Source organism: Polyergus mexicanus, unplaced genomic scaffold (assembly GCF_030449975.1).
Source record: "Polyergus mexicanus isolate NDT 795.1 unplaced genomic scaffold, iyPolMexi1.0 SCAF_1, whole genome shotgun sequence".
Classification (NCBI taxonomy): domain Eukaryota; kingdom Metazoa; phylum Arthropoda; class Insecta; order Hymenoptera; family Formicidae; genus Polyergus; species Polyergus mexicanus.
Window position 1 is genome coordinate 3,317,104 of NW_027223321.1, and position 218,026 is coordinate 3,535,129.

The following is a 218,026-nucleotide window of genomic DNA, read 5'->3' on the forward strand; positions in this document are numbered from 1 at the left end:
GTTATGTAAACGGGGTGAATATTTACCCCGAGATACGTCGGTGTCGATTCGATTTCATTAGAGGCACCGCGAATCAATACAGCGGCGACGCGACAATTATTTAAATCGATCAATTTCCGAGAATCCGAAGAAATTCGGAAGTCTGTGGGATCTATAAGCATCCGAGAATCCGCGATCCTGAAAAACTAAAAAACCGAGAATTTACGGACTAGATAATTTCAGAAAAATCTAAAGACATTTTTTGAGATCCGACAGAATCCAACGATCCAAATTCTGGGGATCCAAGGATCGAGGAGCATTTTGAAGAATCCTGAAATCGTTTCGAATTTCGAGACGGGAAGATCCGATGGATGGATCTGTTGTTCCGAAAGCGCTTACTCAATCGCTCTGTTAATTAATCGAATTGTTAACTGCCCGTTCGGTTTTATTGCCACCGTTAATCGAAAAGGACGATCGATATTATTGCGTTTGACTTTATTACTGTCGTCGCTTTAGAGGGAAAGGATTATCGTATTTTACGTTTACGATTAGTGTCGTATAAAATCGTAGGATTCCGCGAAGGAATCGCGAAGTCTTGTTCTCAATATTATGTGGAACTTTCTGATGCATTATTAAGTTCTTATTGTGGTTCTACGGAACAACGTATGAGGTCAAAATTAAATCGCGTAATTACCAATCGATCGATTATTCGATCGGTTTAAATTTGGTTTAAATTGGTTTATATAATAGAAGAGAAAGATAAATATTTTAAAACCATTTCCCGATTCAAATAACAATAGACAGAGTGGCGATCGATGGTCAAACCGCGATTTTATTTACACCTCACGCGTCCACTTGTTCGCCCGCTAACAGTCGTATGATGTACGGGATGCAATCCGTCGTTGCCCTTGTACTCGAAGTAGGTTCCTCGAAATCCTGCACCTCTCTCCCTGTCCATTTTTCTTTTCTCACGCCCCTCCGTCCCTCAATAAATTTATTTAGATTACTTGGTACAATTAACCATTTATTTGGTACGATTAACGTTTCTAACCCGTAAAATTGTCCCGCTACGTCCACGGACGATTAATCAATAAATAATAGGCTATCCTGACTTTTTTTGAGGCCGTGCGATCGCGAGTGCTCGGTCGTCCTTCCGTCGTTCCCTCGATGAAAGCCCCTCTCGTTCTTCGTGCAATCGACACGATATATCGAACGTCTTCCTCTCCTTTTGTGTCTTTCTCTCTCATCAACGAGCAACGTGTACGCGAACGAATCCGGAGATCTCTGGACCCCCTTGAATCTTCGCGTATCCTTCGATCCTCGCCGCTGTCCTCGGCTCGTTAGGTCCCTGGATCTTTGATATCGCGGATTCTCGGGTCTCCGGATCTTCAGATTCTTGTAACTCTCCCCATTCCCCCCCCCCCCCTACCCCCTCCCCGCCTCTCGCCTAGTCCACTCCGTAACGAGCGTCCGTAAGAAGTTGCGATCCAACGTCAGGACGATCGACCGTGCGCCACCTCGCGTTGCGTCATCGCCGGCGCCGCTTCTCGCGCGAGAACGATCGTAGACGGCCCCAAGGAAATTCCTAATAGACGCACCTGGATAGATGCGAGACGATGCGACGCGATCAGGTTGCTTACAACTGCCACTTGGCTATCAATATCATGATCAGGTGGGGCGCGAGATTGGCCAGCGACGCTCCGCCCGTTACCCGCACGTCGCTATCTTTGAGAAAGACGGTGTCGATCACGTGGATTATCCCGTTGGTGCACTCGACGTCTGGACGCACGACGCGGATTTTCTTGTTACCCTGCCACTCCAACTGGTAGCCTGGAAAGAAACAAAGAGCGAAAGAGAGATTGACAATGATCTCTAGAACCGGATGCTGGGGGCTAGTACAGGATGAGGGGGAATTGTGAGTAACTGAAAGCGCATTGCGATGCAAAATGCAAAGCTCTCTCGACCCGACAATCGCCCCGGGGGATCGTCAGATCTCGAATTAACAACATGAGAATGGATGGATACAATTCTCTACAAGTCCTAAGATAATGTGAGATGCTAAAGGAATAAAGATTTATGAATTATAAAATTGAAAAGAGTCTGAAGAATCTTAACGATCTAATAATATTTGAAAAACTAAACATAGCAATAGTATCTAATAATGAGAAACGGACACACAAAGGTGTCGTAAAACTGTAATCAAAATTTTCATTTGGCATATCGTTATCGTTAAATTCGACGATGCAGGAGTTACGAGTCGAAATTTTGCTGCTATTTTTAATTTCAAATTTTTTCACGTTTATATATCCTAAAAGATTTTGGCAAGCTTAATTTACACAAGAAAATTGACATTATATTTTAAAATAAACAATAAACCAATAGTTTCTCACTTAAAAATTTAAAAGGAGAACTTTCGATAAAATTATATGAAATAGTTTTAAAAAAGTATGATCTTACTGCTTAAAGAATAAAACTTAATGTTACATTGAAACTTAAGATCAAAAGTAGGAGAAAATTTTCGATTCGAGGTGAAATTTGTGATTCTAACGCCGTTTTCTTTCACATTATTCATGCATCTTTTTTTTTTCATTAACAAAGTCGTCTACCGAACTTTAACTTAACTTTAACTTAATCTTTTTCTCACCCGTGTGATCCTCATCAAATCTCTCGCGCAGAATCGTAAAACGGAACAGAGTTAAAGCGGCGAGTTTCGGGGGAAATGTTTCGGAAATTCGTTCGTAGGCGAGAGCGAATGACCGGATGGGCATGTAGCAATTAGCGCCGGGGATAATCAAGGAATTTGCATTTAAATGGTCGAAAGGTGCATAATAAATCGCTCGACAATTCCGATCCATAATAGCACGCGTATTCGATTCCGGTTTCCGCGTCCAACGCCAAGATCGCCGATCCTTCGCAAGACGACATATTTGTCGCGGAAAGTTTTGCACCGATGTCTCGTTCTCGACAACGTGAAAAATTCTGTACATACGCAGGTATTCGTCATGTTCCGCATCGAAACGCGGTGAAAAGGACTCTGTTTATGAAGGTCTGCACACACGCGAGAATTTCCTAGACTTCGTGCGGAAGTGGACGTTGCACTTCGCAGCAGTCCGGAAACGAAATCCTTTCCGTAATCAATACATGTCCCTCTTTACGTGAAAAGTAGCCGAATAGTGGGGACTCGATACAAGTTATTTGCTGCCTCAACAATTTTCAAATCAAATCAAACGAAATATTGCGTTAAAATTATACTTTCGTTTGTTGAAATAGTGCAAACCGTTTCATTTATTTAATCATCTAATTCTAATGGACTCATATTAGCGACATTAATATTAGCGAGCGTTACTTATATTTCGCTATCGACCGACATAACAAATTACTACATCTCTTATTTCGGTGTTAATACGATAATGAACTGGCTTTTCACGGTTTAATATATAAAGCACAATTAGGCATTAAAAATCTCTGTATGATCGAAAATCTATCAAATAGTTTCTTCGTCTTGTAAAATAATTGGCGTCTTAAATTAAAGGAAAGTGTAAGCGTTATCGGAGAACATCTCTCTCTTTCTCCCTTAAGATACTGCATTTGCATGTTCTTTGCGGACGAAAAGAGTGACATCCTTATTCCACACATTACGCGAACACGTTTGCGATTGTCTCTCGGTGCGCAATAAATAGAAATCGCGAAACCGACGAGAAGGGTGGTTCTCCTCATTCTCCCCGCGACAAAAGTAATGATATCCTATTGCTGTTGTTGTAGCAATTAATTTACGCGCAACAATGAGCGTACTCCTCGTTGTAATTAATTCCACCGTTCACAATGAGTATTGTTGCCCTCGCCGCAATTAATACGCTTTTGTTTCTCGCGTAGCGCGTGTTTCGTGCCACCTCGCTCTCTTTCATGTCGCCTTCTCTCTCTCTCTCTCTCTCTCTCTCCCTCCCTCTCTTTCTCTCGATTCGGTGACTTTTGACCTCACGCTAAAACCCCCGAGAGTACCAGCTGCAACTATAACGAAAATTGTCGCCCACAGGCGTAAACGCGTACCATACATAGGAGTGAAAAATCGGAGTGAAAATCTCTCGTTTTCGCGAACCGTTCATTGTATATACACGCGCACACTCTTATGTTATTTAATAGCGAGTTCGATCGTGGAATGCTGTGAAGCAGATGCTCTCAAACGTCGGAAGTAATAAAGGCGTGTTCTCGGATAAGAGACTTGAAACATAGAGTTTGAGAACGTCTGCGCAAAGTGACTGCGATGCATATAATTCGATGAATATAATTGAAATAATAAATCAAAATAATTAAACCAAGCATCGACGGCTCATGGCTTGTCGCTAATCTCAGTGCGAACGAGGTTTATGCAATCTCGCGCCGTGCGAAGTTCGAATTTTATCGACGAAGTATCTTCGCCTACCCCACGTCAGATCCTTTTCGTATACGTAAGCATAGCGTAAAGCATTGAAAAATCGTACGTCAGCGTAAGCGTAAGCTTGGCGATACGATCACTCATAAGCTAAATCAGAACGTTGCAGCATCCAAGGATCCAACGATTCGAGGGTCTAGCGAGTTTGGCAGTTTGGAATCCAAGGATGTAGGGATCTTCCTATATCTTCGAAATTCTTAGTCTTTCGAAGTACCGTGTAATGATCCTTGGAAATTTTTAATAAAAAAAACAGAAATATTTATATCATCAAATTTAAATATCAAGGATACAAGGATTCAAGAATATTCCCAGAAATTCTGCGGCACACGTACTTAGACATTCACGCATTTGACTCTCTTAAATGAAATCAATGTATTATCACTGATAAGAAGTGGTTTTAGTTATAAATATTATACTGAAAACAGTGAATCTTCATTGATAAGAATCAAGTAGTGATAAGAGTGTGAGTGATTTTTCAGTGAGAGTGAAATTTTACTGTCGTAGTTAGTGAAACGTAAGACGGCGGAGCAAACTGTGAGTTCTTTCACTGAAAATCAGTGAAATATTCGGAGAAGTTTCGTCGTTGCTTGAATCGATATTTTCATTGATTCAGTTTAAGAGAGCAGAGTTCAAGGATCCGACAAGATTAAAAGCGAACTTCGCCGGAGTGAGTTACGCACGTAGTTTCGTCCTCTCGCGCACACACGCATACGCGTAACAAAACGCACAACATGTACGCGCGAGTGTGTAACGCGGTGCGTAATAAAGGGGTGCGCTCCTTCACACTCAGTAAGTGCTTGCTCGTACAAAGTGAAAGCGCTCGTGTCATCGACGACGTTTAAAGACACTTAACTCAACTCACCGGATGTTTCTGGACGGATTGCGTTTTCGTCGTACTTCTCATCTACATGTAATCAGACAGCAACCAGGTTTGAGAGTGTCGGTGACAGGTGGTAATGTGACGTAACGACGGTTCCGCGACGACGAGAACAATCACGTGGCAGACGCGACAGTCGATCTCGATAGAGCGTTAACGTTTAAGCGGGCGTTTCGTCGCCCGGGAAACGCGCGCGTTCCTCGACGGGGAAACTTTCCCTAACGCATATGTACTTGGCGAATTTACACATGTCTAGTTTACGCTCGAATGAGAGATCTCGCGCGCGTCAGACAAACGAAAATTTACGCGTCAGACTACCGACACCTTGAGGTAACGTATAAGAGATATATATTTTCTGTGCGCACAAGTACAAGTATACGCTGGTTACGTGTGTGCGTTACGAAATAAAACTACTCACTTTCGCCGTACTCCTTAATGCGAATCTTCAGACTGTCCCTGATCGTCGTAAGCTTGATGGTGTCGTTGCTCATCTCTCTCAACTTCGCCATCGTATACGCCTGGTCCGCTATTACGAGATGCCGCTCCAAGATCTGCTTCGTCTGTAAATGAGTCATACGTGTTTATGATTAAACGCAGTGGGATGTAATTTTTTTTTAGTAAGTAACTTTTTGCGCTCGCGTATTCGTAGTACTTAAGAGTTTATGAATTTAAGGACTTAAAAAATGCAAAGGTACGGTCATTAAAAAATTTAAAGATCCGAGGATAAGATAACGAAAGCCTCTGTACGATAGGAACAAATTTGAATATGAAATCTATGCGACATGTGCACTTAGGAAGATTACTCACGTGATAACTGTATTCGGGCATGAAGAGTTTCTTGACGGCTGACGGAAAATTGGTCGACGCGCGGATCCAGGCATCGTCGTGCGGGGCAAAGTACGTAAACCGCTTCGTCGTGTCGTTCAGCTGATCGTTGAAGCTACGTCGCTGGCCCAGAAAGTACGTCGAGCTGAAAAAAGACAAAGGGAAAAAACGTGCGACGATTAATTTCACGCTGATAACTCGAGAAGAATCGCAAAACGATTTTAGAGACGGTAAATAACGTTATAATGTCTCTCATCCGCGTTGCTTAAATCGGTTTAATTGAATCGTGCGGGTTATAAGCACCGGGGAAATTTTTCCGAGGCAGGGGATTGCGAATAGATCGCGGTAACATCGTGATGTTTACTCTATCCACTTCCCAGAGCTCAACTTCGCGCGCTGCCTCTTACGGGATTAATCCGCTCTCTACTACCCGGTCCTTGATCTCTCTCGCGTTCTCTCTCTCTCTCTCTCTCTCTCTCTCTCTCTCTCTCTCTCTCTCTCTTTCTCTCTTTCTCTCTTGCTCCGCTCTTTGTAAAGCCGCCGACCTCGCTCTCGTCTACCTGCGGAGAATGCACCGTCTCTTCCGCGGATATCAATTATAATTTTAAATTAGGAGATAATCCACGCAACGCTTTCTTCGCGCGGAAAGCTGTCGACGGTATGACGGAGCACGATTGTTGGCCAGCTATTTGGATCAACGTGCATATACGATCTTCTTCCGGAAAGAGAAGATCCTCGGTTCTCCGTTGTTGCAATTCGGACTTTGTAAATCCTAGGATCCCGCAGGTCATTAGCATTCCTTAAATCTGTCGGTCGTTAACCGTGATTCGTGTGAATCTTGAGATCTCTCGTTTGCAAATATTTAAAAATTATGACTCTTTGACATTTTCGAAATCTTGTATTTTTTTAGATTCCTAATATAAAATTCAGTGTCGATTCTTCGCCGATGCTTGGTGTTTCAACTCCTTAAAATAATCGTTCCCGGGAGTCCGGGCACCACCGGGAGATCTCCGAATAATCGGCTTGCTTTTGGATCTTGGATTCTCTCGATCATCTGATCTATAGTCGGTCCTTCGAATTCTAGGGCGACGATGGGACGCTGGAGTTAAACGGGATAGGTCTGGATGTACGAAGAACCCGATATGTTCCAGGCCGGTAATTTCGCCGAGTGAGTTTATTTGCTTTTTGCATGGCGCTTCGAGTGCCGGTCGTTAAATTGGACAAGGAGGCAATATCGGAGCGCGGCAGGCGGGAACGGAGGGCCCGGTTACGAATTTAATAGGTCAAACGTGGTGCCCTGTGGAACTATTCAATTCCAGGCGTAAGATTCTCCATGATTATAGTTTTTACGTCGACGATACCGTCGAGCCGATGGGTTGGCGGTAATTGAAATTGAGATTTGTTGCGTTATTTTAATTAAATTCGAACGAGAGGAGAGCGGGGACGAGGCAGAGTGGATGAATCGTACGCAAGAAAGAAAAGTTTGCCGGAGTCACGCGCGATGATAAGATTTTCTTTCAGGAATGGATAAGGCGGTGGTAGCAGCGGTGGTGATATCCCGTGTGAAGATCGTATCTACATACGGGTGGGAGTTCATATAGGTAGACGCTTATAAGAACGAACACTACCCTCTTGTAATTATCGAAGATAGAGACACTTGCGAAAGATAGAGATACTTATCTCGTAAAAAATTAATCGTTCAGTATATCACTTTGTCGCGCGAATTTTAGAAATTTTAGAAACTGAGGTGTAATGATTTACATAATTTTTCTATTCATGTTACTAGAATGTACATAAAATTAAATACTTAAACTTAAATGAGAGAAAGAGAGAGAAGGTGATTGATAAATAAAATTAAAATTTGATCTCAGATATCAAAATGCATATAATAGATATTTTTTTCGTCTTTTTTTTTTCATTTAATACAACTAACGCTTCAATGTTTCGAGATCTTTCATAAGACGAGAGTCGATGATCCGGAGTCGCTTAGCATAAAGATGAATAAAGATGAAGGAGAGGGGGAGGGAGACTTACTTGAGCATAGGGTCGGTCCTGAGTTTATCGAGTACGGTGGTGTAGGGGACCCCGAGCAACCTGTCGATTATGTGAATAATCCCGTTGGTGGCGGCGATGTTGGCAGTAATGATGGTAGCGTTCACGCCGCCGCCTTCCACCGTGACAGTCTGGTTTCCCCTCGGGCCTTGCACCACGTTGAAGTAGAGCTTCTTCCTGTCGGCGGCGGTCGCTACCTGCAAGAATTTACGCGGAAGCTCTGTGAGGGAATGCTTGCGACATGGCGACGCGTGACTCGCGTTAACCGCCGGAGTCACGTGCTTTCAAAGAATTACATTACACGTTGAAACTGCTGCGCAAATGCAACCAGAAGACAAGGGAAGACGAGTAAAGAAGGAGCTTCTGAATAAGAAGAACGCACAGAAAAGATGCGAAGGGCTTCGACAAACGAGTCGATTCTTCGAAGGCATTTGAAAACAATCTGTCAATGAATTTTCTTAAAACGTGTCAAATCTGTTCGAGATTATGATTTATAAATTCGATAATTTGTATATAATTTGGAGAAAAATACTTGTAAATTTCTTGAAATTTGGAAAATATTCAAAGAATCGAGCGAGCGAGAAACTTGAGATCGCCTTCGGAGAATTGGCATAAGTCGATTTCGTGCGTAAATACAGGAGCAATCGTGTACATATATTTGTCGCAGTCGGAGAAAAGACGAGGAATTAAAAGTTATTTGCGTTTCCATGCTCGAGAATTTCCCGCACATATACATACACGCATGCACAAGAGTGGAACGAGGAAGCAAAGTTTCGACGTTAGGCAGTTAGATACAAGTTTCGCACAGAGTTACGATTGTGCGTGCACGTCATCGCAAGTACACAACATACATCAAATACACATCAATAAATATCAAATATATCAATCTCACTAAAGTCCGCAAAAAAATCGACGAGTCATGTTTTTTTTTTCAGGTTGTTGTTATTAAGACGCAAATTGCATCCCTGATATTTTAATCGTGTTATCTTAATAAAATAATTCGACGCAGTTATCGTAAGGAATAAAAATCGAATCGTCGAATTATATGGTCGCGTTTTTAAGACTGATATAAAAAATGACAGACACACCTTATCTCTAACAATAGCGTATCGATTATTTCGCGATTACGAGAACATCAAAGAAAAACCATCAACGGCGACAATCTCCGGAAGAAAATGACGTAACTGCGAACCTGGAGCGTCCCGGAACGCATTTTCGAGTGTGCGATCTGCTTTCTTATCGACGGACGCGAAATTTGATCTCGAAACGAATCCCTTCGATCCGCCGGATTATCCGGACGATGCGCCGTACGTAGTCGTTCTCGGCAGTGCGCGAGCTTTTAACTTGCAAATATCGTCCGGATTGCAAATCGACGCTCTCCATCCGTCATCCCTCCGTCCCGTCTCTTTCTTTCTCTGTCGTCGATGTCAGGACGGAAAGCTCGGCATAGAGAACGCCAAGAAGCAACGATCCCCTTTCCGGCTGATCCAGTTCTCATGAATTCCCCAATGTGCACTCAGAGTCACTTCCGGTTACTTTCTTTTGACGTTTATCCGCGCGCCTGAGATTCTCCGAGCGCAGAGGCTGGGAAAATGTGTACGTGGTGTCTCAAAAAAGATATCGGGGGTATATTTTCGAAGCTATTTGAGGTCGATTTTGCTTTAAATTGAAATGTAAAACCGAGATTCGGAGTAGTTCTTCTCGGACAGAAATCTAAAAAAGGTCTTCAGAGCCTGTGTTCTGTATTTATTATCATTCTTGCGACTTTAGATTAATCGATAGAAAATTTTAAAATTCTTACGTAGAATAAAATTACTAAATCTAAGTAAAGATATCATCAAAGTAATTCCTTCATTCTAAAAATTCTCTTGATTTATTTCGATCCTGTTGAATATATAATATATATTAAAATTTGTTTTATAAATTTATCTCGTTGTTTTAGCAAAAAAAAAAAAAAAAAAATACTACGAATAAATGAAATATTTCGTTTTCCGTGAGACTAATTTGAAGTTGTAATCTTCTTACAGCTATTTGAAGCGGAATACTTTTAATTTTATGAGAGATAAAAAAGGGACTTTTAAGTATTTCGCGATTGGCTTTTTGATAAGCGCTCATTATTTCCGATATGTTCAGGCAATTAATTTTTTATTCGTGGCCTACCTTTTCGACACTTGCAGTTATGAATTAGCCGCGTGTAAAGTCACATCGCCGTTGGAACTTTTATTTGCGCGAGAAATGATGTTGAATAAATTAATTACGAATACGGGTCGTAACGGAATAAATCACGCTACTGAAACAGAAAAGAAAAGCAAACGCGCGAGACGAGAAAGAGATTGAAATTGATTTATCTGTCTTTTTGGATTCACTCTGAAATCCGCGTATTTGTATTTCATTAATAACCGAAAGAGTCGGAAAGTCATTATATTAAATTTTATTTACCAAAGACTGCGTTTTAATTAAAACATTTCGTGATCGTACAACTTAAATACGAAATTAAATCGAGAATTTCTGCGAATTAAATAACAGAAAAATATAAAACATGTATAGATCCAGAGAAGTCTGACTAATGATTTTTTAATCAAATACTCGGTTATGGACATCGAAATGATATTTGAATCTTAAACCAATATTCCATGTAAGAATATGCATCAAGGCGAAGCGATATTCGAACTCAACACTTTAATAACGCGTGCGTAAAATATAGAAAGGGAAAAAAGTAAATTCGCAGGGCGATGGCGAATAAAATTGAATAAAACTTTACATCGCGGTGCCTTCTCTTCCGGGAGCGCTTTATCATTTCATCAGCGTACACGAGAGAGTCGCTCTTTCGAGACGCGCACGCCTGGACGCCGCGGGGTCATAAAGCATGAAAGCGATGTAAAACATATCTCGACGATAAATTAGTGCGCGCTGGCGCACTGGTGCATGCGGTGCTTAATGCAAATCAGACCGGATAAAAGAAAAACAAGACGGCATACAGAAAGAAAGGCGCATATGTCTGGCGCGTAGAACGCATCGTGTCGTGTGTGAGTTGTTGCACGGCATGTTTTTTTTTTCACGAGGGGGTTGTTTGCTTATCATATCCTCGGACAGGGGTTATTAATTATTTTCTCTTTCGACCCTGACGCGCGCGCAGCTTAATGCAAATTGGTCTTGTTGCGAGTGAAGGAAAAAAAGAATCAAACGTGAATGAAGAAAAAAAATCAGATATTCTTTGTTTCTTGCGGCAAAAGCGGATGGCATGAGAGATTAATAAGGTAGCTAGAAACGCGTTTCGCGACGTATGTGGTAGACCTCAACGCTTTTGTAACTTGGCAATATTGTGTGAAGGCTGACATCTTTTTCAAAAAAGACTAACAACTATTGTGGAACGTTTCATTACATGTGAAATGGATAAAATTGAATACAATAGCGTGGAGTAAGGGAGTAGTAGTTCTAAGAAAATTGTGGGACAATTTTCGCATAAAATGCAGAACTTTATATGCAAAAATTGTATTTAAACAATTTGTTTATTGATATAATAGTATGTTTATTTCGTTGCAGAAGAGCATTATTAAAAATTATTTCAGCATTACACACAATTCGAAATTTTCTCGAAATTTTCTCCATGTTCGGACCTCCCTGCATACAATAAGAAGAGAGCACTTTTACGAATATCAAGCGAATGTACTTTTAAATATTTATGTTTTATAAGCTCAAACAGTCTTTCGTAGAAATATAAAGTAAAGATTAAGATATTTCTGTTTAGTTGAAACGTGAAACATCAAAAATTTCGGATTAGCTAATCAGCTAATCCGAAATTATTATCTATATTTTATAATTATTACACGGATTCAAATCGTTTAGTTCGAATGACTGGCGGAAAGCGGATTCGCCGGCAGAATTGGCATAATACAGTACACTGGCGAAGGCTCTGAAACATCCTAATCAACGATCGGTCACGCAGCGGCGGTCATGCGAAAATGTCATGCCGCGCAGAAACTACGTTGTTTCCGATTAAGAGCGATTTACCCTTTGTTTACCGTGATTAATATATACACCGCGCTTCGTACTGCATGAGGCACAAGCAGCGTCAATATTGGTCCACGCATGTTCGTACAGCGTGCGCGCAGTAAATAACAGCCGATATTGCCGATCGAATCGCCGTAACTACCAGCAATTAGCGAATCGGTATTAGCGCACCTGTTCGTTGCGCTTTTATGATAATCCATTCGTAAATTAATTGATAACGCTAACTCGACCTATCGCGACCTGCTCGTACCACGGTGGCGTCGCGCAATAATGTTAAATCGTATCGTCCCGTCGTTTCTCATTTTTTCCGACGAATTTGATAACGGATTTGATAAAAAAAAAAGGACCGAGAAACCGTAACTTCTCGACCGTTCTGATATAGCAGGTTGCGGTAAATCGAATGATTGAAACGATCTCGCTGACTTTACAACCATCATCGTCCTTTCTGTCATCGCTTTCATACGTTCGGCCGAATGTTTATTTATACTGATCGAACGTTAATTTATTAAAGAGCAGACGGAGTAATTAAAGCCAACATACCATATCGACGCTGCTGAATGATTGAAGCGACTCGATGGATATTGAAGTGTAATTAGCTGTATCGGAGATTTCGCGTAATTGCGTTCATCGGGGCTCGATGTAGATCGACGTTACGGTGTGAGCGAGATACCGACGAGTTGTAGCACGCTAGATAACGTCATAGCTTATAATTATTAATATCGGCGATCTCTTTATTTTTTTCTTCAACCATCATCGAACTCGTAAGTTTGCTTTCCCGCGAATCCAACTTGACGAGGAAATTAACGTGCGCGCTCGTTCACCTCCAATAAGGATACGATATCCGCAAACTTGATGCTGCGATCGATCCGATAATTGCGAACTGCCGCGTATTTTTGGAAAAAAAAAAATGTTCACGCGATTCCGTCTTTGATTTTAACATAAACGGTTTTTTTTAATTTTATTTTTTATTATTAGATCCGTCAAAAAATTTCGAAGAATTTTTGTCGCGAATATTTCTTCGCATTGCTAGGACGCAATGCGAACTTCGTTCCATCATAGATTCGCGAACGCGGTTAATATTCATTGTTATCTTAAGTCAAAGAATGGAGAAACGAATTAAATTGCGAGAGACCGAGCGCTCGATCGTGTAACGTTTTCTTTCTGGAAAAGGATATTTTCTCGTCATAAAGTTTATGCAGTTCGAAATCAAATTCCCACGACCAACTGGATGCAAGTTCCGGAAACTAAACTGCGAAAAGCGCGGCGTTTCGCGCACGCGAGACTTTCGAAATAATACATATTATATCGGAAATGCAACCGGCTATACGGATATCGTAAACAATCGCGAAGACATGTAGGATATATCCCGTGTCGATGAGAAAGCGAGGATCGCAGGTATCGCCGGAAAAGGCGGGACGCATTGCCGTTTTACATTTCTTTCGCTTTACGAGTTTTCCCGCAGGATATTAAACAATTTTCACGTTCCGTAGAATAAGAAATTTTATTGCCCGATGATACTTAATTATTCCGTTTCGCACACACACGCACAGTTTTGGTTCTCATTTTCTTTGTGAGAAAAAATATTACAATTATAGTGAAAATAAAATCGAAGTTAAAATATCTTTGAAAAGTGCGAAAACAACATTTTCTACGGGAATATTTGTTATAAGACATGTTTACGAGATATACGGAAAGCTTCGCTGAATTCAATTATTATATTTAATTGATCTGTGTAGTAAGTTTTTTGATTAATTCGGAGATAATCTTTTTAAGAAAAACTTCGATTAAAAGCTGCTTTTAATTCAGTCAGAATTGCCTCTCCCTCTTTTACAGTATCGCATAAATATTAGCAGCGCGGATTAATATATCCGATATTACATTCGTTTGTTTGAAAATTGCAATCGAGATAATGCGACGGATTTTCCATAGCACGTTGGCGTATTTTCCGACCGAGCATTTACGTGACGCGATTTGCTCGGTATTTTCTCCCTACTTGTGTTTCATCCCTTGTTTTTTCGCGATCTCGCGAAGCGCGATTAGCTGGGTACGATTTTTCACCGCGGATTTGCGAGATGTATCGGCGGCATCCTATAAATTCGACAGTGTGTATAGATAACGTACGGGCAAATCTGTGCAAACAATGTTGCAAAGCCAATAAACTCAAATCCATTTCGAGAACGTTTCAGGAAGAAATTTATTGATTTTGCGCGAAAATAATTCCAACGCGCTCTTCTTTTTCTCGCGCATTTCATAAATTATTGCGTCCCGCAGGAAGCACGTGCCACGTGTGTGCATGTTTCTTTTTTGCTTCACGTGCTCGTATCGTGTATTTGACTTGATATTTGCCATTAAGCTCGAACATCGAACGCGATATGGATGTCGCATTAATAACGGTAAGATTAATATAATAAATCGCGAGCGTCGGTGAAAAGTGATGCGCGTGAGCGATTATGCCGTCACTCTGTTGATTTTCTCGGCGCTTCGCAATTACGATATTTGCCGGTTTCTTGTCGTAATTGAGTTCTCGCGTGCATTAACGAGACGTTCTCGACCGCGTGGAAAATGACGAGTATGATTGATAGAGAGGATAACGGCATTGTATATCGCGATCTATCTGTAAAATGTTGGTGTGAAGGGAACGGCGACAACTGGTCGAAAAATTCATCAACTTGCGAGATAAATAAACGATGTACTCGGTCGCGAGAATATAAATATACAGAATATATGTGATACATATATAAATATATAATCTCGAATAAAGAAAGTCTACATTTGCAATTTCACCCTTCGTGCGAAAACGCTGTAAAAATAAGCGACGGGAAATGCGCGGGAAGGAGGACGAGAAAAAGAGCCGAGACGGAAAATTGTCGAGAGTTTTTTGTTATTCCGACGAAAAGTTCCGCCATGCTGATTGGATGATAATGAGTCTCGAAAAGTGCGAAAACGAACCGGCGATGCCGGTCGACTTTGAGCAAAGTTTAAGAGCGGAACAGCTCCGGCTCGCTGTTATGACGTCAGGCGTCTCCTACTCTTTCCCTAACTTTTTATCTTCCAATCCACTTAATCCGAGAAAGCCGAGTTTCCTTATCGCTCGCGCCCAGGTGAGCTCGCTATCGTTCGTCCTCGTCGTCTTCTCTCTCTCTCTCTCTCGAGGGGAAACTCCGCGGCTTTTCGCAAAAATACGCAATTATCGTTACATCGTGTTGCCGACGAAACGGCAGAAATCCATTCCACGAGGCTGTCGAACCTTCCCACAATTTCATTCGTACTCTTCCCGATATACGGAGTGACGGAAAAGTCAGCCGCGTTGAATATCAACACCGATAACCGCGTACATTTATAATTCGCTCTCTTAAATATCCCGAACGATAGGAAGTTTCAAGAATATATACGGCATTACGAAATAAAATAATTCACATCCTCGAACGTCAAATCCCGTTTGTGAAATTTTAATACGTGACTTTCCGATCACCTCGTATATCGTGTATCGCGGCAAGAATAGAAATCTCTTTGGGCGTTCGATTACTAAAGCTATTGGCGAGACGAGATTTATTGACGCTATCGATTGCCAAATACCTAGCGCGGCGCGTTAGTGCTGGAAATGTTAACTCGCATTCGTTTCGTACTCGTAATACGCTCAACATCGAAAAACGCATGAAAGCGGACAGTGCAAATGGATACAGACAGAGAAAGGAGAAGATTTTACGAACAATTTATGCAAAAAACATTGAAAGCAATATAAATCTATAATTACCCCCAGGTTTGACTTCCCGCTCAATGGTGTCTTTGGAAAAAACGAAAAGAAGCGTTAATCGATGTAATAATATATATTCGCGTGAATGATTGCGCTCATGTCGCGTTTTCATGCAATATATCCGAAGAAAGATTCTTCTCAAATGTAAGAAGTATCAATTTATCGATATTTAAAACTTATATCTTTACATACACGCACACACAAATTGTCATTATCATAATCTATCTTATATATATTTATATACTTATAGCCTGTCAATAACAATGGCATAAGCTGAATCAATATTTTATCAAATATGATAATATTTCATCTATTGTAGGATGTAAATGTAACTTCAAATGTCAATCTCGACTTGTACCACGGTTTTAGATTTTATCATCGTGTATATATAAATGCAAAGAAGAAAATGAGACTTACTTGGCTGACGCTCTTATCCTTAATATTGTCGAGGGTTAGTTTCTGCTTGACGTAGTGCAGCTTGAGGATCTCTCTGATGCGTTTCTTGTCCTGCAGCATCTGCTTCACGCCCGGCTCCTCCAGCGCCTCGTTGCTAGGAGCGAAGAGGGTAACCTCTCGCAGGTAGCTGATGGTGTTCATGATGTCGTCCCCGAAATCGCGGATGGTCTCGTAAAACTTGTACACCGGTCCGTCCTCCTTTTCCTATACGGATAGAAAAGATTTCTGTCAATCGGTTACGCAGTGCTCGTCGCGCCTCGATTCCACGAGATGCTATGTTTCAAGGGAAAATAAAATAAAACACAAACGAAAAAAGCAAGAGAACCGTAAGAAAAACAGAAAGGGGAGACGTCCAAAGACGTCGTCGAGATTATTTATAAAGGACGGGAGAATCGATGGCGTCTAACATCGGCTCAAAGTCATCAGCGTTTCATTATGTAATAATCGGAATGAACGTCTTTTCGCGTAACGGAATTTTACATGAACCGCATCGAATCCAGACGCCATTAACTCTCCACAGAGAAACACGAAAAGCGACAAAAATAAAAAAGATCGGAAAGGAGGTCCGGAGAAATCGGAGAGTAAGGAGTACAAGTCAACGCGCGGCGCGGCGCAAACATCACGAAGTGAACTCTTGAAGTTTCCATTGCGTTCTCGTTTTCTATGAATTCCCGTAAATTGATTCTCGTATATATTTGATCGCTAGCTATTTTCGACGAGTTATACGAGCTGTATTAGTTGATTGAAATCCTCGTTGTAAAAGTACAAAATTCGACTGAATTCTGACAGAAACCCGCACATAATTTGGAAAGAACGAATAAATTCTTTGTATGGAGACGACAATTGTCGCTGGAAGAACGTTAAGAGATTCCCGAGAGATCACTTAAGATAAAAAATACTTGAAATTCAGAGGGTCGGTCGCGAGGACGGAACAGTCGCAATTAGACTGACGTAATGAACTTGCAGCTTCGTGTAACTCGCGCCGCGAAGAGGAGATGAAATGAATTATTTATGGGAAGAGGACAAGGTAAGGGAAAAGAAAGCGTGACTGGGATGTGACCGTTAGTAGTTTACGGAAGTGGCAACATTACGTGACACACATATAATCCACTATCCTCGTCTCAATTACTCGGAGTGCCAATTGTATTTCTTGTACAGAGGAAAATCATGCGACGCGATTAAATTACGAAAACTATCTCGTACAGACTAAAAGAAGTAAATAGTTTTGACGGAATTCGACGGCTAGTAGAAGCGAGGAGAAACAACGAAATACAACTTAGAAATTCTTGATTATAAAAACGCATAAACTGATCTTGTCAAATTTTAACATATATCGCGTAGTTTTCCGATAATACTGTATAAGAAACTAAATGATATCCCGCCGTGTAACGTGAAGCGCAACATATCAACACCGAGCACACATAAAAAAATCATCGATAAAGATACACTGAGATAATATCAGCATCTTTTATCAGAAATGTTAAAATGACATGTTGCATCATATTAGAAAATATTCTCGATAAGAAGTTTGTCTCTGTTGTTTTTACATAATATAATAAAATTGCAATTTTAAAATAAATTTGTCCTAAAAAAATGTCTTAAAAATAGAGATAGGTCGTAAATACAACATCATTCAACAAATACTTCTTATTCTAAAATATACGGTGCTCTTTTGAACTGAAGATTTTTTATTTTCTGTAAATTATGTAGAAGACAAAACATTTTGAAAATCTTGAAAAATTTAAACGTCTAACACTTGACGGGGAATGTAGTTAAAAAATAGATATCGCCTTTTTAAAAATCCCAGTGAGAGCAAACATAGAAAATACGGTGTATTTTTCGTAAAAGACACGAGATTTACGAGATATTGTAGAAAAGGACACATAGAGATTTGAAAAACTTTGAGAGATAAAAGAAAATAACGCAAAAGTTAAAATGGACATTTCCGTTTCCTCGTACAACTCCAGTCGGATCGGATTATATCATGGGTGGAAAGAAAAGTGAAAAAGTAATTAACGAGACGGCAGTTAGCCATTCACAACGCCCGCAGCTTTTCGACGTGATTCTCGGTGTTCATAGACGGGCTTAATGAGAGAGAATGACCGGAAAGTAGAGAAAAGGACTTTCGACGCAAAATAGAAATGGAATCGCACGAGAAACCAATAAAATACACAAAATCCCATTAGGTCGGAAAATTACTTTTGGATATTATTGATCTACGCAAACGCGTATAGTGGAAGAGAGGAGTAATCTTTTTGGATTTTTCTGTACCATCGAAAGAGAATAGAAGTACCTTTTTTTAATTTGACATAAAAGAACGAAATTGTAATATTTTAGAATCAAGAAACAAGGTAGAGTCGAGCGAAAAGAATCGATTTGATAATTTAAGATTTGTTTCGATATGTTTATAGTAAGCGCGAAATTACACGATTCTCGACGCGGCTGGTTATTAAAGAGATAGGAAATTTTTTTTTACACTCTCGGATAGCGAGGAAAAATCCGCGGAAGTCATTTGTCCCCTTTCCCGCGTTCGCCGAATGCTGTCGGCATTTCCCTCGTGGCACAAATCCCTCTCTTTTCCATTTTTCTTCCTCCCTCTCTTCCATCTATTTATTTCGCCTTCCTTCTCACTTTCCCTTTTGTTCTTTTTGCTCGTCTCCCTCGTTAATATCTTTTAATCTTTACAGGTTCGTGAGGTCCCATGGAAAAGCCGAGAACTAACGAAAAGAGGGGGATTAACTAGGCATCTGAAGGTGTTGCGGGAGAAAAATATTGACACAAGGGTAGAAAAGAGAAATGAAAAAGAAATGGAGAGACGACGGGGAGAGGGCGGACAGAATCTTAACGGAAATCGATCGGCGATCGTTAGCCGGGCTATCTGTCCGAACGAACGAAAAAGGCGAGTTTAATAACGATACATCGCTACTGCTAGGGTTTCCTCTATGCCGGGATAAATTAATAAAAATGTGAGAGGGCGAGAGACGCGCAGCGCCACGAGACTCGCCCTGTGCGATAGAAGATTAAGAGGAGAGGAAGAGAACTGTTCTCTTCCGCAACTTGAAATCGTATCGATCGACGAACGCTCGTTCCTCTGTTTTTCTCAACCTCTCGTCCGATTACGTTCTTTTGTATTCAGAGCATCGAGCCGTGAAGTTGTATACGTGTCGACAAAGTTTTCGTTCTGCACCAGAAATATATTTTGAAACACGGAACTGTCTGAAGGAACGTGTAGCTGAGATTTTCACTGATCCTTTGAGATATCTTTGTGTGATCTTTAATTATTCTAAGGATTTTAGATATTTAGTTAATTGAGATTTCGTGAATCAACAGATTAAGAATAGCGATCCAGAGAGGTATATTGGGATATTTACTATTTTTATTAGAGAGATCTTAGAATTTCTATTGACCGATTTCTTTATCTTTGTCTTATCGATATAGTTTCTCCGCGTTGATTAGGCTTGATGCTCTACTTGTCTCTTTTTATCATATACTTTTTTTTATATTTATCCTCCTATCTTTATCGCGGCAATATTAGGTTTATTTTATTCAAACTTGTATCACGTACTAGAACGGATCAGCGAAACGAGATTCCTCGATCGTATTTTTATGTAAATAGCCAGACGTCGTCGTAGAGACGATCCTGGATTTTACTACTTGTGTACAAAAATCTAAAATATTCAAGGATCAGACGATCCGCGTGGCATCCCCGAATGTTAGAATCTAAGGAATCTTCGATCTTGATCATCTGAAACCACGAATCGGGAGATTCAGTGATCCCGAGATTCGAGGATTCAAAATCTCGAGGATCTTCGCCTTGGAAAAAGAATCTGAACATCCAGGGATCTTAAACGATCCATGAATCCAAAGATCCACAAGGGGTATTTCAAGATTCGAAGTAGATTCGAATCCGAGCATGATCCGTGGATCGACGGATTCACGGATATACATGGCCCTCCGGCGACGAGATTGGCGTCTGAAAAGTGTCGTGTGTATTTTTTCGTAGTCTTATGACGAGTTCATTTAATAAGTACTTACGATGCCCTATACGACATGCAGAGTCCAATAGAGACATGCAAAGCACCACAGAATAACATCATTGAATCAATATAAGAATAGTAGACACATGTACACAATTGATCAAGAAAAAAAAAAAAAGGATTAAAAAAAATACAAAAGAGAAGGAGATCGCGCTCTCGATGGTAACAATATACAGAGAGAAAGAGAGTGAAAGAAATCAGACGTGAGACTCCTTATATTCTGGAGCTCCGCGTGTCCTCTCTGAAAGAAAAATCGATTCTCCTCTTTTGCTCGTTCCTCCCGACGACGTAAAACAGTTCGAGGCGCACGTTCTCCGTCAGTAAAAAAGATTGATCGCGTTATCGCGATTTTTTATTACTATTACGTCGATATATACTCTGGCGAATTAATATCGCTTGTAAATCGATCGAGTAACTAAGTAGAGACAGGAAGAGCGAGTTATTCTTCTTCGCGACGTGACATCGTTACGGCGGCGCGCAGAAAACTAATTAGTCACCGATTACAAGGGTTAATCAGTCATTTGCAACTGCGATTAATTAAGCGGGTCGTACGGAACGGTTGAATCGACGCGCGATTTTTCGACGGAGGGTTCTCCGGCGTATTGTAAATTACAGGTCGAGATTATCAGTAGGTAATTAATAGAGAACCGTGCGCGAAATTTAGTGCGTTCAATGCGCCTGGACGGGTAATTACGATAAACGTCATTTCGCATGAAAACGACGATATCGCTACGCCGTTGCCGCGATACTCATCGTGAATAATGGCAAGACGACGACGACGTCGTTTGGCGAGCTTCGCGCTCGCGGAAAATTTCGATTCCGTGGCGCCGCTTAATTATGATCTACGGGCCCCCGAGGATTTCTATCAAGAAGCGTTCTCACGGACTTTCGCGGTTACGTTCCCTCGGGTCGGTCGCGCGAGAAACAAAAAGGGCTAATAAAAACAAATATTTTCGCAAACCGCTCAACCGTTTACGATCCCTCGGATGCAATGATATCCGGGAGATCTGATTTCCCCGAAAGTTTCGTTGAAACACTGGATCTAAAAATTGACACGTTTGTGTTGTCTGTATTTAATTATAAACTATGCATTAGTTATAATCGTGGATGCCCCAAGAGAGACGTATACCTCAGCGGCGGAAGTTATTTTCTCAAGGAATTCACACGGTGCGTCGACTTTCCTTTAGCAAGAATTTAATTTAAAAAAAGCGCTTAAATACCGCGCGAGTCTTTTTAATCTTCATTCTTTTCGAATGTCTCGAAGTCAAGCAATTAAGTTCGATATTATGTATTTGCTAAAGAAAAATGAACTGGGCATTACTTGCGGAATATAATACTCCCACGATTGATACTCGTCTTTCTCGGAGCGTCCCGGGAACGATTATAGCGATATAGATTAGGCGATATGATTCGATGAGATGATTCAAGAAAGGGTGATGAATGGTAACAGCGTTCATGATCGAATGCACTGATAGATATGTCACATGAGATCGCGGTTATGCCGTTATATGTGAATGTCGCGAGGGTCGTATCATGATCTGTGAGAATCGTGGGAGAAACGCGGCGCTTCTCCAACTTATATACCGTTATACACATGTTGAGGAAAGTTTTGCTCCACTTCACTTGTAAATCTTCGGTATCGCATGACGACAAAGTAATCGAGACGTTATCTACAAATATAACAGCGCAAGATTTTTCGCTATTTTTCTAACTTCTGTATCTTCGGCTTCTCAACTTCCTTTTCTAAATTCTTCAAAGATTTTCTTGCAGAGACATTGAATCGTTAAAAATTCATTTTTCAAAAATCTTGCTTCGAATGTTCGAATTTAATAATCATCTACTAGTTTGAACTATCATAGGTCTGAATCTATACTCTTTTTCGTATTTTGCGCGTCTCGTGATAATAAATGTTTCATACCCGCCGACAGGAAGATGGTGCAAAACTTGATTGGCATGTGTATCCTTCGTGTATATCGGTGCTCTCCCGTATTCGACAGCATGCGACATTCATAGGACTAATCAATTCTAGCAGTGCAACGTGCAGTGCAACGTATTGTCGCTAAATACTGACTGATATTTTTACAAGGAAGATTTCATTCGATGGCAGGACCTGTAATCAACGTTCCGTCGTAAGGAACGCGCCTTGTAGTCGTCGTAAACGTAAAGTGGTTCTTACATGAGCGTCTATCGCGTAATCGTGTGCCCATCTCTCGCGCGCGTCGGATAATACACTTCGGAAATGAAATTTTTACAGCGCGTCCAAAGTACTAACTTCTCGGCAAAAGTGTTGCGAGAAAAAACACTCTTGGCGAAACAACGCGATCATCTTCGTCGCGGAGAAAAGTTTCGGTACTTGGCCGCGATTGAAAGTCGACGCTATTTACAAAGCATGTCAATACCGAAAAATCATAGTCTCTTCCAGCGAAACGAGAAGATTGTATTAAAATGCGTGGATAAGCTTTACAATTATAAAATAATAATAATTATATATTTATACATTAGACCTTGAGTGCATTTATGTATTTCTTATTAATCTTCCTTGCAAGATAAGAGAAAACAGTGCATTCTCATCCACAAGCGATAGCTAATTCGTACGAGCGCTGTTTCCAAGTCATCAATCTGTCAGAACATGAAAGAACGACGAGATATATATGACGTCTTTTACTGATCCTTCATAGCACTTATATGATAAAACTGGCAAAAATACAGTTGATAAAGATCGCGTACATTAATCCAAAGGACACTTTACATTGTACTTTCGATGTTAATCGATACGCGACGCGCACTTTATTGTACACATTATAATGTTTGCTATCTCCTGATACGTGTGTCGTCACATTTCAAAATACTACGACGACTTACATCGCAACATTCCAATCTCAGGAATGACAATATATCAGTGACATATCAGCCGCGCGAATGACAACAAAATAATCCGGCCACGAGGACACTGCTTGACGATGTACGATGTAAAATTTAAGATGCACGTTTTCTTGCGATTCAAGCAACGAAAAGTTGCAGCACCGTTTGTTAATTCGAAATTCAAAAAGCAGAATATTCCGTATACATTTATTTGATAGTCTGATAAATATCTATTTCGAAACGGCAATCATTTTTCGCCGAATACTTTATGACATTTAATTCGTTGCCATTAAATATTAAACATGACTTTAATATAATATAAAATAATCATGATCTTTTGTGACGCCCTACGTCATATACGTCTCGTCTCATTTCTAAACGTTCATTGCTCCCCTTTAACTTCCCTCTCTTCAGCGCGCTGAAAAATTCACTCTTCAAATTTCCGATAAATCAAAGGAAAACCGTAATAAATGATTTCTGTACGAATCTTACTCATTAATATCGAATGCAAAGAAAAAAAGAGAAAATAAAGGAAGACAATAAAACGCGCCCGAAAGAGGCCCGAATTCAATCTTCATCAGGAAACCCATTACAACGGCGGGGAACAAAATTCCGCTCGTAAATCCTTTATCGTCGCCGCAACGCCGGACGGAGGAGCAGATCCTCCCTAAATTCCACTCGATCTCGCGCGTTAGAAATCTAAACTCGATATATCACGGTGGCCCCCCTCCAACCCCCTGTACATTATTAGACCGCGTTGAGGGTCAGCGCGGCTTGGCGGGGTTACATCGATTTACGGGATCCAATCGCACGCGTGCGCGCCATCGATCGACGGTTTGATAAGAACGTAAGGCGTAAGTTGGTCGTATAACGTTGAAAATTTACGCCCTATATTCGGAGCAGCGATAGAAGAGGAGAGAGACGCCGAGATGAGCGTCTCTAGAGATCGCCTTTAAATATCTCGTAAAAGTGACCTCCGTGGCACACGCGGCTGCGTTATTTTTTATTAATCTTGTCCAAATGGTTGTATTATGGCTCGATAGTCGGTTATATCTACAGAATAAACTCGCGTCTCATCTCCTGATGGAATTTCACGCCGAATATCTCGAAAGACATCGCGATGTTCTCTCTTTCTCGAGCGCGGATTCTTCTTGATATTTTCTGCCGTTTTATCGAAAGCGCATCGGAAAATTGAAGATAATTTTTGTTTTCACTAGGACATCTACGTGGCATTATATTTTTCGGATTGCACGTTAGAAAGATAATCGATCAAATGTCACGCAACTTGTATAAACTATTTTATTGTTAAGAGGGATAACGATTACGCATATTAATTTTTCTCATATTTACATATTAAAATTTAGATGATTAAAGTAAAAAGTTATGTTTTAGGATAATAAGAATAATAGCTCGATGTTAAATGAAAAGAGGAAGCTTAACGATTTAAATGCCATTTTAATATTGAAAGCGACTAATGCGTCACGGGTAGTTCTGCCTAGAATAAAAATAGCTTTTCAAAGCCCGTAGATACATTTACGTCAGCATTTTCATTTTCCGAATTATTAACACATCATTAGTATCGATGTTCATTATTCCGAGCGACACACAGGTACGGTAAAAACGAGAGCGAGCTCTAGATTGGCTATGTGATTGATCGTGAATAAAGTTATTAACGATGCGGCCGATTACCGAGCGTTTATGTCAACGAAACGCGATGCGTTATTCTATTTAACGAGCATTGCGATTTAACGGTCCGTATATGCGCCACCATTCATATAAATCCGAATTTTGGGAAAAATCGCGCCTCGAAAATCTCAAACTCTCGAAAAATAAGAATAAAGATTTTATACATATAAAAATATGTTTTATTAATAAAATTAATGCAATTGTTTAGATTTTTTAATACAAACTGCGTGATTTTACTTTTCTCATCTTTGTACGAAAAAAGAATATCAAAATACAAGTAATTTTGCGATTTAATATCCGCGACTTTAAAAAAGTCCAAGCAGATATCACCGCGATTCCGTTTCCGTCACGAAGGTACGAAGAACGCCCCGGAACTTCTCGCAAACTTTCTTACATTTGACCGGACGCCTTTCTTCCGAGATAAAGCCACTGTCGACACGCGGCTGCAAGAAGGCAGCTCGCTTGCATTCCCTCTCTCGATGAGGTACGATTCTCTCGAGGAGGGACCTGAAATTTACGACGCTTGTTTGGCGCGCGCCTTGTCTTCACCATGGAAAACTCGCAAGAAGAAACGAAAGAAAGAGAAAGAGAGAGAGAGAGAAAGCTTTTCGCGGACTTTTTTTTCGCAACGGCATATTTCATTTCCCCGAGACTTCCCTCGCTTCTTTCGCGCGGCGCGTCGGAAACCCGAGCTTCCTTTCCTTAGGATTGTAAATGGCGAACAACCGCGTGTTGAGTAATGAATCCAGAAGGATTCTTGTTTCGGGTGGCAGACAATCACTCAACTCCCCGAGTACGGAGAAACTCAGATATCTCGAGATACGAGAATACGAATGCCGAAGCTGCCAAAGATCCGAGAATCTTGGATTCTGCGGATTCTTAGCCTGAGTATTTGACACGAAAAGCACAATTTCATAAATATTTCGGGAATCAAAAATTCCTTTCGCAACGTCCACTTCATATCATTTATTAACTATGCGCGATAGAAAACTAGGATTCTATCGACAATGCGAAAATTACTGACATGCAAATGATATATGTATATGTGTACATATGTATATCTATGCGTGCGTGCATGTGTGTGTATATGTATGTTTTTTTGTATGTGTGTGTGTGTGTGTGTTTAGACTATGTTGTCATTAACATCCGTATATATATACCATATACCATATATATTGTATATATCAATATGTCAGGCATGCGTTTCTATGACGAAACTAAACCAGAAATTCTCTCTGTGATGCTCGCAGCGTGCATGCGTTTCGAGTGCAATCGAGTGCAAGGTGCGATTCTCTTCCTTCGGATCTTCGGTTAGGGATTGACAAGGGTTACCCTGGTATATTCCGAGGTAATTGTCCGCGAGAACATCGCAATCGATAATACGCAATATCCGTAATGGCTGTTTTAATCGGTTAACTTTGTACGCATCGAGTAAATAAATTCTTCTGGAAGATAAAATATTCATAAAGTATTCACTTTATACGAGATATTACATAAGTTGTGCGCTTTTCCCTGGTAATAAATTGATGATTGAATGTGCGATCGATATCTCGTGATGAAAATTTAATTTCTCCAATATCAAATATAATAAATAATAATGTAGCCATAAAAAAATTAAAATTTTGTTAAAATAGTTGCAATTAATCAACGTTCAAAATTTTATAGCCACGTTTTTCATCTTTAATTAGATTATTAAATTTCTTAATCGAGAAATGTTAAAGATTCACAGACATAGAGATTAATATTCATCCAAATATCTAAATTTTGCCAATGATATCAAAATCTCCGCTTCAAATATCGGGCATCAATTTTTCGAGTAAATTCTCCTGTACAGATGCCTACGCTTCTGAGAGCCTTGTCAGAACATAAAAACCGATGGTTCAAGGATCCGATTTTCAGATAGGATTCGTTAATCGGCTGGTGCAAGACTGCACCACAAAAAAAAAAGAGAATTAAGAAGGAAGGAATCCGCTTCGATTTGCATCATAAATGGCGGCGGTGGTGGTACAGTCCCGGGGAAAAAGCTTCAAAAATCGCGCTGGATGGCATAATGGTGTCGTGCAAAAAAAAAAAGGAAAGAAAAAAATACGCGTTTTTCACCGGGCGTGTCAAGCGTGAGGAGGACGAGGACAGACGGGTAACCGGGGGGGGGGGGGGAGGGAGGGGAGAGATAGGGGTGGAAGAGTGCTGAAAAAGAGAGGCAATAGGACGCATAAAAAAAACACCGACTACAAAATGCAAAGTCAGCGGCCGCTCTACGTTCGCGAATGCGCACGAGTGCGCGCGCGCGCGCGTATACCGTATGTGCATTTTCTTTCTATTGTTATTTTTTCTTCTTTTTTTCTTTGCTTTTTTTCGTCTTATCGCTAGCACGCGAGTGCGCGCGCGCGCGCGCGCCGCTCTCGCACTTTGCTCGCTCGTGCTGCTTCTCTATTTGCTCTGTGTATGGACGGACGCAGAAAAGGCGCACAATAAGCTCTCACGGTGGTTCATAGTTTGCATAACTCGGCGACGTCGTGTAATGCACGCCGATGTCCGCATTTATGGGCGACGCTGCCTGCAAGCGCAAGATCGATGGAACGTGAAGGCGCTCCTTCCTCTTTAGAAGGATGTGCGCGCGCGCGCGGAGGGCAAAAAATTTGGCATCATCTTCCGCCAAGAAGATGAGTAAGGGCTTTCGTACGGGACGATCCGAGATAACAGTATCCAAGGATCCGAGAAAGAGCAACGTCGTCCGTTTCTTCGAGACGATACTACCTCTTTCGTTACATCGATCCCGGAAATCTTTTCGCCAATAAAATCGAACATCGGCGTGCAGTAAAGGTAACGACGATGAACGAGGAGATATGGCACGAGAGAAGAGGCACATGAAGAAACCAAACTATTAAAAAGTGAATGTGCTTATGAAGAGATATAGAAATGTTGAAAAAGACAGACAACGAAAGGTGATAAAAAAAGAGTCGAAAATAAGAATTTGAAATGGGGTGTTGGTGTGAACGATGTATGTATGATGTACATGTGTATATGTCACCATAAAAAGATAATTATAAAATTTGATATTTCATATATATATGGTAAATCCAACTTTTACCTTTCTCTTTCTTTTATTGTTATATTTTTATCAAAAATATTAATAACATATCTTTTTGTATAAGATGTTAAAGACCACTTTTAATCAAAAAGAGAATTTTTAGAAACATAAATATAAAAATTTAAAATTTAAATAATAATAAGTTAAATTTGTCGTCTATTATTTAGATATTTATTCTAGATATGCGAATCAATTCAGAGACGCTTTCTGTAATTATAGTGACATAGTGACGTAGCAATGATCTGAATGAATATATCAGAATGTGGTAAAGATAAAGATCAAGGCGAAAGTAGAGAAAAAGCCGGTGGCGAATTACCTTGAAGGACTGCACAGAGAAACCGGAAACCAGGGTCGGTCCATAACATAAGAAGCGAACAGAAAACAGAGAAAGGTAAACTTGTAATTAAGTCGCTCGCTGTAAGAGATATTGTAAGCGTTTCGCATGTAATTCCCTGCCAAAGAAGGTGGGCCGGGTGTGAGTTGACAGAGGTGAATAGTCTTATCTGTGTTTTTCTGTAGATCGATGGATCCAACGTGTGCTATCGAGTGCTGGAAGAATTTTTGCTACAGGATGACACAAATGTCGCAAAACTCAACTGAGAAAAAATACGAGCTGTAATGTTTAATAATATTGCAATTAAATATATTTTAAAATAAAATTTTGTGACTTTTAATGATCATCCTGTAAATTAGGGCATTGAAGCCATTTTATATACAATAGCATCAGGCTTCATAATCGAGAGAAATTTTCAGCGAAATGCGTTTAATATTTTAGCAATGCAAAATTGAAAGAGACATGCTAAATTTTGAGCTAAGAATTTACATTTATAGTACAAATTAAAAATTTAAGTTCAATTCAAAGTTTCTTCAATAATCGCGATGCGATACGGGTATTTGCGATTCGAGAGCAATACCTAATACTCTTCAGTCCGTCCGCCGGTCGATTTGAATAACTGAGTTTTATTATTAATGTTGTGGCAACGTCAACTTATTATTAAACATTCTAGCAACCAATTACTCGCCATTGTTTGCGCGCGTATACGCAAATATTCATTGCACAATTTCTCTCAGTTATACTCGGCCCCAAGTACTGGCGTAATTTGGAATAGACGCGCGTGTGCGTGCGCGCCGAAATCGTCAGACGTTACCGGTATTGCCTGACGACAAATTATGTCATAGATAATTCACAATCGAATTAGCGATTGTCCAGGCTTAATTACGCCAATACGTTGTCGCATATTTCCACAGGCTTCGTGTGCAATTTGTTTTCCGGCTCGATAAAAGCGCACAATGCAGAAAATGTGTATGCGCATATATATGTATATATAGACATATAATATATATATATATATATATATATATATATATATATATATATATGCAAGATATTAATTAAATAAATCTATCTAAACATTTGACCGCATCTAATCACGATTCTAGCCCGAGATCGCAAAGAGACAAACGCAATCGCGTAGCCTGTGGAATGTGAGATATGAGTATAGGGAGCAGTATTGATGGTGATATACTGTAAAAATGCGATCTCCGCGGATGGTTGAGTATCAATCGTAAGGCATATCTTGAGATGTTTTACGATCCTCGTAAAATCGTATCTTATATACGTAACTTATTGCGCAGTCTGCCGCAGCTTATTTGCGTAGTCTGCTGCAGTGTTAATATAAAATATAAATGTTTTATTTGCATATATAAATAAGAACGTGTTTTTATCTTGTTTTTCAACCGGAGGAAAAAGGGTCGCATACGTGATTGTTTGAAGGTTGAGAGATTTAAACCTCCGAATATATCGTTTAAATTCTTTTTCCTAATCGATTCTATAATAACCATCAAGCTTAATGAATATACGTTGATATTTAAAACGCGTTCGGAGAGAATGCGTCGGCTGACGTCGACGCGCGTGAAATTGCACGTCGATTTCTAATTTCTGCCGAAGACAGGATTCACGCCGGTCATCACGCATCCGCGCAAAATTCCGCTCGAGTGCGCGGGCTGTCTATTTTCGTCGCGGTGAACCGATAATTAATTACGAGACGAGGGCCGGGAAAACACGAAAATGTCAACCGATCGGTCGGCCGCGTCTCGATTGTCACAGCCGCGCGTAGACGCGTTTCTCTCGGCGACGCGCATCTCGTGTGTCAGATGCACCGCACACTGCATATAATATGCACACATGGGATGTTCCGGTTTAACTTTTCAAGGGAATTACGCGCGAAACATGCCATTGCGAGGCGATATTATCCCGTGTGAAATGTTGCTCAGCTTCCTGGATGTATCGCGATCCTTGTACACGGTTTAAATCCATAACGATAATCATGCGGGGTAGAATAAGATTTTCGAGTATATGCTCCAATATTAAAACGTCCAAAATATCTGACGGTTCACGCAAGGAATGTACGATATATCGTTATCAAGACCAAGAGAGATATATTATTTTATTAAATGTCTTTTCAATAAATGATTTTTTCACATCTTTTAATATAAAAATTTTGATACCTATACAATTCACTATTTGCCCTGCAACTACTTTGTCGGATACAGATCTTGCTTCACGTCAAATATTTTATCTTGCATCATTTGCATATTTAGGATGCTATTTTCTATGCTAACTAGCGGTCAATTAGCGCACATTACGCAAACATCGATTTTGCCCTCTTGTATCGATCGTTCAACATCGTTTGGCTTTTAATCCTCTCGTCGTGAAATGACGTGGAACACATAGGTATGAGCGCTATACATATATTCAATCGATGTATGTAATTCGATTTCATGCGCGGTCGGATTAAACAATAATACGCTAAAGGATCACCTGTACTGGCGCGTGTTGTGTCGAGCTCACGATAACTTTTACGTTATATATTTTTTTTATCGATCTCTCATCGACGTCGGTCACGTCAAAAGTAGAATCGATGGTCCTTGTTGACCGCGTCAAAATATCATTCTGAATTTTCTGACAAAAATATTTTGCCATTTTTTTCGGGGGGAAAAAAAAAAACGTAAAACATTCTCGACGCCAAATCAATATTTTCTTCATTCTCGCGCTGTAACATGATTTTTGTTCACTTTGCGTCAAGAGATTTTTTTTATTTTTTCGCGTTGTAGTAGTTATTCAAAAAGCTTGCATAACGCGATAAAATTTCCACCCTATCAGTTAGATATTGTATTATATTGCGAGCATTAGTTATATTGACGTGTGGAATGTAATCAAATTCCGGTTACAATCTTCAGTGTTGATTGCGCAAATATGACGAATAAACAAGATAAAAAATACTACAGCAAAAAAAAAAAATACGCGATACTTAATCGTACGCGATGGCATGTGCGTTTTAATCTTCGATACAGTCGAATCAAATAATAACTGTGCGGCGAGCCGGGAATCGTTTATGTTCACACCTGGCTGTCATCAAACCCGATCAATTTTCCATTACTTTCCCTTTCATCAATAACACTTTGTGGTCCATTTCGGCGATCACCGCTTCATTCGCGAAAATCTCTCCCATCACGTACCGAGATATATTGTCCGAATTTTTTTACATGTTCGCGTACAGAATATGTGACACGCATTTTAGAAACACATTAAATTCCTTTTATCGTATTAACAGGCTATATGACTCATTAAGTTTTAATTTTTATTGATAAGAAAATATAGATTTTTGCAATTTTACTACAATTGCAGATATAATTAATTCGTATTACATTGACAAGATACGCGTTCATTACTTTTACATTTTGCATTTATTTGCCGTTTCTATATATATATATATATATATATATATATATATATATATATATGTATATAGGAAGAAAATAAGTACGTATTCACAATCTTCTACTAGTGAAAATTATATACGCTTCGCGAAGATTAGAAAATAATCCCGTCATTTAAAAGAACCATTTTGCCACGCGGAATAATTTCGCGACTTTATTACGCGTGCGTTATTCGATCTCAGATGGAGGATAGAAAATTGCACGGGGGATTACTAAGGCGTTCGTTCAGTGAATTTTTCGCACGATCGTGCTGAGGCTGCGACTCCCGGCGAATTTGTACGCGACAAGTAACTCGGAGCTGCTGCGCGTTTTCCGAGTATGTATATCCGTATCTTTCTCCATGTCGAATCGTTATTATTCACGATACAGCAGTCGGAATTTTCTTGGGGAATTTTGCGGCCGAGGAACCCGACAGCTGTACGACCCACTTTCGCGGCAGTCGCTGACAGCTCGGCAGGTTGACAGGTCGAGAAAGGGAAGTGGGATGCGTCACCAGAATGGAACACTTAACGGAATGTAATGCTAGGTATTACAGATCGATACCGGTTATAGTCCCGATATAGACTTTGATTGCCTCGACAGAATATTACGCGGGCGCAAATTGCAGGCAATTATATTCGTAGGCCAACAGCGATTACTTCGATGGTCGTCAAAGAGCAAGAGAGATTCGGAAACTTCATGAGTTTATGGATTCGTGAAGGCGACGAGATTTACAAGTCTCTTCAAGATATTTTTCTCGAATTCTTTTGGATTTATAAAGAGCGTATTTTTCACCCTTATACCTTATATTTCTTCGCGCGCTGACTTCTCTATCGTAACATTTACGAATCGTTATATCGGCTTTAACGCAATTATTCCCGCGCTACGTTTTATGCGAGAAATAATCGCTTTCGCTTTTACTAATGAAAATTTTTTTCCGACCCGCGCGATTCGATTTAACTTCGTCCTTAAATCTGATTCTCTCTCGACGACGTTAGAGCTATGTTACCGTTGCGTAGCTTTTGCTCGACGTTTACGCTCGTTCGCTGCAAACTAAACTGATCTCATGCACTAACCGTGTGCGCAACCATGGAAGCGCAATAATTCAATGAGCAAGTACGGGTACCTGAGCCCCGCCGTGAGCGAGCAAGTAGGCCGTTTTGAAGTGAATCGTTGTACTGGAAGCCCATAATGAAACCACCCGCACATGCTTCACCGCGATGGTGAAATCTTTAACCGCCGAATTAACGCTGCGAGGGACATGCGATCGCACATGCGTTAAGGCGCGACCAACACAAGGATGAGAAAATTTATGTAACTTATGGAGGCGAACTAAGCAAGTGAACGAAGAAAAAATAACGGATCCGGAATCGAGGAATGTTGACATCTCCTGAACATTCAACTTTGATTATTGATATCCCGTTCACGTTTTAAAAATTCAGTATTTTTTAGAGTTCAAAGTATTAGGGTTTTCTATAACTTAATTTGTGGAAATATTTATAAAATTTCTCAAAATCTGAGAAGAAAAAAGAAAGAGAGAAAGAGAATTCTTTCCATTTACTTGATCATTTTATCATTTGTAAAATCGATCTTCGATAGAGACTCTATCGAATTCTTATGTGCTCCGATGTATAAAATTTTCTGGATATTCGGATATCCTGGATGCGGAGAAGATGCAGCCTGCGACACGATAGATGCTAGTGTATAGTACATGGAGCATGGCACTTTCGCGGGTGAGATCGATATTTGTCGGCGTCTCATTCTATTTCAATTTTTCGACGAAGGAATTTTTCTCCTTCCGCTCGAAGGGAATAGATATTGCGAATGGAAGATCGTGGCGGTGGCGGCGTGGAAGAGATGCAAAGGCGATCAAGAGGAGGTTGGGCTGTCTCTCGAAGTCGGGAATCGATGCGGTTCGAACGCGCCCGGATCCGCGAATTGTTCTGCATAATTTCCGATTAGCGTCCCATCCCGAGGAATTATAGTTACTAAGCTCTTACACTCTCCGTGGAATTTCGCCGACTGCCTCTCTCACGAACGCCGCGACGCCACGAGTTGCCGAGCTTTCCGCGGCGCCAGTCGCATTCTCTTAAAGGAGAATTCCGTTCCGCGCGAATCCTTAAAGGCCCATTTCTCTCGAGCGACGCCGTTTTGCACTGGTAATATCAAAGTGCATAGCGAGCTTTTCGCCAGCGTTTATAAAGCGATTCCCTTTGTTCGGCTACACAAGAGAAATGAAATTATTCGCGACGTCGAAGTTGTGATCTTAATATCCCAGAGAACGCTTCGACGCGTCGAAAGCTCAAACGTCAAGACTGTCTTGCACGAATAACATGGTTTTCGCGTGCAATTATCGTGAGAATTCAAAATCTATGAGCAACATTGACACGACAAATAAACGATAAAGCGATCGGTGATTTAACTTAATATTTTTATAACAATTAAAATAATATCGTGCTCCAAAGTACGTCTATTATTTTATTCTTTAAAAAATCCAAGAAATGCCACAAAATTGTAATTTTTTATTTCCCTCAGATCCATGATCGAAAAATATAAAATTTTCCGTAATCATTCGAGGTAGCGGTCGAATTTTTTCCCACGTATTCCATAAATGTACCATGGAGGGAGAGCTACCTGCTTAACTCGAATGATTAAAGTTGTATCTCCGCGGTAGCGAAAGCTCGTGGGAAGGTCGCGGCGACCGCACAAACGCAACATAAAACTTTCCGACACCTCGTACCACATTTTTCTCCTTTCGAGTACAGTATCTTTTTCGGGAAAACGCGAGGGAGAGCTTAAAGATTTAATGCCGCGCCGGGGAAAAAGTTGTCTGTTGTATAGCACGCGCTCATAAACGATCAACTTCGCCGGCTGCCGCGTTTCGCGATGTTTTTTTTTTCCCTCAGATTTCCGCTGATTTTCTTCTTCTGCGCGAAACTTCGCGAGGCACAACAGATCAACGGCTCTCTTACTTTCACATTTTATGATACAACGTGAACGATCGCCGGATTTCTGTTATTACGGTAGTTAGACGACGCGAAAATAACATTACGACTGTATTTTTATTCGCAAACTCGAAAAAATATTACATTAAAATTATAAATGTTGGTGAAAAATACACGTTCATTTTCGATGAATATTCAGGATTCATCGTAATTAAATATCTTACGTCTATGATTTCGTAAATTTCTATAATTTGTGTAATTATATTTTTTAATGTTAATTTTGTTTATTTATTATTCCTGCATTTAATTTATTTTGATTTTCTTAATTGATTTTACGATACTTAATGATAAATTCAAGTATCGCTGCATTCCAAAACAATTAATTAATAAATTTATAAAATGTGTCTTACAAATGCCTTACGATTGATACTGCGTTAATTGTCATTGCTCAATAATTTGATATACAATGTAATCGATACTTTATTGTACAATAGTTACGGATATTAAATTAGTTTCGTTACTTCCAGACTATAAGTTTCGAACAATTCCTTTTACGTTCTTTGGGAAACTTCTCAGTGAGCTCTTCTTGCGAGGTTTATTATTTATAGGAAATACTAAAAGGGAAAATTCATAAGAACAGACTAAGAATAGTCTCGTAATTAAAGGTTATCGAGCACACGAAATTCCTTTGATCTTCCGCCCGAAAAAATCTCGAGATTTTCTTCGCGTATGCTGTAAAAGAAAAAATAGATCCGGCCATATACATGTATGTATTTATAACACTTATACCATAAATAACTAACGGAAGAAAAATAAAATTATCTCTCCTTACATCACGCGAAGGCTTCCCGATCATCTTGTATACTTGTATACACAAATCATACACTCGGAAGGACGCGTAAGTTCGGGGGCGAATAATGCACAAGAAGGGTTTTAGTGGTGGTTTGTAGAACTTGGTTGAAAGAGGGGAAGGAGGGCTACTCGCAATATTCGGCAAAGTACGAGGAGCGAATAGACTCAGAGGTTCTATGAGCATAAGATGCTTGCCGAAGTAGGAAGGTGAATAAGTTCGCTGTGCGGATACAGGCGAGAGAAGGGATCGCAACGAGAAAATCAAAGCACGAGATAATGCCAGAATAGAGCAACTCGAATTATCGATGTATATATATATAGGGTGTGTGTAAATATATATATATATATATATATGCTCGTATGTATCCATTATATACAGATGTACTGTTGTACGTGACAACCGGTGTGTCATTATTATTACGAGCGGAAACGCGGAACGGAAGGACGAACGATCGACTCCATTTCGAGAGTAAAACAGGAAATAGATGGATAAACAAGATAATAGTATATTTCGTGTCGACTGATGTCGATCGATGAATCACAAATTCGTTATTTGTATATCTATCTGTTAAAGTTCTGTACATCAAACGTGTGCGATAATTGTGATAATTGTGCGTGAGCATCAGCGCACTTATCATAAAGATATAATAACGTATAAAATTATTTAAAGTAACAATCAATACATATTTGCGTCAATATCTGCTCAATTATCCGTTATTAAAATTTTATTAACTAAATTTTATTAGCTATATTAATTTCATCAATTATATTTTTAATCAGCAATATGTTGTAGAGATTCAAAGAGTCGATCGTCGTTCGTTCCCGCTTCCGGCGATGGATGTTGTAATGGCGAGGACATCGAATCGCCAGATCGTACGAGTTTTGGTTCCATTGAATTCTAGGGCAGATCGGAATCGCGTCAAAGAAAGTTTCAGAGAGAAGCTACTCAATGATCCCGGCAATTCTGGATCACTTCCAACAGCCGGAAAACTCAAAAATTGAATGGATTCTTTCCAAAACACCTTTAGAGAGACGTGAGTGAATTTGGGCTTTGATTCGATGTCCCGGTAACAAACGCAATTATGTTTAATTATGGTCTGACGCTTAGTGTGAGACGTGTTGTCCCTCTTTCACAGAGAAATGTAAAATCAAAAGGCAAGAGAGCACAGTCAAAGATCAAAGATATAATGCACGGTGGGGGTGGAGGGAGGATTTGCAAGAGGAGGCGACGAGAGACCTGCGGGGTGAGACACACTAGGCACGCGGTGCAGTGATGGCAAGAACATGAAATTCTGTGCTCTCCTACACACCGATCTCGGGTACTTTGTATTTGCTTTCATTTATCGAGTTTTTCCGCCTGTCTCGTTCTCAGTGTCTATGCGAGTAAACCTGGAAGTAAGTGATTAGTACCTCGCGTAAAACTATCGCCGATCGTCGATGACAGTCCGAGTCCTTTAATTGCTCTGCGTGATCGTTCAATTTGATCGATAAACACGATGTTTGCGAAATTCAAGAGTCGAGAATTCAAAAAATCTTTGAAAAATATTTAGGATCGAAAAAGTTTCGAATGTCAAGGCGAGAGATCGAATACATTTAATTTTGATCAGTATAAAAATATATATATATATATAATAAACACTTCGATATCTAAAAAAATTAGTTTTTTGATCATCTTACTTTTTTTATCGTTTCATATATTTCAATCATATCGGCGCGATTATCGACGTTCGGGACGTTTTTCGAGTACAGATATACAACATACATAGGCTCGTTGAATCAAAGGTCGAGCACGATTAATACGATTTGACGTAATCTGTCGGAACATTTCCTGCTAGGAAAAGTTCCGTCGCCTTTGATCCAAATTACGAGCCGAGAGGGTCTGGTGCAGACAGTAGGCGAGACGTGCCGAGGATCATTGCTGAAAAACAGCGATATCGCATGTGACGACAGCTGTCACGTGAACATTCCATTCCTCTGTCCTGTGTAAAACGTTCGTATATATATATTATACATATGTGACATACATACAGAGTGTATATAGGATGATCCGCGCGACCATACCGTTTTTCAGGCAGAGTTGTCGACTTTGTTACCGATAACAATAGAGAGAGAAAAAAATTGAAAAAAATTACGCCATTATCAAACAAATTATGCGTAACGACGCGACGTAAAATTATACCATATGTTCAACCGTGCGTTTTGTAATTATATCGTTGCATGAGCAGGCGCGTTAACTGTAATGTAACACAGATTGTACAGCAGGTGAATAATCTGAATTCTTAAATTTTTCCATTATCTGGCGTGCACCAACAAAGCTGTAATTATGCCATGAATGCGCGTTTAGTCGCGCGCATCATCCTATATAGGCGCGCATAGATAATGTGGCACGTATTGCAAGAGGCGAGGCCGCGGAACAGATGCGCTTATCGTACGTCGAACGGAGTCGTGTGTTCCGATCGTTCATGTATAGGCATTCGTGTGTGACAGTATATATCGTGGAGTGAAATAATGTTTCAGCGACATTTTTCTCGAATTTCCGCTGAGAAGTGGAACAGCTGTCCGATGGTGAATGAGAAGCGTCTCGAAGAAGAGCCGGCAGACGAGTCAATGCGTTTCTATCGACGGAAACTACATCGAGAGTCTGTGCACATTTGGAGCGATGTCGGCTAAATATATTTCATAGTCGCATAAACTGTTATCAAAGATTGTGCGACTTCAATTATATATCGTTGAACCAATATTTATGTTCGTAAAATTTTTATGACTCAAGAGAGATCTTGAGGAAGTTGAATATTTCAAAATTTACGAGTTTAAGTCAATAATAAAAAATTAAAATCTCGAGGAAGTTGACATTTTAATGAGATTATTAATTAATTAAATTATATTAATATTAATAGAAATATATTAATATAATATATTAGAGATAATATATAATAGATAATATATAATATATAATATATTAGATATAATATATTAGATATAATATATTAATATAATATATTAATAGAAATATATTAATATAATATATTAATATAATATAATAGAATATATTAATATTAATTATATTAATATTAATAGAAATTTAAATTTAAATCTAAAGAAATAAATAGAATATTTAAGGATTCAAAAATACGATAACATAAATGTTTGTAAAAATAAATGATCGATTTTTAATTAACATCGCTCCATAATGCCGCGGTCGATATAGAAAGGTGAGGAATAAAAATGAAATAAATATAAATCCTCGTTTTGTCGAGGAGAGACATTCTCGTGAAGAGTGGTTTTGTAACCTAGTTATAGTTGTAGTATTTGTGCTTGACGAGTGCCACCTGCACGAGTAATGAAATTGTTATTGACTTAAATAAAGTAATTCAAACTAAAGTGGCTCGTTGTTCCTGTTATCCGAGCGATGATGCTGTTATCGAACTAGAGAGTAACTGCACTCAAGTATATCAAATATAAATTATTTGCTATACGTGTGATGCGGGAATATAGGCGAGTATATTTCCCGTAAATGGCGGTGTTTTGGCTCGTGTTGCTGTTCAATGTAAAAAATGATTAGCAGAATATATGACGCAATTGAGAAATCACCTTTGCGTCGAGGGATAGCCGAGCACATCGGCCTCGTCAAAAGACGTATCGTTGTACGCGTCAATTAAGTAGTAGTATGTCTCATTGATCATCCCTTGCATTTTATCCGGCTGCATTTCGTATGTGGATAAAATATTATATTATTGTGTATACAATGAAAAATTTGATTTGTTTAATTATTAAAATATTAAAATCTAAAAGCAAATTATTAGAATCTTATGTCTAAAAGACCCAGTTTTTAAGTTTCACAAAAATCTTTGAAATCTTTACTGTTCAATATCGGAAAATCCGAGAGCCCTCAGCTCGCCTTTTAAACTCTGGTGTATAAAAATTCAGTTAAGCGCGTTTCATTGCGTAAAGTTTATCGGGTTGCCGAAAGGGTGCATATACTTGGAGTGTTACATTATCACGAGTTATTTCAAGTACGCGCACGTGCTCCGCGTGCAACCCCGGCGCTAAAATGGCTGCGAATCGGCTAAGATTAGAATCATTACGATACACGGGATCGGCGCCCAGTCGGATAGAATCTTTACGATTGCCGTAAAGCTTGTTCTCTTTCTCATTTCCGCCCGATCCCGGCTTCGCGAGTGCACACACACACACACACAACGAAACGCAACGCTTATCTCAACGCGATGTTCTAGCCAGCGGTACAAATTGCCAGTCGCAAATGCCTTTCCACACGTTCTTAAACGGTTAGTATCGCGGTGATCGTTCAATATCGTTTCCGCGAGAGTCCCCTCGACTATCGTAACATTAACAATAATAAGTATTCTCACTTGCTAGCTCGATAAGCGAAGATCTTAGATAGGTATAAAGTATCCTCCGCGACTCTATTTCAGTGACGATAAATTTTATAAGAGAGATGCGTAACAAAATTTTATTATAAAAAAAATTATATAAAAATTTAGAAATATTATCCCTCCACAAATTCGGGTACTTCGTACTTTCCCGAGCTTCATTACATATTTCGCATATACGCACGTACTAAATGCGCGAAGGGTGAAATTGGTCTCCGCGAATTTGCAACGAAGCGGAAGCTTCACGCGCGTCTTGGTGGTTGCAATTGCCTCATTTAGCCTGACTCTCGCATAGTTTGCATAGCGGTCAAAATGTACGCGTCTGCATTCGATTACTCGTCCGCGACGACGACGATGACGACGACGACGACGACGACGGCGGGGAGGGCTGGCGGCGGCGTTAACATCCTCCCCAATTCGTACACAATGCCGGGATCCTTTGACGTCGACGTTACGGGGTTCCGCGAAACACGTCACGTCGGGAAATACGTATCGGGACACTGCGAATACTAATGCTCCTCTAATGCATCGCACGGCCTGAATTCATAATAGACGCCAGGCGTCGCGTCGGCGAGATGAAGCACCCGCGTGCGTGAAGCTTCCGCGATTTATCGCGAATGTATGTGCACCGGAAAAACGCATCGAGCTCTTTGTTTTTAAAGAGATAAAGAGAAAGATACCGATAGAAGGAGAGAGAAAGATGCGCGCCCAGATTGTTATTTTGATTCCGTCTCATCTGCAAAATATCTAAAGCTATTTCTAAACAGGAAATACGCGATAAATAATTATTATTTTTTCGCTTGTCATAGATTGTAGTGACTCGAACGATATCCTTTGCGTACGTCGAAAATTGAATAAACCTTCCTTCTATCAACATTCAATCGCGTACGCTATGTATTCTCACGGTTGGAGTTTGAACATCATACAATCTGGCAGTCAAAGTTTCGGGTTGGATAAATTTCTGAAATAACAATTCTCTATCGTAATACTTGCGTTTGGAGAATTTCACGTGTTCCATTACGCTTCATACCTCTCATTATCATCCCCATGCTTTCTCTGCGCGTTGATAATACATAGCGAGTCGCTCAAAGGCGGGCAATGTGCAGAGAGAGAAAGACTCATCTTTACCGGTGCGAAATCAAGACGGAAGATCATTCGACTCGCCGACTGTGAAAGAGCCCTTCGTACATACATGGATATCAAACGCGAGGCTCACGGAAAAACCGAGTCCGACGAATGGCGAGCTGTCGTCGCGCCTTTATAGTCGGCGGTGAACGAAGTTCCGAGAGAAACGGGCGGAAACAAAGGTTCTCATTGAATTTCGCAGAGAGCTCTGATAAGGAGGTTTAAACGAAGTTATAAATTTCGACTTTTTCTTGCGCGTTCGGCTCGTATAAACCGGACTGGTCACAATGCTTTTACGAGTAGACGACTTTCCAGGTCGATTGCCATCGCTTTTTCACAGCACGTACGTGTCGTTTGCATTAGCCGGGGTTATACGGGATGATCGAAGACTCATGGAAAGCTCAATGAATTTTAGCAAACGGATTTTACAGATTTAACGTATTACAATATATTTCAATTTTATTTAATGCAATAATATTCCTCGTTACATGTCTCTATCTCTTTCTTTTTCTCTCAATACATCCGTAATTCACCAAGCAATTTTTTTTTTTTTTTTTTCAATTATCATGTATATTCGTTTATTAGGATTTGTAGGATTTGTAACAACCCGAATGTTTATCTTTTTATCCAGAAATATGAAGATAACATCGCATAAAAATTTTGGTCGGATAATGCGCTTATGCATTTTAAAAAAATAAATATGTTGCTGTTCGGAATGCAAATGTACGTGTGTTTGCATCGTCAAATATGAAGATAACATTGCATTTTTCTAAATGCAGATCTGTTTGCATCTGCATCGCAAAACGCTAAAATAATATCTCTGCACGTTCTATACATTGAAATCACGTTTGAAAATGGAAACATATTTTTTGATGTACACGATAAAATTATTAATTTTAGGTGATAATTAATTTGACGTATGTAAGATGTGTTATTTCATCGTCGTTTTAATTTTAATTTTAAAGAGAGAAAGAGAGAGGATATTATAATAACACAACATCACACTATCTTATGATTCATTAAAACAATGTGTATATGAAAATTTAGATTATGTTACATAATCTCCTCCTAATGTTTAACAATTTTCCCTAACGAAATGCAGCCATATTTCAACGTAATCATTTTAATAAATGCGGACAAAATGACATGGATGACGAGGCCGCGCCAGTGCATCGTGCACATTATAAATCATTATATTTGCTCTCTATTAAACTGATCAACTGATTATTTTCATTATTCTCAACATGTGATAATTGAGTATGGAATAATATTATCGTTTATTGTGCGCTGATTACGGCTTGTCTATATATCTTATCGCGAAAAAATTCCTCGAACAAATCGACGGGATTAATGCGATATTTCTGATTGAAGAACGCAGGTCTCGAGTTTGTGAAAGTCGAGTGAATCGATGTTACGGAAAACTGTATCGGCGCAACCGATGCGGTTTTCGAACAACGTTCGTAAATCCGGTTAATGACGGATGATCGGGCACTGACCTCGAGAAAATCCCTCACGGTAGTGTCGACCACCATAAGCGGTCGTTGTATCAGATGAACAACACCGTTGCGCACCGGGATGTTCGCCTTCACTATCTCTGCCAGCACCACTCCGGTTGGATGATTCGAATCGCCCATTAACGTGTTCGATTGAACGTAGACTGAAAATCGGACTATCAATTAGACATCGAGACACGAACGTGTCATTCGCTATTAAAGCACAAACACGTCCCTTTAACTGAACGCGATTGTTTTATTATACATGAAACTCTCTCGGGATGATGGGAATAGATTTATCTTAGTAAATAAAAGATCTGTCTTTGAATGATAATATCGTCTATCTGATTGTATTATATCGTTATATAAATAAATAAAAAAAGTAAATTTCCCTCTGAATTAAATCAATAAATCTTAATTATTTCGAATAATTAAGATTCTCAAAGAGTGTTCGAGCGATCATTATTACCTTTATTATGTGCCTTCAGGAAACTGACAGTGACTTTCAGATTGTCGGAAAATACAAGAGTTTTATACTCCGTATTGTCGGGCGTCGGTGCAGTAAATAGGACTTCATTGGGTAAAACGTGCCCGTCGATCACCTGCTTATCAATCTTCTGCGGCCTCGGTTCTGGCTGTAACAGAAAGGATGTCTGCTGAGATTGTCTCTGAAAAGAATCAATATAAAATAAAAAAATATTTAAATTATATAAAGGATATAAATTATGGAATTATCATTTTTATAAGAAATCTCTGACGGCTAAGCAATTTTCCTAAATTTTATTTGTACACTTTTCTTATTCGTGTAAAAAATAATATAATTTAATGTATAACGTATATGAAATGTAATAAGATTTCTAGAAAAAAAGTATCTACACTTCATTTTTTCTTTCCCTTTCTTTCCATTTTGCGGATCACTCTATATCGCACTGTATCCTTGTTACCGGATACACGCCATCCTTTCATCCGACACTTCAACCGTGCACAAAAGCACGAAGACCGCGTTGTCATGGCAACTTGATTTTCTGCGCGGACCACCAACTTTAGATGTCCTATCCTTGCGCGAAAGGACTGACTTCGGAGGAAAAGCCGGACGAAGACGAGGACGAAGATGCCGGTCTCGATATCGGCCGGAATTCTCGGCGGAAAGCGAGATTCTCGAGAAAGGAACTTTTCCAGATTGTGTCGTACAACGTCGTTACAACATATCTCTTCGCGTCCCTTTCGACACTTCCGGCCCTCTATTTTTCTTGCCTTTCCCCTGTGTATTTTCCTTTTTCCCTTCCTGTTTTTTTTTATTTTTTTTTTTCGACTCGAGTCCGACATATCGTACGTACAGGCGCGAAACTTTCGGTAATTTCTGACGAGATGGCTCGTTTAACTCCGCCTCGTTTTTACGCTCCAAGTTGGATTACACGGGCGAATGTTTATTGTACGTGGGAGTTCGGTGTTGAAAATTGGAAAAAAAAGCGGAATTCCGCGCCAAAGTACAGCGATGCGAGCATAATAAAATCCGGCCAGGGGAAGGATGATGGTGGAATGCGCGCGAATTTTATACAATGAAATTCATAATTTTTAATTATTTTTTATTTCCACCGGGGATTAATGGGCGTTTCTTGAAACTGTGTGAAAAAAAGTCAATTATACATTCTAACGCGTGAGATTTGTAACATGATACAATTGCAAAAACATCGTTAAAAAACACGTTCCCATGACATTTTCTGACGATAATATAATCAACAATTATTTTAATCGATATCTAACAACAAGGATATACAAAAAATAATAATTAGAAGATAGTATGCCCAGAATTTTTGTTGCGGATTATTGCATAAATTTTACAGCAATAATGGCGATTACCTATTTCATAAATATGGCTGATATTAGAATAAAAATTTTACAGCCGCAATGCAATATTAATTACTTCATAAATATACCTGATATGTAGATTAGATGATCTTGAAACAGTTCAAATAGACTCCATTTCGAAATATATCTAGCGTATTAATCAAACAATCGATCTGGTGCAGATGCTTAAAAGAAACTCACCTCCTTAAAGAGAGAACGCTCCATATACTTATATACATAGATAAATTTATATAGATAGAGAGTCGATCTCACGGTCAAGGAGATGGTGGATCGATTAAGAAAAGCGTTCGACTTTACATTCGCGACGCTCGCCATTGACCAATCATGGACGAAAAATCTCTTTGTCCCGATTGGTCGATCCGCGAAGCGCACTTGCGACGACAAGTGGAGCGCACCCTAAGTACGCGCGAATTACTCGCGATCACGTGACCGCATTTTCGTGACCGGTCAGTTCGCGCCGAGCGGTCACCGACGTTAAACGTATATTCGACTCGCGATCGCTCGGCGATTTCGTCGTCTCTTTATATCCGTTCCGAGCGTACCCGAGTGTTCGGGAGTACCGAATATAAAGACGAGTGATCATTTTTCACGGTCCATTACTTGGCCGATCGCAATTAACACGTATCTCGACGTTCGTAACCGATGTAATCCTTGCTTCGCGTTTCGCCGGAACAGTCCATTTTTTCGTTCGCTCGATCCTCGGATTATCCGTTCGCATCCGCTGATTGAATAATCCCGCTCGTCCAGGCGTCGTCGCGAGTATTATTCGATATTCGGAACATGGAGAACTCTCGAGGAATCGTCGAGATCGACAGACGATTTTGCTTTTTAAGCTACAATACGCGCACATTTTCCGTTTGCACTCTAGTAACCGTTACTCGCGACGCCATGATTGTCCTGTCGGAATTCACGTAGGTCGAGCCTTGCACGGAGCAAGTCGAGAATCTCGGAGGATCTAAGGGGCGGCGGATCGATCACGCGTCCTTTTGTCCGTTTTCGAGGAATTTCGCGTAAACGAGTGTCGGAATTTAACGGCGAGCGATTATATCGGTGCGATCGACTGCGATCTCTCGGCTCGCGTTTCTTTGGAAGAGTCCATTTTTTCACCCCGCGTCTCTTTTTGTCGCGAGTAGTCTATTCGATTCTCGGAACATGGAGAAGCATCGCGATAGATCAATCGAGACAAGATGCGATTTCGCTTTTGGCTACGATACTTTGATAATTTTCTTTTCCGACACCCGGTGCTCGCGCCCTCCGTAATCGCCCCGCGTCTTCTCGGATTTCACATCGATTGCCCAAGTCGAGAATCTCGGAAGATTTAACAGACGACAGATCGATTACGCGTCGCTTTGTCCATTTCGGGAGAATTTCTCATACAGACGAGTATCAGAATTTAATCGATCCGATCGACCGCGATTGCGATCTTCTCGGCTCGCGTTTCGCCGACGTTCGTGGAAGAGTCTATTTTTTTCTCGCGAGTAGTCTGTTCCATCCTCGGAACATCGAGAAGCATCGCGATAGATCAATCGAGACAAGATGCGATTTCGCTTTTGGCTACGATACTTTGATAATTTTCTTTTCCGACACCCGGTGCTCGCGTCCTCCGTAATCGCCCCGCGTCTTCTCGGATTTCACATCGATCGAGCGATTGCCCAAGTCGAGAATCTCGGAAGATTTAACAGACGACAGATCGATTACGCGTCGCTTTGTCCGTTTCGGGAGAATTTCCCATACAGACGAGTATCAGAATTTAATCGATCCGATCGACCGCGATTGCGATCTTCTCGGCTCGCGTTTCGCCGACGTTCGTGGAAGAGTCTATTTTTTCTCGCGAGTAGTCTGTTCCATCCTCGGAACATCGAGAAGCATCGCGATAGATTAATCGAGACAAGATGTGATTTCGCTTTCGATTATTTTCGATATTTTCATAATTTCGTTTTAATTACGATAGGCTTTTCCGGAACTTTACGTCGATCGAGCATGCGTCGTACATCTCTGAGTACCGAAATATCTACAGGTGACAGTTTAATCGATTCTTTAATCGAATGTATTCCTGTAAAATGTCAGATAAAGACGAAATCGCATCCCGTTAAAAAATATATACGCGCTCTTCGCGAGTATTGACTGAATGCCGAATAGATTTAAGGACGATCGTTTTATTCCGTGATTCGGCCTCTTTTTCGATGTCAATCACGTTTCGTCGGATTCGTGTCTATCGGAAAAACTTTGTTTACAAATACGTGAGTGTGATCAAAAGGTATTAGTGTGCATTGCGAATGGATTGAGAGGCATGGATAAACATCGAGGGATTGTTTTAATGGATTAATCGAGAACCGGATTACATAATGGATTAATAGCTGTTTACAATATTCGGGTGACAGTGAGTGTTTATATTTGTATTAATTTTTATCCTAAAAATTGCCCAATTAAAAAAAAAACACTCATATAAGTGAAGAATAAAATTTTTATAATCAATTGATAATTTTTCGACGGGCAATTTTTAAGATCACTTTTATCTGTACAAAAAAGACGATATTAATATGTTGTTATTCGTACAATTTGTACGTTGGTGTAATTGCGATAATAATTTTATGAATTTCTACGTAACGAGGATATAAAAGATATCGTGTGCGTGCTCGGTGTACTTCATCAACGTTGAGATAAATTTACGCGTGACGTCAGAATGTCGTACTCGTAACGCGACGTTTGAAACGTCTAAGTGCCACGTGTACGTATCTGCACGGAATAATTTACACCCGCTGGTAAAATGTCACATCGCGTAACGCTGCTGGAACACGATGTTCCGTGTGGGACTGTCGGTATGTTCGCGTAAATCCCGGAATGTCTAGGATCTAGAATAAAGATATATCGATATATCACAGGCGAATTTTTTCGATCCTAAATATACCTCCGTATCGATCAAATTTTAAATTAAATTTATTCTCGCTTATTTACACGTCAATCTCTAACAATAAATAAGATTACGAATTTTACTCGATATTCTTGCGGGTATCTTTTTTACTAATATTATAACCCAAACAAGGAACATAAACTTTTTTTCTTTTTTTTTTAAATACGCATCTTCCGCGTTACTTTGAACGAAGCGTAACAACTGCGATTGTCCTCGAACCTTTCAAAGTCGATCGCAGGGAAAGATATTAAAATCATCCCCCGGATGATCAATTTACGAAGGTTGCTAAGCCGCTTACCTTGAAACCCTCGTCAACGGGGATGAAGAAGGTAAAACGACCCTCCGCTCTGAAGACAGACTCCTTCTTTTCGATGACAATCCGTTGTCGGAAAGTACTAGAAAAAAAAAAGGTTAATTATGACGTAGTGCACGAGACACGCCTATAATAAGACAAATGAGAAAAGTTCGCGTATTTATTTACGTTATTTAAATGATTCTTGGCGCGCCAAGTTTTTGTATTTATATTCAAATCAGGGACTGCATTAATTGATGAACCGGTGTAATAATACTTTAAGGACGGCTTGTAGAATTCTTTGTTTGTTCGAGAGGATAATGATAATTAATGTAAAATATTTAAGCAAGAATTGGATATAGATCAGTTTACATCAAAAGTTAATATATTTCTACAATAATTTAATACATTTTGAGATTTATGGTATCATGAGTTTGACATTGCGCGCGAAAAGCACACTTTCGACCTATTAAAATATAAAATTAATAAGTAATTTGTGAATTAAAGTAATTTGCTCTGTAAAAAACATAATTTAATCTCAAAATTATAAATATCATCTTACATCGAAATAATTTTCTTTATACCATTATTTGATTATATCATGATTTTAATTATACGATATAAAAATTCATGAAAATAAAAATTTTTATTTTAATTCACAAATTAATTACTAATATAACGATACTTTTATTAAATTTAAAAGGCTAAAAATACTTTGTGCAATGTCAAATTCATGAATCTCGAATTGTTAGATTTATTAACTTTTAACACAGCTGATCCTCCTCAGTTCCTCCTTAGAGACAATGGATTTTTTATGGCATATTATCATTGTACGGTTCGAATATATTCGTGATATACATATATGAAAAGCTTGAAACATTTCAACTGAACAATTTAATAATAGTCAAAGATTGGAGAATCTATGCAATAAACAGTATCTTTTCGTGACGTTTGTAAAACGCGATATATGTTTAAAAAGGAATTAACGATCCGAGATTTATAAGCGCGAGAAGCACTTTCTCTCGTTTTTCCGAGCGCGATAAAGGTTCTCATTACTCTTCTATAACTGCCGGTAGACACTCCCTCTATATTTCTCGAAAATGATCGTTCGCTTACATCGTATAAATAAGGTAAAATTCGACGCTGATTTACCGAAAATAGTCTACTCACCGTACGCGATGATCGCCCAAATTGAGATTTTCGCTCTGGTTCAGGAACTGAAACGCGTTCGGATTGTAAATCGGCGTCTCCGCCGAATTGGATCGCACCGGCTCCAGCACTTCGTTTATAATATGCAGGACCTGGAATATAAAAAAAATATAGGAGAGATTATTAACAAAAATATTATAATTCCTAGAAGAATACAATTCTCTTAGAAAACAGCACGTTTCGTATTACATTTTTATAAATTGTATTTAATAAAGATCTTTTTCTCAAAACTAAAACGTATGTAATTAGCGGATGTAGGAATATTTAACTGAAGAAACCTCGGGATTAAGATTTAGAGTTTCGCTTAAATTTTGAGAGTCTCTGATCTAACTTGCGCGCAAGGACTGCGTTAATCTCGCCAAGTCGAACGGATCCATAAATCCGGTCGGGAAGACGAAGTGAGACAAACCGCCGTCAAGCTTGTGACGCGAACTCTGTGAAAATGAGGACACAGAAGAGAGAAGCGAAGATAAACCCTCCGAAGTGTGGAGGAAGCGGAAACGGGCCAAAGAGAGAGAGAGAGAGAGAGAGAGAAAGAGAGAACGGGAGTGCACGTAACGAGTATTTATCCTGCGGCGACGAGCGCGGGTTATATCGGGTCTGTCAGAAACATCTGACGCGCTTTAATAGTAAGTTCATGAAAGAGAGAAAAATATATTTATATATTTGTTTGTATAGATGCTCGCGTGCGCATGTGTATCTAGAAAGATAATGCACCATGAAATACTCTTCAGCAATCTCGGATAAGAGTGTTTCTCCGACTTTATTTGTCGCGATAAATTCAATTAAAAACTTATACAAAACGACAAATCTCCAATTATGCAAATTTTTATATTATTTTCGTAAAAAAAAAAAAAAAAAAAAAAAAAAATATTTTTTAAATAACATTTCACGATCAAAACCACAGAGACGAGAGATAGGGTAGTTTTTTTTTTTTTTTCACGCACTTTGTATAAGCTATTTCACGGGTGTCGAGTCGCGGGAAAGCGAGAAGATGTAGAAACTGTTACTCCCTTTGCGCATCTCCGTCGGGAATGCGGCAAACGCCATCGTTTACTGTCTCGAAAGGGAAAAAGTTCGTGACTAAAACGTTGCCGCTGCTATTTATTCGCTCTCTTCCGCGATCTCGTCCTGACTCTCTTATCTCACGAGGGATATCCCGTTTCTATAGCTGTTTACCTTCCTCTCCGTCCGGGAAAGAAAGGGAGAATGTAGGACGGAACAAGGGCGTTGGGAAACATAAGCGCCGAAGTTGCAGCCTCCCGAAAGATTTCGCCCGCGGAATATCGTTCAAAATATATTTTTATTGCTTCGTATTAATAGAAACATGTACATTTAACATGATTCTATTTATTGTTAATATTTCTTTAATCTTGATTGTTTTGATATTACAGTATGTGTGTTCTACTATCTTTAATAAATATTATTAAATTTGAGTTGCACAGAAACTGGAAAACAAAGTAACTTATTGAAATTCTCAGATAATAATAATTGAATTAACGTAACAATTTCATCATTAGCATCATTTTCTAATTGTTTCCATAGTTATCGTTAGAGTGCTACAGCAACTGCCTGACATCGCGAGAGTTGAAAATAAATTATATATATTTTAGAATCGTAAAATATTTTTAGGGTAAATCTTTAAAATTTTTAAAAATCTAGAAAGAAAAAAATTATAGATGTGACTAGCTTTGTAGAGCATATAATTAAATATCCGCGTGATCCATCCTGGCCGCGCCGACAGTTTTAATACGAAACATCCATCACGGTGTCTGTAAAGATGAGGGGGAAAAAAAGCTGGTAGCACGGAAAGTTAGCGCCTATGAGCTCTCCGAGAGGATAGAGACGGAGAGAAAAAAAGAACGAGAGAGAGAGAGAACGCGCGGGCAATGTGGCAGACCGTATGATAAGAGGAGAAAAAGAAAGACGGAGAAGGAACGTGTCCCATTTATCCAACGTAGTCGTAGAAAAAGACAGCGACAACGACAGACGACAGCGAGGGAGAAGGCGGGGAGGGGAGGTGGTGATGGTAGTGGTTGGCTAGAAATGAATCGTTTTACTCGCCGAGAATGAGAGAGGAAAGCGAAGTTTGTGTTCCTTACGGGATAAGACGAGCCGAGCCGAGCCGAGCCGAGCCAGGAGAGGGCCATTTATCTTGCTGCTCGCGGTCGCGAGTCATTCGGGAAAAGAGAAGATCGAACGCGTTCGCGGCAGTAAGAATCCTTAGTTTCTCACACGATTACCCTTATACGTCTGATTTTTCGCGTAACAACTAAATATAAGGAAGACGTTGAAATTTGAATACCCTATTACCTTTTAAAAATCGCGATAAAGTCTCGAGTAACAAGGATTCCTCGGGTAGAGATCCTCGCACCTTGCCACATCACATCTCATTCATATCTTCGGGAAGTATCGTTCGATCATATTAATTTCGCCTCCCCAGCTTCTCTCTTTGTTGCCTCTCAATTTCGCTCGAGCGGCGAAACCGCGACGACGCAGTCGGCCTACCGCGGGTGTATCGTAAAGTTAACGCTAATTAAACTTTACCGATAGTTGCGTCGAACCATTCGCGATCTCTCTAAGAGAGAGAGAGAGAGAGAGAGAGAGCTCCTTCTTAATCAGCCCGGCTACCAATATTCGCGGTCGTGTATGGTACACGAGGGTGCGAGTTATCATCTCGATGCACAGCAGCCCCGTGTGCTCGCGCTTATTCCTCCCAGACGCAAGATAATCACGATTTGCACGCGGTTAACGATGAATCTCACCTATCTTTACAATAAACTCGCGTGAATATGGTCTTGGTTTGAAGCGGATACTAAAATTGGCGCGAATCTCGACGTGTATGTTCTAATGGAAAAATACATATATTGCCACGTGACATATTATGATATGAGAGAATATTTTAATTTTGCTTTTATATCGTTACATTTTTTTTTTATCGTGGATGATTAATCTCCCTCTTTAAACGTTCTTTTGAGTCATATAATTTAACATTCGGCGTTTGCGACGCAAATTTTGAAAAAGAAAAGTCCTTTAATGAAATACTTACATTTTCTATAAATTTAGGAAAATAATGAACCCTCGGTTTCTCTAGTTAAAACGTTCCTGTGCGCTCTTCAATTAATGCCCGGAAATGTGCAAGAGGAAAACGAAGAACGGCAGGAACAGCATAGTATTTAAGTTTGCAGTTGACGTACGTTAATAATTTTATACGCGCGGCCAGTCACGGCTATTAAGTAATCAAATGCATTCTTTCCGCATGAATATTCAAGCCAAGGAGAGAGCGCTAAGGTAATTCCATGCAAAGTGAGAAATTCCAAATCCGAATTAGCTCCGCGCGATGCGAGTCATCGCCGGTATAGAAATCGCTCTAATTTTCATCCTCGGTTGCCGGTTTCTTGAGAAAGAGATAAAGTTCCGTACTTCTTTACGTTCAATTATCATCGCGATTTATAGCAAAGAGATGTTAAAAAAAAAAAAAAAAAAAAAAAAAAAACGGATAGAGTAAGAATCACGACAATTTTCCGATTTGCAAATGTTATTTTTATTAAAAACTAGAAATTAAGAGGGCTGATATGTTTTTGTAGATTGAAACGAGCATAAATCGATAAACGGAATATCATTAAAATCTTTAAAACGTGAAATCTTTTGATTATTTTAATCGATATTCGTTAATCTATAACGAAATCGCAGACGGAAATTGATTTTTTTTTTTTTTAAATCACACTCTGAGATTCATCGAATCGAATAGAAGGAGAAAGAAAGATATATGATTGGCTCTCGTGTATGATACAGATATTATTTTTATCTTATATATCTCTTCTCCGACTTTTATTTGATTTTTTCATCAACTTTTCATTCTATTTTTCACAATGAATTGTTTCATACATTTTTTTCTCTTTGTAGTATTTTAGCCTTTTTTTTTTTTTTTTTTTTTTTTTTTTTTTTTTTTTTTTTTAAATAAAATACCTTTTATTCTTTCACCACAAAAATTATTTTAATATTATTAACAGGTATTAATATTAGTTTCGTTCTCGCTGTGGATCATTTCAAATGGTTGCGTTTACATTAATATCTCTCGGATTTGTTTCATTTGAAAAAAATAATTTAAAAAGAAAATTAAAGGAGAGATTTTTATTTCCTTGTAAAAGAGATTTTGCAGTTAAATAATTGACGATTTTTCGTTCCTTATATCAACATCTTTTATTTAAAATATATTCAAGGTCAATCATGTTCAAGATTGCCTCTCCGTTATTTTAATACACATTTTTATGTCTTTGCAATTGGTCTATTCTTTCTCTCTTGACGGCAACATGAACTTTCCAGCCAAGTGACTACCATCTTTATTTCGCGTAAAGACCGATACGAAACGCGGCTTCGACCCACCACCTCTCGCGTTTTACTCCATCCCGCCATCCGCGAAAAACTTCATCCCTTTCTCGCAACTATTCCGCCGAGCGTCTCTCGCGGTGGCTGATTTTCAATTCTCCTCCTCGCGGACAAACCGGCTTCCCGGTGCACTCGAGCATCCCCGGCGTTCCTGCCCTCTCTTTTTCTCCTCGTCTCACGGCAACCCTTTCCGTCATTCCACCCCGGCATTTTTCCCCTCCATTAACCGTAACTCTTTAGGCGATTCTGCCGGCGTTGGTGTAGTTATTCGGACTGGAATTTCTTTAGATTGTTGGAAAACAGGAGCGCAAGGGACTTGCTCGAGGGGGTGGCCGCGTTCCAGGAACGTATAATGAAATCAAAATCCCCACCGTCTTTTGAGATTAAACACACCGTCTCTCTCTCTCTCTCTCTCAGGATGCGTCTCTTTCTTTTTGCTGCGCGCGATACGACGAACTTCGCTAAAATTACAACTAAACTCATTGCAATCTGTGAGTCTTCTGTTTTGTCAGATTATCAAATAAGTTTACGAATTAAATAAGACGACGTTATAGGATGAAACGGTCTTTACATCTCAGGGGGAAAGGATTTCTTAACGAGATTTGATGCCGAGACTGCGGGGGTGACTTCCCCATGCTTATAAGTCAAATAAAATATCATTTGATCGACAGGAAATAATATATATTGTATCTTCCGGGGATAGGGTGGGGGGCGACAACAAATCTGAGAATATAAAAAATCCCAAATTGGATTGAAACCTCTTGAATTTCTCGTACTTACAAGTAGATTGATGTAATAAAACCAACCATAAATCTGGGGATGCAGAGCCCCTCCCTCTTCTCACATTTTCCCCTTTTATTTCAACTTGCCGCACGATCTGTCAGGAAATGGAAACTCGGAGAAAGATCTAAGATGTCATAAAATTCATGTATCTTAGGAAAATCGCGCGGGAAAGAAATACGTTAGCCAAATTTTTATGAGTATCGCTATGAATTAAAATTAGTCCGTAATAAATATATCACGAATGTTGATAATCGGAGAGATATGGGACAGAAATAAAACATTTTAGAAATAAATTGCTGGAGAATAATAGTCTAGATTAAAAAACGCCCGTTACGTTTCAGCGATGCATAAGGGATAAGAGATGAAATTAACCATATAAATTATTTACGATCGACTTAAAATGTGGTGTATCGTTCCGGACTATATTTCTAATCCGGCGCATCGTAAATACGATGTGTCCATAATCATAAAGTGCCGGAACGGACAGTTACGAGAGCGCCATTCGCTGAATTGCAACTATCGGTTTCTATCAACGAATGGAATGTTTGCGTGAGAATACGCGGTATCACGGGAGGAGAATACACCGTGTGTTTGTCGAGCACAAATTGGGAAGACACTCGACACACATACATATACACACATATTATGCCAATATCGAGCGATTCCTCGTCGCGCGCGCACGCCAGTGAAGAGCGCATCACGATATGTAAGGGATAAAGTTTCACTATCGGGGCGGAATATTTCTCTCTCTTTTTCTCTATCGAACACAAGATCCCTCGCTCCCGTCTGAGACGCCGCGAATAATGGAATACGTGTGTCTATCGGATGTACGTAAGAGAGGACAATGCGCATAAATCCATTCTCAAGTTGATAGATATGCAATGTGCTCACGCGGCACCGACTGAAAACGGATCGCTGACCCTTTCTATTGTTGGGAAGCAGCTTCTATTATAGTCACATACGCGAGAAATATGTTTGCAACATTTCTGATTCGCGAATCCGCTCTACGAGATCAAAATAGCCCTCACAATTCTTTTTTTCAAACCGAATATTAATAATTAGAAGAGAGCTACAGATAAAAGCATTAATAATAATCGCGGAGATAACAATTAATCTAATGATAATAGCAATTTCTTGAAAATAATATTGATCATAGTAATTTGGAGTTTTTATAAAATTTCATATTCTCAATTAAAACAGTTATGGAGAAGAAGATATAATAAATTACGAAAAATATAGATATCAATAATAACAATATATATAATTCTGAAAATAAATCATTCTTAAATTAAGAAAACTGTATGGAAAATTATTTTTAAAATATGTATTTTTTTATTTGTATCTTATATATATGTATTCTTTATATTTTTTTAGAGAATTATTTTTTTTACAGAATTACTATTGTTTGTCAAGTTTCGATATTTTAATCATTACTGTTATCGATTGCCATTATTTCACTTCGTCTAGCTCTTCCTATCAATCATGCATTATTGAATCAATGTGCAATTAATAATTACGGATGATTAATGTAAGTTATTCCAGCTGATCGTGAATCCCCAGTCGATTGCTAATTAGCGCAATTGTGATTATTAATGATAATGTTATACAATCAATCATTATCGCTAATTCTCGCGTAATGTACAACATGAAAATTATAGTTTTTGCATCAAATTTGCGAGACAATATTTCAGCTGTTATTCATAGGTACCCTGGTGCTACGATATTTGCGTGTGATATAGATGCATTAACACATATAAAGTAATTTCAACTGTATTGCATTTATATTAAATATTACGTGACAAGCTATATAATTGTTTCTTAGAAATAAAATGTATATTGTATATCTATTATCATTTAATATTTTTATTTTTTCAAAATAATAAATTGCAAATATGTTTGATTTTTTTAATTTAATTTAATGCATACCATATAACGATTCTTGCAAAAGTGGAGAAAAGTTTTAATTCAAACTCATAGCTATTAAAAAAAATGAAGCGAAAAACGCGATTTATGAATCGATATTTTCATGCTCTGGTAACGAGCAGAAAGTAGCTGAGGCAATGGAACTTCCGGGTTAAGTGGATGAGAAAAGTTTCCCTAATATTACCGGCAAGAGAGAGATTGATCTGCAGCCGAGCTCGTCGAAGGGATTAGTCGTAGCCCTGGCTAGTCCCGTGCGATTTTCATCAGGTGGATGATACTTTAACTATAGATTAAAGGATTCGTTTGGCAAGCTGAAATGAGATCTATCTTCCCTATGAGACCGAAAACCCAAATCAGCTGATAGAAGGAGGAGGAGGAGGAGGAGGAGGGTGGGAAGAGGGGGGGGGGAGGGATACGTCGAAAGGGAAATACGCTATCGAGACGACGAATTTACGGGTATTTGGAAAAGATTTCACCTTGATAGAGTCCCCGTGAACGAATCTACTTGGCAGCATTTGCGCAAAATGCTACACGATACAACGAATCGCTTCGAATATCTTTTCAAGAAACGAATTTATTTCGCATGATTCTGTAAAAATCCGGTAAAACCGTACGCGAATTTAATATTTTTTACAAAATTATATATTTGTGAATTAATTATGTATTTAATTTATGTATAATCGCGTGCGATCTTCGCTTAATCGGCGAAAGATACAGGGGGAGGGGCACAGATATTCCGGTAATTCTCGACTAGTTTACGATTGGAAGCGCTGATTATTATAAATCGCACGCGTTAACATCGGATTTAATTTACAAGGAGCTGTTGAGAGCTCCATCGATAACCGACAAGCTGATGACTCTCGCGAGAATGCGAATGCTAGGAAGCGCCGTTCGACATTATCGAAGCCCGCGATATCCATCAACCTAATGGTCTCGCGGCTAAGGCGAGCGTGTAAAGCTCATTAAAAGCTCGTTAGAAAGCCGCCCATCGGCGTGCGGACCGGGACGGTCGAAGTAACCGTGGACGTTGTTGCCGGGAAATCGGTCAGAAAAGTGACGGCTGTGAATGCAAGGGAAATAAAAGTTTTACTCGCGATTTACGCGACGCTAAAAATCCCTCGACTTTCTCTCGTCAAACAAGCATACGCTTGCACGTTTTACGCAACGGTAGCAAAATTTTTAGAAATGCATTTTTACGTAAATTTTTGATAAAATTTATTCCATCATGTAATGCTTGTGCAAACATTTTTTGGGACATTTCTCAATATTTGCTCTAATCCACGCAAAAACAATAAATTGGCATGTTTAGGAATAATTATTAATATTTTCTTATAAATGCTGAAATATATAAACGCGAATAATACTAAGATCAAATAAACTGAAATAAAAATATAGTAATTTTTTTTATGTCGTAAACTTTTTACTTACCTGAATCATAGTGTCGCCGTTGACTTTCAATTTAGATTGGAAGTTGCTCTGCTCCAAGAGAATCTTTGCGTTATTAATGTACACGTCCGCGGTATACTTTCCTGGTGTTCTAGTGATCCATAGGGGTGGATTGCCCTCCAGTTCGGAAGATATCGAGTCTCTCAGCTCTTCGATCGTTAGAGGCCGGTTCGCTGCAACCGACAAGGAAAATATCTTGTTAATACTTTACACCGTAAAATGTATCTCGGATGTTAAAATGTTTCTTTTCATCGATGCACGGATGAATACGCTTCAATAGAGTTACTTTAGTTTTCGCCAAACAAAACTGCGAAGATTGCGATTTGCTTCTTCGAGAACCGCAAAGTTTTTTTTTAGTTTTCAGGAAGATTTTTATTCTCGGTAAAAAAGAATAATGCGGGAAAAGATAGAGAAAGAAATGGAGAAAGAGAGAGAAAAACGCACGAAGAAAAATGCTAAAAATAACATAAATGGCGAATGGGATAGAAACTGGAGATAGAGCAAACTTCAAAAAGTCCACGGAAAAGCTACAATGCTCGTCGCTTTATTATCCCGTTACCGAGAGAACGTCCTCGTAATCTTGAGGTTTTTTCCTCTCACGCGAGCATATAGTAAGAAGCGGAGAGCAGACACGTTCTTGCTATTATTATTTGATATCGCGAGAAAGACGCAGTTATGATACAAATTTATAGAACTGAATATTTCATTAAAATTTGCAAAACAGTAAAATATTTTTTTAGATTCTTAAATTTTCATGGATATTTAAACTTTTTTTCATTCATGTTTATACAATATAATCTATAAATTTTTTGATGTCACATTAATTCTAAATATAATTTTCTTTAGATGTCTTATATTAAAAAATTATTTCTCGAATATATATTATTTTATAAGAGATAGGGTTCGGGATAAATGAAACTGATAAAATTAAATAGTAGATATTTACAATTAGATAATTTTATTTGCATTTTAATATAAATGCCTATTAAATAAATCTCTCATCACAGTATTTTAAATTTTTACTTTCTTCTAACGATCAAACCAAATTAAAATTAAAATCTCGATTAAAATTTCTAATTTTTCTCCCTTTAGTCTTAACAGAATCAGAGTATCTTCGTATTTTTTTTTTGTTTTTTTTTTCGACTACGATCTATCGAATATCGCGGCAAAAGTAGCATTATAGTTTCTAAGAACAGCTTGCTCGCACACAAGCGAACGCGAGTATCGTGCAAGCTCTCGGAAAGCCCAATCTCCGCGAAGAAGAAAGCGGGCTGTCCGTTGTATCGACAACAATGACGCTCATTACGAACGCTGGGAATTGAGTCGCGTTTCGTAAACTACCGGTCGTTTTATCCATAAAAGTTTCCGGGACAAGAAGCGGTCGGCGCCGTAGAATTTCGTTTTCTCGGCAGCACCGACGACGATTCGGACGCGACGTCCTTGCGGGAAATAATTTTCCTCGTCCGCGAGCTTCCCGCAAAATTGCATCGCGGGCAGAATATATCGCGTTTATCCGCGTCGACTGGAAATATTTTTCGCCCTCGACATTCGAATCAAAGAGGAGACAATTGCGGCTAAACTTTCGGCTCTTTTATTCCTTTCAATTTTCATCTTCTTCATTACTTCCAGGCATTTCTTCTTCTTCTTCTTCTTTTTTTTTAATTTTTTAATTTTTGACGCTCGCACGTAGACAGGAAGGTAAGAAAACTCTCTTTAATATGCGTAACTATGTCGATGGTGATTCGCACGCAGAGAACTTTGACGATCCGTCGACGCGTGCGTACGCACCACTAAAGCTCACGATAATCGTAAAATTTATGATCCGCCGCGATATACATACATACATAGTTCTAAACTGGAACGATTTACGATATCGGAAAAAGTCGCTCATCGCAGTGCCGAGGATAACATTTATGACGGCAGTTTGAAACATAAAACTTTAACCAATTGTCTTTTATGCGCCGTTCTCAAACATTTTCCGTCATATACACAACAATTGCACGATATAAAAAATAAACGTTGTTGATCGGTTGGAAACGAATCTTTATAAGAGAGAGAAAAAAAATGGCTGGATAATATATGTATATATACCACTTAGATAAAGTTTAATATAATGATAACTGCCATGAAAAAAAGTTTATATATACTTGAACAATTTTTTCAAGCTACATCTTATTAAGATAAATTTCTTTCGATACGTTATTCTTTTGGCGTAAAGTGACTTCTGGCTTATCCTGTACGTACAAGCTTGGAGAAGCTTACTGTTCGAGGAACCCATTAAGCCACGCCATATACTACACGCTTTTATATTTCCGTGACGCATCGTCAATCACCCCAGAATGATTGCATGCATGATCTTTCTTCCGCTGAAAAGCTTCAGAACGGGATATGCAAAGAGCGCGTATACACGTATATAAAATGTATCAGAGTTTCAATATATTACGAAATACCGCGTATATATGAATTTGGATGCAAGCTGCATTCATTCTGCAATTATTTCGAGTGTGTCAATATTTTTATGAAAAAATCTAATATTTTAAAAATTGTTTAATTTTTTTATTATAGATTATTGCAAAATATCGTTCTCCTATCAATAAATAGTTAGAAATTTTTTTTTTCGGCTTTTATTATTTTATATAAAATATTTAACTGTTATATACATAAATATGTACTTTCCGGATAATTTAGCTTGCATTGGGAAAGTTTTTAATATTTGTTATTAAATATTAAAATTTAATCAAATATTTATCTTGGATACATGTACTCTGTATTCGGAGGCAAAATTTTTTTCGGATCGCCAAGATTCAGCTGTAATTCAGCATAGAAATACGAAACACGTTCGAACATTGATTAAGTGTCGATGAACAGCGATAGCATTATCGATCGAATCGGTTTATCGCGAATCGACGAACGAAGCTTCATTCGTGCGCCCCGGCTGTGGATTTTTATAGCGCGTCTCTCTCCGTCGAAGCGCATTTTTCTTGTTACGCCAGAGAGTGCTTTATGCGACGTGATCGAGTCGCGGGAACGATCGTATGCCTCTCACAGGGTAATATCTCCAAGCTCGGGGGCTCGCGAGCGTTTTGTCCCAGCAGCCGAGCCTTTTCGCCCTTTCAACGAGGCGACCGAATGATTAAGCTGCCGATCGATTCGCATTTATTTTCTTCCCTTTCCCCGTGAACCCCACCTGTCCAATCCGTCGCAGCGGCGGATGCGGGGCACAGGTGCTACGGCCGACCACAAAACGAAAAACAACCCGCGCAAAGCTGCTTGCGCATCGATTTATATCCCCCATTCTCCTTTATCCGCAGCATCCGCCTCGCGCGAGCGCGACGTCTCTACTCGTCTCTTCTGTCCGTTTTCGACGTATCCGAAATCCGACTTTCAAACACGCACGTGGATTTCGCCTGATGAGGACGAACTGCGCGTTGCTTTATTCGGGCTATGATGGATGTTTTCACGCGGTGTAGATATATATTGTATAGATAGATATTTTTTTATACTTCATAGAGAAAAAAAATTTCTTTTACTAGGTATAATATATAACAAAGATAACAGAAATTAAAAACGTTATAAATCGAAAGATTTGTATAGAGGAGCGTCTATAATAAATAAGTAAGCGTATGATCAGAGGAAATTTTAAAAAGTTATAACATTAATTAGAGATTAAAATAAGATCATAATTTTTATTTTATTTTTTTAGAAAATTCTTAAATTTTGAAATTACTGAATTTCAATTCTTTCATCTTGTGAATCTAAGTTTATAAAATCTGAGATATAACATCGAATTTTTTTTTTAAATGAAATTTCAATATTTCTTTCTCCGCTATTACAATATAGCTTTTTTTATATAGCATATATCTGTATATCACATGGAAACATAACAAGTTTTATGTTTTGATAAAATACATTTATATGCATTTATGATATTCTATCCATATCCGAGAAGAAAAAAGGCAGGACCATAACAGATGCTTTAACAGAGGCTCTAACTCTAACAGATGCTATCATATGGCGCCAGCTAGCGGTACAAGGCTCGTTTAATGCCAGCTGACGCGTTCGGTTGCAGTCGTTTGCGTGTGGTCGCATAGTGTGTTTCTCAGTGAATGATTCGTTCCTCTTGTCTACGCTACTCGAGGTATATATTTAAGACAGACATATATTCGGCAGCTCGGTATCAGCGCCGGTTGCAAAATGGAGAACGTTTCCGTGTCCAAGGTAAGTGATACGACGCATGCAACCTGTTGCTATTACCTGCTTAACCTCAAAATGCGAAGTCAATGCGCGATAACGATGCTGTGAATAGAGATTCATATATTACCATCCCTTTTGCCTTAAAAGTTTAGTAAAAATCGTTAATGTCTTTGTTGAGAATTTTTTCCTTTATATATATGTGTGTGTGTGTGATACTATTTTCATCTATATTATTAGAAGATTATTTTATAAATCTGTTTAAATTCGAATTGGTTTTTTTTTTATTTTTTAAATAGCTTATATAGTATAAAAAGTTGACAGAAAATTAATTGTGCTTGTTTAATATTAATATTTGTTTGACATGTAAAATTTGTATGTATATTTTGCATTACGCATCAATGTAATTACATTACACATTTATACATCAATAGAATTACATATTACACATCAATGTAATTACACACATTACATATTAACATTAGCTTATACAATAATTTCATTTATATTTGCAATTTGTGATCATTTATTAACATGTTATCTTTAACACAGGCATATGTATCTTCGATCAGATTAATTGCTAAAGTGAGCCAATACTACAAACATAAATAAGCAATTAATTTTACAAATAATAAATTAACAAAATTATATATTACTCATTTCATGACTGTCATTTCTCCGGACATTTTTCTTCTCTATTTTTTTGTTGTTCCATATTGATACTATATTAACTTGAGACTAATTGAGATGCAATAATCGGGGAAGTTAATTATTTGCGCAGATTAACAATCGCTGTTAGCAGGGAATAATCGCGTTTGGCATCTCTTAGTATTTGTTACTTGATCGTATCTGGAGAGATAATACGATGTTTTCTTCGAGTCACGTCGTACGTAAGGATACCAACACTATTGTATATAAACAACATAGCATTATATACGAATTTTCTCTCAGGATGTATTTAATATGTATAGTCATTATTGATTATTGAATATCATAATATTTATCAACCTCTTGTACCACAAAACAAAGCAATGGAATATTTTTGGATACCGCATTTTGCGAATATCTACTTTCAATTTTAACTTATATATATATATATATATATATATCTATTTACTTATATTATAATTAGGGATGGTAAAATTGCCATAAAATGTGTAGGTATATTATTATATATAAAATAAAGTTGTATTCCATAACGTCGGAGTGCTATGTATCGCGTGATCATAATTAACCATGTTTTCGCACATGAATGACAAAAAAGCAATAAACAAGAGGGGAGAAGCAGAAACAAAAGGTTCGGGGAGGTATCGGAATGGAATGGGATAACCATGAAATGAGCAATTCAAAAAATTATTAGTACTCTACAAGTATTATTCATTTATCATTATAAATAAAATTATAAGTAGAATTTAATATTGCTCGCTTCGCGAGCAATGATTCACTCGAGCAATTAATTTGCGTATGAAAAAAATTTTAATTTTTTAATTTTAATTTTAATTTTAATTTTAATACCAAAATTAAAAGAAAAATAATTTTTTTGATATACTTTTAAAGTGGCAAAAACAATAATATCGTTAATTTAGTGCTAATTCGAGACAAATATGGCATAGGTAATTAGAGCGTAGTATCAATCGTAATTTTTTTAAGGGTGTATTTGCTTACAAAGGAAGTTACAAAATTGGCAAGAAGAAAAAAAAAGTTAAATGCCCAGAATATTTTAACGAACCCTGGTATGTTGCATATAGCGAAACTTGGAGATATATTGAACAGGCTGCAGAGGTACAGTATATCATGCATTTAGCTTCATCCATAAATCTCAATTTAACAGAAGCCGGACTATCTAACGAAATACATTAATATTTCAGAATGTCAGATCCAAAATGTTTCAACAGGTTATGTTCAATTTGGAGACTTATGTGTCAAAAATAAAATCGAGTCCATTAAATACAATGTCCTATGAAATAGCTACAGCTATTTTGTTAACAGGTGAAAATAGATGTTAGACTTGCTGCAATTTTTATAAAAGATTATATTTTAACATCTTTTCTCTAACACACAAATCTAAATTATCTAACAATCTACTTAAGTTAAAATTTTATTTTGGAATAATTTCGAATTACTAAGGAAATATCTCTTTCTTGAAGAAATTTCGATAAATATTTATAAATGAATTAAAATGATAGGAGTTAATGTTCCCGATCACACGACACTTTTCGATACGCTGGTATCTAAGTTTAGTGAGATAACGTCGCATATAGCAGTGCTATGGAGCAAAGACTGTAACAGTGTGAAAAACATCATCGAAGATACTGTATATCAATTTATTCAAAAATCGGAATCGGTTAGTTTACAATAATAGTTATGTAGGAGCTTTATTTATATTGCAATCTTTAAACAGAAATTATCATTATTATTTGTAGGATGATGTTCCTCAAGTGCGTAAGAATCAATGCACTATGCGTGCCTTAAAAGAATGGTTTGCCGAATATCACGATTTGGAAGATCCTTTAGTCATAATTTTACCGGATTTTGAAAGCTTTTCCATTAATATTTTGCACGATTTTATCTTGGTGTTAAGGTATTTTTAATGATAATATTTTCATGGACGCGTTAAATAGGGCTGTAAATGCAAATATATCTTGTACGAGCAATAAATTATTTAATTTCACGCACGTGATAAACAATTTATGTGTGTGTATTATCGAAAAATATTTTCTAACGAAAAATTTTCGCAGTTCGTACAGAAGTACATTGAAGTTCATACTTATATTTGGTGTCGCAACAACATTACATATTGTACATAGATCACTGACATATGATGTCACGTCGAAATTAGTAGTGCAGGCAAGTTAAGCAAATTTTTTGCACAACCGCTAGTAATATTTTTACATTATTTGTCACTTTTTTTCTTTTTCTTTTTTAGGTATTCTATACACAAACACAAGTCGAAACACTATCTGATATAGTAGAGAGCACTGTCTTCTCCACAAAGATTCCATTTAAATTGATCGGTCGTGCGTTTCAATTACTAACCGATATTTTTCTGTTCTATGATTTTTCGGTCGATAATTTCTTACAAAACTTCAAGGTAACGAAAAATGAAAGAATCAATTCATCGCGACCGACAATAGATTACTTATAAATCGTGATTTTTTTTTTAGATATGTATGATACAGCACTTTTACGACAACAATATAAGCTCTCTGTGTTGTAAACCAAAACATATCAAAGAAAAAATATCTAAACTCACAGACGAGAATATCGCAGATATTAAAAGTTTACCGTCTATTGCAAAATACTTAAAGACATCTAGCAAAGTAACGAATGGGAACGATAAGCTGAGCGACAAAGAATTTAAGGTTCGTTCTGTTTACGAGAATTAAAAGAAGGGGACTATCAAAAATAATATTATTAATAACAGATATTATCAATAACAGAAAAATCTTTTAATTAATACGTTATAATTGAGTTTATATATTTTTGAAATTTTAATTTAATATCTCATTATCGAGCCGCTTAATATTGTAATGAAAAGGATAATTTTTTTCTTTTTTAATGATACTTTTCGAAATTTGCGGCTAAATAGAATTGTTATTGACATATAATCGTTATTTATATATAATTTTTGATTACTATATGTATTTTCGAATTATTCTTTTAAACTTATTTTTTCGTAGGAACTATTGGAACTGTTATTGTATAGATTTCACAATTATATGAATCAATTTTTAATCGTTTTGAGATGTTTACACTGCTTAGTTGCCCCATTGCCAGGCGCGCCAATGGGCAAACAGGTAATATAATTCAGCAATTTGCGTCGAAATTTATTCACAAAAAACGCATATATGAGTATATTTCAAAAATCGGAATCGTGAAATAATATGAAAATCGTTTTAGTTACGGGAGATTTACACCAAAGCAGTTTACACGAATAATCTCACAGACTCGTGTGAATATAAAGAATGTCTGAAATTATTGGGATTTTTATCGAAGGAGGAACTCCTCTCGAAACTCGAATCTATCATAAGGATCATTGAAAATTCTAAAGATCCACTGATTAAGAAAATTAAAATCAATCTCATCTCTCATATGAATACGATTCGAGAAGCTAGCTTAAACACCATGAAGGATTCTTCCGAAACAATCAGTGTGGAAGAAAAGCTTAGTCGTATGCAACTAAAGGAAGTATGTGCGAATATCATTTTATAATCTTATTAATTTTTTCGCGCTCGAAAACTTCACATAACGTTATAACTATCTTCTATCGCGAACTAATATTTTGTATTAAATAACATTGAGCATGCGATGAAATATATATAAGTATTTTTAAAATACTTTATATATATATATATATAAAGTAAACGCGGATTTTACCATTTTATATAAAGTCACGAAGGTAAGTTTTTCTCTTTCCGCCGCCGCAATCGAATACAAACAATCAAGATCGGGTGGATTTTGGAGATGAAGATTGAAAGAGACAAGAATGAAAGAGAACGCGATGATTAGTGATTTCTATACAATTCTATCACGTGCCCTCTTTTCAGAAACTGCTTAAAATGAGTCAGCAGCAGTCGCGTTCCGCTTATAAACAGGCGCAGCACGACCTAATCAATTATCTGGACCGAGAAGTGTTTTTCGTTCATCTGGTCGAGCCGAGTCGCGTGACGGCTCACGAGATATTCTGTTACAGCGACGGAAATCAGGCGAAGCATCATATCCGCGGCTCTTTGAGGGCCGCTATACACACGGGATTGAACGATCCGGAGATGTATCTGGATGTGAGTGGACAAGTTCCGCACGCGATTTCGTTAATTCCTCGCGTCATCGCACATATCGGGAACGAAAATTCGTTTACGGCAAATTTGTAGTTTTGCGCGAAATTGAGTCTTTAAATAATATATAAATGGGGGGACATTTATATATATATGCAAATTTTCGCATTTCATTAATATTCACACACTAATTTTAGTATGAAAGCGGCAAGAGAGGAGATGATATCGTTTCATCTCTTTATTCATGCATTTTTAACGCTGAATCACTTGTGATTCGTGATTTTAAATTATTCAAACTTTACATCTTTACTCTCTAATATTTTCGGTTTTTTTTTCTTGGTTCCTTTTTTTCGATACTTTCAAATTCACATGTCGAAATTAATATCATACAATTCATTTTTAAATACAATAGTCGATCTTTCAACGAATCGATCTCGCCCCGCGGGTCGTCGCGATATTTAATCTTCTTTTATATGAGCGATTCATTGGCAACCGCTGAAAAAAATTGCGCTCCATCTATTTTTCCGCGATGCATTTAATTGGAAATGGATATTTCAGTGCGACTGTTGCAAATTGGAGAACGACGACGACATTCCACGCACGCTGCCCGACCTAAGTATAATTTATAAGCTGCATTTGGAATCCAGGAAGCTGATCAATATGTACGACTGGCTGCAGGTAACAATCCCGGCCCGTGCTCATGTTTACAGGTTAATCCCTGTTACACTTACGGTCACGAACCTAGACCGACCGTCTCGTGATTTTAATCGCCGCCGCCGTCGCGAGTGATTCACGCAAGCACGTCATTGTAAGCAAGGCGCACACAAGGGGTGCCGAGTGCTTTATCGCCGGCCGGTTGTTAGCTGGTAAAATGCTTCTTGTGAAAATTGCGCCGGCGAAAACGCGCTCTGAAGCTGAACCGTTCAACGACGCCGATCGCGAGAGAATTATTGGACGTTTAACATAGATGAGAGATTTAAAACTCTTTTTTTTTTTTTTTTGTAATAGAACTTTTTTTTTCGATGTTTTATATTAAATTTTTTTTCGGTAAAAAATTTAAGACCTTTGTATTCTTCAAGATCCTTAAGTTCTTATCGTTTGAAATATTTTTGACATTCTCGGAATTTTAGATTATTCCACATTTCGATCGTGTATTTTTAGTTTTATCGTTAAGACGATGCAATCGATACATTTCTTTATAGGCGTTCCTGACAATCGTTGATCCGCAAGCCCAGTCTACGGAGCAGCGCGATGTGAATCCGCGACTGCAGTATCCTTTACAAAAGTTTTCGCGTGAAACAACCTTCGCGTTCAACGTGATCGGCCCTCGTCGAGATTTGTATTATCTACGTTGCTTTTGAAATTCATATCATGCCTTCTAACGCGCGAATCCTACTCCGTAGATGTAACTTGGGCGAACTATTGTAGATGCCTCCTAGTTTGAATAATTCGCACGTATTATCTCGCATTTCATCACGTAGTAACTTATCCTTAACGGGGAGGATTCACAGAGCTCGGTTTACTCAAGCGGTTGCAGCCTTGCAGTTCCTCGGCTTCGTCAAGACTTCTCGAAGGAAGACGGATCATGTAAAACGCCTTACGTAATAATAATATTGCGTATTTGATTGTTTGCCTTGTTCGTTCACATAACTTGTTACATATACCTGGTATAAGAACATGTATTTTTGACGTATTTTATTTTGCATCATTTATACGAGTATGAATAAAACAGTATTTTGAAATAAGAGAATTTCTTTTTTTTCTAAGCGCCTGTTGTATACCTCGCAGTTTAAATATTTATTATCTTTCAAAATTCGAAGAATTGAATTATTCAATGATCTTTAATTCTTGATGCTTGATTTTAATTGTGAAAACATGAGAGAGAGATGTAAAAACTGCATGCAATAATTTAATATACATATGTGTATTAATATTTATAACTTTAATAAATGAAGAAAATTAGAAAGGCATGCACAGATCGGATTCAGAGATCCAATTAAGATTACACATATATCTTTACTTAACGGAACAATTTTTATCATGATATCTGAATGATTAAAGATACGCGCTTTATGTATTTATTTCGATCTCCGTTTCTTAGATTCTACGGTGGAAGTTATTATATTGGAGTCCATAGTGCAATAATTTAATGACTCGCATACATATCGATGATCGCGCTTTCTGTATCTGTATAAGTTTTCGCTCATCGTGATCTTGAAATAGGTAAAATTCTCAAGCAAACTGACACGCAACTATTCTTTTTCTCCGGCTCTCAAAAAATCCGCAATATCGATTACACCGTTTTTGCGGCAGTACCGAGCGTGCCGCGCGTTCCACGGAGTTGTGAAAAAAATTCGGCCGAGAACGCACGGCAATCGTTTCCGCATTTTAACGTGGACGAATATCGATTAATTGAATTCCGTCGACTTTTTTTTTTTTTTTTTTTTTTTTTTTTTTTTTTTTTTCTTACCAGATGACACGGTTGAAAGTTAACATTCCAAGCGACAATTTTTAATCCTTCATTCGATGATAGATGAAATTTATTCGTGCCAAAAATTAACACAGTAAAGCCTTTTGAACAATTTTTTAAATAAGATTAAGCGGGCGATGTTTCAAAAGTAATGAAAAGTACAGTTAAAGGAACAAATTTTAGATGACGAATGGCCAATAGTTTTGGAGCTCACCCAATTATGTAATATTATCGGTTTATCTTTCTAACCCACATCGAAGTTTCCCATGTTCCATTATATTCGCGAACGCGACGACATTATCGGTCCTCGTTACACGTCACGTCCTCGCGAACAATTCCCCAGTTACAATCCATTGTCACGAGTATCGTGACGTAGTACATTCGCGGCACAGATCCATCGGGATAACATTCGGACAAAGCCAGACGTAGATCGCCCCCGCGTCTCTCTCTCCCTCTCTCCCTCTCTCTCTCTCTCTCTCTCTCTCTCTCGATATATATAAATCGTAGAACAATTCCGGACTCAAAGGAAACTGACGATGCACAGGAAAGGTTACCGTCTGTGCATCGATAGGGGGATGCACAGGATACGTTAACCCTCAGTTTGCCTTTGACCCTTGGCGAGAAAGGACAAGGGATATGGGGAGGTATGGAAAGGGGTGAGCTTGAATAGCATCCTTCGCTGTGCAGGAGAGCTCAAGGATATAGGGTAACTTTGGTGTCAAAGGAGCGTACTGCGAAATTTCCTGGGAGAACCTTCCCCTACCTGCTTACGATATTTTAATTTTTTAAAGGAAAGAAAAAATCCGTACAATATCAGGATCTACTTAAATATGAAAAATACAATTTTCTAATTATTATATGCTATTAAAAATTTAATTATTTGAAATATAAAAATCCTATGGTTCGTGTATTGTAAAGCAATCGGATGCTTTGACGACAGGATATTTGATTTTTAAAATATGAAAGTTCGGAAAACTCTAAAAATCTACTTGTAATAGATATGCGTGATATACTAAAATATAAGATTCAATGGAAATAGAAGATTCTATTATTAAAAATTACAAATCTAAGGCTATAGAATTTTTTGAGATCTTATGAATGTTTGTGTCGGAAAGCGTCAGAACATAATAATGTCAAAGGAAACGAGAATGCTGAGACTCGGATATTCCGAGGACATTGTTCTATTGGCCTCCGCGAAGGACTTTGGCTCGTATGCAGATGAATGGAGATACGAGGCAGCCGGGCTTGCATATCCGCTTTGCCTTTCACGTTGAACGCGGCGCGACGGGATCGAGCGGTGATATTGATTCGACGCGTTCCCGAAGGTCTCGCTCGGATTGACAGCTATCTTACTTCAAATGGACCGACGCGAGACGGGGTATACTCATACGGGACGGTATGACGGAATATAGATGCATTACAAAAATTGATTAAACGAAATATGGAAATAATTTTTTATTTTAATCAGTATTCAAATTTTGTTGCTTCACTTTAAATATTTTTTCCGGATTAATCTTAATTAAATAAAGATATCAGAGATCATCCTATATGTTTGCCAATACGTGATAGGAGCGGATTACAACTGTCTTGCGAAGAGATAAATTTTCAAAGAGAAAAGTTTTGTTTCAATAACGCCAAATCTATTTTCTCACTCTCTATCTTTCTCGCGTCTCTGATCTTTATCCGCATCCCTTTTCTTCCGACTATCGATCCTCGCGCCTTCCACGTGCCCTGAAGAAAATCCATTTGCAAGAAAAATCTATGAGGAAGGTCCACTTCTCTCCAACTCGAGCAAAGTGCAGATACGCGGCGAGAATCAGTTTTCCGGGTCGGGGCTGCCTAACCTCTCGTAACCTTCGTGCTCAATCGACGGCGCGACCCCGATATCCTTTCGGCATCCTCTTTAACTTGTCGCTATCGTTATATCGGATCTGCTCGGCGACAATCGACGAAGAAACGAAGTCTATTCTTTATCCCGGCTGTACACGCGCGCGCGAACCGACTTGTATATTTCTCGGATACGATTGCAACGATTTCTCTCGCTGAGGCACATAGCTCTCCCGGCGAGACAAAAGGAACAAAACTTTATTCTGTTTCGTGCTGCGAAAGACCTTTTCTCCGTCATTTTTGAAAAATTGCTTAACTTCTTCTTCGCGTCACTCCGCTTTGTAAAAATGAATTTATATTTATGTAACAATTCAATTGTTTGAACATCTTTGAGATAAAGGATCAACTTTAAACATTCCACTTAATTTTTTCATCATCTCAAATTTCATTCGACTTTGAGAATTAAAAAAAAAGTATCCATTCTTGATTTTTTTTTTTTTTTTTTTTTTTTTTTTTTTTTTTTTTTTTTTTTTTTTGATCAATTTCTTTGATATTATAACTTTCGAAAATCAGTAAATTTTCGGCCGATGACATCACGTGTATATACGCATGTGGACGCGAACATTTCTGTTTCGACGTGATGTAATTTAAAATCAATGTAACGATCGATAGAACGATTCGCGAATGGATGACGTGCATTGAGGCATGGGATTCGTGACGTCGCTGACGCGTTTGGCGTGATTTTCACAAGTACCTACAATTACCAATTATAATAGCGCGCCGACTAATTAGTAAACAGTAGTAATAACAACGCGCGTTTATCGATCTGCGGCTTGGGAACCGGCTGCATCGCTCGCTAATAATCATCGATTCCGGCCGTTTGCTCATTTTCTGGATGACCATTCGTTGATTCTCCCATTCATTAGACTTGTCGTATTTTTAACTTTTAAATATTTTTTATGCGCTCTTTCTTTGCAAACTCGAATATTTTTACGTCCGCTATATATTATATTCTTCTTCAGATTTCAAAGTTAAATGGATAAAATTTCTCTTTTTACTATCCATTAATATTATTTCAATAATTTTTTTATGTCCTTTCTCTGGTATATTCTTTCCAAATATATTTATAATTATATAGTCTTATTCGCTCTGATAAATGTAAATTCTGAAACATTTGAGGATTAATATACACGTCCCTTGCGGAGAGCAATCTGTGCGTCATAGGGCTTTTATCCCCAAATATAGCGATACACACGCATACACACGCGCGCGCGACACATTCTCCTTGGAGATCCGCGAATACCGTAGAAAACTACCCTCGGGTATCTCGAAATTTCTTGGCGCAGATGACTACATTTCCCATGGGAGACGCTCTTCCTTCTCGGACTTATTTTCGTGCAAGATGAAAGGAAGCGCTTGCGGTGGTCACAGAGCGTCGCGAGGGAAGGGAACAGTCTCGGAGTCCTTAGAGATCTTTTCTACAAGCCGTTCTCCGACACGGAAATCAATCTCAGCTTCTCGTATCAATCTCGCATCGCACCTGAAGCGCCCAATCACGTCCGCGCGGGATATCCGATGTTCGTCCATTTGGGAAAAAAGTTCGCCTCGAAAATCCTCCGTGAGGAACGAGAGAATAGCCGATGACGAAAAGTAAGAGGAACGATGCTTTTGCCTGCGATCGCTCGTTCGGATGAGCGGTTGGGTATATTGGTTCCCGATAGAAATGGACCGACTATCGAACAAATTTTTTTTTTACCGCGGAAGAACCTCGTCGCGAACGTCATTTAGAAACACGTACATTTCGCGAAATATCGATTTTACAACACTTGAAAGATATTTACGCATCTAAAGTACAAAATTCTCTATGGAGATTGATAAAAAAATCTATGAATATAAAGTAATGAATGCAAATTAGCGCGCTTCAAAGGGAAAGCTTAAATCCAATGCATTGAGCCTTTGCTCGATAATTATAGATCGCAGTCATAAAATAAGGGTAAAGGAGATTGGATGCGACTTCTGATAGAACGCCATAACCGCTACGTGGTAAGAGGATTGGGAGCTCATTTTGCACGAGCTTCGATAGCTCCATCGAGGCAATCGCACGATAGAATTTATCATGAATAGCCTATCGAAGATAGCCTGAAATTCATTTGTAACGCTCGACATTTGGTAACGTACCCGAAACTATACATATTTAAATCTATGAATGTGTTAAATTGCATAAATAAATGCATTACGTAGAAACGTAATTTATAAATAATTAAGGTGAAAAATTTAATTTTATATATAAAAATAATATTCACATAAATGTGATAATAAAAAATTTAAGATTTTATAATTTTATCTTGTAATATCCTGCTTTATATTAAAATCTCACATGTCATATGTAATTAAATGTAAAGCTGTGGTAAAACAGACCGACGATATTAATGGAAATATTACAAATTTGTCCTACTTTGATAAGGTCACTGATCAATCTACCCTCTTCCCCCCCCCCCTCTCTCTCTCTCTCTCTCTCTCTCTCTCTAATCCATTACACAAAATTAATAAGTTTTAATGCATCATACATGCAAATAAATGGAACAACGGAATTAAAAAAAATCGATGCTGTCATCAGAACTTGCAGCTCAAAATAGATTCGTAATATTACTAACCGCGTCAATTAATGTCAACCGCTCGTAAATTGTGTCGCGTTTTATCGCGACTCTTTGCAGCACTCAATTAAATTTTCGCGGACACGCGTATAAATTGTCGGCAACGTAAAAATATATACACCGAAATGTACGCCATAATTTGCAACGTACGTATATTTTGCTCCCGTCCGTTCGTCCGCGCAATTCATATTTAAATATCAAAAAATATCCATGTTGAAACTTTCATATTGCGTGCATCCGGAGATGTATGTATACGCGTTGAATCCTTTATTTATACGAACTTTTTAAGCAAAAATGTAATAGTCGTAATTTACAACGCGATAAGCGCGATATTTTTTTTAATAATCACAATTTATTTTGACATAGTGCGCGTATTTGCACAAAAGGGTTAAATCCGTACTCCTCGCACGAGGAATAAACATATCAGTCACAACGATTACGCGTTATCTCGGAATGGCGGAGGGGGAGTGTTTCATGAACGTAAATCCTGATAGAAGCCCCTGCGCCTCTAAACTTGAACCCTCGCTTGTCGTCACCCTCCGCAGACGCGTTATTGCGATTGAGTGCAGCCAACTACACTCGTGCTGAACATCGAACATCGATACTCGAACGTGTCAGAAGCCTCGACGTTAATGCACGTTGTCGCGCGTAATTATGAGTCAGAATCGAGTAATTGTGCGGCGGTAATGTAGCGTGACTCGCGAGAAAAATGTCATTTGTGGGGGGGAAGTCATCCGTCTTAGAAGAGAATCAGACGAGCGAGCAAAAAAATTATCGGATAAAATTAGAGACTGTATAATCTCGAGATAATTATTTTTCGGCGGAATTTCAGAAACATAAATAGTGACGTTCCGAAATAATTTCGCTTTATCGCAAAAGCCCGATGTTATCGCGCGAGTCGAATAATTTCTCATTTAATTTCCGACAGATTTGTGCACGTGTCAAGGGTAGAGCGTTTATCATAGTCGCGCTCGTACACGTTGATGGGATTCCACGAATTCTGTCATACGATAACTCTCGCGAAATAGTAATATACAGAAATGTTTGAGCTTCAATGTGTAAAATACAGAGATAATCCTTACTATATACATTATAATACAGATATTATCGTCATTCATTTGCACTGGGTTATTTTCAGAGTCACTGTTGGAGAGCCGCGTAGAATATCGCGGTATAAAGCACGCTCGTTCGAATTTGCATATAATAATCGCAAACGATAATCGTTATTAAAGCCGTATCGCACAAGATAGAAATCATAATTATCAATTTTATGATTATACATATAACTAAACTCGATTGCGCGCTGTTTTTATAAATTTTTGGATTCCTTGATTCTTAAATACTTCAAATCTTCAATCTCCTTACATAATTGACATTTACCTGTTTATCTATTTTTATTGTAATGCTCTAGAATAGCATTCATATATATTATTTGCTAATTCTATCATTTAGAGATTTAATTAAAAAAAAAAAAAAATATTAAATATAAATTCTCTCTCTTACGGAAAAACCGCATCTTGTCTTCAATCACGAGTGGGATAAGTTCCTCCCGCTGTACGCAAGTAATTCACAATTGGCTCTGCTAATTCTCCGCGCGCGGGCCTTTCGGCTAATTTCAATTAGAGATAATTGATTGCTTTACACCCGTCGTTCGTACTTGGCCCATCCTCTTTGTCCACACTCGACAGAGGACCATTTCGCGACGGAGATAGTCGTTGAAATCGAAAGACGGAGTGAGACATCGCGGAGGGAAAGAGAGAGAGAACGCTGTGGATGGAGTAGGTAGAGCACGATATCTCCTTCAACAATCGAGGGTCCGAGCGAAACGTGGGAGGAGGAGGCAGAAGGGGGGAGGGGGACGGGGGATTTAATCGCATACGGTCCATTCCTATTCAACCATTCGATCCAACTACCATCGTAGTCACAGCCACCGTAAAGGATATCGCTTCTCTAATTGTTGACCATCGATCACTCAACAATCGAGCAAGCGCGGTAAGACGGAAGATTAAGATATTCTGAATGAATTCGGAACTCTTTTGTCACGATTCTTTAAAGGTTAAAGTCATCGAGGATAAATACGAATATCTTTTAGATTCCAGAATGTTCAAATATTTAAATACCCACCCACAGTCGGATGTCATCGAGCGACGAGTTTCTATATCCGGCTGCGACACCCCTTCTCGTTAAAGCCCGCGGCAGTGTCGCGATTATGACGAGGAAAATGTTTGCGCGAAACAAGGAATTAAGGGGGGGCGTCGCCGCTTTATGCGAAAATTCCCTTCTCTTGCGCGTGCAGGTCGCCCTAGGCAAGAAGAGGGAAGATTGCTTCGACTTGGCACAGTCAAGCAAAATTTTCATCCGATAAGAGATGAATATAAAGAGCGAAAATTTTTAATATTTTTATATATATAAATTTCTCTTATAATCTTGTCCTTTTTACATCTTCTGAATCCCGTCATTCCTATAATATAAGACTATAGACTTTTCTCTAATCTGTTAATCTCCCATACAACACAAAATATTACAGCAACCTTGCGGTAATTTTCTCCATCATGAGAAATATTCAAATATATCGCAAATTAATTAAATATTAATTTATTGCTAATTTATTTATTTAATTCTGAATTTGTTGTTCCCGAAATACGCTTAACTAACAATCAAAAGGTTTAATCATTAATATTACGCACAGTTCATAGATAAATGACTATCTAAATGTAATTTACTTGATTAGTTTTTATATCTTAAAAATTATCGCTTGAAAGAAAAAGTTTTCAAATATTTCTATTATTTATTTCTTATTATAGAATTCTGCGAGTATCGATGGATCTTACATATGTATATACATAAATATTTTAAATAATTTATGAGAACAAATAATACAGAAAAATTCAACTATAGCAACTGTATTATAGCAAATTTTGATTTTTACTTACTGATCTACTGATATCTGTGATATAGGAAATGCATTGTTTGAAAGTTAAAAGTTTTATTAAGATAAAATAATTATAATATCTTAAAAATTAATTATTGCAATTACATTTTGTCTTTTAAACAAATATTAAATAAAAGCACCACTTACCTCGATCCTTCTCTTCCTTTCCTCGCTGCTCCTTCATTGGCATTTTATATGACACTCGCGAAAACACAGTTAATTACGATCACGCGCATACTACTACGTAATACTCTCAACACGATTAATCTCACGCTTAATTTTATATTGCGACGGGAGAACACTAAAAATCACATTTACACGAAGCTATGATTCGCTCGACATTGAAAAATCACGCAACCGTATTCGTATAATGTTATCTTTGTTACTAACAAATAGTATACGCGCGCACATTTATGTCAATTTTACTAATCTTACTTTTAATTAATTAATCACACGACGAAAAAAAGATCAAATGCTGGGACGCACGCATAGCGCGCCAGACACGTCTGTTTCCGTCCGCGGGCGACGATGAACAACTGAAATAATACGCACACATAGAAGGCACGTCAACAAGATCACCGTTCGTAAATAAATAATAACACGGTATACCTTATAAGAATTTGGCAGTGTAGCAAGGCCACCGTAGGTAAACGATAGCACGGTATACGTCGAAAGAAGTCGGTAGTGTAACGAGGTCAGTAATATACAGCGTGTTTAAATTATATTTTATTTTAATCTTTCCAATCTATAATAGAATATTATTGTGAATATTATATCACAAATATTAGTATGTAAAAATCTCACTTCGCAATGCGAGATGCGGCGAATCGATTTTCTATATTATTTATTCTTATAAATAAATTGAAAATCATATATGTAGGGTATACGTAAACTTGCGTAATAAAAAGCTGCAGCAAGAAAGTTTTCGAGAAATTAAGTAATAAAAGTACTTGAGGTTTTTTTTATTTCAAAAGCAATAGTTTTTGATATAAGTCTAAAACTATGCAATTATATATGCTACATTTAAACGATGATTTAATATTAACGATTGAGCAAGTCCGATTATTTATTAAGTTTATTTCGCGAGATATAAATACGGGATTAGAGAGAATAAATTAACGATAAATTAATTGTATAATACATACATCGAAATACAATTTCTTGTAACGAGAAGAGGGAAATTGAAAGATTTTCCCATTATCTTACATGTTATCTTCTTGAATATTCGTTTTATTTATCTTTCACTTTTCTTAATCCTCTTCTTCGTTCTATTTTCTCTTTTCTCGTTTGAAGTGCGACGGCGGAAGTTTTATTTATACGATGCCACCCGTTATTGCCGCTTCGCGTCATTGGGTTGCGTGGAAGAGGGTTGGTCGCTTTCATTAGGTCTTCTTCGCATTTAATCCAACTTGAATGCCAGCGTCGTGGAATGGGAGAGCAGGGCTGTATCTCATTCTCGCAGGGGATGCCCCTTGGGGTATTTTGTAGCCATCCAAGCCACGTGGACCAATTTCAGTCACTGACGGATAAGCGTCATTCTTATGCGCGCGATGCGGTTTCGTTTCGTAGCCGATTAATTAAAGCCGCGCGATACTCCGCGGAATTTCGACTACTTGCATCGTGTGTGTAAGGGCGAATACTTGAGCGGGCTTGAAAAAAATGACGGTTGTAAATTATCAGCGCCATGCGCGAACGTCCGCGCCGTATCAGCGCCGGCGATAATAAATGCGTGGGCAAATTTCTCGCGAAAATGTAGCCGATTTATTCTCGTCGCGGGGTACGAATGCGATGCCGGCTTTCGTACGCGGTCGCGATGGTATCGTTGATTCTCCGGGCACACGGAAAAAAGAAGTTTCAGCATAATTACGTCGTTCCGAGAGCGAGTCATCGCGGAGAAGGTGTAATGAGACGCCAACTGTTTCCTCGCACGGTCACGAATGCGCGCCACCGGACTCATTACATAAATTATTCGTTTTTATTAAGATAATGGGTTTTTATTAAGATAATTTGTTAAAAGTTTTTAAAGTTTTGCTATTTCTACGAACCCTTGTTGTTCTACGAGCCATGCTATGCGCAGTTTTCTTTTTCTTTATTAGAAAAATAATATACTGCAATTCGCGAAGAATTATAAATTTCTCAAAGATCAGAAAGAGAGAGAGAGAGAGAGAGAGAGAGAGATCCACATTATCATGGAAATCAATAAATACGGTGGAAGATAATTATGTTTGTACATATCGCGATAAATTATTTAAAAAAAAAAAAGATCTTTTTTGCATGCGCAATAACTGTGCAATACGCGGCGCACATCGACTTGTTTTATTATAGCATAAAGTACGCAGCTTTATGATTGTAACAACCGGCATTAGATACGAAAGCAATTAGGAAGAAGTTTATGAGTGGCGCAAGAGTCTCGCTGAGAAAGAGAGAAAGCACGTTGCTTAAAAAGATTTTAATTACAACCTATAAACGCGACGGGCGGTCGCATTTAAGTCTCGTTTCATTATCGCGTCGAGTCTTGAACGCAATTCTTTAGCCGTCTTGGCATTTATATGACATAATTAAGATTTTTCTGACGTGGCGACACGCGGTCGACAGCCGGAAAGTGTCGAGAGCAATTTTTCTATTCTCTCTCTCTCTCTCTTTTTTTTTTTTCTTGCGCTTTCTTCCGTCGTCTTTCTCCGATGTCATGACGAATCCTCGTTTCGTTTGACGAGGGAAATGCGTCCTCGTTTTACTCGGCGTGAAAATGCAGATGCGCGCATTTGAAAAATTATTACACGAGATGATTCATCCGGTGGTCTTATCTTAATTGGTTTAAACTCAGCGGGGCTACCAGCTACGAGGAGCAGATTGGAATTTCTGGTGGCGCATGCACGATTATGCCGATAGCGTATACGCGATAAAACGTTGCGGAATTAAACGAGATTAAAATCTGTAGGGAATTACCGCCATATCAAAGCGGTTCTTTCTTTTTGGACTCGTGTATATTTAGATCTGTCGGAATTTTAATCTTTCGTTTTCTTTAACGAGAACATGCAGAGAAAATTGTTAATATACTGGCGAATATTATAAAAAGTTTAATAAAATAATTATGTACACGAGAAGTTTTTATCACATGAAAATATCAGAATCGTCAGCAAACGTACAGTACGTTTTCGTAACAGCTTCCGAACAGATCAAGATATAAGGATTAAAAATCTAAACTCCTATTAATCTTTATTTAAATTTAAAGAAACGTCGTCAATTTACATGCTCAATGATCGCATAGTCCGCGAAGCGAATGCCGGATTTATATCGAATAAATACTTTCCTCGACGTAAGCTCACGGCGTTTCTCCGCTAATTCTCATAACCGGCGCTCCACTGTGATTCAATAACAGGTCAATAATAAACTCGATCAACCGGGAGGAAACGGCGAGATCTCACCGCCTCCTCTTCACTCTTCATCCGCCGTGCACTCGGCAAGTTCTCGCAGTCTCCGACAAGACAAACGAAGCCGCCCCTTTCCTGGCCTGTGGCTACGAGATGTGTCACAGACGCTCGAACGGCTTGTTCCTAGGCACGTAGAGCACCGTGTAACCAACTTCCGTGGGGCACGAACTTAAAGTCGACGGCGCTCATACACACACACACACATATATGTGTATACGTACCCCTTTCGTCTCCGCGAGTGTTTCCTATATACCCGGGCTATATAGTGTCTTTAAGTTTTGCACAAAGACCAGAGATGCAGTTAAGTTACCTAGAAGCCAGAGTTCGCACCATTCTCTTTTGTCATGCCCCTCTTTCCTATCCGCTCTCCCTTTCTCCTGATCACCGATCTCGCAGTCACCCATCTAGCGACCGACACAAGCCTCTTTCCAAATGATCTTCTTCGCTTGTCCCTCTCCGCGCTTTCTTCGTCCCCGAAGCGACCGAAGTCTTTAACTTTCCGCGACTAAATTTACCGGCAGTCGACATACCCCATTATTGTCACCGTCCCATGTCACGAACGGGATGAAAGAGCGTCTCGCCTATGGCTCGAAATATTTCGAATTGCCGTATCCGCGATACGGTATTAAGAGTCTCCTATCATAACATATTCTGGAAACTGATTTAAAATTTGCTACGTCTCTTATCACGCTCAGATTTTTGGCGGGATACATGGAAACTCTTGAAAAATTCAAATATAATCGTTCCCGCAAATACGTGCGATAGATAGAAATGTTCTTTGTTGACCCCGTGCGACTTTAGCCACATCGGTGCGCCGTTTTGCAAAGCATTATCTTGCGGTGATCTAACTTTTCGGAATGAACAGCGACCGCGAGTTGCGACTGCGGCTGGCCTACGCTCCTTAAATCTTTACTCGACCATCTATGTATTTAAAGTAGGATAATATTGTACTTGGCGTTCTCGACTGTTGTAAGCTTCTGCCGTCGTGTCCCTACACCTGTGTCGCTACACTCGTAAAAGTTTCTTCCATCCAAATTTTATTGCGAATACAACTCGGATGCTTTCTTCGTTCACTTTAAAAATAGTAATGAATTTTTATTCTGTTTACAACTCGAAACTAACGAGACATTTGAAAACATTTAAAAGCCGAATTTATAAAAGAACGAATCGCAGAACTTTTGATAATTAAATGTGAATTATTTTCGTTCGAAAAAAATTTCTTTCCAGTTAATCGGATATTAAGATATCATTAAGAAGGCCTAGCCTTCGAGATTCGACTGAGAGTGAGAAATCGCGTGTAGGACAAGAATGAACAGGGGGGCGGAGGAGCACGTTTGGGGCGAGACGGGGAAAAGTCGAGGTAGTCGGGCGAGAGGTAAAATGATAAATTAAACCGACCGCAGTAACGCTCGGCCGCAAAACAAGGCGGGTTAAGCTGCGGAATTATGAAAGTTCCAAGACTAATTGTGAAACTTTTCGCGATGTACAAAATTGCAGTGGATTCGCGCGCGATAGAAAGAAAGAGTAAGAGAGAGAGAGAGAGAGCGTAGGATCAGTCCTCTCGTTACCGCTCGAGGCGAAGTGCCGAGATAGTCGCCGACTTGACGAGATAAAGAGAGGCTTTTCTTACCGCGCCCGCGCGCGCGAAAGACGCGAGAAACGGACCCGACACTCTCTCGAGGTATAAAGGGGAGACTTTATATTTCGACTTCTTGAATTTTCCATTCCGTTTGGATTCTGCGCGAATGAAAAAAACTGAATTGCACGTTTGTCCAAAATTACGGTCGGGTAAATTGCAATTTGCTATAATTCCGCCAAACTTTATTATCCGCAAGTTGTCGCGGGAGAAAAAAAAAATAATGCGCACCGTCTAAATATACGGGAATTAAAGCAGAGATTTAAAACGTCGAGAACTTAAATGCCTAAAAAGTTACGGGCGTAAATATCCGTGGGTTGGGAGAGAGAGAATCATAATCTAATGTGACAAAAGAGGGATCTAAAATAAAATATTATTCTTACGTAATGTGTCGCGTTATTATGAAAATATGTAACAAAAATGTCAAAGTGAGTAATGTTACAAAGTTACTTATCTCCCATTCATTATCTCGAGTAAATAATTTTCAGCTTACGCTTTGAGCGTCGAATCGATGCAGTCAACAGCATCACGTGAGCATAACTATCCTCCTGCTTTCCAGAGGGCATCAAGCCGGCGTCTTTTATTTACCTCGCATCACGGTGGATGGGAAGGATGGGGTGACGGGGTGAAGGGAAGGAGGATAATGTAATTCTTGACAATCTCTTTCACAAGACGCGTCTCGTAAAAAGTCTTTTGCACGCGGTAATTTCGTTCGAGCTGTTTGCTCTCCAATACGTCGCTCTGGAGTAGACAAAAAAAAAAAGAAGAAGACAAGGCGAAGCAGTCGAGGAATAGAAGTAGCGGCCCGTCGACGAACGTCACCGGCGACGACGCTCCTTCCTTCGTTCCTGTTGTCGTCGTCGTAGTTTTACGGAAAAAATGCCTTAGGCCGAATAACATTGATCGCGTCAACGAAAAGTCGACGACCTTACGACCTTTGATTATTTAGTCTTAGTCGGAACGTTTCCCGCAGTGGTCTCCGAGGTAATTCGTCCGGATAGCTCGCGACATTATTCCCGGTGGAGGAAAACGGTCTTAAAGAATAAGTACGCAGGGATGTAACGTTGACAGCTGTAGAGAAGTTTATTTTGATACTTTTATTGTGGCGAATGCGAGTTTCAAGGGAAAAAAATTTCTCCTAGATTAGCGATTTTTCCTTAAAAATAATTGAAAGAAATTTTCCATCACGCTCAAAGTATATAAATTACATAATTATAAAGATTATACAGTTACAATTTTTATAATTATAAAATATTACTTATCAAATTATTCTCTTTTCATATGATAAAAAATAGAATTCTTAATTTCTTTTTATCAATAACAATCCCTTTCTTTTACGCTTGTCCAGATACTTGCTGTCCACCGGGCGTTCTTGAGTCGCTCGATTCAGGTTCGCCGCAAAGCTCGCATAATAATAATGTCCACCCCATCTTGCTCCATGAAACGCTCGTTTTCCGGTGCGACGCTCACCAAGAGAGGGTTACGCGCGCGCGGCTTAGCCGTTCAAATCGGATTAATTATTTGCCGGTGTGGCCAGTTGCGCGGCCAAAGGCGCGACCCTTTCTTATCGCCGGGTTTAACGCAAGTACGGAAGGGCACGCGCTGAAGGGAGCGGAGGCCGTTCTAACGTGTGTTTGCCTTCGAGTCTCCGTCGAGATCGATGGCGCCATGCTACGCCGATGCGACCATCCCTGTAAGCGTTTCTCCGTGTCGACCCCCGCGCGCGCGTGACAATGTAAACATCGCGCGACGAAATTACACACCGCGCGCGACATCGTAAACACACGACGGACGCGAAGACGACGAAACGTGACGAGGCGAAGCGAACGAGGGTGCGCCTAACGAGGCCCGTTGTCGCGTTTACCATAACCCGCTAAGGATAATAAGGATTTTGATCGAGCAGGTTGTTTGCCCGAGTGTGTTCCTTATTGATGAAAGACGGTTGTGATGAAAGAAGGTCGTCTCTTAGGTGACCGGATGACCTAACGATGACTTCGATGCACGATCGAGAAAATGATTTGATAAAATTTATTCTATTCGCGGAGAGATCATTTTTATTAAGATAGAATACGCAAAATAATATATATGTCTTTAAAATATTAGTCTCTATTGCTGACGATTTTATTGATTTTTCACGTACTCTTCTGTCTTTTTCCGATTGTCGGAGAGATTGTCGTCTGATTACTTCGAAATTCATGATAGCTAAATACTTTTGCATCGAAATATTAAAAAGCGGACGGATATTTCTCCGTTCTTCGGAATGAGAAGAATTTCACGCGAATGCGATTGCTTCGCGCGCAATCTCGTTTCGATTTCCACCCGACGTACAACAGGATGCATTAACGTGAACGGCTCGACTGATATGTCAGCTCGCTGACACCGCGCGATATTAGTCAGCTACGCTCAATCGTAACAATGCCCCCTACCTTTCTATCAGGATCCACATCGATGAATGCCCGAGTGGATGGTCGAATGGTCGTAAACGCGAATACGTCGATAACGGATATTACCATCACCATTGTTTCTCGTTATATTCGTAGTCGTCGAAGAAGCCCTGAATTACGAAAGCGTGTAAACGTCCGGCGCGCACATCGAATGCATCTTCCGATCCGCGCCGCGGCTTTGCAACTTGGCGGATGCATTACGGATGCAAACGCTCGGCCGGCTCCGGTCGAGATCAAAGCACGAAATACCGAAACTCAGCTCGGTGAAGCTAATGCACTTCGGCGCAACGCAAAAGCCGGACGAAGAAAGGAAATAATGCAGATGCGGTAGAGGACGGCCTCGCGCAAACTGTGGAAATTGAGTTTCCGACCGTGTCGAGAATTTTCCCGCGTCGTCGCGGCCTATTCCGGAAAATACGTAATAGTATTGTACAATAGGGGAGACAACGAAATTTTCTTGATTGTTTGTAGATTGTGCAGACGCGTGAAGATTTTAAATATTGATCGCGTGCGCATGCGCACGCACATACACATAACATGCTTTGTTCTTTGTCATATAAATTTATCATTTTATCAGATTAATTTATAAAATTTGCTAATACGTCTTCAATTTTTTAATTACGGAATGTGCGGATTTTATTGCAATTTTGATATTTAATATTATTAGTAATAAAAAAAATCTCCACTTTTTTGCAAAATATCATTCGTTTCAATGATATATCCTATTTCTTCATTTTAGAGAGATTAATGAAAATTAGATATTACGATATACTTACACATATGATACAAAACTAGATTCTTCGTGCTTCCATTGTATTTCTGGAATGCTCGATTAGTCGGCGCAAACACAGTCACGTGGCGATATGTGAGAGTCGTATTGGCCACTTGACTGGCTTCCAGGAGCTGATAAAACTGTAACAGACAATCGCAATACGGTTTTAAAGCGAGTTTGATCTAGCCATCTCTTTGTTGATCGCGCCAGTATAATTAACGGACGCGCGCGGTGCGTACAAAATAAGGGAGGAAAAAAGGAAATGGCGCATTATATTCTATGTGACCCCACATGGCGCATTTCGAACAAAATCAAACAATCGCGGCGCTCAAAAGAGGACCGGCTTGTAGGAGGTCGTTAAATTAATCATCGTCCCCGCATAATAAAGCGGGAAACGAGGCCGGAACGAAGCGATCGATTCTGACGTCCGCTCGAGCGCTTCTTCGTCGTCGGGAGAAAAAAAAAGGGGAATCCCTTCATCTCCCTACAACGGGAACATGCCTCGAGTAATTCGCATCAGCGGGGATTAAAGTTCTCGCAGTTTGCATCTCGAATTCGGGCAAACACAAGTTCGACGCTACTACGTGCGAGTTAAAGCATTTAATCCGACGTGTCGGTTGAAATTTTCCGTGGACTTTCATCCGCTCGCGGCGTTGGCGGCGGCGGCGGCACAAAGGAACCTCGTTAGTTATCAATGCTTAATTAGCCGGATACAAAGTCCGATCTACCGACGGGTATTACGAGTTCACCTTTCCCGTTATAGAGCTTCTCTCTCTTTTCCGTCCAGTGTCGCGTCGCTTGAGAGTTGAGGAAAAAACATATCACTGGAAAATATTAGACACTTTAAAAGGTTGAATATTTTTCACTGCGCGATTTTCAACATTTCGTGTTACATTGTTTGATTTTTGCTTTTTAAACGTAGTTATTAATTGTTGCATAATTACTGCTCTTGCGATTTTATACTGTAATTATTATAATTGTTGTAATTATTATATTATTACAATTATTATTATATCGCAACGTTGTCGTAATAAGAGAGCATAAAGTATTTTAATGAAATTTTTAATTCAACACTCGCGATATTTCGTGACATTTGTGCACGACATTTATGCATCCGAACGATTCTACGGACCCTGGAACGTACAAAAACGAATTCATTCGCATTAGACGCGGAAAGTATGTCGGCCAGTAGTATATATATGATAAAATCACGCCGCTGCTGTGGTTCGCTTTGTCGATTTTATGACGCGTGCGGCATTCGAACAAGTTTTACCGCGCAAGAGCGTCGCCGAGGCTTCCGATTCTCGTAAAACTCGGCACGACTATCGCGTAAAAACGCGATTATTTCGTCTCATTGCTTGAAACTCCGCTACTGAGGGAGAACTATGTCGGCGCTCGGCTATAATAAACTGCTAAAGTTTCCGTACGCAGGAGGTGTACCTTGCCGGTGATTTTTCCGTCGCGACAGTACTCGCTCGCACTAACACACAGACAGTTGTTCGAGTTCTTCGACTTTGTCGAAGTTAATAGAGTACTTCCGCATTTTATATTTTCCTGTTTCAATGCGCGGTCATGTCCTACATCCGGCGTTAAATGTATTTTTTTTTTTTTTTTTTTTGTGTCATCAAACTCGTCTACAACATTTTTATTTTCAGATTAAAAGTAATAAAATTACCAGTGGCCGATTTCGCCTCGATTTTTTAATGTTAATTCCGCTCTACAAATTACAAACAAACAACTTCGAAATTGGGAAGGCTTTGGAATTACGTTTCGATTGTAAAATCACGAGTTCACTAGTTCACGAGTTATTAAAGCTGTAAGTTTCGCGGACGACATTGTCGGAGGCGGGAAACTTTGTTACCGCGACCATATATGCTAATTAGTACACGGCGGGATAATTGGCAGGGAGATTCGGGGAGCAAGGTCTATTAGTTGTATTGGTCGGTCGGTGGTGTCGGCAGGAAATTTCTGATTAATTAATGGAAGCTATATGTACGAGGATGCGGCTCATTCACGGCGCTTCTACATTTCATGATAATCGATGTCGCGTCTTCTCGTGCGCGATATAAATTTAGATCTTAAAATCGAAAGCTCGATGAGACGCAACGTAATGCATTCGGGATTATTTATGAAGAAGTAATAGAAATATTTCATAATAAGGCAAACGAAATTTTTTAAAACGCGATATATACTTTTTTTTTTCATTCTTCGTACAACGGGGGCCCGTCGTTCAATTCTCGTTAAGGATAACGGCGGCGCGGGCCCAATTCGTGAAAAATAATGGTGAAACATAGCTGCGACCTTCTTTATCTCCCTCGCCCCTTATCCTCGCGGCGCTCTCTTATCCCTTTCGCCTCCCTTTAACGAAGCTCTTGAGTAATGGAGACATGTCGTGACTCCCGGCAATTAATGCGAGTTGGTTCGTCGAGGCGAGCTCGAGAGAGCGACGGGATTGGTCGGGGATAATAGACAAAAGAAGAAAGAGAGAGAGAGAGAGAGAGAGAGAGACATGGCAAAAATAGTTCCTCAGATAGAAAAAAAATTTCCAGCTTGGTAATCGAGACATCGTGTTTCGCGTATCGATTGTCTTGGTAGACACAAGAGTTTTATCAAGTCTTATATAATATCAGCCATTCGAGGGATTTCGAATCGCGCGAAAAACTCGAGGTTTTTAAAGTCACTTTAGATACTCGGCATCTTGGAACCTGCCACAAGGAACTAAAAACCGTTTGAAGGAGATTTGAACGATTAAGATGTCTTTTTAAGTATTTTTACAGAGACCTTTTGACATTTATATTCCGTTTGGATGAATCTCTTGATTTCTTAAATTAAATCGAAAGATTTTCGTGTCAAGATGAACAAACTATTTAAAAACTTTGCGCGTTTAAAAATTCGCTCACTCGACTTGCATCTATCAAATTTGTTGATAAAACTATCAGGATGTAAAAGGGATGTTTACCGAGCGCTCCGAACGCATAGCAAAATATATATATATGTATATTATATTATGTGTTATTAATACGTGCAAATATTTGCATTTGTAAATTTGCTATTTTTTACGATGAATGAAAATAGTCGCGATAGATTGAACGAAGGAAAAACTATTTCGGATGTTTCCATGAAATATAATATAATCGCGTTGAATCGGGAACGTCGAGAAACTATCGCGTCCCATCACGGAAATTAGATTAAATTGTACGCTAAAATAAGTTTTCTATTTTCTCTTTCTGATATTATTTTATCGCATTACATGCTTTTGAAATATCACGCGTTCTGAGGATAATTTTGCAGCGATATTTGTCATCTCACGTGTCATATTTCACGTGCTTTCGAAATAAATGCTGTATGCATTATTTTCCATGTTCCACTTTTCAAGATTGTTTGCATTTAATAGATTCAAGCATAATTATCGAGAATAATCTTCGTGCTCGTTTGAAGGTTTTTCAAAACTAGAGACGACTTGTGAAGTTATTGGCGAAAATTTACGTCCTCGTGTTAAAATTACGGGTACAATAAATAAATGCGACATGAATCTTAATTTTATGTTCCATGCCTTAATTCATGTTCACGTTGCCCTCGAGGCATTTTATCTCACGACATACATCAGTCATTGTGCTATCGGCTATATATTCTTTTAAAACCGTGTTTACTATTTTCGTTAAAGAGAAATAATTAACGGAAAGTTAAATATCCTGTTTATATTTTCGTTATTACATTGTGCATTTATCATAATGCACGTAAATATATTGTAATACAAAGAGAATAATGATTATTTCAACTCGAAATTTAATTATTTCAACAGTGACGAAATTAATGGATTTTGTATTATTTCCAGGTGTTGTAATATTTTTACGAGGACTCGTAAACGTGTCATTTTTCGTCATAGTCTCAATTCTCAATTTAGAAATATCATTTTCTCTAGTTCAAAATTCAAGTTGTAATTGCATATTATATTGTATCTTTGTTGCAAAGCAGATGTAACAGTCACATTTAATTTCAATTATTATGTACATTATAAAAAACAAGAGAAAAAGACGAAGAACGCGAGGACTTTGCGCATTTACGAGTTTGCGAACTTGAATAGAAGATGAACTAGAATTAGAGAGTTGCGTCCACTGTAAAATGGAAGTAACGAAATTTAATTAAGATGAGTTTACGCATTAAAAAGTTTTCCAGCGCTGGTTCATGTTGCGACTTGGAACTTTTCACGATTGCACTAATAAAGCGACATTCGATTCGCGTGCTTCTATCTCTTGGTTTCGTTCGTAGAGGCTATCTTGGCGAGAGTATCCTAAAATATTGTATATAGGTACACGTCGTTCGTTACTTTCGCGAGCAAAAATACAAATTGTTGTTTAAATAACAATGATAAGTCGTTAATCAGATATACTTGATGAACGAGAACTGTACATCACCGTTTTAAATCCATTACATATTATATATTAAGATATATTGGACATCGGGGGACGCCCTTAAACTTTTCGCGTTTCTACGATCGCATGGATTTGTTTTTGTTGTGTATCATTTCTCTCCCTTATTTTTATTCTCTTATACACCCCAACGACCGCACCCTCGACGGATACGGATATTTATGCGAATGGGTGAACTTTTATTCAGAATCGGGACGAGATGTACCCCGTCGTTTATGAGTCAACGATATCGTCACTCAGACGAGAGCCTGAATTCGCTTTGCGAATTAGATTCACACGTCAAAGAGCTGCTATTAATCTGCATATTATTATGCCAGCTCTGTACGAGCGCGCTTTAGTGCTTTATATGAGTTCAGCGAGTTAGAACATTTGAAATATATTCTCGTAGAAGTCGGTATAATCTAGACGACACAAAAGTAGATCAAAAATTTTGCGGAATCTCTCAAGCGTATACTTCTGCGAAATTTTGTTATATTCTAAAATATTTTAATTTTTGATACATATACATATGTGTATTATAAAATTTCTTAAGGGATTAAAGAGCGAAATGTTTAGATTTCGTCCTCGCATTCCCTCAAGAGTTTCGATAGCGCGCGCAGCAGTAATTTATTGACAATGATAACACGTGTTCGTTATATTCTATTTATTATACGACGAAATGATTCATCTACGCGAATAGATTTGATCGGATGCACACGATCACATGCAAATTAATATGTCGCGCGACATTTTCTCCCCTTTAAAATATTCAATCTAAATCTATTCTACATGCGTAGACTCAATAACGAAGCAGACTTGTGTCAATATACGTTATTTTGGGAGGATCACACTTGCTAACATCGCTTCGATGCATTGACAGGAAACAGCAATATCATCTCCATGTAATAGTCGAGAGATCGTCGTCTCGATGTGGCGGCAATCAAGAATAACGTTGCAAAGCCAAGAACAACATCTTAGCAGCCACGTTGCAGTTTCTCTTTGATATAACTGGTGCCATTACTACGTGCAAATTACTTCTCGATTCAATTCGATATCGGGACTATAAAGCGCTCCTGTCTTGCGCCTGATAACGTCTTTGTCACTTATGCATTATACACGTGTGTGCAAATGTTTATACATTCCCAGATATATCGGGTGTCTCGGATTATCGCTGTTATTACACCGGTTACATGTTCTTTGATTAATTTCAACTCTATATCTAAGTTGTGAATATGCAAAATTAAAATCTCCCCATTAAAATAATTATAAAGAAAATTGTATAAAATTCAAGACTCTCGAAGAATAAAATCCCTGACTGTAATTTCGTCTAGTCTAGGTTATTAGATCGCGATTCATTTATAAGATATCCAAGATTAAAAGTTAAAAGGTCATGAAAGAGAAAGCTGAGACTGAATCGATGGCAGAAACCGTAGACGAAAACGACGTCGTTGGTTTCGAAACGCCCTATATATAATGCACGTTGCATTCTACATATCAAAAGCGCTGCATAGATGCATTATGGGCTGCGCATTATGCAGCATGACCCGTTGAGGCAATTCCATTGTAAATTGACCGCGTACGCATTGATAGGAGAAACGCGCGTTGAGAAGAAGGGTGCCGGAGAAACGGCGAAAAGGATACCGTGAGGATCGAAGGAAGGTCGTCGCTTACGTCAGAAAAGCGTGAGTCGGTAAAAGCCTTTATATTGAATACGTGGGTCACATCTCAATATCTCGATGCACTTACTCGCGCCATCGATATTTCGCCTCCGGGGGTTGTCTGAGAGAGCGTGACGCGTACTCTGCCAGCGTTGACGATAAGTGACGTTTAAAGATTCCGGCCCTTAAGATTATAGATAATAAAATTATTGAACGGACAATTTAATCGATGGTTTAGAGGCGCAAATTATTCCGCGAGTTTATTTGTTTTCTTACATTTAATAATAAATGTAATTAATAGCAGCCAATTATAAATTGGAGGCAATAACGCATCACGAAATGTTTGCATATTTGCTCTGTTTAGAATATCGTTCTGCTCAGCGGAGCTTTAAATACGGTATTAATTGGAGATATATGTTCGAACGGGGCGAGCAATTTCGGCCGATTAAATTATTTTGGGTTCGCGGAAATTTCCGGTAATATATAGCGGACTATCTGTCACACATTGTGCAGTCACCATAATATACGTAAAAGAATTTATGGATCTATGGTTTGCGATAGCGCGAACGGCCGTTACGTTAAAATATTAAACGCCATCTATTAAACTTTCACGGTTCGCATGATTCTGCGATCGTCATATACTTTATCGGCCGTAATTTCTCGCAAACGGCCGGGAAATTTACTTCAGCGTACCACGTGACTCATCGCCGTGGCATCGTCGTCCCCTTATAAACAACTCGGAGAAATGAATTTCGGGCAACGAGAGTACGAGGGTGAGATCTCCGACTGGCGCCATCGGAACGACCCCTTAAATCCGACCCCATCGTGGGGATCACGATTTCCTTGGATGTTCGCGATCGCCATACGTTGCAATGTCGGATCGTTCGCGTTATCGATACTCGTCGCTTATCTTGTCAATCTTTGTCGTTTGACTTATACTTGTAATATCTCTCGCCTCGATTGCTAAAAATAAGAAAACATCCGAATAACGAATCGTAAGGGCATGAGAAAATAGAGAGAGAGAGAAAAAATTAATTCCATAAAAACATCAAGCGTTTAATGGAAAGAATAATCCCAAAAAATTGCAGTCGCTCGCGGGAATCTATTGGGAATATAAAGAAAAAAAATGGGCTTCATCTCTCGATTCATAAATATTTCATGCTCCGATGATGAACATTCGTCACGGGCCACCAACCCCCGCTGTTAATGTTATTTATGTTACATGCCGGAACGGATGGCGCGCTGGTTACTTAGCGATATGAAAATTCTCGAATTACCATCGTCGTCGAAGTCAATCGCGCCCGTCTCTTGCAACTGGCCGTCTTTGACGATCGATCATTCGTCCCCCGCATTCGCGAGACGTCTTTCGAAGATCATGGAATTGATGCACGATGATGTAAGATGTCCGTCTATTCGTTTTCTCATGACCCGATAATCGAATTTTCGCGAATAAATTTTAATATTTCTTTAAGCAGCTAACGATACATGACTTTGAATATATTGAAAATTCAAACTGATTTTATTGACGTAACAATTAGATACTATAAGATTCTAACGTTCCAGAGCGTATATACGACGATCTAAAATATGAAAAATGTCAATTAAAAAATTAAAAACTAAATTCTCTAAGAAAATTAAGTTTTTTCATTCGATCGCGACAATAAATTGCCGAAAAATTTATTCAAAATTGTCGCGTAACACAATAATCGACTATATATTATACGAAACTATATCCTGTATTATAGAATCATTGAATAGAGATGAAATCCTCTAGAGGATTTCATCGAATTCGCGATCCATATCCTTAAGGGGTTAATCCGGCAACGTGGTAATTAATGGATACGGCGGGATCGGAATGGAAACGCGCGTACGCATCTCGCTGAATAATTAAAAGCGCGTAAAAACAAGGAAGTGGTTGTTAATCGAGCCGAGCGTTACGCAGTTGCGTATATTATCGTTGTGCGTTCCCCGCCGCACGCCTTCGCACGCCACGATCCCAGAACTCATTAACAATTAGAATCCGCAGTGATTATGCACGCGCTAATTGGTAATCAATATTCAGTGTAACCATTAAAGACCGGCCAGGCGACTAAATATCGATAGAGTCGCTCGACCGCCGAATCTGCAGTCGGTTAATAGTAAGCGATACGACGACGGAAGGAGGGGGCGGAATCGGAAAGTAACAATGCCACATCCGGTGGCTGGAACACTACGTGACTTGGCGAGGATTCCATTGGCAAGTTTTCGTGCGGCTTCAGCTTAATTTATCGATACGAACAAGTTACACTCGTTGAGAAAATATCTTCATTTCGTAGAATGCATCATGTTTATGTATGCAGATGCAATATATGCTAGAATTAAAGCGGCGTAGGAATTTTTTCATACTCGATCGTCAGTATTTTAATAAAGGATTTATGACTTTAATTACGAATTAAAACATTCGTTCGTCGCCCTCGCGTCTCTCTCCTTGTGCTATCTTATTCCCGATAACTTTGATCGAGTGAGTTTACTATAAAGTTGGTCTATAACTCGCCTACTTTTTGGACGTTTGCGGAGGAAGTAGAAGAGGGATGCGAGAGAAAGAGAGAGAGGAAAGGAAGGAGGGAAGAGGCAGGGTATCATCTACTTCGACCCGTCTCGCGGTCAGGCCTCGATCAATTAAAACTTCACCGAGTTTGATTTATCGAACGACTTTGATCGCGGCTCCGTTAAAAGAGGGTATACGCGCGCCACCAGCAATTCCTTCTTCCGAACTTGTCCAAGAACTCTGAAAGTTCTGAAAATGATCTAGTTGCTGTCTTTCAATTCGCTCAATTATATCACGTGTTACTTTTCATTATTATCGAACGCAGAAATGTGTATGGGTGTAATAATATTAAGTAAAGGTATATATATATATATAAATATACATTAGAACATTCAAGTTTTGATTTTGAAAACTTCTAGTATCTAAGATAGTTTCTACTCGTTGCTTCTTCTCGGATCGATGACAGACGTCGAATGAAGGAAGGGCCCTATATTCCATCCGAATCTCCGGCGAACTAATTTCGGTCAAAGTAGATGGTAATTTCACAGTAGCAGCAACTACGGCACCGCCACACATCCGATTTACTCTGGTCGAGCGAGCGGTATCCGGGCGCGATCTGCTATTCCCGCGAGAAACTTTGCTCCTCGTTTATCTTCATTATCGTCGTATCTGTCCTCGGTTACGGCAACGCGAGCGGAACATGAGAATCTCGCGTCCGTTAAACGCGCGCCTCCGTTCAGCCGGTGCACGCGTATATAAACATATGAATATTTATGAAACGTTTATCGGAGAGAGAGCCGCGGACAGGTTATCGATTCCGTTTTTCTGAAATCACGTTTCGATACCCGATCCTGGAGCGATACTACCACCATCGATGTCGGAGGTTTCGCGCCCCGTCGTTTCGTACAATGTTTTTCCATTTATCTGCGATGCCGGTGTTTACTATAGCACGACATACGCACCGGAGCTTTATTTTTCCGCTATTTCTTCTTTGACTGGCGATGAGGCGCGTATAAACGAACTGCCCTCTTCCTCGTCCGCCGCGAGTTTGCCCCGCTTTTATTTTTCACTCGCTCTTTTTTCCTTTCTCTTTATCTTCCTCGCTTCTGTTGCGTTCTCCGCTTCGCTTTCACTTGCCGAGTTTGTTCTGCCTCTCTCGATATTCTTTCATTGAAGAACGCAACGAATTGTTATTTTAGATTGAATTAAAATAAAAATAATTTTTTTACATTTTATAAAAATCAAATAATTTAAGGCAGGAAAATTTACTAATAAGTTTAATGGTGTGAAATTAATTTATTTTATTTGAAAACTTCGTTTCAACCATAAAATAGCCATTCGAGAGTCTGTCACTTGGAGAATGTGAAAGACATTTTAAAAAAATTCAATTTTCTCGATATTTGTTGCAGAAAAAATATTGTTTCCCTTTTCCATACGATTCTCTAAAAGATGATTGAAAGACTCGTGGTGTTTCAATTTACACCGCGTGCCATTTTGCGTTTGATAGTCGTGATCGACGGTTGGGGTGGTAAAAAGTGTGCGGCACTTGGAATTTTCGGCATATTTACGACGAAATTGATTTAGGGAGTCCCTGTTTCGAGCGTGCGAGCGTGGCGCGGTCCATTTAAAAGCCAAGCAAATAAACGGAGAAGTTCGTGTATGTAAGGACGCCACGGAATCCACGAACCGTGGGGAAACACGCCATGGCTTGAAACCTCTCAACAAGATGAAATTTGATTTACTTCGAAACCGACAGGAAGGAATCCTTAAGAGCGGTAAACAAGGGACTGAATGAAGCCTATATGCAAGCTTTGCAATACGGACGATGTTAATCCCATTATCTTCAATGATTTTGCTTTGAATAATATATATATATATATATATATATAATTGAAAATGCAAAAATCTCTAAGTGTGATATATATTTGAGATATCTAAAGGCGAGAATTTAATCATCAAAAAGATCGATAAATTTTATACAGCTACCATTTAAGCGAGAAAAATGGAATTATTTGAGAGAATTTTTCTCTCTGACAATAATTATTTTAATTCTGTCTATTATTATACTGAAACATGTACAGGCAGCAAGCAGCAACAGCGCGTTGAGAGGACAAGGGGATAACAAAATAAACTGTTAACGATAAAGCGACGCACAGAATGCGCGATTTGGCGGTATGTAATTAAACAAAAGCACCGCTTCAAAAGGCACCCACCAGGGAGACGATTAGGATTTCAATACGACCGCATTTTGCACAATTCGAGACGCGTCTGCAAAAAGCGCATTTGCGATCCAAAGAGAGCGACGGTGCGGATTCACAGGCGAAATAATTTCGTAAATTGGTGCAAAATAATTAGATTAAACGATATTCTCGCGATCCATTAGTTAATTAAATCGCAAAATTACGTTTATGGTAATTAACAATCGCATAATACAATGGCGCACGATCGTTTGTCCGCTCGACAGGATATACGCATGGTGATAAGGATAACGATATCGTCATCGATCGCGGAATAATAAACAATTAGCCCGACTCGCGTCGCTGATTAATTCCTCTGATCCGTTCCGAGTTTAGATGCGCGTCGCCGCTTTGATTTATAAACGCGTTTTCTACGGAATGAAAATCTTTCCGCTGTCCCGACAATCCTCCTTTCCTCCCGCGTTTAGACTTCAACGGCGGAAGGGTAAGGGATCTTTTGCTGAAAGGTTTCGCTTTACCCTTTTCAGGTGCGTCGTTGCGCAACACTTGAGAGACTCCTGTAACAATGCTTTTGCCCTTCTTTCTCTGGAAAATTCTTTTCGTCCGGTCGATACGCACGGACTATTTCCTGCTCGAGAGATGACGCTCTTCGGCTGATTTGATAATTCTGCGACAAGAGCAGCGCAATGCGACGCGTAGAAAAATAGTTTGTTTGTTTATTTGATGGAATAATTATTCATCCGAAAGAAAAGCATTCAATTGTGGAATGTGTAATATAAAATTTTATATATATATATATATGATAAAAATTTAAATTTAAATTTAATAAAGGGAAATGTAATCATTGAATACAATCTCGAATAATGGTTTGCAACTTTCGATCTTCCTGTATTTGAAAGTCGGCAGGAACAAAGAAATGATATTATTTTCCTTTGCTCTACCTGTCTACGAATAGTAGTAGTATTTATAGCGAGTATTCGCGGACATTTTTTGCATAGGCGAATGACAGCAAGGGAGGCTGCTATTTCTCTTGCAACAAAGTGTTTGGCTATTACAATGTGACGCTTGTCATGAAAATACTTCAAAGAGCCTGCTATCTTGATATCGGGGTCGATCGCGATAAAGTAAAATCCGAACGAGAGTCCCTTCCCGCCAAGTTTCGGGAACGGCGAGGGAAATTGATGGTCGGCAACGTAGCGTATTACGAAATCTACATCCTATCCTGTTCGCGTGCATGAGAGTGCGGCACATCGGAACGGACCAAGCATACTTTTGGTCGATTCGTTCCGCGTCTGCTTTGTACGCGAGCTACGTCGGCAACGAGGCGTATCGGAGTGGCTGTTTGTAGCGTCAAAACGTCGGACGAAATCGATGTTCGGGATGTTTTTGGACGTCAGACTGGATCTACAACGGCGGCTTCGCACGGACGGTAGTCGCTGGAAAACAGCGTCTTCAAGTCCGACACGGTTTCGAATTCGCGATAGAACGATCTGAAACTTTACGCACGATGATTCTCGCAGCGTTTCACAGATCGACGTTAATGTCGTAGTAATGACCAACTTTTGTGTAAAAGTTTCGAAACTGATAAGCTCAATTTAAACTTTCCATCAGACGCGAGTATAAAATGATAGAATGTTTTTAATGCAGGGTTTTCAAATAAATATATTAATTTAAGCAATAAAAATTGTATGATACATATATATAATTGGTGAATAAATAATAAATTTAAAAATTCTTCAGTGTTAAAAAAAAAATTAGAATAAAATTGTTTCGAAATAAATATTTCAAACATTTTCCTTTCATATGTATGCAATTCGATTACTTTGTGATCATATACTTTGATCTTTGAAGTATAATATTTCCTCTTGCGCGAGACTTTGCATTTACTATAATATTCAGTTAATGGACGTTTCAGTCATCCATCTACATATCATAACTTCATCCCCGGAATCACCCGGCCCTTCGCGCGTTGCGTGACAGACGGCTATCTAGCCCAGGGGTTGTCGGACAGTAACCGTGAAGTCCTAAAATCATTAACGAGTTTGCGCGTACCCTATTCCGCTCCAAGAATAAATCCGTTGATTTTTAGACGGGATTAGGGTCGGACAGTAAACAAATATAGCACTTATCGATAATTCGTAAAAATCTACGGACCCCTTCTAGGTCGTCGTTAAACACCACAGGGGGGTGGCGACTGGTTTGAGTATCCCTTATACCCGGCGGCGATTAAACGACAACTGTCGGCAGCAGGATCCCTGGCTTCGTCGAGCCGCATCTGCGCGCCCTTCGCATTTCTCGATCAACCTCGTTCGATAAAACTATCCTCCCTTTTTACGCCTTGCTGATCGTCGAAAAGGAAAGTCGACACGATAGATTATGATCCGATAACTGCGGAGAAACAGCTTCCGGCAACGGCTGACTTCCTCGTTTTAACGTCAGATTCAGTGACTGGAGGCTATTTTACCGATTATACTTACGAAGGGCTAAAAGATAGAAGATAAGAAAATCATCAACGAGAATTTCGAAAAATAATAAAATTATAGTGGAAAGAACGCGAGTACTAACTTGTGATAATCCGATAATATGCATTGTATCGATTTTCCTAAGTAAATACTTTTTATTTAAGTTGCTGATCCAAAGATTAATTAAAACTGAAGTTACAAGGAAATTTCAACTTTCTGAGTATTCGAAATTTCATATTTTAAATAATAAGAATCAAAATAAAAGTCACTGTATGCAAATATTCAACATCAAAAAATTCTCATTTAAAAAAAATTGAGTTCTATTTGCATCTTAATAACACATATCGAACGTAAATAAAATCAAACTTTTCACATTTTTTACGTTATCCTGAAAATAAATTGCTTCAAAAAAAATTACAACTCGGCGCGCAATATTTCACATTCTCTACTCATATTCAATATATATATATACATATATTTTATTTTATATATTTTTGTCTTTGTTATATGGTACTTAATATTATATGAACTACAATAATTCGTATATAATATTGCAAAATTTTATAAAAATATATTCTATGAGAGAAATGAACATCCATCGGTTAGGCATCCAAAGACATATAATATGCATCCATCCGAGATTTAACTTTATCCGCCTTATGTAATTGTATGCGAAACAGCAGGAGAAAATCATCGCGATGCGCGTCTGCGAGAAAAATTCTCTCTCTCTCTCTCTCTCTCTCTCGGAATAAATTTATAAAATATGTATTACGCGCTTACGAGAGAGAAAGAGACAGGGAGAAAAAAGGGAGAGAAAAAGAAATTTCCTATACACCGCGCTTCAGTGGACATTCATTTGGCCGCGTAACGACGCTTTGTCGCACGAAGCCGGAATGCCCTTTGGTAAGGTACTACTCTACCGGCGTGTGTTCTCTTTTCGGAAGCCGGTGGCAATTGCCGGCAGCAGGCGCCGGATTTCAAAGGCGAAAAAGCTTGCGCGCGCGAGTACCAACCCTTTCCCGAGCGTGTGTCTCCCAGCTACGCAAAAACAAACGACGAGACGACGACATGCGAGCGTTGCATCGCCATCGGTCCTCCTTTGAAACGCGATATAAAACACGAACTACTTCCCCGTTCCCTTTGCTCGAATCCATATATTTAACTGGCGCGGCGGACTCGCTGTGGAATGAAAAAAAAAAAGTCACGAGGGTAGACTTTGCAATCCTGTTCTCGGACGCGAAGTAGCAGCAAGCGGCGTATCTCTAGCGTGTGTGTCCTTTCATAATTATTCTCGGCGCGTGAATCTTCCATGCGGCCTGCGTCGGCCGACTCCGTGAATTTTCGGTAGTACGCGAAAGAATAAAGAGAGAAAAAAAGGAAGAAAGATTTAAAGGAACTCGTAAAATTAGCGAATAACCTCGCGAATTCTAGAAGAGAAAAAAGAAGAAGAAGTTCTATTCGAGTAATAGTACAAGTTACTTGAGAAGAGAAAAATATTTTAATTATAAATTGTAATATTTTAATTGCAGGATCACGCGCGCAAGGGGAATGATGTAAAATAACTAGCGAATATGGAGGGAAATATTTTACGGGATAAATGAGTAGTAGAGAGAGAGAGAGAGAGAGAGAGAGAGAGAGAGAGAGAGAGAGAGAGAGAGAGAGAGTTTACATCGTATGTTTACACACGCACAGCTATATTTTCTAATGGCGGAGGGTATTAATGAAACGTGTCTATTAATTAGTAGCTAAGTGTTACGCGGCATAGCCATTAGTGATAATCACGTTAACTAAAATCGGAGAATCAGGGACCGAGGCGCCGATAGTGTTCAACGTGCGCGGCCGGGATAAATTATCGAACGTCTCTGGTAATTATCAGATAAATATTACACGGGATGTATCCATTAGCGGCGATCGCGCGCGCCAGTTAGATATACCTACATTTCATAAACCCGGTGCGTGCGGTCTATGCGTCGATAACGCTATGAATAAACGGAAATCTGAAGCGAATTGCTGAATATCGTATAGAGCGTATACATATGTATCGCACCGTCGCGATCGTACGTGCTTTCACGCATTACGTTACTGTTACATCGCGCGCGGAAATCCGCGGTCACGCGAAATCTGTTTCGCTTTGCCGTCCTTCTTGCAGATTGCCGCGTGCGCGCTACTACAGTTACCCCAATTACGGTTCTCCGCGATGCTCGTTACGGATCGCCCGTCCTGCTTGTTCCCGCTTGTTTCCTGCTGATAGATCCCTGCTGTATTTTTCACGTGATTTTGCCGCGTGCAACAGCCACAGCACGAACCGATCGCAACGCAACCGTCTGTGTCCGAGCTCTACTTTTCCCCGGCATTTTGCTGAGAGAGAGAGAGAGAGAGAGAGAGAGAGAGAGAGAATTCGTGGCAAATTCGACTCGCGAACCTTGTTTAGGAATCGCGCGCGGTGCAATCTGAAAATGCGGCCTGCGCGATATCCCGTAATTCTCGTCTCTGTGTCCCTTCGCAGATTTCATTCTACGCGAGAACAATACAGCGTGGATGGCGCTGACACGAGCGGAGATGGTGACGAAAGAACAGGAGACGCGGAAACGTAATAAAGTCGATATAGTCCAAAGACGACGAGGGCAGATTGAGAAGTAACTGGACGAGCGAAAGGAATCGAACGACACATGGAGAGAGGATGAAAGGGAGCGAACGGACGGAAAGAGAAATGGGGACAAAGGAGTGGACGACAGCGCGGGCGCGGAGGTGGCAAATTGAAGCTCGGGTAAGTGGAAAGCCAATTTGAAGTTTCTTGTTGTTGGAAATAAGATCATGGAAAATTATTGGATGTCGTAACGGTCCGCGCGGCACATTCCCATCTCACGCGGACGCGGACGGATAGAATCTTTCGCAACGGGAAAATTGGAAACCGCTTTGTCGGCGTATTATGGGAATCCGCCGGATGCAGCCGGTGAGATTTTCCAGCGCCGATGTGTCAACAACGCGACGCGCGATACGTTCGATTCTCCGCGAGTCGACGAGGCGGAAAGTCCATAACGGATCGTCGCGAATTCGAGAGATAATTTATGCACGTAATCGTAAATGCGGATGTACAATATCGAAAGTAGAGATTGTCTCATTTTCTATACAATAGGAAACATTCGGGGAAGAATGTACGGGGGATAATCGAGGATTTTTTACGAGCACCGTGTAACATATTATGGAATCTGACCGCGCAAAACGCAACGCGATTCGGCTGTCCGCACGTTTTTAATTAAAACGCCAAAAGCTTAATGAAGAATTTCGATAGATGCGCGCGAACGATTATATTCCGTCCATTTTCCATGTCCGCGGACAAATGATCGGCGAGCGCACATTCGGATATGCGTTTCGCAATCGTCGTGTGCCGTGCCGTTTAATTTATTTCTCCCCCGTCCTCGCTTACTCAACTCCCCCCCCCCCTACCCCTACCCCTCTTCCCCCGCCACCGCTGTTAGTACGCCGCGACGAAATTAAATTTAGGCGTTTGTTTATACGCGCACGGCGTACTGTGTGCGCGACGAGATTATCGGCTAGCAACGTTGTCCCAATCGGAAATGTCCGATCGCGACGAAATGAAAGCGGACGCGTCGCGCTTTCAGACATTTCGCAAATTTGCGGCCGCGCACGCATCCAATGAAATTAACAATATTAATTCGGCCGCGCACGATTATCTCTTTCGCGTAGCGCTTCCGAAAATAATAATCCGGTGAGAATTCCGGAACAGTTTCGGAAAGGGACCTCCGTTTTCTTCCCTCGTTAAACTAACGTCGCGGTCTCCTTCGACGATCAATTTGCCACTACGACGACATTAATAATGTCAACGTCTCTCGATTCACACTCCCGAAGAATAATATTGTTTCGCAATTACTTTCCGATCCGTAATGTCGGACGAAAAATAACTGAATTGTGCAGTTGGTTTCTAAGTATTTGTATACACGAAGGGGCGATAAATTTCCGTTCTCCCAACTATTCGCGAAAAGGGAAGAAATGCGAGGGGGCAAAAAAAAAAAAAATACGCTTAAAAATAATTCTAGTTATTCTCGCGATAGACAAATCGATGTCGCGATGCAAGTGTTATTACAATATTCGTGTGTATTATTCAAAATCCACGAACTTGTGTTTCGCTTCGGTACATATCTGTCGCGCTATGTAACGTTGTAGAGATCTCGAAGGAGTTATATAACATCTTCCTAGAATTCACCGAGAGGCTCTTAATCGTTCCAAAGACAAGAAGGCACTCGACGACGATCCATCGACGATCGTACATCGAATTAGGTCGTATATTATACGCGAGCGCTCTCGTGTTTGTGCTTCGGTACAAACACGAGCGCATAAAGCACACAACGTACGTATACACGCCACGTGGAAAGTCCTACGTTCGGTCCTACGTTCGTTACCGACCCGGACGCCATAATTGAACTTAACTTCGCTCACGGGATGTTTGCCGGTTAATTCTCCGAGTCGTATTACACGTACAATGCAGCTAGCGTGGAAAACGGGAGGCTAGATCCCTATATATACTTTGTTCCTCGTCGTATACCGGGTCGATCTTGTCCTTTTCAACGTTGTACTGTAATATTCATAGCACGAAACATTACATACACAAAGGTGAAAAACTAAATAGAACTTTCCACAAATTCATTAGGCTCGTAATAACTTTAACAACTTTATATATGTCGCAATTATCACAGTGAGCTCTCGGATCGGATGACGAGTTTTTAGTTAACGTAGTCGCTATAGTATCGTAGAATGGCTTCTGTAGACTGCCGGGGGGGGGAGAGGGGGAGGGGGAGGGGCTATAATAGACTGTAATTGCCCCTAATGAAATATAATCATTGTTTCTACACTGCTACCAGCATTCTGTATTAAAGCGATCCCGAAACTTTGTTTTTGAGTTATTTATGAGATTAACGTATAATGAAATATAGTCTCGTTTATGGCAAATATGCCCGTCGGCGTTAAGGGATATATACAGAGGAAGTTTATATTCGTATAAATTCCAGCGTCAACCGAATTAATTACTATTTCGAATCGAAAGTATCGCGCGAGCGTGCAAAATCGCGCGCGCATCACGCGATAAATAACGGATCGATACGTGAGAATTTATCAGTTTTCCATTTTTTTTTTTTTTTTTTTTTTTTTTTTGTTTGTTCGATTCCACACACGAACGGCGGGCTCTCATCGGGGAAAACGCTTGACAAATTTATCTGCCACTACTGCCGCTCTAAAGGACAGCCGTACGTGTACCACGTACTACAGCATCTATCGATCCTGTCGAGTATGCGAGGACACGTTTCTGCTTTCGGATATGGTATCGAACGGAAGTAACACGTTCGCGTAATCGCGAACTGTGAATGGCCCGGATTCAAAAAAATCGATCCGCATAAAAATGTTAATTCGCGGGAGAGAAGAAAATACGGATGAAATAAGATGGTCGAAAAAAAAAATTAAAATCTTATTCTGCATTTTTTCGTCGCCATCGTCTGACGGTATCGCCGGATATATCTGAAATCCGTGGCGGATAAGACCGAGAATATAAAATCAGTTTAATCCCCGAATTATGCGATTCTTAATCAAATCCCATCTTTCCGTCTATTCTACGAGCGCGTACGATTAATCTCCTCGAATCTCTCGATTCGCATCTGTTTAATTATCCTTCACATCGCGGTCTACGTAATTACTTCCGGCAAGGATTCGCGTTTATTTAATTATCGGTGCACGTCTTGCTGCTCGGCTCGATTGTCAACGATGCCCATCGTGTCAATCGCCGGCAAAAACGACGCAGATCCGAATCTGATAATCGTTCTTTTGCGCCTGAGGTTTATCGTCTGAATCTTGTAGAAATTGTAACGTAGTTCTATCAATTTTCGCTTCTTTCGCTATCGAAAGAGAGAAAGAGAAGCTCAATCGAAGACCGAAAAGACACACGATTGGAGGCTGAGAATCTGTTATTATTCACAACAGGTGCGAGTTTACAAATCTCGGGGGGATGATCTCAGGCTCTATAAGTTTTCCGCGAGAAACACTGGATCGTGATTTCGCAATTAATACGACCGGAATGTAAACGCAAGTGAGGAATTTCACTCGCTCGAGTGTCCTTTGATCATTCGGTAACTACGGTTAACTCGGAATAATGAAACCGGCGCTTTACGCTCACTTCGGTTCGCCTTAATTAGTGCCGTAATTAAATGGAAATTTAAGTAGCGAATGGAGTTCACTCCGGAGTGGAAATCTTCGACGTACTCGACCCCGGATCTTCTTCCAGTTAACTTCTTACATACGCGACTTCATTTACTGTTTCTTGCATTAAATGCCGTCACATAGTTCTGCGTATCATATATACTGATCGTAACTTTATTTACATAATTATGTAGGCTTTTGCGGAAAGTTTTCAGACTAAATTCTTTTCTGAATATTTTACCGTTTGCCTGAAATTTCACGTATTGATTCTATCGATTATGATACCGTGCTTCCTTGCAAAAATCGTTAAAAAAATTATTTAAGACTTATTCTGTCAAGTTATAAGATTCTAATATCTGAGATAATCGCTTGTGAGGCTGATGCAAAGTTTAGAATGAGATCGCAATGTTAATTTGAGAGATCTGGAAAGCGAAGAGTTTAATCCCGTAGAATAAATTTTCGTCCATTTCTTGCGCGTCGTGTCCTACCTTAAATCGAGCTAAAATGTAGACGAGATCCTAAATATGTATATCGCGCATAGATAAATATGAGGAATATCTGCGGGCATATAGAGATATGTATTTCGTACGAGTCTGTGCGTAGCTTTTGTTATTCTCTCGTTCTCTCGCTCGTAAAGTCAATATTATATACGCGTGTAACGTTGATCGTCTGCATATTCCTCGCGTTGAAACGTTACCGCGTTTATACATTGGATGTATTCTTGCCTCGTCCCCGCTCTGAAACGCGCTAACAAATGTTATCCCTCGGCTTGTGCTCACGTTCTCAATTTTGCTCACGGTCAAACTTCTCCTCAGATCAAACAGATCGAGGACAACGTGTCGGTTGGTACGATAACTGGATGGTGTCGTGCGCGAATGGAAGTAGCTCGTTAATGGCGAAAGTTCCGACGAGCGGATCGATCGTCCGAGAAAAACAACTTCACCCCCCTCCCCTCCCCTCCGCCCGCTGACCATATTCCTGACGTGAGGGCGGAGGACGTTCACGAGGGTCACAATCCGAGCACCGACTCGCCGTAATGCTTTTTTGATATTCTACGAGCGATTACGCGATCGTCGGTCAATCGATCGATACGTCGTCAGACACGCGAGAAAAATGTAGCGTCTAGGAAAACGCGCAAAGGTTTTACATTATTATTTATAATCCGATGCGAATGTTCTTATAGAACTTGCGGATCAAGACAGGAAGAATCCGAGAACATTGTGAATATTTGTAATGTCGAATCCGGTAGCGCTCCGGTCAAGCAAGTTAAAGCTATTAGATTTCGCAAAACATATTATAATTATGGATGCAACTTATTATAGAAATGAGAAAAGAAGAGCGTTTTCTCGCACGTCTCATTACTTAATCTCAAGGCGAATGATTTTCATTGTCTTTCCGTGTATTAATTTTACGCTCGCGTTTCCCATCTGTTGCGTTTCAAGGCTGATTTCATTATCGGTCGCAGTAATGAAAGAGGCAATGAGGCAATGAAAATGTACGAACGCGAGGGGATCGAAATTATAAATTTCAACCTCGAGGTACTTTCCTCGTTGTGTTCTTATCCGATTCCCCACGGCAGAGACGTAACGGTAGAAAGAAGATGGAGAAAACTTTTCCGATGCGCGTGTAGATCGCTCGCGTATTAGGTTGCATGCTCGTACATCGAAGAGGAGGGGGTCGAGAGAGGGTTGCGTGCTCGGAAGCATCGTCGGGGCGAGTGCAACGTCGTGACGAGGAGAACGTTGCGCGCGTAACGCTCTTTTGATATTCTCCTTACGAGCGTCTACGTGATCGTTCGTGATCGAAGGCTGACGCGAAACTGCGCGCACTTACCATCCGCCGCGCCATTACATCCCTTACATCCCTTACATGAGGGGCAGGGGGAGAGAAAGAGATCTCCCGGGAGGCTCCGTCGCCGCTGCTGCTGCTGCTGCTCGATTTCCACCATCGTCTCGCGAAACGACCCTGGCCTCCGCCATCCGCGGTTCCCCACGATTCTCCTCGACGACGACGATCATGGAACTATCCTCCCTCTCTCTCTCTCTCTCTCGTTCTTTCTCTTACCGAGCAAATGGCCTCGCTAAAGTACCCGGTCTTGCTGAGAATTACCGCCTCGGGAGAGAACAGTTACGGTCTCGGGCTTCGATCCGTTGATAATTCCACTAATCGTGAATGAGCGCGCGGACCCTGGAAACTGCCGCGTAAAGCTGCAACGATACTACGGAGAATCGCGCCGCGAAGACGCGCATAACCCAAGGTGTAGATTTCATGGTATAGATCCCCCTCCTACCTCTTCCTCCCTTTAACTCTCTCTTTCCTCCCTCACCTCCATAAAATCCTTATGGATCCCGGAGATCCTTCAATCTTTATATACTAGGATATCCAACATTCCCGAGATCTCAGCTCCTTGTCTCCTTTGCTCTCGAAATCCCAGGATTTTTCGCTACTCGATGATCGCGCGTCAAGTAAAACGTCTCCTTTTTTTTATCTTCAGATTTCATGTAAATCGACAAGTGTAACCATGTGCGCGCGCGCGGGATTTTCGACGGGACTGGTCTCTTATCTTGTGCAATTTTATTTTTTCGGACCATTAGGAATAGAGAAAAAATCGTTACCGCGCGCTGCGGAGAATCGCGACTATCGAGACGAGCGCTTTTCAACGCTACGCGGGGTTCCACGCTACAACAGCCATACGACTGCTAATTATAGACCGGCCGAGTAACTATTATTCCAGTAAGTGGTCTGCTAGGAACTTTCAGCATTAACAATCTACCGGTGCAAAGTGACACGAGGCCGTAGTCACTGCATTTCAATGCATCGGTTTCAACGTCACGATTTCCGCAATCGAAAAACTTTACCATTAGCAAAATCGATCCGCAGCCGCTTCAACTTTAGCGAGGTTACTCCACGGTTGATAGCGAGGACCGATTGTGAATAACAATACTAGGAGGAAAATCGGGAACTATAAATGTACAGGGATCCAGCGAATAGAACTAATCCAATTCTGGCGATCTATGGAGACTTCAGAAGATTAAGATCTTAGAAATTATATATCCGAAGAGATCAATGTTTTGCATTAAATTATTACAGACGTAATTGAATGTAAACATTCCGGAAACATGTCGAAAATAGCGTTTAAATGCGATCTAAATAAGGACGCTCTCAAATCGACATATATATTTAACATTGAAAATCGTTCTGCGATCTTAAATAACGGTTGAAAATTTTCAATTTTCCGAGAAAACCACGCGAAATGATCGCATTTTACGAGCGTTTGACTTGCCGGGTGCGTGGACGGTGGTTCATATTCCGTCAGTGTGTATTGCAGCCATGATTGGAGATGAATAAAAAATGGCAGAGTGCACGCGCGAGCGCGAATGTGACAGCGCTCGCTTCGCGGTATATTTTTGCGCGAGAAAAAAAAAATAGCGCGTCGTTATGTATTCCGGATAATCGCTATCGTTTTTATCGAATTAGTTGCGCAAGTTCGTATTTCATGCGAGGCGCGTACGAGCGCGGTTTTTCTATCATTTATTTTTTCCCCGAATGTACCGCCGATTTTTTTACGGACTTTTAACATTTGTTTATTTGAAAAGCTTACGTGATATATTGCGTCCCTGTACGCGACAATATTGAGAGATTATCTACGTATTTGTCATGCAATAAAAAAATTAAAAAGATGTTTTGTAATTGAATTGTCTCGTCGATGAAACTTTTTAAGTTTGAGGAGTTTTAAAAAGATATTCTTTATCATGCTATATTAATGTTTCTCATCAAGCGTTTAAAATCCCATACGTGAAATCATATGCTATTATAATCTTCATATTTCCAATTTATATAATCAGTAACATGTGCTGTGTGTACTCTTTAATTCTATGTTAGCTATTTATATATTGTATTTATTAATATCATTTTATACCCTATACATTTTCTTGCATTTTTTAGGAATAAATTATTATTTATTAGTATTTATTTTGCTAAAATAAATTAAATATTTATAACGTGATGCTCGGTAGATATAGTACTCGATGCACTTGCGTGGCAAACATACCTTATATTTCGTCTAGTGTATAGTTTTAAATAATGATGCGATGTTTTCAAGCATTTGCAACGTTGTATCTTAGACATTGAAAAATCTTGCGAAATAATCTCTCGCTGCTTGGCGCAACTATCGGAAAGCACCAAGAGAATGGTAGATCGTATTTCATCACGCGCAACAAACGGATTTAACGTGACAAATTGCTAGTATTGTATATCTCCGTTAATCAACGTTTCTCATGCGTAATGGACCATAGGTAATGCATTAGGCGCACTATTCGTATTTTATTATCATGGCGGTCGAATAAAACGGGAAAGATAAATAAAAGATCGTGTGAGAGCGAGAAATTGGACAATTAATTAAAAAAGGCTTTTATAAATTTTCAAATTTACTCTCCGATGTCACTTTCATGAATGGTAAAAAAAAAAAAAACGCGCATATATTTACATTTATATCGAATCAGTATTGTTCTTTTATCAATAAAAACTTGACCATTAATTAAGAGCATATTGTTAACAGTTATGATATTCTGCTATAAATAATCATTTAGCGCAAGTATATAGACGGTGGATACAGGTGAATACGGCCAACAAAGTATAATATGCAAATACATTTAACCTCGATCAATAGACGACCGCTTTGCAAAATACGATCGGTATCTAATGTTACTCGATAGTCGCGTGTACGGAATAATCGTAATAAATTTTATGCTCTTTGCCGGGAAATTATTTCTTTCTCACATTAAAATGTATATTTAAATAACATATATGTATAATAATAAATATTTAAACTCTTAAAAAAATTTCTCTAGACATTTTGAAGAGATAAAATTTTCGAAGCGTATGAATATTTCCAAATTTTTCCAAATGCATGAGAACGGACGACTCATCCACGCGGCACGAAAATTGTATCTCCAACTTCCGCCTCTGGCATCGTACAGTAACATCGTTGGCAAGTATACCAGTGCCAAATACGAGCTTCGATAAATTGCGCGACCCGTTTACCGCAAAAAAGTTTGGCGAATTTCGAAGGGTAAGACCGGCCACGCCAGATTTTGTAAACTCGTTTACGTACGCATCGTTTTTATCGTGCGGCTTGCATCACGGATGAATCGCAGCACGCTCGTAATCATATATCCGATGATAGCATTTTCCTTCCCGGATTAGAGAATTATAAGGATCCGCGTCGTTGAACTTGCGTGGGACGTCTGTTTTATTTTTCTCGCAAAGAAAACGAGATAATCGCGGAGACAATTATACAACTTTTCTCATACATCTTTAATTTCATCTCGTTAATGTTATTTGTGTAATTTTTTTTTTTCCATAATTTTATCTCGACGAAGCAATTTTATTGTAGATTTTACATTTATTGCATCCGCAAATGCAATTTCTCGTGCAGCCTTAAGAGGATATCCCTGTTATCCGATTATTTATTCCGTTAGTTACATAATTATCTTTTTCGAAATTAAATTTCTGAAATCACTCAGACTCTCTCAAAAGAAATGATTTTTATTTTTTAGGTAAAACGCATCTTTCTGATATAGATTCGCGCAGAATATTCAGCGACGCTCTATTCATTGCTCTCTGTTACCATGAAGAAGAGGACCAAAATTTTCCACGTAATGATTAATTACGTTGAGGTCAGAGTGTAATCGCATTAATCTTGAATCTCTGCGAATTTCGGAATCGCGCGCAGAGGGGTAGATCGAAAATTCGCCCACCTGTAGAGTCGTTTTTGCACGATAATCGCGAGTTTCTTACCTTCATCGCTACGAGTCACGTGCGAGTTTGCAGTGACGTAACGGATGTTTTTACGATGACATCTTGCGCATATTCACTGTGATCAGACTCACATTATGCGTCGCTTAAAATGGATCGTCACCGGCAATGAATTTTAAATGCATAATGTCGTTTGCAAATAGTACAATGTCCTCATAAATAAATGTTGAAGAGATATAGAAAAGCGAGTTATTAGATAAAATTCGAAGCTGTAAAAATTAAAAAACGCGAAAATAAAATGGAAAATTCAACAAGATTTCATTTCAATACTCTTATAGAGATACGGAGGCCGGAAGAGAAACCGTCTCTTCGAAATGCGGGAGATGTCGCGCGAAGAAAATTCTCTTCCAAAGGTGTTCGGCCAGTCGCGAAACGCGCACATAACGTACGCACGAAAACTCTTCGCAAACGCGCTGGGTTTTCGTAATCCGCTTCCGCGAGCGTTTATCACTGCGATACGGGGGTTTTCGTGGGGATTAATACGATTTCGTAGTAATTGGAAGCGCAAGCGTGCCGGTCGGAATTACATTTCTGCCTCTGTCGAGACCGCGTGCGATCCGGATACGAAAACACACGGGCCAAACCAAAGGCGCGAATTGTGAATTCACGGGATCTCGTATAAATAGTATCGCGAATGCGCCGCGTTAATTATCGGAAAGGATAAGCCACTGTTTCGAATGGAGTTTGCCACCGCCATATAAATCGAGTGTCGGCAAGTTCCGGGAATCGAAGATCTTTATCCGATAACTCGCAAATGGTGAACAATCTAATTACCATGATCAGGAAAAAAAAAAAAAATTACATAAAATCTTGGCTCCTAGAAAACGATATAAAGTACGAATGTAATTATATTTAGTAGTAGATCTTTGAGATAATTTTCGCAATATCTCGAGGGATTTTTATCGCGTTATCTCACAATTATGTAGAGATGTATATTACAGGATAGCGTTTTATATTTTTCTCAACCTAGAAGATTGATGTTCATATTACGCAAAATCCAGATCGGGAATCTTCTTAAGAGTGTAAAGACGAGAGATGGTAAAAGAGGAGGAGAGAAGAGAGGGCAAAAATTGAATAACTTACCGCCCGCTATTAGTCACCGTTAACTCAACCATCGCGCGTTTAATACATTTAATACACCAAAGAGGGATGGGTATAAGATGATGGAAAAGGGTGGCAAACAAATTAATATCTCATCTGCGACGTTATACCTGTCTTATCTTTTCCACAATGATGCGATCGCCATCTCTTGATAATCTCAACTTTCTCTCTTCGTCCTGTATCGTCCTCACTGCTCCACTGAATAATTTGCTAAAGACTGAGAAACTTGTCAGTCCCGAAGCATCTTTTTCGTTTTATCTAACGGGACAAGAGAAAGCGCGTCATTCCTCTTTTTAGAAAAGCACAGGACACAGTTTCTATTATTTGACGTCGCTTTTATTTGAAAGCTCGATTCGAGAATTACGAGCTTAACGCAAGCGCGTTAAGGTGAAACGTCGAAAGGGCGTTTCCCGGTTCTTCAGTTAAATTCATCCCTCGTAGCTTATAGTAGAAATCGTCGGGCCCATTAATACCAAAGGACAATCACGGTTCACTTCCTACCGTATGAAATGTCGTTCGAGCGCTCGATCGGTTGTCTCGCTCTCATCAATTATTCCGGCCGATGAATTTTACGCTCGTTAAACCGACACCCTACGGGACGATGTTCGAGCACCATTAAAAAGTTCACACTGTCGACGGCGTCCCGTGGAGCGATCACTTATCGACACTTATGTCGACATCGTTCCCCGCTCGGTTCGAGAACGATTCCGCGCGCAGCCGCCCCCCCCCCCCCCAATTTCTCCGATTTAAGACGACGTTTCGCATTGCGAAATGAAGTTAACCGAAAGATTGTTCGGCAATCGCGGAACTTTATGTAGAAATTAGAATTAAAAGACGAGTGCCCAAAAAACTAAAATTCCGGGGAACTGTAAGGACTCCTATGTCTAGAAGCGTGTTCGAAAGTTTCCTCAAAGGGAAAAGTAATGTTAAAGAGGACTCAATGATTCAAGCATCCTGAAATTCGAGGCTTTCAATTTTCCAAGACTCGTATTTTCGACCCTATAAAGTTTGACGCAATTAACAGATTTAAGAACCTAGGTAAGCGCATCGATGAGATAAGGAGAGCAGAAAAGGGAGAATCGATTTAAATATTTTCATCGAGAATTTTTGGATTCTTATATTAGTTGGGGAAAAGGGAGCGTGCAATTAAAACTTACGAAAACTGAGGGAGTCTTTAGCAGGGAGGAACGACGAATCGTTTAATAACTTCCCCGGGGAAAGGAAGTTGGTCGCGCAAACTATATGCAAGAACTAGCGCATTTTCTCTCGTAGGGCTCGTGCAACAAACGCCGACTTTTAATTCACTTCGAAATTTGCCTTTAATTAACTGTAAATTTATAATGCATATTAATCAGTCGGCTTCAGCAGCTAAGTCACGTCGCCGCATCGCGCGAGCTTGCGTCGTGTTCCATAAGATACTACGAATAATTTTCCCAATTGCGTTTGAATATATTTATTCAAAAAATCAGCCATTTATTAATACATTCTTGTACATTGTATCATATGAGATTCACAATATACAAATTTGATCTACTTCACTTTTTATAACTTTCTTAATTTTAATACCGGAGCATATTAATTACGTGCTGTATCATGTCGGATCAGCGAAGACAAGCTATCGAAACTTTCGGTTTCTCTTTGAATATTCGATTTCAATTGGCAGAGTTTGTCGAATCTATAAATTTTGAACAACGCAATTTGTCTCGCGAGAAATTATTATTTCGCGATTTTATTCGATTGACGTATACGATCCAATTACGAAGAACGCGCCTCGCGAGTCGCGATATATTCGAGCGAGGATAAACTCGCTATCCGGAAGCTGTACGTCTAGAAAAAGAGAATGTAACGGATTGTTTGCAACATCGAGGCGGTAAGTTGTGAAGTTGGATTGACGATCGTAGAAGCGCGACAGATTCTCGCCCGATTGCGCGCGATCGGGGCTGTCCACGAAATCTATGACGCCCTTAGAAAGCATCATGAGGGTTCGCACCACCCTCGAGGATACGAATTACGAGGCGAGAGGGGGCGGGGGGGGGGAGGATGATTTCTCCGACGTGCGATTAAAGCAATGGACGAGCGACGCGTTCCGCGACGAGACTACGCCTCGTTCGTTCTCGAGCGATCGATACCGCCGGCGTATCCACTCTATGAATTAGTTACCGTATTTTATTTATAGAATTATCGTCGATGTAGCGGAATAATTACGATGGCCGGCTGTCTCTCGTGTTGTTTCTTTATCGAGACGGGACGTTATTAGGAGTAACGATGTAAGAAATTTTACGCGCTACATCTTTCCGACTATAAATCATTTGCGATGGTCTCGGGATCATTAAGGACGACAAGTTAGACCGGCGCTCGATGCTTATGCTCAAATTCCGTAGCAATTGTTCCTAACAATTCGCGTCAAGCGAAGGCGAGAGAATCGAACAAAGAAAGAGGCGGAGAGAGAGGAAGGTGAAAGAACACGACGCAAGGATGGAAAGGATAGAGAACTTAGAGAAGGAGAGAGAGAGAGAGAGAGAGAGAGAGAGAGAGAGAGAGAAACGGATGTGCAAGGGCCATCGAGGATAGCTTCCTTGGAAAGCCGGGGTTTCCCGTAATTTCCCGAGGGTAAAGCTGTAGGAACGTGCTGGCCTCGTCGTCGACGAACGTCGTCTTCGTCGCCGGAGACGACGAGGCCGCTAATCTCTCGAGTTGCAGCGCGAGAAATCCAGGCCGACAAAGGGGAAATGGGAAACGACATCACAGTGGACAGGGATCTGTGCGGGAGCGGGAAGCGAGGAGCTCCTTTCGAAATATCGATAATTTCCGCATAAATCGTTCGAATAATCAAGGCCTTCGATTCTTATACCTTCCTCTGGACATGCTTAAATTTTTCAATTTCTGGGTCTATCGGTATTCATTTATCTATCAATATATAGGAAATATATATCTTTAGAATCGTGTGTATTTTTGTACAAAAGTTGATTCTTGATTCTCCTTCCTCTTTCTTATATTTTCATTTCTTTTTTATATATTCAAATCTTTAGATGCTTGTAAGATAAATAACAAGATTTGCTATTTTTAGACCAAGATTATATAAATCTCGAATGGACGGATCGATATTTAACGAAGACGCGCGTTATATTTACTTTCGATTACCTCTCCGTCTGTCTTTCTTCGTTATCTTTGCAACGGTGCGATCGGCGAGACGCGACTTCCATTCCGCGCGAATAACGACGCTCGAATATCCACGACGTAGCCTCATTCCCCGCGCCTAATTTAACCCTCAACTGGGCGCACCTCGACTTTCCGTCCGATTTCTCCCGAATAGGAGAACCGGGCTGCTCGCGACAGTTCGCCGGAGGAGAATAACCGCAGGCTGCGACCGTGTTAAGGCGGGATATGCCCGAGTCATCTGCCGCGAGTAAATTTCGCGGCGTCTCTCGCTTAGCCGGAGCCGACGTGGACATCTGAAAGAGGATATGGGGCGGGAGGCACGAGGGAGGGCATAGCAAAGTCACGGATCTGTTTTTGGGGTTGATCGAGTTGTACAGCAAGACGGGGCGATATATTGGACCGCGGCCAACGCAATTTTCCACTTCCTATTCTTTTCGCCGCTTTGACTCGGTGTAAACAGCGAGATACGCGATTCTGGAGAACATACGTGACACCGTACGGCAGATCGGGGTTGTACACAGGGCTATCGTTCACGCTATAGTCGAGAAACGAGAGCTCGCTGATGATCTATCAAGAATATCGAGTTTCGAGAATTCGAACGATTTAAGGATCGCGCGGTTTTGCAATCCAAGCGTGTAGGATTTCAAGACTTTTTTTCAGAAGTAGAAAAGAATGATCGACGCGCGTATTTGGAGATACGTGTATACGGAACATGATACATACGGTTATTATTAAAGAATAAAAGAACGTTCAAAATATCACGTTCGAAAAATTTAAAGATCGCGTATTTTGAAAAACCAAAAATATAAAGCTTCAAAAATTGAAATCTAAGGATTAAAAATTCGAAGCATCGAGAAATTCTAGGGCGCTCGTTTACATTTGCACGTACGTGAGGCTTATCCCGTCCGAATAAATCGAGCGATGTAGCTAGGTAATCTCGGTCGGGTCAGATTTTAAAATGGATTTCGTGAGATCGGTTAACATCGTCCCGGCTGTACGAGTCTACGGAATCGCAGGAATTGCCTGGTCGGCTAAGCCCGTCGAGATTGCTTCCTGTTTCCCGCGCGACACGTACTTATTTCTTAAAAAAAAAAGGAGCGTCGCGATAAACCTCGAGCGGCGGCCACGTGACCTCCGAGAGCAAAAGCGAGAAGGTAAAAGACAGCAATTTTCAAGCGAGCGAGAGCAGTCCTTCAGGAATGCTCGTATTCTGGAATATTTAAATCCCGGGATCCTCGGTTCTTAAATCTTCTTTGTAACTTCAGATCCTTGCAGCTTCGCTCGGCAAGTCGCAGGTAATAAGATTCGTTTTTCGTAACAAAGTTAGAGGTACGACGACAAACACGTGTCTCTCGTTATTAAATTAAATTTATCCGATGCATTAAAACAAATCCTGATACATCGGTTTGTCATAATGAAGACAACCGCGGTTTCGCGAAACGTCGTGCAAAATGGCGACATTGTGTCGGCGGAAAGCTCCCTTGTTGTCGCTATGGTCTTAAGTTCAATTGCGAGAGAATGATCGCACCGGCAACTATATTAAAGGAATTATGAGGCAAAATGGGAAGAGTCACGCGCGCGATATTACTAGGAACGCGCTTGTACAAATAAGACATAAATATAATAGGATTCTCAACGCGCGTTATTTTATCGCAACGTTATAATAATTGAAGGATTCGTAATAGGGGAAGCGAAATAAATCTATAATTTATGAAACTTAATTTAAAGTTGTATCGTATATCCCTCTTTCTAAAACGATTTTCAAAAAATTGTCTATTAAAAATGTCCGTTTAGATATAAAAATGTTTAAATATAAAATTATAAATTATAAATGTACCGCACTCTTGTTGGGGCTCGGTCGATTCTGATTTAATGCTATCGCGAGAAATTATTGTGAATCGTCGATATATTTTTTAATGCTTTAACGTATAAAATGCTCGTCGTGCAGTGACCATGCCGTCGCCGTCTCGGCGTATGAATTTCTATCGAGCATTACCTATACGAGTTTAAATGCTGTTTGAATCGGGCTGGTAAAAAGTTGCCCGTTCGCAGGAGGAAATCGAGCGACGCGTCTGGAAGAGCGCCAAATGCGGGCATTGTTTTACGAGTGGGAAATTCCCGGGGATATTTCGCGCTGCGACATCATACCTTGGGACCCGGGGTCGTTGTGAAACTTTCGATCCTTTATATCTTTCGAGGCCTCTTCGGTTCTGCAACTATTACGTTAAGTGTGAATACTGTTTGAATACTGAAGCTCGTAAAAATTGCACAGAATCTTAAAGTCCGTAACCCGCCGTTCAAAAAACTTTATCATCTTTATTACAATTGAAATATTCAGATAATTTTACAAAACTCTCTTATAAATTATTATCGACGTATGAAGTTTGTCTTTCTCCTTCCCTTCCTCTGCAATTTTCTCATCGCGGGTTTCTTAGATTTTTCGTATCGCCGGACAGTTTTTATGTCGTTAGAAAACTGCGTTTTTTTTTTTTACACGTTGCACTTTTCTCATACTCAAACGAGAACGCGCAGAATAAATTGAGCATATTGAGAGCGCTCTCGCGCGCGCTTTGCGTCATTAACGGGCGTATAAAGCGGAATCGCCGGAACCATAAGTGTGCCACTATGCCAGAGATACGGTCGATATATCGCGCCGTGGGCAAGAGGAGAGGAATGAGGCAGGGAGCTTCATCCGCACTCCCGTCGCGGCTTTATGGACCGTCGTCGAACGACGACGGTTGCCGGGGATACATCTCAAGTTCCGGACGATTCGTCGGTGATCGCAAGGCAATTCGGGGTTTTTCCGGGACCTGCTTCGTGGCGCATCGATGCCAAATGGCATCGCGGAGGATCGTTATATGGATACATCGGATAGATTCCTTTTTTTTTCGGTTCGTCGGCAAATGGATACCGCATTCGTATCGTCATGCTCGTTATTTTTGCGAAACAACACTTCGTTATCGTGCTCGGATGCATGCATCCGCAACATGTACCCAGGCTATGTATCCAGGGACCCATCCGACATCGATGTGCTCTATATTTGGAAATGTATTTTTTTTTTCTCGCGATGCGTGTATCCGTCCTGTTCGATTATTTCGTTAAAATTTTCATTATTTTGCGTACAACGTCCGGGTCTTAAAAGAATTTGAAAATCCAAGGATTTTGTCGAAATTAAAAATTCGGTTTCGAGAGATTTTTTTCGATAGATTCTAAGCACTATTCGCGAATTACTCCTCACCTTTTCCCTCCTCTCGTAGATGATTTGAAAAGGAAGTAGCTTCGTAGGCACTTCCTTCCGACCGCGGCCATCACGTAAATATCCGTATCCATTTACATCGTACCATTCCGACGATTTACCGTTACCGTTTTCTTCCATCCGGCGCAACAATTATCGCTGGTCTAAATTACATAGCGAGCCAAGATCGATCGTACTATCCTCGAGGTCGACGATCCACCATTCCGATGTGTACGAGAAGCGAGAAGCATCGTACCACCATCGCAATGTTACGTTAAAGTATCCAAGGATGCGATTCGCGCTTCGATGCGAGATCTCGTTCGATCTTAGGTAGCGATTAATCTGGGGAAGAGGTCGGCCAGTTCGAGCGAGCGTGGTTTTAAACTAAACTAGGCCGACAGACGAAACATTTTCGGTATAACATCGCTTCGAGTTGCAATTACGACGCCGCTTTCCGTCTCTATCATCGATATACGACCGGGTAATTGCCAGGTTACGTCGACCACAACGAACACCCGTCGGAAACTGTAACATTGAGAGCCGTATCGCTGCCGCACGCGATCAGCTGGGCTTGAGCAAGCTTTACTTACGGTGATAACTCGGTCGGAGTAATTATTAGCCTTGAATTTTTGGATACCTAGGTCCCAAGCGTTTTAAAGTTACACATAGTTTGAATCTTTAATCTTTCTTTAATTTCTTGAACTTTTTTCAAATCGTTAGTTCCGATGAGATAAATATAGAGTGGTTCGGTATCTCTATCTCAATCTTAATTTAAAGATTATTTTGAGGAGAAATTTTATGCAATGTTATTTGTCATGATTGTGATATTTGAAGCACGCAAAGTTCCAAGAACATAAGTATTCTAAAAAGCACAATGACAAAATTATATATTTATGAAGTCAAATACTCAATAAATTAATTGATAATCTTCGAGAAAATTCCAAGATGATTATATTAAAATAGGTAATTCTACCGAAATGCTACCTCTCGAATGGAATGGAAAATCGTACGATTAGTCTCGCTTTCGAGATTTCGTAGATATTGACAAGCTAATAATTAACGTGAAGATAATTACGCTAATTGCACAGAGCTGCGAAGTCGGCCGGCGTTTCGACGACTTCGTGATCATGCGTGGGACCAACGTGAACAACAGTTGACAGGAAAGCCCGGTGCTTTACCGCAGTGTTGACTATAGGCAAGCTCGGCGGCGAAGAGGAGGCGGTAACTAGGTTGCCGCAGAATGACGTCACAATTGCTCCAACCTAACCCACTTGGAGCACGATGGCCCACGTATTACGCAAATATCACCCCGAAATTACGTTTCTCTTTCTCTCTCTTGCTCTTTCTATTTGAACCGTTTCTCCCTAGAATTCTGATGCAACTGACCTTGCAGTATTTCGCAGCGTGCGTCATAAAGAACAGCGCATCCCATTCTCGTGAAGGATAGAGCGAGGGATCGAGTGTCCAAGGACGCCGAGCATGCGGGGCTTCGCCGACACATGCACCTAAGCGTCCTAGAATCCGAGAATTCTAAACTACAAGCGGTACACTAAGATTATAAGTTTCAAGGCTTTCGGATGACCTGAACTCTCTTCATTCCCAAAGAGCGTAATTGTAAGACTCGTAAAACACGAAACTGTTATAGATTTTGCGAATAAAAATCTTATAAGAATCTTAATGAATCGCGAAAAGAACGATAATTGAAATCTCTTTAGTAAAAACGAGAGATCGCGTCGTGAACACGCATTGAAACGTTCTTGCGATGCTTCCCGTAAATACCAGGTGACATTTACGCGCGCTCGTTACGCGACAAAAGAAAGAGAGTAAACGATACACGGTTGTAAGCATCGTCATTATTGACGTCGCATGGCCATATCCAATCGGCGAGGGAAACGCAATTATATCGGATAATACGACGTATAACGAGACGGCTTGCATCGCCTGCCCCGACCCGACCCATTCTTCCGGGCACTCCTTCTCGATGTAGGTCGGGGTAGAAGCTTGCGTGCTAACTCGCAGTTCTTGGGGCCAACCGGCCGGCGACCCTTCGCGCGCGCGATACTACATCCCTTAACTTAACGACCGTCTTCCGCGAGCCTCGCCTCGCCTCGCCTCGTTTCGGCTCGTGTCGCGGCGTCTTAACCGAAACGTTTTCGTCGCCGAGCAGGCCGGGGGACGTTGTACGGTGCGAATCGCGGAACTACGTCCGGCATCAGGAAAATCCATATAAGGGCGCTTCGCAATTTCCGTGACACGCGATCGAGCGTCGCGATTCGAGTTAATTGATCCTCTCGAGGAAAGCGCGCTTTGTTGAATGTGTGTTTTCCGGGAATCGTTACTCATTATTCAATTAATTATGTTTGATAAAAAGATCGGGGGAGGAATGCCTAACAAATATATCTATATATACAAAATGCCATACAAAATGGAATATGAATAGTATGAAATCTCAACAAAACACATAATGTACGTAATATTGAAGACGATAATTTTTTTTACAGGTATTTATGATATATCGAGCTGTATAATAATCAAGTTATTATCCCGTATAATAAATTCACATATGTAACATTATTTATATATTTTTATATTCCGATAAAATCGTAACTTGCGAGCTTCTTTTACGATGTATCTGAGAATAAAAATGTCAAAGATACGGAAACAAATGTATTTATCTCGGACGTATTTATTGCAGTTTTTATATCGAGGATCGTTGCACAGAATTTGTCGTACGATCGGTAACAAACACCGGGATAACATACACATATATCCGCAGTGAGCAGTAAAATAAATACGCGGAAATCCAGCGGGATAGCGCTTCGCGGAAAAGCGAGAGGATTTGTCGCCAGGGATTAAGCGAAATTTATAAAGTTCTCGTTGTACTAAATACCGTTATTAAGTCGCCTGCGCCCTCAACGATCCCACTTCGAGTTCAGACTTGCCTTTCATGTCAACCCCTGCGCACCGTTTCACCCTTTCAACGCGGTCGCCTTTCGAGCGCCAGTAAATTGCGGATAAAGCGAAAGCAACTTGGTCTCCATCTCCGCGATCCTCCCCCTCATCCATTTGGCACTCGCTATCTTGATTCATCGGCCCGCCGAAAGCGTGATATCCTTTCCAAAGTTGATCGGGACTCGTTCCAAGGCGGTAGACGCGAATCTTTCGCACGATCACGCAATTTATTTTGACGTAAAGTCTCTTTCACGCTGTAGGCATTTAAAGGGATCGACTAAGGATAAGATAGACAGATAAAATAGACAACATTTGTGTCTTCATCCAAGCAAGTTATCATCGGTTAATGCAAGTTGACAGCGTTCGAAATAATTATAAAGTTCTAATTAATTTGTCTGCCCACATGCGTCTGTTATTATATGATTCAGTTATAGCGATAAGTCGTTCACCCGTGTTCGACTTATATCAATTTTTTTCTACTCACTTGCTAATTATGCTTTTAAGGCTCGAGAACATTATTTAAACAAGCTCTCGTTTAAACTAGAAAAATTACGAAGCCGTCGCTTTTAACGAGCGTTCTTATCATTCGTATCCGCGCAGTATCGCGCGTGCGGTGGACATCATGAACGCGACCGAGAACGCGCCTTCTCTCGTTGACCGTATTAATTACATGCGCGATACATATCGCGCGAGGTGTTGAGCCCCTGGTCGAGCGACGTATCCCCCCGTCCCCCTTCCCCCCTTTCCCCCGTGCTGTTCTCGTTGGGCGTCGCTTTAGGTCGCGTTAACACGCGAGATAACGGCGCGTCGCCGTTGCTCTTGGAAAAGAGGTAGCAGAAGTTCGGTCTCGTAACGAAGTCACGCGCGCGCCGTGTCAATTCGGCACATTTGGTGCGGTCGATGGTGGAGTCCGTCGCCGGCTGGCGGCACCGAATAGCGCAGTGCATGCGGCGAACATCGGACGCGCGAGCCATTACACGAGCCGTAATGCTGTAATACAGTCGCACAGGCCGCTCGCTGTAATGCGAGATATCCTGCGAAATTGTACGCGACTATATTCCACGTCCATGCACCAGAGTCGCGGCGTGTAGTCCGGCCATTAAGCCACCGGACACGCTCCCCGCGGATCGTCCATGGATCATCGATCGTGACCCTATCTCGATCCTCTAATCGTGTGGCCCTCGCGTTCCTCGTGTAACGTAACGAAGATAGATATGGAACATCTCCTCTACTCCATGTATATAAATGCATTTCTTCAATTCACTCATTTTCACACATAATGGGATATAATATAAATACTTTTTGCGAAAGTTAATATTATAACGGCCAAGGATTATATTATTTTAAGTCATAATTCATGCAAGATTTTATGAAATTAAATTTTCAGAATCCAAAAATCGAGAAATTTAATAATTCAATAATTTAAAAATATCTAAAATTAAAATATCAGAAATCATATACGAATAATTTAGTAATTTTTGAATCATTATTTATTTTTAGCTTCTACTATTTTCATATACGTAAAAAAAAATGTTCCCAAAATATTGTAAAGTATTTAACTATCCAATTCATTGCATGAATACTCGGTTAATATTGATATACAGGGTTTCGAAGGAAGCCGAGTCGCGGAGTTGTAAAATCCGAGAAGTGTGTCATGTTGAAAAATCAAGCATCCGAAGATTTTCAATTTTTCTAAAGAGTCCAAGGTTGGATGGATGAGAAGATGTAGAGATTTAAAAATCATAAAATCAACTACCCAGGAAATCTGAAGGAATGATCTTTAATAGAGTTTAGAATGAGCCAGGAATCTCCATTGAGATATATAGTTAGCTCTAATCCCTTCAATGCGGTGGAAGCTTCTGAGCTTTGCCAAGATATTGCGAGCAGTTAAGTCTGTGTACAAGCGCGCATAAGAGAGAAGCGTTCTTTTAATACTCCAAACTAATAAACATCGTCGAGGAGAACCTCGCGCGCGCGTGTACTTTCATATTCAAGATTATAGATACTATTGCGTCTCTCTATTTACATCGAAACATTCGATATAACCGAGAGACGAAATCGAAGAAGAGAAGCACTCGGAGCGTCGCGCGGTGTCTCGGATCGCCGCCTCGCACTTCCCCTTTTCCGTTTTAATCGACGACAAAGAGAGAGTGCTCTCTACTTCGTTACTCGGTACAATCAAGCGCGAGAACGAACGCCTGGTGGTACACCATGGATAATCCGCACAACCGTCGCGCGTCCTCTACATTTTCTCTTCTCTTCCCTTCCTGCCTGGACCCGCGCTTCGTCGTCCATTCCATCGGCAAATTTCCGTTCCAATTTACCGGGACGACGTCTCCGACGACGATGCCCCACGAGAACGTCACGGCAGAAATGGATACTTGAATCTTTTGAGCTTTCAACGCCCCGAGAACTTTGCTTCCCGAGAACGGTATTTGAATAGCCACGCGAATAATTCCATTTCCTGTTACCGAAACACCAAGAGATATTTAATTCATAATTAAGCATCTGAAAATTTCATGAATAAGCTCCGCACGCGTGCAGCGCGAATACTGAAAATATACGGATATATGATTTTAAACAAACCTTGATCGGAAACAGTGGAGTAAAAGTAAACCAATTACTATTAAATTGTTAAGAATATATCTTCCAATGGTATAATGTTAAATTAAAGATATCAAAAATATGAATCAAACATTATTAAATTCTCCATGTCAACGAGTAGCTTATTTAAATTCACGCAGAAGATTACTAAATTTTTTATAACGATTCTGAACGGAAATTACTAAAACAGAAGATACAAACAACTATTTTTTTTTTTTTTTTTTTTTTTTTTTATCTAGGTAGGTTTGGTTATAAGATCCTCCGTTATATATTTGAAAGGATCTCATCTTCGTCGTTTGAAATGAAAAATTAGTACGATAAATTTTTTGCTGGAATATTTTTCTTCTTAATTCTTCAATAATTTTTCTAATAAGTTGTAAAGTGAATCGAGAAAGAAATTAAAAAATCTACAAATTAGTTTGATCACTATGGTACTGGCAATATTTCCGAAGTACTCGTAATCGAAATTTATTCATAGCCGTAATTCATCGTCTCATTCGTTTCGCTTGTGATTAGCTCGCTTCCTATCGCTCCGCTTTTCTTTTTTCAACGTCAATGTCCCGGGGGATGACTAAATAATAAACGGGTAGCAACGTTCGCGTCGCGTACGACGTCGCTGCGAAATGCCATGAGAAGGAATTATGAATGGATGAGACGGTGCTTCTAAGTAATCTTTTCTGATGCTCACAGAAGTGTGGAGCGCTTTAAGCAGCGCTGTAAAATAGGATACTCGCTTGCAGCTTGGGCTCTATCATCGCCGCTAGAATAATAATCTTTTATGCACAATCGCGCTCTCGAAAGATATATTGTTGATGAGAATCGTTATTAAATGCATTACCGTATGTAATATGTGATACGCGTAAAAGAATCTTGTGTAACTTCTATTAATAATATTAATATACTTTAATATATAAAATAGACTTTAGTTTCATTACCGTCGTTAAGTATCGCAAAATCTAAATTTTTTAGATATTTAAATTGGTAAATTTAAAGATTATATATATATATATGTATATTTCACGATGTTGGTAGATGCCATTCGTTAAAATAAGATTCTTTTACTTTCATTTATTCGTCGCGAAACGTGGCTGCAAAGTTGTAATTAAATAAATATATACATACTTTAAACGAGAGAGATGACGTTTATTAAATTAAAAGCTATACTTACGTATCTGTAATGCATTACGTACATGTAATGATATATAACCAATATTTGTTGATGAGAATCGCTGTTAAATATACATTTGAATTTTACATAATTCCTAGATTCGTGCAGCGCTATTTTTCGCTCATCCCGACGTACATTCGCTACTTTAGTATCCCGAACAGATGAAGTAGTTTCAAGATATTGCGGAGAACGTACATCTCATAAAGATACCCGATCTGCACCGATCTATTAAATCCTCGATCTTCTTAGATCCATCGACTTTGCTATAAAGATAATATTTTTCTTTACAGCAAGTTTTCCGACGATTATCAGCCGATATAATAACTATTCCGAAAGCTAATTACATCGAATTACATAATCGAAAATATTTTGATTTAATTGAAAATTGTAATTATCAAGAATAGATAAAAATATTTGTGAAATTTTTTAATAAAAATATTATATTACACATGTCATATATATATATATATAGTAAAAATTCGAGAATACATATGAAAAATTGGGATTAATTTATACGATACGATATGCATAGAAATGGAAACTATAGTTATTATTGATTTATTGATTTGTGTCGTTATTAAATTTTTAAAATTCATCGAATTTTAATGTGAATTGCGACGTTTCCATGGTGCTTTCGCATGCTATAAGTATATTATATTATATTATTGTACGAAGAAAAATATTCGTGATACAACACATGGTAAAATACGATTGACAGAGTTTTACGCGCGGTATTTTAAGAATGACCATCTTTGCGCAAGATTCGTTCCAATGCATACGCCGATTTTTCATACGTGTAAAATAGACATATAGTAGATCTCGCGGTCTCGCGATGCGAAAGTGGATGCGGATCTGAGCTGATGCGAGGAGGCATTAAATTTATTCGTATGCCGCGAATACTAAGGCAACAAATTCGTCGCGACATACATTATTCATGGACCCAACATTCTGTTGGATCCCACCTGATCTTTGCGTGGATTCTGCGCTACGGAATTTACGCGCTGACATACGAGTCAAAGGGAATATCCTTAATGAAAAATGACACCGGTATCGTTCTAACGCGGTTAATATTGTTCATACGCAGCGGTGATTATTTCGTATCAATCCCATTTTAAATAAATTTTTTAAGAAAGCACTCTCTCTCCAGTAAAATAATTTTTGCTGTTGCGCGGCGCGTTCGTCTCTCTGCCGCAGAATTTAAGAAATTTACGCGCATGTATAAAACGTAATATCTTGAAACAAGATATTGATATAACCCTTTTTCTTTCTCTCTTGAGAGAAATAGATAACATACTGCACATAAATTACTCTCCAGACATAGACCGCGCCGTGTTTTTCGGTCGTTTATAACGTAGTGTTTAGATAAGATTTTGATAAGAAAATAATTTTATGTCGCTCGAAGAATACACGTATAGATAAAGAAATATATGCGCGTAAACCAGTTTATATATGTATATTCTTTATATCGTTTTATCTTTGTAGTTTTAACCAGAATAATTATTATTCTTTCTTGCTCTTTCTCTCTCCTCCTTTTTCTCAAACTAATAACGTGAATTACATCCGCGCTCTGAAGAGAATCCACAGCCCTTATGACCCGCAGGCTCCTGACTCACTCTTCAGGATGGGACAATTAACTCGACTGAATTGTCCGTTAAAAGGTCTCGACACTGACGGCTCAAGGCGATCTCCCTTTTAACGAATACAAAGCCCGTCTTTTCGTACCGGCGCGCACGTCTTCGCAGGCGCCGCTGTCATTTTCAAGCGTCGTCAGGATCGGTCTCGCTCGGAAACGACCCGCTCGAATATCGAAGTGGTCAAATAGTCGCGGAAAGTTAAATAACGGTGCCCCGATCGTTTCGAATCTTGAGTCTGATTTCGAACGAGGAATTTGATGAAAATTTAACCACTTCACGTCCAATTGCGTTCAATGGATCCGATTAATAATTTCAACTCTCAATTTTGCCCAATTAAATAATCTTTTCACGCGTAACATTTTACACTAATCAAAAAGATATTGCAGTCGCGCTTCATCTTACGCCAAAAAACCATAATGCAACTTTCATTCCTAAGAAGCTGATGATGAAAAGGCACTAACAGACACGATAATTTGTATCAATCTCGCAAATTACTCCGAAGAGTTAGCGAAACGAGTATATACCTATAGTGTGAGAGAATGCTATTACTTTTTGCCAACGTCTGATAACGAGGAAATATCCGAGTATCTCGAATTAAACGCAAAATTAATGCGACGACTCGGCTCTAATTGCGAAAAGCAGCGATTTCGAGCACGCCTCGGAACGAGCGAGCATCTACTAATTATCTTAGCGACAGTTATCCGACAAGAAAATAAGCAAGCAGCTCGTTCTCTCTCTCTCTCTCTCTCTCTCTCTCTCTCTCTCTCTCTCTCTCTTTCTTCCAGTTACGTTAATGCGTTTCTTCGCGGGGATTTTTGCCAGCCGCTCGCAACAAATACCCCCGAAGACGAGTAATTTCCGTCGCTGTCTCGCTTTTCCCCGGCGCCGGCCGCATCCGAGCAGAGACGATGACGATGCTTCCGCGCAGCGAGACTGCGACCTCGCAGACGTCGCAGAAGACCGATCCGTAGGGGAAGCGACGGAGGCGCCGGATCCCCTCGAACTCCATATATCTTGTTGATGGATGTTGTTAGGGTCCGGCGATTGTGCGGCGTTTCTCTCTATCGCGTATGGCACGCATACCTTTCTCGTCTTAATCTCGTAACGTCACCCTTAGGAGCTGAGTTTGCATTTCTGTCGTCCGTAATTGCTCCTGAAACGACCATCTCGAGACGGGACGGATGGCGAGCGAGAGTCGGAGCTTTTGGGATGAAACGTCGATGTTGGATATCAAGAGCCGGATTAGAGCGGCATTCGGAGAGAGCCTTCTCTATAGCCTCTTAATCCATACATGCGGTATATTTGATTCATGGCCGTGTCTGCCGGGATCTTTAGATCTTGTGATCTTAATAATTAATGGAATTTTGAATCTCAATATCCTCGAAACTTTGTGCTGTTAAATATTAACATATCGTACGCGTGGAATCAGATTTAAGTTGACAGGCGAAACTTTGCAATTATGTTAATTATTTTTAATATTTTAAATACCAACTTTTATTAGCCTCAGTTTCGATATTTATGAAATCACGTTGTTTGATGATACTTGATGATTCCAAGAGCCTCGCTATGATCGAAAATTACGATTGTATGTGCAATCCGAGCCAATTTTAAAGCTTTTTGGACACTAGAATATTCGCGACAGTTGCTGGACAAGCAATCTGGCCTTTATTTCCCGATTAATCAATCCGAAGATCGATAACCGTAAGGACCAAGCAAAGCTTCGTAGATAGCTTTCGTAGAATCACGTGGAATTTCATGATTTTCGAGGATATAGCTCGTCCGCCTCAGCTCTCGTGTCCCGTATCTCTATCCCTTACAGACTTCGCCAAAAAGTAACATCGTAAAGATCGAGATAATCCGAAGTGCTACGTTTCTTGGGTAACCCGGCGCGGGTCCCACGGTATCATCCCGCCCACACAATCCCGGGACGTCCGCAACCGGTAAATATCCCGTACTGTCGTTTGGTATAAGAGCGGGAAAAAGAACAGAGTCGGCTTATATACGTTGGCCCTCTTTTATCCACCGCCTTCGAGCTTTTCGTCGTTATCCCGCGCGCCAATGGTCCATCTACCAAAGTCCAAACTCGTCGTTCGAGATCATTTCAGAAGAATCCGATACGATACACGTTCCACGAGGAGTACTCAAAACCAAGCGATTTAATTTCGTCTCTCTCTCTCTCTCTCTCTCTCTTTCACATTCGTGTTCTTTGCTGCGCGCTACGATAAACTTTGCGAAAATGGAAATTGAGATTGATTAGAAGAGACGCGAAAATAAGCGTACGTATATATTTTAAATGATATTATTGACAGATTTATCAAGTTTTAGAAATGTATCGCGATAAAGGAATTTAGTTGAATTTTTTATTTGTCAATTGATTAAATCATCAGCCGCTACGATATCTCTTCATTTTTACTTTCGATCGATTATTTTCCGCTGCTCGTTTTCATCTCATTCTTGGTAGCAACAATGATCCCGCGTCTCGGAAAGAGGCTTTCACGACGGATATCGTCGAGAATGGCTGTGATTTACGAGGTCGATGAGGCGCAATAAGTTCCCGCGTTCTCGATAAATCGAGGCCGAAACGGAAGGTAATAACTTGTTTCGGCACATTTCTTTCGCCGAAACTTCGGGATTCAGCGATGTTGCGATTTCGTCCGGTAATATCGTGATCGGAAGAAAAATCGATCCGACTCTTTCACATCGATTCTAACGACGCGACGTGTATTTGCGAGATTTTAATCTTACGCTTCTAAATTCTTTTACGCGAAGCATCTAGCGTTTATCACGCACGTATACTCGACAAATCACGCGGTTACGAAGATCAGATTTAAAGATTCGGAAAATAAAAAGTAGCGAGCCAGACAACCGAAAAAAAGAAATCTACCATTAAAAAAGAATGCTCAACCTTTTTCTACATTGCAACTAATTTAATAAAAGTTGGCAGAGAGAGTTTGCGGGGCCATTAAATTCCTTCGGACCGCCAAATTAATTCCCTAGGCTTTCGCCCGACTCGCGTCCTACCCGTCGCGAATTAAGCTTCTCTTCAGCTCGCCGGGAACGTACGGGCTGAACAAACGGTCGGCCAATTATGAATTCTCTCTTTCGGCGTGACGCGCCGCTACTCGCCGCACTATTTTAGTCAAGCTCAAGCGCCCGAACCCGACTCTTTTTTCGACCACTATCCAGTTAACTTGACCCTGCCCATGGCCGCCCTTCTCCGACAGAACAACTAATTAGCATAGAAATTTTGCGTCTGTGACAAGAAACCATCTGCACGCCGAAAAAGACATTTCTTCCCATAGTTATTAGAGATAGATTCAAAGAAAGAAGAATGGATCGAAAATATGTTTCACTCGCGCAGCCTCCGACGATCATAAGCGACGTAGATATCGATCGTAGAAACAAAGCGTAAAATCAAAGTGAACTGTAAAGTCGTCAGACAACCGTATCCTCGGTTCGTATAGAGTCTTATACAGATTTATAACTGTGGATATACTGATGTATAAATCTCTCTCCGCACGAATCGGTCCTACGAACGCACGTGAGATCGGAATTTTTTTTCCTTCATACGATTGTAAATTTTACGCTGGCTCGTCAATGGATTTTATTCCCTTATAAATCCTTGGATCCGCGAAATATATATCGGCGATTTTCGAATTCACGACATTTTCGTAGATACGTACGGACAATAAAAATCGTCGTCTCGGAGCGTTTCGGTCTCACACGAGCGGCTTCTTTCCAAAACACTCCGACCGTGCATTCATTGCCGGACTGTCATCGCGAACTGACGCGACGCTTTCGCTTGCGCGAATAATCCGGTTTGGGCGATCCGATGACGGCTGCGTGTGAGGATTTAAAATTCGTAATCCGCGAAACGTTAACCGCCGGCGGATAATTTTGTCGCCGCAGAACCATGGATCCCCGCATTACGCCGCGTATTATGCCGGTCGTCCTGTAATCTGCTTCTTAGCGGGCGCTCGTGAACGCGCCCGTATGCCGCGCCTCGCCTCGGGTAATGTTTAACAAAACGGTCCCATCGCCCGCGGCTGAAATGCAAATTTATCGCCACCTGGCGAAAAGAAAAATAAAAAAAAAGTATTACGGGCGGACGGAAAATAAAAAAAAGAACGGTCCTCCCGCTGCGCGCCCGCCCGGAGGTCGACAGCCGGAGAGAATTGGGAGGGAAAGAGAGAGGAAGATGAGTGAGAATAGTGCCGGATGCAAGGGTGATAATGAAGACTGGACTGTAAACGGCGCGGAAAACGAAAATTTGGAGGAAAGAATTAAAAGTTCGCGTACTACATGGAAACGCGACTGTTATGATTACGACCACACTTTGCCACGTTTGAAATAAAAATCACAAATACAATTAAATTCATAACAAGAATATGTAATAGAAACCGCTACCGAAATATCGCCGTGTTTGATTCAAATTGTCATACGATTTTATCGCTTTATTGAAGTCAACACAGTTTGAAAAAAAAAAAGATCGATACGCTCGTGAATTTATGCGCCATTAAAAATTCGGTTTGCCGTCAATAGCAAGTTGTGAAGGGAAAATATTAGCCCAAGGCTTCTGGAACTCCCGCGCGGTCGCCCCGTTGAATGTTGGGGAAGTTAATGCCTGAATATTAATTATGGCGATCCAGGTTGCTGCGCGTTGGCCAATGTTTTGTTTCCGTCTCGTTGTTTTGTTCGGTCGCGCGCACGGCTCTTCGGAGCGCCGTATGGCCGTTTTCCCTACGTTCCAACCGGTAAAGCGTTAAACTCGTCCATTGTTCGGACCACGAGAGGGGCACGTATACGTGGAGCCGGAAACGCGGCTTTTCCCAACCCACAAGCCCCGCCGATCTTATGCTTTATCTCGCGTTCCTCCGATAGTAACGGCGGTTCAGCATGGCATCGACTTGTCGACCTTTGGGGAACAAAAACGCCCATCGAGATAATATTACACGCGTCTCATAATTTCTGCGCTCGTTTTTTCCCCCCAGAAAAAGCGGCGAGAATTTACGATGCGCTAGAAAATCCAAGGGTTTCGGAAAAACGGATTCGGAATTCTTCTTTCACATTTGAGGCTTTGCGAAAAAGAAAAGGATAGATGCAAACACATATAGACGAAAGATGATCAAATCGCCGAGAAAACGTGAAGCTAAGAGATCATATTTGCTAATCTTCGATCGCGGTGGTCAATTATTTATTATCGGTTATCTTTACGAGGTAACAACATAATCACCGCCGTAATATTACGACTGACGAGAGTACGTCCAGGATGTAAAAAAAAAAAAAAAAAAAAAAAGGAGTTTATTGGCCGTTTGCGCGAGTCGCGGGTCGCTGTTAACGGCGAACGATCGCGCGCGTTGTCGTCCGCGATTCCGTTTACGAGGACGATCGCGGATCTCATCTCGCGCGGCGCACGAAGACGAGAAATTTCCCTGGGATTTCCACGGGGATAATGCGCCCGGTGGAAAGGATAATGCATCTGGGAATACGCGAGACGGGAAGGGCATGATTACCCGTTTGCCTTTCCTTCCTACCGGGTGTCGCGGAGTTACTCCGGATAGGATTTACGAGGTAGCTCGTAAAGTAACCGATGAAATGTGCATTTTTGCCAGTCGTCTCAAGTGCCGGGGATATACATTAACATTCGCTGGGCGAATATTAAAATTAATATCATCGTGCGAAAGCAAATATCGGAATACCGATAGTTGCCCTTTTTGAAAGATGGAGAGAAGAATTTATCTTTGTTTGTAATTAGCAAAGAATCTTTATAAACAATATCGTATTAATTGATTTCAATTTTTCACGATGGTAGAATTTTAATTCTTCCTTTTTGCTGACATATTTTAAAGATGCAAAAAACAAAACGAATAAGGAAAGTAACGAAATTTTATTATACTTGTTCTGTACCAGTTTATTATACTTGCCAATTAAAGTCGGCAAGATTGAATCGCGAATTAAATCTGCGTTATCAATGGCAAACGGAGATGGCGTTAAAAATTGCTATTTGATCGGTGATTAAACGTGCCGGCTAAGTGGTCAAAATATCCGGACGGTTTGCCAAACTTTATGCAAATGTTGGCACAATTTCCACGTAATCGGCATCCAGCGCTCCAAATTGACGCATTTGTCGAATCAACGCGATCCGGAAGCGGACGCATTTCCGCTGCCCGTGCAACGGAATAAAATTGTCGCCGTGCAAATGACCGCCTTTCGCGAGAGCTTTTTGCGTTCTAGTCATAAAAGTGGGTAGAAAATTGCACCCGGTGCGCTTTGTGCGCTTCGCGCTATTAGCACTGACTCCTCATTACTTCTTTTCGCGTAGAGTCGCGGATGTGTCGCTTAACGCTCGCGGCGAGATGTTACATTTTAAACCTTTGTAGTCATCGTCACGCATCGTCGAAATTACATTAAAAGTCTACCGTCACCTCGATATGCAAATGCGGTCGAGAAATTTATATCGTACGAACGATACAAATAATGGAATGAAAATTCTAAAAAAGAAATAAATTTTACAAATAAATGACTGCTGGATACGTACGTAATTTTGTGTGCATTTGCTCAGTGATGCATGAATTGTAGGAAAGTTGAATATTAAATTACTCATTAATGAAATTAAATTAAAATTAAAACTAATTAAATCAAAATTACATTATTCAACATCGTTTTCAAACTGCTGTGCGCTTTTATATCTGTCCTTTTATTTATTAGCATGTACTTTTTATGCAAACATGGAAAAATATAAATTAATATTATGCAAATTTACAATACATGCGAGACGAGCGCAACGTACATAACGTTATTGCGAACTAATTGATGACGTAATTCGAAATGTTTAAAGGCGATAAAGTCAAACAGCGAATCGTTGACCGAACAACAGACCGTTCGTTTTTCAATCCGTTTTCGATTCATGTGTTTATTAATTCGTCTGTTCATTCTAATTTATTAATGCGTTTATTAGCTTGTTTATTATCTTGTTGGGAGCAGTTAAAAAATAAAAATCTTACGTTTCGCCGGTCGAAGACGTTCGCGGAGATGGAAAGTTATATGTCAAGAAACATTCGATAGAACTCAAAATGATATCGATATTATAATGATAAAATTATATGAAGAAGATAAAAATTAAAATATGAAAATTAATTAGCAGCAAAATAAGTTTCTACGCCGGTGATTAATAATCTCGATTGGAAATCATGTTATTGATCTTTTATATTCTCTACAATCTCATATTGTCGAATGCATCACATAAATATTATTGAAATATCGCTTCTCGTCGTTGGAGGTGCGGATCGTTCGATTTTTCTCCCTTCTCCCCTTTTGCCCAGCGGGAGGGACTGCCGCCAAAGAAACGCGATTGTTACACTCATTTGCATGACAGAGGGGTAAACAGGGGTAACGAGATTTGCGGGGTGGCGACGTCCGTATACAAAACAACCGCGGTCGGGATGTCGACCAAACACCAAGCGCTAATATGACCTCGTGTGTACGTCGGCGCATACAAGGGATGGGGATAAGAGTTGACGAATGGGTTTCTTTTCGAGCGGCAAGGAACGAAAAACTGCGGGTCGCTAAACTATATTCACAGTTACCGATGTCGTGCATGCGAGATGATTGGAATTTGCTCATCAAAATGTAATATCTAAATTTCTAACATTGAAGAGATTTTATAGGAAAATACCGGCACTTTCCGTGCAATAAAATCACATTTCATACTATTAAAAAATTACTATTAAATACTATTAAAAAATTATCTCTCTCTTTCCAGATAATAAAATAATGTAATAATTAATATAATAATACTGAATATATATATATATATATATATACACATATGTATTATAGATTCAGCCACCTGTTGTAATCTTCGAAATGGCTACATCGAAAAAATATTTACGAGAAGAAATCAAAAGATATTCGCATGGTCGGACATCTATCGTGTGATTCCGGGCATGAATCGTGTTATTAACAAAGCGTTCAAGAAGGATGGGCATGAAAACATGTCGCCCCGATGACCCGCTGATGAATGAAGCCGATGGATTTCAATATATGCGTTGAATTCATTAAAGTAACGACGGTTGACGGGGTGTTGCCCAAACACAGCGCGGTAGAGTATACTTACACGGGGAGATTAAGGGTTAAGGGACACGAGGGGCTGTTCTTGACAGAAAAACCAGTTCCCGTTGCGGCGAGTCCGCTATCGTCGTTCGTGTTTCCATCAGTTTAATACTGATGGTTACCAGACTACCATCCGACAAAACATTTGGGGAAAGAGCCAAGGGTCGAACATTCGGATTAAAGCTTGCTGTATAATTTTCGTGCACTCTATTCCTGCATAATGAACGAAATGTTTCAGAGCTACGATATTTCAATAACAAAGTGTTACTCTTAAAAGAATAAAAATCAATTTTATTAAAATCTACGTGGATTCAAAATTTAGAAATTTTATAAATTCTAGAAAATTTCAAGATTTATACATGAGAAAATAATAGAAAAAAAAAAATGTTAAGTATTAAAAGATAATAAAGAAGCGTAAGAGATAAATAAAGCGTAAAAATGTATAATAAAGTATCCCCAAAGATTTTAAATAATCTCGCGAAACTCAAGATTTTAATCCCTTGATTATTTTAATCTCTGAGAGCTTATGAAAAATTTCGAATAAATTATAAACTAATTTTTCTTCTATCTTATTTATCTACTTTATCACTGAGAGACTTTTATAGAGATTTAGAAGAAAAGTATATACACGCACGTTCTCTCGAGATGTCACGTTGTCCTTGTACCCCGATTCCGGACGTGCCTATTGTGAGATCAGACAAAGCGGGGCAGGAAAGGGGTGTCGTGGATTAAATTTCATCCCTACATACTTAAATGCGAGCCTTTGTGTACGCGGCGAACCGCAACGAGGAATCGAAATGTTGCGCTCACGTTCGATTGGCTGCGGTCCCCGAGGGGTGACGGCGCGTCCCTTTTCTACCCTCACGGGGTGTATATGCCGCAGTACCGCCTCTTTTTTGCAAAGATCGAGATAGGGGCGCGACAGCCACGAGATGAAATCGTCGCGATTACGCGCGCCGCATCCGCTTTCGGCGGCCATGTTTTGAATCGCGAACGCGACGATCAATGAGACTTTAACGTGTAACATTTGCCGCGACATCCAATAACACATTCAATCCGGACGCGCAAGATATATGTTTCATATATATATATTTTTTTTTATTCATAACATAAAATTTGATGATTTATAGCGTAAGAGTTATACATATAATATTGCATAGGCTTTATGTGGATTAAAAATAATATATGAATGCGAGATATATATATATTTTTTCTCATTCTAATTTCAAGTTCAAATACTTCACAGTTTCTATTTGCTCGAAACCTCTCGTTAAGATATTTCGATTGCGTTTAACTTGGCGAGCACAGGTCCTTCGCGAGATCGAATAAAAACATAGCGAAACCATCCAACGGCAGTTAGTCAGCCAAGTTGTGTGGAAAAGGTCTTTTTCACAGCAAACTTGCAATGTCCTGACGAAAGGAACATGAAGATCGAGAGACCTCGCATCGAGAGCGAAAAAGCGGTCGGTAAGATGAAAGCTGTTTTCACCTCTTCAGTGATTTTTCTCTACTTATTTAAGGAGAGGCCGCGATATTTATTCGCGTCTGTGCACGTTGTGTATTCGCCGATTTTATTCGGTTTCGTGGTTTTGTTCTCGCATTTTTGATAGCAGGAAATATATCATATGACATAGCCTCTCTATGTAATAAAAATTTCATCCAATCTATTTGTCTCGAATTTATGAAAAGATAAAGAGTTATTTCTTTCTCTCTCTGAAATAAGATTTTATAAAATAATAATTTAATTTTCAGAAAGTATTTTATCAAATATTTTATAATAGTTTAAACGATTCAACATGGCACAGAATGAAAATTCTTATCTACCATATGCAAAGTTAAAATAGGAAAAGTCATAATAAGAAAAAAAATTTACATACACAAAACATTCTTCAAAAACAGAGAGATAATTGTAATTTTAAATTAAGCTTTCATAGAATTTTTAATAGATTTTTATGAAAAAAAGATGCTTTCGGGATGGAAACGCGAAAGGGTTAAAACGGAATCGTTGACTGGAAGAGGAGTGAAAGTTTTCATGGGTGTAACGAAATTTAGCGAACGATGAGGTAAAAGCGAGACGCGTCCCGCTCGAATGCGTTATCATCATCGCACGCATATGCACGCTAATGCGTAATCACGCGTGAGAGCGTGCGTGGCGTAGCGTAAAACGAAGGATGGAGGGAGAGGATGAGCTCCTGTTTAAGCAATTCCCGAGTATAACGTGGCAACGCTCCCGGGCATTTGGCCAGCTATATGAACTTTACATTTTTCGTTTACCTTCGCCGAAGGGGGTCTCGAGATCGTAGATTTTTCCATTTTCCGACGTTGAAATTGTTTACCGCTCTATTTCGCCCGATAACACATAACACAATATTGTTCTCTCGGTCGCGAGTAAATAACTTAATATTGTTTCAATTATCGACTTTCGTCTCGCCAAAATAATTCGCGCAAAGTACATATTTTATAACAGTATTTATTTATCGCGTTTGAATATCGACGTTTTATATACTCGTTACTAGTAAATCATTCTCTCTATCGATCTAAAATGTTTGATTAAATGATACTGTAACGCGATCTCATTCTTCGTACGAGTCATTTATTATATTGATGCAACAAGATATTAGATTACTAGGGAGATAAGATTATTTTAATTTCCTTATTTCCAATGTGAAATGTTGACACATTGAATATACTCTTTCGCACTTTTTTATTCGCTTCACTCACACTTCAGCCAGGAAGATCGTAATTTATCCCTCCATCAACTTGTCACAGCGCTACATCCTCGAGAAAAATTTCGCTTTTCTCTTCTATTCGGCACGACAAATCAAAGACGACGGTGCTTTATCGCACCGAGACCTTTTTTAATCCTCCGTTCTTAGACATCGTCGTTCGATAATTTCCGCGCAAGGATGGAATCTCTGGCTGTTACACGCCGGATGCAGTCGCCCCCTCGGACAGGGCTCATTGTTCGAAACAAAGAAAAGAATAATGGCGCTAGCTAGTTGCGGTTTTTTTTTGTTTTGTTATTCGTCATACACTATCGATTTTTGTTCGCTCACGGCGAATAAAGGCGAAATGAACAGACATGTTTACATGTTATTGATGAAGGAAATTCTTCGTGATTTCACAATCTCAGAAATCCTTCGATATTACGGCTAGGAAATATGGTAGTAATATTTTATGCAAATTCTCGCGCATCATTTTTAAATTATGTAATAATTATATCAAAGACGAAATTGAATGAGAAAAGAGAAAAATGCAATTTACGGAAACGTGTTACGAAATGACTTTCTTTTAATTTATCCATCGAGGAACGTATCCTGAATTGCTTCGATGGACAAGACGGACAGAATGATTCATCGTCGTTCGATACATTTGGCGCAAAAAAAAAGCAGCTTCCGATGAAACGCAGTCGCTATTCGTCGGCTGTCACCGAACGTCACGTGAGATGCGAATTGATTGGGACGCGGCGCGATTCGTTTCAGCATTCGTTACGGATATGATTCATCGGGATTAAAAATTGCGGCACCGTCTATCGTGAGGGAGTTGGTTGGCCGTTTCTCTTAGATTACGTCAGTGAGTCGTTCGTTTGCGGTTTTAAATGCATTCACTAACTTTGCCGTTTCACCGTATTCGATGCAATATGCATGCGTCGCATTGAGCTGCGAACTTTAATTTTAAACGCGAAAAAGAATATTCGATCTATATCGCGTCTTTGACACAATGATTCTAAAATTGAATAATTCATATACCTCTAAAGCCCCGAAAATATCCGAAATTCCGGCGATTCGAAGTGATTCGGTAGATACGGAAATTCAACGATCCAAAGATCTAAAGATTCAAAGCTTTCCAAGTGTTTCACAAATTTGCGGTTTCGAGGATCTAGCTACTTGGAAATTCTGAGCCCGTTGCAATTCGAAGATCTTTCCCTTTGTTCAATAGTACTCCATCTTCATTTGCATCGCAATTATCATTTTCTCGCGGAAACAGCGTTGATGCTGCAACAACATCGGCGTCATTTATCTGAATCTTGAAGGAAACTTCGAGAGATCGGCGCGCGCATATAATGAGAAAATTTATTAGCTATTACCGGAAGATCTCTGAACAGGGGGAGGGAGGTGATCGATAGTGTAGGGTGCTTTTGACGACCTTGGGAAATCCGGCACGTTGGATTGATGGATGCACCGATGGTTATACGCTTGTACGGTCTTGTTCTCTATTGCTGCCACTCATGTCTACAGAAATTTATGGTCGACAAAATGGAATATTTCGATGTATTCATAATCATCGAAAGCTTCGAAGACCGACAAGTGTAAAATCGTAAAAATATCATATGATTGGACTTGCTGTTAAACTTGTCAATTATACACAAAAATATTCTAACGTAGTTTAAAATGTTAACTCGTTTTTCTATAAATTAATTAGGATGCAGATTACTATTATAAATTGTGATTGTACAAGACCTTATTTAGCGTCTGTCATTCTTAATCATTTACCGTCTTTATTTGATTATTCCGAGTTTCAATCTGTAATATAATTACTATAAATGTTGCGATATTATTACACTTCCACGTAATCTAATTTTCTACATTATCAATTCACGATCGAAATTGATCAGACCTAATGGAGTCTGGCCCGAGTCTTTCCGCGGCTTCCGTTCCTTGATCAGGTCGCGGTTGTTCAATGTCTCGTAATTTCATAATCGATATTTCAATTAGCGTGCGCGTCGGAGGGACGGGACAGCGCGTGGTAAAAGGAAGTAACGAGACGGGTTGTAAATGCATACGATGCGCCCCAGACATGGAAGATCTTTATACTGTTAGCCGCCGTATCGAGGCAAGGCAGGTATGCCGGTACCTGTACCTACTTTAGCCGATCTCCGTGTAATTAATGTCCTCGCTTGTCGGAGCTAATGACGTTTAACACGTGTCTGATGGGAGTAAATGTCGATCGGTCCCGATATACGTCGACGTAATAAGCATGATGCACCTACCGGCGACGGCAGCGCGCGCTGGATTAATTAAACCGGATCAAGAATGTTCATCGTCAGTGTTTCATACGTAAATTTGAAATGTCGCAATATCCATTTTAATCTGTAATAGTATAGTAATAGCTTTTTTTTATTTTGATAAAACTAATTTGATTTTAAAGCGTAGAAGCGCATTTGCGCGAGAGATTTTCTAATTTTCTCCTACCAATAATACAGCGCGGACATGCTGCGCGCGTGCGTGTAAAATTTAATCAGCCTCTTGAGATTTTCTTTCCCCTATCATACGTATTATACACCCACATATATACATATATATATGTATGTATTTCACGTGCCGGTAACGGAAGAGAAGAATGTTGGAACGGAGAATTAATTAAAGACCCGCGAGAGTAATCCCGCGGATTAAGCAGATACACGCGGCTGTTCGTTTCCGGAAAAAAGACCGTTAGTATTACTTTTTACATTTTTCCAGATATTGCTAGGAAAAAAGAGATTCGCCGATCCGTCGCTTTCGACATAACGAACGATCGAGCATCTTTAAGATAAGGTTGAAATAAGATGAGAACCGTATGGCGCATACTACATAAATCTCTCTCTCTCTCTCTCTCTCTCTCTCTCTCTCTCTCTCTCTCTCTCTCTCGCAGACACTTTCCGATTAAGCGACGCGCTGGGACGATCGATAAATCATGGTCTGCCTTTCGAAAACTCGACGGCAGGATGTATCGATGAGACTATCGTGTCACGTTGCCGAGGTAATTCCCTTTGGCAATACATTGCGTACGTTCCCGAGGTTAACGAAGGGACGCACGTACGTACAGTAGGTTTGTGCTATCGGCGACCTTATGCGCCGCGTTGCGCCCGTGATCGTCATGGATACGTTTAATTCGTCCAATAGCATTAGTAGTATAGATAAGCAGCTTAAACCGAGAGCTGAATCATCCATCGCTCTCGCGCCGGAACGAAATCGCGTTGCTGAATCATCGTCGATCGCGAGATCGATTAAGAGAAGGGGCCCGGAGGCCTTTTGACAGCGCGCGATCAATTAGCGTTTGAACGACGCACTGGCGTTTCGCCGCGGAAATTGCATCGGGGATGCAAAGCCATCGATTGTAACGCGCCGCTGCAGTGCCTTTTAGTGGGACGGAAATTCCATCGCGTTGTTAATTTGCCGTTCTCGCGCGACATCCTTCCTGGATTTAAATCCCCGATTATCGTCTTTCAAACGTCATTAATAGATCGGGATCAGATACTCATGCTTCGAGCGTTTCATAGATAATTATAAAAATGTAATATCTTCATAATTGCTTTTCATCCGATTTCTGCGAGAAATATTTGTGATTTTATTGTGAATACGTTTTTCATCATCGACGCCCCGAGGGAATAATTTCCTTTCTCATTTCTCGTAATCAGATCGAGCGCGAAAGGCAATATATTCGCTGGGCTAATTTGCAAGAGCCTTCTCTCCGGGCACAGTGTTATTAACATTCGCTCGCGGATCCTTTATTCCGCGAAACACTGATCCCCCGTGATGATACCGAGGATCATGCAGGCGCATCTAGTCGGCCAAGCAGAGCCAGCTAGAGCGAGACCGGCGGGAAAGCGAGGTAAAACGTGGGCTTTTGTGCTTCCTTTGAGTTAACAATTATCCGAGCATGAAGGGGGCGTCGTCCCATACCAAAAAGACGGCTTTTCCACAGGGAGACAGAGTCGCGTGTCTCTCTGTGTTGGCCCGCAAGGAACAAGAGTGGACCCGGTTGAATAGACGGTGATGCGAGGAAGAAGGAGGGAAAAGAGTACGGTGAAGGAGGAGGAGGAGGAGACAGGCCCTTTCATCAGATTCTACTTCGAGACCCTCTTCCTGCTTCTCTCTTTCTCCCGCTGCCGCTTTTGCGACGCCAACTTCTTCCTTTCCTCGTTCATGCGTACAATGGAAGTCGTGAGTCTCGGATGGCAATATACGCTTCATTAGTTCCTCGATCATCGGCGCACGTCAGCTCCTCTACCGTCGCGTGTCTCCCAGGGCGTGCGAGCACGTCCGATCCTTTCGATTAAATAGAACTAGATTCGTCGGATTTGATTAGCTCGCTTATGTAATCTTGATAATGTTGAGATTCAAACGATCTGAATACAAAATGGCATGCTAATTTTTAATCGCAATCAACTTCCCATTCATCCCGCAATCAATTCCATTCTGTTTCACATTCTCGTTTGAGAATGTACTTTGTCGTGTATGATGTTTGATTCCCTCTCGCGCAAAATTTCACAAGATTTTTGATTACTTAACAATGACAAGAGAAGCTTAATTTTTTTTCATCGTATTTAACGCACAAAATATGAGATTTGAAAATACGAGAATCGTCACTCGAGCACACGATAAATAAAAAAAAAAATATATATATATATTCTTTTCTATTTTTAAAATATTTTAAAATTTAAGAGAGAAAGAGAGAGAGAGAGACAAGAAAATTTCCCAAATCGTGGAGAATATGCCTTGCGTTTACAATTCAAATGTTACGGATGGATAAATTTCCGGACAGATTGTGTAAAATTGCGCGAACACGTGCACATAATATAATACATCGATTGTCTTTAGAGTTTCACACGTCGTGCAGTTTTGATTTTCCAATCTATTTTTCTCTGCTTTATATTCTCTTTTAGCCAGACTTTTCGCGCGCTGTGCATCTGTCGCGATTTCCGTACGCGTGTTCGCCATTTCTCATGGCAGTTTAAGCTAGCAAACGGCAAGTCGATTTATCCAAGGCACGCACGCAAGGCCGTCTTAATATGGCTTTACGAGGAGACCTTTTGCGCATCGGTTTGACAAACCGCCTATTTATCTCTGTATACATAATAATCCGTGTTTATTAGCTCTTTGACCGCATTCTATGCTATTCTGGCAGGAAAAAAACCTTGATAAATTTGAAGAACAAAAGATTTTCTCTAAAGCAACTGTTTAAGCAAAGGGGAAAAAAGAGAGCGAAAGTCGATTTTTTCCCTTCGTTCTTTACTCGACTGCAACGATGCAATTTAAAGCAGCTTAAATTCTCGCATCCGAGCAGGTCCGTACGCTTGTACATTCGCGGATACGGAAGTGGAAGCGGCTTGCAAGACTACGGAATTCAGCCTCGCCGATATATCTCGCGCAAATAAATTCGAACTCTCATATCCAGACGTGGCGGCAGTCGCGTTCGTGGGTCCGACCTTAAATTTTCTTAACGCGCCGCGCGTATATTACTGAGTTCCGATAGCGGGTGAGAGCTCGGAGGGTGACTTTTGTGCCCGCCATACGAAAAGATTCCCAACGGTATGCTCCGCCGTCGTGGCTGTAGATAGCATATATCTACAATTTATCCTCGGATATCCGCCAGCACGAAATATTCCAAGCCGAAAATCGGCACGAACGTAGGCGAAATCCCTTCATTCTCGAATCTGAGAATTCGAAAAAGGAAGGATCTCCAAGTTTCCAAATTGGATCTTAAAGTACGAGGGAGAAATTCAACAAAGGTAAATTCAGAGCAATCGAGGATTTTAAACTACCAAAAATATAACATCGTAATTATTTAATAATATATAATGACAGATTGAATATGAAGGTTTAAAACTAGAATTGTTGAATTGAAATATATTCGCGAAATCTTCTCAAGAATTTTAAAATGCTTCAAATGTAAAGAATCTAAGAGTCGTCGGGAATGCACCGCAAACGCATCTTTCGTAACGCTGATTCTGTCGACATGTTCCGGGGCGGCGACCAATCCTAGAAAAGAGAGATATCGAATCGATAAAAGCCATCCCCGCGAAATTTTACGGTCCGATCTTCCTGTTGGAAGAGACGATTTACGACCATCGCCTTTTTCCGTTGCTATCGCTCGGCTTACGCGCGAGTATTTTCTTTATTAACTGTCTATGCTCGGCACAATTTTTCTTTATAAAATTAGTACGCGCCGAATTATTTCACGCCGAACGTGCACAGTGACAATTTTGATACCGATTTCGATGCACTTTCGATCACGCCGATCGGCTCGAGCCGACTCCGATCCGTTCTCGCATTGTTTCTTGTCGAGCTAAGGTATCTCGATGAACACGCAGCTCGCGTAATTTTAACGTAAGGGGATTAACAACGATGCTATGGACAAATCGATTATCTATTATAAGGTTTCTCGATGCGTGACTGGCTTAATGCACGGAGAACGTCGGATTACACCAGCGTTGCCTCGGGAAAAGACAACGTTGATGCGCCGACGATAGCCATGTGAGAACTTAATTGAAGTGGGCGTGGACGATAAGAATTCATCCATATGAGACTCAGCCACGCAAAGTTCTCGTTCATGCGGATTCGCTGACCTAAGGAGAGATTAATTCGATAAACGGATGTTAGCGTCTGACAATTTTCAGATCCCATAAACAGAGGAATCTATAAATAGCCTGTATCTAAAAATGTAAGAAAACGTTTCTCGCAGAAATTTATTTAAAGAGTCAATCAAAACACATCCAAGATTAGTAAATCCGAAATCCGAGAATTCAAATATGGCAAAGAAAATCCGAGAATGTAGGAATCTAGGAAAATTCAACGAAAATATCCGATAATTATATAAGTAAGAGATGCAAGTTAAGATCGAAGGCTTGTAGCGATCGAAAGGATCGAACGTACCGAAGGCTTCGCCGGCAGCAGATGTATTTCACACGATAACGATTTTAGTTACGGTGTCATTCGTCGGTAACCCCCGTTGACATCTGGTAGATCGCTCGCATAATGGAGCCCCCTCAAAATTCACGACGCGGCGCTTGCGAGGCGAGGGGCTTTGTGGGACGTCGTCGACGGAAAATCGTCGTCGCGGCCGGCCCGGGGCGGATCATGCGAAACCGAGATGAGCGTGTAATCTTTGTTGCACCCAGTATTGTCAGCGTTTCACGTGAATGGCGGGCCCCAGGGATATCGATGTCTTTCGAGTGAGAAGCGGCACGGTGGGGCCCGGTCGCCCAGAGGGAGAACATTCATCAAACCGTAATTCCTTTTCGCTTTTGTCGCGTGGCAGGCGGTCCGTACGTGATGAAAAGTCGAATCGCGGCCGGTTTTTCCACCGGGCGTCCGTTCATCGGGGAAGCCATGCGAAAATAGTGTTATTTTTCCGAGCCACGCCCGCCGCAGGGTATGTGATAAAAAAGCGAATAAAAAAATTACCGATGACATATTTATTGTGTGAGAATAAAAAAAAAAAAAATTTATGCGGATTATATTAGAAAAGGATATAAATCTGAAAATATACAATTTAATTTATACGATTAATAACAACATGACGGACTATTCCGTTATTTTTTTCCTCCGATAATTTTTTCTCGCGATTTTTTTTAGATTTAAGCGTTAAAATGAGAAAGAGGGAACAACTCTGTTGGTACTTCCGGCAAGAAAGTCCGAAGTCGTCTTTCCGCAGGGAATCGCATCCCACTTCAATCTCGGTACTTATGGGAGTCGTTAAGAGGCGGATTCAATGGGAAAGTCCCTCGGTTCGCGCGTTCATTACGGCCACAAGAGGCCAGCCCTTGAGGATTACGTCGCCACTTTGGCTTTTTCACGGGAGACGTTGCAGTCAAACACGGAACGAGCAAACCGAACGGGAACAATAAACATTTTCTAAATTGACTGCGAAGCGAGCGACAATTTTGTTAGAAAGTCCGTTTCCCTTTACAACGATCACACGTATTGCGAGATGCTTGAATTAATCGCAAATGAGCGATTAATTCAAGATGAACTGAGGAGATATCGTGTGAAATAAAAACAGATCTACATGCTAATATTTTTCAGTATACGAAGCAACTTATCGCGTTCTTAAAATTGAATATCGATTCGGAATGGCATACTGCTTACTAACATTACATACATAACGTTGCATATATCGTTGAGGAAAAATGTCCGCGTATAATCCATCGTCGTAGAAACACCTATCATTCAGCTAGTCTCAAGCGTCCTTTTCGTGCCGATTCACTTCAAATGCTTTTTATACGACGAAATAACACGCCGTTTGTCGCTCTTGCGGATGCATTATTTAGGTATATTTCCATAGACGGAAGAAAGAGAATCATTTTTCAGTAAAACGCATTATCCTTATCGTTTTTTTTTTTTGTTTTTTAAGCAACTATCGCGCACATCTTCCAATATTCCATACGTTACAAAAAGATCAGAAAAAGCAATTTTAAATTAACTAATTAATTTTGCGCAGAGATAAAAATTAGACGATAGAAATCTGAAATCTAACAAAGGAAATATCCAAATTGGAAATCTATTTTTAACCTAAAGATTTAAATATAATTCAGATAGCAAAAGATAAATTATATATAGAAGTATTATTTTAGCCTTGTCATCTTTTTATATAATATAAATGTGTTATCTGCCGATAAGAATATATTATTTATCATCCAGCAAAATAAAAATTTCATTAGAATTGACGTTGAATTAAATTTGAAAACATTGTATCCAGAATCGCCGTACTTTCACGCGTAAGATCTCTATCTCTCGCAGATCGCGACGACAGATCGAGAGATCGGCGGACAAATTGTCGGGTTTCTGCGAAGGAAGGGAGAGGAAATGATCAAATGATAAACGATAATGATGCGTCTTTGAAAAATTGTCCTTTCCATTTCTTGCGGAAAAGCCAATGGTGCGTTCGCGAGGGTGACAGATGGCAAGTCGTTCGTCCAAACGCACACGCATACATACACACACACACACAGAGATCAGTTCGGAGGAGCGGCGAATACGAGCCAAGAAGCAAAGAAACGGGTTGCGAGAACACTCTTTGCCTTCGTTCGCTGCAAATATAAATCAGTTTCGTGCTCACCTCCCACCGTTATACGACGTCTCATTCTTACGCGATGCGACCGTAAGGTATCGAATGTGCGCGCCATCGACTTGTCGAAAGATACGTCGCATTTCTATCGTCGTATCACGTCGCGACGTCGATTTTCTATTTCGTTTATGTGTTCCTGCGATTCGGAAAATTATCATTTTACGAACGATGAAATATGATACGTACGTTTGGTTTGAATTCCATCTTTTCAATGCTTTCTTTTTTCCAACTCTTTATTGTTTTAAATCTCTATAGTACAGTAAAAGCAATATAGATGAATGTATGTATATCATCGTAAAAGATAATAATAAAGTATTTACGATTATACAATTTTCAAAGACTATCGATTATGGATATCGCGCGAAATGTATTTTGCAGACGGTCTTCTAGAAAGATGCATAGGAAACGAAATATTTTCGCTCGAAGGAGCCCGAAGAAACCGCAAACTACTTTTCCATTTGGTTCGCATTACGTACACTCCAAATAATTCATTCGTCATCTTGACTCGATAGCGACGGTCGTCGATGTATTATTCGTCGCGGCGTATTCGAGTATCCAAGAGACTCGCGGAGCCCGCATCGACTCCGAATCCAGCTTGTTTCCGGATTCTTCCGACAATATCGCGCACACGAGAAAATAATACGAAGCTCGCGACTCTAGACACCTGCCTGCAGAAACGTGCGCGGCTCGAATTCAAAGCCACCCTTCGCCCACATCGCGACAGCTTCTCAGAATGCATGCACGTACCGCGGATAAGGGTGTAGAGTGCATCACGCGGAGAGATTCAGATCTCTCGTCCTCAAACGCGCGACATTTTTACCCGCGCAAACGCACGATTAAATGCGATTCCCTCTAGTTTCTCTCTTTCTCTCTTCGGTGATTTGATTTCGCGATGTACCACTCTTGGAGAATATATTCTAATATTAATGTATATTTCTCAATGGAATCGCGATGTGAAAATTATTCCTGGTCGGAAACGCTGTTAGCATTGTCAACGTTGTGTTGCGAAATTAATTATTAGACGGAACAGACTCGATTATTAAACGAACGACACGGATAAGAAGCACGCTGTGGTCTGACTAATTCTATATTTTCCATACTTCCATAATTTGCCGACATAGCTTTGCCGGTGTAGCTTTCGCCTCGGGCAATATTTCGAGCAGCGCAAGAACGCGCGGCCGCGGTAAAGGGTTCATTTAGTATGCGGCTTTTCGATTAAGTGGCGCGGGTATACTGGGGCCTGCGAGGAGGTGCGGAGGATGCGTATCGAAGACACGCGGAATGCGGTACACCGGGCGACGACAAAACGAGCTCAGGCTGAAATTCGCAACAAGGATATCGGTACAATCGTAGTAATGTTTGCGCCGGATATATTGGCGCGCGGGCATCTAGCCGCATACGTGAAATGTCTGGCGCGCCGAAAGCCTGGCACGACGAGAGGAGGAGGGAGAAAAGGGCTCTGCAAACGATCCATGTAAACGTTGCCGGTAAATGGAACTGATTGCTTCTCCCGAGGCCCGACGTGTACTGCGGGGCCATGTATATGTCAAACACGAACGTATGTATACGTGTATACGTTGCGTGTACGCGATGGTGACACGAGCGACACGTATGTCCCTGGCGAAGGGATTCCGTGCGAGGAGATTAGCCGGAAGGACGGCCGGATTCTTCTTCGATTGGCCAAAGTAGGATGAAAAAATCCGCGTGATCGCTTCCGCTCTCTCGTCTATCGCGAAATACAATATTTGCCGTGCGAATTATTTTAGAGCTACGTGCGGATTCTCGCCGCCCCCGGCCGTTCTCGAATTCCTTCTCGTCCTCAAATAATCGAGGTGTTTATTCATCGAAGAACTCTCGCGTTTCTGAATCGTCGAATTTTCGAAATCTATTTTCAAGCTCTTTCTCATTCAGAGACGTTTGGTTAATTATATTGTATATATATATATTAATTATACATTAGATCACGAATTTTTAAATATACTTTATATTTTTAAAAGTTTAAATAACTCTGGCGTTTTTAATGTTGGAGGCTTTTATCAAATTTTTCAAAATTTTCAATAGCCTTATCATTTTAATCGCATGCAAGGTAAAACGTCTAAAGATGCATTTTTATTTTATTAAGGCGAGGGACACGAATTCTTCATCTATTTAGTAACCGGTAAGCCGATGTCAACGTACTCGACATGATGATAAATCGTTGGGCGGACGCCACCGGTGGCAAATGTTTTTCCTCTGCGCGCTGCATTATCGGGAAACAATTTAAGAGCAGCAACATTTACGTAGAGAGCAATAAGTGCATCTAATGTGGTTTAATGGTACCGCGTGGAATGTGTCGTCCGTCCATTTTTCTCGCTTAATAAGATTTTTTTTTTTTAGATAAAATGGAACTTTAAAGAACATAATTTTTTTAAATAAAAAAGTGCATATGACACATTTAACGTTAATTTCCACTAAATTAAATAAAAAAGGGTTTTTAAACGCGATAAAAATTACATGTTATTCATTTCTTTCTTCTATCTCTCTTCTTTTCTTTATCTATCCGATATCGTAAAAATCCTGCGATCCCAATTTTGATAATACGTTCTTTACACAATTCGCGAAAAATTGATTCAATACAAACCATATCAGTAATTATTAAAATTATTTGGAAAATCTAAAATAATCTATACGTGAATGATGCGGCAATCATTATACATATATATGTAATTTGATATTCCGAAACATTATTGACAGCTCTATTCGATTAGCATCGTTCGGCTAATGGCAGGTTAATGAAAGATGAAAGAAAGACGAGATATCCGGGAGTAGCTCTACGAATATACAATACTTTGTAATGCAAGACTATTGTCATCATTGTCGGCGAATCAAGCCGGTGATAAATTTTCCTGAAGTTGTCAATATTCCTGTATGACTAAAACGATAGTCTTATAATGCGAGAGCGCGATACAAAATAATCAGCAACGACAATGACTTGAAAAATCCTTGAAAAATCACCTTGTCGTATCTCTTTTTTGCATAAATCCGGGACATTGCGAGATGACAGATGGCAAGTTGTAGACGTGAGGGAAGGGAGTTTGCCGGGACTCGTTAAGCGAGAGAAGAATACTTTAGCCCGAGGTAAAGTAAACGTAACAATCTGCTATCAATCCCCAAGATCCTGATAATGGAGCTTGATATTCGAGGATCTCTCTTTGTTCGAGGATCTCTAAGATACTTCGTATAAGGTACAAGAATGTCGCTTTGTTACGGCCGCGAGATTCGAAAATCGTAATCCACCCGGATCCAAAGAGATTTGAAGATTCAAGTTCGTGCGATATTTGCCCAAGTTTCCCGCAAGCCTCATTCAATTTTCCGCCGAGAGTTTACGTAACTGTTTCCATTACGCGGCAAGCATATTGATAGACCGGTACATGCAGTCCACGTACTCTACTGTCGTACTATCGACGCCGATGTTAAATAACAACAGCGGCGCGATGTCGACGCTCGACTGTCTCGTGAGGCGTTTAATTACAGTAACGGTTAGTTTGCGAGCAAAAGCCGACGAGATGACGGCGCGACAAGCTGATCGTATTCACGAGAGAATGACTACCCTCGTCCGATCTCATATAATGATAATTGATTCTCTCACACGTCGATTTCGATTCCGTCTATTAAATATAATAAAAAATTTTATCATAACATTTGATCTAAAAAGGGATTTTGTATTTTGTCAGAGATGTGTTTTTCTCTTCTTTTTTTTTTACTTCATTGTTTTTTTTTCAACGTTTTCATAATTTTGTTTTTTTGGGGTTAGTTATTATGGAAACGAGTTGTGAAAATAGAGTTGACGTTACTACTCAATCTACCGGCGTAAAATATATAACGCCATTTATTTCTTGAAATGACACTTACCGCAACGCAATGGCTACGTTACCTCAATTTAATTATAGCGGTTGAGCTGTTAATGAAGTAGAATATCTAGCGAAATATTTATCAAATAATATATTCGTCCCGTCAAATATTTCGGTGGTTGTACGACGCGCCTGCCTTGCCGCGATAAACAATGCATACGATTAAGTTTTCCATTTACGCGGCGCCGCAATTCGAGCGGATGAAAAATTCAACGACCGCGATTTTCAGAGTTCTTGCGCGCTTCAATTACTGTGTCTATCTTTCTCCCGTATTAATCTATGTAAATTAAAGCACCATTTGCATTATCATTGTGTATATCGCGCGAGTGGTTCAACGCTGTAAATTTGATAGAATTTTTCGTCATACTTGAAACAGGCGATCGTAACCCGCTCTCTACGCGTATAATAATTAATAAAAAAATAAATAAACGCAATTTCAATTATACGATTCTCAATTTATGAATAATATCGTTTTTATTATGCTTTTCCCCGACAACTCTTCGCACACTCAATTATATAAGTTGTCGTTATTTATAAAAGGAAATTTAATTAAAGACTCGGTGCATCGGTCGTTCTTAGTCGTCGAGCTGGCCGACACACGGACGTCTCGTCTCTTCGAAAACGAGTTCCCCGCGCGCGCCGCGGTATCGATCGTGCCAGATGACGCGAAGGAACGGTTTAATCGCATCAGCGACGCGTCGTCGGCTCGGCATAGAAGCATCGGTGCATCTCGTGGTCACGAGAGAGAGAGAGAGAGAGAGAGAGAGAGAGAGAGAGAGAGAGACGCGCGTTCTCTCATTCGCGTTCCACGTACGTCGCGCCGGCTTGCGGATGTGCATTCATCGCGTGCATTATTGCCTATATGTACGTACGGTGGAATAGGGCGACGGCGTGACTATGAATAGGGAGCAAGTTTAAGGCTACGATTCGACGTGTGCACGCAATGCCGACGGCTGCTGCGGGTCTCCTTGACAGATTTAGGCGCGCGAGCGCGTCCGCGATATTTCGTCGTGTCGCGAGAATCGCACGCATCGCCCGTGTTTCGGTGATATGCGGATGGAATTCGCTTGTTTCTGCGAGCCGGTTCACAATCGATAGCGGTGGATCGAACCGTGGATGTGCTTGAGCGCGCATCCAATAATAAAAGTAATAAAAGTTAATAGCATCTAAGTCGGACTCTTTTGTGTATACTTATGTCATTTTTGAAGGATTCAAGCTTGTTTATAGATATTATCACGAGCCTAAATAAAATGATGACCGCTTCGCCGATAAATTTAGCTCCTACATTTTCTCTTTAGTTTTTCCCATCTCTCCTTACCGTTCAAGTGTAAGCATAGACCCGTGAAATATTTTTGACATGTCAAAACAAAACGTTACATACCCATGCAACATGTGTACAAACTCGGCATCGAATCTAGAGGGAAAAAAGCCGCATGTAGTGCGGTAAAAAAAAAAAGTATATACGCAATCCTTTTCCCCACGCATTTATCGTAACACACCGAATAAACGAGCCGTGGTCCGCCTGTAATTTACGACAAACAAATGTATCTCGCTAGAGTGCATCTCGCATCGCGTTGATCCTATTTGCGTATCGTTTTCCGTCGCGTCAGCGCCGACGTGGTCGGCGTTTAGTAGCCCGTTTTTTTTTTCTTTTTGTTCGAATCTCTGTCTCGTTCCTCTCGTGCGTGTCTCTCGATCGCTCGAGGGGAAAATTTTTGCGCCGGAAACGAAAGCCGCGGTCGCGGTTGATCGGATACAGCGAGATCGCGAGAACCAGCGCGTCGATGCGTCTGCATCGTGTGATTGCGCGGTGAAACGCGATAAAAAAGAGCGGCCATCATTTTTGCGCAAACAATCCTGTCCGCCGCAGCGCTATCATTCTTTCTCGGGATTACGCTACGTTTTTCTCCAGATTGATCTTACTTATTAACTGCGGGGAACTTCAGTTGTTTTCCTTCTAAATTGATAACTCGGTTGCGTTCGTATCGAATTTTAATAAATAAAATATTATAAGCGGATAAGAACGATGTATTACTGTCTTTTGAGGAGATTGGTCTGTTTCTATAGAGATGAATTATATAAAGTTTCCTACTGCACAAAATATATTCGAAATAAAAATGATCTATTAATGCATAATTCATTTGCAGTATTAACCCCACACCATCATATGTATGCGATTATTTTAATTGAGTTTTAATTACTTGAAAATGTCATAAATTTGACATCTATTATCATTTACATTCGAAATGAAGATGATATATTAATACATAATCCAGTATTACATCGTACTGTCACGTGTGTGCGATTATTTTAATTGAGTTTTAAATACTTGGAAATATCATAAATATAACATCTGTCACCCACTTAATTGTTAAAACTGATCTTTATATCGAAATAAAATAGGAGAAGAACCGCCAATATTGAAGATGAAAAAAATATCGTGAAGTTCGAAAATCCCTGTGCGATTGCAGGTTTTTTTTTTTTTTTTTTTTTGAACGGCATCATAAAAAAGGAGAGTGAACGAGAAACTTTGCGGAAAATGGGAATAGGAGAGAAAGAGAAAAGTAAAATTAAGCACTGCGGTTGGGGTCATTCCGAGGTTAAGAGTGTCCAGAATGTCGAGGATGTTCTAAAGGTTTCAGAAATTCGAAAGTGTCGAAGTTGGTCCCTCCGCAGCGACTTGGTAATGGCGACCCCTCGAGGCTACTCTGAGGGTTGTCGGAAAGTTTAACCAGTTTCCGCCGTGGGTCTTGTGGTCAAACTCGTAACCTTGTAAAGTGAGATTTAAATCTGCCGCGGCAGCATTTTTCCGAAAGTTAAAGGCATTCGCTGGTCCGATATTTATCGCTACGGCGGAAACGAACTTTGCCTGTAGAGTCACATCGTCAAATGCACGACTATCGATTTTACACTTCGCTCTTTGAAAATTCTTTTTCATTCCATTTCATTCGTCCGTCCGATTTCCCTTTGCCTTTATTTTACCTACGTATGTTTCAAAGATTCTCGTCGACACGATTCATGCATACATAGTGTCGTACTCTTTCTTTTAGAATTTTTTTTCAAAATGTGAAGGGCGACGCGTGTACGCGTTGTTTGAAAAACCATTGTAATCCCGCTATTCCAAGCTCTTGTGTCTCTCTATTAGCGCGAATAATGGCGGCTTTATTGTACAAGCCGAGGGCTTAAGTGCCAGGACTGATTCGGTCGCGGAGAAAAGCTGAAATAACCACGGTATTGTAAATCCAGAGTGATTTCTCCCTCGATCACGTGCACGGTAACGCTCGGCACAGCTCGCAAACAGGCGATACAATGGCGTGGTTTAAAACGCAGCGCGTTTTAACGACTCAGTCGGAAATACTTCGGGTATTCGCGTCCATTTTTCGCGCTTGAGTATCCTCGCGCGAAGCAACGAGCGCCGAGGAACCGAAGAAGAGAAAATTTTATCCTCTCCGCTCTTCTCCGCGCTTCTATTCTCAAGGGATTTCATTAAACGCGGAGAGTTACATCGCCGTTGATTAATCGAGCGCAATACTGCCGAGCGATTTCACATTTGACGACAGGGAGATTTGATTCAAATAAAAATTTGAGCGGGGGAAGAACCAGTGTGTTTTTTTCTCTCTCTGATGAAGTAATTATTTTTTTTTTCCGAGAATCAAAACTAAAGTAACTGGATATTCTGGTCAAGTTGAAACTTGATAAATAATTGCATGAGAAAAATATACCTCTGGAAAAATGAATTCCGTCCACTATGCGCAAATGTAACCGCAATTTACTCGCACTGTATAATGCATTCTTCAAGTTACATACCTGAAACAAAAATAAATGCGTAATTGTAATTTAGTTCTAAATACCATAAATATGTATAATTCTGTTATAAATGTATTGACAAGCTATATCGCGCAAAGTGAATTATTGAATGAAGGGAAATATGTAGAAACACATATTTAAATGTAAATTGTAATGAGTTAAGAGCGATGAATAATTTGAAGATTATTACGTCATAGTCGATAAAACGATTTTACGACGCCAGACCACTCATGCGATCTCAATCGCACATATCCTAAACATAGTATAATACATTTTTGCGATGCACGTCTCCGTCGCTATTGTGCGGCTGTCTGAATGACTTACGCCGGTTTTGAACAGCCATGCGTTATCCTGTCAAAAGCAATGAACCGACCGTCGGAATTCCGCCGACTACGCGGCGCTCCTTCGCGAAACAATGACGTTTCGCCATAAATAGCGGCCGCGTACGGCTCGCGCAATTGCAAATCGGCGTTAGCGATGGCAGTGTCTACGCATTTGCATTACGACCGTAAAGTAAATGCGCGGGTTTCCCCTTTTACGGCAACGATACGTCCCGTTTTATTTTAACGCTCGCCGGTTAAACGTGGAATCTCCGGCGGCGCGAGCGGCCCGACTAAAAAGACTGTAAATTCTTAATGTACGCTGAAATTGGCTCAGGTGCAACCGCGCGACTACAAACACCGCGATACGTCGTAACGATGTCTACAACATTTTCCTATTTTTTTTACACATTGTTTTTACAGCAGTGCTCGTTTTACGAGAGAGCGGAAATTTAAAGATGCAATATTCTCTCTATAAATATTTCCATGTCAATTCGATAGAATATGCAACGTACGCAATATATGCAAATTACACGAGAAAAGCAAAAGCGGAAAGAAAATCTGAGAACGTTGTGATCAAAGATCAAATTTATTATATTTTTTAAGTTTATTATATTTTTATCGCTTATTTATTTTACTCACTTATAAGTTAAATGTTTTTATGCTACATTTAAGAGCGCTCGTTCACGCGAGAATCGATGACATTCAATATGTGTCCACAAAGTTGCGTGACATTTCCAACGTCTCGGTAATTCCGTAAATCGATACGCAGCATTGTGCGCGACGCGCTGTGCACATCCGATAAAAATAACTTGACATTTCGCTAGTCCGTCGATCTTCGACAAAAGCGGAAAGAAAGCAATTCCCAGAGGGGGTAAAGTTGCGACTTGTTTCTCGAGGCTGCGGATCCCAACCAGGCGCGCGGAAAACTTCGTATTCTTGCTTCGGGACATCCCGAAACGAGGTTTACGTCGGCGCAGACTTCGACGAATTCACTTCGTCCAAGTTCTGCGAATAAACGCGCGACATCCGTCGCAAAATATTTTTAGCGGCCGTACGCGAGCGGATACCCTCTTTTTATACGCACGAGATCGGGAAGATCGAGGCACACACGTGCGTGCGATGACGCTGCGCTTAGAAGGCAGGAAGAGGATCCTTGAGAATGATAATTCGCATGTGTGCCGCATATAATATATTACTCTGCGATGATACCGAGCGAATTTGTGCAAGTGGCTTAGCACGACAGCCATATTCGTGCTTCTAATTTTTTTGCGAAACGTTATGATATTTTTTTATATTGATGAATTTTTAAACTTTTTAACATTGAATGCGAGCGTGGCCATTTCAAAATCTTTGCAAATTTATATTGCGAATGAAAAAGAGAATATACGAAAAAAGAGTTCATTATATAAGTTAATCGATAGCTCATTATAAAAATAATTATATTTTTTTAAGGGCCGACGTTGATACATTTTTAAAAGCTTTTATAAACTTTTATTAATACGGCTCTATTACGAAGAACCGTAAATTGACGGAATTTAATAACACGTAATAACACGTAGTATATTCATATATAAAATTCAGTATTCCAACTACTTGATAAAGGAAACGTTTAAATAAGCCGCTCTTATATCCATATATGCATCCGCTCAATTTCTATTTAACATAACCGAAAATAATTTCCACCGGCTTAATAAAAATGTATATCATATTAATGAAATAAACTATTTACCTGCCAGCCACTATTTAATTCTATGATGATATCACGTGGAATTATGATGTATCGTCGAGGTGAGTGCAACAGGGAACTTTCCCGTCAGGGCGTTCTCGCTCCATTCGCTTTAACTGATACACCGCTGCACCGCTCATTCGGAACTGGCGATGAGCCAGATGGACGATATTAATGTACATGGCGCACGTACTTCGTCGGCAAACACTATTTTAACAGCGATCACATTGCCTACACGATATCAGCTTTCTGTTTGCCGGCGGTTGATGGTTTTTCGGTTGTTTTTTCGCCCCTTTCATCGGCCGGCCTAATCCCGACGTGCGTTGTTACAACCCGTCGACGATTAATGGAACCGAAAATTGAAGGGACGAGCAAACTAGTTTGAGGAATATCCGCGATTATTAACGCCGCGTCGTCTACTAAAGATCGAATCTTGATTTAAAAAAAAATTATGCCGACGGATTTCTGTTCCTTTACACGCTGGATTATTATCCCATTCGCAATGATATTTTTAGACAAAGTTGATATAAATTATCTAATGTATAATAAAGAGTTCTTTTTTAAATCTTTATTGAGAATGACTTTAGCAAATTTATAATATGAGACAATTCTAGGTAAAACTGCCACTAAAATCTTTGCGGCGAAAGGGGACGAGGGAAATATGGGATGGTTACGTTTGCGGTCTACGAATGAAACGTCATGACTACAACCCACCGACTGTATTTCATTCGATAGTCGGGGGTAACAAATGGCACAGCGGAGACCGCTACAATGGCGGCTGAATATCGCGGCATTTTTCTCGATAATCTCGCGCTTCGCTCTCGTTCGTCAGTGGCGAAGAATGCAGGGCGAATTTATTCGATAGCCGCGTCGATGGACATCCGCCTTCCTGCCTCGATAGGGTGCACACTTCTCCGCACAATTCGCTTTAGATTTAAGCGACAATGAGCTCAGCACAATAGCGATGATTGCCAAAATTAGACGGTGCGCGAGATACGTACGACATCGCTTTCTCTATTCATCTCTCTCTCTCTCTCTCTCTCTCTCTCTCTCTCTCTCTTTCGCAGACCTGCGAGAGCGAGGTCGACTATTAGAGAGTAGCGTTCAGTTTAGCCGGAGAAAGAGACGACCGTAGCTGCGCCGAGAGAATAGCAATGCATAAGAGAGAGAGAGAGAGAGAGCACGAATTGCAAACCCCGTATGGCGTATGGATCGCAAAGACAATTGCAACTTCCTCTCTGGACATAGGCACTGTATCAATAACGTCAACGTCATGCCATTAAATCATTTTAATTCCCGATGCATCTCCGACCATTCTCGTTAGCGCAAACAAATCTTTCGCTTGGGAAATTACGTGACCAGATGCATTCGCTCTGAATCGCGTTTTGCGAAATTTTGAGATAGAAATCTTCTCGTGCGCGCTGATATCGCAATAAAATGATGATCCAAGGGGGACCGACGAGTAATGGAGGATATGGGCGAGAGAATCAAAGGATTCTATACAAATTTTAATCCATTTTATGACGATACGGGATTTAAATACGGTTAAATTTTATAGTTGGCGATCTAACGTCAAGAGACTATAATACGGAATCCACTGCTGCTCGTCCCAAGCCAGGTTAATACAATTAATTTAATCCAAACGCAATGTTTTATGTTCGCGCCCTTTTGAATCCCAAGTAGCTTATTCCAACAGGTAGGACTTCAAGCAGGTATTCATTTACAAACCGGCGGTTTTATTTCAGCTGCATTCGCGCTCTCCCCAAAAGGGGGGAAACCATGGAATATATTAAGGCTCGTCCTTAGCGTTACACATAGAAGGATACCCGCGCAATTTCCAAGCGATTTTTTTCCAACGGAACTCCGGGTGTAAAAAAAACTTTTCTCCGCCGATCGTGTTGCATTGTTACGGGAGTTCGTCTTTACATAATTGTATTCTACGCCGCCATCACTCCACGGCTCGCTCTAAAATCGCGATTCATACGACTAAGGACAAGGCGACAAAGGATACTTCTCGTGATTTTTGTTACGAATAATTGTTAGAAATAATATCGAAAATTAAGCTCGACATTTCTTTGTACGACCTATATTTATATAACATAATATATATAAGGCAGATATTATATATAATTCGCGGCAATCTATTCAAATTCTAAAATCTTTAATCTCTTTTATTTCGGGATGCTCGGAATTTCGCCGGCGTCCTCGAATCCTCAAACTTTTAATTCTGGATTAGATTTAAAGTTTAAAACTTCGAACTTTAAAAAGACTAATGCCTCGTATGACGTCAATTTTTAAAGACGTTACAACCACGCATGACCTCATTCGCTACATCGCGAATGTGACGGCGCAGAGATCTTCTCGTGACTTGATTAATAATTCCACGCTTTTCCGACCTACCATCTTTATGGCACGGATGGAGCCGTATAACGACGGATATGGGTTACGGCCGTTTCTCTCTCGCGCTGTATCGAGATATTCCGAGCTTCGTGCGCGACTGTATCATTTTTATTCGGCGCGCAAGATCTAAACGACGGCGAACACGCGCCGCTACACCGGAATGTTAAATCTTCCACTTGCTCGTTCTCAGATGCGCATAAACGAACGCGGCGCTATTAGAGCGCGGTGAGATCGACCGGTAGCATTAAAAGGCGAGGGGAGAATCAATAAACGTAAACTGCGATACGAAACGAGGCAAGTATTTACTGCGCGAAGCGTGTTCGACGCTCTTGCGTGACCGATTAAGTACGCGACATCTTGATTCGCTACAAGCTTCTGAAATATAAAATTCTGATAGAAGTCTCGTATAAAAGCAGGCGGAGAGAGAATCTTCTATCGTTTAAAATTTTACGGCGATACGCACGGTTAATTAAACGAAAGATAATAAATACACAAAGAAGGAAAATTATGAAACGGAGCCGTGCGCGAGTACATACGTTTAACTATGCACATTGGAAAAAGTTTACTTCAATCCTATTATTCTCTCATTTTCCTTCTTCTGAAAACTTGCTCGACGCGCGATTAATTTCGTCATCAAGATACGAATCGTTCGCTCGCCACGCGATAACGTGAGAAGGCGACATAAGACGCAGGCCCTCGTATTGTTCCGCGAACATTGGCTATAAATATTCGACCCTAGACACGCTAAAATGTGCTTTCTTCGCGATCACGGAGTCGCGCGAGCTCTAAGAAATCGTGAAAAACGACGATATCCAGTTCACCCCGATTAGGATCAAAAATTAAGAGTACTCGTACGCGCGCGGCGCGACGAGACCCTAATGGAAGGTAGAGGATTGTTAATTATTAACCCCTATCATTAATCAGCCTTCCGTTCATGAAAGCTTATTTGTCTACTCCTTGTAACGCGCGAGCGTGGAAATAAAAATACAAAGGGATTTTCTGATGATCGCACGGAAGGAAGAAAAGAAGAAAGGAAGAGAGACGGGGGACGATCAAAGAGAAAGATCAACGTGTACTCTTCATAACGAAGTGTACCTACAGATATCTTTAGCGATGAGATACTGCATTGCGATGAAAGGAATGGAAAAACGAGTCGAACGGGGGGAAAACTCCAGACCGCCAAGTTAGATATGATGATTATTGTTTCGCATAAATTGAAACCGTTTGAGACGCTTGGGGAAAATTTGATTTTAAAAGGGAGATAATACCGGCCCTGTCTCTCTCGCAAGTTTCTCGTACAAATGCGATCTTTGAGTATTAATGAGAAGAGAAAGTTTTCACCTTCAAAGAGAAGAAACTAGTAATAACTTTCAACGTTTCGAAATTATGAGTTTTTCAGATACTCTGAGTTAAATATGTAAATTTTTGTATATTTAAAAATCCGTGCCTTTTTATAATCTCTAAAAGAGTTAAATTATTCATTCCTGAAACATCTTGGATTTTAACTTACGGAAGAAAAGTCTCTCACGTCCCAGATCTTTCGATTCGAATCTCTAGATAGATGACCTTGCTTGTCCAACGAACAGGATGACAAGTTCTCAGTGCAGGTCCACGATCTTTAAAAAGCGATAGAGCGGAATGTGTCTAGGAATGAACACATCACTGCTGGCGAAAGCAAATTTTCCTCGTGGCATACAAAGTAGCCTGCGGGATGTCAGTTAAACGAAGGAAGAGAGTCGTAAGCGTGATGGCTTCTTTCCCTGTCTTTTCGTCCCGCTCGAACAGCCAAGTCGTCCTTCTGGCTGCAACCCCCGGCGCGCTTGCAAAACTCTCTCTCGTTTTCTATCCACAGCCATCAGCGACTGGGACGTTCGCCAAGGCGAAGTCCACCCCGAATACGAATGACCCGGACAAATTAGGTATCTCGCAAAGTAGTCCCGTCCACGTACGGACGTGCTCGTTCTGCGATAGCCGCGACTCGAACGCGTTCCGCACGCTCGTCTACGTTACGGTCGAGTTAATTAAAATGCAATGCAAAAATTTATAGAATTTCGTTGCATCCGTGCTCAAAAAATAAATAGCAATATAATATAGTACAAAATAATATGAAACGATACGTTATTAACTGAATTTATACATCCGCATATAATCGATCCGCTAATATTTGACAAATCAGAGCACAGGACTCTCCAAGTATATACATCGTCAACTATCGTATCGATGAACCAGGGATTCTGAGCGGCTTCAGAAACGCGCTTTTGCCGTTAAACATCGGCACATTGTTACGCAAATGTCAACGATGGGCGATCGATGAAGTCGACATGCCCGATGAAGACGTAGCGCCGATATACGGACCAAGTGTTTCCCCGGAATATGTCGGTGAGTGGCTTTGGGATTTGACATGAGAGACAACCTCGTTCCTCTAAGTAGGCGTGAGTGCACTCAGGGGGTGAAAGTACGCGGAAGCGAGGAGGAAGCGACGACGCCGAGAGAGGGGAAAACGTAGCGCCGTGTCAGCGGCAAAGACAGTCACACAATGCGACCGGAAAAGGTTCAAAGACGCGTCAGTGCTTTGCTTGACAGGAACGAAACTTCGGTAACAATTGCGCGAATTCAAGACGAATTTTTAAATAGTTATTTAGTCACACGATTACTTTTCCGAATAAATTCGCCGTGTTTTGCAATAATATTATCAGCTTATTTTCGAATGTAATCCTGTTTCACATTTTTTTTTTTGTTAATTATATAGATTAATATAATTGTTGTATTATTGATAGACATTTTTTAAGAATATACTTTGGCTTAAATAATGTAATTTGTCTTAACATAATCCATCTTTCTTCTTTTATTATACGATATATGTAACGCAGGTATATTATTGCTCCTTTATAAGGTATAATTGTTAGACATAAAAAATTAGAATCCTTAAATATTTAGTCTCTTTAAAGTTTAGATCTTATTTTTTAGAGCGGCATAATTTTTCACTGCGGGATACATAATCGTCTCGATAAGATACTTTGATATATATATAAAAAAAAAGAAATTCTTAGTACGCTAAGCTAACATTTGCTAGACCTTAAGGCGCCGTTGAAGTCATGAATATTCATGCGAGCGCGTTTCTAACACTTGACGTTCAAAGAAAAAAACGAGAAAGATAGAAAATATGAGAAAGTCAAAGAGCTCGTGTCAGCGAAATAAGCGAGTAGGACCCTACCGAGAGAAACGCCTCTTAGAAAAACACCCCCTCGGAGCAACGAGAAGACCGGACAGCTCGGTGTCACGAACTGGTATTACCTTGTTCCGATAAGTTCGCGAAGGCACGAGTTTTCCCTCAGCAGGCCGACGTTCTTGATTAACAATGCTGCTCGAAAGTTAACAAGTATACTTTTGTCGGTGCGCGATGAACGAAAAGACTGAACGCAATCTCTGGCGTCTAGGTTACGAATAAACAAAACTCGACGTGTTTCTCAAGAGATTTTATAATGTAAAAATTTGCGAAAATTGAAAGCTTTCCGAATTTTAATATTCTATTATCCTCGAAATCAGTATCGTGCGTAAAAGATATAAGATTCACATTATGCAAAGAGCAACAAAGATTTAAAATACTTACGCGAACGTGTATCATTTTCTGGACAGTTGAATACTCGGATTTTTATAACCGAGATCTTCAGCGATGCACGGAGCCCTAAACTTATATATATATGCGATACCCACAAAGTGCTTCCATTACATTAGAGACGTATTTTTCTGATTTATGAGTGCGAGCTGTACAAGAGAGAAGCGAGTTTTTAGACTTATAGCTCGCTATCCGGCTAACACGGGTCGCTTCGACTTGCCCGGTTTCTTACATCTTACATTCTCCGCGATTCTCCCCGCAGCCATCGTTCAGCCTTCCTTTTTCTCGTCCCCCTCTCACCCTTTTCGTATCCGTGTCGCGCGAATATCTCCGGAACCATAGTCGCCGTTGAAATGCTTCTCGCCTCGGACATCGTCCTTCCATCGGCATGTCTGTATAATCTGGGGAATGCTATTTTCCCTCGCACGGACATCTCGACGCCATCCCTATCTTCGCACGTGTACACGGAGGGTGCGTCAGTCGATGGCGGAGGGTGGCGGCGTATCCCTCCGCGCGCTCCTGCCGGTCGTTTCCGGAGTTTTATCGAAAAATTCGTCGAGAAAGGGAGAGCTCTCGTGGACATCGTCGTCTCTTGCGAAACGTTGAAGGATCGGAAAAAGATCCGGGCAAGATGGCGCACTCGAGGGGGAGGCCATCTACCGATTTCTTCGCCGGAAAAGAGAAGCCCTGTATCTCGCCGAGTAAGATGACCATTAGACGAGGGTGGCTTGGCAAGCGTCTTTTTATCGCAACACACATCCGAAGAAGTTCGATGTTGTACACGCTACGCTTGTGGATGTTTCGTATTGAATTCGGTGAAGCGAAGAACGTGGTACAATTTACGGAAAGACGCTTTATAATAATTGTTAAACACTTATTTGAATTTGTCTTACTTCGTTATTTGTAGATTGCAGGATTTTCGATCTCCTCTCTCGAGGAGACTTCGAAATCTTTTCAACGATGTCGTAAGTAAACAATCGCCATTTGTCCAATAGAAAAAAGCGCTACAGCTATTTTTATGCGCGTATCTCAGAAAACCCGTCTCTCGGCGTCCTTTGACACGCGGAATAAATCTTCCGAAGAGGGTGGATTTGTCGAGCTGACGTATATCAATACAGATGCGGAATACAAATAAAACGGGCGAGACGGGAGATGCGCGTATCGCACCTCGAACAAGATGGCCGGAGGCAGTATAAAGGGACACCTAAGGGTTCATTGGGCCCCGCTGTCTCTCCCTTTCGATACTTTCTGATTCGAGCGCGTAGAAAACGAATTATCATGGAGATAATAAATTAGCCGATCCCTCGCGTCGTGCCATACTGCGACGCTGCACCCGCCGTGATATCCAAAAAGCAAAATTGAAGAAGAAATTTATTGTTATCCGAAATCACGAGAGCGCCGTAAATTTTTACATAAAATCTCGCGTACGTGATGGCGCTATCGAATCCGCGGCGAACCGCACTTATCTGCTCCGCTGAATCGTTCGTTTTGTCTGGAATACGACAGGAGCAAATCGAAATTGTCCGGAAATATTCTCCGCAAATGCAAAACCGCGGTGATATCGAGCTCGTTGAATAAGGTAAATGATTTTGTAATCGATCTCTCCCAGAATTTATACTCATCTCACGATAGTTTCGTATTCGCTTTCTCTCTCTCTCTCTCTCTCTCTCTCTCTCTCTCTCTCATCGCGCAATAAACGCTAATTATTCCTTTGATTGTCGAAGAATAGAGGCCTTAACGAACAAAATTCATTGTGAAGAACGCAGAGATTTCAGGAGAGGAAGCAAATCTATTTCAAGAGCCTGTTCAATTATAATTAATCCAATTTACAAATTCAAAATTAACATAATTTTTTCCAAGAATTTAAAAAGAATGTCTCGTAATGAATGTTATCAAGAATTTGTATGCGAAAATTTGATGTTCACGTTATGCGGGAAACATTCTGTTGATTGTCGTAAAAAACAGAAATATTTAAGAAGAACGACCCTGGAATTTTCACCATTTAGAGAACTTTGAGATATAAAAGTTAGACCAAAGTATCATTAAAAATCCATAGCAATTTTTATTAAATCCTTAAGATCAAGACCGTGGACGGCATTTTTCTCTTTTCTTTATTATATCAATGTATATGTAAGAGTAAAAAAGATTGCTCTTGCAATAATATCGGCTGGATCGATTTTAAATAGATCGATCATACTTTCATTTTTTCCCCGATTAGGTCACGGTTAATTGAAAAAATCTTCGGTCGATCGGTTCCGTGTATACGATCGTCCATCCACGTTGTCCAATTCGCGGATTTGACGTTATTTCAATTAAAACGATCGAATGGTACGCAACGGGACGAAACGATCGCACGTAATTGAAAACGAACTGCATCAATTGTTCCGGGATACAAAGCCACACATGAGTGTTCGTCAACTCTCATCATATTAGTGACAAATGCAATGTTCCATCGATGCTGCATTGTGATCGATTGTTAGATCAAATGTCTCTAATATTCAAATTAGCCGACATATATCAAATATATGTATAATTTTATATAAAAAATCGCCAGTATTCCTAAATTCTTCAACACCCTTATATGAATACGATCCCAATTTTTTTTTTTTTTCGATTTTTAGAACGCTCGAATACGTAATAAAAATTTAATATATAAATGTAAATGTCATAGTTTTAATTAGCTAAGAATATTATAAAAATCGAAAATTTTGAATCTTTTCTTTAACAAGAATCTTTTTTTAAATTTTTCTCTCTTTTTCTTCTAGACTAAACATAATTCTTTTAAATGTTTCAAATAATATCGTTATTCGCCAGTTATTCGTTGTAACAGGTTTAGCATTCAATTAGCAGATGCGATCGATATATACCGATTTATAGTAGGTCGAGATGTTTCCGGCAGAACTTTGACACGAAGCAAATCCGAAATCCGGGATAACGAGGTCTCACTATGGTATTTGTCCGGCGAGTGTCCGGCACCTGAGAACATTTCGGTTTCTGTAACTACATCCTAAGGTCGTAAGTGCTGTGACCTTTCTTGCCATCGGGTCATCCTACATGATATTGCACTCTGGATACGACCTCCTCCGGCGTCTCAACATTCGTGCTAGTGTCGAAGATAGCCCTGGAAAACGATCGCGCGACAACTTCTCGTCGAAAGTCCGCGAAACCTGCTCCATCATCTATTTTGCAGCAGCGTTTTTTGAGGTTTTGATAGTTTTACAATTACAGTCTCGCTTATTACGAATTTATCTAGGTCTCTTGTTGCACCAACATTGTGAAATTATTTTAATAGATTTTATATAATTGACGAACGTTTGAATGTCTGATACATGATTTTATTGACATTTCTTAATAAAACGTCAACTATTTTTACGTATTAATAAAATTCTTTTTCACTTATTTAATTATTGAAAATTCTCAATTTTCAAAATTTTTAAAGAGATGCAAGTTTAAAGATTAAAATGTAAGCTAATTTGCACACAATTAAAATTAGTCGATACGACATTGGTACGCGACGAATTCTTTACACGTATCTCTTTCCGCTCATTTTGCAAAACGTTCAAGAGGACATGGATCGACGTCCAATAAAAAAGCCCGTCGTTTATCGTGCACGGTCGAGTCCGATAGCGAGGGGACAGGAGCTTCAACGATTTCCAGATTATTCCACTTTACGATCGATTCTCTCCGCGTTGCGGGCTGCGGCCATAATGGAAACGTTTGTCGTAGCGTTGCTACTTGTTCTTTACTTCAATCGTGCAAACCGTTTACCGGCATTTACCATAGCGAGAGCGAACGAGAGCAGCCGCGTTTACAATCGTGTTTCTCGGAGCTTTTAGAAACCTCGCCGCACACGATCCCCTCATTGTTCGAGAATGGCTGACTCACCGAGATTCAATTTCACCAAGTAGTCAATCTACACGCAAATACACTTTCCAGAAATAAAATTCTATTGGCGATATATCTCAATAAAGGAATTAAAAAAAAAATATATATATATATATATATATATATATATATATATATATATATATATATATAGGTATGAAAGAAAATGATGCGTTTTATATCTTAATATTTTTCATGTCAACTTCATTATTTCAATTTCCGTTATTATCGAGTCGTTATAAAATAAATTCGAAACTATGATACGAATATTTCACACACGAAAATATGACTTACGAAACACTCGAAAACTAGATTCATCGTTTATACTGTTCCCTCCCGACAAATTTTTTCTGAAATCTCGACAAATTAATCAGTCGATGAAACTTATAATCACGCTCATTGGTGTTGCTAAAAGCGTGCGTAATAAAATATATTAAAACAGCTGAAGGGCGGAAACGCCGTTCGTGAAGCTCCTCATATAGACAATCTTTATAGAGATGTGATTGTCGAGCGTAAAGAATGAGCGCCGATAAAATCAGATTGGATAACCGCATTTATCAGACACCGCGTAGCGACGACGTATCCCCGCCGGGGAGCATGGCCGGGAAATACGGAGGAGATCAGCAGATTCCTACCGCGAATCATCATTCTCCTTGCAGACGTTTTCTCGCTCCGGGGAGACTGTCCGCGGGAGATCGGGAAAGCTTTCGCCACAAAAACAGGGGACGATCAATTATCCCTTCGAAGTTTTCCGGTCGCGGGTAACCTCGCGCTCGCGTTTGCTGAGTGGATTAAGCGATCGCCCGTTGGATCGCTGACGGCTTAGAGGATAGGAAGAAGTGGAAGAAGCTCGCGCGCGCGGCAGCCAAGCGGGTGGATCCATTTCCCAGCTTCCGGGATCGTCTCGCGAGAACGAGCACGGGGCCCGAAACTTCGATTCGAGAGAAGCAGGGGCTTAATCGAGTGAAGTTAATTCCGAGAAAGTACAGCGTCTCCGTCCATAGTACCTTCACGAGCGAAAGACTGAAAGCGTAATAAACCGGAAGGATGTTACATGCCCTTGCTCTTTAGATCCCTTGTTTATGTCCTACATTGTCTATGAATTTTCGAAAATTTTTAGCATACGCTACGCTCAAGTTCTTTTTTAATTCCGCTAATCCTTGTTAGATTCCGGAAATATTTTTTAATCATCAGATTACGTATGTATAATACAATTACGATATTTCCGACGTTAAACATTTTTATAAATTTATAACTTTTAATCAGGATTAACGCACAACACCGAGAATTAATTTCTGTTTAAAGCACGATGCCGTATTTGTGCGCGCTGCAAAGGCATTCACGTCAGAAATGCCAAACGCGAGGACAGTCTACGAGAGGTGTAGCAAAGAAACGGGTTTTCACAATCGCGAGCATAAAAGCGCTCTCGAGCATTTATTCCCGGACAAGGTACGTTAGAGTAATACGTTTTCCCTGTCCATAGAAATGGCTGTCAACTCAGCACATCCACCGTTCTATTGTTCGCGGATTGAGACCCTTCGCGAATACGACGGGTGTCGATGTAGCCAAGATGAACGATCCGCCGTTTTTCAAAAAGGACCCGCAACAGGGCGCCGCGTTTACAGAGAGAGGACGGTAACTGTATCGAAACGTCGTCGTTGATCTATGCGACCTGTAGTTAACAGAATGTACCGGCATTGATCTCACTCGGCGATCTTAACCGCCGTCACATAATAGAATAATATATGCGAAAAAGTTAGTCTTAATAAAAACGTATATACTACGATGTATAAATATTGCTATTTTTTTTATTATGTACCATTGCCTCACACTTTCCATTTCTCATTAAAATGAAAAGAAAATTATTAACATCAATATCTGTATATTTAATCCAAGGAATTTTTATACGCGCACTCAGTTCAGACTTTGATTTTTACGAGAGAGAAATATTACTTGGAATAGGATGTAATTTGTCTACCATAAAGCTGGAGGCAATATCGAATCGATCGATCGATCGATCGATCCCGCAAAAATGCAGCGTCGTTAAAGTACCTGCCTGTCCCATCCATGCACGAAATCAGGGCGACGTCGCGGCGCGGACGTGACGCGAATTCGCGCTGCGCCGGGGGTGAGAAAAAGGCCTCGCGCCGCAACGCGTATAGTCCGATTTGCCCGGCGGCGGTGGCGGCGGCGACGCGCACAAAAGCCAGGGGGATGCCGCAGAGCGGGTCGCCGATGCGACCCCATCCTTCCTCCCCGATATATCCCTCGACCACCATGGTAAACCGCTCGCGCGTATCGAACGCTCGTATCTGATCGGGCCGCTTGCGCACCATCATCCCTCTGCGTCCGCGAAACACGCGTCAGTGGCTGACCATGTAACTCGCGCGGCATGGTTTTGCGGCGAGTTAGCGCGGCTCGGCGCGGCTCGGCTCGGCTCGGCGCGACCTCGCGAAATAACGTGTGATTTATTCGATCCACCCGTAATATATCGACGCCGTCGTTTGGCGGCCCCTCGAGCTTACTCGCGCGCGACGGCATTGTGCTCGCTCGTAAATAAAATGGCAGGTGGATATGCCCCCCCCCATTATGTGATGTCTGCTATGATGTTTTTCTGTGTTATCCTCTTTAGATATCCGCGATATATATTAAATATTTACAGATATATATGTCATAGATTCGTAATTGAACGAGGCAAAGATTCTTTGAAAATTGTCAAACGGTTTCTCGTTCGGTAAACTTTTTTACGACAACTTTTTACACGCATTGCGTATCTCGTCTTTGCGCGTGATGCCTTCCTCGCGTAAAACTATTTACAGACGCTCAAGTATGGGATTCGCGCGAAGAGGATTACAGGCGGACTACACACGTTTACAAACGAATCACCGCGTAGGCGTCTCACGCGGGTTCGTCTCTCGTGAATAAGACATTTATGATAATGTCAACGTCGTGCGGAGTTTGCGGAAAATTTAGCAACAGCCGCGAGAAGAGAATTCCTCGCATGTCTCACCCTTTCGCTCTCTACCATCCCAGAATTTCCATTTTCCCGAAATTCTCAGTTTCTCTCTTTCTCTCTCTCTCTCTCTCTCTCTCTCTCTCTCTCTCTCTCTCTCTCTCTCTGCGATTCTCTTTACAAGTTTCGGCCGACCTCCTCCCGTTCGCTTCTGTTTCCTCCGCCGTGGATGGAAGAGAAGAATACAAAATGAGGTTTATTTAGGTCACCACTACTCTCTTCCACGATCTTTAGAAATGATTTTCACTCCTTTGTCCTAAACGTCCGCGCAATCCTAACACTTGCCAACAGTTGTTTCCTTTCAAACAATATCAGTCGTAAAGTCGCGGAATATTCAAATATCTAAGGAAACTACTCTAAAAAGATAGTTCTTTACTCCAGACATGGTCTGCCGAGAGCGTATGGTTGATTCGAGTACGCTACAAAGGTCCGCAGTTTTAAAAATGTAAATTGGATGTCGAGGTAAACGAAATCCGCCGTCGTTTCCAGACTGCTCCTATTTTATTCCGCGTCGCCAGCTGATTTTCCGGTTACAGGTGGTTTACGAAAGTCCTGACAATTCGGGAACTTTAAAATCGAGTTGTACCTCTCCCGGAAGAATTATCGCGGCGAGCAGCGCAGCAACCTCATGCTTATTTAAATTCCTCCCACTCGACCGCGGCACACAATTATAGACGATAACTTAATCTAATTCGAAATCGCTTGCATTTGCAAATTTACCGTCGCAAACTTTCAGAATCGATATGCTTGTGCGAACTCAACTTGATCGCAGCTCTCTGATATAAAGACGAGATTAAATAAAGTCACGTAAAAAGTCTGTTGGCTTAAAGTGTTTCACGTGTCGACAATACGTTGAAGTACCTCATTTGGCGACGTTAAATTTTTGCGGTGCCGTGTAGCTCGCGAAACTTGGATCGGAGCGTGGCGTGTTATATAAATTTTAATGGGCGACAACGTAACCCACCGAAATGAAATCATCACGAAGATACGTTTCGCACATTTATGCTTTAATGCTCATATTTTGGCGTTATACGGTCCGCGAATGTTTTTATTTTCAAACAACACCCGTTGCGCGAAACATTCCTAACGGGCAAACGATAATTAATAGTCGACGCGAAAATTATGAAATCACTCGGTGGCGACAGTGGCGGTCGCGTTCTACGGCCGGTCGATCGAAAATAATTAACCGCGATTAATTTCGCACCGCCGGCGCAGAGGCGCGCCATTTCTCCTTCCGTTTGGAAAATAATGAAATTACGGTTGCGACAAGCGAGCGTCTCGTTCTCGGCAGCGATAAATCTTCGGTCGCGGGAAAAAAAAAGTAAAAGTTATATATAGAAGACGAGGTGGAACGTATCGGGGAGATTCTTGATTTACGCGGCATTTGAAAATGCTCATTGGCCCTTCGCCTTAAAACTCGCGATAATATCGCGGCGTAAGATCGACATGGAATTTCGTAAAACTTGCAACTGTCTCCTCGCGAAATCCACCTGACAAATCGTGTCCGAATGCTCGTTTCAGATTTTTGATTCTCATATGATAGGATGAATTTTTAAAATTTAAGAAGCATTTTTTTTAATTTTCAGAAAGATTTTAAGACTTTTGGATTCTTTGATGTTTGTTTTTAAGATGTTAAAATTCTCGAATCAGAATTAAAATATTATTTTTAGTTGCAGGCAGTTTTATGTAAAATTTATTTTTAGTTATGAATGAAACGCTAATGGACGAATGAAAAAAATGTAAAGAAAGAGATCACTTCTAAACTTTCTTCCTTCTACAATACATTGGTTTTTTAGGCATTCCGTCATACATGCACGAGTAAATCTTATTGCATTTCTATTCAAATGGTACATATAAGCATTTTCTACATATAAAGCATTTTCTCGCGCGCGAATAATAAAAACAAGAGATGCACTTGTCGAGAAAATAAATTTTATCCGAGAGATTTATTGTCCCGCATTTTGTCCTCTTTTATAGTCTCTATAATATTTTTACAACAATTGGTTGAAATAATTGTCGGAATTATTACACAGATCATCTTATATAGAATTCGTAAGTTTTATTTTAATATTTGCTAATTATATCACAAATTAAAATTCTAAAATCCGTTGAGAGAGAATGAAAGATAATTAAAACAAACAATAAGATTTTGTAACATAATGAATCTTACCTCACATACACACAAAGAGCTCTTTACTTTTAATTATTTATAATGGAAAAGTTTATTCCTATAACATTTTAATTAAGAAAAGAGTAAAACTGCATAAGGTAACGTACCTTTGATTTTATCGCCACTTAAATATGTTGTAGGGGAGATAATTCTGAGTAATTCCCCGTAAGAAATAAATAGGGGATGGGGGGCATTGGTTTAGAAGATATAACGAATCGAAGTTTGACATTAAAGTATGATGCTGTATAGTTTATTTTTTCATTGAAAAAAAAAACTGTTTATGACATTTACGCGTGGGCGGGAGAGGGGTTCCGCCTCTCCCCCTGTACCCCTACTCTGAAAGGGTTTTAATCTGACCCAAACCTATTTTCATTTTTTAAAGTAAAGTTGAGTTGGGTTGGATTGAATTTCTTTCGAGGTAGGGTGCGGGGCCCCTGCCCCGCCCACGCATTCAATAAATAATATTTTTCAAAGCAAGACTCACAAATTCGTGTAGTTGAATGTTGAAAGCTGTTACCGAACTGCGAGAAATAGGTGAAACATATTATTGGCAAAATATCCATGATTGTGTTATCCCGTAAATGTAAACAAATAGTTTTTCGTCTGCTCTACAACAAATACAACGTACACAAGCTTCACTTTTTCTAATATTATTTTATAATACCTGAAAAAAAAGCATTAAAAGTATGAAATTTTAATTTGTTATATCTCCTAAGCCAATTCCGTCCTTTACTTATTTTTTGCGAGGAATTATCCAGAAGAACCTCCTTTACAACATATTTAAGTAGCGATAAAATCGAAAGTATGTTACCTTTTGTGCAGCTTTACCAAGAAAAGCTCGATTTTAAATTGATTAAAGAACATGTCATTAGAATTAAAATAAAAAATGCTAAGAACTAAGAGCTTTTAGCAGTTACAAAAATAATTGCATTTTATGGAAAATATTTCAATCATATAAAGTGTTTTTATCTCTTTGTGTTATTACTCGAGAAATAAGCTAAATTTTTATAAATACGTAGAAAATATATGAGAAAAAATGATAGTTTTAAATTTAATAATCGACGTGAACGTAAAATGCACGCGAGACACTTTTATAGAGACATTTCCTAGAGAGTTTTCCATTCCTCCGGGTTCCTTTTTATCGCTTGTGCACTTTGTTAATAAATGTATGGATTAAGGAGATACAATATCAAGTTGTCCGGGTATTATATATCCCATAGCATCACGTGAGCGTATTTTTGCAACTAATCGACTCGTTGCTAGGTTCGTAGAATGCAGTCGAGCGACTAATGAGAGCTTTGTATAAGGGCGACTTTTGCGAGCAACCGCAATTATTTTGCCTCTCCTTGATACAAAGAAGAGATCTGTGTATTCACGACTGTGCTTTCTCTGTTCCTCGGGGGTCCTATGAATTAGAAATTTCCTTTTCTATATATTACTACATTCTACTTATAATATGCCATTTTGCACATCATTTAAATATATGTTTGTTATAAAGAATATGCAGAATCTAATGACATACAGTCTCTGTAAAACTCTATCAAATATTTAAACAATTAGAATTTCGATGCATTCATGATTTACGTTACGCTATCCTATGTATATAATATCTATTGTTCTAAAAATATTTGACTTCATATATTTCGAAAATATAAGAATTCATATTCTGAAATTCACATGCTTGTAAATTTTTATTCAACTATCTGCACAATTAATGATGTGGAAAAACACGAAGATGAAAGATACAAAAGCTCGTCTAGGATAATAAGAAAATAGCTGTCGAGAAAGAGTTGAGAGGAGAGAACGGAAAATGTACAAGTATATTTATGAATACCTCGCAACTGCTCCTGACAGCCATTGAATTTCGCGGCTTGCATACCCGCAGAGAACTCCGTATGCAGAGACGCTAGTACATATCATCACACGTGATTACGAAATCCAATGATGATGGAAAATTTTATCTAATATTATACAACCGCATATTTAACGAACAACGTGAGAGGAAATTTCAATACGAAAGAATAAAAATTTAAATTTGTGATATCTAAAAACGCTTGGTATGTTAAAATAAATACCGATAAAGATTTCGTAAAGATGCCAGCGCGCGTTTCCGAATGTTACGAGTTGAGTGACAATCGTCTCGAATTTATTGCTGTTTTCCTGCGTACACGCGAGTGCATATGTTCGTAGCAGGAGGTATGCGAGAAGGAGAGCCTTCTGCGAGAGATATTTCAGACGACGTGGAATAACTTCCATCGATTCCCCCGCGCGTCGACGATTTTCCGACAGTTTCTCGGCGAGTTACTTCTCCGACACTTTGGATAAGCTGCACGTACGTACCGTGCCCATGGTCAGGATGACACGAAATTTCCTCTATAGAAATCAACTTTTATTCGATAGATGCAATGGAGCACGCGGCTTGTTTGTACGCTTGAATGTCAACGTTGGGCACCGAACACTTTCGAATGCACGTTTCGATAACCATATGGAGACACAATGTAAATATGATAATTTGTTGATTTTTATTGACGAAGAATAAGATTGATACACAGGCGACAAAAGTTCGCGTATGATTTTTCATGTGGATTCTTTGGATGCCTGATATTTATCAATGGTCGTTACTAAACTAAATGTCGATTCCATAAAAAAAAAATTATTTCTACTAATATAAAATTAAATGTTCTCTAAATTTTCTATAGTCAAAATGTAGGAGGATCTTAATGAGGGATCTTTTGCGCGCACGCCAGATTTTAAATAAATGAATAATTCTTGTTCTCTCTTTAGATTCTGTACTATTAATGAATTGTTAATTGATTTAATTATTAAGCATGTAAATATCCATGTAAAAATAACTTCTACTACATATATGAAAATTAAATAATTTTTAAATTTTCTATATTTTAAATTTGGGACGCATTTGTGGAGATATTTTGCGTGGCTAATTTTGGGTAAATTACGAGTGCTCTTCCCTTTCTCTTCAAATTCTATACTTTTAATGGATTATTAATTACTTGAATTACTAAACAAGTAAATGCATTTATCTCCCGCCAATAAAAAGGCATGTAATTAAATAAAATCGTTTTTAAATTGCAGCTTACGCGGAATCTGCTCTTCAAAATCCGCGCAGATTGATATTGATGACAGTCACGTGCCTCAGACAGAACATAATTTCCACGTCTTTAATGCGAATTCTGTCACAAGAATATTAAGGCTGCTAGAGAAATTAAAGTGCCGTGAAATCCGAATCGCACTTGTCAATTTCTCCCGAAATTATAAAATCTGTAAATCGAGAAACTTTTGACGCGTCATTAAATCCTAAATGAAAGCTTTGCTTCGATATGCAGTTAGAGATTCGGTTGGAACTTCGTAACGCTCTTGACAAGGTTCTTGATACAACGCCATAAAATAATAATTTATACTGCCGAACTGTTTGCTGATTCGAGTGAATTAGAGTGAGAGTACTCGTCAATTTTAAAATTTTGAGTATCAAAGAATCGTAAGACAAAATTTTGACAGTTGCAATTTCTAGAAACTAAGAACGTGAAACAGAGTTTGATATTAAAAATGAAATAGTTTCGGAGAATTAGAAGTGATAAAAACTATAGATCTTTTTAAATATTAAAAAAACTAAAAATTTAAATAATTTGCAAGGATCTGAGATTTATGTTTCGCAAACCAAGAATTTCTCAAACGAATTTAAGTGACTAAGTGTGTATTCGATGGGTGGTGTCCGATTAACGTCGCACTATCTGTGCATGTGCTTGTTAGCTCGTCCGTTCTGTATATATATTTCTATATCCGCGTACATTGGCCTGCCTACTTTGCACGCACCGGGTATGCACAATCGAAAATCCGCTTAGCGAAACGCTTGGCGTTAGTTTCGGACGTTTCTCGCCGAGGCTGATCGTAACGTTCTAATTTGGAGCACACTCCGTTTCATGGTATTACGGCGAGAGGAGAAAACGGCCACGCGGTAACTATAACGGGGCCCAGTGTGCGTTCGTGGAGCGTTATGTCTGTCGGGATACCAGCTGGCGCGCTATGGAAAAGTAAATAAATGAACGCGTAAAATTTGACTAAATTTCAAAGTTTTTCGGCGCACGACTCGTCCGGATGTCGAAACGGCTAACCGGTTTAAATACGCTTTCCATTGCGTTAACGGAAAAATGGCAACTCCAATAATCAGCGCTACGACGTTGCGTAAAATATGCATCGTGTAATCCCCGTCGACTTCTTTTATAAAATAATAGATTATTTGAAAATAAGGATTGAGGTTGTCATTTCTTCCTGTGTATACCTTATCGAATCCCATCTCGGCTCGCAGCGTACACAGAGCATTAACAAACGGAAGAAAATACCAAAGACTTTCCGTCTCTCGTATTCGCATTCGATTTTCAATGTGACGTGCCGCTAGGGCCTGTTCCAGCTTTACTAAAGGCTTCGTACACCCATGAGCTCTCCTTTGATATCTTCTTTGTGTATCTTTTTGAGGGTAAACGCCAACATGGCGAGTTGGCGGAAAGCTCCGAGCGGAAGCTGCGACGAGCTTTTTCCGATCCCGTTCGTATAAAGGATCCTGTGTTTACGCGCACCTGGAGTTCAGAAACGACTACGATTCACAATGTCCGCAACAATGGAGACTTCGCTAGCAACCCCTTTGCCGCATCCGCATCCCTCCCTCCGTCTCTCTTCCCCCCGTTGTCACGCCAACGGGATTCACCTCGAGCGTAGAGTTTTATGCAAATGATACAAACGCGCTTGGCGTTACGATGGCGAAATAATTTGCTCCATGAAAAACCGATGCTTTCTTTACCAAAACATACCGCGGAAATCTGACATACATATTTATTTGTGTAAATATATATTTATAATTCTGTATATGAGATTTTAAATTACTCCCCTTTTCAGACGTTAAAATTTTTTCGGACTGTGAAACACTTTTAGATTTTTTCAGATATTAGATTTGAATTACGATTCGATTCGGATTCTCTCGTAGTTCAGGATCTTCGAGTCCTTTGGCTGTACAACAGTCGACCAACCACGAGGACGGAAAATTTTATTGAAACGAAATATACGATGCGAACGCGGACAAAGTAATAAAAGGAAAATATATCGTCTGCTCGGTTCGCGCAATTAAACGCGGAATTAGTCCGCGGGCGAGGTGAAAAAAATATACCGGATGCTGGGGTGAAAGAGAGAGTGAGAGAAAGAGGTGGGAAATGCTCGTTGGAAACACACGCGCGCACGTAAAGTTCTCGCATCGTTGAAACGTTCGCGCTATCCGCGGGGATACTGCAAATCCGGTTAAGCTCGCTTCTGATTTCAACGTGTATTGCACTCCCTTGTGATCTCTCTTTGCAGTCCCCGCGTCTCTTTGTCTCTCCGCCATATATTTCTTTTCTTTCCTTCTTCGATCTGTGCCTTCTCATTTTCCCCTATTCACCATCGGTCGCAAATACACTCTCTCGTAACTAAATAGGTTCGTACACACGAATAATCGCAAAATCCAAAGAGAGAATGTTTCCACGATTACATTGCATACATATGTCCGTTTACAAATTTTTATTAAATATTAAATCTAATATATGTATGTGTTATATGTACGTGTGTGTGTATCGCAGGCTTTTATAAATTCGAATTCATCCCTTTTACAAAAATTTTGAGTGCTTAGTAAAAAGATTAAATCTGTTTGTGAAAAAGCTGATTTTATAAAAAGCTTTGCAATATTCATACAAATAATTCGAAATAAATATCAAGATATATGTAATTTCATTCCGTTTCCTTTCTCACAAATATATTAATAGATTTATTTTTCATTGACGGAATAAGCATTCAGAATTGCGCAAAGACATTGATAAGCGCAGCCAAGTGTTCCTCGGTGTTACAGTCTTTTATTCCGTCGCTTACCGAGAAGCGCTACTCGCCGAGGGCGAGGACGAACCGCGGAATGCCATTAGCGGACGATCGCAATACCGCTGCAAGTAATATCGGAAATATCGATAGACAGACTTTGTTCGACGCTGTCCGGCGGCTCGATAACTCTCGCAGAAAATGCCGAAGTAATGGCGAAGGCTTAATTAAAAAATACTGCAGTCTGCTGTAATTACGCAGTGGACTTGGTCGCAAGCGCGCACGTGAAAGGAAGAGAAGCGGAAGGAAAGGCGCCCGCGAGATCTTGTCAAGTCTACCAGCGTCATTCCCTGCTTGCTCCCTTCCCCTCTTTCTCCGGTTTTCTCTCTTCCGAGTTTTCCCATCGACCGACAGCCCTTGTCGTCCGAGGGTACAAGTAGACACGTCGGAAAAGTAATTAACGTATGTGCGTTTGAAATACGAATGCGGGTGAAAATGAAAAACCGCACGTTACCCGACACCGGGACAGAAAGACATGTGGTGGATGGAAGGTCGCGAGAACGGAGGGGCAGGTAACGCGGTCTTATTGGTACACCAATTTATGCATTTTTTAACTCCGACCGCCCTGTTAATTCCCGAAGAGACTCGTGTCGGTTAAAAAGGGGTTTTTACATCATCGCGCGCTCCCTCTGATATTAACGTGATAAAAAGGGTGTCGAAAGAGCTCGATATAGTAGGGAAAATCCAAAAATTCCAAGGAGGAGATGAGGAATGAAAATTACACGATATTACATCGACAAGAGAGAGACTTCAACAGCTTTCTTATAATTCTTCGAGCGAACGTTCACCAGGATCTTGACATCTGTCAACGATCATAGCCATTAGACGCCATTAGAGTTGGCGCAAAGCTACAACTTTACGCGGACGATTACAATTGTTCCCGGCAGACAGCAACTACGAACGACGACGACGATGACGATAGACGGAAAACGAGAGAGCGACCATTCGTTGTAGACGAGCATCCGTCACGAGCAGCGTGTTCGCGCGCGAGGGCGCGCACAAGAGCGCCGAAGTTCGCCGCCTCGAATCATCGTCGAGGAAGTTTTGATTAACGTTAATTCGCGAGAACGAGCGCACCCAAGTCGGGATCGCGATCCCGCGCTTCCCCGGTTCCTCCCTCCGGCTTTCGTTTGTTCCATAGATATTTCATGCGTCTCCTCTCTCGCCCCTCGTATATCATTCTCGTAACACATGGCGCCATCCTAAGGGAGAGGGTAGTTGCACACCGACCCTCGTTGCGCCTGCGGAGGTGAAGCGTCACAGGCGGCGAAGGAGTGTCTCCGTTCGAAACGCGAGGGCGAAGGAAGACAGGATGGGCTCGTGTGCGTTCTACACGGCTGGCTGGTTGGCTGGAAGAAGGAAGGGACAGGTTGATGCCTTAATTTATCACCGTGATCCTCTTCCGGAGACGTCGCCGGGAGAAGACGTCCATCCAGTCGTCCCGTCCCATTTCACCGCCCGCCGTTGCTTGTCCACCAGAATGGCTCTTAATCAGTCCCGATACAACCGTCTGTGTCGGTAAACGGCGGTCTATTGTAAAGTGGATTCCGTGCTTTTACAAGTTGCGCAACGGGACCAACATTCGCCCGTTGAAGAACATCGCGCGGCGTCAGGTCTTTCCGTCTGTCGAGGACACTGAAGAATATTTTTACCGGTCTGTTTCATCGCGGTCTCGATTGGTTGCGCTTAATAAGACTTTTATCGCAGTATCGGATACCCGAGTATCGGATTAACGTTATTTAAATAAACGGAGATTGAATCGGAAAGAGAAAAATGCATGAATATAAAATTTAAATAAATAGAACGACATTAGCCTCGTTATAAAATTGATTCGTAGAGCGTTAAAGCATTAAAATGTTATATACTATTGCTTAATATTCTTATATGATATATTAAATATTTTTAATACTATTTATGCGAATTTTTCATTACTCCATGCGTGATTACTCGAGCTAAATTATATACCGAATTTATTCGCATCGCGGATCGAGTTCGCGTACATAAATCTTCTCTCGTTGATGAAAAACCACAAAAATAAACTGGACGCAAGAATAATGAGTAACTCGAGTTAGCGCGTAATAAGCGGCAAAGATAATATTTGTTTGCCACACCACGGCACGGCGGATTCCCTTTTCAAGAAACGTTTTCTAGGCGCAGTCTGCCGCTAATTATCGATGCATCTGTCCTTATTCGCATTTACGTTGGAGTAAAATCCGTCTTTACCCATCGTGCTTTCACCGTCGCGAATTTACGAATCGCTGGTTTAAGTCGAATTGTCACGCTCGATCGATAGATTCACTGGCAAGATCCTATTTGATTTTCAAGCGCACGGTTCCGTCGAGGGCTCTCGTTCGATTACATCGGCCAATCGACCGTGAACAGTTCCTCGATTGCGTTTCAGGTAACGAGAAAAACATTTGGCCGTTCCTTCCCCGAACACATGTTAAGCGATCGGTTCTAGTTGAGCGAGTGAAGAAGAAACCGTACAATTACGAGTAACCCGGGCGAACATGGGGCGAACGATAACGAGATTCGACGACGAAGAACAAGCATTATTTCTCAGACCGCAGACTTGTCCACCTAACTATACAGGAGAGCCGCATGATAGATTAGACTGAGATCGCAAGTCACAAAAGAAAGATTTCGATGTCCTCAAGATAAGTGTAGAAAAAATAAAAGAAATTTAAAAAGCCGAGATTACGAACAAGGAAATAAATTTTCAAGAGATGGAGAAGCTCGAAAAAGTTACACAGTTTAAAACACGGTAATGCCAATAACGGCAATCGACTGTATTTCATGCGACCCTGATGCGATAAATAAAGATCGAACGCAGATTTAACGTATACACGCGCGCGAACGAGTTGCGTTCCGTATTACGCTATGCCATCGCTACGTTTGCGATAATCCCGATCGCGGGGAAACTTTCACCGTAAAACATCATCAAAGCCAAATACACGCGGCGGGAAATCAACTGGAAGGCGGCGCCGCCGCGCCCCGGAAATGGTCCAGGTATTTTCACATTCATCGCGCCAAGCGTGAACTTAGTAATCCGCACCACTGGTAACAAATCCACGCGAGCCCTTCTCTCCGTTTCCTCCGCTTCGCGGCTCCTCCAACTCCTTGAAAGTATCTAATCGTCTGAGGAGATCCGCGAGATCAAGGAAGAATAGAAACGGATTAAAAGAAAAATTCGAAACTAAAATACTAGAATATCATGAAATATTTCGAAATAAAAATCATATAGATTCAATAGCGATTATCGATATTAATGATCTTAGATTCCGTAGAATTCGACGATGCAAAAATTCGATTATCCACAGAATCTGAATCTTCGAAAAATGCGAGAAGAATTCGCGAATCCTAGAGAGAGAGAGAGAGAGAGAGAGAGAGATTCCGATATTCGAATACGCCAACTGAAGAATGCAAGGGCTTCGCAGCCCTGCGGCGGAGATTCTCGTATTCCCGCCAGCCAATACACGACTACGACGAACCGCGGCCCTAAAATGCGGACAAAGTTGCTGGTGAACGAGGTAATCCACGTGACTGGTAACAAATCCGCGCATCTCTTTTCTTTCTCCATCTTCTCGTTACGTACGTATTATTTTTACTTGTACGTGCGGTAGTACTTGCTCGGTTGCATTTACATACCGAAATGACACACAGTAAACATAGCCAATTTTTGGCATTATTAACTCTTAATCCAAGAGAAACTACTTCGGTTAAGTCTATCAGATATTTATATATCAATGGTTAATTGGCCGATAGCGAACCAACTTTATGTTCATTGAGCTTGTAAATATTATAGTTATAATCGCTCGAATATTTCCAATAAGAACGAATAGATTTTTCTTCTATTTTTCATTCCATTATATTGGATCGTCGCGGAATATTATAGAGTAAAAGTCAGTGCAACGTAGGCAAAGTTATCGATCCGGAGTAACTATGGTTGGTCGCGCTCGTTAATACGATATTTCAACCGTTGTTTCATTACGCGCCGAGAGAATACAAGAAATTTTATATTTCACCACTTACATTCATATTTCAAATTCCGAATACTTTTTGCCGTATTAAAGAGATACTTTTGATACGCGAGGTATCATTTTACAGTAATTTCCAATGTAAAATAGCTGAGTAATTAAGCTCAAGATACAAAATTCTTCTCACGGGGAAATGCAAAATGCGCATCCTTTTTAAAACCGTCACTTTTGGATTTTTTTGACTTTCGAGTCACTTCGCGAACGCTTCGCCGATCCGACAAGACAAACGTTCCGTCTTGCCGACAGAACTCTCCCGAGCATTATTGCCGGCACCTATCTGACGGACAAATTTCGCATAAAATTAACGGGGACGAAGATTCAGGACCACTCGAGCTACCGCGAGGTAATATTTTTAACGTATGCGCCGCGAGCGGCAGGCACACCGTCGAAACCGTCGAGCCGAGGGTTGCGAGGGAAAACCTCGTTCGTGAAAGGCGGTAACGTAATCCCGGGCAATTTGTCATTCCCCGTGTACGCCGCTTCTTATTTTACCCGGGTGGTGGACACGACGCTGGCGTGCATCAGCCAGCGACCCTCGCGGGACAGTAAATTATGCGTGAGGGTGGCTTTGGTGGTGGATTTGGCGGCGACAGAGATCGCGTAAGACAAGACCACTGCGATAAATGAATATAACTATGAATTTTTGAAATAACGTAAATATATTCTCGCTTCTCTTGGGGGGAAAAAAAAAAAAAAAAAAGCGTTGTAAATATATCAGAATGAGATCTCTAAAATTTAGAAATTTTTTAGTTATACAGAATATATATACATATATATAAAAATCTCGCTTTGTATTGTATCTTTAAATTGGAGAAAAGATTTTAAATATTCAGTATTTTTTTTATTTTTTTCTTAAGTAATTAAAAATTTTTGTTTATTATTCTTCACTAAAATTACATAATTTAAAATTTATCTAATTTTGCGAATAAATTTTATTTCATTTTCCATTATTTCCAATCGACAGTATCGCGAAGCACTAGATTACAATTATCTCAATTTTATCAAATTCTTTCAATTTTCACACTCTTCAAGGATTCTGAATTGTAAAAGAGTCGCGATCTAGATATCCATCTGGGAAATAATATCCGGAAAAAGTTTCCTTCGTCTGGTCTTCGCGGACCTTTAACACGAAAAGTGACTTGGCTACTTTTCGCCGTGTCATTCTTGGCGATTATCGTTCGGGAGGAGCGTTGAACGTATCTTGACGTCGACATCGGCGCGCGTCTTTCATTATAAAGATGCCGCCTCGCCCGCCAGTGATTCCTGTCCGCGGAGGAATGTCACTGGCACGTGTCCGACTAACTGAAGCACAATGTCGGCCGCGTGACATCGTGTTTACGGCGATATGATAGATTGCGCCTTGAGATAGATAGATTTCTCCCTGGGAGAGAGTGGCGTATATACATTTATACTACATAATGATGCTGTCTCTGGTAGCGATCCGCTCGCAATGTGCCTGCGGGATCAAGCCACGAGATACGCTCGGCCATACGATACCGGCCGTCGTGCCATTCCAACTGGAAGCGATAAAGTTAGCTGCCCGGAGCATGTAGCCCGATCGCCGAACTAATCCCTTACGATCTACGCGCCAAAGGTACGATCGATTCTCGTCACGCTGGAATTTGTATCGATCACGATGCGTTAAGCCAACGGTCGCCGATCGATCCGGTAGTCGCGATCGCCGTGTGATGAACTGGCGTACAGATAATGCGTACTTCTAGTTCTATATACATATAGAAGATAGAGAGCCTATATAGACATCTCCACGTGGAGAGACGGCTGCACGAGGCTTACGGCGCGAATAACAGGATTCAAAGTGAGAAGAATAGCGGTCTCTTTACGGCGATAAAAGTCACCCTACATTGCTCTAATCGAGATTTATCTCAATTCTCAATTACGAGGCGGAAAATTAAATCACGCGCGACGATGACTTATGATGAAATTTTTTGAAGAAAAATCGGCGTGTCCCGAGTTCATCGAAAAACGCGTAATCTCATCTGCGTAAAACGGTGTACACTGTTTTATACGCGGTATCACTCGTAAATTACATTGCAGATCGCGGCGCTTCCGTATGCATAGACCAGTTTTTTACGCGCGTCATTTATTACAACTTTCGAATATGAAAAAGAAGCGAGACGCCGCCCGTCAAGCTCGCGTTGTACATCGCGTAAAGAGAAAGAGTCGAACGCTCTCGGGGAAGAAGGTAGACGCGCGGACATATTCTGGAAGCAGGCAGATGGTAGATCGTAAACAACGTTCAACGATCATCGCCGAGCTCCGAGCGGAGCAGAAAGGACGAAGGAAGGGTTGGGGGGGTGGGAGGGGGAGGAAGAGGAGGAGGAGGAGGAGCTCGTTTTAACCCTTCGTCATCGCTCTCACCGCACGTGCATCCGCCCCTCTACGGTCGGTATAAATCACTGCGCAAAGTTATATTAACGGTATTTCACACCGCGCGGCTCCGCACACGCTCTCCGCATCCGCAGGGTCAGGAAAAGTAAGTGGCATGTTGGGCTAGGTGGAGATGCTTACCGCAGCACGAGATAGGGAGTTGCCCGGGTAGGTTTCGCACGAAGATTGCGTCTCGCCTTTACAGAATCACCCGCGCTATCTATCCCAAAGCCGTCCCCACCGACCCCCGGATTATAATTCACTTTTTGCAGAAAAAAAAAGAGAGAGAGAGAGAGAGAGAGAGAGAGATAAGGAGCGCAAGAAGAATAAGGCTGTACGAGTGATCGTAAATAAAAAGATCGATAATCCGAAGGGAATTCGAGAGGCTGCACGTTTACAGCTCGGGCGATTAAAACGCTAAGAATCTTTAATCGTCTCAGCTGCTAATCGTTCCGGGTGACATTTCGACGGAAGAAAAATGGGATGCAAGTTGCTCGAAGATAAAGTTGCCGCTACTTGTACGCGTCTTTTTCCGGGCACTTTGTACAATGACGCTTCCGTAACTGTTTTACGAGGAGAAATATTTTAAGTGACGTCAAAGAGCTCATATTTAGGAGATCAAAACTTTTCCATCGATTCATCCAAGTTCAGAAAATTGTGCTATAAATGTAAAACGAACGTCGTTCAAAGTGAAAAATTTTCTGACCATCGCGTGTCCGAGGATCAAATTTCGGCTATTCTCGTGTAAAGCGGCATTAAAATTTACTAACTCATCCTTCCGACGATCTCGTGCAACAACCGATTGGTTTCGTCAAATTCATTTCGCATTTTTCATTGAAATTTCACATTTTCCATGTAACTTGTATAATATTTCATAATCAAATTAAATATCAAAATACCGCATTCGAATATAAATAAAGATATGGAAGTATTTAATATTGAAGTGCGTGAGCAATTATATATGTATCACAATGTTTTAATAATTTAATCGTGATATTTATGTACAATAACTTCCACACATTCAATGGTTAATTGGTCGGATTAATTTTGTTAAAATAACTTAATTAAAATTTAATTAAACAAATCAATCTAAGTTGTGTCAGAGAAGTAGGAGATCCGCAGATATCACGATGTATCAACGCGATCGATCACTCGATCGAACCATATCGAATTTTCCGCTGACGAAAGAAACTTTTCCGATAACTTGGCGTGCAAAAGCCGCACGATTTTCCGTCTGTCGCTGGTACAGCAGATGGCTAGTAACAACTTCATGAAATACAAAGTTGGTTGCAGCTTCGTAGTATTTGCGTCGGACTATTTAACATCGGGACAAAACATTCTGTCCGGTTTGTTTTAGATGTTATACCAACTTTCGCCGCCACCCCCAACCCTCGCTCCCTTCTCGAGTAGTCCAACTTTAGCAGCTACGTTACAATTTCAGGATCACAACGAATAATTTTGCGTCACGGCGAAATTATGTCGCGTACGTGCGCGCCGAAAGTAACTCATTTTAATCGTGTAATCCGCGGGACTCGTCCCGTTCTAATTTCAAAGTTGCGTCCCGGTTACTGCGCGGGATAACTCGCGTAGCTCGCCCGCGGCAAGATTATCCTGTTTACGATGAATTGACACTATTAAGGGACCGTTATACGGGGTTTGGTAGAGCGTATACGATAAACACCGCAACTGTAAGCGATGTAGCAGGAATTCCGCATATATCGATTATACTAGTCGACTTAATCGACTCTTTAATCTCCAGACGGGATCTTTGAAGAAAATTGCATAGCCGGGTGCGGGTTTTCATTTTAGATTGCACGCGTCGCGGATTATCGTTTAGTCAGATACACGACACCGGAGGAAAATCAAGAGTTATAAATTACGTGCTCTGCGTTACTTTATAGTTTTTTCAATCGCCCGGCAAGCGGAGACACGCGATTCATTCCAACGACCCGTTGGCGTCGCTTGTTATTTTTAGATAATATCAACGAGACATGCGTGCGTGCGTGTGCACGCGTAACTAGGGCGTGCACCTACTAAGTACACAAGCCAGTGTCGAAAAGGGGGATAAGCTATACACGTCGAACAAAAGCCATACGCCAAAGCCATATAAAATCCTTGTCGATCGAAATGTAAACTAAGACGTTAACAAGTCTACGAGCATTGTACCAAAGAGGAAAGAAGCAATAAGTTTGCATATTTTTAATTTATCGATTATTTTTATTCTAAGATCTCTATCACTAATTTTATTTTTGGATCCAGAACTGTGTAAAATTCAACTTAGCTTTGCTTAGTTTTAAATACTCTCAGCTCCTTTCGCTACACGTTTCGCCGCGAGTTTCGTTACGAGATGGACGAAGACCTGATAAACTTAATTCCCCCCTTCCCCCTTTCCTCCCGCCAGTGCGCGAATAAAGTTCGCGCTCGAAGTGGAAAGAATGACGAGAGAGAATCTAACACGTCGATCCGACTATGGGAATGGCAATTACGGGCTTCATTTCGCTGCAGCTCCAATTATCGTCACCATTCTTCGTTCGATGGACCGTCAACTCCGTACGATGGACAACGCCGGTCCGGACGAACCAGAGTGGGCGATGCATCTCGCCTCGTTCCTGGATCGTTTAATTAAATTTGCCCGAAGACTGCCGTTCTCGTTAGGATGAAAAATTCTGTCTCACGCCTGCGGAGCGATAGATCCCGTCGTGTCTCGGCGCCGCGCGCGCTAATGTGATAATTAAAATTACTTTATCGCCGTGTCTCTTGCGAAGGACGAGGTAACTTGGAATAAAGAGAACGAAAGTAGATGGACTGCGCTATCGATGAAAGGGCGACATTCGATTAAAGCAATTATCCCCATTAACGTGCGCTTTGAGCGTTGATAATCTTTCAATTAGAGATACAGCGTTCTTAATACAGAATATGATGTTTGGATTTTAGGAATTTCCCATCTTTGTACTTACAATTAGAGAGATTTCTTAGAACTTTTTATCTTTTAATTTTAATTTTAAAATTGATCAAGATGCGGGGCATATGTGAATTCTGAGAATAATAAAAATCTGTAAACTTGAAATGAAAACGTGCGCGCGCTTTATCGTATTTTTTATTATACTAAAATTTTGCAATATACTCTTATGAGATTCTGATTGTATTTTATTTATATATATATATAGATCCATCTATCTCTCATTTTTTTTAAATTTTCATCAAAGTTTCCCGTGCCACGTCGTCGACTCGACGAGAGACAGCGACGGCTGTTATTACGTTTGAACCGCGCCGGCTTGATTGATAGATTGATCGGTAAACGGAAACGACTCTACTGAATTTTATGCCGTATTCAGGAAAAAAGACGATCGTCCGTTCCACTGAACTCGCAGCGGGAACAATGCATTTATTGAGGTGTCATTTATGAAAAATGAAGAATCGAAGATTAGACGGATTGAAAATTCTTTTTCAATTATTTAATTATTAAAAACTTATAGAATGAGAATTTGACAGTATGCGATATTAAGTATCAAATTATAATTTATATTACATGTCTTAAATATGTACTTTTTTTTTTTTTTAATATTCATTTTTATCCCCTATTTCCGAAACTTTTCTCTCGCGTATACAGAGTGTGAGCCAAGCTTAAGGGGCGCGAAAGGATGAGGTGGAACGGAAAAGCAATCAAGTCCCATGCGACGAATTATCCGAGCGCGTAGTATATATAGATGGAAAACAGTAATAATAATCACCGGTTGCATCGACGACGTCCGATAACAAATCCCGAAGAGGGAGAGTTGCTGGCGGAGAGAAACTCGCCGATAATAAAAATAAAATTGACGCTGCCTCGGCGAGAATCGGGCGATTTTTCTCGCTTTTTCCCGAATCGTCGTTCACGGCATCCTCTCGTCGCGCGTTCTTTTTTATTCCGTTCTATTTTCCGACGCGTCGCGTCGGTTGCTCATCCGTCAGCGGATCGAAGAGGAGGTGCGCGTTGACACGCCAACGGAAACGGTAAAGCTTCCGGCGTTATTTTTGACTTTTCGCCCGTTCTCGCCGCGTCGTAAATCAGCGGTCGCGTTGGGGCACGCAATTCTTCCAAAATTCATTCGAATTCTCGCTGAGCGCTGGACTCTAAAACTTGGAAGATAGGACAGAGTCATCGCGACGCCTCTATTTTTACGCGACGACGTTTCTCTCGCGTCGCCGAACAGCAAATTTCCCGTGTGTGTTTATTTCACACGAACTAATTAAATTTCCGATGCAAAAAGCAATGCGCGCGGACGCTCACTCGAAACATCCGCGGTTGTTTGATATGCGATTATTACAAGTTTCCGTCGACCCGTTACACCCTCGATTGAATTAATTCGACCCTCTCGTGCAATTACAGTCGCGGGTGTTCGATTAAACCGCGAGAGCCACGCGCGAATAAACGCGTAAACGCGTAATTAATCACCCTCGTATTCGTTGCGAATCCATGGTCGAGTGATCTCTTACAATGGGTGTCCGCGAGTTAATCGTTGTTATTCAAGAGGAAGCATCGACGCCACCCCCGCTACCCCCCTGTCGATGAAGATCCACCGAAACTTGCTCGTAATGCGTGGAATTTAAAACAAGCAACGTCGTTACATATTCCGAATCTGCTAATTCAATTTAAACGGCGACGACAATTAGAAGATGTCTAAATATTTCTCGTCAATATAATGAAACTAATATCTTATGATGCAAAAATCCTTGAAAAGTTTTATGTATTTAAATCTACAAATTTGAAGAGTACTTAAGATTAAATATTTACAGGACTAAATTTTTTTAAAGAAGCACGATAGTAAATTAGCAATTACATTTATTTAATAATTAGGACTCGCTAATTTCTTATTTTTCTCGCCAACTGCCGTTTTTGCGTTCTCTCTCCAAAGAGCAATGCAAAACTTTCCAGCGCAATAAATATAAAAGAAGCATCGCGACACGTTCCGCCAGACTTAATAATTCAAACGGAGAAGCCGAGGCGTCTGGTAAAATCACAACAATACAATGTTTCTTTCCACCCGGAACCTCGTTGATTCTCTCTTGTTTCTCCCCTTTATGTTTCCACATAGCTCCGAGATTTTTACGAGTATTTCATGGAAAGGAGCGAAGAAAGAAAAGGAAGGGGGCCATGGATAGCAGGGGGCTGCTGCGACTCACGAGCAAAGAGGTATGAAATTGAACCACCGCACTTGCAACTTGCGCTCTTTGAGTCGGGCTAATTAGCTGAACTCCCTTCAACAAGGTCAACGGCAAGAACGACATACCGGGAGTTAGGTTGGGTACTTTTGAGGTTAATTCAAGGCTGCGCGCCGCTAAACGGCGACTGTGACCCGCGCGGATGTAATTTCTGCTTTATTTTCTGGAGAATGGAAGCGACGCTCTGCATGTCGTCACGCAAACTTCTGACGGCGAATAAGTGTTTGTAGCCCAGATATGTTTACTGTCGAGAAAACGGTTCGTTTAAATTCTTTTCGCGAGGAACGCAGTGATACGAAGCGATTCAAAAATTGTCAAGCGTGTCTTTTAGAGAACAAATTTCTTAACAAAACAAATTCGGAAAATTTGTGATTATGAAATTGGCTGAATAAATAATTGATTAAAATCGATAAGTCTGATGGGATAAAAATAAATTTTAATAAAACTATAATGTTCCTTTTATATTCTATATTATTTTTCAAAATATAAAGTTTTGAAAAAATCGCGTTATTCCAAAGACAAGAGTTGTCGCTACAGGAGATTGAAATGAAATGTAAAACGACTTTTAAATTTTTCTACTATTGTAAAATCTAAGAATATATAAGAATTGAGATTTTAGATTCTTGAATTCTTCAACGTTAGAATCTTTAACTACAATGCCTGAATAGAGCACACAGTTGCGTCATCGCGTCATCTTCAGGTCCTAGGAATAGCTCGTCCATAAATGAAGCTCGACAGTGTCCTTGCCGGTGTATCCCAGAGTGAAACCGCACGTGCCCGCGGCAGTGCTCCGTAACGAGCATTTCCCTCGGGTCTATCCGGAGCTTACCCTCTGCAGCATCCGCACGAGGGAAACCGATTGCTCACGGCGAATCCCAATATTTATGCGGGCAATGAGGCGCGCTGCCATAAATATTTTATACCCCGCCACTTTTCGAATTCAGCACGCGCGTCCGAGTGAGAAATATACGGGGGGGAAAAGAAAAAAAAAAAGAGAGAGAGAGAGAGAGAGAAACATACAATGGAACGCTATTCTAGAAAACTCGTTCGTCTTTGTCTCGTCACGAGCGTCTGCGTCTCTCTCCTTAGAATCGATGGCCTTTGGATTTATAAGGGATCTTGAATAGACCTATAAAAGTATTATGAGCTTCGGGTGCTCTAATCTCTGGATATTACTACTTGAACCATGAAATTTTCAGATTCTTAAATTTTCGATTGAGTGCTGACCGAGATATGCTCGGATTTAAATTATCTTACATCTTTCGAAAATGTATCTCATAATATAGCACGATAGCAGTAATATTTTTTAACGAATATATTTTCGACAAAATTTTCGTTATTAAATAAAATTCATATATTAATACCGAATTATAAAAGTTATATTTAGTTTCCGTAAAGAAGAATGTAAGCGCAATCGTTTTATACAGTACTAGCTACTGTGGGACGTAAAACACGATGCGGATCATTGCCGGAAAAGTGCCAACTCCACTTTTGTCGGTGACATTGTTGGAGGGATCATTACCTCTAAATTGCTTGTATCAACTATGATCGCTATACGCGACCGCGCGTATAACGCACAGAACGTGTAACTGGGTTACAGAGCGCTGACAGCTGATTTGATTGGGCAATTACTCGAGTTTGCGCGTTACGAAGTAACAGCTCGGACCGGATGATTTACGGAAATGACGGCTGAAAGCGTTTTGAAAAAGAAGCGTTACGAAATAATAATCCGTCTCGTTTATCTCTGCGCGTTCGCGTTTAAACGAAAAAATTATTCTTTCCCGACATTGCTTTACACTAATTATTGCATTGCGGTGCGTTGTTTTTTTAATAGATCGATTAAAACGGAGGGAAGAAGAAAGTATCCCATTATTTGTTTATGATTGCATAAATCATAAAACATATAGCCAAGGCTACTAAAAATAAAAATTATACGCAGAACGATAAAAATTTTCTTCTTCAAGATTGAAATAAAAATTCAATAACAGATATTTTTTTTTTTTATCTTAGCATTCCAATTCAACATTTTGAAACATTGAGTAATAACGATAATTAATGAAGAGGTAGCTATATTATAGAACCGATTTTCAGTACGATAATAGCAGTAATATCGTCAATAATACAATTTATCGTACTATTATCATGACAAACTAATCGCTTGCGTCAAGCAATACTAATACGAACCACTTTATTTGCGATTTCGCATATTACGTTTACATTATTGCAGGCTAACAGTGAAGAGGAACATTCAGCATCTAGTAACCCTATTATACATGTATATGAAAAAAGAAATTAATAAAGCAGATGATTTACATCGAGTATCGATACTGCTGTTATCTAACTTTTGGAGCTTTAACATATTGAAAACGAATGTGAGGGAAACTGGATCTTTTAAATATTTGAATTTTAGAATCTTTATAAATCTCACATCAGAGATCTGTAAAGTGCAAATCCAATTTTCCTAAATTGAATCCGCGATTACTTAAATTCTTCATTTTCGTATTTATTGATTAAATTTTGAAAATCCGGGATATACGTACACACGGGGGGATCCTTTATCTCTCGAGTCCACGGATTACCGTGGTACTTCTGTTTGAAGTACTACACATCTTAAATACGCTTTGCACGTCGTACGCCGTGAAATACTCGCGCCGATATATCGTAGCGGTAAGACGACGGCACTCGAGTTTGGCGCAGAGTCTATGATTCATCGAGCGGCGAGGTGGTCCATCGGTTATGCCAATGCTGCAGTTCTTCATCCGCGCGGCTTACCCTTTCCCCCCGTATCCTCCCTTAGCCGTTAGCCTAACCGTCCTGTGCTCGGACAAAACGTGCCACCCTCCGCGACATATTGCGTATGATCCCGACCGAACAGCCGGGAAGACAAATGGCCGGGATGCTAAGACATCTTTGAGCCACTCCAGGCCAGGATTATTTCGAGACGAAGACAGTGCCCCGGACTTTCTGAATCCAGGAAGCAGTGCAGCGCGTTGCGCAGAGAGGGGGAGGGGGAAATGAAGTTAACTCGGGGAAGAATTGCACGGGCGGACTTGAAGTACTATTTGCCACGTGAAACTTATATTTGAAAGGTAGTTCACTGTGAGACGGCGGACAAACTTCACGCGAAAATGTCTTTCCGTGTAACGCAGAGTTGCCAAGACATAATAATAAATATGAAAGACATCATATAACTATATATATTTATGGAAAAATTGTGAGTCTATCTATTATATTTATTGAAAAAATTTATTATAATATTATAATTAATCCAATTCTCAGATAGATTTATTAGTCGTGCAATTTTTTGTGAAAATATTTTTTACGTTCATAAAATTCTGAATTTCTTATATCATTAGATTTGATCGATTTTTTTTTCTTTTTTTTAAATTCTTAGTCTGAAATTTTAATTTTTCTTTATTTTTCACGAAACACGTGCCAATTATTTTCACAATTCTGATATTACTAGCGATAGTAGAGTATACGGGAGAGGAAATTTTTAGGTCGCGATGGTGAGGGAAAGAACTGCAGCGAAATTGCCGCGAGCTCCGCTGCGGAGGATATAACGGGTGAGCTTAAAATGGCTCAAGGTCAGTCGGTATCGATTCCAAGACCTCACAGGGTCGGTACCGGCTTGCGTCAGTCCTATAAAAACATTCGGCCTCGACACGAAAACGTCTCAAATCCTTAAAGGATAGCGCGATTGCATTTTGCCCTCCCTTCCTTCCCCCATCCCTTCCCTATTATATAACTATGACCGGTGGTGCATAGCGCAGGTGCCACCGAGACGACCTACTTTTCGAAGCGAATCATGTCGATGTACATGTAAGTTCTATTCTGTTATCCGCTGGAGAGCAAAGTGTAGGGAGGTAATATTGCTTAAAGGAAAATGTGTACGAGTCTCCTTCACGTTATACGGAGTTCCGAGTTTAATGACGATGAGAGTTTGTTGGTTGACGATAGATCGAGAGTTCTGTGAATAGGAATCGCATAACTATCGCGTCGCCGATTCGCCCTCTGAATATATTTCAGCTTTATGTTTATATGTACATATCGTATACAAGTTAAATTTGTATTGGAGTTGGAATTCTCTCGGCTTCTTTGAATGCGCGAAATCTAAAGACCTGCGATCGGGGAGAAAGACTTTGAGTCAACTTTGAGATTCTTCCGTCATAATCACGCAAACAACATCATTGCATTAAAATCTTATTTAAACAACATCTTTTGCAATTCAACTTCTTAATCCTTGCACTTTCGAATCTTCTGAGATATCAAACGCAATTTTTCCAATTTTAGACGATTCTATAGATAATAGTTAACACACAGCGTAGAACGTAGAACATAATATAAGCGAGACGTAACATTCGTCACGCTTGAAAACAAAAATGGATTTGAGTACGAGGATCATAAGCGCGGTCCCGAAAAGGGGAAGCACTTTAAGTCCTTTCCGTAGGGCGTAACTCGATATTACATTAATGCGATATACGGAGGATTTTGATGGCGGACGAAGACCAAGTCGGTTGCAATATTTCGTCGTTCCGGTGTCATATGGTGAGGCGCTCAGGGGTATTGCGTTTCTGTCCAGGGTTAGTAGTGGATTAAAGGGGATACGTTATTAAGAAATGGTCGCGGTGTCGCGTTTCAGGGTAGACTGTCTTACAAGGAACCTGGCAAAGCAGGTTCAAACGTGGCAATTACTTTTCAAAACCTGCGATTTCTCTCGTCTCAGACGGCTGTTTGAAGTCATGAAATCTTTCAAGTCGCAGCTCTCTCGAATTTATGACAAGCTTTGAAATTAAAAGCGCGATTTATCTCTTAAAGTATCGTAAATTTATCGGGGACAACTTTCTCGAGCGATAAATCTTTTCGCTAAAAAAAAAAAAATTTGAAGATCTTTGAAGATATCTGTGATTTGGAGAGAAAAATTTAGATTCCCAGAGACCCCTGGAGTCACAATATCACGCGAGGGATAAATAGCCGCGTGCTATAAATCTTCGTCGCATAGTCCTGGTATAAAAGCGAACGTCAACGCGATGTGCAATCTGGACACCAATCGGGCGCGGAAGCTCGATATTTCACGATATACGTCCCATACCTCGCATCAAAACGCGATCCATCGGCAAATCGGCTGCATGACTACTTCATCACATAATAAGTATATAGCCACGGTTCGGTCGATGCTCTACTAAACCAGAATCAGAAACAGAGAACTCGAACGAAGCGGAGAAGTCGATACGAGGCGAACGAGTATCGAAAACGGATGCAGTATACCGTATAAAGGATGAAAGGACGAAACCTTCTCGTCCGAAACTCCGAGACGCGTTGCTCGTATAAACCTCGACCGCATTGTGTCTTTGGCGCTAGCAATGTTATTGGCATTGGCATTAGAGTATCGAAGCAACTTTGACGGCCTGTATCAGTATCGGACGCCTCTCTCCTGAGACAGCGCCAGCTATTTACATGACAAATTGATTTACTTATTCGCGAAGCACAAGACAGACATCGAGCTCACACACTGTTGCTTATAATTTACAGCCAATTAAGTTTAATCGACTTTAAATTTACGAATATTAGACAGACGCGTATCTTTTGTCAAGCAATATTCTTAAGCATAATTTTTTATTAAAATTAATTGTCATCTTTTTTATTCGTATACAAAAAAAAAATTGTATACAAATACACCTCTAAGAATATAGGAGTGAAAATCAGAGAAAGAAAAGGGGATATCTCGCGTAGTTGGCATTTAAATTTCTCACACGACACGGAGATAAATCCCAGTATAATTATCTCGTTTGTGCAGTCAGTCTTTACGCGGAACGCGTTGCGCCAGATATAGTTCCATTATTCCTTTTTGCGATTACAATAGATTCAAAGTATCCTCTATTTCATAAATCAATGGCTAAAAATACAACGCGAAGCCAAGAGATGTGAAAAAAGAGAGGTAAGAGTGCAATGATTCCAAGATTTCCGCTATTTTCTTCATTCTTTAGACAACGATACGATATGTCTCGAGGCTAAATTTAAACGGAGCGAGATATAATTGGAGCAGAACGATTGATCGACGGCGCCCATTCCGTGGAACTGGACAATGATATATCTCAAACAGGCGCGGTCATTGATCTAATTAATGCCGTACGTGCAGCGGCGCGATCGAACAGCGAATGTCTGCGCGATGATGCGAATCCGACGCTAATTGAGACAACGATCGTCGGCAATCACAAGTTGAGAAACGGGGTAAAACGCGTTCTTCGGAAATCTACGAGATAAATAATGAAGTAAAGCGCGGAAAGAGAGGAGAGAAAAAAGGTTGGTTACCACCTCCGGGATACATCTTACCCTCGTACAAGGAACGCACAGTTAGTCCACGCGAAAGTTTTATTATACGCGGAAGAGTAATGTCGACAGCCAACGCCGACGAGGCGGTAATAAGATATATTTTTCAACGCCCGATCTTTGTGCAGGTTTCGGCGGCGCCAAGGTGCTGGCGATTTTATTTATGACACGGGTGGTCCGCTAGCCCTATAGCAGATACTGTCACACACGTGCCCTTCAAGGCCAGAAGTCTATATAGCGTAGTTACGTATGACCGTTCGTAAATCATAAATATAGGGATCGATAAAAGTAGCGTGTACGAATTTCTGAAATTCACGAACGCGCGGAACGACGAATCCGCACGAATGTGCATTACTTTGCATCGTGAAAAGTCTGTGCTTCCAAAAATTTATTCGTCCAATTTTACAAATATCTTCGATAATTTATGAATTTAAGAATTATCTGTAATTATACGGAGAAACATTTTATATTATACATTATAAATGTAAAGATTGAAAAACGCGCTTAATTAAATTTATGAAGATTCGTGAATTTTTTGCTATCCGTCAAGTGAGAAAAATCTAGAATTTTTAAAGATATTTTTATATCCTTCATGATGAAAAATTTGTCAAGATGGATCTAAAAATTATATCATCGAAAAGCACAATTATAGATATTTTCAGATTAAATTCAGAGATTTATTTGGAAGAGCTTTTAGTGACCGAAACATTTACATACTTGACAAGCTAGTAAATCCAGAGACCAGCTAGCTAGACAAGCGGCCGAAAGCAAAGCTGTTAGTAAAGCAAACTTCACCGGCTTGAATTAAATTACTGCGCGGTATATATATATATATATATATATATATATATATATATATATATATGTATAGTTGTACACGCGAGTAGTTTACTTCGGTAACGAGTATAACCGCGATTATATGTAAAACTTGGGATTAAGATGTAACACTACGCTAAGGGACTGTATTCCTTCATTTTTTAAAGCATGAATAATTGTTTGAGTAACTCCGCGAATAAACTTCTTTCTCGTGAAATAACACGAGTGCTCTATTTCTGTAATATTTGTCACAGTAATCTATGACATAATAAACATATTATTGATGGAAATAAATTCGTCAATAGCGATGATTCATTTATTTTATACGGATTATTTAATCGATCGTTTTCGAATCTCTCAATATTCCTCATCTTTTCGCAATAGTGTCCCCATCGCTAATCGCTCGCTGGTTTCTCCCTCTAATATATCTTGGATATTAAATACCTCCTGCCCAAGCTAGATAACACATCGCCCTGAAATTCTCCGGCGAGGCAAAATTCCTTACTCGCTCAGTCGGGGAAAGAGACTACGAAGTGAAAAAAGATCAAAATTGAAAAAATTATCCGAATTATTTTCTTTCTCGATCTTGATTTTTGGCTCGTTCGTTTTGTAATCTCATAATTGTACAACAATAGAAAGAAAATATATTATTGAATTAACAGAGAAATATATTGAAGCAAAAATAATGATTTTCGTGAAACTGCGGATTCTAACGGATGACTAAGGATCTGATAAAATAGCTCTCTCTTTGTAATTCAATCCGGTACAAGCGATGTGTCGCCTATGCAAAGTTACAGGAATACTTTAACGTCGCAGTGGCTTCCAAGAGCAACTACGCGACTTTTACAACTTTAGTAACAGCACGGAACGTATATCGTAAGTGGCGTATATCGGCACAATTAGAGTGGATCACCCACTTAATCTTCGTACTATTACGGAAACATGGTGTTGATATTTCTAGAATAGAACACGGCGGGATCGAAGGATGTGCTTTATATTTTATAATTACGTTCGGACATTGCGTAATGTGTATATAATACTTCTCACGCGACATATAAATTATTTTAAAACAGATAAGAAGTCGTATAATTTCGCAAAAATACACATTACGCAAGAAATCGATTTCGCGAAGATGCACGTATTGTGACGCAACTAATCCTGATAGTATTATAGACATGAAAATACGATAAAATTTTATATAAATTAATTAATTTTTTAAAGAAAGTTTTAACATGATGTTAAAAAATAAGAATTTTCAAATCCACCTATCTATTTTTTCATTATCTCTACAAAGATAATTAATATTTTTCTTAACAAAGAGACGTCGTACGCGCTCCGTATTAACAAGAATCATTGATGAAAGTCGAAATGCAAATTTGATTCGCTGAAAGATCACAAAATGCGGAGAATAGGACGTTATGAGAAAATAATTCACGCTCTCGTGTGGTTCGTTCGTCCACCCTTTCACGCTCCGTTCCAGTGGGAACCCTCGAGTCACGTTCCCCGTTCTTGGGGACGGAAATCTTCTAGAGCTACTAGACACGTACGATATATAACCAACGTTTCGCCGGTCCCAACTTTGAGGATCGTACGAAGGAACAGATCACGCGAGGGCTGGACCATAACCAGCCAAGAACCCTCGACGGTGGTTGTAGAAAAGGGAGAAACCGAGGAGCCTCTTTTCTCCGGTGGTGAAAACATTCAGAGACCCTTTCAGCGTGACTTCGCGTGCTCTTCGTAACCTCGTAACCCTTTCGTCATTACGACACATCGGGGATGTCTAAACTCTTGCAGTATCACGTTTGTGCATTTGTCGTGCAAGTCGGACGTTCTTTTTCCTCTGCAAGTTTCTTGAAACTCGACAGTTAAGCGTCATTCGCATTCGTTCATCGTGCCCGTTTCGATTCTTTTATTTACGTCCCTTATCAACGTTCGCTGTAGTACTCGAGACATAAACAATTCATTTACCCTTTTTCGTACGAGTGAGCTTTTCTCTACTGAAGAAAAGTTCTCTTCGCTGCAACGAGACCGCTTAAAAGTGGAAGCATAGAGTTTCCGTTGTATTCTCGATACATTTTAAATTTCTCGAGGATATGATATGTAGACTTCGATGAAATTATTTCTTCCATTTCTTTCAGTTGGAAGCGCAATGCAATTTACACGGAAAACGTATGACATGCTGACAGTATATGACGAATGCACTGCTCTACTTTGCCGAAGCGATCGTTGAACGCTTCATTCCACCGAGAATATTCATTCACCAAGCATTGGCGGCAAAACATTGTCAAAGTGTTTTCAAGAAAAACAATTACTTTCTAAACGCACCGCTACTTTTCCCTTTCAGACAAACGCGTCTCCTAACGTTCACCGTACCTCGAGAAATTTTAAATTACCAATCAAATATTTACATCGAAAATATCTTTACGAGAATTTCATTGCATGGATTTATAGATGCATTTTTATATTTTTTAAAATTAATGTACAATATTTCCAAAGTCATATATTATTAAAGATGAATTTTTAGATTCACGATAGCATCGATTGATCTTAGGATATCGTGAAGTTATTTATCTAGTGGTTTGTTGCACGCCACCGATCTTTGCACGCAGATTGTAGGCACGCAATTGCAGTGACTGCCGCATTCTCGCAAAATTACGAAACGCTTAATCTCGCATACGAGAGGAGGTGGAAGAGAACACAACGCGAAATCCTATTAAGCGAGCTCGGCCTTTATCTTCGTCCGGCGCGTCTGATGCGGCTGACATCTCGAAACGTCCGGGAAAATGAAACGAATGTATAGGAATAACAGCGATGATTCCGCGAAAACAGAAAAGAGCCTGATGGCCGAGAGAGAAAAATGGAAGGCGCAAAAACGAAAAAAAACCTCAAAATGGAATCAACTGATCCGCCTGTCGGAGACTATATTCCCTTGTGGAATGCAGGATCTCATCATTATCGAAAGCCCTGGACCGAAAATCTCGCTAGCGGCTCGAAAGGGATTTCCAATCTTTTTATCTCGTTCACTTCCGGTGTATTTCGGTCATTCAATTTATTTTCACTTTTCTCTGATTTTCTCGGTTAAGATTAGTGTAGCCGCGTCGTAGATCATTAGGAAAAATTTGAGAGATTTATGAGAAAGAGAGTAAATAAATAGAAGTTTTAAGAGGAAGACAGATTATGATTTTTGCGAGTAAATTAAATTAAAAAATATTGATAACGTATTCTAAAATTACTGAATTTTTACGTGCTTTTCAAGGTAATAATTATATATAGATTCTTATACATATATATTAAAATTTTTTCAGCAACATAAAGATTCTCCGTAAATTATATTTTTAGCCATTTGTTTGATGTTCTCACCACAGAAAGCAAAATAATTTAAACGGTTCTCAATTTAAACGCCTCTCGAACGTGGGACATTTTAAATCCGACTTCTGAACATATAGTTACATACATAAACATTCCGTGAGATTAACGCTTTTTCTGGGGGCTACTTCGGCCGGCTGCGATTCGATTCGATGGCCGATAAGGAATATGTGTTTACGCAGTACACATCGTCGGTTTGCGGATGCTTTATGGTGTTTGCATTGATTTCCATCGATGACAGAGCCATAGTAAATATTATCGGAGGCAGCTACACATCGAGGAGCAAACTGTGAAGTTAGAGACGCCCGCCGTTTATTTTCGCGATATACACGCAGACGTACGAGCTCGAGGACGGAATAATAAACCACCTCTGTCCCTGTCTGCATCTGGAGCGACAGGCGGAATGTACACGCGGCGAGGAGATCTGCTATTTATGTATAAAAAGAAATATAATCATGCCCACACTGTTATATTTCAACCATACGGTCTCTACTACTGCCGAGCACTTTTCCACCCTCCGGGCAATTAACGCTTTAACCGGCAGACTGGTTATAGAGTGAACCGTAGCAAAGATTTATACATCTTTTTTTTTCTTCCTGTATAAATGTAAATTGTATTTCGTTACACGCGCGTAAACAAATAACCAAATTTTATTTCTCGATTAACTCGGATAATTCAGTTTTTCACAGGCGAACGCTTAATTTGCAATTTATTACAGAGAACTAATTAACATTAAAAAAATTTATATAATTATATGGAAATAATTAACAAAATGTTTTTTTTTTACATCCATTTAAGAATCTAAACTGATACTGACTTGTTCATTCGAGAATTTTAAAACCGTTATCATTAATTGCGCACTCTCTACCGCAAGAAAATTTGATTTTTATTAATATTTTTAATAAACATAAAGGAAAATACGGCATTTCCTCGAGACGATAGGTCTTTTGACCCACGGCTAGCCTCTCTCGAAGAAAGGAGTCATAAGTATTCAATTTCTGCTCTATCTGGCAGAATCAGCTGGCAGACGGCCACGGCGAGAACAAGCGGGGATTCTTTTGTACCCGATGATTCTACGGAAAGATATTTGTCGGGCGCCTCGGTCGGCACTACCTGAACCCGAACTGCACTTGACTTTAACCACCGAGGAATTGACCTGCGTCCGAACGCGCCTCCTCTTTCAATCTATTCGCTATCCAAAGCCAAATGTCACGGCGTAACATAATCCACATGAGGCGTAGAACCTGATATATAGGCGTGTCTAGTACGAATACAGAAGAAAAAGCAGTGCGTTTTTCAAACCCATAGTATATAAGTTAAAAAATATGAGAAAAACGTAAAGAAGATTGGGAGTAAGATATTAGAAAAATGAAATTTTTTTAAACACTTTTTGCAAAGATTCATTAAAATTCAGATATACATTTTTACATAAACATGCAATAAAATATTTTACACGTAAGAGAATTGAAATATGCATACAAAATCATATTTCTGCTTCATTGAATGTTACATTACTTACGCCGTCTTACAATTGCACAGAGTGACGATGTAAGGAAAATCCGAGAGAAAAGTTCCGGCGAAATCCGAGACAAGTCCCGGCGGAATCAGAGGGAGACCAGAAGTAAGCACGTCGAACGTGCGCTTTCTTTTAGAATGAGCGTAAATTTTGCCTTGCATCGTCCACAGCTGTCCGCAATTTTCAAACCGATGTGACCACAAGAACGACCGGTTCACCACCGGATGGTCGATTTAGGTTACCGCTCTTCCATTCCCATAGGTCTTTTGACAGAATTACGGAAATCGACCACAAGAGATTTAGATTTATCTTTAGCTGTACGAATTTTCAAAATCGAAAAATTTTTTTCAAATTAATGTTATAAATAAAGAAATCTTTATTTATGTTTATATCTCTGGAAATATATTTTTTTCTAACGATATTGATTCAAACGCGCAAAGTTTTAATTTAGCGAACGTGATTTAAGGAAAATAAATTTTTATTATTTATATTATTGCAAATGTACAAATATACTCGATCTGGATCCATAAATCGTTAGATATATACAACGACAGATTTGCAAGGATGCATAATCAGAGTGTTTGCAATTTGCGAGCTGATGCAACCGAGAGAGCAACTTTATCTCCTCTACTCACTTAAGTCCGTTTAGCAGAATCAGCGGCGTCGGCGATTGGCCAGTTTGGCTTGTTAAACGATCGGCGTAATGGACAATCGAGAATCCAGTCTAATCCCAGAATGCCGAAGCTCTCTCGGTTCTGATAACAGAAGCTGACTTACTTAATTGCTGGCTTTTCTCCTTCAATGGACTCTTTGTATCACCTCACTGATAATTTCCTTCGAATACAGTCTATTCCCGTATCTCGTCGCAGACGCGCGTTTAATTGTCCTTGTATTGTATATAAAAGAGTGATCACCCCCGTCTATTATCCCTTTCGATCCACAATTAATCCGAATAGTCATGCCCCTTTGTTTAGAATATAACGCAAATCGTACGATATTTTATCGTGATGTATGACACTCTCCGCGGGCGATATTTTCATGCACGTTGGCCGTGACAAATAAAGCACTTTAGGCCGCTCTTAACAGGGTGAAATATGAAAGTCTCTCGATCGCGTTCGCTAGAGTACACTTAATAACTCCATTGTGATTATATGTATGTGTGTATATGTCCGCTGTTATACGCAATTACCGAAAAATAATATTGCGAGTGAAGAGATTTGCGCTAATTTTTATGTCATCTCTTTATGACCGCGCATTCTGCAAAGAGAGCACGATAAATTCCACCCGCACCGCAGACTCGCACGCGCCGTTTTTCATTAAAGCGCGGTCGTTGCCCCCTCGAGTTTCGGACTCGAGGTTAATGACTGGAGGGGTTAATGAGTTTACATTAATGAGTGTGATGCGCGCGAACTACATATATGCTCCATTTGCTACGATGCATGTTTTCACATCTCGCGTTCTCGACATCTCGTATTTCTAATGATTACTGCTCGTTCTTATCAATATTCCGTTGAATCCCATAATTATTTTTAAACGGGAGCATTGATTTCGCTGATTCGAATAACGGAAAATATTTCTTTTTTTCTATTTTTATCGAAATGTAAATTTCTCACCTGGTATCATCCTGCATTTTTAATCGAATATCGATTAATTATACAAGCGGAACGATTTAAATTTCGATACGTCCAAATTAGTATCCAAATATACATAAACTGTTTTGTTTCATCAATTTTAAATCTTTTAAATCCAAATTTAAATTCCTCTCTGTTCAATTTCTTTCATTTCGTACTCCTCCGTGTAACTTCTCTCTGCTTCCAATTTCGTTATCGTCCAGTGAATTCTCAGGACAGAGGAAACGAAGCGCGAGCCGAATTAATTCAGTAAAACAAGTCAGTGTCGTGTGTATGTTAATATCATGCCAAGAAAGTCCGTAAATTATAGATCGCGGTTTTTTTTTTTTTTTTTTTTTTTTTTTTTTTTTTTTTTTTTTTTATCTCTGAGGGCAAAACACGAGCGTCTCGGCACCGAAACCGACGCATGGCGTACACGCACGCGAATGTGCACGCACAGGTTTTTCTTGGCGCAGGATGTTGCGTATCGATCACCCCCTATAGTCTCCATGGTGTGTCTCACATGACAATATGTCGCGTGACAGTGATCAAGGGTTACGGAGGAGCGCGCGCGGGTGGAGGAAAACAAATATATCGGACCCATAAATTGCGGCTCATTCCGGCATCGACCATTATTTACAATCCTCCATATCGAATTACTTTTCAGGACATTATTTATGGCGATCCAAACTTATACGAGGTTTTTTCGAGCTTTGCTTTTGTTCGAGTGCGCATCGAACGCGGGACGCGGGACGCGTGATCGATAGCAAATACGGCATTGTCGAGATTATTGTATGAGAAAAATTTGCAAGGGAATTTCGCATTTCTCATGATAACGACTAAACTATCACAGATAACATAAGTAAAATATACGAATCGGAAATCGCAAAATTATATATCTTTTTCTGTTCGAAATCTTAGAATCATCTCTGTGTTAATTTCAATTCTTAAATAACCGAACAAATACACTATTGCACGTTTAACTTCGAGATTTAACTACAGATAAGCAGATATGAATATTTTACACTGAAAATTATATAAAACCATATCGCTCGCAATTTAGATTGAAGAGTCTTAAATCCATTATTTATATTTCAGTAGTAAAACATCGCGATCGCGCGGCGAATGTAATGGGGCGCATCCCATGAAATGATTAACGACGATCGCACGCGATATTGACATTGTTAAGACGATATACATCACCGTGAATCAACATTCCCTTGTAATACGTCGGAAAATTAATGCCGCGGCGCGACTCGGTGGAGAAAAAGAATACCACGGAAACATGCATCACGGGCAGAAGCGTGCCGCCATTTACTATGGAAATGTATTCCGTGGCTGTACAGTAGATCGCTAGAGAGTAATTCTACAAAAGTCGCATTGTTTGATAAGCAAACGAAATTATTTTTGCCTTTAACATTAATCAAACGTTTATCCGCCCGCGAGATCACCTACTTCAGTCACTTATTTCACCTCTTGTACCATATATATTTATATTAAGAGGATACATTTTTTTTTTTAAAGCTGAAAACATTATATCAACTATGCGTACAACAAGCCATATTAAGGAGAGAAAGATAAAAATAATATAATTTCAGTTATACTCACCATGTGGAAATTAAACGACCTCGTTAAATTGAGTTTGAGGATTAAATAATTTATGTTTTGTCGCAATTAATGTCAAGCGGACTTTAGTTTTAATTGGAAAATCTCAGTTAATGCTTAAAAATGCTTAAAAATAAAATTTTCATTAACAAGCGTAAATTGGGAGAAGAAGTGCACGACATTATATGCAACACAGTAATAATCGTATATAACTTCTATAGCGGAAAGTGTTTCTCTCATAAAACCCAACTCTACTGCACATGAATGCAATTACATCTATTCCCAATCAACTTTGCTCATCAAAAACTAAACTAACTAACTGCATCTGTTTACATTGCCATCGCACACTTTTACTGCCTCTGGCTCCGATTACAGGTGTTTTTTTCTTTTTTTTTTTTCCTCTCCACTTTAATATTCGATACTTTGTGGTTTTACGTAAAACCGGCACTATCGCTCGTACTATCGCTATCGAGCGCAGCGTTTCTCACAAAAAAAAAAAAAAAAAAAAAAAAAAAACATGCGTGGCTTTTGGCGTGATATCTGATACCGCACGGCGCGAGATTGGATTTAATGCGTTTTTTTTTTCGCATTCCAGCAAGAAAAAAAAACAGGTATCTCCCGACATTCGAGAGGTTTTTCTCGACAGCTGTTCCCTGTGCTATAGAAATTTTACTGTATCGATCATCGGCGAGGTTACAAAATTTCCCTGAGGTCTCATTTTTTTATTCTATCTCTTTCTTTTTTAATCGTCGCCGCATGCTTTGTGCTACGAAAATTTGATATTACATAACGGTCGATAGGGCGCGCGCACTCCCTTTGCTAGTAGTTAGCGTACCTGATTGTTCATCGAAATTGTCACAGTTTTAATCAAAACAATAACACGCACCGTTCTCTCTTATATACGCTAAAGCTTCTCGCAATGCTTCGATTGCATCAGGAAAATGTCCGATTTCTTACGTATCTACGTAATATGTATAAATATGTATAAATCTCGAATATACAATATTTTATTCAATATATAATTCTTTTATTGTTTTATGATAAAAATTAAGAATATAAATTTGAACTACGATCATAGAAATTTTCTATTAATATGTAAAAATGTGTAAAAGCAAAAAATTATATAAATATATGTATTTATATACAATGTACAGATATAATTAGGCTTTGGATAAACGAATATTTCATTCATTTGTCTGTTTCAAAGAACGTGATCGAATGAATCATTGTCTTATTTAATCGCGTAAATTCAAGAATTTAAAAACGAAAGAATTAAAAAAATACGGAGAAAAGTGAAGTGTAAATGTAATTCTTTGGCAATTAATGTAAAATAGGTAAGGAGAAAAAAGATTCATAAAACCGCGTGTTATCCTTTTCATTTCTCTACGTTACATGTGCATAATAGAAGAAGGACTTGGTGCTCTTCCTCGTATAATTATTTCGAACAAGGTCTTTAATTAACTCCGCTCTGTCGGACTCAATTGCTCTCCGCAAAAAAGAAAGAAATGGTTCATGCTTCTGTGAAGGCGCATGTTTGACTCTAGCACAATTGACGATATAAATTTATTTAATATCAATTGCCATCAATGCGATTATTTATCGGTCACATGAGAAGAAGAGAGAGAGAGAGAGAGGCAAATTCATTGAATAGCTTGTTTTATTATGCGGTTGTATTACAATATTGTAATATAATAAACTGCATGTGCATTATGTTATACATACATGATAATATTATAATGTAATTTACCTTCTGATCTTTGTATTAATTTCACAAAGAGTTACACGTCTATTGGTTATTTATTTGCCTGATTAATACTATATAACGGCATGTAAAGCTTTTCGCCAATTCGAATATTAATGAAATTGAAAATTATATTATAAACTTTCTCTCTCTACTAAATATTTTAAATACTATTTTTAATAGGATTCATTTTTGCAATTCATGTCATTAGATTAGTTGCTGAACGCAATTTAAAAGATGTTTCGTTGCAACGAGTTAAAAATGGATCGCGTGACTTTTCAGTCACACTGTAGCGGCCCAGGGTACGAAAGAATTACAGACGTTTTGATAGCGACGACTACAAAGACCGCCATCCGTTTTTCTTATCCGCGGGGAGTTTAGAAGAGAAAGTCTCGTAACGAGTTCCGCAGCGGCGGCCGATGCGTTTAATTAACGCGAAACTCGCGTGAAATAGATTCAACTTTGCGGCTCGTTTGCAGCCCATTCTTTGTAGCTTATTCGGATCTGGCATCGATATTTTATGGCGCTTGAAATGGATACATCGCTTCAGAATAATTTATAAGAAACGATTATTATAGAAAGGATTTTCGTGGAAAATTGAATACGGCATGCATATATTATTGCAAAAATGCAATAATATAGGAGAGAAATACGACTTGGCTTTAAATGCGAGCTCGATTTTTAAAACGCCCTATATATGTAGATTCGATCAATGCGGGTAAATGGACTTTAAACAAGACACGAGATAGCTCGTTCATAGTATACTTAGTCTAGACTCTAGACTAAATAATTTAGAAATTATTACTTCCTATCGCACGTATATCCTACCCTCGCCATTTCATCGCGTGCGTGGCAACGAGTGTCCTGACAGCGGAATAGCATGTAATCACCGTGTTTTTGATTATCGTATTTTAGTCGCATATCAAACATCGTTTTATTATTAATTCATAAACGATAAATTCTGGTCCAATTTCTCGTTTATAATCCTCTCTATTTTTTTAATAACTTTTTAAATGATAAATTTATACGACGCGTTATTTAATTATATATACTAAATTATATGTATATATCGGTGAATTTTTCATTTTATTTATTTTATTTCAAATATAAAGTTTTAATGCATCAATTGTCCGCGTTATTTTCTCGATATGTTTTGTTGATGGATAATTTTTTTCCCGTGAATGAAAAATTGCGCGTCGTAAGTTTAATTGGTGGGAACGAACTGTGAGCTATACGTAGGGGCATCGTTGGTAGACGACGTCGTACGTGGAACGTTGCCGAGGTGTGGGTGAGGATGAGACATGATTACCTCCTCAATTACCGCTCAATGTTGTCCTCTCCACATAATTCATAACGTTACATATATCATGGGTGAAATTTACTCGTACTCGTACTCTCGGCAACCGCAGAGTCGAAATTCCACCGATGTCGAATTCGGAATTGATGCGATTCGGCGAAGGGAAATCAACGATGGACGACGTTCGCGTAAATTATTTCTATTACGTGCTTCATCGGGGTTTCCCTTTCTATTGTACGTGCATAAAAAAAATAATTCGATTCGTCTCTTGTTTCTCGCAGGTTATTCCATGCATAGAACAATTACAATTTAGATCTCTCTCATTCGAAAATCTAAATTATCCAGAAATTCTAGATTTCAGAAACTTTAATAATTCTAATAGTAATAATTATTTGATTCAAAGCTGCTGCAATTTTATGATTTAAGAATTCAAATATTAAGAAATAAAACAATTATCGTGCATAATAAATGTTAATAATTCAAAATTTTACAACGTTTAAGAAAGTAATTTTTTAAAAAGTTTTCCCGCTAAAACATCTATGTCGAGTAAAGACTGAAAGTTCTTACATAACTAAACGATAGCTGCCGACTAATTTGTAGCCCACCTGTAACCGCGAGAGATATACGCTTTTCTCTTCGCATGCCGAGCATACGACGAGCGACTTTACGTTCCCTCGCGATGACTCCATCTCGGCATTCGTCGTCGGAGAATTACTTAAGTGCTATAATTAGTGGAGCGTACGAAATGCACCATTAAGCAGTGTGGCACGAAAAGTCCGCTAGAAATGGTCGTCGACCATAAAATCTTCTACCGCAACCAGCGATTTTAAATCGTCCGTCGCATCTTTAATGACGCCGTCGTCGACGATCATTCCGCATTCGCTTAAAAATCCGAACAAGATTTCGACGCTCTAATTTTCGGTCGCTACGAATATTTCCCCGTCCTTTTTTTTTTTTTTTTTTTTGTGGAGATAATAGTAATAAAATAATAAATACGAAATAATAAAAACGAATAATTATCGAAGTACGGACGTAATGAGCAATATTGTTTCAAATAATATTCGACAATGAATACAGATATCGTGTAATTGACATGTTGTTTCCGTGTACCATATATTGTTTCGCGAATATTATTTCAAACGTGATATGTTTGCAGCATCATTATTCAAACAGAAGTGGCGTTGTACCGCTTGTTTTAATTCATATTGGTCGTAGCAATTATGCGCATACACGCATCTCGGAATAATCTCGGGAAAAAAATATGCAAATCACCGTAATTATACTCGCTCTTAAATAAAGTTCTAGGGAAATTAGTGCGTTCAAAGGGATAATTAAAATTCAACGCCGCGGGTAAGATCAGAACGCAGCTGTTTGCGCGCAGCTGGCGTTTAAATGGCGACTTCGCCATCGCGAGAGTAATTGTATAAAGCCCTAGAATTAGAATGATCACATCAGCGTGACCGCATCTCCGACGAAAATTACGTGGCAAGACCTTCGACGCGGAGTTAGCACGTACCTAAGGCTTCTACGTACGTAAAGGCGCGAATGCATTTTCGAGAAAAAAAAAGCGACGGACGTTGTAACTTGCCAATGTGCACGCGATTTATCGATTACCAATTAACTCTTAGAATTATGACCGAGATTCTAGGTACGATGCTAAAATCTTGAAGTTTCGAACTTCAATAGAATTATTTTCGATTCAAAGATTTGCGAAACAATTTCGACTTTTAAATTAAAGTTTATAAATTGAAATTTATATTCACGCGTATATAATAAAGATCGTTGAATTCTCTGGGATCTTTAAATCTTTGAATATTTTTAACCTTAGCCTTTGGAATCGTTGGAACCTAAATTGTCGAATCTTCAATTTGTAGAACGGATTCTTGTAGTTTTGGTCTTTGACCTTTTGCATTCCTCGATCTTGGATTACTCTCTATCGGTCTCTATAGATTCTCTCTTGATCTATGCCTTTCAAGTAGTCCGTAATCCATAACACTTTTGCCAGATGGAATATGACGTTCTTACGATATAACGAGAAGAATTCTCCGAGGACCTTAATTTAAAAAGAAACGAGACAGACACTCTCTTGATACTTTCGGAGGTCAAATCCGATTCCGTTCAAACCGCACGTTTCGTTTCTTCAACTGCGATATCATCTCTTTTGTGTGCATTGTATACCCGCGTAATTTATATACCGCTCTCTATCTCTTTCTTTTATTCTCTCGGAACCGGTAACGAGAGCTTGAAAACTAAGGCAAATATTTTTCCGACGAAGGCTTCGTGATTCGTGCTCGCTAGATTCGCTCCTCGCTCGCTTGTGCGCCTTCCGGGCAAAGAAAGGAATCGAATACGATGAGTCCGGCGCATCCCGCGAAGGTGAACGAACACTATATGACTCGTTGCAGAACGTGTGGTCTCTCCCCCTATCTTTTCCTCTCAATCTTCTCCACAATTCGTTCCTTCTCTTTCTTTCTCTCTCTCTCTCTCTCTCTCTCTCTCAAATCTCGACCGGATATTTTTAATAAGCGATTCGTGTCGGGACGAAACAATGCGCATACCGCTCTGTGTACGCGGCATCTAATAAAGCGTTGCGGGAAAAACGAGCTTTCCCACGCGAAAAACCCACCATCGCAAAGAGAAAACATATTTTTCTTTTTGCGGAATTTTTTTACCATTATCGAATCTTCTTATAACGTCGAAACAAAGCGCGTCGACAAATCGCGTTTCCCTGAATCGTACTAATTCGCCACGTGAAAATTCTTCTCATTCTCTTGCCCCCGAGTCATCAAAAATTTTTTCGATTCCAGATCCACGGGGAATATGTCGCGACGCCTATGTCAGAATTCCGCGTGCGAAATAAAACAGTCGCGACTACCAAAAGTCGCATCGTCCGGGATGCCACGGCATAAAGATACCCCGGAGCCGATCTATCGCTCCGCTGAGTCGGGATTCCGATGCATCCGGGATCTCTGACTGCAGCTGTAAGAGACGCGGGATTGGGGGTGAGGGAGAGTGAGAAGAAGGAGAGGAGAAAGAGAGGAGAGAGAGAAAAAGGGCCGTAAACGCGGCCGCGCTTCGAATAGGAATCCGCCGCGCGACAGGATTGGAGCGATAGCGAGCGGGGGCGCCGTTTCTCGAAAACCGGAACAATACGTCGTGTAGATGCCTCCGGGGCCGGCGAGCGAGAGAAAAAGCTATGGGCGGTGTGTGTTACTCGTAAAATATGGAACCCCATAAAGATCAGAGCCGTGTGCCGCGTTGGCGAAAAGGCGCCGGCGACGATCGTGACTCGGGAATTTCCCTTCGCTCTCCGCGCTTCTTTCTTTCTTTCTTTCTTTCTTTTTTCGAGTTCTTTAATCTTTGAGATAAATATTTTATTCGACCGGGTTTAACTCGCATGCTTCAACGGTTATGAATTCATTTATGATCCTCTGACACACAATCTATGAGCTTGTATAAACGCAACATACACGACGAACGTTATCGCGAATCATTTTAAGCGCGTAGCCTGCAATCGAGCTTTGAGCGGCGAACCGACACGACAAGCACGCACGACATTCGATCGCGCGAAATGCGCAAGTGCGCCCCGTCGATTCGAGAATCGATGTATCGGTTAAATTTCTCTCTTCGGTGTAAATCCTTCCGCAATTCGAAACCGATCGAGTCTCATTTCGTCTCAATTTCCAACAAGAATCCAACTTAAGCCCCCGAAATTCCTAGGATATCTAGCCAATTTTCGACAATCGCCGCGGGCTAAAGGGCCACGCCGTCCTTTCTAACGGAGAATCGCGACCAGCGGAGCATAGAGAGCGGTCGGACACATTGGCAGTTTAAGATAGTTAGGCTGCAACGTTGAAAGTAGCGGTAGTTTCAGATAGTTAGCGACCACGATGAATTTCCTCGCCGCGCCAATGGCTATATAGACGTATATGGGAACGACAGTCCTCTCAGAGGAACAATTGAACGCGCCTGAGATAATCTGCGATTTATTATGCAGATGCAATATGCGACATTTACGAAACGAACTTTACTAAACGAATAAGCAAACAAATAAACATTTAAAATTAATTTCATAATCTATAATTCGGCGATACGATTAGCCGAGATGTCACAGATTTCGAACGCAAAGAAACGATCAACGATCGTGACTATATAACGATCATCTCGCATCTGGAACTGGGCTGAATGGCTTTACTAAAGCCATCGATCTAATCGCACGAGCAGCTTTCAACATAATCCGTACGCTAGCAACGGGAACCTGCATCGTGCATAATTGAATGCGATACATCAGACGGGGACGACCGACATGATGCGCGGGGCATCGGTGCCGAAACACCGCTGCGGATATAGTTGGTTATATAATCTATCGCCCGCATTGAGATCGGCGTGTCATGCGAGCTGTTTTCGCGATTATCTAGGGACACGCTCGGTTGCCTGGAAGGCGACGAGAAACCTGCACCGCGTGTAATTGAATTCGATACAACGCGGCCTACTAAACACCGGGCCAACTCGGGGCTGTCTTGCTCGCGACATACAGGCAACCGCGTATTAATTTCGCCCGTTAATGAGAATTGATCGTTCGCGTATATTTGCCGCGCGCGGTTACCCATCGACTTTTCCGATATCGAAGAGGATACATACGGTCCGAAATATGTATATATATGCCGTACGGTGGAAACGTATGATTTATATTTACGCATATAGAAATATAATACATTATTTATGTGTATCATATGTTATAATGTGTAATTAAATGTCATTACACATCAATCATATCAATAATTAAATATTTTAATAATTAATGGATTGTTATAATACATATGGAAAATAATTCACGTAGCCACAAAAAGCAGAATTCATATACAATACATATATCTTTTTCTCTTTGTATGAGAAACAATTAATTAAATATCCAAGCTAAATATTCCGAATTTCACAATTCCCATGATTTACGTAATACTTTTAAACTGTTCCGCCCATATTTATTCAACTCGCCGACTGCGAACCGTACGTGCGGCTGCACGGCAATCTATCGGTTCTTATCAGTGTGTCATGCGAACTGTTTTCGAGATTATCTCAAGTCATGCTAGTCGCGAGTACAGATTTGCATCGAGCGTAATTGGATCCTATACACCGCGGTCTACTAAGGCTAACAATCTACCAGTGTTGGTATCCGCAAACACGATCCAACCAAGCCATCACCGCGACCTTCGGCGCATTTAGATCGATACGCATTATTGCCACCCCCTCCTGTCCCGTCTATCCCGTCCCGAAGACCTAGATACAACCACATTCGTGAGAAAGACTTGGTCTTGTCTTAGAGAAAAATGGAAAAATATTTAACTCCAAAAGATTTGATAATATTCCGTTCAATGTATATATTGTATATAGACTGAGAAAAATCTTGTATTTAAGAAAAATTTATCCATCTTCAAGTAGATAATATTATCGATAATTAAAGGAATATTGATCGTCCGGAAACGTCCGGCAGCAAGAATTTGCTCACAAAACTTGGATAATGAAAATTCAGAGAACTTGTCTATCGTAGAAAGAAAAATCGGACGCGAATTACGCGAAAAACGAGCTCCTCTATTATTTGCCTCTATTATTGTAAAGCTTCCCCGCGGGAGCAAGCAGTCGAACCCGTAGTATTTGTCAAGTAATAACCGATAATCACGAGTGAAGATTACCCGTAAATATTTTCACGAGCGAGAGGCAGCTCTGAAACGCGGTCCTATTTCCCGGTTTTGTATTAGCCCTCGGTTTCTCGATTCATCGGCTCGCTGAAATTGGAAATGGTCGATGGTACCAACCAGTTCTCTTAATTCACGGGTCTTCCCATTTTGACGAGAGAAGGAACGAAACCGGTTATTTGCAACCTTCGGTCGATCGTGGGCGAAGGTAATCGGCACGGCGTGTCGATTTCCGATAATTTCCAGAACGAAGTAACGACCCGATTACGTGATTCACGTGGCTAAGTATTTACAGAAGAGCGAGGGCAATATGAGAGAAAGAGAGAGAGAGAGAGAGAGAGAGAGCACCCCATTATTTTTCTCCGTTCTTTTATTTCCGCGCGCGATACGTCTTTTCTCGTTTTCTTTCAGCTTACGTAACTCTCTTAGAGATTTCTCTCGTATATTTGCGAGCTTTCGACTGGAAAGATATTTCCCAGGTAATTCTATGTCTCAAGACTTTGTAAATTCTTATATATTTCGATCGCAGCATGCTAATAACGAAATTACAGAATTAAAATTATATTATTGCTACCGTATTATCGCTTTAATATTGAAGAGGCAAGACCGAATGTCGATTTTCTCAAATTGATCTTCTCGAATTTTACCGTCAAGCATTCGTAGCCGCTACGACATATAGATGATTTCCGTTTTCATATTGTAATTGAACGTACTAGATTATCGATACGGGATACTTTATATTACAAAATCGTATTGAAAGACTTGCAAATCATAAATTTTTATTTCGCCACCGTGCATACGGCTAGTCACATATTCCCTCTCGTAAAAACTTGCCCGCGGGACGATTGGCCCCCACTAAATAAAGTCCGCGAAAATAGGCTTCTATACCTCCATGTTTGGGAATAGTTTGCCGAATCGATCGGGGCTAAAACTAACCCCCGGCGCGAACCGTCCGGGCGATTTTTGTCGCAGCAACAAGTTGCCGGGCGGAATCGCTCGCCCCCGCCGAGTCGGGGAGAGAGGGAAGCAAGAAACGCATTATTGTAATGTCGTCGACGGGACGAGGGCCAGCTTTCATTCGATACTCACATCGGAAAGTCTATATGCGCGAGTTAATGTTTGTGTAAAAATTTTTTTCTAGTACTATGCATAGAAAACTAGACGATATATTATATGATCAGTTAATCTGCAAATCACTGATATTATATACTCCTAATAAAGAATATTACTAATAGGCTTCAAGCATTCACAAAATTTTCTCTTTAAGAGAAAAAAAAAATATATATATATATATATATAATATATTATAAATATATTATAAATATATATTATATATATATAAATTTTTTTTTTATTACTCGGTATATCGATCATGGAAATTTCTTTTATTGATACATTTTATCTCTCTATATAAAAAAGAGGCAAAGTATATTAACAGAAATTTTCAATGAAGTTTTCAAAGAAGATACTTTTGATAGACGTGGAATATGCGGGTAATGCAGGCCATATAACAGCGATAAGTACAATTGACCGAGCTGGAATGCGAGCCGCGATCAGGACTATTGATAACGTTTACGCGCCGGCTCGATAGTAATCTCGGAGCTTTCGTAGACCATTCGCGGCCACGTCGTTATTCAATGTCAAAGACGAACGAGGGCGACGTCGTTACCCGGCGCCGCCGGCTTTCTCTCACGCTCGGTTTCTTCCGCGGCAAAACCGCGGCTTTGCTTGCGCGCCTTTCGCTCTTTTTTTTCGTACCACATTTACGCTAAGTCCCGTTGAACTCCATTCATGCCAACGAGGCGCGATGGCAGCAGCAGGTGTTGCTGGCGCGATGGAAATAAATACGAATCGTTCGCTCTCTCTCTCTCTCTCGTAGATAGATAGATAGATAGATATTACCATCCAGGGGCTCTTAACCTACGTATTATAACCCCGTGGATCGACACGATCTTTTAATAGAGTGGAATTTCCTCCTACACACACCCGACGTGATTCAGCATGACGCGTCGGCCAGTTGACGTAATGAAAAATGCTGATCCGACCGACTCGCACCTCGTGAAGCTAATCGTCCGCACAAACTGATTTAGCGCAAATCGACAAGGATCGCCGATCATGGGCGTTTAAAGAGATATAAGAATAAATGTCAATAAAAATTAAATATTAAAATGCAAGCGATCAAAAAGTCCTGGAAATAAAAAATACTTTTTCAAATGCGCTAAAATTTTCATTTATCGGGGATTAATTTAACCTGTGAACGGCGATTCTTCGCCCGATCTCTCGGAATAAATAAGAATGTCTATCTCCGCGCGCTTCGTCGCCTGACTTAATCGACTAGAATGTGCCGATTGAATTGAATCATGGTCACGATGCTCGATGTCTGAACTTTGTCTGCGACTCGACTGGGAAAAAGAGGCTAAGAACCGCTGGGACTCTCTCTGCGCTGGTAGACAAAGGAGCAACTCGAGGTCTGTCTAACTGAAATCACGTCATTGACCGGAGAGAGAGAAGAGCCGTTTCTGCTGCGGGCGCACGCATGATACACGCACGCGTATACTATGTATGTATATTGTGCGTCCCACGCGTGAGACTGTCTTCGTGACGTCGCGCTGTGGACCGCACGGTTTCCTTGCCTAAGCAAGGGGGCGAAATAATGAGAAAGAGCCGCCACATGTGGACGGAAGACGCGATATACCACGTGCAAGCTAACTCCGTTTTGAGAAAGAGTTTATATGTACACCGTGTATCGGCACATTTTTTTCAACAGCCTACCTTATTAAACGTGTTATTGAATGAAATGAGAGTAATGTGTTATGTCCTAATAAACTTAATTTTTAAAATTCAATTATATAATATTGTTTCGACGAAATAGTGTATGACTCATCCTATGTATATCGCGGGAACAAGCATCTATATGAAAAATAATAATTCGTTAAAATGTTGTAATGATTATTGTCATGGTGATTCACAGGAATGCATCAGCCATTACTATGAAGGACGTTCGATATTAGTCGACGTTTCACTATCGAGTTACGAGCGAATGTAACGAAGATGATAGGTGGTTTTTTTATTTTTGCCCAGATTATTAAATTCTAACAGCACCATCGTGACGTTTACGGCTAAATTTACGCGGTAATATTATATTATCGTGTTAATTAATAATCCTATAAAAGAAGCGCTAATGCAACAGTGCCGCACTGACATTTGCTCGCTTCAGAAGATTAAAAATTTCTCTTTTTTATTATCCGAGATCTATATTAAGTACCCGAATTACTTGACAGATTAATTATATCCATTGTTTTTACAACGCCTGCATATATCGCACTTTTATCGCGGCTTTATATATAACGACCAATAATAATGATCATCAAAATCCAAAAAAAAACAGGTCGCGAGAGAAGCGACCTCGTCCTTCTATTTTTATGACCCCGCAAAACTTTATCAATTTATTAAGAAGGTTCGATTCGACGAAATGGCAATGCAAAAATCGCCATGAGTTCCGATTAAGCGTAAAAAAAAATATAGACTAATGAGAGTTAGGCGACGTTTCGCGCAACTTTCCGTTCGCGCAATTTAATTACAGCCACGTGGAAGAAGTTAATGAAGTAAATAACCGCCGGTTTCATACATTATTCAATCGAGTTAGAAACATCTCGCACACCCCCGATTTACGAACTTTTCTCCCCCCTTCCTCCTCCCACCGCCCCATTTCCCTATTCCTTCCACCCGGAAAAGTTGCCACAACTGCATACATCATCGAGTCGGGCGATCAGTTTACCACCTGGGTGAGATGCAACTCGCCCCAGCCCTATACACGCAAATCGCTCCGAAAATTCGAATCGTTCTTAAGAAGAAGACTCCAAGCTTCTCTCGACATTCTTAAACTTTCGGATATCCGAGAGTTATTCCGTTTACGAAACTATTCAAGATGAGATACTCAAACTCGATTTCTTATCCTTCATATTTCTTTTCTAGACTTTTCAACATTTCGAATTTCTTCGATATGATCTTCCGTTTCTTAGATCATCCGCATTTGAATCTTTTCAACTTATCTGTTACAATATTCGACGATCAAGCCTTTCGAAATTTAAGATAAATAAGAGACAAGTGTGAAAATAATAGACGAATTATATAAGCAGATCCACTTTGATACGAAAAAAAATTTGCAGTCATTGTTGATCTCATATTGGATATGAAAGGATTAAACAACGTTGAAATGAACAAGTATCGTTGAATGGGTGGATCATTCCGAATCGTGAATTTTATGAAAAAAATCGGACGACATAACAAAAATGTCACTGCGAAACATAATCGATTTCCTGTGGCTCTCTAAAAAAAACTGTGCAAGCGACAGTTCTCTAATAACAAAATTGATGTAAAATTTCGAAAAGATAGAAACTTGTGTTTATTCAAAACTGATGAAAAAGTAACGAAGTAATCAGATTCTAATAACAATTGATTCCTGTTCAACATTCTATACCCTCGCTTTAAAAATAAAATAACTTATAAGAAAGATACATTATATATGTCTCTTTATAAAACTTTTCACTAATTTTATTCATATTTTTTTATTTTATTCATTGTCAAGCTAGAATTTAATATGTGTAGAACATTGAAAAATTAGATCACCATCTGAAATTTCCACATTTCTGACGACTTTGTTAGTGACATAATTCATAAAGCACACACGCCTTTGATCTCGATAGAAATTATCGACGCGAGTGTACTAATGGCTGGATGCATAGTTAGTATAATTCAATGACTCACGCTAATTTTCTTCGCTTTCATCACATTCTTTTGTCGCAATTTGTTGGAATATTTTCGACGTTTATTAAAAAAAAAAAAAAAAAAAAAAAAACAAAAAAAAATGAAGAGTGGAATAATACGCGGTTTAAAGGCAAAAAAATACTAAAAATGCTAAATGAAAAACATCACTCGACAATAATCGAGAAAAATCTATCAGTCCTCTCATTACGTCACGGAACACGTTGTACAATCATTGACGACAAGCGTTCACTGCATTGAAATTTCCCGTCAGCGCTCATATGATAGCGTGCGTTGTACGCGTTCGTTCATTTAAATACAATTCTCGCGCGCACGGTTATACCTCCGTGAAAGTCCAAGGACACGCGGAGTCGTGGTGCACATTCGCGTGACGTCATGTCATCGAATCGCGATTCCAGTGAGAAACGTACGGGTATTTTATACGACGAGACGCTTACCTGAGAAAGATCGGAGTCGTCGCGTATCTTAGCGTCCATGGTCACATGACTGGCGTGGATTCTCGGCGTCGCGACGACGAGCGCCGCGGCGAACAGGAACGTCAGCATCGTCCTTGCGGCGATTATCAGGCACACGAGAGACAATTCACCAATTCACTAACTCGCGGATAACGTTCACCACGCGGATACGATCTACGATGCGTATCGATCACCGATGGATCATCGACGAGAGTCAACGCGACACTGACACCGCGTTCGCGAGACGTCGCGGAGCCGGAAGTTCTCCACGGACGGACGACGTAATCGGACAATAGGATGATTATTCGCGCGTCGGCAATTAACGATTACGAAATTGCCGATTGATGAGCGAGCGCGAGACCGCGCGATCGTTTCTCCCTCTCTCTCTCTCTCTCTCTCTCTCTTTCCCTCCTCGATTTCTCTATCCGTCGCCGCACTCTTTCCGCTCGACGTGTCAACGATACGAAGGATAGCGCGGTACTGCGCCCTCTCCATGCCTCAACCCCTCTTATCCCCCACCAGGCGCGTCGGAACGAGTCTTCGGCGTGGCAGCCGAGTTTCCCCCTCCACTGCCGTACTCCTCCTACGCGTACGATCGCCGTGAACACGTGACGTCATCCACCTTTTTGCTACGCAGCGATCGCGTCGCGCGGATTATGATACTTTAATTGTCATATCGATACATCTCTCTGTTCCGATTTTCGTGCCGAGATAAAATTCTAAACGGAAATTGAATATCAAACAAATTGTGCTTGCTATAATGGATGCATTTGATGTGCGTGACGATATTACGTGTTG

At 40.1% G+C, this 218,026-nt stretch overlaps 2 protein-coding genes across 5 annotated transcripts; one reads left to right on the top strand and one right to left on the bottom strand.

Annotated features, from left to right (window-relative positions):
- Positions 1-1,417: 1,417 nt before the first annotated feature.
- On the bottom strand, positions 1,418-217,697 carry Fas1 (fasciclin 1). Of its 4 annotated transcripts, none has more exons than XM_070293293.1 (14): positions 217,211-217,697; positions 84,583-84,718; positions 57,429-57,619; positions 48,867-48,997; positions 47,703-47,799; positions 43,094-43,259; positions 42,628-42,788; positions 16,345-16,587; positions 15,928-15,957; positions 8,145-8,359; positions 6,093-6,255; positions 5,704-5,845; positions 5,271-5,312; positions 1,418-1,809 (listed from the first exon to the last, which is right to left on the bottom strand). In XM_070293293.1, the coding sequence occupies exons 1-14, from the start codon at positions 217,316-217,318 to the stop codon at positions 1,616-1,618; spliced, it is 2,019 nt and encodes a 672-aa protein (XP_070149394.1). In that variant the 5' UTR covers positions 217,319-217,697; the 3' UTR covers positions 1,418-1,615. The 4 variants fall into 4 exon arrangements, with proteins under 4 accessions (XP_070149394.1, XP_070149384.1, XP_070149402.1 ...); XM_070293283.1 differs by having other exon boundaries at positions 43,094-43,277; XM_070293301.1 differs by lacking the exon at positions 15,928-15,957 and having other exon boundaries at positions 43,094-43,277.
- Orc3 (origin recognition complex subunit 3) lies at positions 61,454-68,124 on the top strand. Its single transcript, XM_070293323.1, has 14 exons — positions 61,454-61,664; positions 63,288-63,419; positions 63,506-63,626; positions 63,824-63,981; positions 64,061-64,218; positions 64,376-64,484; positions 64,564-64,728; positions 64,802-64,999; positions 65,318-65,434; positions 65,538-65,825; positions 66,185-66,418; positions 66,971-67,090; positions 67,615-67,682; positions 67,924-68,124. The coding sequence occupies exons 1-14, from the start codon at positions 61,641-61,643 to the stop codon at positions 68,015-68,017; spliced, it is 1,986 nt and encodes a 661-aa protein (XP_070149424.1). The 5' UTR covers positions 61,454-61,640; the 3' UTR covers positions 68,018-68,124.
- Positions 217,698-218,026: the final 329 nt, after the last annotated feature.

Bases quoted from the DNA above. Each gene is read 5' to 3' on its own strand.
- Fas1 (XM_070293283.1), bottom strand. From the start codon at position 217,318: ATGCTGACGTTCCTGTTCGCCGCGGCGCTCGTCGTCGCGACGCCGAGA. The intron at 43,278-47,702 runs GTAAGCGGCTTA...CAATCTCAGCAG, and splicing joins CCGTTGACGAGGGTTTCAAG to ACATCCTTTCTGTTACAGCC. The intron at 6,256-8,144 runs GTAAGTCTCCCT...GTCTTTTTTCAG, and splicing joins AGGACCGACCCTATGCTCAA to CTCGACGTACTTTCTGGGCC.
- Orc3 (XM_070293323.1), top strand. From the start codon at position 61,641: ATGGAGAACGTTTCCGTGTCCAAG. The intron at 61,665-63,287 runs GTAAGTGATACG...AATTTTTTTAAG, and splicing joins AGAACGTTTCCGTGTCCAAG to GGTGTATTTGCTTACAAAGG. The intron at 66,419-66,970 runs GTGAGTGGACAA...TGGATATTTCAG, and splicing joins ATCCGGAGATGTATCTGGAT to TGCGACTGTTGCAAATTGGA.